Genomic DNA, 288358 nt, shown 5'->3' on the forward strand with positions numbered 1-288358 from the left:
ATTAAATATCTTGGGATTGTAATTACCAAAGATAACGTGGAAAGTGAAGCATTAAATATATCTAATAGAACTGCTGAATGTAAGACCAGATTGGATAGATGGATGCAGAGAGACATTTCTATATTTGGTTGAATTTTATTGACTAAAGTTGAGTCTTTGTCTAGATGCATTTACGCAGGATCCCTTCCCATTTCTGATAAGAAAATTAAGTTAATTAATCAGATGAACTTCAACTATATTTGGAGAAGAAAAGATCATTATAATAAAAAAAGTGACAATAGTGAAAGATTATAAAGAAGGGGGTTTACAGGGCATAGATTTTGATTGCATGAATGGAACTTTCAAGGTTAATTGCTTTCTAATAAATAACAATAGTTTTTGGTTCTGCACTCCAATATCTTCAAAAGTGTTGGTGGAATAGAATTATTGTTATGTTGTGATTTTTCAATACAAAAACTCCCACTTAAATTTCATAAGCAGGTTCTCAGTTTCCTGTAACTTTATTAACCCAAGATAAATTTCCAAATCAAGCTAGTTGAATTAACATGATTCCAATTTTTCCCAAAAGCACCATTCATATTTTAAGAACTTTGTATCTCTCCTTTCCCATATCTCCCAAAGCCAAGGAAGTACACTTTAAAATTGTTAATGATATCTACCCATCTTCAGAATTTCTTAGACATAGATTTAATATTGACCACAATAATTGTACTTTCTGTGATTCGGACATTGAAACAACTGTACATCTATTCTTTGACTGTATATTCAGTAAAGCTTTTTGGTCTGATATGTATGAGTGGCTTAAAGTTTCTATCAATGTGAATTCTCAATTTTCTAAAAATGATATATTTTTTTGTATTATAATGGAAGATATACATATTCAGTTTTTACTGAATAATGTTTTTATTTTGGGAAAATTTTTCACTCACAAATGTAATGTATGTGCCTTAAAACAAAACCATTGTTTTCTGTTTTTCAAAAAGAATTTTGGTTGTACTGTAAAACTTTAAAGATGTTAAAATGCATAACAGGAAAAAGACTGTTTAGCGTAATGAGGAAAGTTAAACTAGAAGTGTACCCTGCTGTGTAATTTCTCTTTTTTTCCCTCTCTCTCATTTTGCTTTTATTTTTTGTTGTGCTCTGTTCTATTGGATTTTCTTTAGATTCTGTAGGGCAGACTGGGGGCAATTGTAACACATTTTGGTCATGCCATCATTACTCAAAAACCTTTTGAAATATTTGGATACAATTTTTATGTCAGTAACTTGTATCTGTGTTCTACTTGTTAACAGTCACCAAATGTTTTTACAAGCAATATTAGAGTCACAATATTGATTGAAATATTAGAAGTCAAATGGTACATCTGCCCCAATTTCAAGTTATGCTTGAAAATTAATATGGCTTCCAATTGGATCTACAATAAAATATAGGCATATAACGCAGACAGTGTAAATAAAACATCCATAAAATCCATGATAAATAAAACTAATAACATGACAAACATTTATGTCTGAATATGTGTGTGCTCACAATCAGTTTTTTTTTTTTTTTTTTTTTTTTGTGGCTAGCAGCTGGATCCACAGAATAAATGGAGAAATGTACTGAGGGCAAACAAGCACATTATATCCATGACAGGTGGGTGAGAATCCTAGAACAGACAGTCAATGCAATATCACCATGACAACCCAGCACTTATTAATCAGGTCAAATATCAGTAAGAACATACTGATATGGTGACATCATAGTACTGTTGAATGTCAGTGATGGGTCAGTGAATTAAAGGACATTCCCTTGAGTCATTATTTACTAACCCTCATGTCATTCCAAATATTCTTTAAAAAATCCTCCACAGAAAATGTACAGTATGTATGAAATGTAATGTATGAAAGAGTATTTTAGTAGCTAGCATTTAGCGGTATGGAATAATTAAGATTTTTAAAAAAAAAATGTTTTTAAAAAAGCCTCTTATGCTTACCAATTAGGCTGCATTTATTTGATAAAAAAAAAAAACAGTAAAAGCAGTAATATTGAATAATAAATATATATTAAATAATAAATATATTAAAAAAAAGAACTGTTTTCTATTTTAATATACAGTACTGTGTTGGCATTCTTAAACCTGGCTCTCTTAAAACTAAAAGGAACTGAAAAGGACTAGAAGGCCAAGAAAAGGTTCAAAATCTGATGAAGTTTCTCAAGAGTTTCATTTTTGAGAAAATGGAAGAAGTCCATTAGGTCACACGAAATACTGATTTTTGCTTAAAGAAACAATTTAGTTCAGAAATGTTTTTTTTTTTTATGTAATTTATTGGTAAAGCTATTATTGGTGCTCAAATATTACTGATGGTTCTTATTATTATCAATGTTGAAATCAATTAATATTTTTGTGGAAACAGTGATGCAGAATTTGATGAATATAAAATTCAAAAGAACAGCATTTTTAAATAGAGCAGCATATTTGAAATAGAAATCTTGGTAACACTTAAGGTCTTATTTGTTAACAGTAGTTAATGTATTAATTAACATGAACCAACCACAAGTAATACATTTGTTACTGCTTTTATTCATCTTTGTTAATGTTATAAAATAACAATTGTTAATAGTTTGTTAATGTTAGTTCTCAGTGCATTGACTAATGTAAACAAATACAACTTGTTTTTAATATTAAAGATATATAATAATAAGTATTTGTAAACTAAGATTAAAGTGCCCCATTATGGATTTTTGAAAATTACCTTTCATTTAGTGTGTAATATAGCTCTAAGTGAATGAAAACATCCTGCAAAGTTTTAAATCTGAAAGTGCACCGTATATAAAGTTATTTCCTCTCAAAAGTAAGAGTCGACTCTGAGTCAATTAAACGAGTCGTTTGTAAAATGAATCCCAAGCCGTTTCGTTTTGACGTCACAACAAAACAGTAGCATATTGCCCGCCCACTTATTGCTCGCACAGACGTCAATGAAAATTATGCCCAGTTTATTTGGACCAGCTTGCTCCTCTGAATCTCAACCTGTAAGTATGATTAATAATTGATGTTTATATTTTCTAGTGATCGTTCAAAATTTCTTAGTTTTGTATATATGTTGTGTAATGTACACCCTAGTCTGTATGTCTCTTGCTAACCGGTTAACGTTTCTGTAGTTCTGTTATTCAGATGTGGGTCCAATATTGTCTAAAAATGTGTCGATTATTGCAGCTTGTCTGTCTTATTATTGGAGTAATGATCAAGGAGAGAGCACGACTTTTGTTTAAAAAGTGTAATGCATTATCAGCTATTCACATATGTGCTCGGCTAACGTGGGAGTTTACAACATAGTTGTGGGCTCTGTTCACTTACATAACTTTAAAACAAACTGTTATTTCCTCTGTGTTTTTATTATTACAGTAGAGTGGAGCTCTATCTGTATTGTAATAGGATGTTAAGATGCTAGTCCGTGATAACTAGTTGAAGTATTCTCTCTGTAAACATTAAACACCCATTGTAATGTCAAACAATGATATAGCCATTTTTTTTATTTGTTAATATTTATGACGAAAAAGTCTGTGTAATACATCTGGCCTAAATGTTTATCTTATGTTTAGAGGTTTTCAGCTTCGCATGGCATTCTAATACAGTTCCCACAGGTGCACCTACAGTGACGCTGCTATCACGTCTTATAAATAACTAAGGTGACACTTACAATATAGAAACGTCGTACTCAGTCGTGATTGCGAATCAGTTTCTAGTGAATCGACTACTTCAGAAATTTCATCGTTGGACTCGTGCTCGAATTGATACAATAATTTTTTTCTGTCCATACATTGTATACAATGTCTTGTGAATTGATTTGTCATTCAGTGCGCAGTTGACTATTAACAAAGGACTGGGCCATCTGACCAATCAGAGCAGAGTAGGCTCATGGAAAGCAGGAGTTTAGAGATACTGATTCTTTGAACTACTTCTAATGAAGTGTTTACAAAAGAACTGAGGTGAAATCAAATGTATATTATGAGAAAACAAAGTGTTTTTTGAACTTGCATGCATGTACACCTGTTGTAAGAGACTCCCAAAACAATATTAGGAACCTTAAAAAAGGCATGACAGGGGCACTGCTGTAGAAGTATTGTCCATTGTTAGTTAATATTAACTAAAGTAGTTAACTAATGTTAACTATTGAAACCTTATTGTAAGTGTATTGTAATATCTTTTGTATTATAAATGTCACTTTAGATCAATTGAATGCATCCTTTTTTTTGTCTTACTCATCCTAAACTTTTGACTGCTAGTGTATCACAGATGGTTTCAACAAAAATATTAAGCAACAAAAACAGTTTTCAATATAATCTTAATAAATGTTTCTTGAGCACCAAATCAGCATATTAGAATGATTTCTGAAAGATCAAGCACAGTGCTAATGCTGAATTCAAATATATTAAAATAGAAAACATTTCACAATATTACTGTTTTTACTGTATTGTTCATCACAGCAAAGAAGACAGTTCCTCAGTTCATTATTTTTTATTTAATATTTCACAATATTAGAGTTTTTACTGTATTTTGAAAAATACTGCCTAATTGGTGAGCGTAAGACTCTTATTTCAGTCTCTTTCTCAAGTGTGCCTGTGTCTGTGTGTGACACTCTAACCTGTCATGGCCAGCTCACCCCTGCTTATGTAGAGCACTTCACTGTACTGCATTACCCTGGCAACACACTAAAATAAGGACGTGACAAGGAGGGAGGGAGAGAGTAGAATGGAAAGAAAAAAGAAAAAAAGCAGTTGTTTTTCCACAGTGACATGCAGAGAACGATTTAACAACCACAAGGATGTAAAATTCTACTTACATTCCTGTTTTGTTTTTTTGGTAGATTTTGGATATATCGGAGCAGAGAAATGCTGTAGGGAGTGTGTATTTTGCCTGGTGTTTGGTTTGTGTGTGTGTATCAGGATGGTTGTATTCTCTCTCTTACCTTTTGGCCCATAGAAGAGAGAGAGAGAGCTTCGGTCCCGAATGACTCCCATCCAAAACCATGGGCATTGTGGTGTCCAGGTGAGTACTGCTGATAACATTATTCAAAATGATTCACATTTTTTTTAACTCTCTGATATTAATATTTGTTCAAAAAATGTCAACAAAGCAGACATTGATAAAGAATTGTGAAAATATCTCAAAATAAATTCAAACTTCACCTTATGTGGCTCTAAAGTGCATCACTTGTCCTCTGGTGGTTGATAGGATCTGTGTGAAACTGCTGATTACATTAGCAAGAATATAGAGAATACACATCAATTGCTACAATTCTTTCCCCTCCCCCTCTCCCTCTCCTCACAGAGCTGATAAATGTCGTTTGGTTCGCTCCACTGGTTTGCGGGACTCTCTGCAGGTACAGAACAGCGCCTCCTGTAGGGAGATGAATGGAACACTTAAACTCTCTCAAATTAACGTCTTTGATTCATCTCAGAACACTGAAGGTACATCAACATATCTAAGAATAAGCATAACTAAAGAAAGCACAGCTTGTGTGTATCAGCTTCATTGTTAAGCAAAAAATTAGTTAAAGTACCAATAATAATTTTCTAAAATACACGCACATACTCACACACACACAGACACACACACACGCGCGCGTTGGGGTTCCATGTTTTATGTGGACATTCCATAAACATGATGATGTTTATATGGTACAAACTGTTCATTCTCTAACCCTAAACCTACCCATCACAGAAAACAACTGTAGATTTTCAAAAAGCATCACTTAATGTGATTTATAAGCAGCTTTCCTCATGGGGACCAAAAAATGTCCCCACAAGGTCCCCATCTTTGTGGGGACATGGTACAGTATACTTGAACCACACACACACACACACAAACACACACACGCCCTCCTCAGTGGAAATCGAGATGGCAGTGTTTAATTCCTGATTGAATCCATATTTTGATCGAATCATTTGAGTGGACCAATGATTCAATGGCCCATTCATGAAGAGAACCATTTACTTGATTCCTATATGAATCAGTCTTTTGAATGAATGAATGAATTAATTAATTAATTACTCATTTAGGCATTTACTGCCACCCACTGGCAGTTTTAGTTTCTTATTTAAAAAGTTCACCAAAAAATGAAAATTCTGTCATTAATTACTCACCCTAATGTTGTTACAAACCCGTGAGATCTTCGATCATCTTCGGATCACAAATTAAGATATTTTTTTATGAAATCCAAGAGGTATCGTCCATGGACAGCAATTTAACCACCACTTTCAAGGTCCCGAAAGGTACTAAATACATTGTTAAAATAGTCAACGTGACTACAGTGGTTCAACCTTAATGTTATGAAGCGCTGAGAATACTTTTTGAGAGTAAAAACAAAATAAAAATAGGGACTTTATTTAACAATTTGAATTGTTGTCATGTGGTGTTGACATAGTGCAACACTTCCATGTTTACGTCCGAACGCCGGTTCAGTATTTTGCTGACACTGTTCACGTGAGCAGCATGACGCACACGTGTGATGCTGACACAGGAGCCGGCCAATAATAAGTCAGTGTTCTGACGTAGAACCTGGAAGCACTGAACGTAAACAGCGTAAGAGAATGACACAGAAGAGAGGATATTGTTGAATAAAGTTGTTATTTTTGTTTTTTTTTTGCGCACAAACAGTATTCTCATCACTTCCTAAAATTAAGTTGAACCACTGCAGTTACGTAGACTTTTTTAACGATGTCTTTAGTACCTTTCTGGATCTTGAAAGTGGTGGTTATATTGCTATCTATGGATAGTCAGTGTCAGATACCTCTCGGATTTCACCAAAAATATCTTAATTTGTGTTCTGAAGATGAACGAAGGTTTTACAGGCCATGACTTATTCACGATACAGCCCTAGCCTCGAGTACCTTATTGCTTTTATAAAATGGTTACCACACAATACAAATATTAAAGCCAAAAATATGTATCAGTGCAACTTTCATGACGTAAACTTTCACTAAAAGCCTTTCTTCCGCTGGAAAAATAGTTCCTGACCATGAACAGCAACAGAAGTTACATTATTACATCATTAGATGGCGGCAAAGACTGTCTTTATGAGTGTGTCAGTCAGTAGTGAAGACTTTTACACTGAAAAGACTGAATTGTTGTAAACATGGAACAAGACGCAACTGACAAATGCTTGTCTAGCACTGTCAGTCATGGGAAAATTTCTTAAAAAGACAAGATAATACATCGGACATTTAAACAGGTTTTTATTATGAACATAGGACTGACCTGAAGGAAAATGTTAAATCTGAATGCAGTTAATAAACTCGCTCAATCGAGCTCTCTCTCTCTCTCTCTCTCTCTCTCTATATATATATATATATATATAACATTGATTGTCTGTAATTATTTGTTTTGTTTTGTTTTTGTGCAAAAGAAATTCTGATTCCTGCACTTCCAGAAAAGGCAAATATAGAAAGAGGTTATGTGACCCCACAGCAGGTGTACAACCTCCTGAATGCTGAAGCAGGCCAACCTTCTCTGCATGATCCCTATTATATACTTATACTGGACTGCCGCTCTGCAGAGAGGTAACAGATACACACACTCACATATATACATTCAGTGAAAGAACTGTGAGTGCTTCTGTCTGAGGTCACAATAAGTTTAATGGTAACTAGCGTATTCATTTTATATATGTGCAGATATAAGCAGAGTCACCTGGTGACTGCCCGTGCCAGTGTGACAGTGATGCATCCAGAACTGGGCTGTTTGATAAGCTGTGTTCAGCTGCAGGAGTTCTCCATAATACTGCTATATGCTGAAGAAGGCCAAAGTCCAGGTAGAACATTTTCATAATGTGAATAAAATAAAACCTAATAAGACTGTCTCATTAAAATAATAATATAGCTAAATAATGCATTTGATAAATTATGTTATGTTATATATGTATACATTAAAATAAAATTATTGTTTATGAATATAATTTACAGATGAGTTATTATTAACATTATTAATATTAATAACAATATTTTTGTTATCATTTAAAAATGATAAATTAGAAAAAAATATACATTATAAATATTTATAAATAATAATTTTACATAAATTGATACATTTATAACAACCTAATAATTGATCAAATGTATTATTTAGCTATATTATTATAATGATAATTGAGAAGTTTAATTAAGATTTTAAAATTATATATAAATATATTTAAATATATTAAAAATAACTTATTACATATTAATAATATTATTATAATAAAAATAATAATGTATAAATATGGACGTATATGGCTTTTTGTGCTATAGTTGGGAGTCAGGAGGCACGTGCTGATTCTCCTACTCTCCAGCACTGTTTCTTCCAGCTGAGTGCTTTGGGAATGGACCCTGTAATCCTCCAGGGGGGCTATTCTGCTTTTCACTCTCTCTATCCCTTCCTGTGCACCCCTCGCATGGTCCTACTGGAATCAGAGCGTCGCTCCCTCACAATCTATCCTTCTGAAGTCCTAGAGGGGGCGCTGTACCAGGGCTCTGCCTCACAGGCACATGACTACCGTATCATCAAAAACCTCCACATCACACATGTGGTCAATGCCACAGCCGAAATCTCTGATGCCTTCCCGAGTGTTTTACGTTATCTTCGGCTACGGCTAAGTGATGACGCGCAGCAGGATCTCCGGCAGGCCCTTCCAGAAGCTTCTCGGTTCATCGCCAAAGCTTTGCGGGGGGCACCGGGGGCACCAGGCGGCCGGGTGTTGGTGCACTGCAGCCTCGGTCGGAGTCGTAGCTCGGTGCTGACGTTAGGATTCCTGATGGAGCATCGCCGTTGGTCTCTGCTACATGCTTTTCGTTGGCTGAAGGAAAGACGAGCTTGCGCTGCCCCAAACGCTGGCTTTCTTCAGCAACTCTCTGACTACGAGGAACTGCTGTTTGGCCAACGCCTCACCTCGCTGGATGACATCCGTCTCTGAGAGATACTTAAGGAAAATGTAGTGACACAAGAAGAAGGAATCCTCTTCACTGACTTATATAGTTGGTTGTGTTAATGATCTTGATTAACAAGAATATCACAGACTCAAGAGAAGCTTTGCTATATGATGAATCAAACACGAACCTCTATTAATCTGACACAATTGGAAGTCTGCAAATGGCCTTATTGCAGACTAAGAAGGAAAAAAGGAGGATAATGTATTAGGGAATATTAGTAAAGACGTTCTATCATAAGCCAAAGACGGAAAATATCATTATACAAATGCTATTTTTTTTTTCATATTTTCTCCAAACTTGCAAGATAGACAACCAGATAGGATGATTTAAAAAAAAAAAAAAAGAAAAGAAAAAGGAATTGTTTTTGATGTGATTTTAAATGGGTATAAGGCAAAAAAAATGCTAATTCCAAATTTTTTTATTCAATTTTTTTTAATTATTATTATTATTGGATTTTCTTTCTATTTTTTCTTTTAGGACATGGTGATCAGAGGGACTAAAGTTAACAAAATGTTTTTGTGTCTAGTTTAAGTTTTGTTTGTAAGGAAATAAATAAATTTTTGTTTTTTGGCTTCTTACAAAATAGGAGAGAGATCTAGTAACCAAAAAAGGCAATAAAGTCAAGTTTGAATCAGTTAAATACAAACTGCACAGAACATACACAGCTGTAGACTGCAGTTTTTGAGCTTTTTTTAATGATTTACACTGAGGGCTGGGATGAAGAAAAAAGTTTGGAGGAGCAAACCATAATCATTTTAGTAGTACGAGTCCGTTTTTGGCTAGCGTTGAAAAACAGGAAGATTACAATAAATCATTACAAATAATTTATTAAAAACAATAGTAGAAACACTCAAGGTGACTCTCAAATTATTGTGCAGCATAATAAAACATTTTTTGTAATTGAGCATTTCAAATAATACAGAGAATTTTCATTAAATTACTTTGAAATGCTCAATATTTTTCATCAACTATACAGAGTGCAATAAACTGTATTTATAACACAAATGCCTGCTGTTGTGTCTCTATTGTGTTACAGTTTCACAAACAAACAGAAATTCTTCAGGCTATGTGAAAAATGGTTGCCTCGTTTATAGCCAAGTGTTAATTTGGAAAGCAAAGGTTGCGTTCAGAATTTAAACCAGCAAAGTCTTAACCCAGAAAATCATGAGGTTATTATAAATCAAAATGAGAGGAAGCAACAGGGAAATACAGAACGGGAAGAGTGAGAAACTTCCACTTCTTTTTGCACAGAAAAACAACATATTATGCATATTTATTATGGATCTGAGCCATTAAAAATGAAAAGGGTAAATAAAAAGTAATCCATTAACTTGAAGTGAGAGCATTCAACCTTTACTGACACATAATGGCATGAAAAGCACACGTTTATTACAATGATCTTAATAAAAGGTGCATCATTAGTTCCACAAAAGTAAAAAAAAAAAAAAAAAAAAAAACTAAATCTATATTATGGATATATTATGTGTTTTATTAGACAAAGTGTCTGTATGAACTGCTAAATATGTATTAAATCATGTATCAAGTAAGATGGAATGAGTTGTAGAAATCTGCGCATGCGCAGTTCGAAATTCCACCTAGTTCCATGAGTTTGGGAGAGTGTGTGAGACTCTGCACGTAGCTCAGCGGATTCCCTACTGCCAGATGGCGAGGAGAAGAGCGGTGCAGCCTCTCAGATAAAGCTCAGCTGCACACCAGAAGCATCGTAAACACAGAAGAGTCTTCCATCCACACTGAGCTCCTCATCAGCATCACTAGAGCAACATCTGGATCGATCCACTGTTTCTCTGCGCGTGGTGACAGCCTGAAAGGTACGAGGTTATTTGCTTTCCAAGTTTAATTTGTTTTATTTTGGGTTATTATAGAATTATTTGTTGTTGCCTTTACTTTTTTAGAACAAGGGTACTATGATACATACACGGAAAACTCTTTGATATTATAATCTAATGCCTAAAAAAAATCTCGAGCAGCATTTTTTTTCTGGCTGAGAAAAAGTGCCGACCTCACGTGCACGAATTTATCTTTCACTCATTCTTCAATGTACACAACAATATAGTCGCAATAATAAACTATCTACATTGAATACTTAGGGAAAATAAGTTTCAAGCTCATTAGGCGACTAGAAGTCTTCGGATATAATATGAGATATGACAAAGTGTCCGTAGATTTGTTTTTATTTTCGCTATTATGAGGAATATGTAATAATATATGAGTTCTAAAGCGCACATCAATGTGGACAAGTCTAAAGGACGTTACATTATTTGCAGCACTGTAATAATATTGCAAAAATGTTAGTGTTTCTCAGCGTCAAGCACGCGCAACGTCGCAGCGTGCGTCTCATTGACTGACACACTGCTGCAGTGAGTATTCCGTGTTTTAAAAAGTCCCACCTCTCCTGATGCACAGATTTTTATAACTTTTCCTTTGGCATCTGTTACACGTGAACTTTTTGAAGAGTTTGCAGTCGGCTTAACTCATCTCGAGCTCTCGAGGGGGCGGGGCGAAGACGTGGCAGTTCCGCTTGCTCTGCACCGAATGAACTGCAATTGGCTTCCATGCTGGACCCTCACGAGCTCACGAACACCACTATGGTCTTTCCTATAATTATGCAGTACCTTTAGAACTTTGCATAATCGAAGTAATAATTTCTTTTAAAAGCTTCTTTTAAAGCATATACAAAAAAAAAAAAACAGTGACAGGGTATCTAAAAGGATGGTAACTAAAGTTAGCCATTGCTAATAAAAGGACTTCATAGTTACCTTAAAATGTCAAAATTTCAAATTTCAAAATTCTGATTATAACAACTACTCCAATTATTTGCTAATACTTATTCTATAGTACATGTGGCATTAACATTAGCCAAGAAGCCTTCTATCGCTCACACGCTGGTTAAGTTCCTTCTGTACAGAACATGAGCACGCACAGCGGAGCAGGTCCCATTAGTTTGGTGCCCTTGGGGCTTTTTGTTTTGATTTGTTTTGTTTTGTTGCATATCTCATTTGTCAGATGCATTTTGCATACCATGACATATTTGCAACATATTAAACTTTTAACCCGATTTACATTTAACCCCCCCATTTTTTTTTTTATTTTTTTTTTTTTTAGCATATCTGAATGCTTTGGTATACAGACTTAATGTTGGTATATTTTCAAAGAAGGCAGTCAGCAGATTATTGCAGCAAATTAAGTGAAAAAGGTTTTAAAGGTTTAAAGTACAGTTTTCATTGTAACGCAGTGTCCTATATTAAAACGTTTTTCACATGATGAATTTTGAGTGTTTAAGCTTCAGATACTTTTTTTTTATTTATAATGAAATATGTGATAGGGAAAAAAAAGGCAATAAAAAGACAAGAGCACCATGTGTCTCAACAGTTAACAGGCTATGATACAGTAGCTAATACAATAACTAATAATGCAAAAAGTGCTAATGATAATGTGTGAGTTTGTCAGTTCATTTATCCAATGAGGATTTCCCTTTACTCTAAGGCTTACCACTGTTTGCCATATTTGTCCTTTTCAACAAACAAATGTGACATCTTGTTTATACACGCTGACACTGGCTTAAACACACAAAAGGGATCTTCCCACAGACCCAGCGATGCTCTTTGTTTGCTCTCTGGATGCCACATTGTGCCAAAATTCTGAGCCAGCAGTGACCACATGCAGCCATGTGTATCCAAATGAGTGTGCACTGGCAACAAAAAACCTAATTTCCCATTGTATTTTGTTGCATTTTAAGCAGCCTGCATGTGTTAGGTTCAGTAATACATTTTCCTTGCCTTAAAAGTTGGTTGTAGTATCTGTTTTCTACCTCAAAAGGCAGAAACAATACATTCTTCTGATATTGTCAGGAAGATGTTGTGTAATGCATTGTTAACTATCACACTTGTGTGTTTCTCTTAGGATGGCATTGTCTTGGTTCCTGTTGAGTTTCCTCTTCCATTCCCTGTACGCCCACAATGATTTCTTCACTTCTATAGGTGAGATGATACTCCATTGTGTTTTTCTGTCTTGTTTCAATGCCTGATTAGGCTATATATCCTGCCAAACATATGAAACATGCAGGAAGTGTTTGTGACCAAGGGGTGAAGGTTTATCAGCCCATGCTGGTAGATGACTGTATCTACATCATTATGTAATCATCTTTCTTGACAACAACTAAAATAATGTTTTAAGATCAAATAAGCAGGAGCAGTACTTGAAGAATAGTTGCTAAATGTGGAGAAAGATGATCTCAGGTAAACTAATGACATTAGACATTTACTCTCCTTATCCAGTCTTATGAAAAGCATGCTGGGAACTAACTGGGAAATCAACTGCCCAGTTAAGTTGAAGTAATGACCAATATTATTATTTTAACAGAACTCATCAAAATAATGTTTGCAACTTTAAATGTTTAATTAAATCATTGAGTTGAATTTTTATCTTGCAACCATATGTATTTCATTAGAATTGGGGGGAACCCAAATGTTTTTAGTGTTACTACTTATTTTTACTACTTTTATCACTGGTCTTTGAAAGAAGAAAAAGATAGAACAATGGTATATAGGTCTATACGGAACATCTAATTGCTGTGAGATACTAAACATTTGGGACAAATATTCTGACTGAAACGCCCTGACTCTTCCATCCAGATAGGTGTATTCTCTGCTTTTATTGTTATTTTTTATTTCTTATGCATTCCATTTTTATTCTCATGTATTTGTTTCCTTTCCCATGTATTTACTCCATTTAGGAGTACCATCAAATCATATGGTAAAAATGGTGTAATGGTTCAATATTATATCTGTCTATCTTAATTCATCAACTTCTTCTGAAATCCCCTCAGATTTAAATTACACTGATTTTATATATAAAATAAAACAAGTGTAATTGGAATCTGAGGGGATTTCAGAAGAAGGTTTTATGCCAATCAATGAATAAAATGGATATATAAATCCAATAGCAATAAATAAATAAATAAACAAATAAAAAAGAAATAACAAATGAAAATGTAGTACTTTTACGCAAGTGAGCTGGACTTCCTTAATCCATGGTGGTCATTGGGAGAAACTACTTCAAAAATCACTTATGACCCAAGTAATTCCAACCCATGTACATTTTAGTTTGATGCTGTTATCTGTACATGACAATTTAAGTAAATATCTGAAAAATGTGTTAGCACCTGTAAGGGTGTTTAATTGAAGCTTTGTGTAATATTTAGTCTTCTGTATCAGATTTGATGTTTAACTTTTTGATTTGTAGGCCAGATGACAGACCTACTGTACACAGAGAAAGACCTGGTGACATCACTAAAAGAATACATTAGACAAGAGGAGAACAGACTAGAGCAGGTCAAAGAGTGAGTAAACACACTCCCGTCTGCATGGGGAGTTGTGATTGTCCTTTAACTCACAGATCATTTCATAAAAAAGTGTCACTTTCTAGTAGTCATTTGGCAGCTCATTGATAGCTGGTGAATATTTTGTTTCTTTACTTGCATCAGGTGGGCAGACAAATTGGACTCACTGACGAACACAGCCACGCAAGACCCAGAGGGATTCCTGGGGCACCCGGTCAATGCATTCAAACTGATGAAAAGACTCAACAGTGAATGGGCTGACCTGGAGAGCCTGGTGCTGAAAGACACCACCGACGGTTAGTGACAGTCCAAGTCTGACATAGTAATTAGGGATGGGCGGAATGACAAAAAAAAAAAAAAATATATATATATATATATATATATATATATATATATATATATATATATATATATATATATATTTGTTATATAGTTACTGTTTTTTTATTGTCTAACTGACTATGTGTTGACTGACTATGTGTTGCATAATGTGAAGGTGTTTTTGAACTGATATCTGACTCATTCATTTGCTAAGAATGACTGATTTATTTGGTATTTACCAATCAAGTCCACCTTTCTACATGGTTGGGAAATATATAAAACATTTTCAGGTTGAATTTTTTACAAAATTTTACAAAAATATAGTAAAACAAGTTTAATATTGTGAAATATTATAACAATTTAAAATAATGGTTTTCTATTCTAATATGCTTTTAGAAATAATTTATTCCTGTGATGCAAAGCTGAATTTTCAGCATCATTACTCCAGTCTTCAGTGTCACATGATCCTTTGGAAATCATTCTAATATGATTTGCTGCTCAAGAAACATTTGTTATTATTGTCAATGTTGAAAACAGTTGTGATGCTTCATATTTTTGTGGAAACTGTGATCATTTTTTGTCTGTATTCTTCGATGAATAGAAAGTTCAAAACAACAGTATTTATTTTAAATAGAAATCATGTCCAATGTTTTTACTGTCACTTTTGCTCAATTTATTATGTCCTTGCTGAATTAAAATATAAATAACTGTAAGAAAAATTTTACTGACCTCAAACCTTTGAAAAGTACTGCAATGTTATGGTGATGTATGATTTTAGTCATACTGTAGTAATAGCATTATTTGCATAATATATTATTTCCTTTATATGTGTTATAAACTGCTTAATCTGTTGTAATCTTGTAATCCTCAATGTCAAGCCTCTCTTGTCTGTTCTCTTTTGTAGGGTTTATCTCTAATCTGACCGTCCAGAGACAGTTTTTCCCAACAGATGAGGACCAGACAGGAGCAGCCAAAGCTTTGCTTAGATTACAGGACACATACCAGCTGTCTGCCAACACCATCTCTAATGGAGACTTGCCTGGTGAGCGACTGTTTATGCATTCCAGACTGCTTGCAAATCTTTATCAAGCATCAAGCACATTGCGTTACCTTGGACAATGTGAAGCACCATGCTGTGTCTGTGATAAGTTGCTATCTTTGAAATGTTTCCATGGGATCGAGCAATAATGTCTGTGCCATTTTAAAGAAATGGAAACACCACTGACTAGTTGTTTACACCTGGAGGTGGTGTGTGTTTCAAATACTCCTGTGACTACTTAGCTACAGATGATTATTTAGAAAGTTAACCCTTGTTATAGTCCAGTGATTGATTGAGAGGTGAGAAGGCTGTCCTTTGGGGCAGCAACAAAATAGATATCTTTAAAAACAACATCAAAATTGAAAAGTGTATATATGATATTTAATTAAGAGACCACTTGTTTTTGTGTGTCTTCTTACTGGTGTGACCTCAGGTGTTGTGCACAAGAGCCGGATGACGGTGGCAGACTGTTATGAGCTAGGGAAGATTGCATACTCCGAGGCAGATTACTATCACACGGAGCTTTGGATGGCTCAGGCCCTCACACAGCTGGATGAAGGCGAGGAATCCACCATAGACAAGGTCACAGTTATGGACTACCTCAGTTATGCCATCTACCAGCAGGGGGAACTAGAGCGTGCCCTCGAGCTCACCAAGAGGATGCTGAAGCTGGGTAAATAAATAAATAAATTAATTAATTAATAATATAATAACATGGTTAAATGCAGTGCTATTTTAGTGTTGAATTAGCTTTTTTTGAATTAGCTTTTATTTGTATATTTTCAGTTTTCATTTTCATTTTAGTTTAAAGGGTTAGTTCACCCTAATATTAAAATTAAAGGGTTAGTTCACCCAAAAAATGAAAATTATCTGCTCACTATTATTGATTATTTACTCACACTCAAGCCATCCTAGGTGTATATGACTATCTTCTTTTAAACAAACACAATCCGAGATATTACTTCCAAGCTTTATAATGGTAGTGAATGGAGGGTGTGATTTTGAAGCCCCTCAAAATGCATCCCCATCATAAAAGTAATCCAGTACTGCTCCAGGGGGTTAATAAAGGCCTTCTGAAGTGAAGCGATAGGTTTTATAAGAAAAATGTCTTTCTTTAAAGGGATACTCCACCGTTTTTTCATATTCATATATATATATGTTATTCCCTTAACTAAGACGAGTTGATACAAACCTCTCTCGTCTCAGTGCGTGCAATAAATCGCTCTGTCTTGCGGCGAAACTTTGTTAGCACTTAGCTTAGCCCAGTTCATTCAATAGGGGCCAAGCAGAGAAGCTACCAAACACCTCCACCTTTTCCCTATTTAAATACAGTTACTCGAGTAGTATAACTCGACCTAGGACGGTGACACAAAACAAAACGTTGCGCTTTTCTAAGCGTGTAAAATGGATAACTATATTGTATGGCGGAATACCACAGCAAGTGCTCGGTATTACTGAAGATACTGAAGATATTACTGTGCCAGGTCAAAGTGCTCCAGAGCACTTGCTGTGGTATTCACGAGCACGCACTGAGACGAGAGAGGTATGTATCAACTCGTCTTAGTTAAGGGAATAACATAGTTTAATATGAAAAAACGGTGGAGTATCCCTTTAAAACCTAATACACTAAAATAGCTAGCTTCTGGCAGATGACTGTACGCATACTACACAAGTCGCCTTTCACCACAAGAGTAACCCCTGGCGCTAATGTATGATGTAGGCGTATCGTAAGCTTAGACGGCTCTCGCGGTTTGAACAAATAGGGCAACAAACCCAAGCTCCTTTTCTCTTATATCGAAATCCTCCAACATTTCTCTTTTTCACTTTTAATTCATGACCGGTGTTTTGTTTTGCTCTATACTTCCGCATTCATCATTGCGTCATGCATCGGGTCAAGGGTTATTCTTCCACCACAAATCGATGCGTACGGCTGTCTGCCAGAAGCTAGTTATTATAGTTACAAATAAACCTCTTTTGGAAGCACAAACGTGCTGTGTAACACACGAAAATGAGCCTCATTGTTTACATAGCACATTTGAGCTTCTTGAAGAGGTTTGTTCTTGTGCGTTATTTAGGTTCGGTTGAGCTTCTGCTTATGTTTGCTGATCAATGTTTACATTTGAGTACATGCCTAAATTAAATCTGTTCATCATATGAAGTGAACAAGTCTCGTCAGAAAATTTGGATTTAACCGCTCGATACATATGGATTAGTTTTATGATCTCTTTATGAACTTTAAGAAGGTTCAAAGTTTCAGTTGCAAAGGCAGTCAATGGAGGGACAGAAAGCTCTCAGATTTCATCAAAAATATCTTCATTTGCATTCTGAAGATGAAAGTTACAGGTTTAGAATGACATGGGGGTGAGTAAATTAATGACAGAATTTTCATTTTGGGGTGAACTAACCCCTTCAATTTTACTCTATCGTATACCCCTAGAACACGTGTAATATACAGCACTTGTCACATGTGATCATTCTATGATACTTTTGCGTCTTTTTTAAAAAGGTTTGTGCTGGTCACTATTCACTGCTATTATATGGTCAAGTGCAAGTGGGACATTTTTTTTTTTTTTTTTTAATTCTCCTTTTGTGGCCCATAAAAGAAAGAAAGGCATACGGCATTAGAACAACACCAGCTTGAGTAAATGATGACTTAGTTCTCATTTTAGGTTGAACTAAACCTTTAAGTTTTAGTCATTTTGTTATGTGCATTTAATTACCTTTTTTTCTTTTTTTCTGTTTAGCTTTAATTTTTATTTCAGTTTTGATTTCAGCAATTTTAGTACTTCAGCTTAAGCCTATTTTTATCAGTTGACATTTTTTGTTTTATAAGATAAGGTTTTTTATCTAATATTTATATTTTATTTCAGCTTTATTTCATTTAATAAAGAATATAGAAGAATAAAAAATTATGTTTAATTAACACTGGGTAATATAGTGTTAATAATATGTAATGTAATGAATAAATAAATGGAATGTCTTTTATGACTTTGTAAGAACAGCAAAATGAACTTGCAAAACATAGAAATGATGACTGATGACACTAAAATATGATATTTTTCCAAACTTAAAATTGCCTTTGTATGTGAATCTCAGATCCAAATCACCACAGGGCCAATGGGAACCTAAAGTACTTTGAGTTCCAGCTGGAGAAGCAGAGAAAGGCAAAGGCCGAGAAGAAGGAAGTGGAAGATAAAAAAAGAGAGCAGAAAGTGCTGGACAAACGTGATGCTCAGAGGAAACGGTCCAAAGACCCTCTGCCTGAGAGGAAGAAATATGAAATGCTGTGCAGAGGAGAGGGAGTGAAACTGGTGAGCAGAAAGAATCTGTTTTTTCCCTACTTTTTACATGTTTTAATTTTTTTCTCGAATTCTTTCTTTTGCTTTCTTTACTTGTAGACCCCACGCAGACAAAGCCGCCTGTTTTGCCGTTACTATGACAACAATCGTAATCCACACTTGCTTTTGGCTCCAGTGAAGCAGGAAGATGAGTGGGACCGCCCACGGATTGTCCGTTATCATGACATCATCTCTGACAGTGAGATCGAGACAGTGAAGGAGATGGCAAAACCCAGAGTGAGTTGGGCTTTTTGAAGTTATGCTGTGGTTTAACTTGTGATTTGGTTATTCTTTTAACTTAAAACAAATTATTATACATTTTAAATGATAAATAATTTAAATACATTTTATTATATTTTTGGCTGTTTTATTATATTTTTTGGAGATAGCTTATGTAACTGTTGAATTGTAAGAAAGACTTTTTGAAGCTCAAAAATCAAGTTTAGAAGCATGAAAGAATGAAATGAATATAGAAGAGTAACTTTATTGTATAAATGTAGTAAATATGAGTGAGGGGATGAAAGTGCGATACAGGAGCCTGTGTGTAATCCATATCTGGCTCCTCAGCTTCGAAGGGCTACTATATCCAATCCCATCACAGGCATACTTGAGACCGCCCCCTACAGGATCAGTAAGAGGTAAGGCAATAAGTATGGGAGTTTAGAACGCAGCCAAAAAAATTGAACCGTCGTGCTTTAACCGACCCCTAGAGTCTGAGAACTCCTTAGCAGAAACGATGCAAAACATTGAGAATCATAAATCAAAATTGTTGAATTAATTGCTATTAAAAATTGTATTTTTTTTAAAAATAACTACAACATAGAATATAATCCCACCAGCCACTTTATTAGGTACCACCTGTTCAACTGCTTGATAACACAAATATCTAATCAGCCAATTTGTTGGTGCCAGATGGGCTGTTCACACACAACCCTCTGTAGGGTTTATAGAGATTGGTCTGAAAAAGTGAAAATATCCATTGAGCGGCGGTTCTGTGGGCGAATATGGCTTGTTGATGTCAGAGGACAATAGTCAGACAGGTTTGATCTGACAGAAAGGCAACATTAAGTCAAATAAACACTCGTTACAACCGAGGTCTGCAGAAGAGCATCTCTGAATGCACAGCACATTGAACCTTGAAGTAGATGGGCTACAGCAGCAGAAGACACACTGGTGCCACTCCTGTCAGCTAAGAACAGGAAACTTAGGCTACAATTCCCACAGGCTCAGCAAGATTGGACAACAGAAGGCCTGAAAAAACACGCCTGGTCTGATGAGTCTCAACTTCTGTTGTGACATTCAGATGGTAGGGTCAAAATTTGGCATAAAGATCATGAAAGCATGGATTAATCTTGCCTTGTATCAGTAGTTCAGGCTGGTGGTGTGGGGGATATTTTCACACACTTTGGGCCCCTTGGTACCCACTGAGCATTATTTAAACTGCTCAGCCTACCTGAGTATTGTAGCTCAAACTGGTGTCTTGAAAATGACAATGAGTTCACTCTACTCAAAATGGCCTCCACAGTCACCAGATCTCAATCCAATAGAGCACTTTTGGGCTGTGTGGAATGGGAGATTCGCATCATGGATCTGCAGTCAACAAATCTGTCAATATGGACCAAAATCTCTGAGGATTGTTTCCAGCACCTTGTTGAATCCATGCCACAATGAATTAATGTAGTTCTGAAGGCAAAAGTGGCAACTCTGTACTTGCAAGGTGTACCTAATAAAGAGGTTGGTGAGTGTATATATGAAGTATTATTTTAGAGCATACTGAAATCTAGAATTTATGTATATATTGCTTTCATGCTGAGGAGCTTTTCATGCTTGTCTTGCTGTCTTTTTGTCATGGTGATGGTTAAAGTAGAAAGAAAGAGTAAGAAATGCTCTACTTTGTTACTTTTTCTTTCAGTAGTTGTCATGTGCTCTTTGTGGAGGGCTTGAACGGGGACAGAGTGATTCAGAATTGCAAATTAAAAATTTTAGAATTTTGTAATTTGAGGATTTATGTTACTTGAGGAGTCGAAATTATGTAAAATTTTGCATCACTGCAGGTGTACAGTTCTGTCCCTGTTCTTTACATGGCTTCAGTTCAGAAAATGACACTAAAATGACTTCTCTTTCTCTCTCCCCTTTTTTCCTGTCTTTTATCTACACTTACTCTGCCTATGTCCTTATGCTTTTGTGTGCTCTTTCTCCTCTTTCAACCTCTGCTCTCTCTCTCTCTCTCTCTCTCTCTCTCTCTCTCTCTCTCTCTCTCTCTCTCTCTCCTCTTTGCTTTGTGTAATGGTGAATAGCTAAAGCGAGCCACTGTGCACGATCCCATTACGGGAAAACTCACCACTGCCCAGTACAGAGTCTCCAAGAGGTAAGGGATCCAAAGTCAAAGAACAAAACCATCACCATCATCGTCTCTAGAAAGCCCCCTGTGAAATGGAGATTCATACTGTGCTGATATTAAAATATCCAACCTTCACTTGGCCATAGGTTTGGTGACCCACTTTCACAGGCAGCAAATGTTGGAGTCTTTCTTCTACTACAGTCCTCTTAATATTAATACTATCTGAAATGTTAGAGAATCGATAAATAAATAATTGTGCACACATAGCGCACAGCACCGTAGTCTCAGTCTCTGCATGACCAGCCTAGTCTGTGCACTAAAATAACTTTTTTTAATATAGCTATACATAGTTCTGTCATCTCACTCACATTTCCACACACACCAGAGTGGTTTTACTTATTATAGTTATTATGTGGGTGTATGTTTTAGAACGCACGTCTCAGACTGGGTGGAGATGCTGAAACAGTTGAGGGCTCTTCCTTTCACACAAAAAAACTGTAAATGTGTCAGTTTGTGAGTTTAGGACCTCGAACATTTTGTAGAGAGGATAAATATATTAAAATAAATGGTATATACACTCCATCATTCAAAAGTTTGGGTCAGTAACAGTTTTAAAAGAAATTAATACTTTTATTCCACAGAGACACATTAAATTGATCAAAAGAGACAGGAAGTACATTTACTATGATTTCTATTTCAAATAATTGCTGTTCTTTTGAACATTAATTTATCTTTGTATTAATCAAAGAATCCTGAAAAAAAAAATCACGGTTTCCACAGAAATATTAAGCAGCACAACTGTCAGCATATTAGAATGATTTATGAGGGATCATGTAACTCTGAAGACAGAAGAAATGTCTGCTGAAAATTCAGTGTTGCCATCACAGGAATAAATTAAACTTTTAAAGATATTAAAATAGAAAATATTGCACTATTTTATTGATTTTTACTGTCATTTTGATCAAATAAATGCAGCCTTGGTGAGCATAAGACTTCATATAATCTTCATATAACCCCAAACATTTGAACTAAGGTGCCATGTGAGAAATCATGGTTAAGATTTACAGTATCTCACAAAAGTGAGTACACCCCTCACACAGGGCTCAGTCAAAATTGTGTCCGTGAGCAGTGGTTGTTGTGGCTGCGTGGTGTTATCATTGACCTTGTGGGATGTGTCAACCGCATATCCATTCAGCTGCTGAAATTAAGTCCTGTGGTTAGTTGTACTCTGTCCAGGTGTGTTTGTGCCATTCAGGTTGAGTGGATTTGCACACACTGCTGAAGGATGATGGAGGCAGAAGTAGATATTGTCCTTTACCACTCTTGAGCCCAGTTTGTTTGGGTGCAGGCCATCATGAGTGAACAGATTGTCTCTGACTCCAGAACAGATTGAAGTTGTCGATGAAATTCAGTCCTTTTAAGTTGCAGGTTTTTTGCAGCCATGTGTTAAGTCCAAGCAACCGTGTAAATCTATTTGTTCCTCTTGCTGGGAGTGGTCCACTGATGAACGACTGAACTTTTAGTCTTTTAAGCATTTCAAAAAGTTCATTGAAATCCCTCTTAAGGAGTTCTGACTGCTCCTTCCGAATATCATTCTTCCCCACGTAAATGATTAGTCGATTTGCAGTTTTATATTTCATCAGAATGCTCTTAAGTTCCCTGTTTACATCAGAAACTGTTGCTTGTGGAAGGCAGCATGTAGTTGTATCCCTGCTGCTAATGTTTCTGATAATAGAGTCACCCACTATCAGAGTTCTGGGCTCGGCTGCTCTCTGAGCTGAGTGCCGCTGACTGTTCAACCTTGAGCAGCAGTTAGCATCTGTGTTAGCTGCTGGCTGATTTGATCTGTGTCCGATCATGTTTGGGGATTCCTCACCCAGATTAGATTCCTCACCCACATTCATTAACACTTCAAATCTGTTTTCCAGATGTATTGGCGGTGGTAGGGAGCTTGTGTTTGGGGTAGAGGATGCTACTGCATTAATATGTGATACTCCTGACAATCTGATGTCTCGAGTGCCTTTGGGTCTCGCTCCCTGTGTGTGCCATCGATTGCTGATCAGTTCCGGCACTGAGTACGGTCTGTTTAGGGGCATTAGATTCATGGGACTCACCGACTGTGGGCTGAGGACGTCCATGATGAAGCTCTGTTGTGTGTTCCTTCTGGTTTGGTAGTCCCGCAAGTAACTTTGTTTCAAGAACTGCAATCCTTTGTAGAAGTCTGTGGCAGTTTGTGCAGCAGGTAGATTCTTCAACCAGAGGAGGCATATTATTTCTAATCCTTTTGGATGTAGGCAGCTGTGTTTTCCCTTCTCCGGAATGTAAGCTGATGGCTGCCGTCAGTGGGAGGCTGGTTGGAAAAAAATTCCCCTTTTTTGTAGCAATTCTTCCAGTTAAAAAGATTGTTGTTGCCAAGATTTGTCGTTTGAGCACTGTGTTGATTTGCTGAAGTTAAAATTAGGAGATAAAATATAAAAGCAATAGAGCAAAGCGCGGAGTTGTAAGCAAGAGCATCTGAACAGTAGCGAAGCAGGAAACATGCAGGCCATGCAAAGCCACATGTCCTATTCATCATGTTCATGTTTTTTGTCTGCTTGACAGGACCATACAAATGTGTGGAACTTGTATTAGAGCAGTTAAAATTTGGTGCTTTGTGTACAATTCTCTCATACTGATCACTGGATGTTCAACATGTCACATCATGGCAAAGAATTCTCTGAGCATTTGAGAATTAGAATTGTTGTTCTCCACAAAGATGGCCTAGGCTATAAGAAGATCGGTAACACCATGAAACTGAGTTACAGTGGCCAGGGTCATAGAAAGAGGTTTTCCAAGACAGGTTCCACTTGGAACAGGCCAAAGAAGTTGAATCAAAGAAGTTGAGAACTTGTGGTGTGCGTAAGGTGCAGAAGCTGGCTTCAAAAAACAGAAGCATGAGTGTGGCCATCATTGTCTTAGAGGTTGCAGAAGTAGAAGGTCAGCTTGTCAGTGCTCAGACCATTCGCCGCACACTGCAACAAGTCAGTTTGCATGGCCGTCCCAGGAGGAAGCCTCTTCTGAAGCAGGCTCACAAGAAAGCCTGCAAACGGCAAACAACCTATCCAAGAGCATGAATTACTGGAACTATGTCCTGTGGTTTGATGAGACTAAGATAAACTTGTTTGGCTCAGATGGTGTCCAGCATGTGTGGCGACGCCCTGGTGAGGAGTACCAAGTAAATTGTGTCTTGCCTACAGTCAAGCATGGTGGTGGTAGCATCATGGTCTGGGGCTGCATGATTGCTGCTGGTACTGGGGAGCTCTGCTTCATTGAGGGATACATGGATTCCAACATGTACTGTGAAATTCTGAAGCAGAACATAATGCCCTCCCTTCAGAAACTGGGCTGAACTGCATGATAATGACCCCAAACACAAGATAACAACTGCCTTGCTGAGGAAGCTGAAGGTGAAGGTGGCCAAGTATGTCTCCAGACCTGAACCCTATTGAGCACCTGTGGGGCATCCTCAAGTGGAAGGTGGAGAAGCGCCATGTGTCTAACATCCAGCAGCTCCGTGATATCATTATGGAGAAGTGGAAGAGGATCCCAGCAACAACCTGTGCAGCTCTGGTGAATTCCATGGCCAGGAGGATTAAGGCAGTGCTAAATAACAATGGTGCTCACACAAAATATTGACACTTTGGACACAGTTTTGACATGTTCACTTGGGGTGTACTCACTTTCTTTGCCAGTTATTTAGACAATAATGGCTGTATGTTGAGTTATTTTCAGAGGACAGTAAATCTGTACTGCTATACAAGCTGTACATTGTCTACTCTAAAGTATATCCAATTTTCATTTCTATAGTATTGTCCCTTGAAAACATAGAATGGTTGCTGAAATGTGAGGGGTGTTCTCACTTTTGTGAGATACTTTATGTTTTACCTCAGTTGATTTGTAGTGGCTGAGGGGCCTCTCTCTCTCTCTTTCTCTCTCTCTCGCAAACGCACACACACGCACACACACACACTCATAATCCTGAATGAGACCAGTGTTGCTGAATTCCTTTACTCTGATATTTTCTGAAGAATGTGAACTCATTTTGCTGACTGCTGTCCCCGCTTTCTTTTTAATTTCTCTTTCCACTCTTCATGGCTTCACCTGCCGGTTTGACTTTTATCACAATCAGACTTTTTCACATTTATGACTAAATCAATTAAATTCGACTTTAGAAACCTTTTCATCATAAACATGATGTGAAAATGTCTGAAAATCATTCATATGCATGATGTTGCATGTAGTCTGTTTATTGTGTATAATGGAATATTAATTGCTTTTGTATGTAGTTATTTCACTTTTCTTCAATTTTTACTCCCCTCATTCTAGTGCTTGGCTGTCTGGATATGAGCATTCTACGATTGAAAGGATTAACCAGCGCGTCGAGGATGTAACAGGCCTGGAAATGGACACAGCAGAAGAGCTGCAGGTAAGAGGAACTTTTACACAGCCAGCCAATCAGATGCTTAAAGTCTGATGACACATTCATGTAGCAAGAATCCACCTGTCGTAATATTGCCCTGTTAAATATAAGGAATGTTTTTCATCTCAGGTTGCAAATTATGGAGTTGGTGGTCAGTACGAACCTCATTTTGACTTTGGAAGGGTGAGTTCCTGTGTCTTTCTTTTACAGATAAAAAGACACACATATCAGCACTATAAATCAGCATAGCATTATTATCTTGTTTATATACACTACCCTTAAAAAGTGTGGCATAAGATTTAAAAAAAAAAAAAAAAAGAAAAGAAAAGAAATGAATACTTTTATTCAGCATGGATGCATTAAATTGTTCAATAGTGACAGTAAAGACATTTATAATCTTACAAAAGATTTTTATTTCAAATAAATGCTGTTCTTTTAAACTTTCTGTTCATCAAAGAATCCTGAAAACAATGCATCATGCTTTCTACAAAAATATTAAGCAGCACAACTGTTTTCAACATTGATGATAATAATAAAAAATGTTTCTTGAGCACCAAAGCAGCATATTAAGAATGATTTCTGGAGGATCATATGACACTAAAGATTGGAGTAATGATGCTAAAAATTCAGCTTAGTCATCACAGGAAGATGGCAAAAATACATTAGATTTTAATTGATAAGTTATTTTAAATTGCAATAATATTCACAATATTACTGTTTTTTTTGTTTGTTTGTTTTGTTTTTGTTTTTTACTGTATTTTTATAAAATAAATGCAGCCTTGGTGAGCATCTTTTTTCTAAAACCTGACCAGCGACTTTTGAACAGTAGTGTAATCTTGTGTCTTGAGTGTTTTTACACTGTGTTCTTATAAATACAGAAAGATGAACCAGATGCCTTTAAAGAACTGGGAACAGGAAACAGAATTGCCACTTGGCTCTTTTATGTGAGTAACTTAACATTGACGTGCAGACACACATAACACACTATATGCAATCATTACTGTCTGATTTTATAACTAAATATGCTCGTTAAAAAATAATAAAATAAATAATTTGCATCACCCCATGTTTATCAACTGGCTTAATTTGGGAGAAAAAATGTATTGACTATACGGACTGTAATCTCCCATGACTTTAGCACTGTGAGGTTCTGCAACAGAAGCGAATTCCCTTTTGAAAGGGAACTCACACTGTGTCCTAGAATGCATATGGGGGAACACCCTCGCTTGACAGGTGTCTGAAGCAATAGTTGAATCACGCCAATCCTATTAGCCAGCGACAGCCTATGATGTCATACTAGTGTGACCAGACAGTATATAAGGGGCGCCTAGAGAACATGTCGTCCTCTTTTCGTCTTCAGTAACTATGTCTGAGAAGTGTTTCAAGCGTTGTGCTGATCCGTGTCCAAGATATCTGACACCGGAGGACACACACGACTTGTGCGTTCACTGCCTGTGTGAGAAGCACACACGTTCAGTTCTCGAGGGATCTGTTTGCGTTCATTGTGAGCATCTGCCTAGGTGGAAGCTCCGCTCTCGCCTGTCAGTCTTCTCAAGGGAAGAGGGACAGGCATCTGCACCTGGAGGCTCAGGTCCTTCTTATCCTGAGGATGAGAGGAAACTCAAGTCGTGGGAGGAGAGGTGGAGCTCGCCGAAAAGTTTTAGAAAGACGTCTCTCTTTCTCGCAATTTGGCGGCTCACGAGAGTGGTCTGCTCGACGAGGATGCCATTTCTCTGGCATCTTCTGGTTCAGCAGAAGAGCAGACGATGGTTGTTGAGGGCGGTGAGAGTATTTCATCTGAGCCCACACTACCATCCTGCCCCGCGTATGTTGAGTTATTGGATGAAATGCGCCTCGGGCAGATTAAAGCTGCTGTGGGTGTGCGCTTGGGAAGAGGCGGTTTGTAGGAGGCTTGACAAACGCTTTCTTTCCGGGCATTCTCCTTTAGCTCCCGTGAGCCTTCCATTCCTTCCCGATTACCATTTTGAGATTGAGAAGGCATGGAAAAACCCAAACTCGGCCCGTATTCATCGACATGGGCATGCGAATTATGCCAATGTGAAGGGTATACGCGAGCACGGATATGTGGCGATACCCCCTATCGACGAGATGTTTGCGGACTATCTCGTTAGTGGTAGAGCGTCAACTTTGAAGGCTCCGGCTCTGCCTACTAGACAGCTTAAAACAACTTCACGGTTGAATGGCAGGGCATACACAGTTGCAGGTTAGGCTGGTGCTGCACTGCACACTATGGCAGTGCTTCAAGCATACCAGGCTGATCTGTTGAAAGATTTGGATCAGGGCCTCCTGATGCGGTGGCCGAGCTGCCACAGACCTGGTTCTCCGCGAACTTCTGAAGCATCCTTGTTATTTGGGCTTCAGTTAAGTTCACGTTTCTAGTGTGGGCCATCATTGGCCTCTGGTTGGGGTCCATTCCTTAGGTTGTAGTGATGCGGTTTGATCTGAACCTGATCTGATTCTGGTCGGGGGGCCCGCCTTAGAGTGTGAGTAGCAGACCCTGTGGCCTCCTCTCCTCGGTTCAGAGTATACCTTTATTCCATTGCTACTAAGGTTTTTTAGCAATGTTTGAGTATGTGGTTCCTTGGCAGTGTTTAGCATTAAGCTTAGCCATTCGTGTAGGCTTTGTTAGTTAGCCTCCCTGTGGTCGCATGAGCATTGTAGGTTTCCACTCACTTTGAGAGTGTGCTCTTTGCTGAAGCCTCCACTCTCTGAGCTTGGTAATCTCTTTGTGAGTGGCTCCTTGATTTGTTTCAAGTTTTGGATTGAATTCTGGGCCTCCTTGGATCTCTCTCATTTGAGGCCGCTATTCATCCGGAGCTAGCTTCTTCAAGTCTCTCTGAGATCCTCCGGTCTCTCTTAGTCTCTGTTTCCAAAGCTCTATGCCCCATGCATGCTTTACACCTGTACTGCTCGGGTCAAATGCGCTAATTCTCCGTCCTGTTGGTAAATGGAGTTCACTCCCCTTGAGCTCCAGCATTGGCAACCTGGGTCCGCGGCCATGGTTTTTGGGAGTAGTAGGCCGTTCGTGAGGACTCCTCATCATCCCGGTAGCGTTATGTTTGTGCTCCCCTTTATTTCAAGTCAAGTCAAGTCAAGTCAAATTTATTTATATAGCGCTTTTACAATTGGTAATTGTTTCAAAGCAGCTTTACATATTAGAAGCACAGAAAAAAGGGAAATGGTTCAAAATAAGCTGTACAAACAAGCGTGGTAATATGTAACATATACAAGATGGTGCTACATTAAGCCAATGTCGGCTGACTCCCAGGGGTGGAAAAAACCTCCTAGGAGAAAAACCCAGCGTGCTAGCACTGGGAAAAAAGTCCTAGGAGGGAAAAAAACCCTTGGAAGATATATATATATAATATATGTAAATGGATATGGAGATCAAAATCTGAATTATACATTTTTATTATAGAGATTAAAAATAGATATATATATATGTAAGCGGATACAGAGATTAAAAATCTGAATTATAGATGCAGCCAGAACTGGATCTGTAGGCCCATTGTCTCCTGGGCTACGTTGTAGTCAGGTCCAGACACAGGTTCTCCATCTGATCTGGATACGGCCTGGATCCAGCACCCGGCAAACCTCAGGATAAGCAGAGAGACAGATATTAGCGTAGATGCCATTCTTATTCTGATGTACAGGTATATCTAGTGTTATAGGAAATGTTCTCGGTTCCGGCCGGCCTAATTATTGCAGCATAACAATCCTTTAACGGATTTGAAAAATGTTAATGCATTGATAATGTGTTATGTGTATGCAAGAGCAAACAGATGTGTTTATAGTCTAGATTTAAACTGACAGAGTGTGTCTGCTTCCCGAACAATGCTAGGAAGATTGTTCCAGAGTTTAGGTGCTAAATAGGAAAAGGATCTGCCACCTTCAGTTGATTTTGATATTCTGGGTATTATCAACTGACCTGAATTCTGAGATCGCAATAAACGTGGAGGACTATAATGCATTAAGAGCTCACTTAGGTACTGGGGAGCTAAACCATTTAGAGCTTTATAAGTAAGTAGCAAGATTTTAAAATCTATACGATGTTTAATAGGGAGCCAATGTAATGTTGACAGAACTGGGCTAATATGGTCATACTTTCTGGTTCTAGTAAGAACTCTAGCTGCCGCATTTTGGACCAACTGTAGTCTGTTTAAAAGCCAAGCAGAACAACCACCCAGTAGAGCGTTACAATAATCTAGTCTTGAGGTCATGAATGCATGAACCAACTGTTCCGCATTTGTCATTGAGAGCATATGTCGTAATTTAGATATATTTTTTAGATGGAAGAAGGCGGTTTTACAGATACTGGAAACATGACTTTCAAATTAAAGATTGGTATCAAAGAGCAAACCCAGGTTCCTAACTGAGGACGAAGGTTTAATGGAGCACCCGTCAAGTGTTAGAGAGTATTCAAGGTTTTTTCGTGAGGACGTTTTTGGTCCAAAGATTAGGATATCATTTTTTTCTGAATTTAATAATAAGAAATTTCTTGTCATCCAGTTTTTAATGTCAGCTATGCATTCTGTTAGTTTTGTGAATTTGTAGGTTTCGTCAGGGCGCGAGGAAATCTAGAGCTGAGTATCGTCAACGTAGCAGTGAAAACTAACACCATGCTTCCTAATTATCTCTCCTAAGGGCAGCATGTACAGAGTGAAAAGCAACGGTCCTAGTACTGAGCCTTGTGGCACTCCATATTGAACCTGTGATCGATACGACATCTCTTCATTAACTTCTACAGACTGATAACGGTCAGATAAGTACGATTTGAACCATGCCAAAGCAATTCCACTAATGCCAATATAGTTTTCAAGTCTTTTTAAAAGAATGTTGTGATCGATAGTGTCAAAAGCAGCACTGAGATCTAATAACACTAATAGAGAAATACAGCCACGATTGGATGATAAGACTCTAACGAGAGCAGTCTCAGTACTATGGTATGGTCTAAATCCTGACTGGAAATCCTCACAGATTCCATTTCTTTCTAAAAAGGAGCACAGTTGTGTTGAAACTGCCTTTTCTAGTATCTTTGACAGAAAAGGTAGATTCGATATTGGCCTGTAATTTACTAAATCTCTCGGATCTAGTTGAGGTTTTTTAATAAGGGGTTTAATAATAGCCTGCTTAAAGGTTTTTGGCACGTATCCTAGTGTTAAGGATGAATTAATTATATCAAGAAGTGGACCTACGACCTCTGGAAGCATTTCTTTTAGTAGTTTAGTCGGCATTGGGTCTAGCATACATGTAGTTGATTTTGATGATTTGATAAGTTTAGATAATTCTTCCTCTCCTATAGCGGTGAATGATTCTAGTTTTACCTCAGGGACACTACAGTGCACTGTCTGAAGGGAAACTGTAGACGGTTGCATGTTTTTAATTTTCTCTCTAATATTATCAATCTTGCAAGTAAAGAAGTTCATAAAGTCATTACTGCTGTGCTCTATGGAAACGTCAGCAGTTGAATCTCTGTTTCTAGTTAATTTAGCCACTGTGTCAAATAAATACCTAGGATTATGTTTGTTTTCTATTAAGAGATTTGAAAAATAAGTAGATCTAGCATTTCTTATAGCCGTTCTGTACTCACTCATTTTTTCTTTCCACGAAAGGCGAAAAACTTCTAGTTTTGTTTTCTTCCAACTACGTTCAGCTTTTCTAACAGCTCGTTTTAGAGCCCGAGTGTGCTCATCATACCACGGCGTTGGATTAGTTTCCTTAATCTTCTTTAGACGTAAAGGTGCGACTACATCTAATGTGCTGGAAAAGAGAGAGCCAATAGTTTCTGTTGCAGCATCGAGTTCTTCTAAGTTGTCAGGTATACTAAGGCGATGAAACTGCTCGGGGAGATTATTTATAAAGCAATTTTTAGTGGTAGACGTGATGGTTCTACAATATTTATGGCTGGGTGGTGGTTTTGTAGCCTTGGCTAAATGTATTATACACGAGACTAAATAATGATCTGATATATCATCGCTCTGCTGTAGAATTTCAACAGCATCAATATCAATTCCATGCGGCAGTATTAGATCTAGGGTATGATTACGACAATGAGTGGGTCCTGACACGTGTGGTCTAACTCCAATAGAGTTTAAAATGTCTGCAAATGCCAATCCAAATGTGTCTTTATTATTATCTACATGGATTTTAAAATCACCAACAACAAGGACTTTATCCGCAGCCAGTACTAACTCTGATAGAAAATCAGCAAATTCTTTGATAAAGTCAGTATGGTGCCCTGGTGGCCTGTATACAGTAGCCAGCACAAATGTCAACTTACATAATGTTACATAAAGCACCATCACTTCAAAGGAATTATATTTGAAATTCTTTTGAATTGTTCTGAATATATTACTATAAATTACAGCAACACCTCCCCCTTTGCCTTTCTGTCGAGGATTGTGTCGATAATCATAACCTTGAGGACTAGACTCATTTAAAGTAATGTAATCGTCTGGTTTTAGCCAGGTTTCTGTCAAACACAGCAAGTCTAGTTTATTGTCTGTGATAATTTCATTTACAGTAAGTGCTTTTGAAGAAATAGATCTAATATTCAGTAACCCAAGCTTTATCATTTGTTTATCTGATTTATCTGTGATTTTCATTTTTTGAACATCAATTAAATTTTTACCCTTAAAAGGTTTCGGAAGTTTTTTGTATTTACTAGTTCGAGGTACAGACACAGTCTCTATGTGATAATATCTAGGTGAAAGAGTTTCTATGTGCTGTGAATTATTTGAGTTCTGTGACGTGAGGCGGCTAGCAGACGGTCGGTTTAGCCAGTTTGTCTGCGTCCTGATCTGGGCCCTGGTTTGTCATGTTTCAGCTCTAAGACTATTTGCCAAATTTCTAGATAGAAGAGCAGCACCATCCCGGGAGGGATGAATACCATCTCTTTTCAACAGATCAGGTCTGCCCCAAAAGCTTTTCCAATTGTCTATGAAACCTATATTATTCTGCGCACACCAATTAGACAGCCAGCCATTGAGTGATGATAACCTGCTAACTATCTCATCACTCCTACGAACAGGAAGAGGGCCAGAACAAATTACTTCTGCTGACATTGAATTTGCGAGTTCACACACCTCTTTAATGTTAATTTTAGTGATCTCCGACTGGCGAAGTCGAACATCATTTGTGCCGACGTGGATAATGATTTTAGAATATTTACGTTTAGCATTAGCCAGCACTTTTAAATTTGCTTTGATGTCAGGTGCTCTGGCCCCCGGCAAACATGTGACTATGGTGGCTGATGTCTCTATTTTCACGTTCCGTGTAATAGAAATCGCCAATAACAAGGGCACTTTCAACAGGATTCTCAGTGGGTGCGTCACTGAGTGGGGAGAACCTGTTTGATGTTCTAATCGTAACGGAAGAGTGGTGTTTGTTCTTGCCACTATGCCGCCTCACAGTCACCCAGTTAGCCTGCTGCGTGGCTTCTACAACCGGAACCGAATGTGCAGTGTTTACTAGGCTAGTCGCATCCAAAGCAGTATCTAAGGCCCTTTCATTCTCACTATCCTCAATTAAGGTTGGTTTAGAGGAAAAAAGAAAGTAGACGGTAGCTAGCAGGCTACGGCTAACACTTGGTGATTACGCTATTGGATTGCTAGTAATAAATCGTTCCATTTAGTAATACTATGCAATAGGTTAAGTAATCTAGTGAAAATAAGAAAGTTATATTATGTGAATAGGAATAAAGAGAAGGATTTAGGATAAACTCCACGAAGCTCCGAGCGTAGGTCAGACAGCAGGCAGGCAACAGCGTTGAGCAGCATTGAACAGCGTTGAACCAGAAGAGGATCAAGCCTGTTTATTTAAGGGTAAATAAGCGATATGCTGAGCACATGGCTCATGTTAGCTGTGCAAATGAGTATTCCTAGCTTGAGACATATACTCTCACTTCCAGGTGGGTGCACTTTTGGTTGGAAATGTTCACTTTCTGTCTACCTCCATCTTTGAGCTGTTTAGATTCTCCAGGCCTTTCTGGGAATCTTTACCATTTTTGGTGCTGTTTTACAGCTCTTTGTTTGTTCAAGCTTGGTTTAGCTCGTCCCGGTCGAGTTCAGTTCTCCCCTCATTTTTTAGGGTCATTGGACTTGCTCCTGAGTACCAGTCGGAAGGTAGAAGGCTGTCGATACTCCCTTACTGTTTTCGGTTTATAGGCTTCGGAGTTTCTCTATCTCCTACTATATTCCAGTCTCTGTTCCCCCCGGCTTAGGTTGAGTACCCAGCCTCCAGAGTGCCCAGTCTCACTCTGTAGATCCTGGGTTGAGTAGGTTACTCCTACTCAACTAGTTAGTGACTAGCCCTTGCTTAGTTTGGACTCCCCGGTGGCCTTTGGGGTCGACTTTGTCCCCCTGGTAAGTGACTGGCCAGTGTTCCTCTCGGTCCTCTGGCCATACTCCCTTAAAGGGACCCCTTCTTTTGACATTGTTGATTCCAAGCCTTTGAGCGGCCTTGGCAGGCCTTCACTCTGTGGAGGCCTCTTTGAGGCTTTCTAGCTTGGCCAGTGGCTGTAGGGAGTAATGTCACTGACAGCCTAGCGTGCGACCAGAGAGGGTTGAGTGTTGCTACTCTCTTCTCAGCCGTTGTTGGCATACACTCCCCTCAGCATGGCGGCGTGTGTATTTCGTTTCCCATATGTGCTCTAGGACGCAGTGCGAGTTCCCTTTTGAAGGTTACAACTGTAACCCTGGTTCCCTGAGAACAGGGAACGAGACACTGCGTCTCATTGCCATGCATCAGGCTGCCTGCTACAGTCACTTCAGATGAATAGCGGATGACATGTTCGCTCCTTTTTTTTTTTTTTTTTTTTTAATGATACTTAATTTTTATTTTTATTTTAATTATGCGTCAAACAATGATACAGATACACAGACGAAACCTCTACAGGAATGACATTTCACAAAATCTTAATGTAAAATGTTCGCTCCTTATGCACTGTCTGGTCGCACTAGTATGACGTCATAGGCTGTCGCCGGCCAATAGGATTGGCGTGATTCGACTATCGCTTCAGACACCTGTCACGCAAGGATGTCCCCCCCATATGCATTTTAGGATGCAGTGTCTTGTTCCCTGTTCTCAGGGAATCAAGGTTGCAGTTGTAACCCAAGACATTTTCTTTTCTCTGTATCAATTTTGCATCTATTGTGTGGGGTGAAAATGTATGTGTATTTAGCATCAGACTACAATACCAATTCAAATTACAAATTATTTTATCATTTTGTGCTATAACTAGTGGTAATGATCGGTTCACGTGCTACTTGAACTGAGGCACTAAAGCGATCTGTCCCCCACATTAAAGAGTGCCAAAAACCACTTATTTGAGTTTCATAAAAAAAATTACATAATTTGATGAGACTTTGTTTCAAAAGTAACCTGCTCTATATTGTTTATCAGTGCGTTTTCAGTGTCCTCTTTTCCACAAGAAATTATGTACGTGTGGTGTGAGAGCGTGAAAACAGTATCAATTGAATGAGTCACGCTGAATGCGTGAGAGTTGGCAGCCTTGTATAATATTAGGATAAAGTGCTAATACATGACAAAACAAATCACATTTCAAAAATTTAAATATTGTTAAACATTAAATAATTTGTATTATTAAAATATAATGTGTTTCCATTGATCTGACAGGGTGGGCAGGCTGTTAATCTGGGTCCAGAACCAACCCCTCCGCCCCTCCGCCCCTCCGCCCCTACATTATAGATATGTTGTACTATCATGATTTTTTGATGTGTTGCAGATGAGTGATGTGGCAGCAGGGGGTGCTACAGTCTTCCCTGATGTAGGGGCAGCAGTGTGGCCTAAAAAGGTGAAACACCACTAAAAATAAATATTTTTTAAATTTTTTTTTTGTTCATGTGTAAACTAGTAAATTCATTTTAATATTTACTCTCTCTTACCTTTCAGGGTACAGCAGTATTCTGGTATAACCTTTTTGCCAGTGGAGAAGGAGATTACAGCACAAGACATGCTGCCTGTCCAGTATTAGTGGGCAACAAATGGGGTGAGTGTATATATATATATATATATATATATATATATATATATATATATAATATATAAGTGTAAAACAAGTGAGAAAACATATTCTTATGTTCTCACTTGTTTTATTTATTTTTTTTGTTCTCTCTTTACCTCCAGTATCGAACAAATGGATACATGAACGAGGTCAAGAATTCAGACGACCCTGTGCAGTGTCCGAGATGGAATGATCACTTCTTATTTCCTGTTTAGTATCAGTTTTAGTCAATATGATGTGTGTTTGTGAATGATTATGCATCAGTCTACGCATTTCTTCTATTGTGCCCTTTTACTCAAATAATAGACCTAGAAATGCTGTGAGGTTTCTGGGCAGGATAGAAACTAACTCTGACTGTAGAAACTATAAATATGCATAGATCCAATCAAATATTTTATTTTAGTTATTTATTTAGGGTTGAAAGGTTGAACTCCATATGTTTCTTTTGCACTTTCAGTCACGTCTTAAACTCCAACAGACCTCAATTTTTTGAGAAGTTACTCAAGTCTTTCATTTAAACCACTGAACACTCTATAAACATTAATATAATTGTTATGGGAAACACAGCACAGTGCAAGACCAACTTTTAAGACTTATCTGTTACAAAACTGATCTGTTACAAAAACGTTCTATGAACCCAAGTACCAAAGAGTATTTTCTTAATTCCTGGGGCCAATGCAAACAATGTGTGTCTTTTGTCTTTTTTTTCTTTTTAAATGTTAAAATCTTTTTTTCTTTTTAATTTTTTTTTTACAGAAATAAAATCTATGACATCATTTTCAGTTGTCTTTTTTTGCCTCATTTCATAAAAAACTAATTGTGAGATTGTATTAAAAATGTATGAGTGCCAAAACTTAGACCCTTGCATACTTATATACTATAATAATTGCTTAATTCTGGATCATTTAAAATTCTATTGTCTGGTGACTTTTGAGGTCATTCTGAAGTTGATTTTTTTTTTAAGCAACATACCAAAAATGTCTGATTGGATATTTCATCTTCTGTTGATTAGATCAGTATAACAATGTGAATGAAAAGTTGAATTAAAAAATTAACAAATTGATGCACAGAATATCTTAGAAATTTGGTATGACACTTTTTTGATTTTACGACAGCAACACTTGAGCGGCAAGAACTCCAAGAGTTTGTGCAAAACCTGATGATCATGTTCTCTTGTCCAAAGAGCATCTTGCAGGGAATTTTGCCACCCAACACGTCTTTAACAGCCAATGTTCTTGCAATATTGCTCCAGTTTTCAGTGTCACTCAATCCTTCAAAAATAAGTCTAATATGCTGATTTGCTGCTCAAGAAACATTTATTATTAGCATTGTTGAAAACAGTTATGCGGCTTGATATTTTAGTTTTTTTTCAGGATTCTTTGATGAATGAAATGTAAAAAAAAAAACAGAATTTTTTACTCTCATTTTTGATCAATTTAATGCATTCTCTCACTGACTGACTTTTGAACAGTGTACACTATACCATTCAAAGGTTTGGGGTCTATTTAACAATGAATCCTTAAAAACGGTTTACACTGTGCAAACGGTTTACACAAAAATATTTATCAGCACAGCTGTTTTCATCTGTTATGAGGCAGTTCAGAAATTACAATTAAAACAACAAAAGTAAGTCCAGGCAACAAACAGGAGATTCCGACATGAGATAAACAGAACTAAACAGAGCGCACATAACATCCACGTAGGACAATGCAGAGCTTAATGCAAAGCTGATGGGAGTGAAGACCACCAAGGCGGGGCAGGCGGAACTGGAGACCACCACGGTGGATCATGCAAAACTCTCTGGAACCCAGACAGGAAATTCAACATGGCGCAGATCAGGAAATAACATAAAAGTCCAAACAAGACTATGGGAACACACAACAGGAATCATGACGCCAACATTGATAATCAGAGAAGTTTCTTGAGCATCAAATCAACATGTAGTGATTTCTGAAGAATTTGTCACTGAATGCTGGAGTAATGATATTGAAAATTTAGCTTTTCAGCATAACATTTTATAATATATTCACATAGAAAACTGTCATTTAAAATTGTAATAATATTTACACTTCTTTCAAAGAGCTAAAAAAAAATCTTGCCAACCCCAAACTATTGAACGGTACTGTAAATTACAGTTATGATGGTGAAAGAAAAAATGATGAGGACGTTTAAGATCTCGATGAAGACGTTTATTGCAGCATAGCAGTGACAAAGTACATGAAACACCTTGGGTTCACCGGCATCAGAATGAACCCAGAACTTCCAAATCTCAAACCTTTTATCCTGTTACAGTTTACCACTCTTCATGTAAATGTATTGCTCATGTATTAACAGCTGTGGTCTGTATGTTAATGAAGCTGTGACACCCCCCATTGTCTGAGATGGTTCCCACTGTCCCACACCTATTCCCATTCTACAATTGATGAACATTTGGTCAGGATGTGATGTTTACATTGTTGGGTATATCAGTAATGATTCTCTCTAATGTATAGAGTTGTTTCTATTATAATAAAGTTTTAAAAGAGTTTTTTTCACAATTATAATAAAGGTTTTTAGCATGTCACTCAAGCTATTGTCCACTGTTATTTCAAATGAAAGTTGGAAAAATTAAATGACATTATATCATAAAGCAGTCATAACTCATTTGGAAATAGAAAGTGTGATTCTCTATTATTTAAACTATTTTGACAGATTTTATCTTTCAAATTTTTATGTGGTCAAATCAGTGTGTGTAAAATCAGAAGACCTGAGTTGACACTAAGAGTGTACATAGTGATTGTGAAAGTAATTTAAGTTTAACGTTAAAGTAGTGTATTTAAAGATCTTTGATAATGTTTTACATATTGTATAAAAATCAAGTTCAAACCAAAGTAATATTGTAACTGGTTTTAAGTAAGAGGTAGGAAATTATCCATCCAATTTTTTATACCACTTGTCCCCCATTTTGTCTACCCTGTTATTATGTAGTCCACTCTGTTATTACTTTGTCCACCCTGTTAAGCTTTTTTTTTTCTTTTTCTTTTTTTTTTACAATAATTTCATAAAAATTTCATTTTCTTAAATAATATGTTGAACACCAAAGTTGTAACCTGGTGAAAATCATATTCTGATTCTTATCAGAGAAGGATTCTGTTTGACATTATTTTGTGCTCGCTACTGTGTACAGGCCACCAGGGCACCATACAGACTTTATCAAAGAATTTGCTGATTTTCTATTGGAGTTAGTACTGGCTGCAGTTAAAGTCCTAATTTTTGGTCATTTTAATATCCAAATAGATAATGAAAAAGACGCATTGGGATTGGCATTTACAGACATTCTAAACTCTATTGAAGTTAGACAACACGTGTCAGAACCCACTCATTGTCGTAACCATACTTTAGATCTAATATTGTCAAATGGAAACGATATTGATGCTGTTGAAATTCTGCAGCAGAGCAATGACATTTCAGATCATTATCTAGTCTTGTGTATACTACATTTAGCCAAGGTTGCAAAACCACCTCCCTGTTATAAATATGGTAGAACTATCACTTGTACTACTAAAAACTGCTTTATAAATAATCTTTCTGATTAGTTTCACCTCCTTAGCATACCAGATAACTTACAACAGAAACAATTGACTCCTTTTCCCAGCACATTAGACACAGTTGCTACTTTGCGCCTAAAGAAGATTAAGGAAAATAGTCCAATGCCATGGTACAATGAGCGCATCAGATGAAAAATTACATTCATTACATTCATTTGTTGCTATAGGAGAGGAAGAACTGTTTAAACTCGTTAAATCATCAAAATCAACAACATGTATGTTAGACCCTATACCAAGCTATTGAAAGAGATCCTTCCAGAGGACATAGATCCTCTTCTTAATATCAATTCGTCTTTGTCACTAGGATACATACCGAAAACCTATTTACAAAATTAACAGAATGCATAGCTGATTGGATGACTAGTCATTTGGATGACTAGTAATTTACTACTATTAAATTCAGAAAAACAGAGGTTCTAATTATTGGACCAAAAACCCGTAATGCACGTAATATCCTAGAATACTGTCTAACACTTGACGGCAGCTCTGTTAAGTCTTCATCGTCATTTAGGAACCTGGGTGTGCTTTTTAATACCAATCTCTCATTTGAAAGCCACATTTTTAGCATCTGTAAAACTGCATTTTTCCATCTTAAAATATATCTAAACCACGACATATGCTCTCAATGACAAATGCGGAACAGTTAGATCATGCATTCATGACCTCAAGGCTAGATTACTGCAATGCTTTTCTGGGTGGTTTTTCTGCTCGCCTGTTAAACAAACTACAGCTGGTCCAAAACGCAGCTGCTAGAGTTCTTACTAGACCCTGAAAGTATGACCATATTAGCCCGGTTCTGTCAACACTACATTTGCTCACTATTAAACATTGTATAGATTCTAAAATCTTGCTAATTACTTACAAAGCACTAAATAGTTTAGCTCTTTAGCTCTTAGCACTTGAGCGAGCTCTTAAAGCATTACAGTCCTTCACGTCTTGCGGTCTCAAAATTCTGGCCATTTGATAATACCTAGAATATCAAAATCAACCGCAGGTGGTAGATCTTTTTCCTATTTAGCACTTAAACTTTGGAATTGTCTTCCTAGCATTGTTCGGGAAGCAGACACACTCTGTCAGATTAAAGCTGCTGTAGGGAGTTTTTAGAAAACGTTGACTGAAAATTTGAACAAGCACAACTCACAGGTCACTCCCCCTTGCTCTATGCTGCTCTACAGCCATCCTTCCACAGCTCCTCCCCCATCACAACGGAGCCTGCCGTGAATGCGCAGGCTAGTAAGACGGATAAACAGTTATGGCACATTCACTGGTACAGACAAAACATCAACAATATGTCATATAGTTACATTACATGTATTGCACAATACGTAATGTTTTGAGGAAGTTTGTAGTCAAAGTATGGGCAGGCCATAGTCAACTACAAACTTCCTCAAAACATTACGTATTTTGCAATACATGTAATGTAACTATATGACGTTGCACTATTTCTATAAGTAATAAATAGCTAGAATGATAATATAACGGTAACTAATGTTACAGTATGCAAGTAATTATTCTATCGATATGTAATGCTAAATAAGCTTTGCTAGTAGGCTACATTATTTCAGCAACATGACAAGCCAGTAGGTTTCAATAGTTGCTTTGCACAGTGCGTGATATTTTATCTGTATGTTATGCGGCTAGAGTTTTGACACAGAGTCAGTTCTCAGCTCTGATGAGGAATTCACACCCACAACAACTTCGAGGAGTCAACAGGCGGGGAGAAGAGGAAGCCGTGGTGTGTGCAGAGCATCAGGCAGGGGACCGGCAGGCCTGTTTTGAAATTAACTTAGTTGTGTAGTTCTTAAAAAATTAAACAACTAAACAATTGAACTCCTGGGCGGGGTTTCGGGGTCGCTAGAGCCCACCAAGGCTCCAGACCCACAATGGCCGCCTAAGGACATTGACCCACAGTGGCAGCCCTCGTCTCCAGATCCGCCGTGGCAGCCCTCATCTCCAGACCCGCCGTGGCAGCCCACGTCTCAAGACCCGCCGTGGCAGCCCTCGTCTCCTGACCCACCATGGCCTGCTGCAGCTCCTGACCCACCATGGCCTGCTGCAGCTCCTGACCCTCCATGGCCGCCCACGGCCCCTGACCCGCCATGGCCTGCCGAAGCTCCTGACCCGCCATGGCTCATGGATCCACCCTGGAGATCTCCACTCCAGTCCGCTCCTCTCCCTGCACCTGCATGAGGTCTCCAGGGCACCCACCGGGAGGGGGAGGTACTGTCACAGTTCCCGTGTATCCCGGACTCCATTTCCCATAATCCTCCTGTTATCCACACCTGCACTCACTTCCCTAGTCTTCTCCCCATCTTCACGGATCACCTGCACCTGGACTTTCTCATTAGCACTCCCTTTATAATGGACTCACTCCCTTCACTCCTTGTCTGTTCTTAATGTTAACCTATGTGTTTTGGATGTTGTGTTTCTCCTTTGTGTTAATAAATACCCATTGATTGTGGAAGTCCGTGAACGCCTCTTCTCTACAGCACCAAAACGTAACACATCTGAGGTCTTCTTAAGAGGCTGGATCCAAACTGAAGCTGATGTCCTCTCTTGTCACCTCGGGACACTCAAAACAGAAAAGCAAATGGAGAATAATTAGCGTAGCTGCTGTTCATAACATTAAGCAAAGATAGTCATGTGCAATTGATCTGATATGAGATGCATTATGTGAATGCTTGGCCAAAGAGATGTGTCTTTAATCTAGATTTAAACTGGGTGAGCGAGTCTGAGCCCCTAACATTATCAGGAAGGCTATTCCAGAGTTTCTGAGCCAAATGTGAAAATGCTCTCCCTCCTTTAGTGGACTTACATATCCTAGGTACAACCAGAAGTCCAGAGTTTTGTGATCTTAAAGAGCGTGAAGGATTGTAGGGCGATAGAAAATCAGTTAAGTACACAGGAGCTAAACCATTTAGAGCCTTATAGGTCATTAGCAATACTTTATAATCGATACGGAACTTAATGGGTAACCAGTGTAGAGATGATAAAATTGGTGTTATATGATCATATTTTCTTGACCTGTAAGAACTGTAGCAGCTGCATTTTGTACTAATTGTAGCTTGTTTATTGAGGAAGCAGGGCAACCAGCTAATAATGCATTACAGTAATCTAGTCGAGACATTATGAAAGCATGAACTAACTTTTCTGCATCAGAAATAGATAACATATTCCGTATCTTAGCAATGTTTCTGAGGTGGAAGAAGGCTTTTTTTGTAACATATGAAATATGATTTTCAAAGGACAAGTTGCTATCTAATATAACACCCAGGTCAAGGATGAAGTAACAGTACATCCTTCTAAATGCAGATTGTAGTCTGAGAGATTCTGTGTACAGGTTTTTGGCCCAATAAGTAATACTTCAGTCTTATCTGAATTTAATAGAAGAAAATTACTAGTCACCAATGTTTAACTTCTTTAATACATTCTGTCAGATTGGATAATTTAGAGATTTCATCTGGTTGTATCATTGGCATAGCAGTGGAAACTAATTCCATGTTTTCTTATAATATTGCCGAGTGGCAGTATGTAGATTGAAAATAGCAGAGGGCCTAACACAGATCCTTGCGGCACTCCATAGTTTACTATCGTTATCTTCGATTTTTCCCCGTTTATATAAACAAAATTGTGACCGTCTGATAGGTACAACCTAAACTGCCGTAATGCCTGGCCCTGAATACCAGTGTAATTTTGTAGTCGATCTAGGAGTATTTTATGATCTATAGTGTCAATCGCAGCACTGAGATCAAGTAACACTAGTATTGAGATACAGCCCTGGTCAGAAGCTAGGAGTAAGTCGTTTGTAATTTTAACAAGCGCAGTTTCTGTGCTATGATGAGATCTGAATCTTGACTGAAAGATCATAGATAGCGTTTTTTTTGCAAGAAGGAGCACAATTGGACCGACACCACTTTTTCTAGTATTTTAGACATAAATGAAAGATTTGAAATGGGTCTGTAATTTGCTAATACATTTGGATCTAATTGTGGTTTCTTAATGAGAGGCTTAATAACTGCTAGCTTGAATGGTCTTGGGATGTGACCTAGAGATTAAGATGAGTTGATAATATTGAGAAGATGCTCTTCTGCTACAGGTAACAATTCTTTCAGTAGTTTAGTTAGGGCCCGAGCACCGATGGTGTGAGGACCCTATTGGAATTGCTCAGCCAATTATTCTTCTTCTCCAAAATGAATCGCATTTTTGAGGGCCTAAACGTTCTCAAAAACTCATGAAACTTTGCACACGCGTCAGAAGTGGTGAAAATTTACATCTGATATGGGTTTCAGAATTAGGTGTGACAAAATGGCTCGATAGCGCCACCTACAAAATTTCAATTAAGCGCCCTTCGTGCTACGTTTCATGTACAGTTATGAAATTCGGTAGACAGATGTAACAGCCCAATACCTACAAAAAAGCCTGGGGTGCAAAGTTTGTAAACCCAACAGGAAGTCAGATATTTTGAATTTTTACCATTTCAACATGTTGTACTTTAATGAACTCCTCCTAGAGCTTTAATCAGATCAACATCATATTTGGTCAGTCTAATCTAAAGGCCTTTGTGACGTTAAATTGTGAAGATCTAGAGTTTTCACTGAAGGGCGTGTCCGTGGCGGCCTGGCAAAGTTCGATGCTTCGCCATGAAACAGGAAGTTGTTGTAACTCGGGCATAGAATGTCTGATCTGCCCCAAACTTCACATGTTTTATTAGAGTCCTGGCCTGAAGACATCTTCATAACAATATTCAGTTACAGTCATAGCGCCACCTGGGGGCAACAGGAAATTACATGTTTTACACTGTGATTAACTCCACATAGAGATTAAACCAGATCAACATCATATATGGCCAGTCTAATCTTAAGGCCTTTGAGATGTTAAATTGCAAAGATCTTGAGTTTTTGTTGAAGGGCGTGTCCGTGGTGACCGACAAAGTCTGATGTTGCGCCATGTAAGGTGAATCACTTTTTTGAGGGCCGAAACATACTCGAAAACTCATGAAACTTTGCAGATGCGTCAGAAGTGGTGAAAATTTACGTCTGATATGGGTTTCAGAATTAAGTGTGGCAAAATGGCTCGATAGCGCCACCTAAAAAATTTCAACGAAGTGCCCCTGACACTACGTTTCACATACACTTATGAAATTTGGCACACACATCTAACAGCCCAATACCTACAAAAAAGTAGTGGAGTGAGTGAAATCTGAAAACAACAGGAAGTCAGATATTTTGAATTTTCTTTGCAAAATTTGTGCAGTTTTTGCCATTTCCAGACGTTGTACTTTAAGGAACTCCTCCTAGAGCTTTAATCAGATCAACATCATATTTGGTCAGTCTAATCTAAAGGCCTTTGTGACGTTAAATTGCGAAGATCTAGAGTTTTCTCTGAAAGGCGTGTCCGTTGTGGCATGACAAAGTCTGATGTTTTGCCATGAAAAAGGAAGTTGTTGTAACTCTGACAAACAATGTTGGATCTGCCCCAAACTTCACATGAGTGATAAGAGTCCTGGCCTAAAGACATCTATATGACAATATTCAGTGAGCCATGGCACCACCTGCTGGCAACAAGAAATGGAATGCTTTACACTGTAATTCACTACCAGATTCACATTTCTTTATGCCACGAAGTACCAAAAATGCTAGAAACACGTTAAATCATGCAACACTTGGCTGAGTGCTAATGTATGCAATTAACGGCACGAAAGAAACAGGAAGTTGTTGTAACTCAGGCATACAGTGTCCGATCTGCTCCAAACTTCACATGTTCGATAATAGTCCTGGCCTGAAGACATCAACATAGCAATATTCTGTTACGGTCAATGCGCCACCTGTTGATAGCAGGAAGTGTGGCATTTCGAAATGAATTTGGCATAATTCTCCTGTATTTACACGTTTACATCATGTCGCCCAATGTTCACTGTTTTCTTAAGGCCAACGGGTGGCGGTGAGCCTGGGTGCGAGGGCCCTTTCATCGCTGCTTGCAGCTTTAATGGGTATTGGATCTAATGAACATGTTGTTGGTTTAGACGCAGTGATAAGTTTATATAGCTCTTCCTATCCTATAGTAGTACTGCAACTGTTCTTGAGGGCTGATAATTGAGGCTGAATCATAAAACTCTGTTAAAGGTTGTACATTTACAATTGTATTTCTGATACTTTTGATTTTCTCAGTAAAGAAATTAATAAAGTCATCACTACTAAATTGTAATGAAATGTTTTGTTATGGTGATGTCTGTTTATTTGTTAATCTAGCCACTGTACTAAACAAGAACCGTGGATTGTTGGTTATTTTCTATGAGTTTGCTGAGATGCTCAGCCCTGGCTGCTTTTAGAATCTTTCTATAACGGGACAAGCTGTCTTTCCACGCAATTCTGAAGACCTCTAAACGAGTTTGTCTCCATTTGCATTCTAGATTATGAGTTTCTCTTTTGATAGTGCGAGTAATACTGTTGTACCAAGGTACAGTATTTTTCTCTCTAACCTTTTTAAACCTCATCGGTGCAACAGTATCTATTGTACTAGTGAAAATGGTGCACATGCTGCTAATCATTTTCTCAAGATCATTTGTGTGTTTAGGTACGATGAGCAGCTGAGACAGATCAGGCAGTTTATTTGTGAATTTATCTATAGTTGTTGGAGAATTGTTCTGCCTAGTCGATATCGCGGTGCAATTTGACAAATATCATCAGTATGCAGTACGCATGTTACAAGGTAGTGATCAGAGATATCATCACTTTGCGGTAGAATTTCTATATCGGTTGGATTGATTCCATGTGATATAATTAAATCTAGCGTATGATTAAAACGGTGAGTGGGTACAATGACGTTTTGTTTGACCCCAAAGGAGTTTAGTAAAACTGTAAAACGCAGCAATCAGCGCTTTATCGACGTTGACCAATAGGTCTGAGAGAAAGTCAGCAAATTATTTTAGGAAATCAGCATAAGGCCCTGGAGGTCTATAAACGATAGCTAAAGCAAGAGATAGTAGCGACTTTTTACTTATATCTGAGAGTGTAACATTTAGCATAAGAATTTCAAATGAATTAAACCTATAGTTTGTTTTCTGAGTAACATTAAGATTATCTCTATAGATTGTTGCTACACCAACGCCACGGACAATCGGACGGTATTTGTTTTTTTATTTGTTTTTAATCCTTTCAGGAGACGTAGCTCCCTCCACCTCGGAAAGGCCGCTCCGATATTTACCCTCGTTTTATTTCCGGCTCTATCTAATTCTTTCTTTTTAGCTTTTTTATCATCGTCATCTGTCTTTTTCCGTTTACTCGTCTTTATTTTATGAGCAGGTACCACTCGAGGAATTGGCAGTTTGGATTGTTTGTCCGGCATAAGCATAAGCTGCGGCACACCGGTAATCTTGAATTTGAACGCCTGTACACGCTCTGCATGAGAGGGGTGTGATCAGCGCGCACGCGAGCTTGATTGACACTGCTAAGACACCCTTCCTGGCTTTGATTGGTTGTTTCTTACCGGGAGCGGTGTATTTCTGCAAATGGCAATAGGACCACTGGGAGGAGCCAGAGGAGCTTGATTATTTCACAGATTATCTGTCTCATATTCTACTGTCAGGACATAATGACAGGTTTAACAAATATGTAAAAAAATAAATTTTTACAAAAGTTACCTACTGCAGCTTTAAATCAAGGCTAAAAACGCATCTCTTTAACCTGGCATACACATAACACATTATCAATTTACATTTTCACATCCGTTAAAGGATTGTTAGGCTGCATAAATTAGGTCAGCCAGAATGGGGAACACTTCCTATAACATCTGATGTACTAGTTACATCATAAGAATAATGGCATCTTTGCTAATATTAGTCTCTCTGTTTATCCAGTATCTGTTTATCGTAGTCAGCCAGACCAGGGCAGTATCCAGATCAGATGGAGGACCTGTGCCTAGACACGACCACAACGCATCCCTGAAGTGTCAGCAGAGATTGTATCAACTATCTCCTGTGAAGGCCTCATCAACACGACAGCCAGTGGCACAGATCACTGACTCTATACAGAGCTGCATCCAGGGATAACTCTAAAAAATTAAAATATTTTTCAGGCAGCTGTGCATTTAAACAATACCCTTACAGACAAATCTTCCTGGACCATCTCTATACAGAGCTGCATCCAGGGATAACCAAAAATAAATAAATAAATATTTGTCACAGAGCTGGAAAAAACTTACTTCCTAATTCTCCCAGCTCTTTCAACCAGACAGCAAGATATAAAATGCATTAAAAGTCAGAAAAAAAGAGATACATAAAATATATAAAATGCATTAAAAATGCAATAAATAAAAAATAAGAAAAAGAGTTGAAAGAATAAAAAGATAGTGTGTATAAAATAAAGTATAAACAGTTCGGACATAGCACAGTGCACAATCAGCAAATGCATAGGTAAAAAGATGTGTTTTGAGTCTTGATTTTAATGTGGCTACTGTTGGAGCACATCTGATCTCTTCTGGAAGCTGGTTCCAGCTGCGGCTGGTGAAACAGCTAAAAGCAGACTCTCCCTGCTTTGAGTGAACCCTTGGTATTTCTAAGTGACTTGATCCTGATGATCTGAGTGATCTGTTAGGTTTATATTATCATATCTGCAATGTATAGGCCACTGAGTGATTTATAAACAAGTAGCAGTACTTTAAAATTCTATTCTAAATGCAACTGGAAGCCAGTGCAAGGACCTGAGGACTGGTGTGATGTGTTCATGTTTTCTGGTTCTGCTCAGAATCCTGGCAGCAGCATTCTGTACAAGCTGCAGCTGTCTTATGGTCTTTTTGGGAAGACCAGTGAGGAGCCCATTACAATAATGCACCCTGCTGGTGATGAAAGCATAAACAAGTTTCTCTACGTCTTGACTGGAGACAAAGCATCTAATTCTTGCTCAAATTTCCCCATGGTTTGTGCCCCAAATTTTAACCTAATCACAAATGCTTTCTTCCTAATTCTCTCAGCTCCTTCAACCAGACAACAATATTAAAATGCATTAAAAGTCAGAAATAACAAGATGATACATAAAAGATATAAAATACATTAAAAATGAAATAAAAACAGGAAGAGGAATTAAAAGAATAAAAAGATAATATGTATAAAATAAAATGCAAACAGTTCGGACATAGCACAGTGCTCAATCAGCAAATGCATAGATAAAAAGATATGTTTTGAGTCTGAATTTGAATGTGGCTACTGTTGGAGCACATATGATCTCTTCTGGAGACAAAGCATCTAATTCTCGCAATATTTTTTAGATGATAATATGCTGATTTAGTTACTGTCTTTACATGGCTACTGAAACTCAGGTCTGACTCCAAAATCACACCAAGATTCCTGACTTGATTTTTAGCTGTTTGACACCTAGAGTGAAGGTACATGTTCACTTTGAGAACTTCATCTTTGTTTCCAAATGCAATGACTTCAGTTTTGTCTTTGTTTAACTGAAGGAAGTTTAGGCACATCCAATTTTTAATTTCATCAGTGCACTGGCACAGGGAGTCAATGGGGCTGTAGTCATTAGGTGATAGGGCTAGGTAAATTTGGGTGTCATCTGCATAGCTGTGATGTGCAATTTGGTTCTTTCTCATTATTTGGCTCAGTGGCAGCATATATAGGTTGAACAGGAGGGGTGCAAGTATTGAACCTTGAGGGACTCTGCATGTCATGGATGTCCACTCAGACTTATGGTCAGCAATACTCACATAATAACCTCTCCCTTCGAAGTATGACCTGAACCATTTAAGGACCATCCGAGAAAGCCCAACCCAGTTTTCCAGCCTGTCAAGAAGTATGTTGCAATCGACAGTGTCAAATGCAGCACTGAGGTCGAGTAGAACCAGCACTGATAATTTACCTGTATCTGTATTTAGGCGAATATCATTTATTATATTTATGAGTGATGTCTCTGTGCGGTCGGAAACCAGATTGAAAGTTGTCAAAATATCCATTCAAGCTTCAGAACTTGTTCAGCTGATTGAAAACAACTTTTCAACGATCTTGCCCATGAAAGGAAGATTTGAGATTGGTCTGTAGTTGTTCAATATGGTGTTATCCAGATTGCTCTTTTTCAGGAGGGGCTTAACAACTGCAGTTTTCAGGGATTTTGGAAAAGTCCCAGAGAGAAGTGAGGTGCTTACCACTTCTAGGAGATCTGCTTCTAAACAGTTAAACACGCTTTTGCAAAAAGATGTGGGAAGTGTGTCAAGGTTGCAGGTTGATGTTTTAAGGTGCTGTACTGTTTCTTCTAAAATTCATCAATTGCTTCGAAAACAGACATAATAGCTACTTTCTGAGGTTGTGATCTGATCTGTTTTACCCCAGTGCAGCTCAAGGATGTGCTGATCGCCTTTCTGATATTATTAAGTTTCTCAGAAAAGAAGGAAGCAAACTCACAGCATTTGCTTTCTGAGAGCATTTCACTGGGAATCTGACTTGAGGGGTTTGTTAGTCTCTCTACAGTAGCAAAAAGAGTGTGGGTGTTGTTTAAGTTTCTGTTTATAATATTTGTAGGGAAAACACACCCTAGGAAGCAAAATTAGCTCAAATGAAATAATTTATAGGGAATTATAAAGAGTTGTTAGTTTACGACCGAGCAACTGAGTCGTCCAGCACTCATTTGCTCGAGCCTTAATAAGCTCTTGTAGCGGATGAATATCCAACAATCGTGAAAACACTGATTACAGCACGGTAACTTAAGATCGTCAGTTTAAGACATTACATTTTAGAAGCACATAATATAAGACAATTTTAATTTAAAATCTACAAAAGACTTTATTTATTCTAACACAAACTAATCTAACATGAACACACACATACATACACACATTCATTCATACACATTGCAGTAAGAAAGGAAATGAGAGAGAAAGAGTTTTAAGAGAGATAGAGATATGATGGACAGAATTCCTAGCAATGCACTTCAAAGACCTGAACGAACCAATCTGGGGTACATTCTTTAATCGACTTTAAATGTGAATTTCCTCATCGACATGCAGAGAGGTCAATGATTTGTCTCTTCAGGTCCAGATAGAGGTTAGGTCAAAACCAATCACGTTTGAGCTTACTGGAAAAATGAAAGGAATTCTCTTTGTCACTGGAATTAAAGTTGAAGCGGCATAAGTCGTTGGCTGAACTTTGCGGAAAAAACTTAGAACACAAGACTTTCAGCGGAAAAGAAATTAAGTAAAAGAAAAGAAAAGTGAGTGAAAGTTGGATGGCTTGAATGAGCTGCTTGTCTGTTCTTCTTGTTACTTCATGGTTCTTTGGTACTTGTCTGTGGTTCTCTTGTCTTGTCTTGCAATATGACTATTTAAACTTAGTTGTTTGTCACACCTCAGAGAAGTTTTGGCCAATCAGATATCGTCCTGTTTCAAAAGGGCTTTTCTCTGCCCCTAATTAAACATAGGTGTTACTTCCACTCTCTGTTTTAGCAGAGAGTACCATTTAAACATAATTTCTATTAAATGGAATATGATACATTTTAAACAGATTTCATTCAAGCCAGATTTTAGAAAAGAGGAAAAGAATTAAATCAAGTCCAAATAAGGCATACTTTCAGTCAGTCATTCAAGAGTTAACACATTTACATGGATTGTGGGTGTTCTAAAGCAAAACTGGTTACTGGTAGTACTTGTGGACACAATTTAAAATGTATGCAGTTAAAGGGATAGTTCACCCAAAAATGAAAATTTTATGTTTATCTGCTTACCCCCAGTGCATCCAAGATGTAGGTGACTTTTTTTCTTCAGTCGAACGCAAATTATGATTTTTAACTGCAACCGCTGCCGTCTGTCAGTCAAATAATAGCAGTGATTGGGAACTTCAACTATAACAGTAAATAAAACTTGCTTAGACAAATCAAAATTAAACCCTGCGGCTCGTGACGACACATTAATATCCTAAGACACGAAACGATCAGTTTGTTCAAGAAACCGAACATTATTTATATAATTTTTACCTCTAATACACCACTATGTCCAACTTCGTTCAGCTTCCTGTTAGTGAGGTCAAAAAACGCGTTTGTGTTGACGGAAGTGATGTCTCGCCCAAATACTTCAATGAGCGCGAGACATCACTTTCGTTGTCAGAGCGCGATCAGACCTCACTAGCCGGAAGCTGAACGCAGTTGGACATAGTGGTGTATTAGAGGTAAAAAATTATATAAATAATGTGCCGTCACGAGCCGCAGGGTTTAATTTGGATTTGTCTATGGAAGTTTTTTCGACTCTTATTGTTCAAGTTCCCAATCACTGCTATTATTTGACTGACAGACGGCAGCGGTTGCAGTTAAAAATCATAATTTGCGTTCGACTGAAGAAAAAAAGTCCTCTACATCTTGGATGCCCTGGGGGTAAGCAGATAAACATCAAATTTTCATTTTTGGGTGAACTATCCCTTTAAAATATGTTTGATAAGTCCATTTAAAATTGTTTGGAACAATTTTGATGCAGTTTTAGTTGTAGAACAGTCTTCATTGGTTTTTCCTGTAAAGTTAGGTTAGGTCCCTTAGAAAAAAAAAGGGCCTGCATTGTTTCTCTTTTCTCTTTTGATCTGGTGATCAAAGACTCTATATCTTCTTGGATGACCATTTGGTGTCACAAATGGCTGAGTTCGTCACTTCTGTCCAGAAGGATGGGGTTATAAAAGTAATTAAGCAAGGATTTCCCTGTAGATGGCTGGAGCCGTAATTCTGATTCTGAATTAGAGTTATGTTTTGAAAGAATCATCTGAATGATTCATTTGTCTGATTCATCCATGGTTCCCACATATTTGAGAAGAAGGTCTGTCTAGCTTTGCCTAGTTCCACATTTGAAGCATGAAGGATATCTTTCATAGATGTTATAGTGGATTTCAAGTTTTGTCTTTTGCCACATGCGCTCAGCTTTTCTGCATTGTCTTTTCATATTTTGCACTGCTGTTGAGTTTTTCCAAGGTGCTTTTTGTCTGCCACTCTTCTTCCTGACCTTCACATGAGCAATGTTATCAATAACATTCTGTACTTTTGAGTTAAAAGAATCAAGGAGAAAATCAACAGAGTCTGCAGATATGCATGGTGTTAAAGATATAGCCTTCATAAACAGTGCACTAGTATTCTTATTTGAGCATCGCTTTTTGACCGAGATAGATCTAACTTCAACAGTCGGAGAGATCAATATATCAAAGAAAATACAGAAATGATCAGATAGCGCTACATCCTTAGTGACAATGGATGAAATGTTTAGACCCTTACTAATAATTAAATCTAGAGTGTGTCCCCGATTGTGTGTGGGTCCATGTACATGCTGAGTCAGATCAAAAGTATTCAAAACTGTTAGGATTTCTTTTGCCATATTGGATTCTGCATTTTTTATGTGGATGAAAACAGTCACACTCTGAGGAAATTGCTGATAACATTTCTGTAAAGTCCTCCACAAAGGCTACATAGTATTTTGGAGGCCTGTAAATAATTATAAGTAGAATGCAAGGAGCACCTTTTAACACAATACCCAAGTATTCAAAAGACAAGTGATCACCAAATGACACCTGCTTGCATTGATAGACATCTTTAAATAGAGCAGCTACACCTCCACCTCCACTCATAAAAGTAAAGTTAGGAGGGGCTGTTTCATTCAGGATTGTTGAACTGCAACTGTCTTCAGGCCATGTTTCATTTAGAAGCATAAAATCTAGGTTGTTTGTGGTTATTAAGTCATTGACTAGAAGTGATTTATTTTTAAGTGAACGTATGTTTAAAAGTGCTAATTTAACAGTCTTACTTACTGTCTCTACAGTAATCTTAGTTTGACGTGTAATAGGTAGCAGATTAAATGGGTTTGCCAAACGGTTTGAGAAAGTCTTAGGCTTTCTATCACGCAATAAAACAGAAATAGAGAAGGCAACAGGCACACTGGGTTCCCGCTTGTTCTGTAAACATTTGATAAAGTCACTGTTATCATAGCGTGGACCCGACACACATCACTGAGAGCTGTTATCGGTTGTTTTTGGTTCACCTAGAACAGAAGGAGGAGGGTGTGGGCCCTGGCGTTGTGTCTCGCAGGAGGAGGGGGAGGCTGAGCTGGGCCCACAGGCTTTGGTGGTTTCGGGGCTCGCTTTTTTATTGATATCTGGGGGCTCGCAGCAAAAGAGTGGGAGAGTTTGGTTTCAGCATACACCAGTTCCTCCATTTTCTCTGAGAAGCACAGAAGAAGGGATGCTGGAGAGAGGGATAATGTGTCCGGTGAAAGGGGCTGTTGCTCTGGTGTTCTTGGAGCAGTTCTAACACGTCACTGTCTATTGGTGATCTCGGTGGGCAGGCAGAGTCAGGATTGTGTCCGTGAGCAGTGGTTGTTGTGGCTGCGTGGTGTTTTCATTGACCTTGTGGGATGTGTCAACTGCATGTCCATTCAGGTGCTGAAATTAAGTCCTGTGCTCAGTTGTACTCTGTCCAGGTGTGTTTGTGCTATTCAGGTTGAGTGGATTTGCACACACTGCTAAAGGATGGAGGCAGAAGTAGATATTGTCCTTTAGCACTCTTGAGCCCAGTTTGTTTGGGTGTAGGCCATCATGAGTGAACATTTGTCTCTGACTCCAGAAAAGATTGAAGTTGTCAATGAAATTCAGTCCCTTTAAGTTGCAGGTTTTTTGCAGCCATGTGTTAAGCCCAAGCAACCGTGTAAATTGTAGCAAATTAGCTCAAAATAAATATGAATAATTAATCATAACTAGTTATAATTAATTATTAATATTTTAATCAGTCAATAAAATTAACTTAATGTAATAAAATTAATATTACAATCAATTAACCTGTTGTTCAATGAACACACAGTGTTACTTGTTTATTAACTAAGAAATGTTCATTTCCAGGTTATGGGAAATAACAATCTTATTCTACTAAAAGCCTGTAGTCAGGACCGACATGAATAGGGACTCCCGTACATGAGCGCAAAACACGGACAACCTTACGTGTGACATGAACAAGACTTTATTAACTAGACTAAATACTTAAACTACTCTAACATTCACCCACATACATGCATACAGTTTACCAAGAGAGAGAGAGAAAGCAGAGTACAGGAAGCAAGAAGTTACAGCATTGTTGGACATTCAGCAGATCAACAGCCTTGAGCAAACCATCAGTTTAGTTTTAACAGGCCCTTCTTTAAAAGGGGTAAGGATACTCAATGTATCCGATAATGAGACTAAGTTTGATACTTGCATGTCTCTCCAAGTTGAATTAAAACTGATGCAATTTGTGGAGGCTCCTGTTGAATCTTTGCTGATATTTTCTTGACGAAAGAGAACCGGCTGGATTCAGAGGATCTTTGGTGAATGGAAGGTCTAGGCCGAGGCCTGGCACAAGCTTGGGGTTCCTTAGAAGCTTCTAGCTTCTTAAAGCATCATCTTGACGTCAGCATTCATCAGTAAAAGAGAAGAAGAGGAGGAAGAGCAGGAAGAGAGGGGGTTCCTTGTGATCAGTGAATATAAGGGGTGAAGATGTCACACCCTCTTGAGGTGTCTGAGCCAATAAGGAGTTCCCCTTTCAGAGGGAAGTTTTACGAGTCTTTGTTCTGTAGCAAGATATTAGCATAAGACACTGGATTGGATGAATGAGAGAATAACCTTCTAGATTCTTATAATACTAATGTGTCACAGAGTTAGTAACATGTGACATAAATTACCAAATAGGAAATGAAAGTTGGAGTCCGTAGATACCAAGCATGCTGCCAATGTGATCTCAGTTAACTATACATTTGCAACTATGGAACATTAATACCAAAATAGTTCAAAAGAGAGAATTAATACATAGAATAAAGCCTATAAAAGGAAAGTCATGAGATGGGAAACTTGGATACATGTTTATACATTTCCCAAGTGGTTATATAGAGAATACATAGGATTAAGAGAGTTTATTTGTCCTTCTCAGGAAGAATGAGTCACTAGTCTCTCCAGAATTCTTCTGGATCATAAAAGTACCATATAACTGTAACAGGACACCTAGGTTGGCCTGTGTGCTAGCAACATTGGGATGCTGGTTACAGTTTTAGGGGGATGAGTTCAGAGAACTTTGATAGGGAGAGTGAGTTTATGGGTAATTCATTAAATACAATGAATAATTGTGTGGCTGATTGGTCCAGACGTTACAAAATCTATTTGTTCCTCTTGCTGGGAGTGGTCCACTGATGAACGACTGAACTTTTAGTCTTCTAAGCATTTCAAAAAGTTCATTGAAATCCCTTTTAAGGAGTTCTGACCGCTTCTTCCGAATATCATTCTTCCCCACATGGATGATTAGTCGATTTGCAGTTTTATATTTCATCAGAATGCTCTTAAGTTCCCTGTTTACATCAGAAACTGTTGCTTGTGGAAGGCAGCATGTAGTTGTATCTAATGCTAATGTTTCTGATAATAGAGTCACCCACTATCAGAGTCCTGGGCTCGGCTGCTCTATGAACTGAGTGCCGCTGTCTACTCGAACTTGAGCGGCAGTTAGCATTGGTGTTAGCTGCTGGCTGATTTGATCTGTGTCCAATCATGTTTGGGGATTCCTCACCCACATTCATCATGTCTGGAGATTCCTCACCCACATTCATTAACATTTCAAATCTGTTCTCCAGATGTTTTGGCGGTGGTAGGGAGCTAGTGTTTGGGGTAGAGGATGCTACTGCAATATGTGATACTCGTGACAATCTGATGTCTCGAGTGTCTTTGGGTCTCGCTCACTGTGTGTGCCATCGATTAGTATGTTGATCAGTTTCAGCACTCAGTATGGTCTGTTTAGGAGAATTACTGTAGATTCATGGGACTCACCGACTGTGTGCTGAGGACGTCCATGACAAAGCTCTGTTGTGTGTTCCTTCTGGTTTGGTAGTCCCGCAAGTAACTTTGGATAAAAAATCTATTAATTTTGTAGCAATTCTTCCAGTTTAAAAGTTTGTTGGTGCCAAGATTTGCGGAGCTGTAAGCAAGAGCGTCCGAACAGTAGCGAAGCAGGAAGTGATGCTGTGCAGCCAAAATTATTTTATCATTGTAAAACTGATTTGACAATCTGCATTGTAAAAAGTGATTTAATAAGGGTGATATTAATAAAGGTGACTTGACTTGACTTAAAAGTGTAAAGTTGCCATGATAAAGTGGGTGGGTCAACTTACCCGCTGGCTCATTTTACCCCACTCCCCCTGCTTATTTTGAATAAGTAATTACTTCACGGCCGCTAAAAAAGTACATTCTATATAGTGAGAATGTCTGTAGTGTGAATGTAATCTGGACATACTACATGCATGTTGCCCTTATCATGTGACCTACCAGTCAGTATGCACACTTCACAATCATGCTGGAAGAAGTAGGTAAAAAAAAAAAAAAAGCCACTTCATGCATTAAAATTAAATCAAAGTAAAAATAGAATATACATATAGCCTACTATAGAATTCTGTGTGAATTAAATATATAATGTTGTGAGTTTTGTAACTTTAAAGGTGTGACTAACATTTGTTGAAACGGTTGTTTGTGTGTTAAAATAACGTTTGTGAGGGATGAAGTTACCGCGGGTGGAACACTGATCAGTGGGGTGGAAGGACAACGGGTCATGTGACCCATCAGTACTAATTGACAGTCACTCCTCTCATTGCTGTCACTGCTCGCGCACTGCGGCCGCGAGACTGGAAACCAACACGAACGAAAGAGAGAGAGAGACACCAGAGATACTGAAGAGTCCAGTTCCACCAAAAACTCAAACTCAGAAGCCGAATATCACAAGTTACCCATCAAATAAGAGAGTATAACGGTTAAATGATGAATCAGATTGAGCTTTCAGTGCCATATGATAATGGATATGAACCGGACGAGTACATGATGCAGGAAGATGAATGGGACCGGGATTTACTGCTGGACCCAGCATGGGAAAAACAGCAACGAAAGGTAAGAGAAAGTTAATACCAAAAACACACTACAGAATAAAGCATTGTTTGCACTCTCCTTTTATTATTATTATTATGATAATTATTATATAATGCTTTACAGATAATTAGTCAAAATATTCAACTTTTAAACTAATTCTATATTGAAGCTTTCAAACATCAAAACTTTGATGCTTTGATGATTATTATCCTATTATTTAATAATAATTTAATTAATTTATTTCATTTATTTATTTATCATTTAAAACTGCGAGTTAACAGTTGTCTGCAAAGGAATCCCGTACCGCTATGTGCTCAGTGGTCTGTCAGTGTCAAGGAGGGGTCTGGCTTGGCTCTGGCCGGCCGTCGGGAGCGCGCGCAGAGGATGGATGCAGCGGGTACCGATTACGGAACTAACAATAGCGCAGCAGCGCGCGGCTCTCTGTGTGTGTTGCTGATACGATTGGAATGCGGACTGTCAACAGATGCTTCCAACACAGGATGACGTCCTTGGGATTAGAATGGATGCAGGGGCAAATTTTAACTCCACGACCAAAAGGCATTATAGTAGCTTAATCCGGTGTCCTTGGCGGGGAATTCTTTTGTATATATGACAGCTTATTTTTCTATAGTGTAGTCTATAATAGTGTTTTTCAGATATATTTTGAATTGACGTGGACAGATTTGGCCTATGATAAGTTTTGATGGTCAGTGTAAACAGGGATTCTTTATGTGGGATTTGGGATTTAGATTTTAGTGTCTCTTAACTATGTTTTAAGCAGGGTGATCTTAAATCTTCTGCTTTATCTGAACAATCCACAGATTTAATCCTATTATAGACTAGAACCACATTAGTGGACTTTCTCTCTTGCTTGTTTGCTCTCGCCTAGCTGTATCATTCATTCTCTTGCTGTAGCAAAGCAAAAAATGTACATAACTGTCATGGCTGAACACTTTCTGAACAAATTTAGTCAGTTTATTTTTAATGTGCAATACTTGAACTGAACCTCATTCACTCTTTTTATACTTAGCAGATTTTTTACTGTCAAATCAATTTAAGATATTTATTCTGAAGCTATGGCTCAAATGTTAGATGGAGACTTGTTTTGCTTGTTGATGTGTGATGTTAGGGTCTAATCACTGTTTCTTATTCTTCCAGAGACCATCACCCCACACAGGCATGTTATTGTGGACACACCCTACAGTTTTACAAAATGAATGAAATTCTTTCCTCTCCGATTAGACGGAGCGGCAATGTGATAAACAAATGTGTTATATGCAACACATTCTCTCTCTTATCTCTCATCTCAATGTGAGCCTACTTCATCAGGTCCCTTATCAGAAATGGACTCTGTAGAGTGAGCTAAATTTACACTCTTACCTCGCAGCTAGGAATGCACTGTGGAGTCCATAGTAAAGCTTTCATCTGCCGAACAATGACTGTGGCAGGACTGAGCATGCTTTCAGGGATTAAAAAGACTACTTTTGAGTCCAAAAAATGGTCAAAGGGTAGCTGTTAATTTGAGAGTGGGCAGCAATTCAGCCACATTTTGTTCTATGAAACTCTTTCCAGCAGCATTACTGGCTCATTTTGGCATAATAGCATTGAGGGTCACAATATTTGTCATTTGGATGTACATTTGCCCATAATTCGAATGCAGTATGTGGAATCCAAAATTAACTTTTTGTTGATTTAAAATGAGAAAATGTGTATAAATATTTTGCCCCTATGACAGTGGCATTATAGCTTCATCTTTATATATTTGTGGCAAGCATCACAGGTTGTGTTGTGAGATTAACCAGTCTCTTTAGGAAAGTGCACCTGTCACAAATATGTAAAGACCCATTTTAAAAGTGTTCCTCATATTTTTGTCTTTATTTTAATTTTAATTCCCAATTTTAACACTGATATGGTGCTTGATGAGTGTTCATTTTGCAGCAGACAGTATAGGGTTGAGTATAGAGTTATAATTTGCATCTTTACCTGTGGCGTTGCACAAAGTAGTAAGGGGCCTGAAGCAACGATTCTTAAAGGAATAGTTCACCTAAAAATGAAAATTATCCCATAATTTACTCACCCTCAAGCCATCCTAGGTGAATAAGACTATCTTCTTTCAGATGAACACAATCAGATTTAAAAATATCCTTAGTCCTGCAAGGTTTATAATTGTTGTGAATGGGGGGCTGCATTTTAAAGCCAAAAATAATGCATCCATCCATAAAAAAAAGTAATCCATACGACTTCAGGGGGTTAATAAAAGCCTTCTCAAGCGAAGAAATGCACTGTTGTAAGGAAAATATCCATATTTACAACTTGCGTCAGGTCAAAGGATACTCTTCCGCTACAAATCGACTTGTGCATTCTGTGTACAGTCGTCCTCCTAGTTATTTGAATTTATAAAGTTTAAATATGGATATTTTTCTTACAAAAATGCATCGCTTTGCTTGAGAAGGCCTTTATTAACCCACTGGAGCCGTATGGATTACTTTTTTTTATGGATGGATGCATTATTTTTGGCTTCAAAACGCTGCCCCCCCATTCACAACCATTATAAACCTTGGAGGAATAAGGATATTTTAAATATATCTGCGATTGTGTTAGTCTGAAAGAAGATAGTCATATACATCTTAGATGGCTTGAGGGTGAGTAAATCAGGGGATAATTTTCATTTTTGGGTGAACTATCCCTTTAAGTTACTGTGCTCAATAGTAAATTGTAGTTAACAGGGTCTGTAGGTCCAAAAATAATCTAAAAGCATTAACCTTAGTAGACAAAGACCTTGTTCACACCTGGAATGAAGATGCATTTTGGTCGATCAGATCACAAGTGGACGACGCTAAATACAGGTGTAAACAGGGTCTAAAACATTTTGAGCTTGTCCACTTTTGACCACTTCCAGAGGTAGTCGAAAACGCATTCGACTGGATTGTTTTCGAAGTATAGATGCTTGTGAAGTCAAACAGCCACAAAAACCGTCTACTCTCCACCTATTGACCTAATGCGTAAACATTATGAGAAGCACACTAGCCAGACATGATTTAAACTGTTGGCTGAAAACCCAAGATTGGTTTGAAGATGAAAAACGTACCAAGCACAATGTTCTCTCACCATTCCTGAATTCTAACACATTCACCACGTCCGTCTTGCGGATATTAGAGCAGAATCGAAAGCTCCTGCTCTCTATATGTTTTCTCCAGTCGTGTTCACATGTAAATTGCATGAGCTTTTTTCGTCCATTAAAATTGTCAGATCTGAAAAAGCCCATATTGACCCACCCATAGACCCTCCTCTCGAAGAAATCAGAACAGAATCTTATCGATCTTAATACCAGGTGTAAAGTTAACAGGGCCGAAATGTTATTCACTATGGAGTTTAGATGCTGATGTGATGTCCAGAATTTTAAGCACCCAAATCCTTTAAAAGTGGTTCTGGATAGCATGATGATGCAGAGGATACTGGTGCTGGTTATTTCTGGAGGATGAACTCATCAGTACAACTCAAGTGTAGATGCTCATGTGTGCAGTGCAAGTGTGTGTTGTGGGTTTTTATAATGCCAATGTTGTTCTGTTGTTTCGTTGATTGGTCTAAGTACACTTCCTGTTCATAATTATTGTCTTATTATGGGATAGTTCATTAATTACTCACCCTCATGTCATTCCAAACCCGTAAGACTTTCGTTCATCTTTGGAACACAGATGAAGACATTTTTGATTAAATCTGAGAGCTTTCTGTCCCTCTATTGACAGCTAGGCAACGGACACTTAAAAAGTTAATAACGAGATTGTACAACTATATGCGATCCATATGAATTGAGCAGTTTACTCCAAATTTTCTGAAGACACATGATCGCTTTATATGATGAACAGATTGAATTTAGGCTTTTATTCACATATAAACATTCATCAACTCACACATCAGTTGTGGTAAACGGAAGCTCAAGCGTGTTTGCTTGCTACCTCTTTTCTTGGGATAAACAAGTAGTTTCATTGGCACTGTCCTCTGTAGTCACCCATGCAGTGAGGTTTTGACCTGAAAATGGTGTCAAAAGCTTTCATTGTATCACAACAAACCAGTTAAGACTTAACAGTCTTATGATAAAAATCTGGTCTGCTGCCACAAATTTGGCTTAGTGAGACTTAAGTGAAGATAATGGGTAGACGCTCAGTCTAGGTGCTAATTCTGGGTTTATCACCAGGTTCACTCAGGTGTGTCGGCCAGAACACCACTTAAAGCCAAATATTCCAGAGTATGAAATGAAGAGCGGAGAGATAATTCTTATTATTCTGTTTATTCCTCCTCTTTCTTGTAGATGTGAGTTTTAAGGTGAGTGTAATTTCGAGTGTGGTTTCTATAAAGAGAGAACAAATACAAATGAATAAAGGAAACATATGCATACACTCATTCCTCCTTAAGCACTAATACACATTACAAACATAAAATAAACAGTAGTCAGAATATGACTATATCTCTTAAACCCTAAAATGTAAGCAGAGAGAAAGGATTCAAACACTTCTCAGATTTTCTACCATGCATTAAGTTATCAATAACGTAGATAGAACTTACTGTCATCTATGATATACTTTAAAGCATCAATAGCGGTCCAGATAATGATATTTAACACCACTTCATATTTTACTCAGCCACAGAGTACTTAACATTCATAACAACAAGTATTGAATAAAGTATAAACATGTCTGAACACGATGTGACCCATTTAACCCGACATGCTGAGTCAGGTGGACCGAAGCTAGAAAGTAACGTACGAACGTGGATATAATTAACACAACGGTCGTGTAACGACCCTTAAACTCCTAACTCTCATCCATATCGAATATCAGAAATAACAGCTGTCAAAGAAATACAATATCACGAGTAATGCAGCAGATTTACTTACTTTTCTCATTCACGCACACGCTGAGGAAAGTGTCACTCAAAATTATAATTTTACCGACCGATGATCTCTATCATACTGAAAACTAACTGTCCGGAGGTATGCCACTGAACCATACGCCTCTTCTGAGGCGTCACAAAATACATGCACCTCTCTCTGAAGACCGGAGATGTCCACAGACTTTGACAAGTACGGGCGGGGCAGGGTGACTTGAGGTAAGACTTGTAGTTCTTCTTCCCAGTCTTTCCATTGCTGCAGAAGCTCCTGCGGTAGTAGTGGATCATCCTGTGTTTGTCCCAAAGGTGTAGGACGATTATCTTAGTCCTGGTGGTGTAGGGTAGGATGAAGCCCAATGGATCGTACTGACTCGCCAGCACCTTGTAGATATTACGCATCGTGGGGACACCGTACTCCACATGACGATGCTTGTAACCAAGAACATCAGTGTGGAAGAGCCAGCTTAGCCCTAGAGTAGATTCTGGGGTATCGATCTTGTTCTGAGCCAGCCACAACTCAACACTAGCAGAGCAGCTCTCTTCTGGTAGGTGACTTAATACACCTGGTTCATTGCTGGCCCACTGACGTAGATCGAAGCCTGCAGACGCAAGAATGGCTCGTAGTTTGTCGACTAAATGCCTCACCTCAGCAATTGTGGGAACACTCTGGAGGCAGTTATCTACATAAAAACATTTCTGAACTGATATCCTCACATCTTCATCTGGCAGGCTGTTATCAGAGACATGGCGCTGTAAGGCGAATGTGGCACAGCAGGGGCTACATGTTGTACCAAACGGTAGCACCTGCCACTCGTACACTGCAGGAGGTCCTTCTTGACTGATGTCGCGCCAAAGAAATCTGAGCAGAGCACGATCCTCTGGGAGGAGGCGAACTTGGTGGAACATGCCTCTAATGTCTCCGCTAACTGCAACTGCATGCTCTCGGAATCTTAGCAGAACTCCCAGTAGTGATGCTCCTAAGGTCGGCCCAGGCAGTAGATGGTCGTTGAGGTTCTGCCCTCGATACTGATAGGAGCAGTTGAATACCAGTCTATTCTTGCCATTATGGCTCACCATATGGTGAGGGATATACCATTCCTTACAACCTTCCTTGCCTGAAACTTTCGGTCCACACTTGATGACAGAGCCTGCCTGTATTAATTTCTCCATCTCCACTCTGTAGGCTTCTGCTCGTGCAGGATCTCTGGCAAGTCGCCTCTCTACACTTCGTAAACAGGGCATGACGGCTTCTTTGGTAGCCTGAAAGAGCGGCATGACTTTCCGGCGGAGCAGTGGGGTTGCGTAATGGAGAATGCCATCAACCTCTACCCTGATGGTTTTGGTCTCCAGGATGCTGATGGCCTCTTGGTCCTGCCTTGAACGAGTAACTAGTTTCTCGCTTCTGAATGGAACAATGTCGACCTGCCATAATCTCTCAACATGTTTCATAAGCTCGCTCACCTGGGGTGTTACTGTTGTAAATAGACACTGCTGTGATTGGGCGTGGTGACGGACTACACTCGATGGGCCCTGCAGAGTCCAGCCCAGCCTTGTGCGGATGGCAGCAGGCCCACCTGGAGGTCCCAATCTGACAGGTTCAATGGGAGTGACGAGATGGGGATGGTCACTCCCAATGAGAAGCAGGGGTTTGACATTTATAAAAGTCTGTATGGGAAGGCCAGTGAGGTTCCGGAGTTGCTCCATGGGGTAAGTATGGGCAGCTAGTCCAATACGATCACTAGTGAATGCACCTGTAATCTTAAACTTGGTCTTTGGCTTTAATGGCGAAGAAATAAAGAACGACACTGATGCACCACGAAGTGTCTGCACTTCCTCTCTAATTGTACGTAGTGGTAGGTCCTCTTGAATCCCCTGCACAACTAGCTTCTCTGCAGCATCTGACAACAGCATAGTTCTCTCTGAACCGTCATCAAGTATGGCATAGGTGTTGATTGATTGGTCACCATGGTGAAGGCGGACTTTGACAACTTTCAGAAGGACCCGACTGCCTTCAGTGGGTCTGTCTAAATACAGAACCTCTGTTGTCCCCCTTGTGCCTTGGCTTTCCACTGCCGGTGTTGACGCTGCCTCCTTGGATGACCTCATATTCACCTCATGCAGAACCTGGAGATGTTTCCCTTGGCAGAGGCTGCATGTCTTTTTTAAGTTGCACTGGGCCGCCTGGTGTGGCCGTGCACATCGCCAACACCTCCTGTTACTTTTTATCCATTCGGTCAGCTGATCCTTTGTTAGCCTGGATACCTCTGTGCACTGGCTAAGGTAGTGTTCCTCATTATTGCAGAATGGACAATATGGCTTGCTCTTGTTCCTTTTGAAGGAGCTGCTTGGAACTGGAGCCTCAGATTTCTTAGCAGTGTCCTTCACACCATGGAGGACAGTAGTAGGTTGCTTACCCTTCCTACCCTCATATCTGGCCACCGGCTTCTCCCGAGCTCCTCTCACAGCCAACTGTTCTTCAGAGTCCTGGCACCAAGACTCGTATTTCAACCAATCTGAAAGATTAGTTAAGGTGTGGGTTTGTGTGCCCTGATGGTACATGCAGCGGCGAAACTCTGCTCTCTGCTCAGGCGGCAGCTTGCTCAACAGACGAGCAACATGTGAGCCACATTGTAGTTCCATTTCACCCTCGTGGCCTAGTGTCTTCAGCATCCCCACCAGTGATTGTATCTGGAGTGCAAACTTCTCAAATGCGGCAAAGTCTCCCCGCTTTATGTCTGGTGAGTCCATCACAGCAGCAATACGCCTCAGCGCTATCTGATGTGGCCGGCCGAACTTGTCATTGAGGGCAACCATTGTGTCTGAGAAGGGTGTTGGGGAGTTACTAAATAATACTAATAATACTGTACTAAATAATAGCAACACTAACATAACTTTGGGGCCTTTTTTACAGAGACTATTCACCTTGTGGTTTTGTGTAAGGATTCTGTAGCATTTAAACACACGAATGTTGAGTGTAGAATACATATGCTATGCCAGTAACTGAGAGGATGTGTGTGCGAGTCTGCATGGAGGATTGCATGTTAAACTACATTGTACTTGTTTCCTAGACGTTCACGGCCTGGTGTAACTCTCACCTGAGAAAAGCTGGGACACAGATTGAGAACATAGAGGAAGACTTCAGGAATGGCCTCAAACTAATGTTGCTGCTTGAAGTCATCTCAGGTAAATTCAATTCAATTCAAGTTCATTTTTATGGTGTTTTTACATATTTTTTTCAAAGCAGCTTCACAGAAAATGCTATTAATTAGAGATGGGTGTATCAAAGTAATGAAATCCATTAAGCAGACAGCCACAGTGAACATGTTAGACAATTAATACAGCATGTGAAGTAATGTAATGATTACAATATAATATTTGACAGTTTTGTATATATCAATATGCTGTAATTCTTCAACAAATAGTGATATCCACTATATATATATATATATATATATATATATATATATATATATATATATATATATATATATATATATATATATATATATATATATATATATATATATATATATATATATATACCAAGAATTGTTTTATGCCAAACTGTATTTTGGCAGGTGAGAGGTTGCCCAAACCTGACAGAGGAAAGATGCGTTTTCACAAGATAGCCAATGTCAACAAAGCCCTTGATTTCATCACCAGTAAAGGTGTGAAACTGGTCTCCATTGGAGCTGAAGGTATGCTTTATTTTTAACTGTAGTATAAATCTAGTTTGCTGATATTTTTTGTAATAAAGTTATTAGGAGATGCAGGTTATTAATTCTACATGTCAAATACATACATCCATTTTTTAAAAATACAAAATGTTATGTAATTTTAACTTACTCTGCCCTTTATATATTTGAGCAGTCATTTTTCTGTCACATTTTTTTGCAGAAATTGTGGATGGGAATGTGAAAATGACTCTTGGAATGATTTGGACAATCATCCTTCGCTTTGCCATTCAGGACATATCTGTTGAAGGTAAAGAAAGTCACAATCATGAAATGACACACAACATCTGCACAAACAACAGCAAGACATTATTATTATTAATTCTTATTATTTGTGGCACATTTCACAAACTCATGTTTAATCAGTTTCATCAGTTTATAACAAAGAGCAATCATTTGCTTTATTACAAAAAACTATATAGTTATATATATATATATATATATATAGTTTAAAAATATAAAAACTGAATTAGCAAAAACAGAAACCTAAATTTTCAGTCATATGTGTATGATATAATGATTCCCTAATAATCTTTCAGAAACTTCAGCCAAAGAAGGACTTCTTCTGTGGTGCCAGAGGAAGACGGCCCCCTACAGGAATGTCAATGTTCAAAACTTTCATGTCAGGTAAGGCACTTTTTTGGGTGCAAGTTGTAAGACCATATCAGTGTTTTGTATTTTCATATGAGCATCTGGTTTGTTCTATTAGAGGAAAAAAAAAAAAAACAGACACTCTGTTATTTTCAGTTATGTTTTATCAATTTGTATGTTAATTCTGTCATGACCCTGATTCTCTCTCTGGTGAAGCTGGAAGGATGGATTGGCGCTGTGCGCTCTCATCCACAGGCACAGGCCTGACCTCATTGACTACGCCAAGCTCAACAAGGTCTCAAGTGTGTCCCCAGATTAACATTTGGCCCTCTGGGACATTTAGTCTAACAGTCCAATCACAATAGTAAAATAACATATCTGCCACAATATCCTGATGTTCCCTGTCAATGATATCACTGCACAAATGTGTCTAACTTGTTTTTTGGAGGATGAGTGTGATTGATGAGTGTGTGTGATGGCTAATTTAATTTCTAAGTGGACATTTTGTCTGTTTTTAATTCACACCTAATTTATGGCATGAGTGATCAGAAATCCACTGTTTTTTGCTTTTGTGGCTTCAATAGCTGGAAGGATGGACTGGCCTTCTGTGCTCTTATTCACAGACACAGACCAGAACTGATTGACTTTCAGAACTTGAAGGTAGCATACATGGTTTATGGTATTGTTGGATGTGGTGTTTCCTGTAACAGCATACATTTAATAGATTAGACATGCTCAGTCCTGCTGGACATCTAAATTCCTGCAGAGTTTAGTTCCAACCAAGGCTGTAACGCACCTGGACAAAGCTATATTAGCATTCCTATTCATTTCAGTGGCAGTTTCTCTAACTGTGCCTAGAACGATGGTCTTTACAACGTTGAGAAAAATGTTGATAACATACACAAAGTATTGTTCTATCTTTTTAAATATTTTCCGTTTCACCTAGTAGTATCCTAACTGTCAGTTTGTGTAGGCCTATGCTACAGGCTACTTTTTGTGCTTGTTAGAGTATCAAGTTGTTAGCTTAGCAACACGCTAACTCTATTAGAACCATCTGTGCCATCTATGTGCTTTGTGTGATTCCTTAAAAGTTCCTGTCTTTCTAGAGTGTTTCTAATCATTCACTTAGGATGGCTATGATCATTGGGACAGTTTTTGATTAGCTGGTTCAGGTATGTTTCATGGTTGGTGTTAAACTGCCGGAATGTTGTAGGAGCAGAATTGAGATTCTGAGATTGAAAGATGGTTAATGTTTTGTTGATAGTAAGAGCATATGTCTGTAATTAGCAAGTAGCTTTTGTTAGCTTAGTTTACTGATATAGTTAGATATAACCTACTGTTCAAAAGTTTGGGGTCAGTAAGATTTTTTTAATGTTTTTTAATGTCTCTTATGCTCAGCAAAGCTGCATTTATTTGATCAAAAACAGTAATATTATGAAATACTATTACAATTTCAAATAACAAATAATAATATATTTTAAAATGTAATTTATTCCTGTGACTGAAAATCTGAATTTTCAGCATTTTTACTCCTGTCTTCAGTACCACATGATCCTTCAGAAATCATGAAAAGAGTTAATATTTGAAAAGAGCTGCTTAATATTTTGTGGAAACCATAATACATTTTTTTTCTAAGGTTCTTTTAATGCACCCTTAAATTGTGCATTAATTAAAAAAAGAAAAAAAGAGCTGAAAAGAGCTGCATAATATTTTGTGGAAACTGTAATACATTTTTTTCTAAGGTTCTTTTAATGCACCCTTAAATGGTGCATTAATTTAATGCACCCTTGCTGAATAAGAGTATTGATTTCTTTAAAAAAAATCTTGCTGACCTCAATCTTTTGAATGGTAGTGTGCATACAAATCCTCAGTTGTTATGGTACTCAGAGGGAATCAGATAAGACTAGTTGATAAAACATTTCTCAGAGGCCTGTTTGGATTTACAGTAATTCTGACCCAGAATAGAACTTGGGAAAGCGATCCACATACCACGAGCACCAGAGCTGTTCTAAAAAAATATATTAGAACTAACTCCGGCTTTGGACCCTCTGGATTTTAAGCTGTTTTAGTAGCATGTTAGTACTCCAGTGATAGGCTATAGGTTTGATTTCTTCACTCTCAGCTTAGAACAGGGTGTGAGCAGGATGTAACATGTTTTCAGACATGTTCTAAATCTGTGTTAATGAGTGGTTGTGTACTATAGTTTTAATTAGTTGGTTGGATTGGACCACTGAAGATTAAGGATTTATTTAGCTTGTCAGGGTCAGTGAGTTTAACAGTGAGTGACTAAAAGACCCACACAGACATGCCTATCCCTTTCAGCTGTCGCTGACGGCTCCAGGTGAGCTTGAATGGGGTAATCCAGTGTTTAGCATGGACCCCATGGTCCCAGTTTGGACACAAGCATCATGAGAGTCCAGGACCCTCTAGATCCCCTGCAGCTGCTGATGTCCTGCAATGCAGTTTTTTATTGACACAAAGAACAAAAGCTTGATCTCCAGACCCTGCTTACACACACATCTACAAGTAATGCCACCAAACATGCACATTTGCAAAAATTGGTTGCTTGCATGAACAGGAAACAATTACTCAGAAAATATGTCCCTTTCTCTTTTTAGTTTAGACCATATTTTAGTTTGGTCTAACTTGATTAGTAATTACTTTTCAGATACATTTGAAGTAATTTAGCATTTGAAATATTTTGAATGTTTTCCCTCTCCTCTGTTGGCACTTGAATACTGACACTCACTTTTGCATGGAAAAGGATTTTGATTTATTTATTTTTTGACTTGGTTTAGTTTTTCAGTGATATCATATTTCTTGCATTTTTTGGCCAAGAATTATGCCTTTTCTCACCTTTTTTCTCTCTTTCTGTAGGATGATCCACTCGGTAATCTGAACCTAGCATTTGATATTGCTGAAAAACATCTGGACATCCCGAAAATGCTGGATGCAGAGGGTATACAAATATTCATCAGTACTCCATATTAAAGCTGCATGAATAATCATTAGAAGATCGCAATTTCAATTCAAATACCCACACAATCTCATTCCTAAATGACAATGATTCGCCTGTTTCTGTTAAACAAAATCACAGCTGAACACTCAAATCTGGGTTAGTGCTGCCACTGACCCAGAGAAAGCAGCTATCATAGGTATTAAACAGTTTTACAAACAGTCTTTTTAACTACACAGTATAAGTTTTTCTGTGTTACAAATATAGTTCGGATATGAACACTGATGTCTATGGAAACGATCAAAATAGAGCAAATCTCTTTTTGAAAGTAGCGTGACACGTCAAAAAACGATTGTATCGATTAAATCTTTATACCAGGTGAGGACAAGTGACTGTTAAAAATGTTTTTGTCATTGAATTATTTATTCAAATTAAACATTTTAATTAGACTGCAACAATTAACATTTTGTCTGAACCTCTAATAAATTATGTTATTTTGTTTAGTTGTCTGTTCAGAATCATGTTCAGCGAAAAAACTGTGATTCTCAGTTTATCCACAATTGTGCAGCTCTACTCCATTATAACATACCAGCTCAATTTAGAGCTTTCAGCCAGTGAACATTAAAAATATGTCTTTCACAAAAAAGTTATGCTGTCAAAAAATTGTGACATAAGACCTTTGGCCCTACTTAAATACTATGAAACACTATTAAAATATATGGCGTCTACTCTGAATAAGGTCTATTCATCACAGTTGATTGTGGCAAGGAAAAACTACCTCAAATGTATTTTGGTAGGAAACCTTTGGTTCAAATTCTAAATATTTCAAGAAACAATTTGCTTATTTTTAACTTTAAAATATTACAAAATTTGGCTTTTGCTCCACAGTCCTAGTTAGCAGTGACAGGCCAGATGAGAGGACAGTCATGACGTATATCTCCAGTTACTATCACACCTTTGCAGAGGCTCAGAAGGTATATCTGATCTCTGCGCTTATTCTAGAAATGTTAGACCTGAGTGTATGGCCCCTTTAGTCCATTTAGGCCTATCCTCATTTTCTCTTTTACCAGATGAACACGACTTGTGTTTCCTTGTAGTATTTACTGTATATTTTCTTCCGTCGCACACTATTGGCACCTTCACTTCATGTAGTTGTTCCTTAGCTCCTGTCCTTTCCCTGCAGACATCCTGAGCACCCCTAAGCCTGATGAGAGAGCTATTATGACATATGTGTCCTGCTTTTACCATGCATTTGCTGGAGCTGAACAGGTATTGAGATTTGCATGTGCTAGAATGAAAGAATCAGCTATCTTTTTATCCATCTCGTCCTCCATTCTTACTGTGCTTCTCTCCATCAGGCTGAAACTGCTGCTAACAGGATCTGTAAGGTCCTGGGAGTGAATCAGGAAAATGAGAAGTTGATGGAGGACTATGAAAGACTGGCTAGTGAGGTCAGGAGACATATCAGACTCCACACACACTCTGCACACAGACACACATTTTTCTTTTCCCCTAAATATTCCTCTACTCTCCAGCTGTTGGAGTGGATCAGACGAACTATTCCCTGGCTGGAGAATCGTGCGGCGGAGAAGACCATGGTAGAGATGCAGCGGAAGCTGGAAGATTTCCGAGATTACCGCAGGATGCACAAACCTCCCAAAGTGCAGGAGAAGTGTCAGCTGGAGATCAGCTTCAACACCCTGCAGACTAAACTCCGCATCAGCAACCGGCCTGCGTTTATGCCCTCTGAGGGCAAGATGGTGTCGGTGAGAGTTTGACCCCCACACACACAGACATGCACGTTATATTTTTGTGTTTTATGAGGACTTTCCATAGACATAATGATTTTTATAATGTACAAACTTTACATTCTATCCCCTAACCCTAATTCTACCCTTAAAGGGTTAGTTCACCCAAAAATGAAAATTATGTCATCTGTTCATCTTTTTAATTGTAATACTTATTTTATGCATGTTATATTTTCATATTTTTATTTTAACATTTACTGATTTATTTTTTTAAATATTTTTTTATTTTAATATACATTTCAAATTTTTTTATATGTTTGTTATTTTTTATTGAATTTTATATTTATTTTATTTTATTTAGCTAGCTTTGGGGGGCATTTTTCAGCAAATAATACAAACACATATACTAAACTGTGTGTTTGTCTGTGTAGGACATAGCGAGTGCGTGGCAGGGACTGGAACAAGCAGAGAAGGGCTATGAGGAATGGTTGCTTACTGAGATTAGGAGACTGGAAAGATTGGATCATCTAGCAGAGAAATTTAGACAGAAAGCTACAAACCATGAGACCTGGGCTACAGGTGAGTCCTGGACATGAAGTGGTCTCATCAATAAAATATTAACATTCTGCACTTAAGTAAAAATGTACTGTAAACCACTTTTGATAATAAAGTGTCCACTAAATGATGCTTGATGTTTTATGTGTTTTTTTTTTTACAATAGGTAAGGAGGAGATGTTGAGCCGGAAGGACTACGAGTCAGCATCTTTAATGGAAGTTCGAGCTTTGCTGAGGAAACACGAGGCATTTGAGAGTGACCTTTCCGCCCACCAAGACAGAGTCGAGCAAATCGCTGCTATTGCTCAGGAGCTCAAGTATGAACTTTCAGACTTTTATCCTCTTCAAAAATACTTTCACCTTTTTTTTTTTTCTTTTTTTTTTTTTTTTTTTTTGCTAAACTAATTGTACACTACCGTTCATAGGTTTGGTGTCAGTATTTTATTTTATTTTATTTTTTTACTTTTATTCAGCAAGGATGCATTAAATTGATCAAAAGGAACAGACTTTTACATTGTTACAAAATGATTTAAATGTTATTCTTTTAAACTTTCTATTAATCAAAGAATCAAAAGAATAAAATTATGCTTTTCTAAAAAATATTAAACTGTTTACAGTATTGATAATAAGAAATATTTCTTGAGCAGCAAATCAGCATATTAGAATGATTTTTGAAGAATCATTTGACACTAAAGACTGGAGTAATGATGCTGAAAATTCAACTTTGTCATCACAGGAATAAAGTACATTTTAAAAAATATTTTAAATTGTAATAATATATCACACTATTACTGTTTTTACTGCATTTTTGCTTGAATAAATGCAGCCCCGTTGAGCGTAAGAGACAAATCTTACGGACCTCAAACTTTTGAACAGTTTGGTACAAGTACTTTGTTCTTGTAACTAACCTGTCACATTAAGTTTCTCATCGCTTTACAGAGTCTGGATTGCTTCATGTCTCTTACACTGCTTATCCATATCTAGACACACATTTACATGCACCACGCTTTCAGCATACTTTAAGGTCTGAATCACTGGCTTTCTATTTTAGCATTCATTATCTCCCTGCAGGCCTGGTTAATGAGTGTGTGTGCATAGTTGTATTTAGTAAGTGACTGACAGCTTCTGACATTTATGTTGTCTCAGTAAGTACAGGGTGATATTACTGATAAAATATGGAGCATACTTATGATGATTAGCATACTAACATTCATTTGGACACAAAAAGCAAGAAGCTGTTTGAAATATAATTAGCCAATCATAACAGCAGTCTTAGAGGTTCAGTACCAAAAACAGCTAGAAATAGAGAGGGTGGAATGGCAAGAAACCTTGATGCAAGAAACCTTACCTAGGGAAAGAAAATCTTACTAAAGTTTAAAATATATCACATCAATCCAAATTTAGTGAGCACTACATCTGTTAACCACTAGAGGAGGACATACCAAATGGAAAATGCAATATTGTGGCTTGAAGTTTCTCTCTAATTGTTTTATATTAAAGTGAGCTGGACTACCATGATGTTGCATCAGTGAATCAAAGGTGTCAAAGTATTTGTGACCTCTGGGACCAATTGGGCACACTCACCCAGAAACGCAGAGAGGCTTTGGAGGTATGCTGTGGGTGTCCCAACCTGTTTTGTATATTTTAGATTAATCAAATTTAATAAAAAAAAACCAAAAAGGTTTGAACTGGTGTTTTAAATTTTGCAGAGGACAGAGAAACTTTTGGAGACGGTGGAGCAGTTGTTTCTGGAATACGCAAAGAGATCTGCACCCTTTAATAACTGGATGGAAGGAGCCATGGAAGACTTACAGGACATGTTCATAGTGCACACCATTGAAGAGGTCCAGGTACACACACTTAAAGAAATGCTTGAGCTCTTCAACATACAGCCTAGGCATTGACTTTTAAAGTATTTTGTAGTAATATATACTCTACCATTCAAAAGGTTGGGTTTAAAAAAAAAAGAAGATCTTTAAAGAAGTCACTTATGCTCACCACTTCTGTTTTTTGGTTCAAAATACGGTTAAAAAAAGCAATATTGTGAAATAGTATTACATTTTAAAAAACAGTTTTCTATTTTAATCTATTTCAAAATTTAATTTATTTCTGTGATGGCAAAGCCGAATTGGTAACACTTTACAATAAGGTTTCATTTGTTAACATTAGTACTGCATTAACTAACATGAACTAACAATGAGTAGTGTATTTTTACAGCATTAATTAACCTTTGTTAATGTCTGTTAATAAAAATGTTCTTGTTCATGTTAGTTCATAGTGTATCAACTAATGTTAAGACACATCTTTTGATTGTAATAATGTATTAGTAAATGTTACCATTAACTAAGATTAATAAATGCTGTAGAAGTATTGCTCATTGTTAGTTCATGATGTTAACTAATGTTAACAAATGAAACCTTATTGTAAAGTGTTACAGCTAAATTTTCAGCATCATTTCTTCAGTGTCTTCAGTGTCACATTATCCTTCAGAAATCATTCTAATTTTTGTGGTAACTGTGATACATTATTTGTGCAGGATTCTTTGATGAATAGAAAAAGCATTTATTTGAAATAGACTTTTTTTTTTTTTTTTTTTTTTTTACAATTTAATGCATCCTTAATGAGAAGTATTAATTTCTCTCACAAAAATCTTTCTGACCCTAGACTTTTGAAAGGTAGTGAAAAAAGTAATCTATTGTGTGCAGACTCTGATAGCTGCTCACGAGCAGTTTAAGGCCACACTTCCTGAGGCGGATGCAGAAAGGCAGGCGATCCTTGGTATTCAGCAGGAAGTCCTGAAGATCTCACAGAATTATGGCATCCGAGGAGACCTTACCAATCCCTACAGCACCATAACTACAGAAGAGATTGCCATCAAGTGGGACAAGGTTAAACACACACCCCTTAGACCTTGGTTCTGCTCCATTACTGCACAAAAAACCCTCAAATTTATTATCTAATATCTAATTCTAAGCCATTCTAATCACTTTCTGTAATCTTCAAAGCACGATCATGATGTGTGTTTGTGTATTTAGGTGAAGAGGCTGGTTCCCCAGCGTGACAGTGCACTGCAGGAGGAGTTAGCACGGCAGCATGCTAATGAAAGGCTCAGACGCCAGTTTGCTGCCCAAGCCAACCTCATCGGACCATGGATACAGACCAGGATGGAGGTGGGTGGCTTAGCTATTACTTGTGCCACTGTGATGTCCACAAATAAGACGTTCTTTGATAAACATTTGTCTGCCTATCTATCTGTCTATCTGGCAGGAAATTGGTCGTTGTTCTATGGAGATGGGTGGGACTTTAGAGGATCAGATGACCCAGCTGAAACAGTATGAGCATGTGATCGTCAGCTACAAACCCAACATAGACAGATTGGAGGGAGACCACCAACTCATCCAGGAGTCACTTATCTTTGACAACAAACATACTAATTACACTATGGAGGTACACATACACACATATTACACATTCATGCTCATAATCATAAATCTACAGTACTGAACACTACTGTTAAATGCTTGTGGTCAGTAAGATTTTTTTATTCTAAAGAAATGCATACTTTTTATTCAGCAAGGACACATTAAATTGATAAAAAATTACAGTAAAGTAATTACTTTAGAAAGAATTTCTATTTTAAGTAAATGCTGTTTTTTTTTTAAAGTACAGCTTTTCCATCACAGGAATAAATAACATTTAAACGGATACTTCACCCAAAAATCCAAATTCTGTCATGATTTACTCATTTCATTGTTTAAAACCTGTATGCATTTCTTTCTTCTGCTGAACACAAAAGATGATAATTTGAAGAATGTTGGTAACCAGACAGTTGACTGTAGCCGTTGACTTCCAAAGTATTTTTTTCCTACTATGGAAGTCAATTGCTATTGTATTTTTTGGGTGAAATATCCCTTTTCAAACAGTAATAATATTTTACAATATTACTATATTACTGTATGTTTGATCAAATAAATGAAGCCTTGTTGAACATAAGAGACTTTCAAAAATATTAAAAAATCTTACTAACCACAAACTTTTGAATGTATCTGACACATCACATTTTATTTGTCACTTGATCCTGGTTTTTTACAGCAGTATTTCCCTTTCCTCTGCAGCATATTCGTGTTGGCTGGGAGCTCCTTTTGACTACGATCGCTCGCACTATTAATGAAATCGAGACTCAAATTCTGACACGTGATGCAAAAGGCATCAGCCAGGAGCAGATGCATGAATTCCGATCGTCTTTCAACCACTTTGATCGGGTGCTGTACTCTTTACATACACTAGCTAGTCTAAACACGTTTCTTGTTGAACAGATGCTATACTAATCATTATTAAATCATCCTAACTAAACTACACACTTTTCCTCTTAGACTCTTAGAGCATTATACAAATATCTGTAAATCTCTCATTTCAACTGACACACGTTAATTTCATATTTGCTTTATTTTATGCATTCACTTCTTCAGAGGCTTCACAAGGCAAGAGTGGTAATTATATTTCCATTCACTTTAGGTTGCCCAATAACTGGAACAAACTTAGTTTGAAACAGGAGATCATTTGTTGCATTTATTGTTTCTAAAATCAGATTTCAAGATGTAAAGTAGATATGACTACAGATGCAATTTAGGCTAAAATCCACTTAAAATGATAATAAAGCTAACAAAAGGACACATTTAAAAAAATGTTGAATATAGTATATACCTTATGAAGAAATGCTTTGGCATTTTATCTTTTTATCACTCACCTTTTACTTTCCTTTATTTCTACTCATGCCCTGTGTATTTTTTATGTGTTGTGGGTACCTGCTCTCAGGAAGAGAGGGGTAAACTCAGGCCTGATGAGTTTAAAGCATGTCTGATCAGTCTTGGGCATTTAGGAAATGACAAACAGGTACTAACCAACATGACCTCTAACTCTTGACCCCCATATATATATATATATATATATATATATATATATATATATATATATATATATATATATATATATGTGTGTGTGTGTGTGTGTATGTATGCATACCCTGGGCAGCAGAATATAGTTCCGATGTACCTCTCTTGTGTTTCTGTCTGTGGTTGTGTGCTGTCTCTTTGTGTGTACATCTGTGTGTTTCTGTGTTAGGTGCTGTCTCCTTTCCTACTCTACATTGCTTCATTATTCCTACCATGTCTCTGCGTCACCCATGCACCCTCGACCTTTGCCCTTTAACCTTTCCCATACAGAAGAAGAATGGGGCGATGGATTCTGATGACTTTAGGGCCTGTCTGATCTCGATGGGTTATGATCTGGTAGGGCCTTAAATAAGGTTCACTGCTTACGAATTAATAGACAATTTTCTCAACAAGTATTTTTTGTTTTGTTTTCCAGTAAAAAATGCTGTTACATGACGTAGTTACATTGTATTTATTCAAATAAGTACTGAGTAATATTAATTAACTACATGTACTTACTATAGAGTTATGTTAGGGTTAGGGTTTCGTTTGGTTTAGGTTAGTTACTTGTAATTATGCATATTTTACTGTTATTACTATAATAAGTAATGTGGTATATGTGTATGGTGTATGTGTGTATAATAAGTATGTCACCTTAGATAACCGAAATGTCTAATAAAAAATACATATATTACGGTTATTTATAATTATTATTTTTTATTTTGCTAATCAGTTAAAAATGTAATACAATTTTGTGAGGTTCATGCTTAAAACAAGAAACAACTATTTTGCCAATGGTGTAGATAAAATGAAAAGAGTATAAAATTATATCATATAAAATATTGTATTAATTTCAAATAAAATGTTTCCTCTTTATTTTAGTATTTTTAACTTTTACAAGTTTTTAACAGCTAGAACTATATGTATGTGTGTGTTTTTCAGGGTGAGGTGGAGTTTGCTCGGATCATGATGCTGGTTGATCCAAACGCTTCAGGCGTTGTGTCGTTCCAGTCCTTCATTGACTTCATGACCAGAGAGACAGCAGACACAGACACAGCTGAACAGGTCATCGCTTCCTTCAGGATTCTTGCTGCAGACAAGGTGTGTGTTATATTGTTTACTTAACCCTTTAACTCCAAAGTTTATCAGAACTTTTATTTTGTATCTAAAAAAGCTCACATATTCTTTCCATATGCCTTATCTGTTGTGTATTGTGTTGTCTTGTACAGCCGTATATTCTGGCAGATGAGTTGAGGAGAGAACTCCCTCCAGACCAGGCAGAGTACTGCATCAGTAGGATGCCCCCATACTCTGGCCCTGGTGCCCTGCCTGGAGCCCTGGACTACACTGCCTTCTCCACTGCCCTCTACGGAGAGAGTGACCTTTAATTCCATCAACACCTATGACCTTTACAATCCCATCTCACTTGTTAACCAAGTAAATTCTTTAAAGATACACAGTCCCATGAAATGAAAACATGGCAAATAAACAAAATGAGCCCAACTTCAGTTTTTAATCTCAGTTGATGTATTTTGCTAGACAGTTGATATAAAATGTCAATGCTCAATGCATATGAAATGCAGTCTGAAAATGAAAAGAAATCAATGAAGGAAGCTGAAAGAAAGCAATGAAGAGGATATTTTTGTGTGACAAGCCAAGCAAAAAAAAAAAAAAAAAAATGTTGTGAATTGTATATTTACAGTGTTCTGAATCCCATAATTCATTGAATCTAAGGCCTGGAAAACTATTTTACTCTCTTTCATGTAATCTATTATAATAAAGAAAACATCCACATGCATGTCACTTGAGCAAAAAATATTACAGCAAAAAAAACAGTAGGTTCACTGAAACTAAATAAGATTGATGTTGTTTAAATACATTTTAGGTTTTATGCATTTTACTCTGATTTCTTTTAATTCCATCTCTTCCCCCAGAATGAAATCTATTTTGTGAGGTAGTGTTACACCTATATTATGAAAGATTTTGCACATTTGAATTATCCCTGAATTGAGAAAGTTTCACTCAGCCACCATGCTTTCTCATTTTTTCCTCTGGTAGTATGTGAAAAAAAGCAACATGAATAGTGGCTCAACTTAATTTTTCCACAATGTAATTATCACTTGAAACTTTTCACTAACAGTGCCTACTTTCATATACGGTATGGTAATAGTTTATATGAAGTAATAGGACGTGACCTTTGTGAATCAGATAGATAACAGCATCAGCTACTGATTTGGTTTTACATGAAATTTAGAATATTGCGGATCCTTGAACGTTTTTATCAATTTGGTGATTGCATAAAGCGTAAAAGTATCAATTTACATAACAGGGCTTGTCAAATAAGGATAGCAAAACCAGAGATTATGATAAAATACTAAATTTACAGAAAAAAAGTATGTGAACTCTTAGGAACAATAGACAAACACAGTCTGCTTAATACATAAACGTTGTTGTTGTTGTTTTTCTGTATTGAACACAGCATTTAAACTTTCGTAGTTAAGATTGAAAAAGTAGGTCAATCCCTAGGCTTTTTCCTTCACCTATAATTAGGAAAAGTAATCTGGGATGGATTGTCATTTCAAAATGTTTTATTGTATTGCCATGATTCATGAATGCAGCAAATTCCTAAAGGTCACACTAGTTCAATGTATGGTGACTGTGTACTTGGTTGATTTGTGCTCAGTTTGTTAACCATTGTTTTAACAATGAAAGTGATTTGTGAATGCTTGGTGTTGAATTATATGATCAAGAAAGCCAAATTTGTGTGTTTTACAGTGACATAAATTAAATAAACCTTACTTATGAAAATACCAAGTTTCTCTGCTTTTGTTATATGTTTTGATCAAAGCATAATTAATATAGACCTAAAATACGCAAATATTTATATATGCATAATATCTTGCACAATTTAGTTTGTTTTTACTTATAGACAAATATTTAAAATATTTATATTTATATATTCAATATTAATTGATTAGTTGATAATTCACATTAATTACATGTTTTTTTTTTTTTTTAATTAATCAATATGCTTTTGCTTTCTTTCTTCTTTTATTTATGTCTTGCTTGCTGGCTTTCTCCATTGTAACTTACCAAATATGGAGAAGCACTTTCTTTCCCACTTTAACCTTATCAGATCTCAGCAGCATTATCTCATGATGGGTGGTATCATGGTCTCCCTGTCCTGGGATGAGTTCAGCACCTGCGGCTGGCTGGGTGAGTGGAGTTCTTCAGTCTTCTGGTTCTTACACACTGATCCCTGACTAGATCTAAAGTCTGGCTACATAGTCACTGAACATGGATATTGGAGAAGTGGAAGATGAAATCCAGTTTCTGCGAACTGTAAGTAAAATGGACTGTATTATAATGCAAATATATGAATGTGATTAATATTGTTTCGACTATTTCTTTATGCTGAGCTACATGTAACTTCTGACAGAAAAAGGGCTAATTACTAAATTGCAATTGGATTTGTTATTAGATTGAAGTAACGGGAACTCAATTAGCTTATTGGACATAAATAGATGAGATGTTAGCAGATGGGTTACAAAAGAATATATCTAAGACGTTCTCTGGCCATGCATATGGATACACAGACTTGCTCCACAGCCATTATCAATGTTATTTCATACAATATCATACTGATGATAAGTTTACACTTGAGCAATCACTCATAGCTTTGTGTATTTATCATTAATTGTTGTGTCTCTTGTTATATACAGTTATTAAATGCAATGATGTGATTTACAGTGTTTGAATTTACATTTGAGAGAGTTTGACGCATATCACTGGTTTCTATTTTTACTTTGTGTTATCAGTAACAGAGGAACTGGAGAGTCTGTTGGATGTGTGAGCTATCCACTCTCAGCTCCATATCTCTGAAACAGAGATAAATGTGCTCTCTCTTTCTTACACAGATACAGTATATGCTTCCACTGATTCACTGCATTTAGTGCAATTTTAATTTTTTCAATGTTTTAATATTGTGTTAATTAATTTAATTAATTTTAAAGTGATATGAATATGAAAGTTCAAATGTGTGTGTTTGTGTTTGTTTGTGGCCCATTTCTGTTCACCGGAAGGCAAATGACAAGCTAGAGGTGTTGGAATTCTCCATTCACTGAATGATATGCCGTTATTCTGTCCTTATAAGGCTACACTGCACCAGTGTTACATAAAACACTGCTGTTCTACTCACAGTAATATGAGCAATGACATTTGATAGCATATATTAGGATTTTTATTTGTTTAGAACTGATTTATAAACTTTATTTAACCAGGAAAATTAGGCTTTCTAATCATAGATATTTAAATACATTGCACACATACATGTTTTTATACAAATGCATAAAAACACAGTAGACCAACAATATTTGGTAACACTTTATTTTAAGGTGACATATGTATAGTTACGCTTGTGTACTTACTATGATAATAATAGTACATTATGCATAATTTACAAGTAACTAACCCTAACCAAGTCCTAACCTTAACTTCTCCAGGACCCCAGTGGTCAGCCTCAGACTCCAGTGGTTTAACCCAACTGAGTACATGTATTTAATTGATATTACTCAGTGCTTATTTGTGTAATTATACTGTAACAACATCACCATAATATAAAGTGTTACCCAGTATTTATCAAATAATTTCACATTGAACAACATAGCTGATTTTTATTTTTACTTCATGTTTGTTGTTCCATTATTGAGGTTTGTGTGTTTAGTGTTGGGGTGTATGTGCATTTATACAAAACTTTTGGATATTATTCCTTTACTTTGCAACATGTTCACCTTTTCAGAAGTTAAAATTGAATAATTACAGAGTTAAATTATATTTTCTAGAAATCTATAGTTGTCTTGACAAAGATTTATTTGTTATACCTAAATAGGATAACAAATTAAAAAAATAGCAAAGTTATTCTACTGAGGACAATTAATCAAATCTCAATGTATCTCAAATGTCTTCTAATTTCTATTTCTATTTATCCAAGTGTAATTTACATTACAAATGTAAAATAAAAGACAGTGGTAGAGCTGCAAACATAATTTGTTGTTGTGACTTAATTTGTTCCTGCAAACATTTGAAGGTGTCATTATATGCCATTTTAAGCATTATTTCATCAAAAACCTATGTTTTGAGTATAATTTATAATGTGTTTTTATGTTGTGAGATCAGATAAGTGTCTGTATTCTTAGCTGTGGTCAGTAGTGTAAATGTGTTTTTCAGAGAGATGAGCTGGTGTTGAGGTGTTGCTCATCAGGCCCTCATCAGAAGAAACTGTGTTTAGCTGCAGAAGCTTTTGGTGACAGGTTGTGTTACCTTGAGTCCACATCCAACTCAAAGGTGAGATGCTCATTTATTTAATATTTAATAAGTCACTTATATGTGTAAGAACAGTCAGTACATGATCATACTCCTCGAAAACAGCTCCCTGCAGTTTTGTGTCTCCTTTTCTCGTTAACAGAATGTTCCAGCAGACCTATCTGTGTGCGTGTTTGTTCTTGACCAGTGTCTGTCTGTTCGAGCACTCCAAGAGATGCTGGCAAACCATGAAGATCAGTGTGCAGGGGTGGGTAATGTAGTGAAAGTGGCTTCAGACCATTCAGAACTCAGCAAACTATGAACAGTTATCAATTTAATAGATGAATATTCAGTCAAATATGTCACCCGTACACTATTGTTCACAAGTTTGGGTCACTCACAAGTTTTTGGCTATGATTTTTGAAAGAAATTACAACTTTTATTTCAGCAAAGATGTTAAATGAATAAAAAGTATTTATAACGATTGTAAAGATTTCTATTTCAACTAAATGCTGTACTTTTGAACTTTTGAACTCTATTTATCAAAGAACCATGCTTTACAGAAAAAAAACAGCACAACTATTTTCAACAGATAATAATAATAATAATAATAAAAAAAAATGAAGTGATGATGCTGAAAAAAACAACACAGGAATAAATTACATTTTAAAATATATTAAAATAGTAAACAGTTAGTTTAAATTGTAGTAAAATTTCACAATATAACTATTTTACTGTATTTAAGACATAAGAGCATAAGAGCCTTCTTTCATAAACATTAAAAAACCAACCCAAACTTTTGAACGACAATATATCTAAGATACAGTTGACATTTCTTATTCATGGTGTAACTTGTAAACAAATGTTAAAGTTGTGCCAAACAATAGACTGTAAACTGTAAAATATCACAGAGTGTTTTGTTTTCAGTCATGTGAGGCAGCTGGGCGTCGTACTCTGCTCTATGGCCAGGCAGTGCTGTTTCGACATGCCTTTAGTGACATGGTAAGACCAGTCTTTATAATCCGTGGTTATTAATTACTGGTACTATGAAGTTTACATTTTGATGTCTGAATCAGATTTTGAATCTGATGTCCCTTCTGTCTTGTTTTAGTATCTCTGCTGTTTGTCCACATCAGGCCTCTCCTCTGATAAACTGGCTTTTGATGTTGGTTTGCAGGAGGAAACAAAGGGTAAGTTCATATTCTCTTTCTTTATACTGTGAAATGTGTGGGAATATATTGATAAAGACTGCCCATATAGCACAGGTACATACGTTTCTAAGATTTGCTAAAGAGCACTGAATCTGGATAACATCTGTTGTGTACAAACATCTGATAAACGTCTTAGAAATCAAACTCTGAATCAAACACCTTTCTTAGACTAAATGTCTATTTCACATCTGACAGGAAAAGTCTTATGTCGGGTTCACACTATATGATTTTGGCCACGATTTGGTCGTCTGAGAATCCTAAAAGATTCCTTGGACCCTAGGCCAAAATCTGAAGTTTTTGATCGCTAGTTTGACATGTTTGCTGACAGCTGATTATTGAGATCAGATTGTGAACATTGTGGTCAGATTTTTACCTCTGATGAAATTCTGGCAGTGTGTGATGAGTGTCTGAAGCCGGGATCGAACTCTGGTTTTCTAGTCAGCTGAACTGCTTCTTTACCACTGATGACAAACAGCAGATGGACCCAGGGACAGAAGAATAACATGCAGGCTTAGATGACTTAACAAAAAGTAAAGAAATAACAGAAATAAAATATGAGAAAAAGGCAAATCCAAAAACATAACTTAGGGTGTATTCACAGTAACACTTTAGAATACTGATCCTTCATTAATGAATAACTACACAGGAACGAATGAGTAATGCATTATTAACACTCTAGTAACTATAACAGGAAACTCTGATTAATGAATTAGTAAGTAATAGTGCTCAGTTGAAGGTGGTAATCAGTAACTACTGTTTTTTCATACCTCCCAGAGAGCTACTAAGAACTATACAGGTTCATAATTAACATGAATGATGCATAATGTATAATTAATTCTAAAGTAAAGGTCATGGTAACCCACTAGTAATGACTGAAGTATTACCAAATCCTTCAGAAGGAATTACTAATTATTTAGATCAGTATTCTAAAGTGAAAAACATGATAACTCTCTAGTAACTACTGAAGTCATTGTAAACTTTTGAGGTTTTTGTATTTTTCTACAGTTTTAAGTAATTACTAGTGGGTTACCATGATTTTCACTTTAGAATACTGATCCAAATAATTAGTAGTTCCTTTAGAAGGATGTAGCAACTCTTGAGTAACAAAAACCTCAAAAGTCTACAATGACTTCAGTAGTTACTAGAGAGTTATCATGTTTCTCACTTTAGAATACTGATCCAAATAATTAGTAATTCTTTCTGAAGGATTTGGTAATACTTCAGTCATTACTCGTGGGTTACCATGATCTTCACTTTAGAATTATGTGTAGTATTATACATTATGCATTATTCACATTAATTATGGACCTGTATATAGTAGTTCTTAGTAGTTCTCTGGAAGATATGAAAAAAATAGTAGTTACTGATTAGCTAATAGTGAACTACCACATTCAACTAAGTGCTATTACTTACTAATTCATTAATCAGAGTTTCTTGTTAGTTAATAGTAGTTATAGAGTGTTAATAATGCATTACTCATTTGTTCCTGTGTAGTTATTCATTAATGAAGGCTCAGTATTCTAAAGTGTTACCGTATTCACATCAGGAAAGTCCGCTAGTTCACTTGCATGAGTCCGGATTAAATACAATGTTGTTGTTTTTTTTGTTTGGTGTGGTTTGCTATCACACTGCCCTTTTTGCAAGTGAACCAAAATTTGTAAATAAAACAACACGTTTGCTAAGGTCATCCATTAATTGGACGGAAATTTAACCGTACCAGAGTTCATTTGGAACCGGACCAGCACTTCTTCAGCTGGGTCTCGGTACGGTTGTTTGGTCCGCACCCAAGTGCGATTACTGTCCAAAAAATATCCGCACCAAGGGAGGAAATGAACTTGAGTTCGATTTAATCGAACCAAACAAGACAGGTGTGAATACAGCCTTAGCTTTTTTGATGAGGATATCACATGCATAGTAGGCTTAAGACTAAACACAACTGAAAGAAAGAGGCATGCTTAAATAGGCCAACACAAACAAACTAATGAACCACAGGTGAGAGAAATCAAATCCTAATGAGTAGTAACACAATGAATTCCACAGAAGCTGGTGCCACCAAGTGGCTGTGAAAGTTATTACATGGCATACAGGTATGTGTCAATGTCAGCTAGTGGTTGGGAGAATCATTACAAATCAGCACCAACTAGAGGCTGGGAGAGTCATTAAAAGCTGGAGACTTACACAGTGTCAAGTTTTGATGCACGGTCCTGCAGTGTGAGTTTACTTTTCAAGATGATCAAAATTAACACTAGAGATTGTTTTTGTTTGCTAGCCACTATGGTATCCCACATGTAAATGCAGATCACGTCACTGAATGTGTCGTAGATTGATGATGTAAAACTCAGGACTTTTTGCATGCGTCCGTTTTTAATGTGTCTTGACAGTCTGACATTAATGACAAATGAGATCCCACACGTGGCTTACAGCGGGGATCATGTTTGTACAGTCTTACAAGCAACAGTCGTAAAATTGAATGATTATTATAAATCATACAGTGTCCGCCTGGCTTTAGAGATATATAGCAAAATACATCTTGCAGATGTAAATGCAGACATCAAATAGACGTATACGTGATGTATGTGTGCTATCAGCATTGGGCTGCCATAATATTGATGTTATACAATGTTGTTTTTGTATGGATTCAGGTGAGGTGTGTTGGTGGACAGTTCACCCTGCTTCCAAACAGAGGTCAGAGGGTGAGAAAGTCAGAGTGGGTGATGATCTCATCTTAGTTAGTGTTTCCTCTGAAAGATACCTAGTGAGTGAATCCATTTATTTGTCCATCTGTTCGTCCATGCATTTGTCTGTCTGTATATCAATATTTTTATGCAGTGTGACAATCTGTCTCTCTTTTTCAAGCATGTGTCATGGATTTATGGTGAAGGTAATGACAATGGCATTGGCCGCGTGGATGCTTCCTTTCAGCAAACATTATGGAGTGTGGCCCCTATTTCTTCTGGGACTGTGAAGACGCAGGGTAGATGACCAATTTTTAAATCAGTTTAAACATTTGTTTAATGTGTGAAGCTTGTAAAGGTGCAGTATGCGATTTCTGAAAAGTGCATCGGACGGAGCACCAAAACACACTTGTAGCCAATCAACATTAGGGGCATATACACTCATGATGGGGGCGGAGAGAGATCTCTGTGCACAAGTGTTACATTTTTGCTCTAGGTTTGTATACAATTTTTATTATTTCTTATTTTGAACTGTAGGTCATGTGAGAGGAGGGGACACTGTGCGTCTGCTACATGGACACACAGATGAATGTTTGACCATTCCTGCAGCTGAACACAAACAGCAGGAGCGCAGGTCAGTCAGATCACCTTACTGATTGGAGACAGATTATTGACATTTATTATATATTTTTCCTTCATGACCATTTTTCCTTTCTTCCTCCAGATCTGTACATTTTGAGGGAGGCTTGGTATCTCTTCAGGCTCGATCTTTATGGAGGCTTGAAATGTTACATGTTGTGTAGGTGTTCCTTCAGCTAGTTAGCTAATGGCAGTGAGTTAGAAGTAGATTCCCTCTGTGTTTGTCACACTGTATTAGTAAAGGATTGTTTGCAGGTGGAGCGGTAGTCATATTCACTGGGGTCAGCCGTTCCGTCTTCGGCATCTTACCACCGGGTCATACCTGGGACTGACTCATGATCAGGGACTACAGCTCATGGAAAGAGAAAGAGCCGATGTTAAAAGTACAGCATTCTCCTTCCGTGCATCGAAGGTTGGACAATATCAGCTCTAAACTTAACATAGCCAGATTAACCATATTATAACCAAATAAATTGTTGTGGTCACATAGTATAATCAGATTTTTTGCTGTATAATAACTTTTGTTGTTGTTGTTGTTGTTGTGGTGTGACATTAAATGTTGATGATTAATGAAATCTTTTTTTTTTTCACTGTATTTTTATAGGAAGAGAGCCAGGAGAGCTCACATTTTGTTATGAGGAGAGATGGCATGGGCACACCTGAGATCAAATATGGAGACTCTCTCTGCTTCATTCAGCACATTGACACAGGGCTTTGGCTCACATATCAGACCACTGACTCCAAGAGACAGAAGGAAAGTGTACAACAGAGACAGGTAAAAAAGTAAATAAATAAAAAATCAAATAAGGTCCAAAATCATACTAGATAAGAATACTTACAATACAGTTCAAAAGTTTGGGGACGGTAAGATTTTTTTTTTTTATGTTTATGAAAGAAGTCTTTTATGTTTACCAAAACTGCATTTACTTAGTCAAAAATACAGTAGAAACAGTAATATTTTGAACAATTATCACATTTTATCTATTATTTGTATAAATGTTACAAAATGTAATTTATTCCTGTCACGGCAAAGCTGAATTTTAGCATCATTATTCCAGTCTTCACATGATTCTTCAGAAATCATTATAATATGCTGATTTGCTGCTCAACAATCATTTATAATTATTATCAGTGTTGAAAACAGTTGTGCTGCTTAATATTTCTGTGGAAACCATGTTTTTTTCAGGATTCTCTGATGAATAGAAAGTAAAAAAATAGCATCTTTTGTAACATTATAAATGTCTTTACTGTCACACAGAATACAGTTCTATTCTACATTAAAAATAAATAAATAAATAAATAAATAAATAAATAAATAAATAAATAAATAAATAAATAAATAAATCATACTGACCCCAAACATTTGAATGGTAGTGCACATTAGTGTGCTCAGGAGCTGCAAGTAAACAAAGCCTTTCAAAACACCTTTAATTTTTAATTGTTCTGTCTAATATTTGAGTTATGGTTAAAATGCGTGAAGTGGTTCTCTCTCGCAGGCTGTTTTGCAAGCAGAAGGTCACATGGATGATGGAATCACCCTCTCTCGCTCTCAGTGGGAGGAATCACAGGCTGCTTGTATAATTCGTAGCTCTGCCCTTCTATTCTCACAATTCATTAGGTAAAATGGAAAATAATAGTGATAGCAGACAGAATAATGTTAGCAGACAGAATGTGTGCTTATCAACTCTGCTTGAACATTTCAAATTCTAACTCTTTTAAAATCCTTTTAAAAGGCCCAAAGTGTGTTCAGAGAAGCACAATTATGATTCATGATGTTTTTTTTTTTTCCATTTCTGAAGGGGACTAGATGATGTCAGTCAGAAGGAAAATATTACTGAATTGTTTCTTCCAATTGAGATGGTCCATCTGACACTGCAGAATTTGCTTGGTTATTTTCAATGTCCTGAAATGGGGCAAGACCACGAGGTTAGACAGGGAGATATTAGAGGACTAAAGAACAGACAAAATCACTTCCAAGATGAGGTAATACCTGCAGCAAATGAGACAGCTCATATATGTAGTCACACACTGCAATAATATCTGAATTGTTTACTTTTTTGTTCTGCTTCATTGCGCCTTTCTTAGGGTATAATCACTCTGGTGCTGGACTGCATTGACCACCTGCATGTGTACAACAGTGCGACTCATTTTGCAGAGGCTGCTGGGAAAGAGGCAGGAGAGTCATGGGAAAAGATTTTGAATTCTTTTTATGAGCTGCTAGGTATAGGATGACTTGTTTCAAGATTTATAAAAGAGGTTTAGCTTTGATTTACAAAATTTCCATTTTCCTTATAGCTGCCCTTATCAGGGGTAATCGGAATAACTGTGCCCAGTTTTCTGGATCCTTGGACTGGCTGGTCAGCAGACTGGAGAGGCTGGAGGCCTCCTCTGGTAGATGTCTTGCAGAATTATTTAGTTTGTGTTATAACTAGAATGTTGAAGTTGATTTTAGAGTCTAAACATGATGTCAAAAAGAGTCTCCCCTCATTTGTTACTTGTTTCCCCTGTATTTCTTTCTGTTTTTTTTTAGGAATATTGGAAGTGTTACATTGTGTTTTAGTAGAAAGTCCCGAAGCTTTGAATGTTATTAAGGAAAGCCACATAAAATCTATCATCTCACTTCTGGACAAACATGGAAGGAACCATAAGGTAATGTACAGTACCGTTCGAAAGTCTGGGGTCTGTAAGATTTGGTTACACTTTATTTTAAGGTGACGTAGTTACATTGTACTTACTCAAATAAGTACTGAGTAATATTAATTAACCACATGTACATGTTCAAGCCTGGTTTCTCCCAAGGTTTTTTTTCTCCATTTTAACACCTATTTGCCACTTGTTTGCCACCTGATGTCACCTGTTGGAGTTTGGGTTCCTTGCCGCTGACGCCTTTGGCTTGCTTAATTGGGGACACTTGACATTTGACTTGCCATTTGATATTCATCAGTATTCTTGACATTTATTCAACAGTGCTTTGATCTGCATTAACACTATTCTTGAAGAGCTGCTGTGCAGCAAAAATTATGTAACAGTTATAAATGTAAAACTGCTTTGACACAGTCTGCATTGGAAAAAGCGCTAAATAAATAAAGGTGACTTGACTTGACTTGACTAGAGTTATGGTTTCGGTTTCGGTTAAGTTTAAGGTTAGTTACTTGTAATTATGCGTAATTTATTGTTATTACTATGGTAAATATATATGTAGTAACGTGTAACTATGTCACCTTAAAATTAAGTGTTACCAATTTGAAAGTCTCTTATGCTCACCAAGACTGCATTTGTAAAATGTACAAAAGTACAGTAAAAATAACTATTTTCTATATATAATATAGATTTTATATGTTTAAAATATAAACATATTTTAAAATGTAATTTATTCCTTTGATGGCAAAGCTTTTTTTTTCATCAGCCGTTAAAACAGTTCTGCTGAATAATATTTTTTATGGACCCCATGATATTTTTTTTGATAAATTAGTAAGTTTGAAAGAATAGCATTTATTTGAAATAGACATCTTTACATTATAATGTCACTTTTGATCAATTTAATGTGTCCTTGCTGAATAAAAGTATTAATTAATTAATTAATTAATTAATTAATTAATTATTAATTTATATATTTTATAAATAAAACTTTAAATGTATATATTTTATATATATATATATATATATATATATATATATATATATATATATATATATATATATATATATATATATATATATATATATATATATATATATATATATATATTTATATTTTACTTGCTTTTTGTGTTCTATAATGATTGTGCTTAGTGCTATAATAATGGATTATAATAAATTTTTACCATATTTGTGCATGTGTTTATTGCATCTGCAGATCTTGGATGTGTTGTGTTCACTCTGTGTATGTCATGGCATGGCCGTCCGCTCTAATCAGCATTTGATTTGTGACACACTGCTGCCAGAAAGAGACCTGCTTCTACAGTCAAAACTGGTTAACCAAGTTTTCAGGTGATCAATAAATTCAACTGTTTATAACTCCTACACCACAAAATCATAGTAAAGGGCACATTTACAGGTTTTTAGCACATCTAAAAATATTACTTTAGTCTGTTTGACCAAACAATGAATATAAATGTTAAAAATAAAATCTCATAGAACATTTTTCTCTCTTTAGTGTACGTCCAAACATCTTCTTGTGTGCAAGAGATGACTGCGCCCAGTACAGGAAGTGGTATTATGAGGTTGTAGTTGAGAAGGTGGAGCCTTTTGTGACAGCGGAGCCTACTCACCTGCGAGTGGGTTGGGCCAGCACTGAAGGGTATCATCCCTCCCCCACAGGGGGTCACGGCTGGGGGTCAAACGGTGTTGGAGATGACCTCTGCTCTTATGGCTTTGATGGACTCCAGCTCTGGACAGGTACAATGGAAACTAATCATATACACTACCAATCAAATGTTTGGGGTCAGTAAGATATTCAGCAAGGATGCATAAAATTGCCAAAAAGTGACAGTAAAGTCAGTTAAATATTTGCTGTTCTTTTGAACTTTCAATTCATTAAAGAATCCTGAAAAAAATAAAATAAAAATCATCAAGGTGTCCACAAAAATATTTAGCAGCACAACTGTGTTCAACATTGATAGTAATAAGAAATGTTTCTTGAACATCAAATCAGCATATTAGAATGATTTCTGAAGGATCTTGACACAGAACATTCAGCTTTGTCATTACAGGAATAAATGACATTTTAAAATAGATTAAAATAGAAAACAGTTATTTTAAATTGTAATAAATGTCACTATATATATATATATATATATATATATATATATATATATATATATATATATATATAACATTTTCTTCTGTATTTTTATCAAATAAATGTAGCCTAGTGAAATCTAAACACTATTTGTGTATTCTTTCCTAGGAGGTGTAGGTCGGAAGGTCACCTCACCCAATCAGCACTTGCTAAGGGAGGATGATGTCATTAGTTGCTGTCTTGACCTTAGTGCAACCTGCATCTCCTTTCGGGTCAATGGACAGCCAGTTCAAGGCATGCTGGAGAACTTCACTGTGGATGGGCTGCTGTTCCCAGTAGTCAGCTTCTCAGCTGGAGTGCAGTGAGTTGCCTTTGAATGGTTTTTGATTTTTTCTTGTGTTACTTGTAGGTTTGCTTTTTGAGTTCTACCTCATTTATATTATACCAAACTCACCATTTAAATGTTGACACATAAGACAATGTGAAAGCTTAAATAATGTCTGAATTTATTTTCCCATCAGGGTGCGTGTGATGTTTGGAGGTCGACAGGGGGAGTTTAGGTTTCTTCCTCCTGCTGGTTTCTCTCCTTGTGCTGAAGCTCTCCTCCCCAAATCCTGCTGCAAGCTGGAACTGTGTCAGGAACTCACACGGAATCACACTGAGGGCCAACGTGACCTCTTAGGCCCTGTGGTACCTATTAGCCCAGTGACCTTTACCCCCATTCCAGTGGATTCCAGCCAGGTACTTTCAATTTTAAGTACATGCTGATTATTTAAAATTTAGCATCAGTACAGCACAGTTATTTTAAGCCACCATCTGTTTTGCATCAACTTGTATGAGTGTCTGACACCCCTGCGCTCAACTCTGTATCTTGTCAGGTTGAATATCCTCCACAGCTGGAGCAGATCAGAGAAAGATTAGCAGAAAATCTTCATGAACTCTGGCTTATTGACAAAATAGAGCAGGGCTGGAACTATGGACCTGTAAGTATGTAAGGGCATTTTCACACCTGGCTCACTTGGAGCTTTTGTTTCAAAAACTGATGTGTTTTCTCTCTTAGTTCAGTTAGTGTAGGCATATATAAACATGGCAATCATGCTTGTATCCACACCAAAACAATCAGTCCAAAATCAACTGAATGAGGTGGTCTTGACACAACCGAAAATGAAGCTGTATCATAATTCATAATTGGAAATGTGTTTGTGTTATATAAAAAGTCGCAGTGTCGGATTCTGTGGTTGAGCACAGTAGTTATTGCAGTTGAAAACCAAAGAAATCATCTTCATCCCTAAATGTCATCTAATTGCAATTCTTCAAAACAGGATATGCTTTCATGATGAAGCCTTGATTCCCACTCTAACAGGCAAATTATATATATTTTATTTTATATATATTTAAATATATACAAACACACATACTGTATGTGGAATTCTCAGCATGGTTGGTCCGGATTGGCACAGAATGGCATGGTTAAGCAATGACAATGGTTTGGAAACAAAAACAAAAATCTACTTTTGAAACAAAGTAAACAATCTACAGGTCTGAAAACGCCATAAGTAACGTCCATTCAGTTGCTCCATCTCATTCTGAAGCATATTGAAAACTGTTTCTCTTCTCCTAGGTTAAAGATGAGAGCAAAAAAGTACACACATGTCTAGTTGAGTTTTCCAAACTTCCAGATCAGGAGCGAATTCATAACCTTCAGTCATCTGAGGACTTCCTCAGGTATGCCATGGATTATTGTGCCTAATACAGTATACTGTTAATTAGCTCTCCATTATTAATCATGCTTCCTTTTGTGTTCTGGAAGGACTCTTCTGGCTTTTGGTGTCCATATTGGACTCTCTGATGAACATGCCGAGAAGAATGTGAAATATGTTCGCCTTTCAAATAAGTATATCAAAATAAAATTCCTCACAAGACACCTGAATTTTACAGTGAACAATGCAACAGTGAAAAGTGCTGTTTAAATGAATCCTAATTACATCACCTCCCCAGGTATGAGTTATGGAACGGATATAAACCAGCCCCTGTAGATCAGTCCCGTATTGTGCTAACAGCTTCTCAGGAAGAGCTGGTAGAAAAACTGGCTGAGAATGAACACAACATCTGGGCCAGAGGGCGCATCAGGCAGGGCTGGAGCTTTGGACCACAGCAGGTGGAAATTAATATTTTATTGAAATCAAACAATATAAATGTGATCTTTTTCATCAATGGAATGCAAATGCCAAATGTGTCCATCTATAGTACTTGCAAGTGGTATATCTCCAACTTCTTTCATTGAATTTGATGTGTGTGTAATGTGGAAAAATTATAGTTTTTCAGTGTATATTGTATCTCTTTGTTTCAGGATGTAAAATCTAAGAGAAGTACCCAACTAGTGCCATTTTCCCTATTGGATGAAAAGAACAAACAGGCTGGAAGAGATGCCATGAGGGATGCTCTGGGTACTCTTCTTGGGTTTGGATACACTGTGGAGCCGCTGGAGCAAGAACATGGTGGGAACATTATCCATTTTTGACAGTATAGTCTGAAGAATTGTCATTTGGACAGTTGGTTACATTTCAAACTTATTTACAAAGTTTACTTATTGCACAAATGCTTTGATTTTATTTGTTTGCAGTAGTTGTTTTACAGTTGTTTGTAGAAATACAATAAATGTTAATATACTGTAGGCTTAATATTTTGATCATTTTAAATGTTCTGTCCTCGTACATTTGTTTACAAAGTTTGTTGTCACTAAGATTTTTCTAAAAAGAAATTAATATTTTTATTCAGTAAGGATGCATTAAATTGATCAAAATTGATCGAAATTAAAGATTTTCATTTAAATTCATTTAAATTGATTTTCATTAAAGATTTGTAAGGAAAAATTTAATTTAATTTTAAGCAGCACAGCCATTTTGAACTGTGAAGGAATGAATTTGAATTTCTGAGGCATCATGTGACACTGAAGACTGAAGTAATGATGCAAAAAAATTAGCTTTGCCAACACAGAAATACATCACATTTTAAAATCTATTAAAATATAAAACAGTTATATTATTTCAACAGTTATATTAATTATATTTAACAATATTTCAGACAGGACCACTTTGGCAAGTTACTGAGTTTATTGAACACAATTATCTTTGGCGGTATGGTTCCTTACGGGGGTTCTTGCTCCAAAATTAATTGGACATACAAGAGCTTTAACATTAACCCCCCGGAACCATCAGCTTGGAAAACACAGACAATTAAGACACTAGTAATGTCTTTAAGAGTGAACGTAGTATCATGTAGATATGGCAGTAGGACGTCTATACTGTAGCTTGGTTATGAGGATGAGTGTCTCTCAGCAGTGAGGTCCATGCCGGCCGGGACTTGAAGCATTATTGACTTAAAGGTAGTGATCTGGAGCAAAGAAAACGACAACCAGAAGGTGCGCTGTAATATGTTCTTGCTTATAATGGGGAGGGAGGGAGGGTTGCGAGCAGTTTGAGCATACTTACCGAGCAGCGATGCCACGTATATATGTCCCGTGTCTAATAGGAGAATGGTAATGATTGGAGCGATTTGACAGCTGACCGCGTCAGCTGGTCGCGGCACTATGCCTACGTGGCCTGACTGAACTAACGCTGCGCTCGATTATTGTTTTTACTTTATTCACTCAAATAAATGTGGCCTTGGTGAGCAGAAGAGACAGCTTTCAAAAACATAAAAAAAAAAAAAAAAAATTCTTACCAAGCCAAAACTTTTGAATGGTAGTGTATGTAAATCATCATGAACATTGTTTTGTTTTTGTCTCCCATAGCCTCAAGTAGCGATATTAAGTCTGTGGCTGCAGAGAGATTTCGGATTTTCCGTCTGGAGCAGGCCTTTGCAGTGCAATATGGCAAATGGTACTTTGAGTTTGAGGCCGTAACTGATGGACAGATGAGAGTGGGCTGGGCACGACCTGGATGTAAACCTGATGTGGATCTTGGGTCAGATGATCGGGCCTTCGTGTTTGATGGTTCTAAGGTATTTCAGTGATCATTTATTATGTCAAAGCAAATTTTACTGAGATCATATACTGACTATATATTGGCAATATATTGAGAGGCCTTTAGGAACAATTAAAGATCATAAAATAAAAATAAAAAAATAGGCAATATCATTTTTGTTTATCTCACTGCATGTTTTAGGGGCAGTGGTGGCATGGTGGGAAAGAGCAATTGGGTGGCCGCTGGAAGAGGGGGGATGTAATTGGCTGTTTGTTGGACCTGACTACATGCACTATGATGGTTACTCTTAATGGAGAGCTACTGCTAAACAGTCGAGGTTCTGAACTGGCTGTAAAAGACTTTAATATATCTGATGGTAAGTTCTCTGTGGTCATATTCCAATTTGACATGCAATATATATATTTTTTTCTTTTGCTTTATATAACATACATTTCTCTCTTTGATAAATTCTTTCAGGTTTCCTGCCTGTTTGTAGTATAGGGATAAACCAGGTGGGTCGTCTAAATTTGGGTCGTAAGGTTGACTCACTAAGATACTTCGGTGTTTGTGGCCTACAAGAGGGATACCAGCCCTTTGGTCTGAACATGAGCAAAGATCTACCTCTTTGGATGAGCTGGAGAGAGCCTTTGTTCATTCCTATACCTGGTGATCATCCTAACATACAGGTTAGTTAATTTACATAATTATTATCATATCATATTTTATTATATTACATAATGTTTTTGCTGATAAACTGAGCACTTGTTTTTAATTTAATTTAATTTAATTTAACATTTATATATATATATATATATATATATATATATATATATATATATATATATATATATATATATATATATATAATATGTATATGTGGATAGTACTGTACAAACATATTTTATACAAAATATTTATTTTGTTTTATTATTTTCATTCATTATATTTCCTTTTTAAATTTCTTAGTTGTTGCAACCTGAATTATTTTAAGGTCTCATACAATGTTCTATAATGTTCAAATTTCTACCCAGGTGATTCATGTTGAAACGGTTGACAACACTCCATGTCTGAAAGTAACACAGAGGTTTTTTGGGCAGCAGGAAAGAGGCACAAGCTATGTTGGATTTTACCGTCTGAGCATGCCAGTCGAGTGTGCACAGGTTTTCTCTGGCCCCAGCGAGGGCACTGTGCCCCCCAGCAGCGGTGTGGTGTGCCACCTCAAAGATCCAGAGGAAGGAGAAGCAGAGTCTGACTTTGAGTTACTGATGAAAGCTCACAGATACGCAGGATCAAGAGATGAACTCAGTTATCACAAGGACCACAGTCAGGAGAAGCCATCCAGACTCAAACAGCGGTAAGTTTATTTCACTCCTCCTTGTTCACTTTTGGTTCTAGAACACCAAACACTATTGAACTAACATCATTAATCTAAGGAGAAGAAACTATTGACTGAAATTGTCTTTAAATACCTGTATCTAGGGATTGACATTAAAACCCGCCAACAGCCAAATGCAGGTGGATTTCAGCAGTGTCATGTAACGCAGTCAGTCCTACTAGCCACTTCTGCTGGGTTGAATTAAATATATACATTTTTCAATTGTAGTCTTTTAAAAAGGCATCTGAAATAATAAACTAAGTGCAAAAAATATAGATTTATATCAAAAATATTGATTTTTCGATACATATTGATACTGAAATATCTGAAACACTTCCAATATTCATTTTCCACAGCATAGACCCATGCGTTTTCTTGCTCTCTCATCTCTCCGACAGTGAGTTGACACACAAACCCGCCTCCCCTCACTTGTTTCATGTGCTCCGGATGATTATTATTGGTGTTGGGCCAACTCCAATAATAATCATCCGGAGTAAAATTATGCACAATACGTGCAATCCCACGCCAACACTCGCCGCTCGCGCCCTCCCGTCTTCTTCCTCCCGCGAGCCGGCTAGGAAGAGACAGCGGGGCAGAGCGGCCCAGTGCACGGAGTTGGATGACGTCACGCCGGCTTCCCCGCGTGCCTCACCCTCTCCCCCGAGAGAGCAGTCCCCCGTCCTGTTCTCCCGCCCTGAGCTGCGTCCCTCGGCAGATTCGAGCAACCTCATCTCTTTTGGCGGTTCTGAGGACGAGCCGCTTGATGACTCCATGTCTCTCGCGGCCTCTGAAACCGAAGGTTGGGCCGGTGATTCTGACCCCGCCCGCCTTCCCTCGCTGGAGCCCATTGACTGCAAGCCGGGTATGGATGCCGAGCTCTTTCGCATCCTCTCGAAAGCAGTAGGGGTTTTGGACCTCGAATGGGCTCCGCCAGAGGAGCCATCACGGATCAGGCTCGATGAGTGGTTCCTGCCGGGTTCCCGCCAGGCCCCTCGTCAACGCGCCGCACCGTTTTTCCCAGAGGTTCACAAAGAGCTGACGAAGTCGTGGCGTGCCCCGTATTCTGCCCGCCTATGTACTACGCATTATTCAGCTCTCACCTCTGTGGATGGCTCTGAAGAGAAGGGTTACGAGCATCTACCGCCCCTGGATGAAGCGGTGGCGGCTCACCTCTGTGGGTTGGAAAACTAAGAGGGCCCTTCCATCCAAGCCCTGCAGGACCACTTCTGCCCTGGCTGGCAGAGCATATATGTCCACGGGCCAGGCTACCTCAGCGCTGCATGCCATGGCTATTCTCCAGGTGTTTCAAGCGAAGCTCCTCCATTCTCTGGATGAGTCCGGCGTCGATGCACCTGCCTTCCATGACCTCCGCAGCACCACTGACTTAGCCCTGCGTGCCACAAAGGCCACAGCTCAGGCCATTGGACGATCCATGGCCAGCCTGGTCGTGCTTGAGGGCCATTTGTGGCTCAACCTGACCGAGATTAAGGAGATGGACAAGACGGCCTTTTTGGATGCCCCGGTCTCTCCTTCTGGTCTCTTCGGGCCAGCAGTAGAGGGCTTTACGGAGCGTTTTACTGCAGCACAAAAGTCGTCTCAGGCTATGCGACACTTCCTGCCTAAACGCTCTAGCTCCACGGCTGCTTCCAGCCGCCCCAAGTCTGCGCCGGCTCAGCAGAACAAACCTGCCCCCTCTACCTCTCAGGCAGCACCACCAAAGGAACAGCGCCATCATAAGCGCTCCTCCTTCCCGAGGCAACGTCAGGGACCCCGGCCTAAGATTAAGCTGGACCCGACACCTCGTAAGCCCTCCTGATGTTTCAGGAAGGAAGAGGATGGGGCAAAGTCTCGCCACGGCTGGACCACCCCAAAAGCTCTTTCGTTCCACCCCCCCCCTCTGCCTCGTTCAGCTCCGGGCGTGGGAGATATGTTCAGTGTTGTGCTAACTGGGCCCAGTGCTGTGTCCATGCAAAACGCTATTCTTATAGCAAACACTATGAATATGCTGGAGTGGCAAGCTGGGTTCTGGGAACCATAAGTCGAGGCTACTCGCTTCAGTTCGCCCGAAGGCCCCCGTGCTTCAGCGGGGTGCTTCAGACTTCAGTCAACACGGATGACGTTCATGTCCTCCGAGCCGAAGTCACGTCTCTTCTGAGGAAAGGAGCTATAGAAATAGTCTACCCCTCAGAGAGCAATTCGGGGTTCTACAGCCGTTATTTTCTAGTTCCCAAAAAAGATGGTGGTCTCAGACCCATCTTAGATCTCAGGCTCTTGAACCTCTCCCTCATAAGACGGAAGTTCAAGATGCTAACGCTGAAGCAGATCCTCGCGCAGGTTTGCCCTGACTGGTTCTGCTCGCTGGACCTGAAAGATGCATACTTTCACATCCAGATAGCCCCCCATCACAGGCGATTCTTGAGATTAGCGTTCGAGGGTGTGGCTTACCAATATACGGTCCTTCCATTCGGACTGTCCCTAGCTCCTCGCACTTTTACCAAGTGCATGAACGCGGCGCTTTCACCACTGAGACAGATGGCCCATGTCTGGCCCAGCACCCTCCTTTACGCTTTTCCCCCGATCGCTCTGATCCCACAGGTCATCAGACGAATCAGGGAAGACAAGCACAGAGTCCTCCTGGTGGCCCCGCTCTGGAGGAGCCAAGTTTGGTCCTCAGAGCTGTTCAGACTTTCCACAAAAGCTCTGTGGCCGATCGCCCTGAGACGGGACCTCCTCTCTCAGGCGAACAGGACGATTTGGCATCCCCAGCCAGAACTCTGGGCTCTGCACCTCTGGTCCCTCGACGGGAGCCTGCTAACCTCCCCGGGGACGTGCTGAATACCATTTCTCAGGCGAGAGCTCCGTCCACGAGACGCCTCTACGGCCAGAAATGGTCAGTCTTTGTTGACTGTTGTTCTACACGCAACATAGACCCAGTGGAGTGTGACATATCTCAGATACTGTCTGAGATACAGTATCTGCTTCATGCCACTCTGGGAGTTAACTACCTTTTTGTAGTGTAACGAGGGTTCGACGGCTCCGGCCTTCTCACTTGTCCTCTGGTTCCCTCACGGTGCTCAAGACAAGTCCAGTCGTTCCCTGCCGTGGCACGGCACGGTTGAATTCGTTCCCCATACGAGTGAAGTATCGAAAGGGAACGTACTCGGTTACTAACGTAACCTCGGTTCCCTGAGATACGGAACGAGTACTGCGTTACATGCCACGAGGCTGCGGCTTCAGTGTCGTCGCTTCAGTTGAATGACCTGAAATCCTATGGCGAAACGCCCGCTTATATAGCCCTAAACCCCGCCCATTTCGGCGGGAATATTCGCGCGCTCTGTCGCCATAGGTCGCGCAGCTATGCTGCGCCGTCATTGGTTCAACAACTTGTCTATGAGTGAACCAATTACGATGCAGTTACACTGCGTTATTGAAAAAGGCTTCAGTAACGGGGAAAAAGGAGACCTTTCCCATAAGCAGTACTCGTTCCATATCTCAGGGAACCGAGGTTACGTTAGTAACCGAGTACGTTTCCTCCTTCTTATGTAAATCTCATTTGTTTAAAAGACCTCCGAAGAACAGGCGAATCTCAACATAACACAGACTGTGACGCAACAGTCGGGATCATTAATATGTATGCCCCCAACTTTTGCATATATCAGCCCATGTTCAAGGCATTAGACAAGGCAGTATTAAAGTCTGGATCTGTGCACAGCTGAATCATCAGACTTTATGCAGGTAAGCAAGCAAGGACAACAGCAAAAAATGGCAGATGGAGCAATAATGACTGACATGATCCATGATAACATGATATTTTTAGTGATATTTGTAAATTGTCTTTCTAAATGTTTCATTAGCATGTTGCTAATGTACTGTTAAATGTGGTGAAAGTTACCATTGTTTCTTACTGTATTCACGGAGACAAGAGCCGTCGTTATTTTCATTATTAATCACTTGCTACTTGTTAGCTTTAGCCCGTTGGCCACGGAGCATAGCCTCAAACTCTTTCAGAATCAAATGTAAAAATCCAAATAAATACTATACTTGCATATCGGTTATGCTGCATGACGGACACTTTGTAAAGATCCATTTTGAGGCAGGGCTGGATTGGGACTCATTTTCAGCCCTGGAGTTTCATGCCTTAGACCAGCCCACTTTAATTCACGACTGACTATATTAAAATAATGTAATTAAAACCTATAAGCCTGCAATAGTGCACTGTTCTCTACAGCCTTGTAAATAATTGTATTTTTCAAAAATATCTTCAAATACCCATGATAGTACAAATGATAGTACAGAAAATGCTAAAATTTGATATAGAGTTATTTTTATAGTTATAATGATTTTATAATGTGCACCAATGATTAATTATCTAGCCATCTAGTGGCTGTAGTTAAAAATTCATGTTATTTTAATTTTAATTTAATTAAGTGTTTGCTTTCCAGTAGATGGCAGTAATCGTCCACTAAACCCAGGCACATTTTTCATGTCTATCACTATGAATGAAATTTAGAAATGTAGATCTTTATTAAAGTGGATTTAACATAAAATTTTGCTATTTTATATAAATGTATATACTTCATTTATTACAAATTGAGGCAAATAAATAACACAAAATACCATAAATCCTAAAAAAATTGCACAACTTTACAGTAAAATATTAAAGTAGGCTATTACGTTTGTTTAAAAAATCACATTTTACTGTCTGGTTAAACTAGTTGGACAGAAAAATGAATATTGTTGGCCAATGTGTAACAGCATAGCAAGCAACATAACATAAGTGATAGGCCATATTTTATTATTTGCCTACTATTATTACGATATGAGTAAGCTGCATACATGCCTTTATCTTTTGCATGTTTTCCCCTCTTCCTTTTTATTATATATTATTACTTAAATCGGACTCCGGTGGCTTAGACCTTTTGCCTTACCATAATTTAGCGTTGATTTAGAACTTGTACCGCTGTCCCTACAGACGTCACCTCATCCCTTCTTCTCGTATACTTTTTAGTGAGTTGTCTTCTCCGAGCGAACACTCATTCTATGGCACCTTTAAGTGAACATAAACAGTTGAGAAAGAAAACGCATGTGTAATATAATGAATCTGTGTGTCAGGTCTTGAAGTAGCCTAATATATCTGCTGCCAAATTATTATGAGATAATATTAAAAAAAATCTATATGGCAGTTTTCCCCTATGGCATTGATGTCAAAATTGTGGCCAGTGAAAATGCTGAGTGGCTAGTAACTTTGGACAACCACTAGACACAGTGGCTGGTGAGCAAAAATGTTTTACTTAATGTCAAGCCCTGCCTGCATCAATTGGTGACTGCAGGTTTCTGCTGAAGAAGAAAACAGAGTTAAACACAAGTCACTCATCAGCTCGTCTCTTGGAGGATGTGCTGGCCATTGAGAAAGATGAAGACAACTGCCTCGTTCACTGCACTACGGTAAACAATAACCCCTTTTTTTATTGATCCATTTGTTTATGGATCACTGAATGGGACCTTGTGACTTGGGTGGGTTTAACATAATCTCATCTTGTCTTTCCCACTGCAGTATTATTACTCTGTGAGGATCCCCTTCAGTCAGGAGCCCTCTTACGTTTGGGTCGGATGGGTAACTTCTAAGTTTCACCATCATGATGTGACCTTTGACCTGGACAGCATTTGCACAGTCACAGTCACTCTTGGGGATGAATGGGGCAAAGTACATGAGAGGTAGGACTCATGGGGCCTCTAAAAGATGCTGTATCTTTAAAACAATAATAATAATAATAATAAAAAATAAAAGCTCATTTAAAAAATGAATACATACTTTAATATTATATAAATAATACTGGTGTGTATGTACATATCTGTTAGTTTATAATTTGTATTTGTTAGTGTCAAGCGTAGCAGCTGTTACATGGTATGTGCAGCAGAGGGCAGTAGTCTGTCTCACAGTCGCAACAGCAGTAGCCTGGAGATTGGCTGTCTGGTTGACACAGCAACAGGGCTCCTGACATTCACCGCTAATGGCAAGGAGTTTGCGACATACTACCAGGTAAACATCAAAGTCAAAAGTGGTGACATTGCAGTTCAAATATTTAGCTTATCATATTTTACCTATCATTATTGTATCATTCAGGTTATATATTAGTGTAATAATCTTACCATAAAAGTGCAAAGCATATATCGACTTTGACTCGATTTCAGCCACAACAAAGCACTTTCAACAAAATGTATATTACAAAATTAGCCTCATTCATATGTTTTGCTTTAGATGTTAGCATTTATTTTACTTTGACTTCAGCGATGTCTCTCCATTTGTAGGTGGAACCTGGCACCAAGCTCTTCCCTGCTGTATTTGCTAAACCCACCAGTCCTGATGTCTTCCAGTTTGAGCTGGGACGTATCAAGGTACACCGATACATCAGTTCTGTTCACTATTGCCAGACCAAATAAATCCTTGAAAAAGTGCCCATTTCAGCCCAATGGGTGCCCTTGCAAGCTTTAAAAGAATTTCATTGCCAGCAATGCCTCCTTGAATGCAGTATCAGTTTTCTTAAAATTGGCTGCAAGCCTGCAACACATCCATTTCATTGCCAGCAATGAAATGAGCTTGAAGCTTGGCTTGAATCAGCACAAGAGTACAGATCAATATCAAATTGGACTTTCTTGTGCACTCTAATAGCTCTATACACAAATGTACAAATATGCATTTCACATCATAATTTAGATATAAGATATTTAGATTTTATGCCAATGTACACTGCCCTCCAAAAGGTTTTGGACTATATCAGCATAAATCCTATTTTTTTCTTTTTGGTGCAAATACATTAAAGTAACTTGACATTATCATTGAAGACCAGCAATAATAATTTACATTTTGATTACATAATAATGGCAATATATACATGTCAAAGTCAGACATGCCCCTTTGCCAGCTGTGATACCTGGTTACTGGTTTAAACTTGGCCCAGGTTTGTAAAAGATTTTTGGGTCAGCAGCACACCTTAATAGCTTCAACAATTGATTGCAAATTAAGTTTAGAATATAATGAACCAATTAGAATCCAGTTTAGGTCAGATAGCTGTTAATGGTGGATATTTTGATGAATAAAATTTAAGTTTTTTCTATGTATAAACTGTTTATGTAATAAAATATGTTTTCGTAGTTTGTGTTGTCCCTTATCAGTTCAAAATTATCATAAATTAAAAAGGATTCATGCCAATATTGTCCAAAACCCCACTTTTCTAGGGCGTTTCCAAACTTTTGGAGGGCAGTGTACACTTAATTGTATTCTCTCCCTTTATTATTATATTATATTATATTATATTATATAAAAAAAATAAAGATTAAACGTATTTTGCATCTATATAGTTTTCCCTATATTTGTTGCAGTTTATATTTATATGTTTTGTTGCCCACAGAATGTGATGCCACTATCAGCGGGAGTTTTTCGGAGTGAAAGAAGAAATGCAAAACCTCAGTGCCCTCCTAGACTGTGTGTTCAGCAATTAACGCCTATCCGGTGGACCCGAGTACCCGACCACGCTCAGCCTGTGGAAGTGACCCGTCTGGAGGAGAGATATGGCTGGAGAGCTCACTGCACTCAGATCCGACAGATCATGACCCTGCATATACCTGAGGAGAGCAGGTCAGAGATGCAGGTCACACTTTGGAGATGTCATATTTGGATATTACTTCGAAATTTTGTCAATTAGAATTTTAGACGTGACATTTCACAAAATGGACTTTTGTGGCATATTATAGTTTTAAATTTGAATTTTCTAAGTTTACATTTTCAACCATGACAATGCACAAAAGTGTTTTTGTGGTGTATTTTATAGTTTTGAATTTCAGTTTGGTACATTAAGTTTTTAACATGACAATTAACAAAATTGAATTGTTTTGTGGCATATTTTATAGATTTGTATTTTTTTGTTTTACTTTTCCCTGCTTTACCTTTGGCCTACTTTGTATGATCTGAAATTCTGGTTTTATTTTTGTAATCTGAATATTTACTGTTTATTTCCCACTCCAAAAATCTGCTGTTTAAAAATGCACTTCTAAATCACAAAACAATTTTGTTAAATTAACAAAACTTAAAAAAAATAAAATAAATCTAAACTATAAAATTCTCTTTCAGGTGTGTGGACATTCTGGAACTGTCCGAATTGCGTGATCTTCTGAAGTTCCATGACCACACCCTCCGCCTCTACTCAGCCCTTTCTGCTAATGGAAACACGCATGTGAGCCATGCCCTCTGCAGCCATGTGGACCAATCACAACTCTTGTTCGCCTTGCAGTGCTCTAGAATGCCAGGTCACCTGCGGATAAGTTACTACAACCTTCTCATCAACACCCACCTCGCTGCCCATGCCAGTGCCAGGCAGGCAATGAACCATGAATACATTGTACCCATAACGGATGCCACGCAGTCTATTACGCTTTTCAGAAAAAACAGGAAAGTGCAAAGATTCCCAGGAAGTGACTTCAGCACTTCCTTGCGGCCAAGAATGCGCTTCACATCACCTTGCTTCATTAGAGCTTATAAAATAGACGTGATGGATGGAGATAACAGTAAGAATTTGTGGAGAAATTTGCGCCAAGACAGCCCGGAATTCCCATTGGATGTATTAAAGGATGTTGTCATTGCAATGCTGAAGGAGGCAGTGACAGCAGTTGGTCAGGGTGTGAGGGATCCTGCAGGGGGCAGCATAGAGCTCCTGCTGGTTCCTCTGATCGGTTTACTTCACACACTCCTGATGATGGGTGTGTATCAGGGGACAGATCTGGAGGCTGTGTTTAGCCTCATCCTGCCAGTCAGTTACATGAGAGGAACATGTAAAACAGAGGAGATGGATAAAGTTGAAGAGAATGATGGAGAAAGAGAGGAAAAGGAGGGTAGAGATTGGGAGAATAATGTCCCTCAGAAAAATCTTCTTCAGATGAAGCTTCCAGAAGCTGTCAAATTACAGGTTGGCACAAATCATTTAAAATGGTTGTTCATCCAAAAGTGACAATTTAGTCATTATCTACTTTATCTGATCAAAAGTTTGGAAGAGAGTTTTTCTTATATTTTTTAAATGTCTCTTATGCTCACCAAGTAAAAATACAGTTAAAGCTGTAAAAAATATTGTGAAATATTTTTAGAAATTAAAAGAACTGTTTTCTGAAAACCGATTTTGCTGTTTGATATTTTTGTTGAAATTGTTGTTGCTTTTTTTCAGGATTCTTTGATCAACAATGTTCAAAATAACCAATTTAATGAGTCCTTGCTGAATAACAGTATTAAGAGTATGGATAAAAGTATTTTTGAATACTATGTCACGATTTCTACAGCAAAAACTGTTTTCAACATTGATAATAAGACGAAATCAGCATATTAGAATGATTTCTGAAGGATCATGTGACACTGAAGACTGGAGTAATGATGCTGAAAATTCAGTTTTGCATCACAAGAATAAATTACATTTTAAAATATAAAAAAAATAAAAATATTTAAAATTACATTTAAAAATATTAAAATAGAAAGCAGAATTTCACAATATTAAAATGTTTACTGTATTTTGTAATCAAATAAATTAAGTCTTGGCCAGTATCTTTATAAAATCTTAATTATTCCAAACTTTTGACTGTTTTTTTTCTCTTCATCAGGTGTGCCACCTTCTGAAGTACTTGTGTGACTGCCAGGTGCGTCACAGAGTAGAAGCTGTAATGTCATTTTCAGGTGAATTTGTTGGTCGTCTCCAAGACAACCAGCGCTTCCGGTACAATGAAGTTATGGATGCGCTCAACATGTCTGCTGCCCTCACTGCACGCAAAACTAAAGAGTTCCGTTCCCCCCCTCAGGAGCAGGTCAGAGGTCATAGGATAACTGGATTGGACTGTATACTTCTGTCATCATTTAATCACCTTCTTGTCATTCCATACCTGAATGACTTTCTTATGTGGAACACAAATGAAGATATTTTAATAAAAAAGCCAATAAAATTAAAGTTTTTTCAGAATATTTTATTTTGTGTTCCGTAGAGGAAAGTCATACAGCCACAGGCTTGGAAAATCATGAGGTTGAGTAACTTTTGATGACTTTTAGATGCATTTTTATTTTTGTATGAATTATCCTTTTAAAGTCATGTTGTAATGGAAGTAGCGACAGATCTTTTCTTTTGCATCTTGATTGAAATGGATTTTCGAAAAAAAGGAAAAGATTTAGGGTGGGAGCTTGGTTCTATCCATTAGTTGTTTATTGGATGGAGGGCAGGCAGATCTAAAGGCAAGCTTGCAGTCAATTATAAGAAAGACATGTTTAAACAGAATAGCGTATCATATCAAAAGAATCCGCACACTTCACCAAGGATGAAAAAACATCAGATGCGAGACAAAAAAACAAAACTTTACTGAAAAAAGGGCAAACGTTTCGGTCACACGTGACCTGCCAAATGTGACCGAAACGTTTGCCCTTTTTTTCAGTAAAGTTTTTTTTTTTTGTCTCGCATCTGATGTTTTTTCATCCTTGGTGGAGTGTGCGGACTCTTTTGATATAATACACTATTTGTATATTTCTGTCTATGCACCTCATTTGGACTTGTTTGAGGTCACGGTGAGTTCCTGACTACTCTTCATGTTTAAACAGAAAAAAGGATTGGAGAAATTCTGTATATGTCATTAGGGTGTAATTTCACCTGAAGATTAAGTCATCAGTTTGATTAAAAATTATGAATTTCAACTTGTAAAAAACAAAAACTGAAATGGATGAATCGTTCACAAAACAATCTATAAAATAGGGTGAATTTTCATTTCATGCAGATTCATCTGTTCCTAATGAGTTTCTTTTTTTCCTCTGTTCAGATAAATATGATGCTGAGCTTCCGGGAGAAATGTCAGCATTGTCCGTGCCCAGAGGACATCCAAGATTTGATGTGGGAATTCCATCAGGATCTAATGACCCACTGTGGTAGGCAGCCAATTAGGACAACCAATGCCATAATTGTAAACCCATCAACTGGCATTATGACCTCTCATACATGAAGCATTTATTCCCATGTCATTTTTTTCTTTGTTTAATTCAGGAATTAAGATAGAGAGTGATTCGGGTAATGAGAATGAGGATGACCTTTCAATCAGGAATCACCTCCAAGGCCTAGTGGATAAAATAATTCATTTAAAGAGGAGAATGTCTGGCCTACCTGAGGAGATTGTGAACAAACCTGGTCGGAAACACTACCAGTCTCTTTTGGCTTTCATTTTTTACATTGGAATTACATTATATTATGAACTGTGTTAATATAGCCTCTTATTACTTGTAATACTGAACAGTTTCTTTCAGTGATTCTAGGCTAAAACAAACCTCTCACTTTCTAGTCTCTCTGCAGCAGCTGATATCAGAAACCATGCTCCTTTGGGCCCAGGAGGGGACGATTGAAAACCCTGATCTGGTGCGTGCTGTTTTCAGCCTGCTGCTACAACAGTATGCTGGGCTGGATGGCCAGATGTCTGCTCCACTACAGAAGGCTTACTGTATCAGCCAGGCATCTGTGGAAGACACTCTTAACCTACAGTGGGCTCTAGCATGCATTCGTTCATTGCTCACGGCCAGGATGGGCAAAGAAGAAGAGGAACTTATGATTAGAGGACTGGGGTGAGATACGATAGCTGGGTTATTTTTTAAAAATAGTAAGCGAAACACTAGTCATTATGCAGCACTAAATGTTTCACTCTATTATTGTCGCTTGAATTTTTCAAATAGCATGAGAAAGTCAACCTTCTTTGAAATTAAAGGGATAGTTCACTCAAAAATGAAAATTTTGCTGTTAATTTACTCACCCTCAGGACATACAAGATATAGGTGTCCTTTTTTATTCAGTAGAACAGTAAAGAAGATTTTTAGCTGAAACTGTGGCCCTCTGTGATTCAAATAATGGAAGTCAATGGGTGCCATCACTTTGAGATTCAGAAAAACATAAGCAGACAAAACAAAAATGAATATGCGGCTCCTGATACATTTAGACCTTAAGAAGCGAAACGATCGGTCTATGCAAGAAACTGAATGTTATTTACAACATTTTTACCTCTAATCCACAGCCTTGGCAAACTGTCCTGAGCGCATTCACATTAGCCTGGAGTGAGAGATTCCTGTCGCATAATGACAGATGTCAGCTCTGTGTTTGTTTACAACATAGATGGAAGACGTTGCGTGTTGTATTGTTCATCAAAATTTTACTTACTTGTGTTTACCCTTGATGCCGCAACCTATATATGTGTGAGCTCAATCGGGAAGATTTACTTTTCATAGATTCTCAATGTTTGTGCTCCTGTGCATATGTCATTATGCGATAGGAAGCTTGTGCTGCAGACTGTCATGAATTCACTCAGGACTGTTTGCAGAGGCTGTGGATTACAGGTAATAATGCTGTAAATAATGTTCAGTTCTAAACAATTAACAGCAAATTTCATTTTTGGGTGAACTATCCCCAAAGAAAAGAAAAATGATTGCGTTGACCATTTTAGCTTTGGCAATATAAAATGTAAATTAAAAGACACTAAAGGATTAGTTCACTTTCAAATAAAGATTTCCTGATAATTTACATACCCCCATGTCATCCAAGATGTCCATGTCCTTCTTTCTTCAGTTGAAAAGAAATTAAGGTTTTTGATGAAAACATTCCAGGATTTTTCTCCATATAGTGGACTTCAATGGACCACAAACGGTTGAAGGTCAAAATGACAGTTTCAGTGCATCTTCAAAGCGTTCTATGCGATCCCAGAAGAGAAATAAGGGTCTTATCTAGAGAAGCCATCACTCAGTTTTAACCATAAATGCTCATCTTGAACTAGCTCTCCTCTTCTTCTCCATTTGAATTCCAACAGTGTAGACGCTGCCAAGTGTATTACTGCCCTCAACAGGTCAAAGTTTGAACTAAATTGTCATATTCAATTTGCTAGTGCAAGTATATAGCAATTAGTTCAAACTTTGACCTGTGGAGGGACTTAGCAGTGTCTACACTGCCGGAATTCTAAAAGAGAAGAAGAAGAGAGGTCGTTCAAGATTTTATGGTTAAAACGTATATCATTTTTAATTTTATTTAGAAAATGAGTGATGGTTTCTCTAGATAAGACCTTTATTCCTAGTCTGGGATTGTGTAGAACGCTTTGAAGCTGCACTGAAACTGTAATTTTTACCTTCAACCGTTTGTGGTCCATTGAAGTCCACTATATGGAGAAAAATCCTGGAATGTTTCCATCAAAAACCTTAATTTCTTTTCGACTGTAGAAAGAAGGACATGGACATCTTGGATGACATGGGGGTGAGTAAATTATCAGGAAATTTAGCATTTCTAATCAGGCACTAAACATCTCAGCCAAAATAACTACTTTTTGATCATTCATGTACTTTTTGATCCCATCATGCAGTTTTCATGGACTGCTATGTCCAAACCAGTTTATGCTTTATTTGAGACCTGTGATTTCTCTTGTGTAGTGACATCATGAACAATAAAGTTTTCTATCAGCATCCTAATCTGATGAGAGCTCTGGGGATGCATGAGACCGTCATGGAAGTTATGGTGAATGTCCTTGGTGCTAGAGAATCCAAGGTAATCATACTAACAAATACTTTTAGTGATTATCAGTAGTCAGATGTCAGTTGCATAACTGAACCACACAAATTAGAACCTAATCATTAGATTAAGTGGAACATTTTAGTTCATTCACTCCTGTGAGGTCCTCTGTTAACTGATTCCTTTGCCTCATTAAGGAAATCATGTTCCCTAAGATGGTTGCGCACTGCTGTCGTTTCCTGTGTTATTTCTGTCGAATCAGTCGCCATAACCAGAAGGCCATGTTTGATCATCTCAGCTACCTGCTTGACAACAGCAATGTTGGACTTGGTATGTGATACTGATCTGGTTTATCCCATAAATACTTAAAAACCTTACCTGAACATTTTTAAGAAGTAGACAAAAGTAAATGTGATTTTTTTTTTTTTTTTTTTTCTTCTTTTCTTATCAGCGTCTCCTTCAATGAGAGGATCGACTCCTCTGGATGTGGCTGCCGCTTCTGTCATGGACAACAACGAGCTGGCACTTGCTCTTACTGAGGCAGATCTGGAGAAAGTAAGTCTTACTGACTGATTGCTTTTTTCTCTCTTCTATATCCCTTCTGACTTTTGGTGATTTTGAACTCTTTTTTTCTGGTCTGGTCTTTCTGAATGTGTTTGTACAGGTTGTGCAGTATTTGGGAGGTTGTGGTTTGTGTAGTTGTGCTCTGCTGGTCTCCAAAGGATACCCAGATATTGGATGGAATCCTGTAGAGGGAGAACGTTATCTAGACTTCCTGCGCTTTGCAGTATTTTGCAATGGTAATGATCAGTTTCAATCTGGATTCTTGACCTAGTGAAACCTAATTGAACACCTCCGGTTGGTTTTGATTGCTTGTACTCCTCATACAGGTGAGAGTGTTGAGGAGAACGCCTATGTGGTGGTGAGGCTTCTGATTCGTCGACCTGAGTGCTTTGGCCCCGCTCTTCGAGGGGAAGGGGGAAATGGTCTTCTCGCAACCATGGAGGAAGCGATCAGAATTTCCCACCAGCAGGATGAAACCGGTGCAGCCAGTGCACACAGTTCAAACCAGACACTGTGAGTGTTGTGTTTCAGTTTTATGCTATGTTTTTCTCATTCTCGCATATAGCCATGTCTCTTTCTGACCTGCACTCTTAGTGACATGCTTGATGATGAAGATGATGATGTCATCTACATGGGATATGCCATAATGACCTTCTACTCTGCTCTGATCGATCTGTTAGGTCGCTGCGCCCCTGAGATGCATGTAAGTGTTTTGGGAAACCCGCAAGCTAGATAAGAGCCTCGTAATGTGTTTGAAAGAATGAATTGGAAAGGGCTAATTGGTTTTATCTGCTTTTTAAGGCCCAGTCAGTTTTCATTAAAGCTTTGAAAGGTTCCTCAAGGTTTGCTAATGGTTGTCTTTATTGTGTGTATATGTGGCCTGCAGCTCATAGAAGCGGGGAAAGGTGAGGCCATCCGATTCAGGGCAATCTTGAGGTCTCTCGTTCCCAGAGAGGATCTGGAGGGCATCATAAATATTCCTTTTACTTTACCAATTGTAAACACAGGTGCGTGTGTGAGTGTTTGAGTGTTCATCAGGGCTCGACATTAAAGCTTGTCTGCTTGTCTGGGACAAGTGAATTATTTTTGAAGGGGTATGTGAAAGAGAATTTTACTTGCCCGACCGGACAAGTAGCCTGATTAAAACTTAATTGAGAAAAAATAACTAGGGAAGCATTGAAACACGAGAATTATTCTGATTTTATTTCATTTAGTGTAATCAGTGTATTTCTGGTAACAAGGTTACGCTGTTGAGGCTTGCACTGCCTGTCTCAAAACAAATGAGCATAACAACACATATAAAGAAACTCACAGAAGAAACATACTGAGGTAAAAAAATTTTTGTTTGTTTTTTTATTTATTTATATCATATCATATCATATAGTTAAGTAACATAACACGATCAAGGGAGCCGATTTGCCTGAATATTATCATGATTGCAAATGTTACATTAATTTTATAGTTCAATAAACAAGTAGTTAATACTAATTTATTTACATTTTAGACACAATATTGACTGTTTTTGTTCTATTTCACCAAACACGGCATAACTATTGTGCATTCTTAAAGCAACACTCAGCAGTGTTTTGTTACTGAATGATTTAGCATTTTAAACGAATTGGTTGACTGAATGACTCATGACTCTCATTAAATGACTTGTAGCCACCTACTGGTGCTTAAGTTTCATGTTTAAAAGCATCATTTCAGTTTTTCCTATATTTCTTATTAGTATATTCAAAAATGTATTTAAAACATAAATCTAATAACATTAATTTTGCAGTGTAAATTATTTGATTTGATTGGTAACAACCCTGTAGTGTCTTATTATTATAATTGAATTTATTTATCAAATGTAAGAATTTGACATGAAAGACGACGCATACATTTAATATGGTTAAAAAATTGGCCTTTATAAAGGTAAATAAACCTAATAAAAGGGCTAATAATTTATCCCTTGGTTAAATATCAAAAATACGACCCCCCTCCCCCCACCACACACACACACACCACCACCACCAACATGATGTAAACTCATTCTTTCCCAGACTATTAACTTATCTTTCTAAATGTATTTGATTGTTGATTGTTAAAAACTGGGATCAGTGTAATGAGAGAGCCTGTGCTCAGTTTTTGAATAAACTAAGTACATTTATTTTGGAGTTGCTGGCAAAGTTGTTTATTCAGTTATTTGAAGTCAAAAAGTGATTAATTGGTGGTTGAAAATATTTTGTGCTTGTCATACTCAGATGATGTAGTGATCGAGCCAGACATGTCTCGGATATTTTGTCCGGATCACAAAGCAGCCATGGTACTGTTTTTGGATCGAGTTTACGGAGTTCAGGACCAGCAGTTCTTGCTACGTTTACTGGAGTATGGTTTCCTGCCAGACCTGCAAGCAGCTGTTAACATGGATACTGTAAGGATGCAGACATTTCATGTAGGAAAAGTTCACCCAAATTTGAATATTGTCCACTTGTTGTTTTAAACCCATATTACTTCTTGAATCGTTTTACCTGTATGTTGTTCCATTTTCCATATAATGCAAATGAGTGGTAATGGAGCTCTTGAGCTCCAAAAATGCCAAAAACATCATCAAAACAGTCCATTGAACTCATGCATGGTATTCAGGTCTTTTAAAGTCAAACAATAGTTTTGTGTGAGGAATTAACCTGAAATGTAATGCATTTATTTACTGAAAATCTTGAGTTTGGGAGCTCTAATTAAGACTTGAACCCTGCAATGGGCGCCAAAATAAAGGTTAAGGAGGTCTTAAAGACTTGCAGTCTTAATTCTACATATTCCAGCAGCTCTAGCTGTTCTACATGTTTCAACAGCTCTGTCTTAATGCAGCAGAAAAAGAAAATATAATTTCTACCACCCCTAACACAGGCCATATGACGTGCAGGTCCGGTAATTGCAAAACTGAAGACATTGACCATACACAGAACTCAACATACAAATGAACACATTTGTAACATAGTTAATGATGACAATCACCCCATACATATATACACCTCCATTCAAAAGATTTCAATGTTTTTTTTGAATGAAGTTACTTATGCTCACCAAGGCTGCATTCATTTGATCAAAATGCAGTAAAACACTAAACACTGTATTCTATTTTAATATATTTAAAAAAAAAAAAAAAAAAAAAAAAAAAAAAAATAAAAATATATATATATATATATATATATATATATATATATATATATATATATATATATATATATATATAAAATAGATATTTTTAAATGTAATTTATTATTTGCTGAATTTTTAGCAGTTTTCAGTTCCACATGATCCTTCAGAAATCATTCTAATATACTGATTTAATGCTCAAGAAACATTTTTATTATAGTAAATGTTGAAAACAGCGGTGCTGCTTAATATTTTTGTGGAAATCGTGATGCATTTTGTTGCAGGATTCTTGATGGACAGATTTGTTTGAAATAGAATTGTTTTGTAACAATGTAAAAGTCTTTACTGTCACTTTTGATCCATTTAATTCATTCTTGCTGAATAAAAGTTTTAATTTCTTTTCTTCAATATATAAATCTTTCTCTGCAGATGGGGTTAGGTGGAACAGACATGGCACTGGCCCTCAATCGTTACATATGTGTGGCCATGCTGCCACTGCTGAGTAAGTATTCCTCTCTGCTGTGTGACTCCTCATCTCATTGGACCAGGCTGGTGGACAGGCTCCTGGAGGGTGTCTACAGCCTCTCTAAAGCCAGTGGACTGACCAAGGCCCAGAGAGATGCCATACAGGACTGTCTGCTGGCAGTGTGCAAGTGAGGATGTTAGACATAGCTTCTTTTTTTTTGATCTTATTATTTATTAAAAGTCATTAATACGATTGATACAGTTACAAGAGTGACTGATTTAAGGATTTTTTGCAAATAGTAGGCCATTAAATGTGGATTAACTTACTCATTTACTGTAAAAACAATTCTACATTGTATGGGTCTGTTTATTTATAATCCATTCTTATTTTTTATCGACTGCAAGTGTGCAACTTTATTCCCACAGAAAACTGAATCCCTCCATGCTGCAATTTCTGCTGCGTAATCTTGTGTTTGATGTCCCTCAACTGTTGGAAAACTCAAAGATGCCACTTAAGGTCTAAAGAGAAAACATAAAAAATTAAAGCATTTAATCAAAAAATATTTAACGATACATCAGGTTTTCATAATTCTACTTATCACTGTGGTCACTTCCTCTCCCAGCTGTTGACCAATCATTATGAGCAGAGCAGGAAGTACTACTCTCTGCATGATGGATGGGGTGGCTTTGGCTCCGCCTCAGAGGAAGAACTTCGTCTAACCAGGAGACTGTTTTGGGGGATATTCAGTGCTCTTGCCAAAAAAGTGAGAAAAGACAGAAATGGCTCTTTCATTACACTCCATTTATGTTACAAATATGCCATTAAAACCATGTGAATGACAATTACACAATTACACCATACAATTCATTGCCTCTAACAAGTGTCTTTTAGATAGAATGTCAGTTCTAATATCAAACAGTTCAAATTTCATTTGAATTGTACTATTAAAATTTTACTATTACTATTAAAATATTTTTCAATCTTGTCCACAGTCTTATGATGCAGAGCTATTCAAACTGGCCCTCGGTTGTCTCAGTGCAGTTGCAGGGGCGATTCCTCCTGACCACCTTGATCTGAGCTGCACCGGCGGACGAGAGAGACTCTTAGTGAAGGATTCAGAGAGACGGTTTTGTCCTCAACCCCTGGACACCTCAAAGTAAGACTTTATTTACTTAAAGGTTCACTAGAACTTTTTTTAAAAAGATGTAATATAAGTCTAAGGTGTCCCCTGAATGTGTCTGTGAAGTTTCAGCCCAAAATACCCCATAGATTTTTTTAAATTCATTTTTTTAACTGCCTATTTTGGGGCATCATTATAAATGAGCTGATTCAGGGTGTGTGGCCCTTTAAATGCTGACGCTCCCTGCCCACGGAGCTCGCGCTTGCCTTAAACAACATAAAAAAAGTTCAAACAGCTAATATAACCCTCAAAATGGATCTTTACAAAGTGTTCGTCATGCAGCATGTTTAATCGCGTAAGTACAGTGTTTATTTGGATGTTTACATTTGGTTATGAATGAGTTTGATAGTATGCTCCGTGGCTAACAGCTAATGCTACACTGTTGGAGAGATTTATAAAGAATGAAGTTGTGTTTTTGCATTATATAGACTGCAAATGTTTAAAAATGAAAATGCGACAGCTCTTGTCTCCGTGAATACAGTAAGAAACGATGGTAACTTTAACCACATTTAACAGTACATTAGCAACATGCTAACGAAACATTTAGAAAGACAATTTACAAATATCACTAAAAATATATCATGAATCATGTCAGTTATTATTGTTCTGTCTGCCATTTTTTGCTATTGTCCTTGCTTGCTTACCTAGTCTGATGATTCGGCTATGCAGAGATCCAGACATGTAATCCCTTTCATAATGTTGGGAACATGGGCTGGCATATGCAAATATTGGGGGCGTACATCCCGACTGTTACGTAACAGTCGGTGTTATGTTGAGATTTGCCTGTTCGTCGGAGGTCTTTTAAACAAATGAGATTTATATAAGAAGGAGGAAACAATGGAGTTTGAGACTCACTGTATGTCTTTTCCATGTACTGAACTCTTGTTATTTAACTATGCCAAGGTAAATTCAGTTTTTGAATCTAGGGCACCTTTAAATGGCCATGACACATGCCAAACCAGGGCAAATAAACATGTTTGAGCTGGATCTAATTGACCATTGTAATGAATGGGGAGTCAGGCAGAGATCCATGTGCAAGCTTTTATTCAAAGTGAGCATAGTCGTACAGGCTGGGTCGATCAGGGGCAAACAGGAACAGCAAGGAACAGGCAGAGTCGTAGTCAGAGTACAGGCGGAAGATCAAGGACAGACAGATATCATTCACAGGACAGCAGACAAGGCAAGGGTCAGGACAGGCAGCAATGGGTCAATATGTCACGGGCACACAAGAACAAGATGTTGAGATCCAGTTGCAGCATAAGTATTTATTGGGGAATCCAGAAACGTAAATCCAAAGGCAGGCAAGAGGTCAAAATCCAGAAAATCAGTCCACAAAAACAAAAAGCCAGAGATACAAAACGGTGCACGTAACAATACAATAAACCACAACCAAGGACAGAAACAACTCAGTATAAATAGACAGACACTAATAACATAATACAAAACAGGTGTGTGTAATGAAGTGATCATGAGATAATGAGTCCGGCAGTGCGTTATGGGTAATGAAGTGAATGCAATGGGTAGAAATGAGAGTCCGGGATGGAGTGCCCTCTAATGGCTGATAGGGCACTCTCACTGGTGATCGTGACATTACCCCCCCTCAAAGGAGCGGCTACCAGACGCTCCACCAGTCCAAAAAAAAAAACAAAAACACCAAAAAACCCAGGAGGGAGGTGGACAGGTGGAGGATCAGGGGGAGGGATGGTGGGCCAGGACCAGAACCCCCAACCGAAGGCTAGGGGGGAGCCGGAGGAACAAACCACGGGGGGCTCAAGAGAGTCAGGGTCCTGGCTGAATGCCAGGGCGGCGCTGGAAGAACTGACCAGGCGGGTTCCCCGGGGTCTGGAGTCCTGGCTGGTTGCCAAGGCGGCGCTGGAGGAACTGACCAGGCTGGTTCCAGCGGGTCTGGAATCCTGGCTGATTGCCAGGGTGGTGCCGGAGGAACTGACCAGGCTGGTTCCAACGGTTCAGACGGCCTGGGCAGTGGCGGCAGGGCAGAAAGCCTGGGCGGCGGCGGCAGGGCAGAAGGCTTGGATGATGGCGGCAGGACAGAAGATCTGGGCGGTGGCGGCAGGGCAGAAGACTTGGACGGCGGCAGGGCAGTAGGCCAAGGGTGCTTCATGGCCATATCAGGGAGAGTGGACAGCTCGGTGACGGCCTCCGTGACCGCATCAGAGAGAGCGGACAGCTCGGTGATGGTACCAGGCTCGGGCTGCTCAGGCGGCAGGGCAAGGCGCTTCGGTGGCGCCGTCAGGGCAAGGCGCTTCGGTGGCGCGGCCTCCGTGGCCGTATCAAGGGGAGCGGACAGCTCGGTAACGGTCTCCGTGGCCGTATCAGGGAGAGCGGAGGACTCAGGGATGGCAGCGGGCTCAGACTGGGGCTGCTCTGGGACGGCAGCGTGCTCAGGCTGGGGCTGCTCTGGGACGGCAGCGTGCTCAGGCTGGGGCTGCTCTGGGACGGCAGCGTGCTCAGGCTGGGGCTGCTCTGGGACGGCAGCGTGCTCAGGCTGGGGCTGCTCTGGGACGGCAGCGTGCTCAGGCTGGGGCTGCTCTGGGACGGCAGCGTGCTCGGGCTGGGGCTGCTCTGGGACGGCAGCGTGCTCGGGCTGGGGCTGCTCTGGGACGGCAGCGTGCTCGGGCTGGGGCTGCTCTGGGACGGCAGCGTGCTCGGGCTGGGGCTGCTCTGGGACGGCAGCGTGCTCGGGCTGGGGCTGCTCTGGGACGGCAGCGTGCTCGGGCTGGGGCTGCTCTGGGACGGCAGCGTGCTCGGGCTGGGGCTGCTCTGGGACGGCAGCGTGCTCGGGCTGGGGCTGCTCTGGGACGGCAGCGTGCTCGGGCTGGGGCTGCTCTGGGACGGCAGCGTGCTCGGGCTGGGGCTGCTCTGGGACGGCAGCGTGCTCGGGCTGGGGCTGCTCTGGGACGGCAGCGTGCTCGGACTGGGGCTGCTCTGGGACGGCAGCGTGCTCGAGCTGGGGCTGTTCTGAGAGCATCCTCCAGGCACGCAAAACCGCCACAACATAGAACGTGAGGACAGCCCTCTTGGCCATCACTGGACTGATAGGGAGAGCATGCCGTACTGGAGCGGACTCACTGGCTGGAGCGGACTCACTGGCTGGAGCGGGCTCTGTAGTAGACCCACTGGCTGGAGCGGACTCACTGGCTGGAGCGGACTCACTGGCTGGAGCGGACTCACTGGCTGGAGCGGACTCACTGGCTGGAGCGGACTCACTGGCTGGAGCGGACTCACTGGCTGGAGCGGACTCACTGGCTGGAGCGGACTCACTGGCTGGAGCGGACTCACTGGCTGGAGCGGACTCTGGAGTGGACTCACTAACTGGAGCGGGCTCTGGAGTGGACTCACTGACTGGAACGGGCTCTGGAGTGGACTCACTGACTGGAACGGGCTCTGGAGTGGACTCACTGACTGGAACGGGCTCTGGAGTGGAGTCACTGACTGGAGCGGGCTCTGGAGTGGACTTACTGACTGGAGCGGACTCTGGAGTGGACTCACTGACTGGAGCGGGCTCTGGAGTGGACTCACTGACTGGAGCGGGCTCTGGAGTGGACTCACTGACTGGAGCGGGCTCTGGAGTGGACTCACTGACTGGAGCGGGCTCTGGAGTGGACTCACTGACTAGAGTGGACTCACTGACTGGAACGGGCTCTGGAGTGGACTCACTAACTGGAGCGGGCTCACTGACTGGAGCTGCCTCTGGAGTGGAGTCACTAACTGGAGCGGGCTCTGGAGTGGACTTACTGACTGGAGCGGGGTCTGGAGTGGACTCACTGACTGGAGCGGGCTCTGGAGTGGACTCACTGACTAGAGTGGACTCACTGACTGGAACGGGCTCTGGAGTGGACTCACTAACTGGAGCGGGCTCACTGACTGGAGCGGCCTCTGTAGTAGACTCACTGACTGGAGCGGACTCACTGACTGAAGCGTGCTCTGGAGCGGACTCACTGGCTGGAGCGGGCTCTGGAGCGGACTCACTGGCTGGAGCGGGCTCTGGAGCGGACTCACTGGCTGGAGCGGGCTCTGGAGCGGACTCACTGGCTGGAGCGGGCTCTGGAGCGGACTCACTGGCTGGAGCGGACTCACTGGCTGGAGCGGACTCACTGGCTGGAGCGGACTCACTGGCTGGAGCGGACTCACTGGCTGGAGCGGACTCACTGGCTGGAGCCTTTCTCCTCCTCTTCCTCCTTTTACGTGAGATAGACGATGTACCTGTGTCCATCTCCTCGGTGGACTCTGGAGCGAACTCACAGGCTGGATCGGACTCACTGGTTGGTAGATCAGGTGAGGTCCTCCGACCCCGATCTTCGAGGTAGAAAACGAAACCCCAAAAATCCAGGGTCCGGAGCCCCTCCAACTCACACTGAGGAAGAGGGTCATCCAGGCATCCATTGAATATCTCCTTTTGCGCTGCATCATTATAACGCAGTCCTCTTGCCATTGTCCAGAAAAACTGGGCAAAACCTCCTACCTCTGCTCCCTCCTGTCGCAGAGCCAATACTGCCCGAAACAGAGCCATTCGCTCTCCAATGGAGGCTGGAGGACAAATCCGAACACTCATGCTGCTGGATCCCTTGGTGGTGGTTTATTCTGTCACGGGCACACAAGAACAAGATGTTGAGATCCAGTTGCAGCATAAGTATTTATTGGGGAATCCAGAAACGTAAATCCAAAGGCAGGCAAGAGGTCAAAATCCAGAAAATCAGTCCACAAAAACAAAAAGCCAGAGATACAAAACGGTGCACGTAACAATACAATAAACCACAACCAAGGACAGAAACAACTCAGTATAAATAGACAGACACTAATAACATAATACAAAACAGGTGTGTGTAATGAAGTGATCATGAGATAATGAGTCCGGCAGTGCGTTATGGGTAATGAAGTGAATGCAATGGGTAGAAATGAGAGTCCGGGATGGAGTGCCCTCTAATGGCTGATAGGGCACTCTCACTGGTGATCGTGACACAATAAACAGATACAGGCAGGAACGGTAACAACAAACAGGCAGACAGAATATAACGCTCGGAAATGTCACACAGGGTAAACAAGACTTCGCGATTAGATGGTGTAAGTGAGAGTCCTTTTATAGTCCAGGTAACAAGCTGCAGCTGGGTGTGGTGATTAGTGAGGAGTGTGTGCATGGCTGTATGTGGCGACAGGTGATTGGTGTGGAGTGAACATGTGACTGAATTCTCAGGGAGAATTGTGGGAAGTGTAGTCCGGGGAGTGACAGGAGCAGACAGTGATCGTTACAACCATAAGCACTGATTTCAGAAGTTCACGTTATTGTTTTCTGAAAAGTGTAGTGTTTTTATTTGACGTGATAAACAATAATCCAGTTTTTTCATGCATTTATAGTGTGACAATCCCAGAGACGCTTGAGTTTGTGGTAAACAAATATGCAGAACATACACATGAGAAATGGTCACTGGACAAGGTAATATGTTTAATACTTTACTTATTACAGGAATTTACTTAATGATAACAGTTAATATAGTGAAAACCTTGGGAAATCTGTTGTATTAAAGCCATTTGTGTTTAATGGTTGTCTTCCAGTTTGGTAACGGTTGGGTTCATGGAGAACAGCTTTCTGAGAGTGCTAAAGTTCATCCACTCCTAAAACCTTACAGAGCTCTATCTGAGAAGGTAGTTAACACTCCCTCTTACACAATCCATGCACACTTTACAAACAACAACACCAGATATTCAGTATTTTTCAAAGAAATTAAAACAGGCAACATGCAGTTTATTTTCACACATTGAGGTTGCTCTGTATTTTAGGATAAAGAAGGTTATCGAGGGGTCATTAAAGAGACTGTGAAATGCATGCTGTTCTTGGGCTGGACCATTGAGAGGACCAATGAGGGGGAGTCACAAAGCTTTCACAACCCAGCTAGGAGGATCTCACAATCTGGCAAGGTAATGGAGAGTGTTTGGAAGAATTATTAAAATAATTATTATTTTAAGGTGATGTAGTTATACATTACTATATGTACTTACTGTAGTAATAACAGTAAATTATGCATAATTAATAGTAACTAACCCTAAACCAAACATGGTAGCACTTTATTTTACAGTCCTGTTCCACATGTACATATGTACTTATGTTACATGCTTAAAGTTGTTAAGTGGAATGACCGCAACATTTAAATGAGATGCAGCTGTTGCGGTGTGGGGAGGAACAAACCAAGCAACAAGGGATGCAATTAATATCTGACATTTATTAACACGGTAAAAATAAGACAACACAAGTAAGACATAAACTCAACGAAAGTAAGAAAAAAACGAGGATGTCGCCAAAGAAAAAAATAATCAAAACAAAACCCACTAACTAGCGTACACACCCCTAAACTAACTACCAAAAATAAAATGTAGTAACGAAACCGAAAACTTTGGTGCGGCACCTTAACTAAACTCCACTAACTAAATAAACAAAAATACAAGGGAGGCGAACACCCACATTATAACTAACATTAATTGCTAGCTTCCAAATCGAGCCGTCACGCACTATACGGAATTAACAATGGTCAGGGAGGTTGATGTTATCTCTGAGCTGTCCACAGCAAAAGGTTTCATTATCGGTCAACCCCTCGGTTGACAGATAATGACTTCACGCCAGAATTCGAATGGGTTCAAACATTTAACACGAGAAACTCGTCTGCAGCAGAAGGGTTCATTATTTGTCAACCCCTCAGTTGACAGATAATGACTTCACGCCAGAATTCAAATGGACTCAAACATTTAACACGAGAAACTAGTATCACTCTCTAACTCCGTCAGCTTAACTATTACACAGAAACAAACAACCTGGTGCTGTCTCAATAACCCACAGACTAAATAAACAGTTCGCAGACACAAAGGATGGCTGGCTCTGGCTCGACAAGCATGAGTGAGGCCCGAGCCCAAACGCTCACTGCAGGTGGAATGCCGCCAAAGCCTTTTAAATGATCAGCCACCCGCAGATTGGCAGAACGCTGGTTGGGACGTCAGCCTAAAACTCGACAGATAGATAACAAAAAAAAAAGAGAGGGAGGGAAAAACAAGAGCAAAATACAAAAACATACATGGAACGTAACAACTTATTATAGCAATTACAATAACTGGGTTATAACTAGGTACTAACCCATAACCTATCCATATTAACCCATGTAGTAACCTGTACTTTCTAAGGTAACTACACTGTAAGTACACATACTGTAAAATAACATGTAACCCCAAACACTAACCCTAACCATTAACTCTATAGTAAGTCAACTCAAGTCACCTTTATTTATATAGCACTTTTTACAATGCAGATTGTGTCAAAGCAGCTTTACATTGATAACTTGTATACATTTTGGCTGCACAGCAGCTCTTAAAGAAAATTGTGTCATTGTCCAGCCTAAGTAAGTTCAGTATTGATTCATTCTGTAGTAAAAAATCAATAGTTATTAATTTAGTTAATTTATCTATATCAGCACTGGAGCAAACTGTCATCATCCAGCTCAGTTCAGTTCGCATACAAGGGTGTCAATGCAGGCAGATCAAAACATTGTTGAATATCAAATGTCAAGTGTGATGAACCCAAACTCCAACAGGTGACATCAGGTGGCAAACGTACATGTAGTAAATTAATATTACTCTGTACTTATAAGTACAATCACCTTAAAATAAAGTGTAACCAAATAATAAAAAATAATAATGACAATAATAACAATTTTGCCAATAGTAATAATAATAATGTTAATACTTTTATTATAACATTTTGGAATTTCAGTAGTGCTATATTGTACACCAGCCAACACCCACTCACAACCCCACCAGATCCCCCCCCCCCCCCCACACACACACACACACACACCCACCCATCACTTATTAAAAGCTGTTTTGTATTACAAATTTGAATTTATTTTTTGTTTTGTCCTTTAAATAGCTGTCTTTTGAGGGAGCCTCCACGTTCAGTCCAAAGCCTGTGGACACCAGCAGTGTCAGTCTGACCTGGGATCAGTATGTAAGCAGCTTCAATGAATTCCACACAATATAAATCAGTTCAACAGAGGCCAAAGAGGGGATTACATTATTAACCATTGATTACTGCTTTTATTTGAGTAACTTGTATTGTTAAAATAGCTGTTAGATATTTTTTAAAATATTAGTTATTTATTAACATATTTTAGAGCATATTTTAGAAGTCATTTTAGAAATTGCCTCATATATATATATACTGCCAGCCGGCTCTGTACATTAACAGGATTAAAATAACTGCACTTTCAATCTGCTGTTGAAGGCCATGGCAGAGCGTTTGGCTGAGAATTATCATCACATCTGGGCAGCCAGGAAACTGCAGGAACTAGAGAGTAAAGGTTTGTGTTACAGATGGACTGCTGTGAGAGATGATACAGTAAATTAAATTAGGGTTTCTGCAGCCACCTGTGTCTTACTGTGAGACAAGACACTGTGAAATGGCAATACTGGGTTGAAGAGGAATGCATGTACACTGTACAGGTATATATACACTACTGTATTTTTTTTAAAAAAAGAAGAAATGAATACTTTTATTTAGCATAGAGGCATTACATTGATCAAAAGTGACAGAAAAGACTTTCAAATAAAAACTTCCTATTCATCAAAGTATCGTAAAAAACAATTTATGCAATTAGCATCAAATCAGCATATTAGAATGATTTCTGAAGGATCATGTGACACTGAAGATTAACAAAATTACTGTTTTTACTGTATTTTGATCTAATAAATACTTCCTTGGTGAGCAGAAGAGACTCAAAAATATTTTCTAAAAATCTTAAAGACCCTAAACTTTTGAATGGTAATGTAGGCAATGAAAGATATTTAAAGGTGCCCTAGAACTTTGTCCTCAACCCCTGGACACCTCAAAGTAAGACTTTATTTACTTAAAGGTGCACTAGAACTTTTTTTTAAAAGATGTAATATAAGTCTAAGGTGTCCCCTGAATGTGTCTGTGAAGTTTCAGCTCAAAATACCTCATAGATTTTTTTTAATTCATTTTTTTAACTGCCTATTTTGGGGCATAATTAGAAATGAGCCGATTCAGGGTGTGTGGCCCTTTAATTCTCGTGCTCCATGCCCCAAGAGCTCGCGCTTGCCTTAAACAACATAAAAAAAGTTCAAACAGCTAATATAACCCTCAAAATGGATCTTTACAAAGTATGCGTCATGCAGCATGTCTATTCGCGTAAGTACAGTGTTTAATTTGATGTTTACATTGATTCTGAATGAGTTTGAGGCTATGCTCCGTGGCTAACGGCTAATGCTACCCTGTTTGAGAGAGATTTATAAAGAATGAAGTTGTGTTTATGCATTATACAGACTGTAAGTGTTTAAAAATGAAAATAGCGACGACTCTTGTCTCTGTGAATACAGTAAGAAACGATGGTAACTTTAACCACATTTAACAGTACATTAGCAGCATGCTAACGAAACATTTAGAAAGACAATTTACAAATATCACTAAAAATATCATGTTATCATGAATCATGTCAGATATTATTGCTCCATCTGCCATTTTTTGCTATTGTCCTTGCTTGCTTACCTAGTCTGTTGATTCAGCTGTGCAGCTCCAGACGTTAATACTGGCTAATGGCTTGATCATGGGCTGGCATATGCAAATATTGGGGGCATACACCCTGACTGTTGCGTAACAGTCGGTGTTATGTTGAGATTCGCCTGTTCTTCGGAGGTCTTTTAAACAAATGAGATTTATATAAGAAGGAGGAAACAATGGAGTTTGAGACTCACTGTATGTCTTCCATGTACTGAACTCTTGTTATTTAACTATGCCGAGGTAAATTAAATTTTTGAATCTAGGGCACCTTTAATGTAAGCAAATACTTAACCTTTGATATTAATGTTTGTATTCATATTCTTCAATATTGTACTGCTTACTAAGTAAAGAGTAATTTAAAGTGAGCCAATTGCAAAATAATCACCAGGGGCACCCTGTAATGGTTTATTTTGCTACAATGACCAGTTGATTGACACTACCCTGCTTATTACACAATATTAAATATAATACAATTAAAGTTTTACACATTAAATAATCAACTGCACATTATTAATATTGCTTTATTATGAAAGAAGACCATGGAGTAACATGGAAACATGAAACTAGTAGAGTGTAAGTTTAAATAAACTGTTTAGCAGTCATTATACACAAATATTTGTCCCAGAATGACAAATCAGTCATATATTTCAGAAAGTTCTATAATAATATGCACTAATTACTAAGGCAGTGCCCTTATAAGCTAAGTGTAGGAATTAATTTAATAACTGTCAGCAGTTTAATTAATTAAAATGCATTGTATTTATATAACTCTTAACAATGACAATTGTCTCAAAGCCTAATTAGCAGGACTAAAATCCATTGTGGCTGTTAATTCTGAATTATGTTTTTGTCCAGGAGGGGGCAATCACCCTCTGCTTGTACCTTATGATGCTCTGAGTGTTAAAGACAAGAGCCGAGTCAGAGACAAAGCTCAAGATGTTCTCAAGTTCTTCCAAATCAATGGGTACTCAGTGAAGAGGTGAGGATGCTTTCCTGCTACTGAAAACAAGAATGAGCATGATGCCTTTGAAGTGTCCATTTCATTTTCACTGACTGGATTCTCACTGCACAGGAACAAAAAGGTGGCAGATGCTGATTCCCCAGCGATTGCGAGCCGCTTCGCTTACGGCTTGCTCCAGCAAGCCCTCTGTCTTACTGAGCTAGCCCAGGAGCAGCTACTAGAGCTGGGTCAGACACAGACACTCACATTCCCTTGTTCTTCCACTCCACTTCTCTCCATTTACTTATTTGCACATCTGTCTTCTTATATATCTGCCTATTAACTGCAAGGCCTCACTAATCTGAAGGGGTGTTAAAATGATAGTTTTCAGTAAATCTGAAAATTCATCATCCTCATGCCTTTCCAAACCCATATCACTTTCTTTTGTGAAATGCAAAAGCAGTTTTCACACAGCTCTTTATATATTTCACAAAAGAAAGTGATATGGGTTTGTAAAGGCAATGAGGATGATGACAGAATTTTCACTGTTCACTGTGTACAGTGCTGGGTAGTAACTAATTACATGTAATTTTGATTTCATAATCAGATTCCAAAACTTAAATACATGTAATTAGATTATACTACATTTTAAAATACTGGTAATCAGACTATAGTTACTTTTTTATTGATTACATGATTACATTATTTTCACAACTGCAGTAAATTATTCATAATTCATTGATTTTCAAAATACTATTGGGTAAATGGGCAGTGGGCAGGATCACACAGACAAAAACAGACATTCCAACATGGAACGCACATTTCAAAGTGAAATAACTGTAGCATTGCCTTTTTGTGTATGTGAATTTAGCATGTTTCCTAAATATCTGCAAACATATTGTGGTATTTTTATGCTTTAGTACATTAAAAAATACATACAGCACCTTTTAAGTTCATGGTTCTCTGATGTCAGTTAATTGTTAAAATTACAGTTAATATAAAATATTTCATATTTTTTAGTAAGTGTTAATTTTGATTGTTTTTATTTAAAAAATATTTTTTTGAATTTTTTTTTTGTTTAATTAATAACTTGATTAAACTCACAAACCCCCTGTAGTTCCATCATGAAACAGTTTGGGAAACTCTGACGTAATGTTATATTTAATGTACTACTGTACATGTTTGTTGATAACAAAGGATGGCATATATTTTATTTTCCTTTGTATTTTTAAATCATTATGGTACAGATTATCCTATTCAAATCAATGTTAAAATTAGTAAATTCAAAAGTAATCTAAAAGTAGTACAAAAAGTAGTCAAATTATATTACCTTAAATGTGTAATTTAATTAGGTTACTAAATAAAATTTTTGTCATGCAATTTGGAATCACTGACTGACTACATCTGTAACCTACCCAGCACTGGATGTGGACAGAGGCTGTCAAGCTAAAAAAAAAAAAATAATCACTATAACAGTAGTCCAGTCTCCTGAAGAAATAGAAATTAAATAAATAGAAATTAAAGCTAAATAGAAACATTAAAAACAAATTAATAAAAATGACAAGAGTACATAACAATATCACTAAAATTAAACAGAAAATATACAAATAAAAGCTAATTTAAAATAATAATAAGTACTATTATACTAAAAAAAACTATTGCAAAATAGATTTGAGAGCTACTACTGAGATTTTTGGTGGATGAAATATTATTGGGTGAAGTGTTCCTTATAATTATCAGAATTTCAGTTAATTTTAGCTATATGATCTCATTTGCTGTGGCTTGTCTGAAGCATGTGAAAACCTTGCATTGAAATCTGCTTATTTAATTTATGTGTTGTGTTGTGTTTTGCAGAGGTTGCTCAAGCTCGAGGGCAGATTGACAGGACTGAGAGAGTTCCCCATGAACAACAAATTAATTTCTTCATTAAGGTCAGACATCTTTAATGCAGCTCAGACATTTGGAACAGAACTTTACACGGAAATCCATGAGAATCCATCACAGCATAGCTGCTCAGTCAGGATGACAGACTTATTTAAATAACCAAATGTAACGTAGTTCGTAAATGTGGGAAGAAGGAGGCGGGAACCGGCGAACATTCAACATACACACAAACATAATAAAACATAACATAAAGTCCAGGCCTGGTCCTCTCTCGTCCTTCACTGTAGTCGCTCCTCCTTTTATGCCTCCTCCGTGAGAGACTCGAGCCTCGCGCCGTTCCCTCATGGCTCTCGCCCACCCTGCTCGTCACATACCCCCAACGCCCCTCGCAGGCCGGGGCGTACTCCCGCGACTGCGCTTACTCCCCCCCCGGGGCCTGTCTCGGCGGCCGCAGCACCTGGGGGTAAGGACAGACGAGACGAGAGAAAGGAGACGGAAGCAAGGGGAGCGACAGGACGAGAGAGGGGAGAGAGGAAAAAGAAAGAGAGAAAAAAAAAATTCTTGGTCCGGTTCCCCGACACACTGCCGCTCGGTCCTCAGCCTGCCGAGAGGCTCTTCCTCGCGGTGCCACATGCGATGGCACTGGATGCGTGGTGGACGGCCCGAACCTCGACCGCCTCCTGGCGGCCGGCGATGGCTCCTCCGGCTGAGGGCAGCCGGCAGCGAGTCCCCCGTCCCCTGCTCCTCCCTTTCATGGCGGACGGCAGCAGGCTCCGGCCCACGGCGGATGGCGGCGACTCCTCCGCTCCCTCCTGGACGGCAGCCACCCCACCTCGTCCCAGGAGCACAGCATCTGGGTCTCCGTCCCACCTTTCACTAGGCTCCAGTACCACCGCCTCAGGCAGCCTCTCGCGGTCTTCACTTCCGCGCTGCCCGAACTCCGCAGCACCGCGATCCCCCTCAGCAGCGAGGGCTCTCCTACAGCATGTCCCTCCTTCCTCCCGGGTTTCGGCACCAATGTAACGTAGTTCGTAAATGTGGGAAGAAGGAAGCGGGAACCGGCGAACATTCAACGTAAACTTTAATCTCAAAATAAACAAAGAACAAAACGAAAGTAATGCCGGCAGACCCTCGCGGACGTCTGCCGGCCACACAAACATAATAAAACATAACATAAAGTCCAGGCCTGGTCCTCTCTCGTCCTTCACTGTAGTCGCTCCTCCTTTTATGCCTCCGGAGCTCCTCCGTGAGAGACTCGAGGCTGGCACGCCTCGCAGGTGACGCTCATTATCACTCGCGTCACCGGCCTCGCGCCGTTCCCTCACGGCTCTCGCCCGCCCTGCTCATCACACCAAACAAGCATTAAAGGGATAGTTGAAGCAAATATCTCAGCTTGTTCAAAGCTATGGGATGAACATTTACATGTTTTTTTTTTCCTTTTTTTTTCAGTTGAACCACAGTGCTCATAGTGAATTTGTGTATTTACAGATAATAATGGCTTTTGTGTTGTTTGTCCATACAGACTTCTCTGTGGGTCATGTCACTGCTGATCTCGTAATTGGTTAGATGTCATGCTTTGCTTTGTGTGATAGTATGCGTCCCTGTTCTGAGACAATATGCAGCCTGCAAGTTAAGAAGGCTTTCTTTCCCACGTGAAGATCAATAACAACAATCAGCTGTTCCCTGACCTCCACAACCATCAATCTCATTAATGTGCACTAAAAATCTTCACTTCAAAGCCTAACTACAAAAATCTGAAATGAACATTTCTTCAGCTGATGACTGCCGTTTTATTCTCTATTCAAGCCTCTTTTTCTTTTTGTCCCAGGTTGTATTGCCACTGTTAGATCAATACTTCAAAAATCACTATCTCTACTTCCTCTCCACTACAATGTCTTCCCATAGAGATAGCTGCCAGTCTACCAATAAAGAAAAAGAGATGGCCACCAGGTAATTTGTGACAACAGACTGCCTTGACAAATGTTTATGTGATTATGTGGGTCAGGTTTTTCTTACATTACCCAATGGTAGATAATTTAACCATTACGCTGTCTCAGAAGGTTGTCCGAAATCAGTTTCTACTGCCTACAAAGTCATTGCTTGAAAAGGCAGCAAGGCAACAAGTTAGCTGCCTAAGTTTTCAGACACAGCCATGGAGTCGATCCCCTCATGGGGGTGTCCATGTTGAGATCACATGACCAGATGAATACTACTCAGTTTATTTTGGTAACCTCCCATTATTTTGAATCTTGAGCTCATGGAATAATTAATCATGAGTGATTGAGTATAGGATGTTAATGTACAATGACGACAGTAAATAAATATTGAATAATTCACTTTTGCATGATATTGCAATTTGGTATCAGTATAAGTCCAAGGCGACTGTCTTATTTGGTAGCGAAACATACACCAAATATTTTTGAGTGCACCTTTAAGAAATATCTGAAAATGCAAAATTGTTTAGGGGACAGAAAATTTAATTCGCTCAACAATAGAAGTCAATGGAAAGTCCTCCCCATGATAGAGAAATGTGTGTTTATGTGTGCGTGTACACACACATGGCTGAGTGCATGTCTGTGTCTCCATGTTCACCTTTGCTACTCTGTCATTATATATTTTCAGTTCCATCTATCTTGTTTTTTTCCCCATTCGATTCCCTCATTCCTTCTCTTACAGTTGTCCTCTCTCCTGTTATTTCCTAGTTTATTCTGTAAACTCGGAGCTCTAGCCAGACGCAGAATCTCTCTGTTTGGTAAGGGTTGGTGTGGTGTGAATGTCTTTTTCTCAAACTCCTTTCTTTCTGTATTTTTATTGTTTTTAATAAAATGCTACTTTGGATTATTTTGCTAGAAACACTTTTAATTTAGAAGCACTTTGTATTCATCTCATGCACTCTCAGCATTATCCACTGCCATTGTTCACTCACCCCAGTCTTGTATTGCTGAGGTTAATGCTTACATACCTCATTAATTTTATTAACCCACCCTCCATGGAAAACATAAATCAGGAGCTGGCGCTTTTTATTGGCTGGATTGCATTGAGCTCAATGCCATATTTCCTCTTAGGAAATGATGCCCTTGCTTTGGTAAGCTGCCTACAAATCCTGGCACAGTCCCTGGATGGAAGGTAGTTAATGCTTCACTGTGTGTTTGGTGTACTGATATACAAGTTACAAAAATATTATAACATTTACTGAAGGTCCTTCAATATAGGTGACCTTTTTGTCTACTAATCATCTGGGAAATCGATACATCAATTAAACTGTAAAATATGTAATGTCTAAATGCAATAATAGATTAAAAATTGTAATTACTCTAAATATTTATATTTTATATATCTTGTGTCAGGGTTCTGTCACTTCGGTCTAGTTTATTTCTTGGTTTTGTGACAGAGCTCTGACACTCCCGTTCTTGTCGTGTTTTTGTGTGAGCGTACAGTCTCGAGTGTTCTCGGGGCTGTGCGCTCTCTTGTCTGCATGCCTTGTTTCATGTTGGGAGCGTGAAGTTCGGATCCCGGCACTCGTGTCTAGTTTGGTTTCGGTTTCGTGTCGGGATTCGGACACTCGCGCTCCCAGTCCTGTCTTTATTGTGAGCGCACGGTTTGTGTGTACTTTCACTTGCCGTGCGCTCTTGTCTCATGTTTTGTGTAGCACGCGGTTATTTCCATCTGCCGCGTGCTTTCATGTTGTGGTGTTGTCTTGTGTAGCACGCAGTCTGTTTCACGGGCTGCGTGCTCTCATGTTGTCTTGTTTTGTGTGAAGACGTGGCTTATGAGTTTTCATAGTCACGTGTTCATGTCTCGTCTTGTGTAAGCACATGGCTTGTGATTTTGTCTTCATTGGCCATGTGCTTGTGTCTTTGTTTTGTTTTGGTGTGAGCACATGGCTTGTCATGTGTTTCTTTGTGCCATGTGCTCTCATGTCTATTGTCTTGACCCCGCCCACCTTGTTACCTCATTATTGGTTGATTTGCCCCACCTGTCCTCCCTCATTACCTGCCTTGTTTGCTCTCCTATTTATTCTCCTTGTGTTTGCAGTCCTGTGCTGGTTCGTTGTCGTTTATTCTGTCGTATTTCTCCTTGTGTGTCTTCAAGCCTAGCCTAGCCTAGCCTAGTCAAGTCAAGTCAAGTCTAGTCCCTGTCAAGTCAAGTCAAGTTTAAGTTAGTCTGTTTTCCCCCTCGGGGTTGTTTTTGTTGTGTTTTTGTTTTATTTTTTATTATAAATAAAAGCCCTCTTCCCTGCAATTGAGTCCTCGTTCCTTCCACCACCCACCCAACCTGACATCTTGTATGTATTTTAAAACGGAGTGTCTACACTAAGTGCAAATAGCGTCCCTTGTTGGTAAATGCTAATTACCTCTGCCCACCAATTTCTGTTTGGGCCACTCAACGTTTTAAAATAGATGCACAGAATTGAATGTCTTGCGTGGCGCAACAGTAGTGAGTAAAGCTTGCAAAGCTGGCTTTTAATGCAGGCTCGACTTTTGCCTTTTACTTTTAACTATTCCAGCTTAATATGCAGAGAGAACTATGAGTACAGTAAGCCATTCGTAGGCTGATTGCTTCATCTTAAAAATAGAGTATTCAGTTTTGCTTCAATAATATACATGGTGATAATTTTATATATATATATATATATATATATATATATATATATAATGTATATGCACCAATTAGGCATAGCATTATGACCACTGACACTGATTATCTCCATCACAGCACCTGTTAGTGAGTGGGATATACAGTATTAGGCAGCAAGTTAATATTTTGTTCTCAAAGTTGATGTGTTAGAAACAGGAAAAATGGGCAAGCATAACTTTGAGCGAATTTGACAAGGGCCAAATTGTGATGGCTAGACGACTGGGTCATCGACAGCTCTTGTGGGGTGTTCCCAGTCTGCAGTGGTCTGTATCTATCAAAAGTTGTCCAAGAAAGGAACAGTGGTGAACTGGCGACAGGGTCATGGACGGCCAAGGTTCATTGATGCACGTAAGGAGTGAAGGCTGGCCTGTGTGGTCCGATCCAATAGACGAGCTACTGTAGCTAAGATTGCTAAAGAAATTAATGCTAGTTCTGACAGAAAGTGTCAGAATACACATCACAGTTTGTTGCGTATGGGGCTGCATAGCCGCAGACCAATCAGGGTGCCAATGCTGACCCCCTGTCCACCGCCGAAAATGGCAACAGTGGGCACGTGAACATCAGAACTGGACCACGGAGCAATGGAAGACGGTGGCCTGGTCTGATGAATCACATTTTCTTTTACATCATGTGGATGGCCGGGTGTGTGTGCATCGTTTACCTGGGGAACACATGGCACCAGGATGCAATATGGGAAGAAGGCAAGCAGGCTGAGGCAGTGTGATGCTTTGGGCAATGTTCTGCTGGGAAACCTTGGGTCCTGCCATCCATGTGGATGTTACTTTGACATGTACCACCTACCTAAGCATTGTTGCAGACCATGTAACCCTTTCATGGAAACGGTATTCCTTGGTGGCTGTGGCATTTTTCAGCAGGATACTGTGGCCTGTCACAAAGCAAAAATGTTCCAGGAATGGTTTGAGGAGCACAACAAAGAGTTTGAGGTGTTGACTTGGCCTTCAAATTCCCCAGATCTCAATCCAATCGAGCACATGTGGGATGTGCTGAACAAACAAGTTCGATCCATGGAGGCCCCACCTTGCAACTTATATGACTTGAAGGATCTGCTGCTAACTTCTTGGTGCCAGATACCACAGCACACCTTCAGGGGTCTAGTGGAGTCCATGCCTCAGGGCTGTTTTGGCAGCAAAAGTGGGACCAACGCAATATTAGGAAGGTGGTCATAAAGTTATGCCTGATCGGTATATATATATATATATATATATATCTCAAAAGTGACAGTAAATATATTTATAATGGAATACATCCTTACTGTCACATGAATAATTTAACTATATTAAATGGTTAAATGGTTTTAAATTGTAATAATATTCCATGTTATTAATGTAATGACAGCATTGTTCATAAAAAGTAGCCTTGTTGAATATACTTCCTTGCTAAATGTTCAATATGTTGAAATATTTCTTTCAAAAACATTGAGTAGTGTATATGATGAAAAAAAAAAAAAAATTAATAATAATGACCAAAGTGATTGGTCATTCTAACGTGTCTATGATTGCTTGTCTCTAGGACAGTAATGAAAACCACTAGTGAATCTGTCAGGGTGTCGTTGTGGTCATTTTTTGAAGCTGCGGCAGAGGATCTTGAGCTAATGGTGGAAACTGTGACCTGGGATGAGTATGGACTGAACCGAGCCCAGACCAGGGGAGACAGCGAGGTCATAACGTACACTACCACCGCCCTGATCCCAGTGCTCACCGCTCTATTTCAGCATGACTCCCAGGGGCAGCACGGAGGGGGATTGATCGGTAGGAGAACAAGGAAGAGGGCTGAATGGATGGAAGAAATAGCAGCAACTAATTAGATGAATAATGAATAGATTAGTGTTTTCTATGATGAATGAACAGATGGAGTGAAATAAATGGAGGTTGTGGAAAGGCAGTGGAAAAATATTCACAAAGGTTTTGGTTTGTGCAGATCACTTCCCTTTCCACTTACCTGTTTTGCCAATTAGAGTGGCACTTGACTTCCTGTCCACACAGGATGCAGTGTAATATATATATGGCCCTGTGACTGACCCTTCTTATGGGCATGTGCTTCTGGGTGTATATTTTAATACGGAATGTGCAAGTTGCAGCATTAATAATTGAAAAATCACTAAGCTGGCCCCTTGTTTGAATTGACTATTCCTCTCAAAGATGATGACTCTCTTTGAGTTCAGCTTAAAGGTACATTCAGTAATGTTTTGCTCTATTTTGCACCATATAAAGATCCAAAGGAACTGGCTGTATGTTCGCAAGAAGTCCAACAGCATTTGGTATTCTTTCACTTTCTCTGTGACCTGAGAATTTTCTTCTTGAACATGACCTTATATTACTTCTATAAACAATTGTTTTCATAAGTGTACTGTGTGCTGTTTGCACTACACTGTAGGAAGGCAGCAGGCTTTGCTGCGATAAGAACTGCTGTGCAGCACGCTTTTAGAACAGCAGCATCATGTTGAATCATTCATACTTTACATTTCTGCTCTGTATGAACTGATTACCATTTCATTAGAAAGAATTTCACCCCATTTACTCCTCTTTTGCAATTCGTCTGAATTATGAATAAATCACATTTACAGTTGGGATAAATCATAGCCTGTCAGTTTTTTTTTTTTTTTTTACATTGAACTTCAAATATGCAAGAGTGAAAATATTTGTTTTTTAAATCTCTGATTTATTTTTTCTTTCAGTGGATGAAGTGCACTCCTGTTGTTACAGGATCCTCAGCAGTCTCTACATTCTTGGCACCTGCAGTGGTACCTTTATTGAGAGGTAACACTGTATTATCTATCGAGTATTGTTTCACTCAAAATGGAAAATTCTGTCAGTATTTGCTTTCCCTTATTCCAAACCCATATGCTGTTATTTTCTCATTTAAACACAAAGTGAAATGTTTAAGATAATGCATGTCTGTCATGTGTGTCAATTTAAAAAAAAAAAAAATCACCAAAAATTTTACCTTTTAGTCTATGCTACTCTTACACTATTGTAATAGTCCAAGTCTTCTGAAGTCATATGATATCTTCGGGCAAGGAAGAGCCCCTCTGTCTTCAAATTCAGCTTTGTTTTCACAGGAATAAATTACATTTTAAGATACAACAAAGATATATTAAAATAGAAAACAGTTCTTTTAAATTGCAATACTATTTCTTTACTGTGGTGTGATGAGCCTCTTTCAAAAACATTAAAACATCTTACATACCTAAAAACTTTGGAACAGAAAGTTAAAGTTTGGGGTGGGTAAGATGTTTTAAAGATTTTGAAAGAAGTCTCTCATGCTTATTAAGCCTGGAATTATTTCATTAAGAATATAGTAAAAATGGCAATATTTTGAAATATTATTACAATTTAAAATAACTGTTTTCTATGTTAATATATTTTAAAATATACTTTATTTATGTGTTGGCAAAGTTGAATTTTCAGCATAATTGCTCCAGTCTTCAGTGTCACATGATCCTTCAGAAATCATTCTAATATGTTGATTTGATGCTCAAGTAGCTTTGCTTATTATTATCAATGGTGAAAACAGTTAAGCTGCTTAATATTTTTGTGGAAACCATGGTACTTTTTTTACGGGATATTTTGATTTAATAGAACGATCAAAATAACAGCATGTATTTGAAATAAAAATCTTTTGTAAAATTGTAAATGTCTTTATTATCACTTTACACAGTTGTGTAATTGGTAAATACATGTTTTCATAAAAAAAAAAAAAGCCCTTACTAATGGCAAGCTTTTGAAAGGTAGTATTGCTATGCACAGAAATTCTTGTAGCTTTCAAATTACCTTTCATTTCAGTGTTCTACGGAAAATAACAGTATACAGGTTAGGGCAGACATGATAGCGAGGAAATTCATTTTTGGTTGTTCTAACCCTTTAACAAATCTATTGTCCTTAGCACATTGTGTTACTTTGGGTTTGGCTCTTATCATTTTGTTCTGATGATATATTATTGTTAATGCTGTATTATTGTTCGGTTTGTCCTTTTGAAACTTGTGCGCTCCATAGTTATTAGCTCATGTCTAGGTTTGTGTTTCATCTGTCAGTTAGCCTTTATTTTTGTTTTGATAGGCAGAGGTCAGTCTTTGGGGAGTGTCTGGCTGCATTATCTGCAGCCTTTCCTGTGTGTTTCTTGGAGCTAAGTGACCTTCATTCCCTCTCCGACACGATGAGTAATGAAGAGAGTGAAGGTAAAGGCAAGAAAAGTTCAATAGAACACAAGTACGTGCACATTCTCACACTGCCGCATTCAGTTTTTCTCATGGATGTTGGTGTGGTCTTTCTAGCCGAGAGAGCCTGTAGGCTCCTTCCCACTTTGCAGGAGGCTTTCTCAGAGGTCGAAGAGCTCGCAGGAGCGGGGTCTGCAGCCCGCCATGCCCTTTTAACAAGGGTTACTGAGGTGACTCTTCCTCTGCTGTGTAGCTATGTCTCTAGATGGGGGGAGGCTGGTAACCAGGCATCCCAGGAGGGCCACTGTTCCTCTGTCACACCTCAGCACACCAATGCCATGATGGGTCACATCCTCTCCATCATCCATGCCCACCTGGGGACTGTAGACAGTTCTTGGATGAAACGCCTTGCAGGTGAGCTGGTCCCGCTTGAAAAGTGAATTACTAGATTATGATCATCTGGCATTTTAATCTAACATTGAAAAATTTATTTTAGAAGAAAACAAGGGCAGTACAAGTCATCTAAACTTTAAGACCAAGTCAAATTGGAACTTACATTGGAAAGTACAAATAAAAAAAAAAAATGCAATAAATAACAGAGCGTTTCTTTTAGTATTTGGCCAGCCTATCATCAGCAAGGCAGAACCACATCTCTTGAAGAGCCACTTTCTGCCTCTGATGGAAAAGTTAAGGAAGAGGGTGGAGTCAGTGCTGCTGGAGGAGGAGCATTTGAAGGCAGAGGGGCGTGGCGATGTCTTAGAGCAGGAGTTAGACATCCAGGAAAGGTTTACTGTGTTGGTCCAAGATATCTATGCTTTTTACCCTTTACTCATTCCATTTATAGACCTTCACAGGTGAGAAAAAAAATATGCAATATGCAATCTATTATCAATTATTGAAATTCACTGTTGGTTATTGGTTAATCTGCTTAATGTTTGGTATTTATCAGAATGAGCTGGCTGAGAGAGGTGGACGCAGATGCTGAGAAGCTTTTCTCCCTTGTAGCTGAAGTCTTCATTTTTTGGGCTAAATCTCATGTAAGCAGCTATCAGTCGTGTTTATGATATCGAATATATAATATTTACCTCTTAAAGGTAGGGTACTCAATTTTGCAATCTAGCTTTGAAAGCATTAGATCCCACCCTTCCTTCAGAGTGCTCTGCAAAGCCACACCTCCTCCAAAACACATGAACGTGCATAGCAGAGTTTGCAAAACTTCACAAGATGCGAGACGGTGTTAAATTACCTCATGTCTCAAAGCACATAACATTACAGTACTAATGAACATAAACAACTTACAGAGCTAAAGTTGTACCACCTGCTGCAGATTAATTTTGGCGTTGATAATGTTGCAAATTGCCTACCCTACCTTTAAATGAATAGGTGCAGCATGATCATGATTTAACAAATTAATATAATGTGTCCATAAATTAATACATTTGTGGGAATTAATTTGTGGCAACTGAAGTATGTATTTTTCTTATGTCATGTGAAGGGCTCTGTAAAAAGAGTTCCCGTTCTGGAATCTGCCATCAGAAGACCAACACACAAAACATGTTCACAAACATTTACATGTCAATGATGCCTGTTTTGAACACTAAGTAATAAGAAAGAATGAAATTATCATTTCTTGTTTATCTTTGTTGTCCTCATAGAAAAAAATTACTCCAAAGTACACCCAAAAGTTGAGCACATCCCCTTAATATCATCATAATATTTTAATTTGTTTATACTTTTGAAACTTTCATTCATTTATTACATTCTTAGTTTTCAAATTTTTCCCCCCTTTAGAATTTCAAATGGGAAGAACAGAATTTTGTTGTTCAAAATGAAATCAACAACATGACATTCCTGGTGAACAGCAGCAAAAGCAGGATGGATAAGGTCTCTTTTCATTTCACTTATACTGTATTATTTGTTGTGAACACATTAAATGGTTAGTTCACCCAAAAATGAAAATTCTGTCATTAATTACTCACCCTCATGTTGTTCCAAACCTGTAAGACTTTCGTTCTTCTTCGGAACAAAAATGAAGATCTGTTTAATGAAATTTGAGAGCTTTCTGTTCCTTCATCTGCTTAATGTTTGGTATTTATCAGAATGAGCTGGCTGAGAGAGGTGGACACAGATGCCTATGCCTATGCAACTGACACTTTCAAGCCCCAGAAAGGTAGTAAAGACATTATAAAAGTAATCCATTCTCCGGACTCCAGTAGTTTGATCTCAGTTGTATGAAGTGATGTGAGTGCTTTGTTTGCACAATAAAACAAAACAAAATATAATTTACCGCTTTATTTTCAAAATAATAATCTCCAACTTGCGTGTTCATGATAGCACCATGACGTATGCGTGTTGTGTGTACGCGAGAGAAGACGTTTTTGCCTGAATGCTTGTTGGAGATGAATATTTTGCAAATAAAGTGGTAAATTGTTTTTTGTGCAAAGCACTCGCGTCAATTCATAAACCGTCTCAGGTTACAGATGTAACCCTGGTTCCCTGAGTAGGGAACGAGACGCTGCGTGGCAACGCATTGGGAACCTTCTGCGTGATGTCGTCACTGAAGCACTCATGTATCTAACCAATCGCGTAGCGAGACGTCAGAGACGGGTGACGTCACGGACCAGGAAACTATAAAGCATACCCGGATAGCTTCTGGGATAAGTCTGAAGCAAGCACTCGCAAGTATGCAGGGGGTACGGCAAGAGACGCAGCGTCTCGTTCCCTACTCAGGGAACCAGGGTTACATCTGTAACCTGAGACGTTCCCTTTCGTGGGAACTTTCGACACTGCATGGCAGCGCATTGGGAACGCTATCCCAACTGTGCCGTAGCTTCAAATACTTGCCAATGTTGGTGACAAAATAGAAGACTCCGGAGTGGAGCCAACATCAAGGGTATAAACCCTGATAAATGTGTGCTGGCATGACCATCCAGCTGCATCACAGATACCATTAATGGATATTCCAGACATCAGAGCCTTTGATGCCGCCATACCCCTAGTGAAATGGGCGCGAACAGCCAATAGAGAGGGCTGTTCGGCCGATTCATATGCAAGTGAGATGGCCTCAACCACCCACTTTTTAGGGGACCCATAACAGACAAACAATTGGTCTGATTTTCGCCACAGGGCAGCTCTGTGGGCATAAGCATCCAAAGCCCTCAACGGGCAGAGCAGATTCAGTTTTTCCTGATCCGAAGACTCAAAGGGAGGAGGATAGATGGCCTGGAGTACAATGGGACCTGGGACATTGGTAGGGACCCTGGCAGATAGTCAGGTCTAGCGTGAAGGAATGCTTTCACCATCCTGCCGTCGTGTTGTCCGTACGGACAGTGGCCCCACAGGTCTGGGAGTAAGTGTTTCAGTGCTAGAAACACCGCCATCATCTCCAGCCGATTTATGTGCCAGGAGAGCTGATGGTCCTCCCATAGACCCTGAGCCGAGTTACCACTCATGATCGATTTTTCTTGGAGAAATCTTAGCACAAAGCTGATAGGAGAGTGGACAGGGTCCATATTATTCTGTCTGCACCAAGCAAAAAATAAATTCCATTTATAGGAATAAAGCTTCCTCGTGGCAGGAGCTCTGGAGTTAAGGATGGTCTCCACAACCTCAGTTGGAAGACCAGCATCTGTGAGCCATCTAGTAAGGACACTAGGTCTAAGAACCATATTCTGGTTGGCCAGAAGGGGGCTACCAGTATTAGTCTGAGCCCTTCCCGGCGTACTTTCTCCAGAACTCCCGGGAGAAAGGCGATCGGGGGAAATGCATACAGACGTAGCCTCAGCCACGTCTGTACCATGGCATCCAGACTCAGAGATGCTGGATGTGTTAGAGAGTACCAGAGTGGTCACTAGGTTGACTCTCCCGAAGCAAATAGGTTGAATAGGAACCAGGGATCTTTCCACATGGCCAGAGCACGAGGGCATCGCCGCATGACTTTGATCATGCGAAAAGGATTTCCCCTCGGACAAAATCCCCTGGTCCTGAGCCACCACTGTAAGGGTCTCATGTGCAGAAAGCCAAAAGGTATGACGTTGGACGCAGCTGCCATCAGACCCAAGAGTTTCTGGAACTGATTTACAGTGAGTGACTGGCCTAACTTCACCCCTTTTGCGAAAATGTGCCTGCATCGTGGTGAAGTCCCAAACTACACCTAGATAAGTGGTAGTCTGAGCCAAAACTAGCACACTCTTTTTGGCATTGAGCCTCAGCCCAAGGCTTTTCATGTGGGACAGAACAGCATCTCGATGCTGAACTGTTAGTTGCTCTGATTGAGCTAGAATCACTTTCTATGTAATTAAGTACGCGGATGCGCTGGAGTCTCAGTGGAGCCAGCACTGCATCCACGCACATCGTGAATGTGCGGGGTGATAATAACAGGCCGAAAGGAAAAACCCTGTACTGGTAAGCTTTGCCCCTGAAAGCAAACCTGAGGAACTTCCTGTGAGAAGGATGGATGGACACCTGAAAGTACGCCTCTCTCAGGTCTATCGCCACAAACCAGTCCTCGGACCTGATCTGTGGGATAATCTGTTTAAGTGTATGCATCTTAAATTTGAGCTTTCATATTGAGCGATTTAACACATGTAAATCTATGATAGGACACATCCTTCTTTGGAACAATGAAGTAGCGGCTGTAGAAGCCGGACAGCTCGCAGGGAGGAGGAACCTTTTCTATAGCTCCTTTTCGCAAGAGTGTCATAACCTCTTGTTCCATAACCAGAGACTGCACGGGGGTCACCACTATGGGAAAGACCCCATTGAATCTCGGCGGGCGAGACCCTGTAACCCTTTTTTATGATGAGCAGCACCCATTTTGATATATTCGGTAGAAGTTTCCATTCTGCCATAAAATCTACTAAGGGAACCAGTCTCTCGAGACTGGCCTCTGGTGTTTTTGAGCACTTGATTCGATGTTCTGGAGCGGCGCACCGGCAGAAAACAGACGAATCAAGTCATGACCGGCTCTCCTCGGAGGGTTGGTGGAGACCGCTGCACCCTGACGCACACTGGGTGGCAGGATTAGCATAACGGCCCCCTGAGGGCGCCAAAGGGGAACGGGTGTCAGATATTCTAACACAGGACCCCCTCCGGAGGGGGCTGCCCGCATGGATCCTGGCCACAGATGTCAGGACCTCTTTGAAGCCTTCTTGGTGATAATAACAGTCCGCAGATCTGTCTTACTTCACAAAGACTTCACTTGTGTCACCTGTCCCGGTCCCCAAGCTTTCTGCGGGGGAGCAAGGGTGGTGACACCCTTTTCCTTTAAATTCCTCAGAATTTAATGTATTCAATATTTCATTTAATCCTTAAATTAAATGCAGCCCAAAACAGTCAAAAATGACAGGCTGAATATATTAGAATACAAAGAGAATTATAGCTCGTAATAGTTTGCAAGGTATTATAGGGAAAGAGAGAAAGGGAAACTCCCGTCTGCTCAGTTCCCTCCAGATATATATAAACACATTATATACAATAAATACTACATGCACGCAATCTATGCGCAGCCTCGGCAAACGCAAGATTCGAGAGAGCCGTATATTTTTTGTTTGCACACTTAATCTACGCGCTGCCTCGGCAAACGCGAGATTTGAGCTATATATTCCTTATTGCAGGCTTAATCCACGTGCTGCCTCGGCAAACGTGAGATCTAAGCCTCATGTTAGACTTTTATTCCCTCGAGAATAAAGCCAACAGGAGTGGAGATAAAAACTCCCACTAGTACTTTCTTTCTTTACACTCCGGGACATTTTTATGAATGAACAGTCAGCTGCTTTGTTTTTTAACTGATGTGCACGCTCCACTCCCTAACACGATGTGTGTGAGGTGGCGAGTCCTCAGATCGATATCACAATATCCACCTCCTCAGAGCTAGGCATGTGAAATACTGGTGCCTCAACCCGGGGAAAGAAACCACAGAGCGTGCTTCCACCTGGGAGATGGCACTGAACCTGGAAGGTAAGGGCAGAGAAAGGGCAGCGCCCGTCTCTAACCCCTCTGTCAGATCCATTTGTGAACCCCACGAATGGCTTCTTTTTCACGATCCGCGGGGAACACTGGAACACAGTATTCTGAGAGCGAGTTTCTTGCCATAATACGTGTCTTTTATATATATATATATATATATATATATATATATATATATATATATATATATATATATATATATATATATATATATATATATATATATATATATATATATAATATGGATTGGTGTGAGATACTCTTGTCCTCAGACAAAGATATCGTCACTTGTTTATATGAAATAAGACAAACAACACCAAATAAGACACACGATAACATAGAGTGCTTGCTGAAGACACAGAAGCTAGCGTTCTCTGCATCTGGGTATGCTTTATAGTTTCCTGGTCCGTGACGTCACCCGTCTCTGACGTCTCGCTATGCGATTGGTTAGATACATGAGTGCTTCAGTGACGACATCACGCAGAAGGTTCCCAATGCGTTGCCACGCAGCGTCGACAGTTCCCACGAAAGGGAACTGAGGTTAAACCACTGGAGTCACATGGTTTATTTTTATGATATCTTTACTGCCTTTCTGGGGCTTGAAAGTGGTAGTTGCATTGGCAGAAATCTCTCTTAATTTGTTTTTCTCAGATGAACAAAAGTCTTACGTGTTTGGAATGACATGAGAGTGAGTGATTAATGACAGAATTTTCATTTTTGGGTGAACTAACCCATTCAGTTTTTCCCTTAATTAACTCTGTAAATGACCATGCGACATATTTTGCTCCCTAGTTCTTCTCAATCCATTTTACTCTATTCTTTGAAAAGAAATGTCATTATTCAACCCAGATATGCTGTTCAATAATATTGAATGAATCTAAATTATATGATTGTCCATTAGGGAGGAGTGTGCAACCAGGAGAGAAGAAAGGTGAAGAGGAAGGGTGATCATTACTCCACACACACCTCTCTCATTGTGGCCGCCCCAAAAAAACTCCTCTCAGTTGCCATGAATGGATGTTGCCATGGCGATCAGGGCCTGATCACCCATGCCAAGAATCGTTTCTCTCAGGTATGCCCGTTCATACTGCTCAGTGCTTGCAAAATCAGTCCATTTGTTATCTTGAAAATATTATGTTTTTTTTTTCTTGACATCTGAAGCATTCATCTGTTTCTAGAGGGACACAGAGGATGAGGTCCGAGCATTCATTCGAAGCAACCTGCAACAGGTGAACCAGCAGACAACCTGTGAAAGTTCTGATAGTGTCCTGTGAAAAATGCTTTTTGAGTCTCCTCACCTCACTTGGTTTCATTTTTCTTTTTTTGCCAGGATCTGTGTGAAAACGTAGTAGATCCCCTCAGTATTGAGAGGATCTTAGGCATCGCTTGTGTTCTTTTCCACCTGGATCAGGTTAGACTGGAAATTAATTGCTGCAACTGATTGTAAATGATGATTGACAGCATAATGGCAAAGCCTGCATGTTGTGTATGGCCATATCAGAATGGGTCTAGACTATCAAATGTAACCATCTGTGTGGTTCTGTTCTAGTAATTGATTTACATAAAGCTTTGTTTTCTTTCAGGTGGAGCGCCCTCAGAAGAAGAAGAGGGCAGTGTGGCATAAGATGTTGTCTAAGCAGAGGAAACGAGCTGTAGTTGCTTGTTTGAGAATGGCTCCTTTGTACAATCTTCCCAGGTCTGCTGCAAAGAGAATTATGAAAAGTCTATTTACTTTTCATATTGCATTATGAATTACCCAAGTGATAAAAGCTGAAAAGCTGCAGAAATACTTGTGAACTGTAATGTTGTTGAGCTAACTTAGATAAAGAGGACATTTTGTCATCTTCCTTATAATTCAGTGGGCTGAAACCGATAATAATTACTTGCTTTTAACTTGAGATTTGTCTTTTTTGCAGGCACAGAGCAGTGAATCTTTTCCTTCGGGGTTATGAGAGAGTCTGGCTGAAGGCAGAGCTTGACTCACCTGAGGACAGACTAATTGAGGATTTGGCTGTGAGTGTGTTTCTGATTGGCTGTATTCCCCAGTTGACTCAGATGTTGAGTCATGACGTTCATGTGCACGCCAATCCAGAAGTCTAATTCACCACAGGTTCCCTTGGGAATTTTGTAATGGGTTTTTAGAATTGCAGTTTTCAATTTTGAGTACAATATTAATATTACTTGTAGAGACTTTCACATGTTATATTGAAACATAAATTACATGTAGGCACACTTCAAACTAATTGAGATTGTTGTGTGCTTTAAAAACATGTTGCTAACACACTGAAACTAGCATAATGTGAGTTTATGAGCTCAATGAATCTGACAACATTATAATCTTATATAGCAACAAAATACAATAAAAGCAGAGTTTTGAAGCAGTACTGTAAATACATTTATAATTTTACAATGTAACTTTGCAACTACATGTCAACATTAGAGTATTATGGCACTTTCCACTGTGTGGTACGACTCGGCTCGGTACGTCACGGCTCGGCTTGGCCTGCTTACTTTCGGTTTGCTTTTTCACTGCAGTTTAGTATAGCTTCAAAGTGGGTGGGATTATAGACTGATCGTGTAGTTGCGCCGTGCTACTGCCATGGATCCGCTCCTCGGCTACCAATGAGTCTGCACCTCATCTACTGACCACAATACAGCCATTTCTTTTTTGCGTGCGATGGTCATTTAAAGCAATTCGTTTAAAAAAGTCATGCGAACAAATGACACTGCAGTGGCTGTTACTGACTATTTAAATCTATGCTGGTAGTGACGATTCTCTATGACTAATCAGTGATCTGCAGTGTTTACACGTCACATTTAGTATTGGTATAGCATGCTTGGAACCTCCACTGAGGTGGTACTATTTTAGCAAGCCTTACCATGCCATACCGAGCTGTACCATGCAGTGGAAAAGTGCCAAAAAGTGAGCTGTACCGAGCCATACCATGCAGTGAAAAGCACCATTAGTCGACTGTAGTAGACTGTTAATACACTGTTAGTTTTGGGTTAGGTGTTAAGGTTCGGGTTAAGTTGATATGTACTTACATGTACATTAAAGGTGCCGTAGAACATCTTTTTAAAAGATGTAATATAAGTCTAAGGTGTCCCCTGAATGTGTCTGTGAAGTTTCAGCTCAAAATACCCCATAGATTTTTTTAATTCATTTTTTTAACTGCCTATTTTGGGGCATCATTAAATATGCGCTGATTCAGACTGCGGCCCCTTTAAATTCTCGTGCTCACCGCCCCCGGAGCTTGCGACTGCCTTAAACAGCATAAACAAAGTTCACACAGCTAATATAACCCTCAAAATGGATCTTTACAAAGTGTTCGTCATGCAGCATGTCTGATCGCGTAAGTATGGTATTTATTTGGATGTTTACATTTGATTCTGAATGAGTTTGATAGTATGCTCCGTGGCTAACATTACCCACTTTTGGTGAGATTTAGAGATAAAGAAGATAAAGAGATAAAGAATGAAGCTGTGTTTATAAATTATACAGACTGCAAGTGTTTAATAATGAAAATAATGACATGGCTCTGGCTCCGTGAATACAGTAAGAAACAATGGTAACTTTAACCACATTTAACAGTACATTAGCAACATGCTACAAAAGATTTAGAAAGACAATTTACAAATATCAATGATAAAAATATCATGATATCATGGATCATGTCAGTTATTATTGCTCCATCTGCCATTTTTCGCTATTGTCCTTGCTTGCTTACCTAGTCTGATGATTCAGCTGTGCACATCCAGATGTCCTGCCCTTGTGTAATGCCTTGAACATGAGCTGGCATATGCAAATATTGGGGGCGTACATATTAATGATCCTGACTGTTACGTAACAGTCTGTGTTATTTTGAGATTCGCCTGTTCTTCGGAGTCTTTTAAACAAATGAGATTTATATAAGAAGGAGGAAACAATGGTGTTTGTTTCACTGTATGTCATTTCCATGTACTGAACTCTTGTTATTTAACTATGTCAAGGTAAATTCAATTTTTAATTCTAGGGCACCTTTAAGTTACTTCAGTGGAATGTCTGTTGGGGGACCATGGAAATAGTGTTAGTAGATATAAAGCAGACAGTCTACTAATGTTCAGATGAGAGGTAGTTGACATGTAGTTAGGTTTTTCTTTATAACTATACCTATTTTTAAGAAATGTTTAGTGGTAGTTTAGAGGTAGGAGTGGGATAAGCGGCTCAAAATAGGTTTTTAATGCAACATTGTTGCTAAAATTGTAGTTTTTCTACATATTTGTGTCCATTACATTAATATATTCCTTTTAATATATAAATCTATAAAATGGTTATGTTTGGGTTTTGGGGTAGTGTTAACTGACTGTATTCGTAGTGTGACTGCATGAACCAAACCGTGACGTCCGTACTGTATGTTTTGGGATGAATACACCCCTAATATATTTGTGTGTGTGTGTGTGTGTGTGTGTGTGTGTGTATATATATGTATATATATATATATATATATATGTATATGTGTGGGACATAACATATAGAATTCGGTTTTGTGCTAGTCTGATGAGTTGAAATAGTCGTCCTGTCGTCGTTGTGATCACATCAATCCATCTCATTTTCAGTCTTCCTCTGCACCTTATACCCTCGGTCTTTTCAATCATAATATCCTTTTCCAGTGATCTTTCCCTTCAAACCATGTGACAACTGACTATAGACAGATATATATTACCCTGAGCTTTTTTTGATTTTATAGTAATAGGAATACTTTATACCCACCAGAAAGCAGCTTATGTAGAGATACTAAAGGAGGGAGCAGAGCAGAGAAACAACATGGATCCACTCCATCAGCTTATCAATCTCTTCAGTCAAAGTGCCTTGACTGAGAGGAGGTTTGTATATGTGTGTGTATATGTGTGTTTATGATAATTTCATGCATTTGTTTATTTACGTGTATCAAGGCTAACCAAAACCATTTTAAACATAACTTCACCAAGTATTTCACCTCTGTTAAAAAAGTTACTGAAACGTTTACAATTATAACCATGGTTCCCTTCCATAACTCTGGGCAGGATTGAGCCACCTACCTGAGACAGAAGGTGCCTCTTGATTGGAATCTCCTATAGAGAGCCGTCAAGAAGAGACACAAGGTCCGAGAACCAGACTCGGGCCGGCCAGTTACTAGGCCAGCTGATAGCAACAGACAGGCCCCGTTCTGGCAAACTCTGTCCAGAACTCGGTTTTGGTGCCCAGGGATGTGGACTGCTCTCAGGAATTGCTTCCCCTGAGCCCACAGGGGGATCTGGTGCACCAGTTTGTAAAGTGGCCGTGACCGCAGACCCCCCCTGATGGTTATGTAAGAGACTACCAATGTGTTGTCTGTCTGGAAAAGCACATGATGACCCCTCAGGTCTGGGAGAAAGTGTTTCAATGCTAGAAAGACAGCCATCATCTCCAGGCAGTTTATGTGCAATGAGAGATGATGCCCCCCTCCCTCCCGGAGATGCATCCGTCGTAAGCTTTACACAACAACAATGGCCGGTAACATGCATGCTGTATGCCTATCTGAGTGTTGGTATAACCATACTTATTAGCGAATAATTAGAGTAATGAAAATTACATGTAAACTGGAGTAAAGTTTTCTGCTTGTGTCATGTAAACATCTTACTGCGATTAAGACCTTACTCTGATTATGAGAAATAATCGCATTATTGGTGCACATGTAAACGAAGTCAATGTCAATGGCAAGTTGGCCTGGTACGCCTGCAGCAAGTCCATTGTATGCACCAGCCTGACCTGTCGCCCTATAAGCTTTACCGACCAAGGCCGAAGTTTTTCTACATGGCCTTGTGGGTAACGTCGGGGCCTTGAGGGACAGTGCCGTGTCTGGACAGATAGCTCGCAAGCGTCTGTTCCACCTTAGATATTGCCCCATATCCATACTCATTCAGTCCGCTTATATTTGAATAATTAGTGACTTGGCCTGTATTTAGAGACACGACCTGGGCACCCTCCTCCTAAACAAACAATGGATTTTTTAAACTGTGATTTAACTGCTGTTTGCTCGCCATACCCCTGTCTAATATGTGTATTATGCTTTTTTGGAAAAATTAACAACAAGTAAGACAGTGACAGTTTTTACACAGAGCACTTTATAAAGACACAGAAGCCTACATTGTTTATCCCTGATGTGCTTTTAAGCTTCCTAGACATGACATCACCCTGTCTGTGACAATGCAATCACACAAAGGCGTTCCCAAAGCGTCGCTCCTGGATGCAATGCAAGTTCCCTTGAAAGAGAACTCAGGAAGATGTTCTACACTGAAAGAAACCTGACTAAATTGTCTCAAATGGCACACAAGATATCTGGCTAACACTCATTCAGACGGCACACAGTTGACTACAATTAACATAACACAAATGTTATGCAGAACATACAAATATTGGTTGAAACTGCATTTTTTATTTAAACTGTTTTTTTTCTATGAATATATTTTGCTTTTGATTTATTACTAGCACTATTTATTATTAGTATTATTTATTGCTATATTTTTATTATTTATGCTTTCTGAGATTGTTTGATATGTGAAAGATATATCTAATGATGCCTTATACTTTGGTCTTTGCACTGGAATCATGCCTAAAAACAATAAAGGGAACAAATCTTAACTCATTTGGTTCACTCTTGTCGTCTATATCTACAGTAAACTTGAGGAGGATGACCTGTACATGTGCTATGCTGACATCATGGCCAAGGTAAGAAGCACTGCTGGGACTTTCTGAGCAAAGTTAATTTTTTCCACAAAATACATGCAGCATTCAAACTGCTAAACTAACTCTGCATTCCAGAGTTGCCAAATAGAGGAAGACCAGGATGAAGATAGCCTGAAATCATTTGAGGTAAGCAATGGAAATTAATAGGATCTGAGTTGGTATCGATTTAACTGTAGACGAAAGAGCTGAAGTTGGATGCAAAGGATGCTGACAGTTATGTACTGTACTGTACTCGGGTTCATTAATTATGCAGTCAATGATTGATTTAAATCAGAAATAACAGACTGAGACACAGTTGGTTTGTTTTATTTCTTAGTGAATTTATTGAGTAACTAATTATTTGTCTTAGGAAAAAGAGATGGAAAAGCAGAGGCTGCTGTATCAGCAGGCCCGACTTCATGAACGTGGAGCTGCTGTGATGGTCTTACAGAACCTCAGCGACAGCAGAGGTATCAGTCAAAATGCAGGCTGTCCCTTCATCATCTTCCTGTCTAAGGCAGGGGTTTTCATACTGGGGTCTGGGGATCTCCAGAGGGCCACAAGAGGGTCCATGGAAAAAAAGGAGAAAAAAGAAAATGGATTTTACAAACAAGAAAAAAAAATCGCTGCGCTGTCAAAGTTAACGTGTTATGATATTAATTGAAATTTTTAACAGTATTTCTTACATCTATCACATTTAATTTTATTCTGCTTACTAAAACTGGCCATATGATATTTTATTCTGTTAACCTAATTTTTACAGTAATATTTCAAATTTGTTTTTAAGCAAACAAATAATATATCATTGTAATAATATATTTAATTTCAATGTAATATTTTTTAATATGTAAAATATTTTATATTAAAATATTAAAAGACTATTATAATAACAAAATAAATTGTTTTAGAGTCATCACCATATAAATGGTGATAAATTATATACATGAAATTATACTGTATAACAATCTTAAAGCTGCCGTCCACGATTTTTGGCCCTCTAGCAGTTAATAAACAGAACTGCACGCATCTTGCAGAGGAATATTCGAACCGGAGCTACTTTTCTCCGTGTATGTCTATGGCGAGTCACGCAGTTACTGTGATACTCTGCGGCGAGTCCTACCAGTCCGGTCTGAAATAGTCAGAATATAAACACTTATTATAAGTGTACCATAATGATTCAGGATAAGACAAAAACACGGTTTGGAAAATGGATTCATGTTGTATATTGTCATTATATAATTTTTGTACATTTTTAACAAAAAAAAAGTTGCGGACTGCAGCTTTAAATTTTAGGAAAAAAAGGGTTCTTTGATATTTATATATTTAAGGATATTTAAGGGTTCCTTGGCATCAAAAAGATTGAAAACCCCTGGTCTAAGATACAGTTCACCATTCATATCTTGAGCCAGCTGGCTGTGACTTTTATTATTGTCAGTGCTGTTAAGTTGGATGTGATATTTGAACCAGGTGATATGGGGCCTATGGTAGCAGCCACATTAAAGCTGGGCATTGCAATCCTGAATGGAGGAAACACGTCTGTCCAGCAGGTAGGTTTGAAAAGGTCAGGCTGGATTACAGATGTTATGATGATAACTCACACCCCAAAGTTTTGACATTTAACACCAAAACCAACTTTTATATAACAACTTTGTCATGTTCATTCTCTCTGTTGTTAAATTCTTTCTAGAAAATGCTGGATTACTTGCGACAAAAGAGAGACGTGGGCTTCTTTCATAGTCTGGCCGGCCTAATGCAGTCTTGCAGGTTCGGCTGTTTGCTAATGCATTGTGAGACGTTTCCCTTACAGAAAGCTAGTGCTCAAACCACCTAAATGTGGAAAAAATGCTTTGTTCACTTATTTATCGCCTTTCACCTTCTTTTTCTGTCCAGTTTTAAAGTTACTTGCTAAAATCAAGAGAGAAGAACATCCTTTTACATTACTTTTTTCCCTTTCTGTCTGTTTCATTGCTGTAATTGGAAGTGTCTGTTGAGTGTCTGTGTTAGTTCGTATTATAAAAAAGAAGAGGATTGTGTGTTTGATGTTTCTGTTGTAATTCTGTATGTCGCAGCGTGCTGGATTTGAACGCATTTGAGAGGCAGATCAAAGCAGAGAGTTTAGGAGTGGGTGCTGAGGACAATTCAGGTACATCACTGACATCCACAACAAAGTGCTGCTTTGAAAAATGAATGTATCTGTCAGAAGAGGTAGAATTTTGTTTTTATTGACATTGATTTGTCTAGATTTCATTTTGCTTTCACCTTCTCTCTCTCTCTTTCTCAGGTGATAGAGTGATGGCAGATGAACAGCTAACCTGTGATCTTTTCAGATTCCTCCAGCTTCTTTGTGAAGGCCATAATACTGGTCAGAACATTTTTTTTTTCTTTTAATAGTGCAAGGTACTTTTGTACCTTGTGTTGCCAAAGTCAGAAGGTAAAGCAAAATTTTTGTTAAAATACTTTCTCCTATCCCACTTCAACAATACTATAAATAAGCCACAGTAGTGTGCCACTGTGACTCTCGAACCTTGGCACTCTCACCCCCTTCCTTCATCTGGGAAAAAGTAAACACAGACTAATATCAGGCTAGCTTACTGTGTTCTCTTCTATAATACTGCATTTTACCTTTGTCAAGAAATGCCACAAGCACAAATCAGAGTGTTTTTTAAACAAAAAGTAATGAAATGCAAATCATCATTACAAAAAATTGCATCACACATCGGTGTGTCATGCAAGCCATTAATGCATGTTTTTTCAACTAAAGCTTAAACTGTAACAGTGGTAGCAGCAGCCAGTATAAAATCAGATTTTAAATAACTTACCCAAACAACAAACAATTCCAGCCGTAAAGCTTTAGCTTCTTGATTGTAGTATTTAGCCTATCCAAGGAAGCTAAGTAAAAAAGGGATTGTTACTCACGTCACCACTGACGTTGTGATTTTTGGATCACTTTTTTGGACATCACTTAAGGTGTGGTTATGAGTACATCAAATGACCACTTCCCTCCTCTCTTAGTTCAGGGTACAATCAAGGTCTTTTACCTTGGCAGTATGAGAACACTCCCAATAAGAGGCTGTTAAATCATTTAGAATTAATTTAAAGTGGTCAGCTTATGTATCTGAAATATTGGTGAGATTGCTAACTTGTAGAGCCTCTTCTGTATTATCCTCACAAGGAAGACTTATTAAAATTTATTAACAACAGATAAACAAGAATAATTAACACAACTACTAAATGAATACCATGAATGGTAAAGGAATAAAGTGCATAAAATACAAATTATTAGGTTGGGTGTGGCTATGGAAGAGTTACAGTATCTTATGGAAAGATAAACTGTTTTAGATAAATTGAAATGTGGAGAACCTTATTATGCATGATCAAACAAATAAACAAAAGATTATTTGTTATTAAAGGTGCTATAGAGGATGTTTTGTTTTATACATTTTTGCAATATTACTTGAAACTGTCTTTACTAACTGATAAAAGACTATTTATTAGGTGCACTGAAAGGAATAATATCAATATACGTCATCTGTGCATGAGGTAGGGCCTTAAAAACATCAGCCAATCGTTTGTGTGATCATCGGATAAACGATTGGCCCTGTGGCTTGTCAATCACTGCCATTACATTCCTTGTGAGAGACGTGCGCGGATTGGCCCTCTGGCTTGTCAATCACTGCCATTACGTTCCTTGTGAGAGACGTGCGCGCTCCAGTAACTTTCCACACTCCACAGGCGCCGCATGCAATGTTTTTGTCAGGAGTAACAACTGCAGATTATGAGTTACCTGCGGTGAGTCCGACATAATGAATCCACTAACACGACACAGCGAATGCCGGTTGTAAACAAACACTCGTGTTCCAATACTTGTGCACGAGTTTTGGGAGGCGTTCCCTCGAAATAAGCTATGAAGCAGGGGGGTTGTTCTTACGCATGTGCTCATTTCAAATACTCGGTAACAGTCTTTCTCAGTCATCAAAAACATCCACTATAGCACCTTTAACTAACACCAGCTGTATTGCATCTAATGTGAATTAGAAAATCATATACTGATAATATACAACAATGCCATGGTCGCTGGAAAGAGGTTTGGTTGAGTGATATTTACGTTTCACTTGGTTGAGTCCGATGACAGTGACATCTCCCACTGTTTGTGCTGGGTGACAATGCAGTGGGGAGAGGAGCTGGAATCTGTTTCAACAGCCTTGAACACAAAGCTTTGTGGGATGCTGATCTCCTGGAGCACCAAAGAGTCATAAAATCTGTAACACGCAGATGAGGCCCTGCCATAGGTGCAGAAGGTCCTTAACAATCTGGAACACACAGACGAAGGTACCTTGAAGTGAAGGTTTCCTCTCCTGAGTTTAAGTGTTTTTGTGTGTCCTCTGCCTCTCTGGACCAGACACTCAGAAATTTGTCAATCCGCTTTTGTCTCTTTGGAGTCATTACTGTCTCTCTGGACGAACCAGAGGCTCAGAATGTTACGATGTATCTGTTATGTCTCAGCTTCATAGGCCGAGACTCAGAATGGCATATCTGTTATGTCTCACTCGATGGGAGACTCAGAACCAGGAATGTCTGTTGAAAGGGTACCTTTATCCCTTTCTGATGAGGAGGAGATTGCAATTTGGCATTTCTCTGTCCGAGTGCTGCAATTGGCTGTTGGCATCCGAGGACACACACACCCTTCTTTCCCCTGTGGAACTCGTTTGCATAAAGCTCAAAGTTGGACTTTAAAGAGTCTTTACAATTTACCAATGCATTTCTCACTTTCAAAAACACCACCAGAATACCTTGCAATATTCTAAACAAATAGAGATCAAACATGATGGAAAAAGATTGAAATGTCATGCATTCATTCATTTATACAGTGCTCAGCATAAATGAGTACACCCCCATTGAAAAGTAACATTTTAAACAATATCTCAATGAACAAAAAACAATTTCCAAAATGTTGACAAGACTAAGTTTTATATAACATGTTTAACTTATAACATGAAAGTAAGGTTAAAAATATAACCCTGTTCTTCTTCAGAAATCCAACAGTGGCCTTAGATGTGTGTTTAGGATCATTGTCATGTTGGAAAAGTGCACGACAAACAAGGGCAAGGAGTGATGGTAGCATCTTCTCTTTCAGTATAGAGCAGTAAATCTGTGAATTCATGATACCATCAATGAAATGCAGCTCCCCGACACCAGCAGCACTCATGCAGCCCCACATACAGTGGGTACGGAAAGTATTCAGACCCCCTTAAATTTTCCACTCTTTGTTATATTGCAGCCATTTGCTAAAATTATTTAAGTTATTTTTTTTCCCTCATTAATGTACACACAGCACCCCATATTGACATAAAAACACAGAATTGTTGACATTGTGACACTCATATATTTAACTCAGGTGCTGTCCATTTTTTCTGATCATTCTTAAGATAGTTCTACACCTTCATTTGAGTCCAACTGTGTTTGATTATATTGATTGGACTTGATTAGGCCACACACCTGTCTATATAAGACCTTACAGCTCACGGTCATGTCAGAGCAAATGAGAATCATGAGGTCAAAGGAACTGCCTGAAGAGCTCAGAGACAGAATTGTGACAAGACACAGATCTGGCCAAGGTTGCAAAAAATTTCTGCTGCACTTAAGGTTCCTAAGAGCACAGTGGCCTCCATAATCCTTAAATGGAAGATGTTTGGGACGACCAGAACACTTCCTAGAGCTGGCTGTCCGGCTGTCCCAAACTGAGCTATCGGGGGAGAAGAGCCTTGATGAGAGAGGTAAAGATAAACCCAAAGATCACTGTGGCTGAGCTCCAGAGATGCAGTCAGGAGATGGGAGAAAGTTGTAGAAAGTCAGTCATCACTACAGCCCTCCACCAGTCGGGGCTTTTGGCAGAGTGGCCTGACGGAAGCCTTTACTCAGTGCAAGACACATGAAAGCTTGCATGGAGTTTGCTAAAAAACACCTGAAGGACTGTAAGATGGTGAGAAATAAGATTCTCCTGTCTGATGAGACCAAGATAGAACTTTTTGGCCTTAATTCTAAGTGGTATGTGTGGAGAAAACCAGGCACTGCTCATCACCTGTCCAATACAGTCCCAACAGTGAAGCATGATGGTGGCAGCATCATGCTGTTGGGGTGTGTTTCAGCTGCAGGGACAGGACGACTGGTTGCAATCAAGGGAAAGATGAATGCGGCCAAGTAAAGGGATATCCTGGACGAAAACCTTCTCCAGAGTGCTCAGGACCTCAGACTGGGCCAAAGGTTTACCTTCTAACAAGACAATGACCCTAAGCACACAGCTAAAATAACGAAGGAGTGGCTTCACAACAACTCCGTGACTGTTCTTGAATGGCCCAGCCAGAGCCCTGACTTAAACCCAATTGAGCATCTCTGGAGAGACCTAAAAATGGCTGTCCACCAACGTTTACCATCCAACCTGACAGAACTCTGTGAAAAACTCTTTCCCAAAAAGACTCATGGCTGTATTAGATCAAAAGGGTGCTTCTACTAAATGTCAACAATTCTGTGTTTTTCTGTCAATATGGGGTGCTGTGTGTACATTAATGAGGAAAAAAAAATGAACTCAATGATTTTAGCAAATGGCTGCAATATAACAAAGAGTGAAAAATTTAAGGGGGTCTGAATACTTTCTGTACCCACTGTAAGGACACTGCCACCACCATGTTTCTCTGTAGGCACTAGGGGTGACCCTGAATAGTCGACGATTCGAATCTTCGATAGGAGGAGCCTGATTCGACTAGCAATCTCACAGTCAAATCATCGCAGTGGTGTTATAAGACGAGATATGGGTGCTCTCAATATCTGATTTTACATAGAAATACCGGTTCTTTCCCATTAGGTTAATATACAGCCTATTATGTTAATACTATAAATAAAAATGTGAAAAGAAAGAAGCTTTTAATAAATATTTTTAATGAGCGTGAATAAATCCAACCTGTGACCGATATAAGTTTCACTTCCATGATTCGTGACCGGCAGATGAGCATCTTTAATGGCAGGGATTAGATCTTCAACAATGTCTGGGATAAAGTGTATAGTTGGATGCACTTTGAAATGGTAAAAGATGATAAAAAAAAAAAAAAAACGTATGATGCAAGTTGTGCCAACAGCTCATGTCCTATACAACTCAACGACAAACACTGCGGCACGCTTCTGCTGGCCAACGAGCTGACTATAACGCGCTATTTGAAAAGACTCAAACGGACACAGGCAGATCGCATGAAAAACTGGATTTTTCTGTCTCTCAATCAGGTAGGGTAGCTACAAGTGATTTCAAACTATTTCAGCTGGATGTAATTTGATTTTTGGATTCTGTTAATGTTTATCTAAAAAGACTGCCACTCCAGTTTAGCGTTTATAGTGTCTGCAGTTAAAACGACAAGTTGACAATTCTAGCTATAATTTTGTTATTTTAATAATTTCTTTAATTATAATTTATTTATTGATCACTCTGGGTTATTTAATTTAACTATTTCTGGCTTGTGTTTTGAATATATGTTCCCCTGCACTTCAGGCATTTTGCAATTAAAATAGAAAAAAAAAACACATTTATGTTTGTGGCGGCAATCTATAACCTACATACATGTTATTTTTATGTTTATTAGAGGCTGAATTCATATCAAATTCTGCCAAACTTCCCATACTACTTCTATATAGGATGTCTACTTCATAAATTGTATGAAAATAATGGAAATATATGGTTCAGATCACTCAAACCATATATGGAAATGGAGGCGCCTTTATATGGTCACCAATGGAGCTTGGTTGTCATCTAGTGAAAACGTGTGGTACTGCGCCCAAACAAAATCTTACTGAAAGCTCATTTTTTGAGATATCAACCTGAAATTTGGAACACAACTTGTTCAGATTTTTGGCTTTGATTTCCTAGCAGCTTTAAGGCCCTTTCACACAGGACGCAGCATGCGCTGCGCTCGCCGCTGGGTTCAGCGCAGCCCTTCAGATACAAAGCGATTTGCGCTGCGCTGGCCAGAGCACAGTAGGCGGAGTTTTCCAAACATGTAGCGGGAGTTTTATACATAGTCATTTGATTGTTGTTCCACCTTTCGGTCAGCAGTAAAGTATATGTCCCGGGCCGTGCTAAGAAGTGAGCAATAGCAATAGCCCTGCTTGTAAGAAGAAGAAAGAGAGCAGCTCTTGAAAGTGTCTGTCATGTCTCCATGACACAGCTTTTCTCCCGATGTCACTATACGACCAGCAAACTTGTATTGTATAGCTCTGGAAATTACAACTCAGTAGCTGTTCATCCATTTTGCTTTCCGATTGTTTAGATGCTCCGTTTCTATTGGCCGCGCGGGTAATCGTCACAGAGCGCAGCGGCAAAAGTTGAACTATTTTGAACTTTGACCGCGGCGTGCGCGCAAGCTGTGCTGTGCCGTGCTGCGCTGCGCAGCACTTGCGCTTGCGCTTGCGCTTTGGCCGACGCCGTCCTCGCGCGGCGCAAGCCATTGAAATGAATGGGTTTCATAGCGCAGCGCATACCGCGTCCTGTGTGAAAGGCCCTTTAGAGTAAAACTTGTTTTGTAAAATATATTTTATATAAAATATAAAATATTATATTTTTACATTTTACATTTTCATAAACTTAAACTTCTATAACTTTTTTTCTGTTTCACTTACATAAGTTATTTCACATCTACAATAATCTGCCAAATTTCATCTTTAAAACAAGACCAGCCTTATGTCTATACTCCAAATTATTCTTGAATTACAACCATTTAAGTTTGGATCGTGCATTTTCTTGTCTAAAAAAAAAAGTGGGGGTGACAGTTAAGGGGTTAAACTGCTCATAATAAAATAAAAACAAGCAAAAAACAAATAATCATCTTAAAACACTTAAAGATTATAAGCCCATATCATGGCATTTCTGCAGAAAACCCTGTCTTTTCATCCCTGAAAACAAAATGAATAAGTTTTATTAATATTTATTTAATATTAACACGATACATATCTTTGACAAATGCAAAAAAAATCTTTAATGATAAAATGTAAATGATTCAATAGCCTAGCAGACACAAATACATAAAATATATAAATATAAATTCGTTCACCACATCATGACAGAAATATCATACACTCACCATATACACCTTCTGATGTCTCATTGGCTTAAATGCATGTTTCACTTGGAATGATTTGGAATTATTAAATACATGTAGGCTTATATTTTGACATTAAATGCCCTTAAATGCCTCTGTGTCTTTATACTATTTGTCAGAAGTTCAAAACATGAACATAAGGAAATAATATCACATACAGTCAAGGGAGACATTTTACTATATGGTTACACATTTATTAATATATTTTCAAAATTATATGGTTAAAAGTATTTGTTCACAGTTTATACAAATTAGTTCATGCCTTAACAAAACATAGTTTGCATTATCGATTAACTTGGTAATTAAAACTCCTCTTTGTACATCATGATATCTTATTAGGCATATATGAACAGAAAAATGACTTTATTTAAAAGTATTGTTGTTAAATACTGTAGACATCATGAAACTGCGGTTCTGAAACTGGTGCTGCGGGTCTGCAGCTGGATACTATTGGATGAGATTAGCTCGCGCCGCGCTGCCCATTGGGTGGCGCTAGAAAACACGTCCGCGCTGCGCTGACGAGTCGGTCGCGCGGCTCGGTCCATTGATCCGCGCAGATGACATGTCAGCGCGGCACGAGCTTTGTAACACCCCGTTGCCTCGTACCACTTTTGGTGTGTTTGGCTTCCCATAAACTAACGGTCGGAGGGGAGTGGTTTACGCGATATCAACCCAAGCTGTCAAACTGATGTCATTAGAGAAGGGGCACCGTTGCAGAGGGGAGGAGCATTTTCAGATTTTAATTAAATATTATGAAGCCAAACAACTTTTTTGTGTGGATTGACTTGCACGGATGAATTGTTCACCACAAAACTAGCAATTTGAGCTAAGAAAATAAATAAGGTCCATTTTGATTTCATGTGTACTTTAAAGGGTCATGAAACCCCCCTGTTTTAGCATGGTCGTTCAGACCTCTGAGCTGGAAAAAGTCTGTAAAATTGGGCGTGTGAAGCTCTGGAAAAGTGGGAGTGCAGAGGGGGGGAAGAGGGTAGAGAACAACCAATGAAACAGAGACATAGAACACACTCATTATACAGAATGATGAATATTAATATATGAGCTCAAAGAAAATGACAACAAACTCCCAAGCACAAGGGAGAAATGCGAAAGAATATTTAATAGGGCTAATAATACTTTCATTACATTTACAAGCACTACAGTCTCATGATAAACGACACATAGTTTAACAGAGAAAAAATAAAGACAGTTTAATTTGGTCCATTCTTTTGTTCATCAGAACAATCGTGTCATCATGTTCAGATACACCACTGTATCAGTGTCTAGTTTGCACATATATTTCATTTGAAGAAGACTTGATGAAATATGTGTGCATTCACTGTGCTGGTTCATGTTTGGTGCAGGAGAATATGTAAAATATGCCTATAAAAACTTTAAACACGGATACTTTATTCTGTATATGAGCTATAGGATTCACGTAGCTAGTGTTAATAAACACAACGCGAAGCTCCACGCTGAAACCGATCATGCACGCTCCACATGTATATTATAATAACAATTGTATTTTTGATGTGTTCGTATGCAAACTCCAGTTCTGACCGCATCGCGAGCAAAATACAAACAGCACTCATGTCCTTGCTGTGCTGAGGGAAGCATACGGCTCGCTTGTCCGAACGCAGAGGTGAATACCACACTTTTGTGACATTTGGATTCTCTGCTGTAATGCGATCTCATGCAAACATATTTTCCATTTGTGCTGGTAGCTCACAGCAAAACAATCCACATGCACCCAAACTTCTGCTCTGGTTGCAGGAAAACGCATTTTTGTGTTGTAGTAGGCCTACTGAGGTGCACGAGCACCAACGATATGACTCTGAATGACAAGAGACCGAGGCGAGAGAAGTAATATTTTCTCATGCATAATACCACAATTATAATCTTAAGCATACTACAGTGCAGTGATTGGATTGAATGAGCTTTAAGTCATGAATAAAAACAGAAACAGCTGACGTCAGCATGTTCCACCAGTACATACTTGGAGCCAATCAGTGCTATGAATCCTGCCGGTGGTACACGATGATGTCAGATTTTGTGACGTTGGTCCGACTTGCTTTTCAAATCGAAAGACAGAAATCACTCAGAAAAATGCAAAAATAACTAATTTCAAATTATAAATAAAATTAATGAGTAGCTTTAGAGTTTTCAATGATGTGCAGCCTATACATATCTGTTCAAAGCTGTGTTCTGGGGTTTCATGACCCTTTAACACCCTTTTATAGTCCTTTTATGCTGGACACCTGTGTAATGTATAATTAGACTCACCTGTGGTTGAATTCTTGTTAAATTAGACATGTGTAGTCTAAAATTTAGCTTTGCTCCAGAGACTTTCAGCGGGGTGTGCTCATTTTTGCATCACCCTAATTGAGTAAAACTGGAAATGTTATTCTCTAAGTTATATTATTAACCTAACTTTCTTGTTATAAGTTAAATAGATGTTATAAAAAACTTTGTCTTGTCAACATATTGGAAATTGTTTTGTGTTCATTGAGATATTGTTTAAAATTTTACTTTTCAAAGGGGGTGTACTCATTTACGCTGAGCACTGTACATTAACAGCTGAATTTGTGTAAGATGTTGCACTACAAATAGCTGTAACGTAGAATACTTATTTCTGTGAATAAGTATGAAATGAATGTTTGTAGAATACATCAGTTTCAAGGTTTTCAAACATAGTTATGAATGGATTTGGATGGATCATTATGGTCTCTCTTTGTTTCACCCACTCCTGCTGAGGTCCTGAGGAATTTTTATGGCAGTCCAACCTTAGGAGTTAGTCTCTATATGGGTGAAGGGCAGAAACTGCATTTGGACCAATGAGAAGTCCTGTCCTTCCTGGGTTTGGTACCAGAGGTCATCTTCTTGCCCTCTAAGTGGTGTCTGGCTGTTGTCCTAGCATCTTTATCTGATGTTGGACAGTTTGTTTGTGTTAGTCCACCAAGATCCAATCAAAATATAGCAAACCTTTGTACACTCTTATAATTGCTTTCAAAAGCTTTGGCTTTCTGCACAAAATTAAGCTCTGGTGTACGTCTTCCTTTGCAAAGTAACTCCAGCTTTTCTTTAAAAGTTTATCTCAAAAACAATGTGTATAATAAATTAACAACAATATCGTCATCATTAATGTTGTTTGCGGTTTCCATAGCGAATAGCGTTAGCTATTTTATCCGTTGTTTTTTTTTCTTCTTCTTTTTTTCTTATCGAGTTCCCCACAGTGGACGGAATGCATCATAAACCTACTGATAACGAGCCCCACCCATTAAAAGGGATGATATGATTGGTCAATTTTCCTGTCAATTAAAATTTGTCTCTCATTGACTTGCAATGACTTGGCCCTCTGTAATTTCACAGCAGGACCACCAGTCACAGAGCTGAAAGTGTTAGGCGGAGACATCCTAATATGGATACGGACGTCAGCACAGCACAACTGAATAGGCAGATTTAAAGGGTTTATTCCCTCAAAAAGATTTAGATATTTATTGTCAAGTTATAAATTCCTAAATTAACATTAGAACTAACGACTTTTTATTAAAAGTTAGAAGAAGTTTTTACTTTTAAACTTTTATTTAAAAGTTTGTAAATATAAATAAAAGTTGGGGGTCAGTTTCTTTTGAAACTAAATAATTCAGCAATTCAGTATTCAGCAAAAGTAACGGAAGACAATTTAAAGACAATTTAAATGTTACAAAAGGATTCTATTTCAAATAATCATAATGATATTATTAATAATAATGTTTCTTGCATACCAAATCAGCATATTAGAATGATTTCTGAAGGATAATACAGCTATCCATCACAGGAATACATAAAAAAAAAAGTCTTTAAAACTAATTTTAAGAGCCTTAAATTCAAAAGGTTTTTAAAGTCGGCATGAAACGGAAGTACAGTATGGTCTTTTCTTTCTGGTGGTGTCATGTATCTGAGTAAAACAGCTTCTTGAACAAGAAGCTTAGTCCACCAAGATCCAATCAAAATATAGCAAACCTTTGTCCACTGTTACGGACAGAGAGGGGCCCGGCCATAAACTGGACCCTGGAATGTACTGATCCCTACATGATTGATGCTGTCATCATCCAGGTTTTCTTCGACTACCTTGTAGATAAACTACTGCAAAAAAATTAAATGCACATATGCGACCTGTGCGTACAAAGTACACAGGGTTACAAAAAAACAGCAGTGCACGTACAGTACACGCATACTCTTCTGATGACGAAATTTGCGCCACGAACACTGTACGCTGACCCTTCGCGGATTCAATCACTAGCAAAGCCTAGCAACTATCTTAAGACATGCTAACAATGTGATAATTCATGCAAGCAATGTACTAATTCATGCTAACAATGTTAAAATGTTAATTAATTCTAGCAACTTGCTAAAACATGCTAGCAACAAGATAATTCATGTTGTTTTGTTTTCTATTATCAAAAAGGAGCTGAATCCAAAATATTATGAAAGGAATCTGCACATTCTGAATAGGCCTATGACATTAATGGTGTTAAATACACACAAATCATGAGATTACTTATTATTGATTAATGTACTAATGTAATGTAATAAAATGTACCGACAGCCCTATTTTGCACATATTAATCTTATACAGCATCAATTTTCTCTTCTGTTTTTGTTGTATAAGAACTGGAGGTATACAACTGAAATTTCCCCTACAGATTTCCAGAATTACCTGAGGACTCAAACTGGAAACAACACAACGGTCAACATCATCATCTCCACTGTGGATTATCTGCTTAGGGTCCAGGCAAGACCATGACTCAACCCCAAACACTAGTTTCTTACATTTTTCATTTCACCTGTCTGTAATATCCATGAATAAGGACTGAAAAATGCATTTTTGCTGCTGTAAGTGTTTTGAGAGTTTCAGCACAGAATAGAGAAGGGCCAAAAACAGTGAGGCAGAGCGTGTAGCCAAATAATGTTTCCATAAACCATTTGCCGCTGACAGGCCACCTCCATTTCATTTGTCTGATACTGAGAATGATAGATGGCCTCATATTTGCAGGAGTCCATCAGCGATTTCTACTGGTATTATTCAGGGAAGGATGTGATTGATGAACGTGGTCAGCACAACTTCTCCAAAGCCATCAATGTGGCCAAGCAGGTGTTCAACACGCTCACTGAATACATTCAGGTAAATGCACACAAGCAAATGGGTCAACAGAGATGGGGCTTGTATGAAAAACTGTAAATCTGCTTGGTCAAAATGCAGATATAATGAGTAATATTTTGATTACATTTGATTACATTACAAGATTCTACATTATTTCCTCCTTTTTAAAATTTTATTTCAAATAAAAGCCTCTCAAAGTCCTGACACTATGCCCATGTCTTTCTTTGTTCATCCCACCACACTATTATTTTGGTGTTTTTATGTTGTGAAGCAACACATTTTAATAATCTCTTTAACTAACATCAATTAAAACTTTTAATTATCTAATTTAGGGTCCCTGTACAGGTAATCAGCAGAGTTTGGCCCACAGTCGTCTGTGGGACGCTGTTGTTGGCTTCCTCCATGTGTTCGCCCATATGCAGATGAAGCTTTCTCAGGTTAGCCTGTAGACTAAAATATCTTGTGTGCTAATTTATTTATTGCAAAGTACAAATGTACAAAAAAGTCAAGGGGATAAAAGAAAGATAAAAATATTGTTTTATGTCTTCAGGATTCCAGCCAATTAGAGCTGCTAAAGGCTTTGATGGACTTACAAAAAGACATGGTGGTAATGCTGCTGTCCATGCTTGAAGGTAGGAGACATGTTGAAGGTCTTCTCAATGCTTTTCTATGCGCTTCCTCTTCTGCTTGTGAGAAATGTAGCATTGTTGTTTATCCAATCAATGTAAGTATAATAATATTAGTATGCTAAGCTTGTTTTCACATTTGGTTGGATAGTTTGGCCCTTTTTTGTTATGTTGGATTTACCATAAAATATTTCAACATAGGCTCATTGAAAAATCGTGTCTCTACCTACTTTTTTGCAAAACTTCAAAAAAGTACCTATACATACAGTACAATTCACTGCAGTTTCCAGCTGTAATGAGTACTGGTGGCAGTAAAATGGCAACAACTTTTATTCCTTTTCCCACTAAAATAATTATAGGGGCAGATTATCGATTAATGATGACTTATTTTTGCATGGTTCTTTGCACAATACTGTGTTATGACCTCACAACACTTTGACCATAGTCCATGATTTGTAAAAGAAAACATTTTGATGTTTGCATTGCATAATCAGCTCCATATGTATGTTTTGTTGTTGTTGTAGTAAACTTGTTCAGTAGCTCACCTGGTAGAGCATTGCATTTGCAATGTGGAGCGCTCGGGTACAAGTACCCAGGGTTTTTCCTGCACTTAAATTTATTTTGGCGTTGCCAAAACGAATTTTTGTCCTGCCAAAGCCTTATTTGATCAGTTAATGTGATTTATGAGTGATGCAGATGACTGCTGCGCTTGTGATAGGAACATGTTAAATCTGCAGTCTGTAAGTTTGCCTTTTTGTGACCATCTCTGTTTGAAACCTGCAATTGCAGTTAGTTGCGGAATTATCATTTTACGTGGGTTGTGCATCTGTACGGCAGGCTCCTCAGCGTGGATGAATCTAATGTATTGAGGAGTAGGCTGTCAGTCATCGCACCATTGTAGATACTGTACTTTGGAATTACAGATACTAAATCTTGGAAGTACGACCAAAATAATAAGTTTCACTGGAAGATATGACATGTCTGCCACTTTTGTTCTGACCAACTGAAAAAAAAAAGTTCTACAATAAATCTAATGGTGATAAAATCTGAAGATCACAAAGTTAGCTCATGTCACGTCAAACCGTGCAAATTAATATTATTGTTATACTTTGTTCTCAAATTGTTAATGTTAACAACATCAACATTGCTTGTCTATGTGTATTTAGTGTATATTAGCATTAGGCTATCTAATTAGCATTATCTACCCAATAAACCATTAAAGGTGCCCTTGAATGAAAAATTTACTTTATCTTGGCATAGTCAAATAACAAGAGTTCAGTACATGGAAATGACATACAGTGAGTCTCAAACTCCATTGTTTCCTCCTTCTTATATAAATCTCATTTGTTTAAAAGACCTTCGAAGAACAGGCGAATCTCAACATAACACCGACTGTTAAATAACAGTCAAATTCATTCAGAATCAAATGTAAACAATATAACAGTATACAATACTCACATATTCCGATGCATGCATACCGCATATTAGCTGTGTAAACTTTGTTTATGCACTGTTCAAGGCAAGCGCGAGCTCCGTGGGCGTGGAGCCATGAATTAAAGGGCCAGCAGTACCACGAATTGGCTCATTAATAATGATGCCCCAAATAGGCAGTTAAAAAAATGAATTAAAAAAAAATCTATGGGGTATTTTGAGCTGAAACTTCACAGACACATTCAGGGGTTACCTAAGACTTATATTACATCTTTTTTTAAAAACGTTCTAGGGCACCTTTAAAATGTCTTACCTGTCCAGCAGGGGAAAAAAGCAATCTCTGCGTCCATTTTTTACTCCACCTTTCAAAAGCCCTGCTGATATTTTTATTCTTGTTTTCACACAGGCCTGTTCGCATTCCTTTTTTAGCTGTTAGCCACTCCGCAGTCTGAAGTCTACTGGTGATTCACCAGTTGTCAATGATAATGGTCATCTTTACGATTCTTGATTACAATCTGCCATCAAATGACAAGCTTAATTATTACTGCTGCTGTAAAAGTCTTCAAATGATATGATACCTGCAGTGTCCGGGACTCCTTCTTTATGTATACAGACGTGATGTAATGACACAAAGGCAAACTCATATTTCCTGCAGAAATCTACCAGTACCACTCAGATTAAAAAGCATTATTACAAACTTTGTGAATCGGGTTAAGGTAAGGAGATGGCTATAAACACTGGCTGGTACTTGCTCAATAATTGATTTTGGATAATTTTTAATGAAAAAATGTTACGGACTGGAGCTTTAACTGACGGAGAGAATGAACAGAGAGCTCCTACCTCTTGCACGCACACTCTCTCTGTCTTCAAACTAAGCACTTGTCTTTGCTCTCTATTCCTCGCACATATTAATTTAAATCAACTGGCATGATGCTAAATTTTTGGACTGAATACTGAATTTTTAGACCGAATCCATGATTCAGGTGGCGCATTCGGAGAATTAAATTACTTGAATTACCGCTGGGTGTGAATAGTGCTCAAAAAACGTCACCTCATCTTCCCCGACAGGCGTTCCGCACATGCAGCTAACATAAAGCACTCTTTCAATAAATGGAAAAAAAAAAAATCCTATCCAGTGATGAAGTATTTTCTGTGTTGACAAATCTTTTGCGATGTCCTAACAATCAGGATTCACACACAACGTGTCCACGTCCGCTAATATCCCATTCAAAACCTAATTATTCTTGATTCATGAATGACTCATGACTCAAGATGCTTCTTTGCTAGACCTAAAAATTATTTTGGTATATATATACCAAAATAATTTTAAGGTCTAGCAAAGAAGCATCTTCTCTTACAAAGTTATGAAATAAGCACAGATTTTTTGGCAAAGAGGGTTAGGATTACAGTGAGAGTGGCAGGTAATTTATGGTCAGTATTGGGCTCGCAGATCACGTTGGTAGGGTACTTTTTACTGTTTTTGTCGATCAGCCACAACCGAAGACCACTTTTGACCCAGGAAAAACCCTGGTACCGTCACAATACTTAGTAAAATGCTGAAATACTTGTAGAAGCAAGCTAAAATGGCATGTTTTTTTTTTTTAGCAAATGCATTTCTTATATAACAGTTGCTTTTGTTAACATTTTGTTAAGTTTAGTTTATTTGGTATGTTATTTTTATTTTTTTATTTTAGTGCCACTGGACATTTCATTTCAGAGCTGATTTAATGCCAACAAAAACCACAATACATTGCCAGATTCATGTTCATCTGTTTCGGATAAAACAAAATGCACTTTTTGCACCACTCACAGGACATTTTACTTTGATTTAACTTTGAGTAATAATCAATAAGTGTTGCAACCTGCAAGAAGCAACGTAATATTTGCAGAAATGTTGGCACAAACACATTTTTCCAATGAGTCTGGGTTGAAATCTTTACAGAACACTTGCGCTTGTGTTCATACCAACTTGCCATCCATATGATCCACATGACCATATGAACTAGGGGTGCAACGGTTCAGATTACTCACGGTTCAGTTTGTATCACGGTTTTAGGCTCACGCGTACGGTTTCGGTACAGTTCGGTATTTGCTGTGTTCAGGTAAAAAAATACTACTGTCAAATAAAAATTAAGAAAATGTGAACAAATAATCAAATGACACAAATAAATACAGTAAAACAAAGATACAAATAAATAAAGCAGGTTTTTCATGTATCAAGTTTTCAGGTACAGAAATTGAATAAAGTAGCTAATGTAAAACAACATTGCATGTAATCTTCACTGTATAAATTAAATAAAGATCAATCATTATTAATTATTAAGTTACTATTCAGTCATGAGCAATGAGTGATTTCCTTGTCTTTTGTTGTTTGATAAAGATTAAAAACACAGTCAGACAGCAGGAATGCAAGGGCTGCTGTCTCTTTAAGACATAATACATGGATCAGTAGACTGATACTGAACACATGCGTTCTTTCTCGAGTGTATAAGTTCACTTAAGACATAACTGACTATGCTTGCTAAGATACTCGCCAAGACAGGCTTGTTGACATCATTTTGTGCGAATTTGTCCATTCAAACACAAGACTTGAAAGAGACCTCAATATCTGCGTGCTGTACACGCACTTTGGATGAGTGCACAAATATTCTCACAGCACGCATGTAAGTTCTCTTTTGCGGCTTGCACTCGAATGTTTAAATGGGCAAGGCTTAAAAGAGTTTAGTTTAAACGCAGTTAGCAACGTGTGCTGTACAGGTCTCACCTGCGCTTGTGCGCTATCAACACCCGGGTGATGACGCTGTAAATGACTGGTCATATAGAGTATACAGCACTCGCATTGAACAAAGTTTAGGGGAAGCCAGAATGCATATCCATTGACAGAAACAAACATTAGCCTAACTCTCTCTGTCTTTTTTATTTATTTTCTACAAACCATATTATAGATGCGTATGCGTTGTCAGATAGACATGAACCACGGTGCAAGTGCATGCCGAATCGAGTGTGCAGAACGGTACAGTTAGATTTTTTACCGAGAACCGTTTCACCCCTAATATGAACCGTCTCGGGTTACGTTTGTAACCCTGGTTCTCTGAATAAGGGAACGAGACACTGCGTAGTCGCTTTGGGACCGCCTCTGCGTGATTACGTCTTGAAGCACTTGTGTAATCAAACCATTAGTGTAACGGGACGTCAGGGCGGGTGACGTCACGGACCAGGAAACTATAAAGCACCCCTGAGAACAAAGAACGCTAGCTTCTGATACGGATGAAGCAAGCGTTCACAGGCATGCAGGGAGTATGGCTAAGCTACGCAGCGTCTTGTTCCCTTATTCAGGGAACCAGGGTTACAAACGTAACCCGAGACGTTCCCTTTCATGGGAACATCGACGCTGCGTAGTCGCTTTGGGAACGCTATCCCAACTAGACCATAAGACCAAATGCCTGTCTGAATCACCTTTCAGGATGACAGTACTGAGGACCCTGGAGTGGAGCCCAAGTCAAGGTTGTAGAACCTAACGAAGGTATGATGAGATGATCACCCAGCAGCATCACAGATATCATTGAGGGGAACCCCCGAAATCAGAGCCTTTGAGGCAGCCATACCCCTGGTAGAGTGTGCCCAGACGGCCAAAGGCGAGGGCTGTCCGGATGACAGAGATGGCCTCGACCACCCACTTGCTCATTCTCTGCTTCGACGCGGGACCTCCCTTGTTAGGGGACCCGTAACATATAAACAGCTGTTCTGTTTTTCGCCACAGGGCAGCTCTGTGGACATAGGTGTCTAAAGCCCTCACTGGGCAGAGCAGATTCAGTTTTTCCTGATCCTCATTTGTGAAAGGTGGAGGACAAAAGGCCTGCAGTACAATAGGCCCTGGGACATGAGTAGGGACCTTGGGTATATACCCAGGTCTAGGATGCAAGAAAGGTTTGACCATTCCAAGTGCAAATTCTAAGCATGAAGGAGCAACTGAAAGTGCTTCAAGATCTCCAATTCTTTTAAGAGATGTAATAGCCAGCAAAAATACGGTTTTTAGCGTGAGGAACTTCTCATGTACTTCCTCCAAAGGTTCAAAGGGAGCCGCAGACAGCCCTTCGAGTACGATAGCTAAGTCCCAGGATGGAGTTTTTGTACGTACAACCGGCCTCAGCCTCTGGGTACCACGGAGAAAACGTATGACTAGTGGGTTTCTTCCCACAGAAACACCCTCCAAAGGAGTGTGATAAGCGGAGATTGCTGCTATATAAACCTTCAATGTAGAAGGAGTTAGGCCATCCGAGAATTTTTCTTGGAGAAATTGCAGTACATGACTGATATAGGAGTGGAACGGGTCCACTTGAGACTGGCTACACCAAGTAGCGAACAGCTTCCACTTGTATGCATATAGTTTTCTCGTGGACGGAGCTCTGGAGTGGAGTATGGTCTCCACAACCTCAGTTGGGAGACCAGATTCTATGAGCTCGGCCCCCTCAGAGGCCAAGCCCACAGTTTCCATAACTCCGGGCGGGGATGAATTATTGTGCCGCCCGCTTGAGACAGAAGGTCCTGCCTGATTGGAATCTCCATGGGGGAGCCGTCTAGAAGGGACACTAAGTCCGTGAACCGTATTTGGGTTGGCCAGAACGGGGCTACCAATATGAGATATTTCCCTGTCCCGCCGAACCCTCTCCAGAACTCCGGGGAGCAGAGCAATCGGGGGGAAGGTGTACAGATGCAGCCTCGGCCACGTCTGTACCATGGCATCCAACCCCAGGGGGGATGGATGAGTTAGTGAGTACCACAGCGGGCAGTGAGACGTCTCTTTCGAGGCAAATAAGTCGACTTCTGCGCGACCGAATTCTTTCCATATCAACTCCACCGCCTCGGGGTGGAGTCTCCATTCCCCGGGCTTCGCCCCTGCCTCGACAGGATGTCTGCCCCCACGTTTTGATGCCCCGGGATATAAGCTGCTCTCAGGGAGAGGAGCTTCCCCTGGGACCACAGGAGGATCCGAAGGACTCATTTGTACAACTGACGAGACCTCAGACCCCCCTGATGGTTGATATATGAGACCACCGACATGTTGTCTGTACGGACCAACACGTGGTGGCCCCTCAGGTCTGGGAGGAAGTATTTGAGTGCTCGAAATACTGCCATCATTTCAAACGATTTATGTGCCAAGAACGATGATGGTCCTCCCAAAGACCCTGAGCCGAGCGACCACTCATGATCACCCCCCAGCCTGTGAGAGATGCGTTCGTCGTTAGCATTACGCGATGACAAGGAGCTCCCAACACAGGACCCTGGGACAGGAACCAGGGCTTCTTCCACATGGATAAAGCACGAAGGCATCGCCGCGTGACTTTGATCATGCGGAGAGGATTTCCCCTCGGAGAAAACCCCCTGGTCCTGAGCCACCACTGTAAGGGTCTCATGTGCAGCAGGCCAAAAGGTATCACGTTGGACGCCGCTGCCATCAGACCCAACAGTCTCTGAAACTGTCGATGTAGAACTGCTTGTTGCTCTGATTGAGCTAAAATCAACCAATCATCGATACAATTCAGTATGCGGATGCCCTGGAGTCTCAGAGGAGCCAGGGCTGCATCCATGCACTTCGTGAAGGTGCGGTGTGAAAGAGATAGGCCAAAGGGAAGGACCTTGTATTGGTAAGCTTCGCCCCTGAAAGCAAACCTGAGGTACTTCCAATGTGAAGGATGGATTGACACATGAAAGTAAGCATCTTTCAGATCTATTGTCACAAACCAGTCCTCGGACCTGATCTGAGTGGTGATCTGTTTGAGTGTTAACATCTTGAACTTGAGTTTTTGTACTGAACGATTTAGCATACGTAAATCTATTATGGGACGCAACCCTCCATCCTTCTTCGGAACGATGAAGTAACGGCTGAAAAACCCTGACTGTTTGCTGGGAGGAGGAACCCTTTCTATAGCTCCTTTTTGCAAAAGTGTCATAACTTCTTGTACCCATTGAGAAATGTTGGGAAGACGTTTCCATTCCTCCAGAAATTTTACTAAGGGAACCAGTCTCTCGAGACTGGCCTCTGGTGTTTTTTGAGCACTTGGCTCGGCGCCCTGAAGCAGCATACCGGCAGGGAGCAGCCGAATCAAGCGCTGGCCGACCCCCCTCAGAGGGTCGGTGGGGACCGCTGCGCCCTGAAGCACATGCGGTGGCAGGGTTGGCAGAACGGCCCCTTGAGGGTGCCGGAGGGGAGTTAATTTTATAGATTTTAATACAGGACCCCCTCAGGAGGGGGCTACCCTCGGAAGTGCTGGGCCACTGGCGTCAGGACTTCTTCGAAGCCTTCCTGGCGATAATAACAGTCTTCAGATCTGTTGTACTCCGGGAAGGCTTCGACTGTGTTGCCCGTCCCGGTCCCCAAGCTCTTTGCGGGGGAGCACGGGCAGCAACACTCTGTTTTTGTTGCGCTCTCTGCGCGGATGAGGAGCTGCTAGATGCCAGAGGCTGCTCCCGCTCAGCAGTCTCGGATGGGAGAGAGCGGCGAGGGAGGAACTTCTGGTTGGCCGCTGACTGCTTTTTTGCCTCCTGGAACCTCTCGACGACCGAAGTGACAGAGTCGCCGAAGAGGCACAGGGGAGACAGCAGCGCATCCAATAAGACGCTCTTATCTCTTTCTCTTATGTCCGATAAGTTTAGCCATAAATGCCTCTCCGTTGCCACCAGGGCTGCCATAGAGCGACCGAGTTTTTGCCGTCTCCTTGGTGGCACGGAGAGATAGATCAGTGGCTTTAGGAAGTTCCTGAATTACATCAAAGCTCGCCTCACCGCTCTCATCGATCTCCCCCAGCAGGTCAGCCTGATATGCTTGAAGGACAGACTTTGTGTGTAAACACGCTGCGGCCTGACCTGCTGAGGCATATGCTTTGCCCACCAGAGCTGATGTTGTTCTTAGTGGTCTGGTGGGCAACGTCGGGGATTTTAGGGACGACGCAGACTCGGGCGAGAGATAGCTCGCGAGCGTCTCTTCGAACCGAGGCATCGTCCCATAGCCATGTTGTTTAAGCCCCAATATATTGGAATATATAGATGTTTGAGGGTTATATACACGATATTGTGCTGGCTTTTTCCACGACCTCACCACCTCGGTGTGAAGGTCGGGAAAGAATGGTAATCCCCAACGCTGGGGCTGTGACCGGGCAGGGAGAAAGCGCTCATCCAGTTTGCTTTTGTGACGCGCTTCGCTTTTTTCTGCTGGCCATTCGATATTACGTTTTGCCACTGCCCTAATCACAACCTCCAGCAGCTCCTCATATGCTGGAGATGAGGATGGCGAGTCCTCCTCTCCGGCTTCAACGCTCACCACATCCAACTCCTCAGAGCCAGACAGGTGAAGCGCTGGTGCCTCTCCTCTGGGGGAAGAAACCGCAGCGCGTGCTTCCGCAACCAAAGGAGAGACACTAGGTCTGGCGGTTGAGGGCCGAGATAGGGCTGGGCCCGTCTCTAACCCCTCCACCAGATCCATCTGTGAACCCCAGGAATGAAGCCGCCGCTGTGCCTCAGCAGCAGCGGGACCCGATCCCTGGGGAACACTCGCCACGGCGCCCTCTTTATCTTTTTCAAAGAATGCCCGGAGTGTACGGAGCGTTAACTTTTCGCAATGCACACAGACAGCTCCCTCGAGAGCTGCCTGGGCATGCTCCACTCCCAAACACCGCCATATTTCTTTACAAATGTGTCTGAAGACGCAGAAGCTAGCGTTCTTTGTTCTCAGGGGTGCTTTATAGTTTCCTGGTCCGTGACGTCACCCGACCTGATGTCCCGTTACACTAGTGGTTCGATTACACAAGTGCTTCAAGATGTAATCACGCAGAGGCATTCCCAAAGCGACTACACAGCATCGATGTTCCCATGAAAGGGAACCACTTTCGCCCCAACCAAATGAACAAAATTCTGATGCCGTACCGTAGTTTAAAAGAGCCCTACTGTAAGTGTCCTACAGACATTTTATGCACATAAAAATTAATTTGTGTTTCTAGGAAATGTGGTGAATGGGACCATTGGCAAACAGATGGTAGACATGTTGGTAGAATCGTCCAGTAATGTGGAGATGATCCTCAAATTCTTTGATATGTTCCTCAAACTCAAAGACCTCACATCATCTGAAGCCTTTCGCGAATATGACCTAGAGGGCAGAGGACTCATTTCCAAGAAGGACTTCCACAGAGCCATGGAAGGGTTCAAGCACTACTCTAAATCTGAGACTGAATTTCTGTTATCTTGTGCAGAAATGGCGAAAAGCGATTTGCTGGATTACCCTGACTTTGTGATGCGTTTTCATGAACCGGCCACAGAGATAGGCTTCAACATGGCAGTTCTTCTGACCAATCTGTCCGAGCACATGCCCAGTGATGCCCGATTGCAGAATTTCCTGGAGTTGGCAGACAGCGTTCTTAAGTATTTCCATCCTCACCTGGGAAGGATCGAAATCCTGGGCAGTGGGAAACGGATAGAAAGAGTCTACTTTGAGATCAGTGAATCCACCCGCACTCAGTGGGAGAAACCACAGGTATTAAACGATCATTTGCTAATGTGCTTTTGTAGTCTATTAATGTGTTTCATATACAAATCTTTGTAAATGCATGTTCTCATTTTCTCTGGTTCAGGTTAAGGAGAGCAAACGACAGTTCATTTTCGATGTTGTGAATAAAGGAGGAGAGAAGGAAAAGATGGAGCTATTTGTCAACTTCTGTGAAGACACCATCTTTGAAATGCAGCTTGCTGCACAAATATCTGGTTCAGAGAGTGGAGAGGAACTGAAAGCGAAGGATGACAATGAGGAAAAAAACAAATTAGAGATGAATGAAAACCTTGCAGAAGACAACAGGATGACCAAAGACTCAAGATGTTTCTCCATAAGGAACATCAGAAAACACATAAAGAGGATAACCATTAGGAGTATTATCTCAGAGATCTTCTCTTTCTTCCACAACGTTGTGCTGTTTATCACTCATGCCTTTTTAGGCCTGGTTTGGTTCTGCCTTTATCTGCTCTACCACATCTTCTTAAGCGGATGGATTATTGATGTGGCTAAAGAAATGAAGCTTGTCGACCTTTTAGGTAACCTTCAGGATCCTACCATGGTTGAGACAATAGGGCTCAGAGAAGGAGCGGTCATAGAGAATAACGTGTGCCATACACGTGCACTTTCGTCTCGCGGTAATCTTCGAGGAATGAGTCTAGATCTGTCTGCAGTGTCCAGGGACCCCCAGCTCCTCACAGATATGTTCGGCTTGTGTCTGAAGAAGGAGGGAGGAAAGTACACATTGTCGAGTGGAGACCAGCATTCCAGTCTGGATGAATTTCTAAACACCTCCAAATATCAGGTCAATAGTCTAGAGTATACCATTGTCAACTTACTAAAATGTCAAACATGTTAAATTTGAATGTATTCTATTCATGGCATTAGTTACTATTCATTTTGGTAAATTTTTTGACAACTGTGCACATGAAGTGGACGTTTTTTAAGGTTGGCATAACAGGTTGGCATGTTTTTTTAAGTTTTGTGTCCACTACAGTTTTTTTTTTAAAATTCGCTTTAGTACTATTTTCACAAGTAAGGTGTACATTTTCAAAACTCTTAGTACAAAAATCCAAACTGATCACACTTGCAACACAGCTAGTCATTCTTTCAAAAACTGATCTCATGCATTCTAGTTGTACATATTTTCATTCTACATAATCACTGTTTCAAAAAACAAGATCATTGTGATATGTAATGAGAACATTTGGTTTAATCACCAAAACACAACAGTATGTTCTTCTTTCAGTTTAGTACTTTTAACAATCAGTTCATTTAGTAGCAAACAATGCAAGATACATGTTTCAAATCACCCTTGTTTCTGAAATAATTACAGTTACACAGGCTACAGATGCCACCTTAGAGAATACACTTACATTACCTAAATTACATAATTGACATAAAATCCATAATGTTTGTAATAGTATCTATTCAGTGTTGCCAATACAGTAAATGTTCTCACTGTACCATATGACTAAATCTATACTGTAGTTGATCTTTACAGATGAAGGGTGAGTTACAGTAATGTGGCAGTGAGTTACAGTAATGTGGCTGTAAACAATCTGTTTACAGTATCACATGGCATACTATAATGTAAAACGATGCCATCTGTCTCCCTTCTTCTGATGCATCTCTGATCAGTCTGATGTTACACAGTCATTGACTGTTTCTTTTCCCGTACTCTGTCCTGCTCTGTGTTCACAAATTTCAAATCCCTCTGTATCTGTATCTCTCTCTCTCTCTCTCTTGCACACGCACATACACACACACACACGCACTAGCGCTGTAACGATATGCGATATGAAACCGAGATGTGAGAAGGCAGAATCGCGACACACCCCTTCCAACTCCCAGAGTTATCCTTCCTGTCCAGATCCAATGCTACCACATTTTTAAATTACTATAAGCATTAGGGGTGTAACGATTTATCGTAGATGGTGTGTCTCAATCAGCTCTCTAGTTCAGTAAGTGTTTCGGGCACACATTGAATCTTGCAAGCAGGTTTAAACGCTTCTCATGTCAGTCTCTTGCATGGTCGCGTGAGAAAAGTCGTGGCTTTCTTTCACCGCAGTGCACAGCAACAGCTGTGCTCACAGAAAAGCAAAAGATGCTTGCGATGCTTTGCTTTAAGAAGTTCTGTGGGGCCGTTCACATATTGCGTCTTTTCCGCGTGCAAGTCAGTTATTATTTTCAAATGTATCAAAAACATCAAAAGCTCAGCCGAACAGCTGATCATAGCTGTACATGGTGGTTTTTATATCTTACCTCCATCAATATATCTCGTAGTAAAACTAATGCAATGGCTAGAAATCATTTATCCTTTGCAGAAACATCCTGATCCTCTTGGAGAGCTCAGTTCATGGTTGCATAGCAACGACCGACGCCACGGGAGCACAAGCCCTTTGGAAAGAAGGAGAAGCGATATGTGAACGGCCCCTATTCATAATTCTAAGTTCATGTTAAATTTAACTTTTTTTTTTCAGTGACATACAGCCCTATTCAACTGTTAATTTGAATACAGAAGGTTTTTATTAAAATTTATTTATTTTATTGAAATGTGATCTTGTATGTACAACAAGGAAAATTATTGAAATTTGTTCATGTTTTTTTAATAAATCTTGTTTGAATTTTAGTTTCATTTTGTTCAAAATATCGTGATACGTATCGTATCGTGAACTCCGTATCGTATCGTGAACTCCGTATCGTATCGTGAACTCCGTATCGTATCGTGAACTCCGTATCGAGATACGTACCGTATCGTGACCTGAGCGTATCGTTACACCCCTAACACGCGCACACACACACACGTTTGTTTTTGTGAATTGTGGGGACTTTCCATAGGCCGCAATGCATTTTATACTCTACAAACCGTACTTTCTATCCCCCTACCCTACCCCTAACCATAAACCTAACCAACACAGGAAACTGTGCACACCTTTATTTTCTCACAAAAACATAATTTAGTATTTTTATTAATTAATTTACATTGTGGGGACCGGTGGCTGGTCCCCACGATGTAGGTGAACTCAGGTTTATATTACATCATGGGGACATTTGGTCCCCACAATGTAATATAAACAAAAGCACACACACACACACACACACACACACACACACACACACACACACACACACATGTTGGTATAAGTGGTTTACGGGGACTCTCCATAGGTGTAATGGTTTATATACTGTACAAACTATATATTCTATCCCCCTACACTAACCCTACCCATCACAGAAATACAGAAATTTCTGATATTTTAGATTTTCAAAAAAGATAATTATGTATGATTTTGAGGTTTTCCTCATGGGGACCAAAAAATGTCCAAACAAGGTCTAAAATTACTGGTATTACCATCCTTATTGGGACATTTGGTTCACAACGCAGTGTTTACCAGGACCACACACACATTTTGAAAATTGTGGTCATCATCTAAGATAAATTGCTTATAATTCATTACATTTTGTTATCCATATCGGAAAATGCAAATCATTTCTTTTGAAACTATGCCTATAGAATCAATATATATATACAAACCTGATTCCAAAAAAGTTGGGACACTGTACAAATTGTGAATAAAAATAGATGCAATGATGTGGAAGTTTCAAATTTCAATATTTTATTCAGAATACAACATAGATGACATATCAAATGTTTAAACTGATAAAATGTATCATTTTAAGGGAAAAATAAGTTGATTTTAAATTTCATGGCATCAACACATCTTAAAAAAATTGGGACAAGGCCATGTTTACCACTGTGTGGCACCCCCTCTTCTTTTTATAACAGTCTGCAAATGTCTGGGGACTGAGGAGACAAGTTGCTCAAGTTTAGGAATAGGAATGTTGTCCCATTCTTGTCTAATACAGGCTTCTAGTTGCTCACCTGTCTTAGGTCTTCTTTGTCGCATCTTCCTCTTTATGATGCGCCAAATGTTTTCTATGGGTGAAAGATCTGGACTGCAAGCTGACCATTTCAGTACCCGGATCCTTCTTCTACGCAGCCATGATGTTGTAATTGATGCAGTATGTGGTCTGGCATTGTCATGTTGGAAAATGCAAGGTATTCTCTGAAAGAGACGACGTCTGTATGGGAGCATATGAAGGGTTCAGATGCAAAACCCTCTAAATCCATCAGACATCTTTTCTTTTAAATGAGCATTTTTTACCAGGCTTTTACAATCAAGTTCAGGAGTTTCATTTTAAAGGTAATGATAAGGTTATTAGCTAGTGAATAAAATAACTTTTTTTCAAAAATGTCACTCTAGACAATTTATTGTTTTTTAACGAGTTAGATTTTCTTTTGCGTCAAAACCAGCTAAATCCACTTGTGCTTATTTTGCAAAAACCTAGAAATCCACCTATTTGTGGTAAGACATAGTAAATAGTTGAAAAATCACTAAAGATGCAACTAGAAACCCTGAAAAAGATGATAGCACAATCATTTAAAAACAGTAGACAAACCTCTTTACACAAGGATCTAACACGTCTCTTCTATTCAGCCTCAACGTTTGCCTCCTCTGTTTACATGGCACAGCTTCCATATGAGACAGAAGAATAGCATCTTGTTTGACTTTGTCTTTGGCGAAATAGAGCTGTTGTTTGATGTATAATAAATCCGATTCCTTCAAAGTAACGACATTGCACGAAGAACTGTTATGAGTGCATGATACAATTGCGACCAAGCCCTTTCCACTGTAGGATATTTTGCCTTATGACAGGCGGAGTTCCCTTTCGTGGGAACTATCGACGCTACGTCGGATGACGTGATGGGAACCCTCTGTATTTTGTGTTCGTGAAGCACCTCTGTATCCAACCAATGAAAAGACGTGACGTCAGAGGCGGGTGACGTCACGGATCAGGAAGCTATAAAGCACACCTGAACACAAAGCACGCCAGCTTCTGTTGTCTTCAGCAAGCGCTCTCTGTATCTCGTTTGTCTTATTTATTGTTTGTCTGTCTGATATATTCACACAGTGATCTCTTCGTCCGAGGACAAGAGTTTCAAAGCACAATAAAAAAAGACATATAAAGAAATACTATTGCGGAAAAGCAGCAGTTCAAGAAGTGTGTTCCTCCCTGCCCACGCTTCATTGTGGAAGGCGATACACACGACATGTGTGTAAAATGCCTGGGGGTTGAGCACGCACAGGCGGCTCTCGAGGGAGCTGTCTGTGTGCACTGTGAGCGGCTCACCCTCAGAGTGCTGCGATCGCGTCGAGCGCTCTTCGAGGAGGGCGCCGAGACGAGTGTTCCCCGCGGGTCCGGTCCCGCTGCTGCCGAGGCACAGCGCAGGCTGCGCTCGTGGGGTTCACAGATGGATCTAGCGGAGGGGGAAGAGACGGGCCCTGCCTTATCGCTTCCCTTACCCGCTAGACCCAGTGTCTCTCCTTTGGTGGTGGAAGCACGCGTAGCGGTTTCTTCCCCCCGAAGAGAGGCACCGATGCTCAATATATCTTCCTCCAAGGAGGTTGATGTAGAGAGTGTCGATGATGTACCGCCATCAACATTACCGGCTTATGAGGAGCTATTAGAGGTAGTGACCAGGGCTGTTGAAAAGTTGAATATAGAATGGCCTGCGGAGAAAGCCGAGTCCAGAGTGAAAAGTAAACTGGACGAACGCTTTCTTCCCCCTCGGTCACTGCCTCAGCGCCGGGGTCTCCCATTCTTTCCCGACCTCCATGCCGAGGCGTCGAGGTCGTGGAAGAGACCCGTGCAGTATCGGCTGTACAGCCTGCAGACATCGCTGTACAGCAATATTGTTGGCCTAAAAAATCATGGCTATGGGGCGATGCCTCGGGTAGAGGAGACGCTTGCGAGCCATCTCTCGCCCGAGACCGCGTCGTCCCTTAAGACTCCGGCGCTGCCCACCAAGCCTCTGAAAACTACATCCAGCTTGGTGGGCAAGGCTTACTCGGCAGCAGGTCAGGCGGCGGCATGCCTTCATACAATGTCTATCCTCCAGGCATATCAAGCCGACCTGCTGGGGGAAATTGATCAGAGCGGGGAAGCGTCCTTTGAGGCAATCCATGAGTTGCGTAAAGCCACAGATTTAGCTCTCCGGGCCACCAAGGAAACGGCCAAATCCATCGGCCGTTCTATGGCAGCCCTGGTGGCCACGGAAAGAAACCTATGGTTGAATCTGTCGGATATCAAGGAACGTGATAAGAACACGCTCATGGACGCGCCGCTGTCTCCTGATGGCCTGTTCGGCGACGCAGTGTCAACAGTCATCGACAGGTTTCAGGAGTCACGTAAACAAACGGCGGCGTTTTCTAAAGTTATTCCCCGCCGCGCTCATCCCCCTGAGGCTGCTGGGCGGGAGCAGCCTCGGCCGACAGCCAGCTCCTCGGCAACATCCGCGCACAGAGCGCAGCAAAAAGCCAGTGTCGCCTCCCGTACTCCCCCACGCAGTGCCTGGGGACCGGGACGGGCGGCACAGGCGAAGCCTTCCGGAGGTAGGGCGGATCTGAGGACCGTCATTATCTCCCAGAAGGCTTCAAAGAAGAAGTCCTTACACTAGTGTCACAGGATTTCTTGAGGGCAGCCCCCTCCAGGAGGATTCGGATATCGGGTCCTCCTCGGTGCCCTCAGGGGACCGTTCTGCCAACCCTGCCACCAAGTGTGAGTCAGGGCGCAGTGGTCTCCACCGATCCTCCGAGGGGGGTCGGTCAGCACGTGATTCGCCTGTCTGCCGGTGCGCCGCGTCAGATGGACGAGCCAAGTGCTCAAAAAACACCAGAGACCAGTCTCGAGAGACTGGTTCCCTTAGTAGAATATTTGGAAGAGTGGAAAAATCTCCCGAATGTTTAGAAGTGGGTGCTGCTCATGATAGAACATGGCTACAGAATTCAGTTCGGTTCACGACCGCCCAGGTTCAACGGGGTGCTTCCCACGGTGGTAACCCTAGAGCAGTCTCTGGTGATGGAGCAAGAAGTAACAACACTTTTGCAAAAAGGTGCTATAGAAAGGGTTTGCCCTCCCAGCAAAATGTCGGGCTTTTACAGCCGCTACTTCATTGTTCCGAAGAAGGATGGAGGGTTGCGTCCGATCATAGATTTACGTGTGCTAAATCGATCTGTAAAGAAGCTGAAGTTCAAAAGTCTTACACTCAGACAGATCAACCCTCAGATCAGGTCCGAGGACTGGTTTGTAGCGATAGATCTGAAAGACGCATACTTTCATATATCCATCCATCCTTCACACAGGAAGTTCCTCAGGTTTGCTTTCGGGGGCGAAGCTTACCAATACAGGGTTCTTCCGTTCGGCCTATTCCTCTCACCCCGCATGTTCACGAAGTGCGTGGATGCAGCGCTGGCTCCGCTGAGACTCCAGGGCATCCGCGTGCTGAGCTATATCGACGATTGGTTGATATTAGCTCAAACAGAACAATTGGCAGTTCAACATCGAGATGTTGTTCTGTCGCACATGAAGAGGCTTGGGCTGAGGCTCAACGCCAAAAAGAGTGTGTTGGTCCTGAGTCAGGTTGCAAACTACTTAGGTGTAATCTGGGATTCCACCACGATGCAGGCGCAGTTGTCCCCTGCTCGTGTGAATTCCATTCTCGGGGCCGTGAAAGGGGTGAAGTTAGGCCAGTCACTCACTGTAAAATAGTTTCAGAGACTGGTGGGTCTGATGGCAGCTGCGTCCAACATTATTACTTTTGGCCTTCTGCACATGAGACCCCTGCAGTGGTGGCTCAGGACCAAGGGGTTTTCCCCGAGGGGAAATCCTTTTCGCATGATCAAAGTCACGCGGCGATGCCTTCGTGCTCTGGTCATGTGGAAGAAGCCTTGGTTCCTAACCCAGGGACCCGTGCTGGGGACTTCTGGTCGTCGTGTAATGCTTACGATAGATGCTTCTCTCACGGGCTGGGGAGCGGTCATGAGTGGCCGCTCAGCTCAGGGTCTGTGGGAGGACCATCAGCGCTCCTGGCACATAAATCGGCTGGAGATGATGGCGGTGTTCCTTGCACTAAAACACTTCCTCCCCGACCTGAGAGACCATCATGTGTTGGTCCGCACGGACAACACTACGGTGGTCTCGTATATCAACCATCAGGGGGGTTTGTGGTCTCGCCCATTATCAAAGTTGGCCAGCCGCATCCTCCTCTGGTCCCAGGGGAAGCTCCTCTCGCTGAGAGCAGCTTACATCCCCGGGCGGTTGAATGTGGGAGCGGACGCCCTGTCGAGGCAGGGCGCGAGACCAGGGGAATGGAAACTCCACACCGAGGTGGTGGAGTTGATATGGAAAACTTTCGGTCGAACTCAAGTCGATCTCTTTGCCACAGAGGAGTCAGCTCAGTGCCCTCTGTGGTACTCACTCACCTCTAGGGCTGGATGCCATGCTGCAGACGTGGCCGAGGCTACGTCTGTATGCATTCCCCCCAGTCTCAATGCTCCCGGGAGTTCTGGAAAAGAACCGAGGTTGTGGAGACCATCCTTCATTCCAGAGCTCCCTCCACGAGGAAGCTGTACTTATACAAATGGAAAATGTTCTCTCTGTGGTGTGAACAGCATAATTTGGACCCGGTCCATTCCTCAGTCTCAGACGTGCTTCGGTTCCTTCAGGAAAAGTTCTCGGAAGGTTTAACCCCTTCCACGCTGAAAGTATATGTCGCCGCTATTTCGGCTCATCATATCCCTGTAGGGGGCTCCTCGCTGGGTCGATACCCCTTAGTAGTATGCTTCCTCCGTGGTGCACTTAGGTTGAGACCTGTGGTGCGCACAAAGACCCCGACCTGGGACCTCACTATTGTGCTCCAAGGGCTGGCTGAGGCTCCCTTTGAGCCAATAGAAGAGGTGTCAGACAAGTTCCTGACACTCAAAACTATCTTTCTCTTGGCCGTCTCTTCTCTGAAGAGAATTGGTGATTTACAAGTGCTGTCAGTCGCTCCATCCTGTCTTGAGTTCGCGCCTGGTATGGTGAAAGCCTTTCTACATACCAGGCCGGGCTATGTTCCAAAGGTTACGACGAGGGTCCCAGGCCCCATTGTACTGGAGGCTTTCTGCCCGCCTCCTTTCACAAATGTGGATCAGGAAAGAAAGAATCTGCTTTGCCCTGTAAGAGCACTAGATGCGTATGTCCACAGAGCTGCCCTGTGGAGAAAAACAGAACAATTGTTTGTGTGTTATGGGTCCCCTAAGAAGGGGGGTCCAGCATCTAAACAGCGGATGAGCAAGTGGGTGGTCGAGGCCATCTCACTTGCGTATGAGACGGTGGGGCGCCCGTGTCCTTTGATGGTGCGGGCTCACTCCACGAGAGGTATGGCCGCGTCCAGAGCTCTTCTGTCTGGTGTCTCTATGGACGACATTTGTGGTGCGGCAGGATGGTCATTCCAGCACACCTTCATCAGATTTTATAATCTTCATCTTAACATCACTCCCGGGGCCAGGGTGCTACAAGATAGCAGCCAGGCACTTGGAGAGACGGCGTAGTTGGGATTGCGCTCCCATCACGTCATCCGACGTAGCGTCGATAGTTCCCATGAAAGGGAACGTCTAGGGTTACGAGTGTAACCCTTGTTCCCTGAGTAAGGGAACGAGACGCTACGTCACGTGGCCGTATCTCCCGCATACCTGGTGCGCTTGCTTCAGACAACCTACAGAAGCTGCCGTGCTTTGTGTTCAGGTGTGCTTTATAGCTTCCTGATCCAGAGGCGGGTGACGTCACGTCTTTTCATTGGTTGGATACAGAGGTGCTTCACGAACACAAAATACAGAGGGTTCCCATCACGTCATCCGACGTAGCGTCTCGTTCCCTTACTCAGGGAACAAGGGTTACACTCGTAACCCGAGACGTTTTTAGGTAAATAACATTTTCTTCTGCCATTCAATGTTAGTAGGACAGACTGATCCATTTCATCGTACTCCATCTTTTATTTTAAAAAACTCAATCTGACTCTGAATCTAAACAAATCTCCTCAGCGCGCCGCTATATTGAAACCGCTCGAAATCATATGATCGGAATATAGCGGCTTTTGCTGCCAAAGGGAAGTGACGTCTAGAGGCTTTTGCCAACAAACCGATATTTCTGAATGGGCTGACGCTGCGATTTAGAGGATTTGAAGCACGTGATTTGTTGAACGTGTACTACGTGCCGTAAGCATTCGTTCAATGTCATTATCTAATTTTTGACAGAGATGGCGTTTAGCGGCTTTTGCATCTGAACTCTTCATGTGTTGTTCTAGAACTTGGATATACCTTTCAGCATTGATGGTGCCTTTCCAGATGTGTAAGCTGCCCATGCCACACGCACTCATGCAACCCCATACCATCAGAGATGCAGGCTTCTGAACTGAGCGCTAATAACAACTTGGGTTGTCCTTGTCCTCTTTAGTCCGGATGACATGGCGTCCAAGTTTTCCAAAAAGAACTTCAAATTTTGATTCGTCTGACCAAAGAACAGACCACAGAACCACTTTGCCACAGTCCATTTTAAATGAGCCTTGGATCAGAGAAAACACCTGCGCTTCTGGATCATGTTTAGATATGGCTTCTTTTTTGACCTATAGAGTTTTAGCCGGCAACGGCGAATGGCGCGGTGGATTGTGTTCACCGACAATGATTTCTGGAAGTATTCCTGAGCCCATGTTGTTATTTCCATTACAGTAGCATTCCTGTATGTGATACAGTGCCGTCTAAGGGCCCGAAGATCACGGGCATCCAGTATGGTTTTCCGGCCTTGACACTTATGCACAGAGATTGTTCCAGATTCTCTGAATCTTTGGATGATATTATGCACTGTAGATGATGATAACTTCAAACTCTTTGCAATTTTTCTCTGAGAAACTCCTTTCTGATATTGCTCCTATATTTTTCACCGCAGCATTGGGGGAATTGGTGATCCTCTGCCCATCTTGACTTCTGAGAGACACTTCCACTCTGAGAGGCTCTTTTTATACCCAATAATGTTGCCAATTGACCTAATAAGTTGCAAATTGGTCCTCCAGCTGTTCCTTATATGTACATTTAACTTTTCCGGCCTCTTATTGCTACCTGTCCTAAGTTTTTTGGAATGTGTAGCTCTCATGAAATCCAAAATGAGCCAATATTTGGCATGACATTTCTAAATGTCTCACTTTGAACATTTGATCTGTTATCTATATTCTATTGTGAATAAAATATAAGTGTATGAGATTTGTAAATTATTGTATTCCTTTTTTATTCACAATTTGTACAGTGTCCCAACTTTTTTGGAATCGGGTTTGTAGAAATCATCTCAGGTTACATATGTAACCATGGTTCCCTGAGAACAGGGAATGAGACACTGCGTTTGACACACTTTGGGGGAACACCTCCTCGTGAACCAGTGTCTGAAACAATTATCAAATAACTCCAATCCTATTGGCCGGCGACAGCCTATGACATCATAACTGGTGCGACCCGGAAGTATATAAGGAGGTCAGTACCTTATCATCTGAAGGGACTGTTCAGCAAGCAGCCACGATGCATGGCAGGAAACACAGTGTCTCGTTCCCTCTTCTCAGGGAACTATGGTAACATACGTAACCTGAGACGTTCCCTTTCGAAAGGGAACTCAACACTGCGTTTGACACGCTTTGGGGAGTAGAACTAGTCTCCATAATCTGAAGGAGGCCATAACATAGGCCTACTACTACAGAAGATACTGGTGCAAACCTGTGGCAGTATTTATAAGAGTTACTGAGCTCACATAGTGTAGGGCAGGAATCTGAACTAACAGTACTAAAGCATAAAGAACCCTGAGAAACAGGGGTTAGTGCTATTCATCTTACCCTGTTAACAACAGAGGGTGGGTCCTTCTCACCAAAACAGAAACATCTGTACTGAAACCTAAGGAACAGGAGCTTTTAAGAAAAAGCTACAACCGTTTCACTCAAGCTTGAACATAGTTCAAAGGGCTCAGGGAAAAAGACTGAAGTCAGAGTACCAGCTAAATAGTTCTGGGGAAATTGCCACAGCAACAATATTAGTCTCTTATACACATAGTGATAAGGGGCCTATCCACCTGAGACAACAGCGCCAGGGAGACTTAGCAGATTACTGTCCTCTGAACTTGCACCTACACCAAAAGGGAAAGGGGGTAACGGGCCATGGCCTGACAACTCTGATAAGAGGAGGCCAGAACTAGGAAACTACACTCACCTGACAGGGGTAGTATAAAAAGGGTTAAATGCTTTAGTATAACAACTAAACCCTAGTTCTAGCCTAGGCCAGCTATATTTGTGGGCCTATAAGGCCACACATAAGCATAGATCTGCCTGGGGCTAAGAAACAGCAGCCTCTAACACAGACTCTCAAATAGAGAGGAGGCAACTCTGAAAATCTAACTCTGTAAGTCAAGAGCTCAGAGGAGCGATGCTCAACCCAAGCAAAACAATGCCAAGTGGCCCGAAAGCCAACTTTTAGCATTAGATCTATCTGAAGTAAAGAGTGCTAATCTCTATTATAACTCTCACTTAAACCAGAGGAGAAAGCTATTCTAACATATGGTGGCTATCAAGTTTTTATTTTAAAAATAATCTAGCCGACCTAATGGGAACTTCAGGGCCCTTTTTTTCTCTCTACCCAGAAAAAAACTATACAGGGACTAAAGTCACATATTTTATTATAAATATAGACCAAGCTACCGGTCCTTTCAAGCCTGAAAGTGCCCTTTTTACTATCGAGCCCGAAGGCGAGCCATCAGAATTAAATCATCATGGGTCCAGCCCTCAGCCTGATTGTAAGAAGTGCCTGGGTATACAAAGCATTAATCAGGAGGTGGAAAAGAAAGGAGAGGATAGTTGTATTTACAAAAAAGTTGATCACTGACACTGCTGGCATCTATATTCTATTACCTACCTTAGATCCTTCTTCTTCCTAGAGTCCCACCTTCTCTGGGACCTGCTCCTAGGAGGAGGAGGTGCCTGAGAGGCAACACTGGACTTCTGGCCCAGTCTCCGATCCTCAAATCAGGATGGGCCAGGACCTCCTGTCTGTCTGAGCCCAGATTCGGATCTGAGCGGTATGCATGTTTTAAACGAGCGCACCTTTGCCTCTCTGAACTTTCACAGAGACCCTGCCCCTGATCCAAATCTTTCAGCAAATCAGCCTGTGACACTGCCATTGTGTGTAAGGCAGCACCAGCCTGACCCGCTGCTGCGTATGCCCTGCCATTCAAGCGAGATATCATCTTAAGGGGCTTTGAAGACAGGACCGGAGCTTTTAGCGTCGTTGCTTGCCCTGTGATGAGATCATCAATAGGGGGCATCGGTGCATACCTGTGCTCGCTCCCTCAACATCAGCGAAAACTTGGCATTGTTTTGCTTGGGTTGAGCATCGCTCCTCTGAGCTCTTGACTTACAGAGTTAGATTTTCAGAGTTGCCTCCTCTCTATTTGAGAGTCTGTGTTAAAGGCTGCTGTTTCTTAGCCCCAGGCTGTGACGGCTGGTAAAAGAGGAGGAAGCAATTGCAGGCAATCAGAAGAAGTTTATTGAAATCAGAGTCCAGAATGTAGGCAATGGCAACGAAGGTCTACGGTGGCGTGAGAAGAGCTGGATGGTGAAGTCGCAGGTGAAGGTGAAGACGGTCAATGGATGAAACCAGGAACAGACCGGAACACTGACACGAAGACGACAACACGAATACAATCCAGCACACGAACACGGAAGACGGTAAACCAACTAGGCAGTGGAGACATGAATGAGGATCTGACAACAGACAGAGAGATGAGTGAGTATATGTAGCTGAGTGGAGATGAGGATCAGCTGGAGCGAGACAATCAACACACAGGTGACAACAATCAACCAAACGAGCACATGGAGACTACGTGAGTACAACAACAACACAAAACATGACACGGAGGAAACAATGGATTTCCTACCGTGACAGTACCCCCTCCCCTAGGACGTCACCTGACGTTCCCAGCCTGCTTTACCTGTAGATTGTAATCATCAATAAGGCGGTGATCCAGTATGTCCTGAGCAGGAACCCACCTTCTCTCCTCCGGACCGTAACCTTCCCAATCCACCAAGTACTGAAATCCGCGTCCCCTCCGTCTAGAGTCCAGAATACGATTAACCAAATATGTGGTTTCCCCATTAACGATACGAGGCGGGGGGGAACCGGGGCAGGCGGGTTAAGACGGGAAAAAATAACCGGTTTAATTTTGGACACATGGAACACGGGATGAACCCTCCTGTACGCCGGAGGAAGGCTAAGACGCACTGTTACCGGATTAATGATTTTGGTAACAGAAAACGGGCCAATAAATTTGGGAGCAAGCTTATTCGAAACGGAACGCATCTGAATATTCTGGGTAGAAAGCCACACTCTTTGACCGACGACGTAACGGGGAGGCTTCGACCGGTGGCGATCGGCCTTAGCCTTGGTGCGCGACCTAGCCTGGAGCAGAGCTCTGCGAGCTCTGGTCCAGGTGCGGTGACACCTCTGGACTAGTGCGTGTGCGGAGGGGACCGAAACCTCGGATTCCGTACTGACAAAATTAGGTGGTTGGTACCCTAAACTACACTTAAATGGAGACATGCCCGTAGATGACACTGGTAAAGAATTGTGTGCGTACTCCACAATTGAGAGTTGCTGACACCAGGACGAAGGATTATTGGAAGCCAAACATCGCAAAACCCTTTCGACATCCTGATTGGCTCGCTCGGTTTGACCATTGCTCTGGGGATGGAACCCGGAAGAAAGACTAACAGTCGCTCCTAACAATTTACAAAATTCTCGCCAAAATTTGGACACAAATTGGGGACCCCTGTCAGAAACCACGTCTGTCGGAAGGCCATGTATACGGAAGACGTGGTCAATGACAGCTACCGCTGTTTCCTTGGCTGATGGTAATTTGGGCAAGGGAATAAAATGAGTCGCCTTCGAGAACCGGTCCACTACGGTTAAAATCACCGTATTGCCCTTAGAGGGCGGGAGGGCGGTAATGAAATCTAGCGAAATGTGGGACCAGGGTCTCGAAGGGACAGACAGCGGTAAGAGTAACCCATCTGGAGGTCGATTGGAAGTCTTACCAATAGCGCAAACTGAACAAGCCAAGACGAAGTCGTGGACGTCACGAGCCATACCAGGCCACCAAAATCGTTGCTTGACTAGAAACCTAGTTCTACTAACCCCTGGGGGACAAGCAACACTGGAACAATGACCCCACTGGAGAACGTCTGACCGTAACCCCTCCGGCACAAACAATCGGTTCGGTGGGCAACGAGTCGGGGGCGTTACCCCTTCTAAGGCAGTCAACACCTTCGATTCGACCTCCCATCTGAGCGCGGAGATAATGATGGTCCCCGGTAAAATGGGCTCGGGAGTAGCAGTACGATCGGAACGCTCAAAAGACGGGATAAAGCATCGGGTTTGATGTTTTTGGAACCCGGCCGGTAAGAAAGTGTAAAATCGAAACGACCGAAAAACAATGCCCACCGAGCCTGCCTGGAGTTAAGTCTTTTGGCGGTTCTAATGTATTCGAGATTCTTATGGTCCGTCCATACAATGAAAGGTACACCCGACCCTTCAAGCCAGTGACGCCATTCTTCCAGTGCAAGTTTGACTGCCAACAACTCTCGATTGCCAATGTCATAATTAACCTCTGCAGGAGATAAACGGTGAGAATAATACGCGCAAGGATGCACCTTTCCGTCTGAGGATGCGCGTTGGGGCAACACTGCTCCTACCCCCACCTCTGATGCGTCGACCTCCACTATGAATTGACGTGAGCGATCAGGGGTGACGAGAATGGGAGCTGAAACAAAGCAGCTTTTCAGTTTGGCAAACGCAGCCTCGGCTGCGCTTGACCACCTGAACGTCAAACTAGGGGAGGTCAAGGCGGTCAGAGGAGCGGCTAGTTGGCTGAAATTGCGAATGAAACGCCGGTAAAAATTGGCGAACCCCAGAAATCTCTGCAGGGCCTTGCGAGACTCTGGGGATGGCCAATCTACCACAGCCTTAACCTTCTCAGGATCCATGCGAACACCCTCAGTCGAAATGATGTGTCCTAGAAAGGAAACAGACTGTGCATGAAAAACGCATTTCTCCGCCTTGACAAACAATCCATTCTCTAGCAACCGCAGAAGCACTCGTCGCACGTGTTGCACGTGTTCCTGGAGAGACGAAGAAAAAATCAATATGTCATCCAGGTAAACATATATGATCAGATCGACCATGTCTCGCAACACGTCATTGACGAGTGCTTGGAAGACTGCCGGCGAGTTCGTTAGCCCGAAAGGCATCACGCAGTACTCAAAATGGCCTCTAGGGGTGTTAAAGGCAGTCTTCCACTCATCCCCCTCCCTGATACGGACCAAATGATAAGCATTACGTAAGTCCAATTTAGTGAAAACGGACGCTCCCTGCAACCTCTCAAAAGCTGAAGACATAAGCGGCAAAGGATAGGTATTCCTTACCGTTATGTTGTTCAGCCCTCGGTAGTCAATGCAAGGTTGCAAGGATCCGTCCTTCTTTCCCACAAAAAAGAACCCCGCCCCCGCTGGAGAAGAAGAAGGGCGGATGAACCCCGTTGCTAGAGAACTAGATATATATTTCTCCATGGCCGCCGTCTCTGGAATAGACAAAGAATATAACTTGCCCTTAGGCGGAGAAGTTCCTGGCAATAACTCTATCGCACAGTCATAGGGACGATGAGGAGGAAGAGAATCAGCCCGAGACTTACTGAACACCTCCTTCAGGTCGTGGTACTCCGCGGGCACGTTAGTCAAATCCACTGCTTCCCCCTGAAACACAGACTCAGAAACATTAACACCAGCAGACAAAAGACAAGACAAATGACACTCCTCGCTCCAGCTAACCACCGATCCGAGGCGCCAATCGATCCTGGGGTTGTGTTTCTGGAGCCAGGTGTGACCTAGAACAATGGGGGATTGAGGTGAGTCCGTGATGTAAAATGAAATCTCCTCCGTATGGTTGCCAGATGTGATGAGAGAAACCGGTACAGTGGTCTGTGTGATGACTGGCAGTCTGTGTCCGTTGAGTGCAAAAGGTGCAATGGGGTGTTTGAGGGAGGTGAGGGGAATGTTGAGTTTAGTAGCCAACTTACAGTCCATAAAACTACCCTCTGCCCCAGAATCCAACAAAGCGTGATGATCAAGTGCGTGGGTGGACCACCGTAGACTCACCGGAAGGAGTGTCGATGTAGATGAGGTCTTCCTGGCAGAGATCCCACCCGATAGTAGCCTCCGTTTTACTATCGGGCTTGGTCTTTACCGGACAGCGCTGGATGTGATGTTCTTGGCTGCCGCAGTATAAACATAGTCCCAGGGATCTCCGCCTGATCCTCTCCTCCCGGGAGAGCCGAGCTCGCCCCACCTGCATGGGTTCAAGATCTCCCGGTGGGCTGACCGCAACCTCTGAGCGCTGACGCTGAGCCTCCGGTCTGGTCGCGAGAACTGCTCTCCCCCTCCGTCTGGCGGCTTGGTCGAGTCGGTTGTCTACTCTGATGGTGAGGTCGATCAGGCCATTGAGAGAAGTGGGGAGCTCGACGGCGCGAATCTCCTGTTGGATGCGGTCAGCCAACCCATGCAGGAAGTGATCCCACTGCGCCTCTTCGTTCCACTTACACTCCGCCGCCAGGGTGCGGAACTCAATAGAATAGTCGGCTACGGACCTGTCTTCCTGACGTAGGTCCGTGAGAAGTCTAGCCGCCTCCCTCCCGGCGACGGAGCGGTCGAAGACCCGTCTCATCTCCTCCGAAAGGGCGTGGAACGAGGCACAGCAGCTGTCTTGGTTCTCCCACACCGCCGTCCCCCAGAGGGCAGCCCTCCCCGTCAGTAGTGACAAGACGAATGCCACCTTCATTTCCTCGGTGTGAAACGTGCGGGGCTGCAGGGCGAAGTGCAGAGAACAATGAGACAGAAATGATCGACAAAACTTTGGCTCACCCGCATATTTCTCAGGGATGGGGAGGCGTGGTTCGGACTGGGAAATCCCTCCGGAGACGATCGGCGGTGTGGGTGGCGTGGGAGGCGCAGCGGGTGGCGGTTGTTGTTGTCGCTGAGCCTGGAGAGCGAGCTCGGACACCTTCGTCACCATTGCTTGGAAAGCTCGACCCATCTCATCTATCGCCTTGTCTTGGTGATCCATGCGATCAACGGCTCTCTGCAAAAACTCCTCTAGATGAGATGGGGAGCGATCGCCTGCTGCTTCCATGATGGTCAGATCCTACTGTGACGGCTGGTAAAAGAGGAGGAAGCAATTGCAGGCAATCAGAAGAAGTTTATTGAAATCAGAGTCCAGAATGTAGGCAATGGCAACGAAGGTCTACGGTGGCGTGAGAAGAGCTGGATGGTGAAGTCGCAGGTGAAGGTGAAGACGGTCAATGGATGAAACCAGGAACAGACCGGAACACTGACACGAAGACGACAACACGAATACAATCCAGCACACGAACACGGAAGACGGTAAACCAACTAGGCAGTGGAGACATGAATGAGGATCTGACAACAGACAGAGAGATGAGTGAGTATATGTAGCTGAGTGGAGATGAGGATCAGCTGGAGCGAGACAATCAACACACAGGTGACAACAATCAACCAAACGAGCACATGGAGACTACGTGAGTACAACAACAACACAAAACATGACACGGAGGAAACAATGGATTTCCTACCGTGACACAGGCAGATAGTACAATACACAAAATGACAAAGTGCACTTTTGATGATCTGTTGTGATATTAGTACTAAGAGTTTTGAAAATGTACCAATTGCTTGTGAAAATTGCACCAAAGCAATTAAAAAGAAACTGTAAATGGACAATGGTGCTTCACAAAGTTGACATTTGTGTCCACTTTGAACATTTTTGTCCAGTAATTTGACATTTGTTTGGCTATGTGTGTTCAGTAAGCAGATGTTGTGTCCACTTTAAGCATTTGTGTCCAAGCAGTGGACATTTGAGTCCCTTTAGTCTGTGTCCATCTATGTCCATTAACTGTATGTCTGATTTGTTAACAGGTTGAAATCTGTGAGGATTTTCAAGAGGTGCAAGAGGAGGAGGACTCAGAGACTGAGAAAGCTTTGTAAGTGCTTCAGACTGGGGAAAGATAAAACCTTTAACAGGGAATACCACTGATTTTCTGCTTTCAGGTGTATCATTACTTTCCCCCACAGGACGCTCAGGGAACATATAAAGAGATTTGAATATTCTCAATTGGACCCTTGAGTATGTATGGTATCCAGTCCCTGAACATTTCAAAGAAAATAGTTGAAAGTTGAGAATTGTTGTTACTCCCACTCCCTGTTACTCCCTGGCATGCTTTCAATCATATTCTCAAAAAAAAAAAAAAAAAAAAAAACTCTCATGAGCCTTTTTGAATCAGTTTTGAAATACTGCCCTATAGAACGCCCCTCAGCATATGGTCTCTGAAGCATGAATGAAACTATTCCAATACTGATTGGTGTTGCGTCATGACATAACAGACAGAAGCTACAAAGGGACGCCGGCACACAGCAGAGTTAGCTTGGTGTGTGCATCCCTGCTCTAGATTGTTGACTGGTGGGGACACATATCAGCTCTGTGTACACTGTTTGGGAGCGCAGCGAGTGTGAGAAACTCCTGCTGTGAGTGCTGCCTTCTTGCCTGGATGTGGTCAATGAGGCCGGCCAGGCACGCACTCCCCAGGGTTTGGGTCCCGCGTCCACTGAAGCAGCATGGCATCTCAGATCCTGGGTTTTGCAGAGAGAGCTGGCAGATGAGATCGAGACTACTGAGGCACATTCTTGGTCATCGACGGCCAGCTCTGATGCTCTATTCCTCTCGTGTGTCCAGCTGCCCTGTGTTCTATTACATTGATTCAGCTTTGCCATCACAGGAGTAAATTATATTTTAAAATATATTAAAATTTATATTATATTGTGGCGACCAGGGCGGGCAAGAGCCGTGAGGGAACGGCACGAGGCCGGTGCGCCTCCCAGGTGATGCTTGACAGTGCCCAGGTCACTTGCGTCACCGGCCTCGTGCCGTTCCCTCACGGCTCTCGCCCGCCCTGGTCGCCACATATATAAATTATATGAAATTATATATTAAATTTAATCTTCGGACTCATCGCATCTGAAATGATGCTATGATCATTCTGAAATTCCAAAGTCGAATCGGTCGAATTCAAGTGTAGACTGTGTTGAAAAGCCGTTTTTTTTTACATTTTTTAAATAGATCCGCAAAGTCAAAATGATGGAGGAGCGCATAGTAGGCCTACTGTAGTGCTGTTGTTTTAGAAATGTGGGGTTTTTTTGCATGTTAGTGATGATATCTTATTCATATTAAAGTTTGCAAAGCCAAGGGGGCCCCATACATTTTTTTTTTTGCATATGGGCCCGGGGCTGACTTGCTACGCCACTGAGCAGACTGATCAGTTTATGACATGAAAGTGATTTGAAAGCATACGGAGTGTCTGTTCTCTAAACTCTCACATGGTACTTTGATGTCATACACCGATCGGTCTGTGCAGTGGCGCTTCAAGTCAAACACACAATAATGAAAACTAAACAAAACAGAAACTAAACATGACCATGACAATTCTTAACCATACTCTGTACGTAGATCAGATTAATAAAATCCCACTATAGTGTGTATAAGAAAGTGCATACTGTACTCTAGATGCAAATAGGTGAATACAAGGTACTCTGTTTTCTTCTGGATTCATTGTGCTATGCTGGCAAAAATAGGTTCTGCACTAAAACATTTACAGTGGTTGTGTGGGCAGAGTGAATGCAGTAAGCTGCTAATATGGCCATCTAAATAATAATGTGCCGTTTGTGAGTGCAATGTGAAACAAGCCTAAGATATTGAATTTAAATTTTGCAGGGATGAGGATAAAAATAAAGGTGAAAAGAAGTCTAAATGGAGAGTTAAAAAGCTTAGCTCTTCAAAACTAGATGAAACTGAAATCGAGGAATCAGCTGTTTGGAATATTATCTGCTCTCAGAAGACCAAACTGCTGGTATGTTTTTTTCTCTGTCTCTGTTGTTTTCCAGCTGCACAATACAAGCACACTGTACTAACAGATGTTTAGCCATGTGGATCTGAAAACCCATATGTGATCTGATGACCTGTAGTATGTCTTTTCTCTGCAGAACTGTTTTGCAAGAAATTTCTACAACATGAGATTGCTGGCTCTTTTCCTTACCTTTGCCATCAATTTTATTCTTCTGTTCTACAAGGTGAGTATTGATTTTCTTGTTAAAACATCAGCTTTAATAATGTTGGTCAAGCTGGTCTGTTTTGATGTGTTTAGGCCACTTGGATTGGGAAACTAGCCAAAATAACTGAATACCAGCTTGCCCAGGTTGTGAGACCAGCTAGACCATTTCAAACCAGCCTTTTCCAGACATGTTTTTCATACCTAAATTTGACCAAAAACATCTAAATAAAATGTTTATTTAGGCTTCATCAACCATTGGTGATGGTGAAAATGTGGAGATTGCTCTTTGTGACGAGAGAACCAAGAGTGCACAGGAAGTTCATTTTGAACTAGAAGAGAACAGTGGCTACATGAAAATGATTCTTCGTATCCTGGCTGTCTTGCACACACTTTTCTCACTCTGCTGTATCATCGGCTACTACTGTCTGAAGGTTACACACACAGACACACACACACACACACACACATAGGTTTTTTGTTTGTTTTGCTATCAAAGTGAGGATATTTGTAACCCACTATATTTCTCTTAGTGAAACTAAGCATATGTCTTTGATGTACTAAATAATGCTCTCAGATGTACAGTGGGTCCAAAGTCTGACACCAGTATTGAAAATGCTTTTATTTTTCACATTATTTTGCACTTGAGCTGCATGAACCTGTTAATCATGTTCTCCAGTATGATTTGAGATTATCCAAAGAGCATCTTGTGTTTCAATGGAAGCAAGAACATCTGACTGTCTGTACAAAGATTAGTGACCTAGAAATGTGAATTATATTTAATTCTTATTCATTTCGGATTATAATTCTACCTTTGTTTTATTTTTTATTTTATTTTATTTTTTATTTTTTCAAATAAAAAAAATATTTGTTCATTTCCAGGTTTAAAAATTCAAATTTTAAAATTAAAACTCAGATTGTTTTATATGGTCACAGGCATATAAAATATCCAAATACCTTTTTCATCATTTGACCCCTGACAGGTTCCTTTAGTAATTTTTAAGCGTGAGAAGGAGCTGGCTCGTAAACTGGAGTTTGACGGACTCTACATTACAGAACAACCTTCTGAAGATGACATTAAAGGCCAGTGGGACAGAATGGTCATCAATACACCGTAAGAGCTGCGTAACTTCCTCATAAAGGCTCACATTATAAGCAATGAATCAATAGCCTTCTATGAATTTCAAATTTGATTGATTGATTGCAGAATTATCAGAATCAGAATCCACTTTTACTGCCAAGTACAACAACATGTGACTCCTACACAGTACAAGTGTTGCACCTGTTTTCATCTGTGCTGTTTTTCAGATCATACCCAAGTAATTATTGGGATAAATTTGTGAAAAGGAAGGTAAGATGAACAAATGAAATATTTTCTCTAAAAGTTGCTTTCGAAAACATTTAAGAACATCATAGTATGACGGTATCTCACAGCTCTAACATTGTGACTTTTATAGTCTTAATTATAAGGTTCAATTTTTAAATTAGTCTCAACCTAAATGGGTTTAATCTTAATCCTAATTTTAATATTAACAAATTTTTACATTTTCTTTTTTTCCTGTTTCATGGTATTTTAAAATGTAAAACTGATGTGAATTCTAAAATGTACTTTCAAAAAAAGTTTTTGACCATTTAAAAATAATATGAAAGTATCTCAACACTCTAACATCTGTGACTCTTAATCCTAATTTTATTATTAAAGGGATAGTTCATCCAAAAATGAAAAAACTGTCATAATTTACTCACCCTTGTGTCTTTACACACCTGTAAGACTTTCATTCATCTTTTGAACACAAATAAAAATATTTTTAATAAAATCTGAGCAAGTTCTGTACTTTACTTTGACAGCTACGCAACTACCACTTTGACACTTCAAAAAGTTAATTTAGAGATTAGAGATTGGGTTAATAAAGGCCCTCTGAAGTGAAGCGATGCGTTTGTGTAAACCATATTTATCAGTTATGAAGTAAAATATCTAGCTTCCGCCAGACCACCTTCCGTATTCAAAAACTTGTTTGGTAATGCTTACTGCGATTATAAAGTTCGGATGCATCAGGATATTTATTAATATTTCTCCCACTGTGTTCATCAGAAAGAAGAAAGTCATATAAAAGCTTGGGGTAATTTTCATTTAAAAAGTGAACTAATCCTTTAACTTAACCCATGTAGTTACCTTACATTACTCAGTACTTTTGTGGTTAAGTAAACTGTAAGTACACTAAAAGTGCACATACTGTAAAATAAAGTGCAATGAGGGTGAGTAATTAATGACTTTTAATTCTTGGGTGAATTAACCATTTAACTACATTGTTGCTCTTTCTTTTAGTAATTTTAATTTTTTTTTTTTCCTGCAGTATTTTAAGAGATTCCTACATTGTGTTGTAGGTGATTGCTGTCACTATGCAGTTGCTAGGGTGTTCTGAGTGGTTTATAGGTGATTATTTGCTGACCCACCTTTCTCTGTGACATTCGGGCTTAAGTCCTTCTTTCAGTGTCAGGGATGCTTACTTTTTTATCATCTGCCATGTGGAAATCGTAAGTCCAGTGGCTTAGAAAAGCAACAGCAGTCCTCTCAACAATAAGACTCATGGATTGAGATATCATTCATTTCTGCAGTATGAACAGTGTTGGATGAATTACGTGCCAAATATAATGCTTGGGTTCAGTACCTCTGATAATAATCCATTCCCTTGATGTGGTACTGTAAGCTGTATTATTTGAGCTGCTGGTTCAAACTGTTTTTCTGTTTTTGATTCATTCTGTTATTGCTTTCCGTGCTGCAGGTGATGGCGAAATATGGAGAGCTGTATGGATCGGCACGTGTCAGTGAGCTTCTAGGTTTAGATAAAGCTGCTCTGGACTTCAGCTCAGAGGCTCATGAGAGGAAGAGACCTGTACAAAAGGGTGCCATCACTGCTCTGTGAGTTACTCTTCTTTTATTTATTATAATAATTTAACCAACTAAACTAGCTTCTGTTTAGTGAAACAGCCCTCATCTTCAGACTGACAATGAAAATTTCACTGAGTGCCAGATGATGGCAGCAGTGTTCATTGTGAATGGCTTAAAGTAAATCAAATAAATCATTCTCATGTTTTCACAGCTTCAGATTAAACACCATTGATGTGAAGTACCAGATATGGAAGCTGGGAGTGGTTTTCACTGACAATGTAAGATCCCTGACTCTTTGAACACTCAAACATGTTATAACTTATAACAGAAGGAATTGGCAATCAGTGAGCCAGATCTAACATGGAATTGTGTTTTGCTTTTCTCTCAGTCGTTCCTTTACCTGGCCTGGTATATGTTTGTGTCAGTCCTGGGTCATTATAACAATTTTTTCTTCGCTGCGCACCTGCTAGACATCGCCATGGGCTTCAAAACACTGCGCACCATACTGTCATCTGTTACACATAATGGCAAACAGGTACTACATTTGTGTGTGTCTTTCTGTGTGTATATACAGTGGCCCCAAAATATGTTTAGACCTTCAAGTTACAACATTCAGGCATTTTTGAGTGTGACACTGTCCACATTTTTGGATCACTGTATATATGTGAAGATGAGATGAAAGGCTGTTGTCTGTGTTTCAGCTGGTTTTGACAGTGGGACTGTTGGCTGTGGTCGTGTATCTGTACACTGTGGTTGCCTTTAACTTCTTCCGCAAGTTTTACAACAAGAGTGAGGACGGTGAACCAGTGGACATGAAATGTGATGATATGCTCACAGTGAGTAGCCCTGTGCCTATCTAGTTTTAAATATTGTCATGGTATTGATGTCAGAAACATGAGAGCATTAACATAAACTATCATTCAAAAGTTTGGGGTTGGTAAGATTTTTAATGTTTTTGCAAGAAGTCTCTTATGCTCACCAAGGTGGCATTTATTTGACAAAAAAACAGTAATATCAGTAATACTGTGAAATATTATAACAATTTGAAACATTTTTCTAAATTAAAATATAATTTATTCCTGTGATGCAAAGCTGAATTTTCAGCATCATTACTCCAGTCTTCAGTGTCACATGTTTCTTCAGAAATCATTCTAATATGCTGATTTGATGCTGAAGAATAATTTCTCATCACTAGTGTTAAAAACAGTTGTGCTGCTTAATAGTTTTGTAGAAACCGTGATACATTTTGTTCAGGAATTTTTGGTAACTGAATTAAAAATATTTATTTAATGCATCCTTGATTAATAAAATTTAGTTCCCATTCAGTGTTCAGCAGCCTAGCACTCATTACACGTATGAAAATGTTAATGCCAATCATAGCAGAATCCATTTAGAGTCCTTAAAGGTTAAAACACCCTGTTTAAATCAGAGAGGTGGTGGAAAATGGTTATATAAAACAAATGTATTACTATTTTGGTGCATGAATAAAGCAAAAAAGTGAATGAACCTGTATGTGTGCTTAGTGTTACATGTTCCACATGTACGTTGGTGTGCGGGCCGGAGGAGGGATTGGAGATGAAATCGAAGACCCGGCTGGTGATGAGTTTGAGTTCTATCGAATCATCTTCGACATCACCTTCTTCTTCTTCGTCATTGTCATCCTCCTAGCCATCATTCAGGGTGAGTTATAGAGAAATTGTGAGAGTCATTTTAGTGAAATGGCAAAAAACTGATATGTGCTCCAAATTTCAATAAGGACAGTGAGCCCAGTGTTTTGATTATTTTGTCCTCTAACTCGAGTCATGCTGAGCAGTGCTGGAAAGCTTCATTAAAAGATCACGCTCTCACATGCTGAGAGGGGTTTATGGGAAGAGATTCGAGGACTGTGTGATGCTAGAGGAGTGTCTGATGCGTGGGGTGAAATAATACTCATGATTCAAATGTTTGGCATAAACCTAATTGTGTTTGTGATTGGTGAATTGCTCTGTTGTCATATCAACTGAAAGGTCTGATAATTGATGCATTTGGCGAGTTGAGAGACCAGCAGGAACAGGTTAAAGAGGACATGGAGGTGAGTTTTCATTCAACTTCAGATTTGACTATTTTAGCACCACGCTACATCGCCTGTTGACTTGGGTTCCAATTAACACTCTGAATTATTATATCAAAAACCAAACATTTCTTTAATTATAAACCAGAGCTACACTGCACTTGTCAGTTAATAATGTATTTCTCTGTTAGTAAATACGTCATTAATCTCTGCCAAACGGTCTTTAGACTAGACATTGAATTTATGTTAATTGATCATCAATAATTAAACAGTGCATGTGGTGTGCCATTAAGTCTGTTTTTCTGCTGCAGACTAAGTGTTTTATCTGTGGCATTGGGAGCGAGTACTTTGACACGGTGCCCCATGGCTTCGAGTCACACACACTGCAAGAACACAACCTGGCCAACTATCTGTGAGTACTAGAGAGCTGAGAAGAAGAACAGAGGTCACTTTTGCCTCATTTGCGTCATGTTTTTCAGTCACAAATTTAAAGGCTGTAAAAGTGGAAAGCTTGTTTCCGTCACTGAATAAAAAAGGTAATTGCGACTTTATATCTCACATTTCTGACTTTTTTGCTTGCAATTGCAAGTTTTTTTCCCAGTTACAAAGTCCAGACAGCAAGATATAAAGTCAGAATTGCTATATAAACTCACAATTGCATGTTATAAAGTCAGAATTGCAAGATATAAACTCACAATTCTCACAAACTTTTTTTCTCAGAATTGCATTATATAAATGTGCAATTGTGAGAAAAAAGTCAGAATTGTAGGGAAGAAAGACAGAGTTGCAAGATATAAATTTGCAATTGTGAGAAAAAAGTCAGAATTGTGAGAAAAAAAGTCAGAATTGCGAGATGTAAACTCGCAATTGTGAGAAAAAAGTCAGAATTGTGAGATAAAAAGTTGCTATTATCTTTTAAATTGTTTTATTCCATGGTGGAAACAAACTTCCATAGTTCTGAGATCAGTATTCTGGTTGAAAATAAGTCTATTGTGCAGCTGGCCAGGGAGACAGAGACAGAGAGCATGTCATATTACAAAAAAGTACTGTGGTGGTGCCACAATGGGTAATGAAATATGATAATGAATGATTAACATATTCTTAAACTTTTGTATTTACATGAATTGCCATGATGTTCTTTAAAATTCATGTTTTAAAGAATACCATTGGTTTTCCAAAGTACTGTATCCAAAAAATATAATATTGTTAATCATGATAATCATGACAATGCCAACAAAGATTAACCTGTTAAAACAGGAGTCTTGTTTCTATTTTTATTTGCTGAAAATGGATAATATTTGTTTTGTGTTTTGTTTGCCCTTTAGGTTCTTTCTGATGTACCTCATCAATAAGGATGTTACAGAACATACTGGACAGGTACAACTTGTATTCTCAAATGCCATGATTCTTTATTGAAAAAAGATATATGGACAGTTTCAGAGTGCTTACTAATAAAGTAATTTGTGAAACCACTGAAAAATCTTTGAGATACACTACCATTCAGAAGTGTGGGGTTTGTAAGATTTTTGAAAGAAGTCTCTTATGCCACCAAGGCTGCATTTTTTTTATTTATTTTTTTTATAAAATACAGTAAAAACAGTACTATTGTGAAATATTGTGATTTTAACAATAGAAAACATTTTAATGTTTTAAAATATTTTGACCGCTGCACTCTGTAACACAACAGGAATCATACGTGTGGAAGATGTTCCAGGAACGCTGCTGGGAGTTCTTTCCTGTTGGAGACTGTTTCCGGAAACAGTATGAGGTTCAACTCAGCTGAAGAATTCCAGTACACTTTCTATAGTTCAGTTGGTAAATACTTATGAAGTATTTCTGGGATGTTCTTCTGATAATAAGAAGCTGGTGTATAACTCAGTACAGTTTTGCATGCTTGTGTGGTTCTTAATATTTTTTCTTCACTACATATTTATTTTTTCAGTTCAATTCACATTTAAAATCCAAACTGATCACACTTGTAACACAGCTAGTTGTTCTTTCAAAGCCTGATCCCATGCTTTCATTTTAGTTGTACATATTTTCATTCTTCATAATCATTGTTTCAAAACACAAGATCATTGTGATATGTAATGAGAATATTTGGTTTAATCACCAAAATACAACAGTATGCTCTTTTATTAGTAACAGCATTATGAAAGGCAGTTACTGTGAATGAAACATTTATATAGATGAAACACTTATTTTGTGTAGTGAAAAGGATACTTTGTGATTTTGTGTATTGTACTAACACAATTGAAAATATGCTGAAATATTTGAAAAAAGTGCGCTTTTGATGATCTGTTGTGATATTAGTACTGAGTTTAGAAAGTTTATCAATTGCTTGTGAAAATTGCACCAAAGCAGTTTAAAAAACTGTAAAGCAGTGATTACATGTTATGATCGTAATGATTACAATATATAGAAAATAGTTTTGGCAGTTTTGTATGCTGATTCAGAGTTTGCATCTGAAGTCCCTGCAGGGGTTGGCATCATTTGAAATCTTCACCTGGATATACACCGGAGCTGGTGTAATCTCTAGATACCTCGCAATGGACTAATTGGTCTTATTTTACTTTTGTTGACTTTAGGTCGATGCTGTACTTTTTGGCCATATTGAGTTCAATTTTATGTAACCTGTCACTTTGTAATAAATGCAAGTAGTTTAAACTAGAATGGTGATTGGCATTTCTTGGAACACAACAGAAACCATATTAATGTTCACAGTTAACCATACTGGAAATATATTTTATATTATGATATTATTATATATAATATGATGATATGATTATTTTTATATTATGACAAGTGTGGTGCTTGCATGCAATGATATATCAAACCCGTAGCATAAAGTGCAGCACCATTAATGCAAGAAAGTTTAAAACTGGTCTTATTTTACCTCTTCCAGGGTTATGTCTGCGTCTGATAGTAATAATTTCTGGATAATCTCACTCCCTCATTTGCACCACAAAAAAAATTATTTTCTTGTAAAAAATATCTAAACATTCTTAAAGTGATATGTTCATTTAAATGAACATTGAACTGAAGACAGTTACTGAAAGTTTATTTTAGTACCTTGTTGAAATCGTAAATCCCCTCACTACTTCATGGTTCACTAATTTATGGTTAAAACATGAAAAACTAATTGCCAAAGACTAATTATGACAGTATGAAGATTATTTTTCGTACAGTGTGATGTCTATAGTTTGAAGTTCACAACCTTCATTTGCTTAAACCTTCTTATTGTTTGCCCATTGTTAACCAATCCTTTTCCATCCCTTTTTCTTTACTTCTTTCTTCATCTACTGTCAGCCTTCTCCCTTTCGTCTCCCTATTTTCAACAGCCACTCCATCATCTGTGGTTCTCATCTCTCTCACTTCATCTGTCTGTCTGTCTGTCTCTCTCCTCCATGTGAGAGGTAGCACTCAGATCCTGAGCGTGAAATGAGATTAAACGGCAGCCCACATCATATGCAGCTGGTCGAGTTGTTGCTGCTGCAGGGCATGATACACTGATCTCTAGCCATTCCAGAGGTGCTGTTAACCCCCACATGAATGTTGCACATGCACAGTCCTGCTGCTGTCAGCCTTATATAAAAAAAAAAGACAAAGGACAGAAGTGATTACCATTATCTGTAATAGAAGGATAGATAAAGATAGAAAAAGCACCGCAATACCTATATATATATATATATATATATATATATATATATATATATATATATATATATATATATATATATATATATATATATATATATATAATCAGTGGCGATTTCTTTAAGACTGCAAGGGAAGCTCGGCTTCCCTTATAATGTCACAAAATTAATGGTCAAATATGTACTATTGTATTAACATTTTATTGACTAAAAATGCGTTAGAAAACGTTCATCTCAAAGACGAGTTCGTTCAGAATCAGTTACATATAGCAGGTCGGCTGACTCGATTTCCTTCTCATACATTCCCGCAGCGTCACAGTGCATTTCCCTATTGAAGCCCAGCGTCCATTGACTTCAATGGGGCTGCTTTGAACGGTTTTTTTAAGCGCTTCGAAACTAGACGGTCATTGGATAAACGCTGCGATTATGTCCCGCCCACGGACGCTCAGCGTCTCTGGGGGTGAATGGGGAGTGGGCTGGCCCGGACTCCGAGCTTCTGCGTGATGATTGGAGGGTCTGTCGAAAGACTGCATCTCCTTTTGACTGACAGCGATTCTGTACTATAAGGAATCACTGAAGCTATTCGCGCTCAGTCCCATCGCGGATTTCTCAAGTTCAGTCGAAATAAAACTGCTGCAACCTATTTCTTTGATATTTGCTTGGCGAAATTGCTTGTTTTTCATCATACATTTCACACAATTATACACCACATTCCTTGTTTCAGTTTTACAGAGTTTAATTTTTTTTTTTTAGATCGTTCATTCATTCATTCCTTCATTCATTCATTCATTCATATAACGTTAGTAGGCTAGGCTAGCGTCGTGGGTGAAACTGCGCACGATGGCAGACGGTGCTAATATTGTCGACCTGATTTTGGCGAAGCCATTTGAAAGTGTTCCTTACGAGGAAAAACTTAGAATTAAACAGCAGGGCAGATCAACACCTAAGATTGATTTAGTGCAAAAGATAGGGAAAAATAACAGGTCTTTTCAGCTCTCCTGGTATGACAAAGTTAGCTGGCTGACTGGAAGTGCTGTGACAAATCAAATGTAGCCTACTGCTGGCCATGCCTCTTGATGAAACCATCTAGGACACTGGTCAAGTCACTTGAAAAGACTCCTAGTTGGTACGACAGGGTCACACAGACCATTTTCTTGAAAAGGAACGTAGGGCAGAATTTACTTTTAAATAAATAGACAATTTTTTGATGTAGGCCGAAAATGAGCTTCCCCTCTCTGACAGACCAGTAGCCGCCACTGATATATATATATATATATATATATATATATATATATATATATATATATATATATATATATATATATATATCTATATATTATATAATTGAAACTATATAAATACCTATTTAAATTACATATTAGTTATTTTATAGGAAACTGTTTAGGATTATGGATTAATTAAGTACTTGTGCTTAAAGTGTATGTTTATAATTTAATGAAACAGAAGATGTGATAGTCTTTTCTTCCCTATTGTGGCCCTGTCCCAAATGGCACTCTAAACACTCACTGTCTTCCTATGAATCCACACTTTCGTGACGTAACGGTGCTTTGGCTACTCGCTTCAGTGCAGGCTCGGCAAAGGTGCGCATCGAGGGCGCATATCGACCGCAAAGGGGGCGCTCATGAGCGCCCCTCTGAAACCTAAAATGACAAATGGGACACTCTACGGTTTCTCGGACTTAATGGACACGCGCACACGGCAGCCATTGTAAAGGCTGTTCTATACTTCTGCGTCGGACCAATGCCATAGCCTTTACGTCGTAGACTATGCGTCGGTTTTCATTTATACTTCTGTGTCGTTGTCTGCGTTGATGTGCAATTACACATGCAGAGAGTAGGCAGTATCCACAGGCATGTTGATGGTGTATCCCACGGTATCAAGGCAAAATCCAAAGAAGAAGCAGCTTGTTGTGGACATTGTCGGAGAAGCAGTGATGGTGGCAAATAGACATCGACTTTTGTTACAGCTTGAGTTGTTAAATATTGAAGTGTAGTTATGTCGTGAGCAGAAATGCGTGAGGAAGTGCGACATTATCACAGTTTTTTTTTTTTTTTTTTTTTTGATCTGAGGGAGGGGTTCTAGCAGACCAATCATAGCTCTTGCAGTCCACATAGAATTGACACATTGTTAAATTTTTGGAGAGATGCACGTCAGGCTACACCATAGGCTATGCGTGCTACACACAGACTATGACGTAGCCACGGCGTAGGTTTGACGCAGAAGTATAAATCAGCTATGAGACTGAAAGTGCATATGAAGTTTGCCATTTGGGACAGGGCCATGCTTATTCAAGTAAAATGGCTTCACGAACAAGAAAAAACGTTGGGTGGGACTTCATTTTGTCCCTCAGGAATTAATTGTTTGGGTGTGGTTTGCTATTGCATGTGAGTAACAGATTGTCCCACCCCTTGCGCCAGTAAACACATCATCAGAAAAGAGATGTCGCAGCAAGAGGGAGGGAAAGTTTTTTTCATTAAAGATTATGAGGGCACACAAATTAAAAAAAATATGATGTGCACATATAGAATTGTCAGTTTTGCCTGCATAATGACTTAAAAAAATAACATATATAGTGAATGATTCATTATTGAAAAGGATGGCCTGTTTGTGTTTGACTGTGATGGCCACCCAGGAATGTACAGGAGTGAAGAGAGTTATTGATGATGGATGGCAGAGTGTAACTTTCACAGCCTATGGTTTGCTCACTTTTGCAGCTCCGACCGCACTGTAGTCTAGAACATGCTGGTGGTTTTAATTGAGAGTAATAGTGGAGAGAAGGATGTGGGCATGTTGAGGAGAACAGACAGAGGAGTTGAACTCTGGATCCATTCTTAAATTTTAATTTTAATGTCCATCTCAGATTCTACCATCATGACCTTTCCCAGATCATCTGAGAATTGCTGAATCCTTTAGGTACTGAATGTCGGGCTGAAAGGTCAATAGATTTGGTCTGGGACTGCTATACTGCAGATAACTGTAATTTATCATGTTAAGGTTTTAACTGATCAGGCACATAATAGATGAGAACAAATCTTTTTTATTATACATGTTTTTACTTTATCATTTAAATGTAGGCCAATATATTTGTCATTGTCTCAGTGCCATCCACAGCACCAGACGTGGTCTCTTAGGCCAATGGAAAGACTTACCCGACTACTCACCTTGGAAACTTACCTGTCTTCAGTCCGTTTTCACATCCTGACAGTACTGCACCGCACGCCAGTCAGCAGCTGCAACAAACAAAGAACTGTGAATGATCAAGCGAAGTGCAAACCTGCTACTTTGAATTCCATGTTTACCATGCTGCTTCATTGTACTAACTTTAAATAAAGACAATGTTGTTTTATCTGAGTCTTTTCCTTATGTTATTGTGACAATATAATTTATATATATATTATTATTATTATTATTATTATTATTATTATTTTAAATATAATTATTTTAATTTTATTTTATTGCCATACATACATTTTTATTAGATGTACTGTGGCCCCAAGAAGCATTTGGACAACCAAAGAAATCAAGAATATATGGCATTGCAAAATATAGCAAAATGTCAAACCAAGTGGCATTTATTCTACAGAAGCACATACACTTTTCAAGCAAAACTTTAATATAAACATAAAATCATAACATAAAAAAATATATTTTAAGTTATAAAACAACAGATTGTTCAAAACCATGTTCTGAATGAATTAAAATGAAATATAATATAATATTAAATATTTTATTTTATTTGTATTAACGTGTTTTATTTCAAGCAACACACATGTTTTTTAATGCATTTAGTTTTAGTTTGAGATAGCTATAATAATCCTGACTGTATTTCAATGTGTCTTGAGCATGTGTTTTATTTTCTGTGCCACAAGCTCTTATGAGAGTTAAGAACTTTAAAAAACATTCAGTTCTCCTTCTTTCTCAAGCAGATGGTGCAGTTCTCCAGCAGAATGAAGAGTCTTCAGTGTTGGGTTCATTATATCAGTGTCAAACTCAAGCACGTCATTACTGCTCCTGACACTCAAGCTGGTTCGCAAACACTTCATAAGCCACTCTGTTCTATGACCTACCATTGAATTGTTTTCGCTTTTTGGTTTATCAAAGCATCAGCATGTGAGCTTGCTTAGGTGCCGAGGGACATGTTGTGTTTGGACTATCAGAACTCATTATGAATTCTTCACATTGGTAAATTTATTACTGAGGGAATTATGAGGTTGACTGAAGTGGTAGTTTATCAATAGATGCTACACATTAAATTAATTACTGTGTGTTTGTGTATTTGCATGTTTGAATATTTGTCAGAAGTAAATCCCAAAGGAGACTCACATCTCGCTTCTCATTTTTTCTCTTTTGTGTCTCTCTCCTGAGTTTTCATTATTCCTCTCAGGATCCATCATCGCAAAAGAATTTCTTAGTCAGTCTGCTGAGCTGACAAGAGAGGATATAAATGGACTGAATACAAACATATAGAACAGGACAGAAAGGAAACAGTAACACATCACAGACTGGCAAACGAGTTTGAGGACAAAATGTCAAGGACATGAACAGTCACATAGAACATAAAAGGGAGAGAAGTTACTCTATTCAGAGGAAACATAAACTTTGTGTTTGTGCATATGATAAACAGCTGAAGAACCATGTCTTTCAAAGCACTTACAGTTTTTTACAATCGCTAGGACACATTTCTCAATACTTAAGTCACTTTTGCAAAACTCTTCACACAGTTCTCCTAACCAACTTTCATCTTGGCACAGCAGTTAATTTCACATTCAAAATGCACTAAATCTACCAAAACACTTCATTCATGTCTCAAATCAACTCATTCTTCCAGAACACTAGCAAAGGTTTTCACCAAGCAAACACACTTTGTCAGTCATAAAACATCGACCTTAAAAACACTAACATCAGTTAGCATTATACAATGTTTTCTTTTTTAAAATTTCTTTATAAAACAAGAATGACACTCTCTACTGCTTATAATTCACCGCAGTACATGTTACATGGTCCATGTTTACATTACAGAACAAAATTATTCCTAAGTTTCCCCTTTTGAATGGATGGTAATGAAACTGAAAAACAAATGCTTGTGTAGGTGTTCAGTTTCATCTAATTCCTCTGATAGTATTTGATTTTTTATATTCAGAATATATTTCATTACAATATTATTATAGAAATGCAGCATATTTCTGCCTTATTCAGTTTTGTATGATGTTATTGTTTTGAACATAAGTTTAACAGTTTTGAAAACAGTATGTAAGCATGTGCAAATTGGCCTGTATGTACAAAGAGTTTTGGCAGTTGTTGTGTCTGAGTGAGAAAATAATTTATGACATTTGAGAGATATAGTCATTGAATGCATTTTGTGCCAAAGCAATGATAATTGATCCTCAGTTTAGCACACATAGACTTCTGTTGTGCTCACTGTGTGAAGAGTTTTGCAAAAGTGACCTAAGTATTGAGAAATGTGTCCTAGCGTCTGTAAAAAACTGTAAATCCACAACCATTATTTTTTGTGCTTTTGTGCATTTCATGTCTGTTGTGTGTTTACAGATAGTGTATAGGAAACTTGGCATTGTCCACTAGGAAGATTTTGTCTCTGACAAATTGCTCATGTTTCTCATTTCTAAATCATTTTGAATGAAAGTGTCTGTTGAGTAAATGTAATTGTATAAATGTTCATAGTAAGGCAGAGTTAGTGGAAGTGTGTGTGTGTGTGTGTGTGTGTGTGTGTGTGTGTGTGTGTGTGTGTGTGTGTGTGTGTGTGTGTGTGTGTGTGTGTGTGTGTGTGTGTGTGTGTGTGTGTGTGTGTGTGTGTGTGTGTGTGTGTGTGCGCGCGCGCGCGCGCGCGTGTGTGTGTATGTGCCCATTGTTGTATTTTTAATGAAAATGAAATACATTTCCCCCCTCAAAATCTCATTACTAAATTGCATTGCACACAAAAAGTTGAAGAAACATTTATTATTGTCATTATGTAGCATGATTCTATATGCTGAATATTAAAGAGATTATTAGTTTTTATTTCATATTTGTTTTTTACAACTTTTATCACTCAAAAGAATCACTCCTAAGGCTCCTTTGTGCTGTTTTGTTTGCTGAAAAAATTTGTATGACTCAAATTCAAGGTGACAACATTACAAAAAGGCTCCTGCGTACCTTAATGACAAATGTCACATCCTTAACCCCTATGGCTTTATGCATTTATTTCTTTATGACATATGTTACTGTATGTTGTACTGAGTTTGTATATAATTCTTGCAGAACAGAAGCTGTTCCTGAAGCTGCTTCTGTGGCTACATGTGCCCTCATGTTTAATATAGCGTCGAAATTGACTTTTCATGCTCTTTTGCTGCTTAATATGGCTCTCTGCACTCTGCTTGGCACTGAAGCGGGGGAATTTAACTGTCACTTTTAGCTTGACAGTTAAATGGCACCACAAGTAGAAGAATGTACAATTTCGATTTAGTCGTTTTGCAGATATCCTTGCTGAAAGAAACATTTAAAAAGTTGATACTGGTAATGGAATGCCAGATGAATTACGGATGAGCTGTGTGGCATCCAAGGTCACATCCGCCTGGCATATTATCACAAAATAAGCATTGAAAAATGAAGCGTTGAATATTACGGACATCTGATGACAAAACACATTATGCAATCCAAGGAGAAGGATGTTGCCTCAACCCTTTCGTTTTTCAAAATAGGCAGAGAGACTTTTGAAGTATGTCCAGACAACCTTCCTGATGAAACTTGTCACCAGATTTCAACAAAGACTGATTCAAACATAAGCCACTACAAAAACACAAAGTGGATTAGGATTCATTGGATTTGGTTAATTGGAAGAGCCACTAAGGTCAGTGATACATGAAGATGAGGTGATTTGATTGGACTTAGACTTAGACTTAGACACTTAGACATTTTTTCAGAATATTTTCTTCTGTGTTCCACAGATGAAAGAAAGACATGCATGTGAGAGTGAGTGTATGATTACAGAATTTTTATTTTTTTTTGATAAACTATGTTCACCAAGGCTAGATTTATTTGATCAAAAGTATAGTAATAAGACTACTGTTGTGAAAATATTATTACAGTTACAATTTTAATATATTTTAAGATGTAATTTATTCCTGTAATGGCATTATTCCTGAAATGAATTTTCAGCAGTCATTACTTCAGTCTTCAGTGTCACATGATCCTTCAGAAATCATTATAATATGCTGAATTAGTGCTTAAAGGGGTGGTTGGTTACTGTTACTGTTAGAGCATAAACAACATCTGCAAAGTTACAGCACTCAAAGTTCAATGCAAAGGGAGATATTTTCTTTTAAAGAATTCTCTGTTTAAGTACTACAACAAATGGCTGGTAGGGACTACAACGAGCTTCTTTCCGGGTTAGTGACATCAATAACCCTAAAATTTACATAAACCCTGCCCTCGAGAACACGCAACAAAGGGGGCGAGGCCATGTTGAGCTGCTTTAGAGAAGAGGAAGAGTTGTTGTAGAATGTTGCTACCATGTTACCACAACCTGTAAGTATGTTTTATTCTTTGTTGATGTGTCTTCTATTAATAGTTTCTATCGTTATTTTTATGTTGTAGCAAGGACGTAAACAAAGGGCGACGCTGTTTAGCTCCACTAGCCAGTTATCTAATTGCTAATTCAAACTTATCCGTCAAACACCTACAAACTTCTTTTTAATCCCACCAGAGATCTTCGAATGTTGCTGTTTGTTGGCAGTTATGTGATCATTGTAAAATATTATTTGATTAGAGCTTTTATGCAGTGTTTACCCACATTTGGCTACAGGCATGCTAAACATGGTTCTGTGTAAACATGTTTCTTTACTGTAGTAAAGCCATGATTAGTCTTCGTAAGTCGGGCTCATAGTTCTGGTGACAGATATTTGGCTATCCTTGTTCTAAAGACAAAACTAACAGTTATACAGTCATAGCGATCACTATAGATCCACAGTCTGTAATCAGATAATGGTAAGGGGCGTGACATTTCTGGACAATGTGCACTCGGTGGTAAGCAAATCAGAACACACTGTTCCAGCTAACCAATCTGAGTCCATTGCGTATTTCTGAGGGAGGGGCTTCATAGAACCAGAACTCAACAGAGTATTTTTAGGAGAACTGTAACAGTGGTGTAGATTAAAGGGAAAATATATGAAAAATAATGCATTTTTTTTTTTTTTAACAAAGCATGAACACATGTTACAGTGCACCCCACAAACACAATCAAGCCTTTGAAAATAGCTGATCAACCACCCCTTTAAGAAATATTTATTTTTATCAATGTTGAAATCAGTTGTGCTGCTTAATCTTTTTGTGGAACATTCTATTCTATTCTATTCTATTCTATTCTATTCTATTCTATTCTATTCTATTATATTCTATTCTATTGAAAAGGCCATGATATGCATCCATTAGTCTTTTCTTCACACACCTGAATGCAGCTCAATGGTTCTTATCAACTAAAGTTGTAAAGCATGCGGCTTGTCGCCCTTCGCACCTTCATGTCAAATAGAGAGTTCCTGATATTACCATTTAGATTACAAACCCTGATGCCAACAGCAGACCAGTTAACACACACCTTCTGTTCGGAACATGCTGTTACCTTATAAATCTGAATTCAGATCATTCACTCTCATAAACTGCTAATGAAATAAAGAAACACTGTAGATTAACACCATAAATTAACCCAAGATAGTCTCTAAAGCAGAGGATTCAGTTTAAAACGTCAAACTTGCAGTTCTCACCCCCAAGTGACTTTAAAAGTGCTGAAATAAGCATTGAAAGAAGAGATTTAGTAACCATTCCTCATGGAAGTTGGCTATTTGTAGCAGCTGGAGTCTCTCCATATTAAAAATCATTTCCAACATTTCTAAACTTTTTAATCTAGATCTTTTAAATCCTTCCCAGATTTTCTGAAACCCACTTTGAAAACTCATGTGAATAGGGCTAATCTTCCTGCCTTAAAAATCAGATGATAAGACATCACATGCTGGAGTGTCAACCGTCCACCTGACCAAACCGTCTCCATATACTCTTGTGGATGAGCCCAGTATGGCAGGAATGCAGAAGCAATGCCAACCTAATGTAGTGCATGAGGATTGTGCCAACACCCACATTCCCTTGTCTCTCTCTTTGTATTTTCTATCCCCATGTCATCCTCAGATACTAGACTGTGCTATTTCTTTCTCATATTTTTCCCCTTTCTACATCTCTGTATCCTAAAAAAAGCTTCCACATCAAATCATTATAACTACACCCTAAAGCAGTGGTCTGTTGAGGGTTACAGGTCTGTTTTGTTCACAGAGCATGGCAATGTGATTTCATTAGAAATCATAGGTATTTGTATATGAAAAAAGTGCACACATACATGTTTTTGATTGGAGTTTATCTTTTGCTCACCAATATTGTGAAATAACTTTTGCATTTTAATAAAATAGGAAAAACTGAATTTTCAGCATCATTACTCCAATCTTCAGTGTCACCTGATCCTTCAGAAATCATTGTGCTATGCTGATTTTGTTGCTTTTATCATCTTTGATGAACATAAAGTTCAAAAGAACACCATTTATTTGAAATGCAAACTTTTTGTAATGATGCAAAAGTAAATATATATATATAAGTAATTATATATAAACATAATTTAATCACTATTTAATCATTTAATGTTTAATTTTTTTGCTGAGATCTTTGCAACTAAAAAATGACAAACACACCATAAAACCTTTGCATTTTGTGGTGATATTAATCAAATTCATGCTTGATTTCAAGCATGTTTTCTTTTGTACAATTAACAATTTCGATACTGCACTGGGTCGCCAGAAGATGCCTGGAATCTGAAGCAAAACTAGCAGAGAACAATTGATTTAAATCATAACATTTTAAAATGTCCAACCATGATGTGCATTTGAAATAGAGATGGTGCAGTGGCCTTGTATGCTGGCTTCAGTTTCTATGGAAAGGGTCATGTGTGAATGTCACTCGAGCTCTAGCAATAAAGAACTAAAGCCTAATCAATAAAACAAGATGCAATCTTTTATGTCAGCAGGATTAAATCGTCGTGGCTGAGCAGGAAACAGTGAGCAAGAGGAGACGTTGTGAGTCTGTTACAAAACAGACAATGATGACGATCACAATCTTGACAATGCTAATGATGATGGGTATTTTCCTGTCTCCTGCTTCTCCTCCATTTCCAAGCTGTTACCACATCATATAATCTTCATATGAGTCATGTTTCTGTAAGTGTGTCAAGTGTTTGTTTTAAGGGACTTAAAGAACATCATTTCTCAGTCTCACGCAGGAGAGAAAGGGATGCCGAAGTACTTCGTAACTTATTTGAAGTGACTCCCAGGAGCTCTGAGGTAGAGCTATAAGAGATACTTAAATGACAGAAGCAAGTGCTTGTGTGTGTGTTCCAATGGCTAAGCTCTATAGTTAGCACTATGCCAAGCAGATAGAGGCCTGAGAGAGGGAGATAAGCAGTCTGAGTGTGAATGCACCGGTCAGAATGGGTCAACTGCACTCCACCTCTTGTTGATTTTCACACTGCTCCAGTGACCTCGGAGGAGAGTATGTTTACTGTGGCCCAGTCTCAATCTCTCTCAAACAGACTCACCGGTGCCCTTCAGCAACTCAGGTGCCAATTTCCAACTGCCAATTTTTTTATTTACCCCTGGCTTATCTACTATTTTTTTGTTACTTTTTCTCTCATAGTTTTTGAAGTTTCAAATTGCTCGCCTTCATATTTGTGTTCAAAAGGGGGTTTTCGCAGCAATGCCACAGAAGAACAGATTTGGGGTTCCCAAAAGAACCTTTCTGGTTCTTAAAGGAACCAGTTTAATAACCCATTTCCACTATAAAGAGCCTTCTGATTAATGAAAAGTTCCAATAGATGTTAAAGGTTCTTCCTGGAGTCATCAATGCCAGTAAATAACCTTTATTTTTAAGAGTGTATAGTAGGTGAAAAACAGTATGTAAAAAGAGTAAAATGTCCAAATTCACAGTATTCATAAAACAGTTGGTCAAAAGTGGATGACTTTATTACTCCGGTGAGATTCTAATGTCTGCATGAAGTGATGCAAATGACATTGGTATGGTAAGTCACATGACAGCATGATGACATGATGACACATGACAATGACAGCATGATGGATGTAGTATGTCCAGATTACATTTATACTAGTCTTGTGTAGCCAGACCTTCAGAAAATCTGGAATCCATAGGAGTTTTCATTGGCCAAGGACCAGCCAAGAGGCCATCTTACTGACATGTAAAGCAACCAATCACAACCAAGAGTCATGTTTTGGGGAGTGAAAATGTAGTCGATGTCTCTACAATAACAGTCAAGCATGTAAAACGGTATATAAAATATAAAGTATTTTACGGACGTATTTTAAAGAATCTATGCCGTGAACTTCACATACTTTTGCTGATAAGCAACAGATGATGACTTTGAAACTCCCAAAGTGTTTCCAATTTTGTGTGTCTTATACATCAGATGATCAGTGGGCTTGGCGTCTGAGGCTGTGACTACATTCTTACTACACACACATTCATACTACACAAAATACATTTTTTTTTAAATGTTCATAAAGTACTTATTCAAAAGAGGTACCTACTCAGTATGTGATTTCGAACGCAGCCCATGACAGTAGCTGACATGAAATAATAAAAACATACCAAAGAAAAAAGTTTATGCTAATAGCGCAACACCAAGAAAGCATGTTCAGACACATTTCAAAATGAAACAACACGTTAAATAAAGTGTACCTCAAAGCTTTTGTTGTACACATACTTGTTTAGTTTAATAATTTTATTCACATATAAACATTGATCAGCAAACATAAACAGCAGCTCAACTGAACCTGTGATGCACGTGTTCAGTTGCGTAGCTGTCTATGGAGGGATAGAAAGCTCTCAGATTTCATCAAAAAGATCTTCATTTGTGTTTCGAAAATGAGCAAAAGTCTTATGGGTTTGGAACGGCATGAGGGTATGTGATTAATGACAGATTTGTCATTTTTGGGGGAACTATCCCTTTAAAGTAGCCTATATTTTAGGCCTAAAATTGTGTCCACTAAAATAATTAACAAATGCATATGTAGTGATATGGACTCAAGTAGTCATGTATGTATTGTTTATCATTAATATTATTAGTTGTCATTTGTTAAATATGGTTCTTGCGTTAAATGTATATGAAATATATTTGTATATAGTAATGTGCAAGGATGCCAACTTGAACATCGCTTAGACCTGTAAACGCTGGCGGATGACGCTAGAGGGTGATCGTGAGCCGCAGGATATAGAGCTTCATTTATATATGAAGAAGCCACTCGGCAGTCACTAATATACAGTTGAAGATAATTAATTCTTATCTCTGTTTATGTGTGTTTACAGGTAAGATGAGTGATGTGGCATCACAGTTTGTGTTCATAAAATGTTTATACGTTAGTTTGATGAATTTGTATATTAAAGCGATAGATTTAGCGATTGATATGCGGCCGGCGGCGCCCGCGCGATGGATTGCGCAATCGCGGCTGAGAGGCGGCCGACCCCGCTGAGCTGGGACATCACGACATAATAATAGTGCTTAATGTCGTTAGACAATATAATTGCAATCACTCGTTATAAAATGATATTTGATTGTTGTTAAATTTGTGTTCTGTAAATATGTCATTGGTTAGGGACAACTAAATTGCTGATACAGATCGTTAACAACAGAGCACACAGAGAAAGGAAACAAAGTGCTTATCTACCATTTGTGTATGTTTATTGAGTATTGTCTGTTTGATGTAATGTCAAAGTGTTACAGACAGTATATAGACAATACGAACAGACGTCTCGCCTCGTTGCATGCCGGGGCGGCGCTGCCATTTTGACAGGATCGCCCTCTTAACGTTACTCGTACTTAAATTAATACGGATTCTTGCTTACCTTTTGTTTTGTTTCTGCCATTAAGTGGAACGTTAACATTTTTAATGGTATCGTTTGCAGGGAATAGAAGCTATTTTATCGCGTCGCATAATCTTTTTATTTATTTATTTATTTTCATTGAAGTTTTGTAGAATTTCGTTTACAATGTTGATCTATGTGTCAGACACTGGACGCTCACTGCTGCTTCAGCCATCGTATGAATATCCAAATAAATATATGTGATCAACACACTGAGAAAGTCGATCCATTTATTTAAATGATGCTTAAACGAGCATATTGCGGAGGCCAACAACTGCTGTCATTGTAATTCCCCTTTTCTACGATCACAGATGAGGAGAATCAGAGATTATGGGTCAGATTCAGCGGTCAGACGGACACGAACACATTGTATTTTTATATTTATTTTAACAAATGACAACCACACTAAGCAATTTCATACCTTTATAAAACCGTTATGAAAAAAATGTATAAAATGCTTGCATTTTAAAGTGATACTGAAAGTTTATATTTTGGTCTCATACGTTTTTCTGCATGTGCTTTATTTGTAAATAGAATTTGGTCTCTTTAATATCAGTCTAAGTGCATTAAAGGCAGGGTAGGTAAAAATGTATAAAAAACTTTTTTTCAAAATTTGTTTAAACTTTATTTATATATCAATACATAATTAAAATGTAAGTACTCTGAAAAAGAAAGTATAAAAATCGAGTGTCTGTAGATCTCTCACGGCTGTTTTAAAGACAGCTCATTATTTCCATTCACTCCACCCCCTCCCTTCTGGGCTCCTTCCAAAGCCACGCCCCAAAACGCATGAACGCGCGACTCCGACCACTGAGCTGGAAGACGCATTATTTACCTGAGACGAGCGGAGAGGAAGGAGCACAGTGCATGTAGTGACATCATGTCAGAATCACATGTAATAAAAATATCTTTATAATTATGAAGATAAACAAACAATATGTATTTTAGTACTCACTATCAAGCTAGCATATTGATATTGGTAAAGTTTAAAATATATATTTTTTGATTCGCTAACGAGCTAGTTATCTATAAGGCAAAGCTAAAAACAGGTTGCATGATACACGTTTTTCCATTACCATCATTTACACTGATGAAGATGAATTTCGTGTAAGATTCATAACATATACGTTGTTCTACAGATAAACAGTAACATACACTCAAATATCAACTCACAACTGCATTGCAGACACAAAATAACACACACATGAAACAAAGTGTGTACGACACACACAGATACAAGATAAAGACATCAGTAAACATAGGTAGAGAACATAAAAACAAAACAAAGGCGAAAAAAAAAACGTGCAGGTCAACTTACAGGTGAACATGGTAAAAGAGTTAGACAGAGGGTAAATATAGTTCTAAGAAAAGTTCCTAGATGCGGAGTAACGTTAGGCCTACTATCTGTTAAACATGTATTTAGTTATCTAAAGCAAAATTATGCACAATTCAACACTATAGCTTTCATCTTGAGCTAGGCCTATAGATTATTTATCGTCTTTACTACGGCTCGCTAAGTAATGTTATGTTAGCTATATTACGCAGCTACGTGTGCTAATGATACATGCTTCATGAAAAAATAAACAAAAAAATATGTATGATCAAAATACAGAAATAAAGCCATCAAGGAGTCACTTTTCAGCCCCTTGAGTTCCCTCAGTTGCGAGGGAGTAAAATCTTTGCGTGGCAGGGGGAGCTGCCACTGGACCTGCCATGGTTATGCGCGCCTGCCTCGGGACCTTCCGTGGTTATATGCGCGCCTGCCTCGGGACCTTCCGTGGTTATATGCGCCTGCCTCGGGACCTGCCACTGTTATATGATGCATATATGATAAATGCCGATTGATGCATGCGTGCAAACTGTGCACAATCCTGCTCTCAGTTCTCGCCATCGCTGGAAGCCACGCCGATATTAACTTGCATTTTATTTCTTTTTTATCCAAAGACTTTTTGTTCATTGCCTTTTCGTGTACTGTTACTATCTTCCTTTTTTTGCCTGGTTTGCCTTCACTAACTGCATAGGCCGGTACTGTGAATTTTGCTTGCTGTTTCTCTGCCATTGTTTTGGTATTCCTAGGATCCATGCCGCTTGAATTCCCCAAATCAAACGTGCACGCGCAAGTGGGCAGGTCATGTGTGTCAAAAGGGTGGTTGCCATGGTTGCGAGAGAGTGACAGTCGCCTAAGCCAATCCTATGTTTCGTCCCGGATGGAAATAATGAGCTGTGTTTAATACAGATTAAACTGTCTAGAGTCACTCGATTTTTATACTCTTTTTATCAGAGTTCTTACATTTTAATTATGCATGGATATATATAGAAAGTTTAAACAAATTTGGAACAACATTTTTTACCTTCCCTGCCTTTAAGCCTTTTCTTGAGAGGACACGAGAGGAAACCGTTTTTATAAATGTGTTGCGTTCATATTTTGGGCTCATTTGCGTATCTCCACGCAGTATGCTTTAATAAATATGTACAGAATTGTTTGTCACATGAAGTGTTTTTCTTGTTAAGCGTTTGAATGTCCCTGTCAAGTTCTGCTAATTCACGAGCGCAGTGAGAGTCAGAATTGCAAAGGTAATGTTAATTATTAAACCAAAACGAAATCAAAACGATCAAAAACACTTAGCAATACCATTATTTTATTGAGTGATAAGCAGTGGGTTTAATCAGTGCCATTAATGATAGATTTGCCATCCGGCGTCGTCTCGTCATCTCCTCGACCTTCCCTTGGTGTTACACGTAGAAAAGGCGAAAAAATGTTTTTCACTGTCTTGTTTTCTCTCAGAACGATGATCTGAGTTACTATCACAATTAGCGATGCAGCATTATTGACATACAATGATGACATTTTTCACAATCATGATAGAAAACAAATTACTGCACTAAACTCAATAACGGGATCCTGTTAAGATGGCGGTTAAACAAATAAGTTACCCAGAACTCAATGCGGCGTTACGTCAGATTCGTATTCATTTTCTTTTGATATATTGTCATAAGATTGTGCAAAAGTGTTTATTGAGAGAAAGCTTCATATATATATATATATATATATATATATATATAACTAATTCTTATCTCTTGTTTATGTGTGTTTACAGCGTGTTTAAGTGGTTGTTAAGTCTGACGTCACACGGCAGCGCTTCCGGGTCCTAACGCTCTCTCATACCACAAGAAAACAACAAATGGTACTAATATACACACACAATGTGGTGTAATACTACAAAAAAATATATAATCATAACCTTTATCTCCATACCAAAATTCCAGATGGCCAGACAATGATTCATCTTTTATAAATCGTTAAAATATTAATGTCTGTGACGCTGTGAGCACGGCGACTGTTGTGTAGACTAAGTATTTAAAATATTTAACTTTTTAAAATGATTGATGTTTAATATGAATAAATAGCGGTCATAAACGGCCGTCGATAGCATTCTCAAGTGAAACGAGTTGAGGCTTGGACCCAGAAACGGCGTTCCTTACGTCATGACTTAACAAGCAGATAAAACAATATATGTGCCACCAGAAGTCCCCGCCTATTCTGTGTGTGCAACACATATGTAGAAATGTATTTATTATATAAAAAAAACTATATAATGTAGGCTTATATCACATATAATAATTCACTCCAAATGTTTGCTCGAGTTCATGATCAAAAATATGTAGTAGTTCACTGGTCATAAATCCAAAGGTTTTTTTTAGTTTTATTTTGGTCTATCTTTATTCCGGGCTTGTAAACAAACTGCTTTGTAATATTTAACCAAAATTTCAGGAAATATTTACTAAGCCTGTCAACAGGACGTTAACACAGGCACATGCTGAAAATGGACACAAAGAGGAGAACAGACGTGCCAGCAGAGAAAATACTGCACCATGCACAAGCTCACTGTTCGCGAAATATAGGAAGAATAATATAAATATTAAATTGGGGTTGATATGAACCTATCTCTGAAGGGAACTGTCTTCAGACAAGTTTTGATGACTTTTCCTCTTATCTCCAGCTGCTGTGTGTATAGAGGTAACCATGGAAACGCTATATCACTGCTGTTCCATAAGCGCTACCTACTGTCAGAGAGTGAATTTGCATTTCATTCAGTCCGTCTGTTCATTGTGTTTTTTTTTCTTTTTTTTTTGTGCAGCAGTGGCGAGGCTACAGAAGGGCCAGGGCGGCGCTGGCCCACCCAGATTGATCACCATCCACGAGTCGCGCTTATAATCAGGGGTGCACATAAGAGGTACGCAGGTACGCATGCGCGGTAAAAATAAACTATGCGTACCAGAAAACATGGAGGGAAGCGCTTTTGAGTACCGGTTCACATGGATACGTTTACTTATTGGAGTAGGATTTTTCTCCATCTCTGGTAAGATAGCAATCATCATAATATGTGTGTTCTTTAATTATTAGGTGTGCAACGGATCGCAGTTAATCCGTGATCCATACGGATAAGGTCCAACGGTTCGGCACGCATGTGATTCGCGGATTAACTGCTATATTTAACCATCATAGAGTGAAAGTTTGTAATTTGGACGTGTTTTGTCTTGCCAATTAACACATTCAAACGACTTTAAAAGCGGAAGAAGAGGCAAAAATCGGGACTCGCGAACTGTAATCTGTGCGCACAGCCCCCCGAAACGCATGCATGATGAGAGTCAGACAGCGCTCGAACACCGCATTAATTCCGCTTTCACGTTTACTTGCGTTTGAAAGGAAACATACACACAAAATTATGTCAAAATACCTGTCTCGGCAAGTATTCTCTCGGTTATGTCAAAAGTGAAGTGTTGAGAAAGAAACTGGATGTGTGTCAGTTATTTGGTCCGTGCTTTCCTTCTTAAAGTGGCAGCAGCCTTTGCTGTCATTAATGTTAGTAAAAAAAAAAAAAAAAGTCATTATCATCATCTACCATGTACGAGAGAAAAGAAGATAGTGAGGAGAGCAGTCAGGAGGAAAGTGATTAGGACAGCTTTTAGGATGTGTCGTGTAAAGTGTGAGTACCAAGCAAAATCTCCAGGTACTCCCTTGAGAACCAGACCAAAAAAGTTATGTGCACCCCTGCTTATAATAGACTATGTGTGCCGGTTTGTTTCATTTTTACTGTTATTAGCCTATTTATTCTACAGTAACAATTTATTCTATGGTAACATAGTCACCTGTAAACAATTTGAAAATGAAGTGATGACAATGAAATTAAATCGAGTTTTGGTTCAGTATTGTGTCCTTCCCCCAGACCATTATGACGGTAACTCTCTAAACAAGCAAATGCAAGCAATTTGGAGCGGTTAAGGCCCAGGTATAGTTCATTTCCCACGTTCCCCTCCGTCTCGCACACAGTTGAGCGCGCAAGTCTTTCTACTCATTTACCCATGAGCGCGCGGTCCTTTCAAAAATACTCCTTTGCCCATGAGCGCGGAAAGACGCGTTCGGCGCATGCACACGCGCAAGGTCCAGAAAAATTCGGCTGCTCGGAGAGTCAAAGCTAGTCCACAGTCTAGGCTCGTTTCTTGCTTGCGCCGACTAAAAACACATTGAGAAACATCATAAGACAGGTGAGATTCGGTCTTTGCAGTACTGAACACTGCACGGTCCATGCATGTGGATTTGGATAAAACAGTTATTTTGGATAAATGGATTTGATGCTGCGAACGCCGTTATTCCTTCACAGTGGCATATAGCGGATGGGCATGCAGTGCTGTTAAATTATTTTTCTTATTATCATGCTACTTTTATTATTAAATTAATATTGCAATTCATTTGCCCCGCGATATCATAGCGCATCACTGCATAACCGACGCACTGCGAGGATAATAAAGTATTACTTAGCTCATTTAAAGAACAACTTGTTTAGCACAAAATACTTCTCGATTCACGAAAAATAGTTTTTTTCTCACTATATGGGCCACAAGAGAAATAATAAGAAAATAAATTAGATTAATCTCTCATTGTCTCTCAGAGAATATGCGCCGTTATTGCAGCGTCGGATGCCAAAAGCTCAGTCAGTTTTTACTTTCAGTTTCTGTAGTGAATAATTGACTGGAGTTTGAGCAGTAGGACACTTCTTCACCCGCAAAAAGCCCCGGGTATACTTCACTTTCCTCGCCCGAACGCGTCACGCGCGCAGTCATGTCCGCGCGTCTTTCAAAGTATACTACACCACGGATGTGCGCGGATGACTGCGTTCGTCACATGCGCAGTACAGTTTTGTCTATGCTCTACCAGACATTGGAGGGCAGCAGCACTGAGTCGTGTCATCAACGTGACATTCACTGGGCATGATCGGAGAAGGAAAGAAGTGCATCCATTCCCATATTTTACTTATCCCATCCATGAATTTGCCGCCCTAAATAAGTCTTTGTACTCTTTAAACATGAATTGTACAAATGTGGTTACTTTCTAATCTCTTCGCACAAACGCTGGTCAAGTTCTCTGTCCATTGTCGTGTTTTTCTCTTTTTTCAAGCGTGTTTTTAAACCATAGACTGTTAAAAATATGGACGTAGTGTCCGTGACGTCACCCATAGAGTTCTGAACAGCAGTTTTGATGCAAAAATGAGGCCGCGGCCATCTTAGTTGCATGTGACCGCACGTCACTCACGGATAACTGAAAATGGGCAAAGAGGCGGGACATAGTTGGAGCCCATGCGACTTGTTGCTGAAACCACGCCCGCCTAACATATCTATCTTAGATACTATCTAAAATATTAATAAAGATAACAATATCATTAGAAAGTACTAAAGGTTTACTGTCAATCTACGGTGATTTTAAGATAACGTTGTAGATGCTCTAACACCAGTAGCTTAATTAATTTGTGTGGGGTGTGCAAATAACACAAATCAAATGGGATTTCATACCTTTATAATGAAATAGAGATTGCGAGATGAATCCAATCCGCTGCACTTGGTAATGTCCATTTCAAAACATAAAACATCGTTTATAATGTAAAACTCTATACGTACATATATAGGTAACATACCAGATATCTGTATAACTTTCAAATGTTCTCTCAAACTAATGAGCACGTGTCCAAAGTATAATTTTTCAAAATAGTGCAGCAGTTTTAGTCTAGTATCCAAGCAGTGCTGTCGGAGTTGTATATCCTGGTATTGTCATTGTTGTAAATCTCAGGAACAGAACTTTTAGCCAATGCCACGACGATCCAACAACGTGTGTTCCGCATGCGAGCACATGTACACAGACTGACATCTGTCTCAAGTATGCAGCAAGCCATATATTGTATAAAATAATCCAGAAAAAAGCACAAATACGACTGAGATGCCAAATTCAGTGGCTGAAATGAGCTGCTGAGGTAACATGACGGCTCACAGACAGCAGCGGCATACCTGTCACTCAAGTGACCACGCCCTTAATTATGCAGAACTTTAAGGCTTAATATAATTTAAACGGATGAGTTATAAAAAAATTCACCCCCCTCAGAGTTGTCATGAAGGGCAAAATTAGCAGTATAGACCAAAACACAATGTGAACCAGAGTGTAAACATGTTTTTTTCTGCTCTAAACTTGGCTGTTTAAACATGATGGTCAATGATATTCTGCTCCCTTTTGCAGCCTGTCCCTAGCGGCAAGTCGATGAATCGCAGTTTAAGTTACTTCCACTGTTGCATGCGGACTGTCCGCGCGGTCTCGAAATTTGGCCTGCACGCGGCCAGGGTGTGCGGCCGGCCGCGAGCCCTCCGCATGACGAAAATTACGTAGTTAAGTTACGCAAAGTTTGTGTGATAGGCCTATCAACTGGCTCGCCTTCACGGTTTAAAATGGAAATAGTTTCAATATTGCGACATGGTATTTTTCTCGCAAGATAATGGACACTGATTCACATATCGTCCACGTCTCCCATGATCATAAAATTAAGTGAATTATTAAATAAATGAGTAAATAAACAATAAGCAAACTTAAATCTTTTTGCTTAAAATTTCTGCGAATAATTTGCTGCAAAAAAAAAACAAAACATCCATATATATTTATATATTAGATAAAACAATAGAGGTCCACCCTATTTCACCAAGGTCCACCCACTTGAAGATTTCTGGCCTCGCCACTGGTGTGCAGGTGTCTTATGTAGCATAATTTCACAAACTTAAAGTCAGACCATGTTGTTTTTGCTGTTAATCTTGAAATTATACAGTAATTTAAATTAAAAACAACTGACGTTGCTCATGTTAATAACATCTTTGTTGGGATTGTGATAAAAATACAGTGTTTGCCTCTAATATCAAAGAGCTACACACATTTTTTGAACAAACAAACAACTAATAAATTTGCTTTAAAAAATCTGCAGACAGTATCAGAATCGGCCAATTTGCTTCTGTTGGCCATGAAAAATCAAAATAGGTGCATCACTAATAATAATTAAAAAAAATTAAATAAAGGATTATTTTTTTAAAAAATCATAGTTTTTCTTTTTTTTTTTTTTTTTTGCTGTTTGTTGTTTATATGGTTAATATTAATGCAGCTATCAGTACACTAAGGTTAAATATTAGTATAAACATATTTATACTAGGGATAGTTCACACAAAATGATCATTTTTTTTCCAAACCTGTAAAATGTGATGTCTAAAAAGTGTGATGCAAAAAACTGTTGAGAAACCGAGTCAGCTTTGAATACAGGCCTTCTCTCGAGATTATTGGGAAGATCATTTCATTTCATTTTCTTTATAAACATTCTAAATGTTACAAACAAACTTTGTTAATAAAACAATTTAAACCACTGTGTCAATTCGACTCTACACCTATAAAACAACCTATATTATTAACAATATTTTATTGTTGTTATTTAATATTTTGTTATCCCTCTGATGCACATCTTTACAAATATAAAAATATGATTTAGGAATGATATATCACTAATAATTATATATGGATGTGATGTTAAAACAAACAAATATTTTCTTAATTTGTTTATCAAGATATTGAAATTCTTTACCAACACATAGGTTATGTCTAATAAACTGCAGATATACATTTTGTAACTGATGTTAAAAATACAATTTAGTGGAAAACCAAATCCTGATGGGTAGAGGTCATTTTTATTTACAGGTTGTAAACTTAAAACATTACATCAAGTTAATATTTTTCTTTGTGTTAAGTATTTCAAAGTATTCCAAAGTATTAAGATTAAGTTACTAAACTTGAGTAATGTAACAAAATAAATTACAGATTACTTTTTAAAGCATGTATTTTGTAATCTATAGTGAAATGCATTTTAAAAGTAACCTTTCCAACCCTGCTCATTTTCTTGCAGAATGCTCAGAATTCCTGATGCGCCTGGAATAGTGGACATCCTGAGCTTTTGAGGAACCATTTAGGATTGTAGGTGAGTAGTCTGCTAAGGAGATTTGTGAATGATAACAAAAATAACAGGTAGATCTTTATCTTTGTGAGTGACTAATACTACCTCAGCCAAGTGAATCTGCAGCTTAAAAACATGCACAGATGGGAACATTTGTGAAACTCAAAAGGAGCCAACAGATTCTCAGTAGCGTTGTGACTGAAATAATAATATTATATTAATTCTATCTTGGGTAGCTTTCAAAGAAAGCTTAAATATACTAATTAAACACATTGTCAGGCTACAAAATAGTGAATGATGATGGCTCTGATTCCACCCATTTACCAACGATTAAAAGATCGTAGCCTGCTTTGTTTTGCCAGCAAAACTATTCACCAATATAAAATAACACAGCTGAACTTAAACTAAAACACTAATAAAAATAATGTGACATACATATTAGGTGAGATGTAACATTTTACAAATTATATAATATATAATAGGAATATAAATGCACCACCACCGATCTTGAGGTGACAGTAGATGTAGCTTCCAACAAAAAGTATAACTAATTGCATTAAAGCTATACTCAAGTGAATGGTGTCTTTTTAAATATAGTTTTCTGGCATTAAAATGGAATTAGTGTAACAACATTAACAGACAACATTAAATACAGCATTATAACAACGTTAACCCATTCATTCACACTAAATGCAAATAGCCTAATAAACTACTCTCTATCTAAATAAATGATTTTTATATTTATTTGCAAAATAAAATAACAGTAGGCTTATGAATTGATTCACTAAAACAAATAGGACATTCCAGCAAGACAGGGCCATTTGGAATGTAAAAGTTCAGAACAAGAACTGTTCAAGATGAAACGACTCACTGTGACATTAATTTTCTCACAAAGTTTGCTGCTTCAATGTTGGTATACTGTAAAAAAAAAAAATATTTCTTAAAGGTGTCCTAGAACTTTTTTTAAAAAGAAGTAATATGTCTAAGGTGTCCCCTGAATGTTTCTGTGAAGTTTCAGCTCAAAATACCCCATAGATTTTTTTTTAATTCATTTTTTTTAACTGCCTATTTTGGGGCATCATTATAAATGAGCCGATTCAGGGCTACTGGCCCTTTAATTCTCCTGCTCCACGCCCACGGAGCGTGCCTTGAACAGCGCAAAAACAAAGTTTACACAGCTACTATAACCCTCAAATGGATCTTTACAAAGTGTTCGTCATGCATGCGGCATGCATGCGTCGGATTATGTGAGTATTGTATACTGTTATATTGTTTACATTTGATTCTGAATGGATTTGAGGCTGTGCTCCGTGTTGTGTTTATGAATTATACAGACTGCAAGTGTTTAAAAATGAAAATAGCGACGGCTCTTGTCTCCGTGAATACAGTAAGAAACAATGGTAACTTTAACCACATTTAACAGTACATTAGCAAAATGCTAAAGAAACATTTAGAAAGACAATTTACAAATATCACTAAAAATATCATGTTATCATGGATCATGTCGGTTATTATTGCTCCATTGGCCATTTTTCGCTATTGTTCTTGCTTGCTTACCTAGTCTGTTGATTCACCTGTGCACAGATCCAGACGTTAACTGGCTGCCCTTGTCTAATGCATTTCATAATGTTGGGAACATGGGCTGGCATATGCAAATATTGGGGGCGTACACCCCGACTGTTACGTAACAGTCGGTGTTATGTTGAGATTCGCCTGTTCTTCGGAGGTCTTTTAAACAAATGAGATTTATACAAGAAGGAGGAAATGGTGTTTGAGACTCACTGTATGTCATTTCCATGTACTGAACTCTTGTTATTTGACTATGCCAAGATAAATTCAATTTTTCATTTGAGGGCACCTTTAACATTTAAAGACTTGTATTAGCAATAACATTCAATATATGCAAAACATTTACAGTGTTTCCCCTTCTCTTTCATAATCACTAGGGACTTAGGAGCTGTTAACATGGCTGTTAACATGGCACCATCTTCAATTAAAAATGGAAAACTTTTTATGCATTTTGGCCATTCATTTACATGACAACTGGGTTTTGGTGGCCTGAAAAAATGGGTTTCAAAGTGCAAGTTTTTAAAAACGACACCATTGACATCTCAATTTAAACTGAAAATTGTGAATCTGTGAAAACAGTGATGGCATGCACATGCGTATTACATGTTTAGTCTATCTACTAGGGGTGTGACGAGACGGGACAAGACAAGATTTTTACACACTATTTTTAAGAAATCCTCAATGGCAAAATACATGACTAGTAAAAATATTCTGCAGGTGTATTTGAAAAGTTTTAACTAATCATCTTGTAATGTATGTCATTCAGTTCTACTTTCTGAGTATGAATTATCATATGCAGGAAAACACAACAATACCCAAGCACTGTAAAAGGTTGTAACGAGGTTAGTAGATGGGGGAAGAAGGAGGCGGGAACCGGCGAACGTTGAACCAAACTTTAATATAAAATAAACAAAGAACAAAACGAAAGTAATGCCGGCAGACCCTTGCGGACATCTGCCGGCCACACAAACATAATAAAACATAAAATAAAGTCCAGGCCTGGTCCTCTCTCGTCCTTCACGGTAGTCGCTCCTCCTTTTATGCTCCCGGAGCTCCTCCGTGAGGGACTCAAGACCGGTGCGCCTCCCAGGTGAAGCTCATTAACACTCGCGTCACCGGCCTTGCGGCGTTCCCTCACGGCTCTCGCCCGCCCTGGTCGCCACATACCCCCATCGCCCCCTACAGGCCGGGGGGTACTCCCGAGACTGCGCTCTACTCCCCCCCGGGGCCTGTCTCGGCGGCCGCAGCACCTGGGGGTAAGGACAGACGAGACGAGAGAAAGGAGACGATAGCAAGGGGAGCGACAGGACGAGAGAGGGGAGAGAGGAAAAAGAAAGAGGAAAAAAAAAATTCTGGGTCCGGTTCCCAGACACACTGCCGCTCGGTCCTCAGCCTGCCGAGAGGCTCTTCCTCGCGGTGCCACATGCGATGGCACTGGACGCTCGGTGGACGGCCCGATCCTCGACCGCCTCCTGGCGGCTGGCGATGGCTCCTCCGGCTGAGGGCAGCCAGCAGCGAGTCCCCCATCCCCTGCTCCTCCCCTTCATGGCGGACGGCAGCAGGCTCCGGCCCACGGCGGACAGCTGTGACTCCTCCACTCCCTCTTGGACGGCAGCCACCCCACCTCGTCCCAGGGGCACGGCCTCGAGCTCTCCGTCCCACCTGTCACTAGGCTCCAGCACCACCGCCTCGGGCAGCCTCTCGCGGTCTTCACACTCCCGCACTGCCCGAACTCCGCAGCACCGCGATCCCCCTCAGCAGCGAGGGCTCTCCGACAGCATGTCCCTCCTTCCTCCCGGGTTTCGGCACCAATGTAACGAAGTTAGTAGATGGGGGAAGAAGGAGGCGGGAACCGGCGAACGTTGAACCAAACTTTAATATAAAATAAACAAAGAACAAAACGAAAGTAATGCCGGCAGACCCTCGCGGACGTCTGCCGGCCATACAAACATAATAAAACATAAAATAAAGTCCAGGCCTGGTCCTCTCTCGTCCTTCACGGTAGTCGCTCCTCCTTTTATGCTCCCGGAGCTCCTCCGTGAGGGACTCAAGGCCGGTGCGCCTCCCAGGTGAAGCTCATTAACACTCGCGTCACCGGCCTCGCGCCGTTCCCTCACGGCTCTCGCCCGCCCTGGTTGCCACAAAGGTTTTGCCACTAACTCAACTGACTGACTTCTGTATGATTTCAGTCTCTTCAGACCTTACCGTACATGATTTATGAGCTTCTTCAACTTTTGTCCTCCTAACTGAACTCCTTTACACAAACTGATTATAGAAATAAAAATAGTATAAATAAAAATGGTAACACTTTACAATAAGGTCTCATTTATTAACATTAATGTATTAACCAAAATCAACTAAAAATGAGCAATATATTAGCTACAGTATTTATTAATCTTTGATAATGTTAGTTAATAAAAATGGTCATTCATTGTTCATGATAGTTCACAGTGCATTAACTAATGTTAACAAATGAAACCTTACTGTTTGTGCTTAATAAGATTAAGAGAAAACTGTTATTCATTTTTATGGTAACACTTTAAGTGCAACCATAATCGCACCCTCTCAATATTCAAAGTGCAAATAAGACCCACTTTTTCTTTGGTACAGAGCTAAGAGATGGTTACAACTTACGCTGCCCAGCCTAAAATAGCTTTCATATTGGAAGATAGGCCTACTTGCATTCATCAGGGAGCTGCTTTCAAAATGTGGGGTTTTGAAATCACGTTTGAATGTGCGCGCGCGTTTACTTTCACTTTCAGCGATCGTGCGTACTCTTTAAATATGGAGCGGCGGCGACCGTTATCCAACTTAATTAAATGTTTTTTATTTAAACACAAAGCAAAAGGACAGTGGAGGCGTAATGTAAATGTAGCGGTGGCATATTCTTTTCTAATCATCCTAACACTCTGTCATGGCAACATCACGAGACTACTTTTCGCCTTGACGAGAAATCTCGTCACACTTTAGTCTTGCGAGATCTCGTGACACAAGATCTCGTCACACCCCTACTATCTACCTTATTTTTCAAAGTGGAAGTTGTTTCTGTGAATGTGTGAGATTTCTGATTTATTAGCCGCTATTGGGAAATAAAGAGAAGAATATTAAAATGCAGTAAACTGTAAAAATAAGTTTGATAGGCATGCACGTTTGGCGTGAGTGCTCTGTAAAAGAATGTGTATGCGCCGGCGTGTAGTTTTCTTTACAAAGTGACATCAACAACTACTTGTCTGGCATGCGTTATACAGCGTTTTTAGTCATTTTCGCAGATCCGTGTGAATGGGTATAGTTTTGATGATGTTGTCATCTGTACAAAGAAAAAACTTTTCCGTTTTTAGTACATCATTGTTGTTTACCCTAAAATTCAGGTGCTGGTCATATAATTAGAATATCATCAAAAAGTTGATTTATTTCACTAATTCCATTCAAAAAGTGAAACTTGTATATTATATTCATTCATTACACACAGACTGATATATTTCAAATGTTTATTTCTTTTAATTTTGATGATTATAATGGACAACTAAGGAAAATCCCAAATTCAGTATCTCAAAAAATTAGAATATTGTGAAAAGGTTCAATATTGAAGACACCTGGTGCCACGCTCTAATCAGCTAATTAAGTCAAAACACCTGCAAAGGCCTTTAAATGGTCTCTCAGTCTAGTTCTGTAGGCTACACAATTATAGGGAAGACTGGTGACTTGACAGTTGTCCAAAAGATGACCATTGACACCTTGCACAAGGAGGGCAAGACACAAAAGGTCATTGCAAAAAGAGGCTGGCTATTCACAGAGCTCTGTGTCCAAGCACATTAATAGAAAGGCGAAGGGAAGGAAAAGATTGAAAAAATTGTACAAGCAATAGGGATAACTGCACCCTGGAGAGGATTGTGAAACAAAACCCATTCAAAAATGTGGGGGAGATTCACAAAGAGTGGACTGCAGCTGGAGTCAGTGCTTCAAGAATCACTACCCACAGACGTATGCAAGACAGGGGTTTCAGCTGTCCCATTCCTTGTGTCAAACCACTCTTGAACAACAGATAGCGTCTGAAGCGTCTTGCCTGGGCTAAAGACAAAAAGGACTTGACTGCTGTTGAGTGGTTAAAAGTTATGTTCTCTGATGAAAGTAAATTTTGCCTTTCCTTTGGAAATCAGGGTCCCAGAGTCTGGAGGAAGAGAGGAGAGGCACACAATCCACGTTGCTTGAAGTCCAGTGTTCTACAGTCAGTGATGGTTTGGGATGCCATATCATCTGCTGGTGTTGGTCCACTGTGTTTTCTGAGGTCCAAGGTCAACGCAGCCGTATACCAGGAAGTTTTAGAGCACTTCATGCTTCCTGTTGCTGACCAACTTTATGGAGATGCAGATTTCATTTTCCAATAGGACTTGGCACCTGCACACAGTGCCAAAGCTACCAGTACCTGGTTTAAGGACCATGGCAAACTCAGCAAACTCGCCTGACCTTAACCCCATTGAAAATCTGTGGGGTATTGTGAAGAGGAAGATGCGATATGCCAGACCCAACAATGCAGAAGAGCTGAAGGCCACTATCAGAGCAGCCTGGGCTCTCATAACACCTGAGCAGTGCCACAGATTGATCGACTCCATGCCACGCCGCATTGCTGCAGTAATTCAGGCAAAAGGAGCCCCAACTAAGTATTGAGTGCTGTACATGCTCATACTTTTCATGTTCATACTTTTCAGTTGGCCAAGATTTCTAAAAATCCTTTCTTTGTATTGGTCTTAAGTAATATTCTAATTTTCTGAGATACTGAATTTGGGATTTTCCTTAGTTGTCAGTAATAATCATCAAAATTAAAATAAACAAACATTTGAAATATATCAGTCTGTGTGTAATGAATGAATATAATATACAAGTTTCACTTTTTGAATGGAATTAGTGAAATAAATCAACTTTTTGATGATATTCTAATTATATGACCAGCACCTGTAGGTAATTATCTAGACACAGGTGTGACACATGAGGGCAAATCAAAAACCATGGTAACAGATGAACAAAGACAAAGGAAACTAAACTGGGAACAGTGCAAAACTAACAAGATATCAATTCAAAACAAACTTAAATCCAGAAGAGACCTTACAGATTATACAGCACCTTTTTTAAACTGAACAAAACAAAAAGCAAAAGCATTCACCTGATGCACATTCTTTATTTAACATTTTGACAACTTCCCAGGACTTGACACACCATGATACCCCAATACTTATTCAACTCACCTACAAAACTAGCACAAAATGTGTTACAACAGTCCACGCTCTCCTCTGCATTCTTATCAACGATAGTATACCAAATTACAAATTCTACTAAACTACTGCTCATTTCCCCAAACACCTCGTCTGTCTCATATATAGCTTCTCTTTAAAGAGCCTTAAGCTCTCCCACGCTGTCTTTACACAATCCTCTCATGTTCTCAGTGAGTCTCTGTAGGCTAAAAAGCCACTGGCCTGTTACTGATGTCTGTCTGCTGCATTAGTTGAACAGAGACAGGACACAGAGATTGCAAATCAGATAAGAGTCTGCCATACAACGGGGAATGATATAATGAATCTCGTGGAACCATAATGCTGTGTGTGTGCGTGAAAGTCTGTGTCTTTTCTGCCCTGTTGAAGCAGACTGCAGTCATGGCTGAGAGGGAATCACACTTTGATGTTCACCCTGATGAGTCGATCCTAACAGGAAACTAGATTTATCACTTGATTAAACTTAGCAGAAGGGTGTTGTAAGGCTGATGCAAGGTAGACAGAGATATGCAGAGCTGGTTTGAACGTGTATGTGTGTGAGAGAGATCGCTTCAAGGTCTGATTTTTCACACTAAGTACATTGAAAAGTGTGTCCCTGCAATTTCCTGTTTATGTATTCATGCCATGATGAAAGAAAATTCATTTTAGCACAGTAATTACAGTCTGATCTTCAAAAAGACAGAGCCGATCATTGTCACTCTCATTTTACCCATGCACTGTCCCCTTCGATTAGTTGCATACTACTTCTCTTCGAGCAATTACCCTCCATTCATAATTTTCCAGTAATTACTTCAGAATGAAAGTTTTAATTAAGTTTCATTTTGAACATCCCTGAACATGGTGGAAGATATGCCTCTTGAATTTTTTTGTTTATTTGATTAAGTCTCAGGGGAGAAATAAATGGTCGGGTGGTTTTGATTTATTTGGGCTTAAATTTCTGCAGTGCCCTTTGATTGCTTAGTGTAATTAGCTGAAAGTAACATGTAATTATATTTATGTCCTCAGCTCAAAACTTTTACCCAGGCAGCCTTCCACCGGTGGATGAGCGAAAAATGCTTGTTAATTGGAGAACATTGGCTTAATGAAGCAAGCTGGCATGTGTGATGTGAGTTTCCTATCTGATAGAAAATTAACTAAGCCGAAGTAAGTCACTGGCCCTTCTTTCAGACCATAAAAAGGGGGAAAATTTTATATTTGCAAAGTTTATTTTTTTTACCTTGAAGTCCATTTGTAATGTTAGTCAAGGTTTCTAAGACACACACACACACACACACACACACACACACACACACACACACACACACACACACACACACACACACAAAAATTGCATAATGCTGGATGTCAGAGATGATTGCAGAAAAGATGAAAAAGGGCAGGTTCTATTTCGTTCTTCCTGACCGCCAGAGGCAGTGCTACACACTGGATATTATCTCTCATTGCAATTGCATTGGTCGAGTTTAATACCAACAAAGTCCCTCGTGACCAGGATGACTCGGGGTGCTCCCCTATTTAACCCCGTGACTTCCTGCAGACTGTCCCTATAATCTTCTCGCGTGCACATATTGCAGGTCGTAGAATATTATAAAAAAACAACAACAACACTTTTGGAATCCGTTCTTCACAGCTTCGCAACAAAACCATTGTTGGTGTTTCGCGACTGCGCGTCCTCCAGAGGCTGCAGCGGATTCAATTGGAGTTTCATTGAAAGAAACAGATCACGATCGGAAACAACGACGACTGGTGAGTTTGTTTACATATACGCTTGGGGTTCGTTCACGTTTTCCCGGCATTGTTTTGGTCGCTAGAACGGAGTGTTTCCGCTCTGTGGTACGGCCATATAGTGCTATAATAAACTGTAGATGTAGTTAGACCACGCTAGGAGTGTGTGCGCTCTGTATAGCTGTCGGTGTCTGTGCTACAAGAAGTACAATACACTGCTGGGAGCTTGTTGAAGTAACACAGTAGTGGAGGCAATTAAAATTGTGGATATATACATATATATATATATATATATATATATATATATATATATATATATATATATATATATATATATATATATAATATACTCAGCAAAAAAAGAAACGTCCTCTGACTTTCAACTGTTTTTACTTTCAGTAAACTTAATGTGTAAATATTTGTATGAACACTAAAAGAGGATGATCAGCTGTCCTTCCTGTCTCCCTGTAGCGCTGTCTCAGGCGTCTCACAGTGCGGACATGGCAATTTATTGCCCTATAGCCACATCAGCAGTCCTCATGCCTCCCTGCAGCATGCCTAATGCACGTTCACGCAGATGAGCAGGGACCCTGGGCATCTTTCTTTGGGTGTTTTTCACAGTCGGTAGACAAGTCTCTTTAGTGTCCTGCGTTTTTAGAAATGTGACCTTAAATGCCTACTTTTTGTAAGCTGTTAAGGTCTTAACGACCATTCCAGAGGTGCATGTTAATTAATTGATTATGGTTAATTGAACATGCATGGAAAACATTGTTTAAACCCTTTACAATGAAGATCTGTAAAGTTATTTGGATTTTTACAACATTATTGTTGAAATGCACAGTCCTGAAAAAGGGACGTTTCTTTTTTTGCTGAGTATATAATAAATATTATATATATTATTCTCTAGATATTCTGGTAGCAAGGACGGCTGAGTCCAGCAACGGTCAGAGTGATTCCGCTCATCCTACAAAAATAAATTGTTGTCAGAATGGAAACAATATCTCATACTTGTTCATTGTGCATGACCATGCTGCAGATGGATGATGGGCATGACTGCTGCCCTTCCTGTTTAGGCTTGGGACACTTGAGACAAGGCCTCACAGAGGATGCCTGCATGAACTGTAGTGTCATGTCTTGGGAGTGGAGAACTTCGAGGATAGCTTTGGTGGAAGGACTTTTGGGTGAGTCGCTACCACCACCTCCGCCGAGTAAAGCAACGCTTAAGTGCAGAAATGTTGAATCAACCAGTGCTTCCGCTGGAAAGAGATGCAAGGAAGACCCCTTAGTCAAGAAAGTGGATGTGTTGACTGCTGAGTTTGCTCAGATTAAGTCTTTGCTTATGAAATTACAACCGGGTGAGAAACTAGTGTCTGTAGTCGAAACCCCCACCACAGAGTCGCCCATTATGGAGGAAGATATTCTGTCAATGGCGGCTTCTCACAACCAATTTTATGATGTGGAAGAAGTGGAGGTTGTCTCTGATCACCAATCTCATCTCTCCCATGATGGCTCCCAGGGCACTGGTCATGGATCTGTAGGAAGTCCACAGTCGGAGCTAGAACTGGTGAAGCAAGCTCTTCAGGCTGCGTTGGCTCGCCTAGGTCTTGACACAGCCCCGGTGGTGGCAACCACTTCCAGCGCTTTTTTCAGAGGTTCAGCGTAACCCTCTCCTCTTACTATTCCACCATCGAAAGATTATATTGAGGAGTTGCAAAGATGCTGGGCTAACCCTAGATCGCTTACGCACCCCACTAGTGCAAGCAGAGCATTGGCTGCGATGCAGGATGCAGACACTTATGGCTTGGGTCAAATGCCGAAAGTTGATCCAATTATTGCCTCTTTTGTTCTCTCCCCAGAGGAGGTCTTAAGGCCTAATGTTCGTTGCCCCCGGCCTCAATGCCGGATTACAGATGATCTTCTTATCCAGGCATATAACACAGCAGCACGAATGGGTCGCATTGGCAATTCTCTCTCACATCTCATGCTGGCCCTGTCTCAATCTCTTCAAACATCAGGAAATGATCCTTTAAACTCGAACTTAAGTGATGCCTTGCTTCAGGCAATGGCATTCATGACAAGAGAGCTGGGCAGGCTGATGTCGACGCTCACACAGACACGCCGCCAAGTCTGGTTGGCACAATCACCTCTGTCTGAGGCATGTAGAAAGACCCTAAGGGACCTTCCAGTAGTTCCAGGACAGCTCTTTGGACCAGCTGCACAGCAGACGCTGGAACGCAGTGTCCAGGTGAATCAGACCAGCCAGCAATTTGCTGACCTGAGGAGAGTTCCTCAGTCTCAATTACATTATAGGCAGCCTGGGCATGATCTACCACGCCCTCAGTTTTCAACACGCCCAGGTGATACTCACAGAGACCAGCCTCAGCCACAGCGATCTCAGCGAGTGGAGCATTCTACTCAGTGGCCCCGGGCTCGGGGACAGCAAGTATTTCAGGCCCCAAGGGGGAGAGCACCTGGCCAACGGCCCTCCAGGGATTTTAGAGGCCAGGGACGCAGGACCTGAAGGTCTGCGGCCAGCCGTCGGACGTTTTACTCCTCAGCAGCTCAGTTATTGGGAGTCAACAACCTCCGACACCCATGGGTTATAGCAACACTAACTCAGGGGTACAAGCTGCAGTTCCGACGGTGGCCGCCTGCTTTCAATGGGGTCAGAATGACCATAGTCTCAGAACCCAACAGTTCATTTTCACTAAAACAAGAAATAGCGCAACTTCTACAGAAGGGTGCCATCGAACCAGTAGAAGGGTCAGAACGGCTCGATGGGTTCTTTTCAATATACTTCTTAATTCTAAAGAAAGACAGGGGAGTAAGGCCCATACTGGACCTTCGCGGCCTAAACAAGTTCCTGAAGGTCTTACCATTTCACATGTTACGAATAACCGATGTTCTCCAGGCAGTCAGGCAGCAGCACTGGTTCACCACAGTAGACTTAAAGGATGCGTACTTCCATATTCCAATTGCTCCACAACACAGGCCATTCCTACGCTTTGCATTTCAGGAACAGGTCTATCAGTTCCGTGTCCTCCCATTCGGCCTCTCCCTATCCCCACGGGTCTTCACCAGGTGCATGGCTGCGGCACTGGCTCCAATCCAAGCTACAGGACTACAAGTGCTTCCGTACTTGGACGACTGGCTCCTTTGCTCCCACTCACAGGAGCAGGCAGGGCAGGAAATCACACAGCTACTGTCACATATTACCCGCCTATGAAAGCCTCGCCATCAGCACAGCAGGTGGACAATATACAGTTCCTCCTGCAACAGTTTCGAAGGCAGACCACAGGTGTGTTGGCGGCAGCAGCTGCTGTCATACCGCTAGGCCTCCTGTCACTCCGCCCATTTCAGATATGGGTGAACAGTCTACACTTGAATCCCGTTTAGCACAGGAACAGGTGGATCAAGATTACAGAACGATGCCTTCTGGCCTTGAAGCCATGGAGGAGGAGGTCGTATCTGACCAAAGGGGTTGCTCTGGGCATGATTCCCTATCGGAGGGAGGTAGTCCAGACCGACGCATCTCTTGCAGGCTGGGGGGCAGTCTGGCAACACAGAGCAGTCAGAGGACATTGGAACCCCCAGGAGAAGAGCGAAAGTATAAATACCCTGGAACTTCGTGCAGTACAGTTGGCTCTAAAGCACTTTGCACCATTTTTGAAGGGCAGGCACATTCTTGTCAGGTCCGACAACACTTCAGTGGTTTATCAACCATCAAGGGGGCACGAGGTCCAGCCAGTCCCTTCGGGTATCTCAGGAACTGTTGACTTGGGCCTTCCCACAGTTTGCAAGCATCAGAGCGATGCACATTCCGGGGGTGTCAAATGTGGTGGCAGATTATTTGTCGCGCCACAGACCTCCATCGGGGGAGTGGAGACTCAACCCAGAGGTGGTAGAGATGATATGGCAGCGGTTTGGCAGGGCAGAGGTGGACCTCTTCGCCTCTGCGACATCGACCCATTGCCGTCTCTGGTTCTCACTAGTGGAGGAATCCAGTCCTCTGGGGCAGGATGCTCTAGCAAACGCTTGGCCAGATCAGTTACTTTATGCCTTTCCCCCGATACCATTGATCTTGGCAACTGTTCACAGTGTCCTTCAGGGACACCACAGACTACTGTTGGTAGCGCCGAACTGGTTGGGGAGACCTTGGTTTCCAATGATGTACAATCTCCTAGAGCAGGATCCCTGGAGCCTTCCCAGGAGAAGGGATCTTCTCCATCAGTTGGAGGGTCAGATTTGGCACCCAAATCCAGACCGCCTGCAGCTCTGTGTTTGGCCTCTGAAGGCCGGAACCACTTTTCAGAGTCTGCGATCGTGAGGTGCAAAACACCATATTGAACTCCAGAGCAACTTCTACCAGGAGTGCTTATGCCTGTCGATGGAAGCTCTTCACTGATTGGTGCAGAAAGCATGCAATGGACCCAGAGCAATGCCCTGTTCCCATGGTTTTACGTTTTCTGCAGTCTCTGTTAGAAAATAATAGGACAGTGTCTACCTTGAGAGTATATGTGGCTGCAATTTCAGCATATCATGTGCGAATAGATGGTAAGCCATTGGGGACTCATGCCTTGGTTACTCGGTTTCTTAGAGGTGCTCAACGGCTGCACCTCCTCAGCCCACTCGGGTGCCCTCATGGGACCTGAGTCTAGTCTTAAAATCTCTTACATTGCACCCGTTTGAACCTCTGGAGCAGAGTGACCTGAAGTGGGTCTCACTGAAGACAGCGTTTCTCTTGGCCATTACTTCGGCTAAGCGTGTGAGTGAGCTACACGCGTTATCAGTCAGCACATCTTGTATGCGCTGGAATGCAGATGGTTCAGTAGTGACATTATGGCCGAACACAGCATTTCTCCCCAAAAGGGTCTCTGGCAAAAAGAGGTCAGCCCCTCTCAAAGCAGAGATTGTTGCACTGGGTAGTGGAGGTGATCACCCATGCGTACAAATCTAATAATTGTTCAGTGCCATTGGGGGTGAGATGTCATTCAACAAGGGGCATCTCAGCATCTTGGGCTGCACTAAAAGGTGTTCCTCTTAGTGATATTTGTGCAGCAGCTACATGGTCATCAACAAGTACCTTTTCCAGATACTACAGGGTTAATGTGGCGGCTTCTGATACCATTGGGGCAGCGCTCCTTTCTGGGCCCTCAACTTCCTCTTAAGGGTAAGCAGGACCTCCTCGTGACCTTGTTGTTATAAGTCATCCAGTGTGAAGCACTGCCTCTGGCGGTCAGGAAGAACGAAATAGAACGAGAGTTATGTATGTAACTGCGGTTCTATGAGTTCTAGATGACCGCCAGAGCTTTCTGTCACTCGGAGTAGGTGCGAGAAGATTCTGTAGGGACAGTCTGCAAGAAGTCACGGGGTTAAATAGGGGAGCACCCCGAGTCATCCTGGTCACGAGGGACTTTGTTGGTATTAAACTCGACCTATGCAATTGCAATGAGAGATAATATCCAGTGTGAAGCACTGCCTCTGGCGGTCATCCAGAACTCATAGAACCGCAGTTACATACGTAACTCTCGATCTAAGTGCATCAGTTATTTTATTAAACACAAACTCAAAATAACAAAATACTCTGAAAACTCTGGACTAGAAAAAACACGAACACCGCAACCAACAATATACGACGTGAACAGACAATGAACTGAACAAAACACAAGGCTTAAACAGAGCAAACTAACCAGTAAACAAAACAAGCCAGAGGTGTATAACTTAATTCAAAGAAAAACCATAGGAACAAACTGAAACACAGGAAACTGAACTGAAACGTGTCAAACCCACCCAAAACAGAAATAAACACAGATTCCCCATAACATATCCTCCCCATCGGTTCCCTCAACGGGTAATTCAGCTCAAGGTCTGTGGAGGGGTCATCATCTCTCTTTGCACTTTATTGCCTGATGATGATGGCTCAGGCTCTACATCCTTGGGCACCAAATTCTGGGAGCAAACATCCTGTTGAGGCAGGGGGTGAGGCGCGGGGAATGGAGGCTCCACCCCGAGGTGGTGGAGCAGATTTGGAGGGTATTCGGCCAGGAGAAGTGGATCTGTTTGCATCTCAAGTGATGTCTCACTGTCCACTGTATTCCCTCATGCATCCAGCTCTTCTGGGACTGGATGCTATGGTGCAGACGGGGCCAAGGCTAAGCCTGTATGCATTTCTCTTGATCGTTCTGCTCCTGACTGTTCTGGAGAGAGTTCGCCAGGACAAGTTACATCTTCTCTTAATAGTCCAACTGTGGCTGGGCAGAGTATGGTTCGCAGATCTCATGTCTCTCCTCGACGGATCTCCTTGGGAGATTCCAGTCAGGAGGGACCTTCTGTCCCAGGGAGGGGGCTCAATACTTCACCCCAGAGTTGTGGGAGCTGTGGACTTAGCATCTAAGGGGGCCCAGCTCATACATTCAGGTCTCTTAACTGAGGATGTTGAGACTATTCTTCACTCCAGAACTCTCTCCAGGATGAAACTGTATGCCCTGAAGTGGAGAGTTTTCAATTCTTGGTGCAGTGGTCATCAGCTGGAACCAGTTAACTGCCCTGTCGGTACAGTGCTGGAGTTCCTGCAAGAGCGATTTCTCTCTAAAGGTTTACTTGGCACCCATCAGCACCAGCTCAACTGTCTCACCTCTCTCACTGAGGAACTGGTGAAAGCACTACAAGGGCTCCAAACACCTGCACCACCGACGCCACCACCGCTTGCTGCCGCCGCCATAAACCACGCGGCTAAAACGCCGTCATCGTATCATCCGTGCTTGTCTCTGCCAGAAAAGTTTGACGGCGATCCCTCGAAATGCAAAGGCTTCATGTTACAATGTTCATTATACATCAATCAGCAACCTGCTCTGTTCACCAATGAAGCTGGTAAGATTGCTTTTGTATGCTCATTGTTTACTAGCAAAGCGCTTGAATGGATAACTGCTGTATGGCGTGATGATGGTACCGCATTTCCCTCCTTTGAGTATTTTGTGCAGATGTTCAAGGAGGTTTTTGATCACCCCAGTGATGGCAAAGGGGCTGGTGATTGGCTGATGGAGCTGAGACAGGGACGCAAGACCGCCGCAGAATATGCTTTGGCAGTCCGCACCCTGGCAGCACAGACTAACTGGGTGAGTGATACGTTGAAGACATGTTTTCGGAGAGGTTTACACATGAATTACAAGCTGAACTTGCATGCCGGGATGAAGGCAAAAGCTTGGATCAATTTATCGAACTCACCATCCAAATGAATAATCTCCGTTCTCGCAAGTCAACTGTTCTGTCCGGGGCTCGCACAGTTCATCCCATTGAATTTGATAATTCTGAAGCCATGCAAATTAATTCTTATCATCTGTCTGAAACGGAGAGAAGCCGTAGGATGGCCCATCACCTGTGTCTGTACTGTGGAAATCCAGGACACATACGGAATAATTGCCCGGTCCGATCACGACCCGAAAATCCATGTTCGGTGAGTGATGATAATCCAGTTCACCAATCTGACGTGTATTTCTGTTCCCATTATTCTGCAAATTGACCATCTAAAATGCAGCACTCACTCTTTGCTGGATTCTGGAGCAGCGGGGAACTTTATATCACAACATTTCATCCAACAAAATCATATACCCATAATTGCATGCTCTTCTTCCCTCACAGTGGAAGTGATAGACGGTCACCCACTGGGCACTGGAAACGTGACGGCCATAACCAAACCACTCACCGTGAAGGCCTGTTTCACACAGAGAGTATTCAATTCCACGTTTTGCCCACATCCACATTCTCTGTCATCCTGGGGCTTCCCTGGCTACGCACTCACAACTCGCACCTCTGCTAGAGAGATGGTCAGATAACTCATTGGAATTAACAATGTCAGTCTAAATGCCTGTGTCATACTCCTACGTTACCTGTCAGAATGGTTCAAACCAGTGCTTCCAATATGACTGCTGAGACACTGCCAGTTCCTGTCATCCCCACCGAGTATTAAGATCTGGCTGTAGCATTCAGTAAGGTGCGTGCTTCCCAATTACCTCCACACCGTTCATATGACTCTGCAATTGATCTGCTTCCAGGGACAACACCAGCCAAGGGCCGCATCTTCCCATTATCTCAACCAGAATCTGAAGCGATGAAGAAATACATCGAAGAGGAGTTAGAAAAGGGATTTATACGCCCATCTACTTCACCTGCCTCCACGGGCTTCTTCTTCGTGGGGAAAAAGGATGGCGATTTGCGGCCCTGCATTGATTACCGCGGGTTAAATGAAATTACTGTCAAGTTTTGTTACCCTCTTCCACTGGTTCCTGCTGCTTTGGAGCAATTACGTACAGCCAAATACTTCACTTAGCTGGACCTTTGCAGTGCTTACAACTTGATTCGCATCCGGGAAGGAGACAAATGGAAGACAGCATTCTCCTCTGCAAATGGCCACTACGAATATCTTGTTATGCCCTTCGGCCTGGTCAATAGTCCGTCCATATTCCAAGCCTTCATCAATGATATGTTCCGAGACATGCTCAACAAGTTCGTGATTGTTCGTACATCGATGACATCTTGATCTACTCTGACACCCTTGAAGAGCACATTCAACAGGTCAGGGGGGTATTGAAACGCCTGATCCAATACCAACTCTATGCTAAAGCAGAGAAATGTGAATTTCATCAGACTTCTGTATCCTTCCTGGGTTACGTGATTAGTCCCGATGGGGTAGCCATGGATGAAAAAAAAAAAGTGTCAACAATCCTGAATTGGCCGCAACCCAAAACGCTCAAAGAATTGCAACGTTTCCTGGGATTCTCAAACTTCTATCGCCGATTTATTCGTAACTTCAGCACCATCGTCTGCCCTGTTACAAGCATGGTTAAGAAAGGTAACACTATTCTCAAATGGTCTGTCTCTGCTACCCAGGCTTTTCAAGACCTCAAGAGGCGGTTCACTACAGCACCCATCCTCCATCATCCTGACCCATCTAAACCTTTCGTGGTGGAAGTCGACGCATCCAGCACAGGCATTGGGGCCGTACTCTCTCAGAGATAAGGTAATCTAAAGGTAACCTAAATTATATCCTTGTGCCTTCTATTCCAGAAAGCTCAATGCAGCAGAACGTAACTATGACGTCGGGGCAGAGTGCTTTTGGCCATGAAGGCTGCATTTGGAAAATGGCGGCATTGGTTGGAGGGAGCGACTCATCCATTCACAGTTTTCACTGACCATAAGAATCTCGAATATCTCAGAACCGCAAAGAGACTGAATCCTTGTCAAGCCTGCTGGTCTCTATTCTTCTCACGTTTCCACTTTACAGTCACATACAGACCAGGTTCAAAGAACGTCAAGGCTGACGCCCTTTCACGGCAATTTGAAGGTGAGCTCATACATCAAACCCCAGAAACTGTGTTACCTGAATCTGTCATTGTTGCTCCCATACAGTGGGACATTATGACCGAACTCGAGGAGGCCAACGCCCAAGCAGAGATTCCTCTGGATTGTCCACCGAATAGAGTCTTCGTTCCTGAGAATTACAGAACCCGCGTCCTGGAAATGGTACACAGCTTATCTGCATCTGGTCACCCAGGGATAACAGCTACAGTACATCTCCTTCAGAACTGCTTCTGGTGGCCAAAGACACCACCCAGTTCATCCATCGCTGCACCACCTGCAATGTTAACAAACCTTCGCATCCATTGCCTATAAAGGATTCACATACACTCAGACGCGAAGTCTTGTATTGCCGTGGTGTACAATTCTGAGCATTATTCTTCTGTCTGACTGATCACCTGTTGCTGAACCTGTTGCTTATCGTTTACGAACCTCTGCTGCATATCCCTGACTTGTGCTTTGTATCCTGACCTGTGAGAGTTATCTGCCAGCCCTGACCATTGCCTGTTCTGTTTACGATTCTGCCTGCCCTGTATCATATCTGTCTGCCCCTGATCTACTCTGCCTGTATGACTACGATCTTGTTTAATAAAGCATGCAAATGGATCCCAGCCTGAATGACGATTCATTACAATAGGTTTCCTAAAAGCCTTTATAGTGTAGTGCAAAAGGTAATGTTGATAATGTTTATAATGCTTTCATAATAAACCTAACACAAGCTGTGTGAATGCTTTTAATAAGGGTGCTAAAATACATGCCTGTAGCCTACTATATTGTATATTACTGTGAAACAGGCCTAAAGGTGATGATACATTGGGCAACTTTTTGAGCAATGTTGCTGGGCAATGTTGCCAAGCGACCCAGGTGAAAAAAACAAAGTACACTTCCATAATGTACTTAAAGTGCTCTATTTTCATGCACTAATTTTGTACTTGATATAAAAATTCTTCTTTAGTACTACTTAAGATAATCTTAAGAACATCTAAGGGCAAAAATAGAGCACTTTAAGTACATTATGGAAGTGTACTTTTTTTTTTTCACCTGGGGATGTTGCTTGGGCACTTTCCCATTGAGAATGGGCAACAAATTATCCAGTAGGCAGATAGAAATTTGTTACCCATTCTCAATGGGAAAGTGTTGAACAACATTGCAACATTGCTCGGCAACATTGCCCAGCAACATTGCTCAAAAAGTTGTCCCATGTATCATCACATTTAGTGTATGTCTGCACACATAAACAAAACACAAAAAAAACAGGGAAAATGCTTCCATGATATGTCCTCTTTACAGTTCTAGTTCAGGAAGAGTTTCACCAAGGACAAACCTTTAGGTGACTCTCACACAGCTGTCACAAAATACTGAAAATATGCCATAGTGTGGTGTAATCAGGACTTTATTCCAGCATGGACGCTAGAACAGGGGCTTTTTATCTGTTCAGAGTGAGAGAGAGCTGCTATATTAGGCCTGTCGCATGTTTTTCTTGAGAAGAAGAAAGATTGGAGGAGACTTTATGTGCTGGAGGCCTGAGATATGAGAAGGCTTTGCTGTTGAGCGTTAGAATAATCCTGCAAGTGCTAAGGGAATGGAAGCTGACCAGACTGAGCAGGAAAACTGAAGAGATTCTGTCCTTTTTGTCTCTCTATCTCAATAAAACCCTCCCATCAGATTCCTTTCTTCTGTTTTTTTTCTCAGTTTCTCTTTTCATGGCTCAATTAATTTAAGTGCATAAAAGGATACAAATGATTGTACATGCCTTTGTGATGTCCTCTTATACCTGCTAAATGTGCTAAGCTGGTTTGTTGTTTGTCTAAGATTGTTTACCAGCCCAGTTAGTCAGGTGTAATCATTTACATAAGGTAAACATTGACCAACTAGTTTTCTACTTCTCCACTAGTAAAAATATGTGTGCGTGCAAACTCTACTTTCTAGAAACCAGCCACCATGTTCCAAAAACCAGCTGTCACTCTAAGCTGGGTTTAGATGGATTTTCAGCAGGGTGAATTTAGATTCAAGCCATTAGATTCCATGAGAAGTGTCTGAATACATCGCAAGCCTATTAAGCCAACATCAATGTAGGCGGGCCGATCTGCCAATGATTAGCTTTATCCCTGCAGCCTACCGTGTGGATACGGAGGATATGGTGTGTACTGAAATGGCCTCAGGAACATCTTATGAGATCACTGAACCTGCTGATTTTTTTTTTTTCACATATTAGAAGCATTACACAATGTAACTCATTATGTATTATATTTGATAATATGTGATGATATATGGCATGTACATTTATTTTTACTTGCGTTTTGCCATGAGAGGATGGGCTCCCTCTGCTGAATTCTGGTTTATCTCAAGGTTTTCTCCTCCTTCACTTAAGGATAACTCACCCCTAAATGAAAATTATGTCATTAATTACTCACCCTAATGTATTTTCAAAGACTTTTGTTCATCTTCAGAACACAAATGAAGATCTTTTTGATGAAATCAGAGCTTTTTGTCCCTCCACTGACAGCTACGCAACTGACACTTTGATGTTTTAAAAAGTTCATAAAGAGATCGTAAAACTAATCCATATGAATTGAGCGGTTTAGTCCATGTTTTCTGAAGAGATTCTGTCACGTTATATGATGAACAGATTGAATTTAGGCTTTTTATCGACCTACAGTAGGGCTGCACAATTAATCGAATTTCTAATCGCGATTACGATTACGGATGCCGCGATTTCGTAATCGTTCAAAGGCGTGATTACAAGGAAAAATATCCACTTACATTATTCTGCATGTTGAGCGTGTTGACATTCTGAGCATGTCACGTTGTGAGAGGCGAATCACGACTACTTCAGAATGTAAAAGTTCTAACCCAGCATAAAAGAAGCTACCAGTGACGTAGGTGTACGCTGATGGGAAACACCAGGACCCGCCATTTTTAAAAAGCCGTGTACACAGCCTAGTGAAATATTGATATTTCGATATGTATCGATACTGAAATATCTGAAACGATACCAATACTCCTTTCTGCAGTATCGATACACCGATACCAGCTGCGCGTGCTTGCTCTCCTCTCTGACAGTGAGTTGAGACGCACGCACCTCCTCTCATTCACAGCGCAGACTATAACGCCGCCTTTGACATACAAGTGCCAAAATAACCTCATTTTCGCGGTTTATTAATGGTCAAATACACTCAGAAACAATATCACAATGCCCATCTTGGTGAGTATTGATGTAAAACAGTTCAGGAAGAATGTGTCCGTGTGTTCGTCAGGTTTTAAAGGGACAGTAGCCGAATAAACGTGCCGATCTCTATGTTGTTATTGTTAATCAAAAGACAAAGAGATAATCACTTACTGCTCTTGACTGATTAACTTCTGTAACTTTAATTGATTAATCTGTATTTAATTTTCATAATGAAGATTATCCAATGTTATTTTACATTTGATTAGCCTACTTACTTACCTTTCTTACCTGATTACTACAGTTAGACCTACCTGAAAATAGAAAGCAGTCTATCTAATTTCTGTCTTTATTCTATTGTATTTGTGCTATAGTTAGTAATTTGTTAATTTGTTCTTATTTTATTACTGTTTACTTGTCTTTTTTAAATTCAATTTACCATTTGAAATCAAGCCTCCTTGTGCTGTGTGTAATATATTGCAACAAAATTACCCCATTGTAAAAACAAATACATTGAGTTGGCAAATATTTGTGAGATAATTGTAATGGTAACTGATCAACGTTTATTTATGAGAAAAGCTTAAAAGCTTTATCATATAAAGTGATCTCTTCAGAAGAAATTTTTGACTAATAATAAATAAAAAATATTAAAAATATCTATATGACAGTATATACATTGTTTTTATCATATTGAAGTTAGAAATTCCAGTATCGTGACAACACCAGCCTATACATTTACTCCACAAACTAACTCTACAAACATGGAAAAGAGTGATAGATGGACCTCTCAACCTTACGCTGAGGAGAAAATCCAGCGTGACTTTGAACAGACCAAGCAAAACATGATTATTCGTTCAAACAATGATATAAAGCTATTCAAAACATCATTCAACGTAAATTGTGATAATCGTCATTAATAATCGCAATTACAATTTCAAGGGAATAATCGACAATTATGATTTTTGTCATAATCGTGCAGCCCTAACCTACAGGATAGAATCCTGAGACATTAGAAATATGTCTGGTTGCCATAAAGAAGAAAGAAAGATAGATAGATAGATAGATAGATAGATAGATAGATAGATAGATAGATAGATAGATAGATAGATAGATAGATAGATAGATAGATAGATAGATAGATAGATAGATAGATAGATAGATTGCAATGTCATACAGATGGGCATATTCATGTCACACTGCACTGTGAATTGGTGAGAGGAGAGAGGCAGGTTGACAGCTTTAATTGTGATTCTAAATTTGATATGATTAACCAGGCTCGTTAAAATTATCTTGATTGGCAGATGGAGAGGGGGTGGACGGGGCATGGAGAGGGGAAAGGAGATGGATGTACCATGCCTTCAAAGTGCATTACCCATTTTTGCGTTTACACACATATGAAGGTAGTTTTACAGAAAATTATTAAGCTTTGGTTTGTTTGTTTTTTAATCTTTATGAAAGAAGTGTAATTGTCGCCCAAAACCTAAATTATTATTATCTATTTTTCTTCTACGTTCCTGTACTGAATTTCCTATGAATATATATTCCATATTTTTAGATTTGTCCTCTGTTTAGGAAAAAGTGAACATCCCCTCATTAAACCACCAGTAAGCCCACGTACATGCCGTATTCCAGCTCATTATAATATGAAAACAACAACACTGTGAATGCATCGCCAAAACAATGACAATTAAAGCGGCACCAGCTATCCCCTGCACTTCACGCAACAAAGACAACAGTTCAAGAACGAGCCACTTGTGATGGTTGGACAGGAGTGGCAACATGAAAGCTGCGAGGAAGTTGTGAGGTTAATGAGCACAGATTTGTTTGCTTTCACCTTGCTATGGGGCATAAATAATAGATGCCAATTTTTTCCCCTGTCATTTTTACATTTGCCGTTTCCTCTTTTATTTGTTTGTCTCTTTGTCATTACATGTGTGAGACTGCTTGTGCAACCACTGAAAATGAGAGTCCTCAACCAATGCTGTGTAAATCCTCTCACGCTAATGAGCAGTCAGCCTCCGCTCTCACTCCGGTTGTCCGTCTACCCTTCCTCCTCCTCTTTCTTTTGTTCAGTTTCTCTTCAGCAGTACTCTGGAGAACAAGAAAAATCTCCCCTGACAATTGTTAAGTTTCAGTATAAACAAATGTTTTCGTACAAAATATTGAATTAGTATTTGCATGTACGATCACACAGGAGTTAGTAGGCCTCACAAAATATTTAATGCTTGTGATCACTAGTGAAAAAGCTTCCGTTTAGCTTTTTTTATATTAAAAAATGTTTTCATACTAAATTGTATTATTAGTATAACATTTTGAGTAATCAACATTTATTTTACTACTTACCTAGAAATACAATAGAATTTAAATATTTTGTTCTTTCTTTTTTTAAAACTTTGTTTATTTGTAGGTTTAAATGAAGTTAACATACTCCACCCCGTCCTGTGGCTTAGAGCCAAAACATCTGTTGATTAAGAGGATGGAGAAACAAAAGCGCAAGTGCAAGGGTGGTGCGGAGAAGTTGCGAGCAAAAACAATTTAAAAATTTAGAGGTCGATGCGTCAAACGTGCAAAAATTACTGACATGTTTAGTGCGGTTACTGTAGCTTCAGTTTCCAAACCTACAGTAGGCTACCTGACGACGTGCAAAAACAGGTGAACATAGAAGAACATGGAGACACCTATCAAGCAGAGGAGCAGCAGGTGTCTGACAGTGAAGACAGTGAGGGACAGAGTAAGCAGGAGAGTATAATAGAAGCGGTAAGCAGGGTAGTTACATGATTACAGGGAGGGAGCGAGCGAGGTACTAACGATGCGACGACAACGATGATGATGCTTTACCTAAATTAATGAATATTATAAGACAACATAATCGTCGTCATTATAATGAAGTCAGACTGTCACCTACTGCACTGTTCACTCAGTCAGCTAAAGTCAAATAGCACAGCAAAAGCTATTTTGCACTGTTTTTTTTTTTGTAGCAAGCAGTGTGCCTTTGTAGCTATCAGAGTTCACTTATGCAGTAACGGCCCTTCTCATTAACTAGAAAAACCTGAAATGATGCAATCTGATTAGATTCAGGTTATTATTACAATTTAATATTACTGATGATGTTTATTTCTCAACGAGACTATAGGTGTCTATTTATAGCCGTTAGTCGTGATGATGGTCTACTAGATCTCACTTTTCAGTTATAAAAAGTTATGTTTTGTAGCTCTTGTACTCTGGTATGAACACTTGGTTGTTTATGACAAGTGAATAACATGAATATCATTTTATTAGGACGTTTTTTGTGAGTAATTTGGTAGTATAGTTTTCTTTTTCATTGTTTTTAATGGGAAGTATCCAAAGAATGAGAGGTAAATGTTTGACACTTAAAGAGGGGTTTGTGCTCTTTAAAACAAAGTATATTTGTAATTGTAAATTATAGTTTTTCTGCTGTTTCATTGAAAAAAGTGAAAAAAAAAATATTTCTTTATAGAATTATCAGTGTTCTACATCCATGTTCTAAGGGTTAAGTGCTCTTATAACATGGAGCACATTATAAAATATGTGCATCTATCAACACATTGTTATAGATTAAAGATACTGGTATGGTGATCATTTAACTCATTCAGTTATCATTCTCTACCCTCTCCCTTTCTCTCTCTCAGGATGCCCTCATTATTGTGGTTCATTGTTCATAGTTTTTGAGGGTGTTCAGAGGGCCATGCAAGTAAGTATAAAATATGCACTGCAAAAAAGGGGTGTCTAAAAACAAGATAAAAACACTAAGGGAAAAGATACTCAAAATAAGTGAAATTATCTGTCAATGCAGCAAGATAATTTCACTTGACAAGATTTCTTAAGATTATAATGCAAAGTTAAACACTTAAAATAAGAATTTCTTTCTGATCTATGCTGTCCATTGGTGTGTGGGCCCTACTCCACTGCCACCTTTGATCAACAGAGAGTCAGTCAAGAGAGAGTGAGTACACTGGTCCACTTGCACTTACTACTCAGCCTTGTAGGGGCTTTGGGGAATGAAACAGTAGGTATGCATATTTACAGGGACTGCAAGGAAGGTGTACTCGTGCGTAGTGTCCGACAGATTGTGGTGGGCCGGTCTGAGCAAAAATGCCAGAGCCATTTTTTTGTCCCAGTCTAGCCCTGTCCATAGTACAATCCGGAGGGTAGCAGACATTTGCAGATCCTGCCTGAAGATGAAGGCAGGGGTGGAGCCTACCCCCGATGTATGGACAGGGACCGACTTGGTGGTGGTGGGGAGGATGGGGGTGAATGCCGGTGATGGTATCTGCGAACACGATAGTGGGTGGGAACAGAACTTATATACTCAGGTGACGTGCAATGATTGGTTAGAATATGAGCAATGACGTGCATTAGAGTCTTCCGGGTAGAACTTCCGCTAAACGCTCGCATTTCCAGCATCCGGTAGTGCTGTACTAAACAATGTCCGACACCACGGAAATTCCACCCTCTCCCTTCAGACGACGAACTTTCCCTGACACACCAACAGTCACATCTCGCGTAAGATCAGATCTCATAGATCCAAACACGGATGCTCTTTCTGAGTGCTCATACAGACCACTGTCTCCTCCACCCTCAAGAGCGCCCATTTAACTGCGCCGCAACGGTTTTCTTCACAGTCTTCATATCTTCATTCTACCGCCGCTAATACACTGATTCTACCCATTTGTACACATTGTCATGTTAATTACAATTCAAATGCATTTTGTTTTATTGACCACAAAATTATCATTGCTCTTTGCCCCCGAACATTAAGCATGAAATATTTTGAATGGGACTCGACTGGTTTTGGGAATGAGTCAGAGTTCTAATATCCACGAGTATGAGTCAGTTCTGAGTCAGTATGCACATGAGTCCATGACAAGACCGAGACCGTTATAATATGGTCTCGAGATCGAGTCCAAGACTGAGTCCGAGTCTCGAGTACTACAACACTGGACTAAACCACTCAATTCATATGGATTCGTTTTATGATTTCTTTATTAACCTTTTCAAGCATCAAAGTGGTAGTTGCATAACTGTCAATGGAGGGACAGAAAGCTCTCAAATTTCATCAAAAAGATCCTCATTTGTGTTTCGAAGGTAAACAAAAGTCTTACGGGTTTGGAAGAACATCAGAGTAAGTAATTAATGACAGACTTTTCATTTTTAGGTGAACTATCCCTTTAAGAGACATTTTATATATTTTATATACAGTAGGTACGAAAAGTATTCAGACCCCTTAAATTTTTCACTCTTTGTTATATTGCAGCCATTTGCTGAAATCATTTAAGTTCATTTTTTTTCCCTAATTAATGTACACACAGCACCCCATATTGACAGAAATTTGACATTTTTGCAGATTTATTAAAAAAGAAAAACTGAAATATCACACCTTCATTTGAGTCCAGCTGCATTTGATTATACTGATTCGGACTTGATTAGGAAATCCACACACCTGTCTATATAAGACCTTACAGCTCACAGTGCATGTCAGAGCAAATGAGAATCATGAGGTCAAAGGAACTGCCTGAAGAGCTCAGAGACAGAATTGTGGCAAGGCACAGATCTGGCCAAGGTTACAAAAAATTCTGCTGCACTTCTGGTTCCTAAGAGCACAGTGGCCTCCATAATCCTTAAATGGAAGACATTTGGGACGACCAGAACCCTTCCTAGAGCTGGCCGTCCGTCCAAACTGAGCTGTCGGGGGAGAAGAGCCTTGGTGAGAGAGATAAAGAAGAACCCAAAGATCACTGTGGCTGAGCTCCAGACACGCAGTCGGGAGATGGGAGAAAGTTGTAGAAAGTCTTTAGGCAGAGTGGCCCGACGGAAGCCTCTCCTCAGTGCAAGACACATGAAAGCCCGCATGGAGTTTGCCAACATGGTGAGAAATAAGATTCTTGTATTAGTCTGAGAATATGTATTAGTCTAAATAATTTTTACTTTGTTTATTTAGTTTTTCTCTTTCAGGGTTGCTGCACATTTTTTAAAGTCAAATGTAAGGCTTTTTAAGACCTGAAGAAATAAAAATTAATACTAGCATAGTAGCCTATACATTATGGCAGTTACCAATCAAATCATTATCAACAAAATCCATCTTTGCAATACAGAGGTGACACAGAATGAGAAGTGACATTAATATATTTACACAGCATTTACAATTTGTATTCATTCACAAACGAAGCTCAGATTCATTCGTTCTAAATGCGGATTCAGTCAGTATAACAAAAACATTTCTGTTGCATGGGGCTCTGTTCTGCTGTTCATCATTTTGAAATTTTCGTTGGTGAAATAAAGGGAAAAAAACAATATTAACAAAACTGTGTCTAAAATGTATCTCACATTGTTCATTTAACAATAAGTTGAAGGAACATTGCATTTGTGCTGATTTGGGGAAAACGGCACTTTTGCTCGTGATATTGTAAAACAAACAACTACATCTTATAATATGATATGATGACAAAAAATTGGCGGGGCTAAAAATGCCCATGTATCTTGAATTTTGAGGGCATATAACTGCATGCATAGCTATATCACTCTGAATAAGACGAGTAAAGAAAACGCAGTAGGCTTATTAAAAGAATCACCCTTTATTTAAATATATAAACAGAAAATTGCTGTTAACAGGTAAATATAACATTTCCCATTCCATGACTAGTAAAATAATCACAACTTACACTCTCTGTAAAATGGCGTAATCTGGACACGGAGGTGGGTAAAAAGGTTGGTGGTGTTGCCACCCTTCGCACTGACTGTAGCTAGGCAAATCCTGCGGACTAGGCTGTCTAAGGAACCGAAAAACTCCCATAATGTCGAGCTTATTTACTTTTTTCGGGTGTGGACAGAGGCTGCGTCCGAAAACCTAGGTAGCTGTCTTGCTGACTCGCTGTCTTATAAGAGAATGACTTGTACGGCAGCGTTTGTGCATGAAGGTACCTCACGAAACTGATTTCGGACAGACTTCTGAGGCAGCGTAACAGTTTAATGATCTACAGCAATATAGCGCAAACTTTTTGTGAGAACTAAACAAATATTTAATTACTACAGTAGTAATTTCTCGATAGAAATATCAAAATTGAAATATGTTGGTCAAAATCATACATTTATACACAAACTGAGCAGCAAATTTCGGACGCCATCTTTATTTTTCTAGCTCAACTGTCACAGAATGGAAAGCACAGGATTGTGGGATATCAAAGGCAGCTAAGGATACATCTATGCTTCCTTCAAAAATCAATCAGATGAAGGTATCTCAGGAAACAGGAAGTGAGGCTAACATTGGATTCGGACGTGCCTTGATGCCTTCCTACCTTGAAATGTGTCCTCAGAAGGCAGCATTTTACAGTTTTCGGACCTAGCCAGAGCCTCTCAGTCTTCTGCTCGGAATAGCTGTGCGCTGCATCTTCTTCTTCTTCTTCAGGTGTCAGCGTTAAGGTGCAAAACTTTTTGGCCTTAATTCTAAGTGGTACGTGTGGAGAAAACCAGGCACTGCTCATCAGAGGTCCAATACAGTCCCAACAGTGAAGCATGGTGGTGTCAGCGTTAAGGTGCAATACTGCCACCTGAGAGCTCAAACAGGTACTGGCGCTGGAGTATTTACATGTCATGATATCATAAGCGTCCTATTCATTTTAAATATTGTGGTTATCGTCAATACCGGTATATCGTCACACCCTAAATTAACACAATATCGATATTTCATGCCTTGAATATCACGGTTATCGTCAATACCGATATATTGCGACACCCCTAAGACCAAGATAGAACTTTTTGGCCTTAATTCTAAGTGGTATGTGTGGAGAAAACCAGGCACTGCTCATCAGAGGTCCAATACAGTCCCAACAGTGAAGCATGGTGGTGGCAGCATCATGCTGTGGGGGTGTTTTTCAGCTGCAGGGACAGGACAACTGGTTGCAATCGAGGGAAAGATGAATGCAACCAAGCACAGGGATATCCTGGACAAAAACCTTCTCCAGAGTGCTCAGGACCTCAGACTGGGCCGAAGGTTTACTTTCCAACAAGACAATGACCCTAAGCACACAGCTAAAATAACGAAGGAGTGGCTTCACAACAACTCCGTGACTGTTCTTGAATGGCCCAGCCAGAGCCCTGACTTAAACCAAATTGAGCATCTCTGGAGAGACCTAAAAATGGCTATCCACCAATGTTTACCATCCAACATGACAGAACTGGAAAGGATCTGCAAGGAGGAATAGCAGAGGATCCCCAAATCCAGGTGTGAAAAACTTGTTGCATCTTTCCCAAAAAGACTCATGGCTGTATTAGATCAAAAGGGTGCTTCTACTAAATACTGAGCAAAGGGTCTGAATACTTAGGACCATGTGATATTTCAGTTTTTCTTTTTTAATAAATCTGCAAAAATGTCAACAATTCTGTGTTTTTCTGTCAATATGGAGTGCTGTGTGTACATTAATGAGGAAAAAAAATGAACTTAAATGATTTTAGCAAATGGCTGCAATATAACAAATAGTGAAAAATTTAAGGGGGTCTGAATACTTTCCGTACCCACTGTGTATATATATATATATATATATATATATATATATATATATATATATATATATATATATATATATATATATATATATATATATATATATATATGAATGAAAGAGGCAGACTAAAAGAACAGAATATAAAGAGAGAGTGAAAATGACCTTTGAAGATAAAAATTGAGTGGATGGAGAAGAGAGGAGAAAAAGCCAGACAGAACAAATGACCACAGCTATAAAAGTATTAGTTAAGGTGAGAGTGTGAAAAAGGTTGGCCAATGAGCTTTTATTTATAGCAACAGGAATATAACTCTATCTTCTGCCTTAGTGCAATGTGTCTTTGTATCTTATCTTAGTTGTGTTTTCACAGACCACCTTCATGTTTCACTGGTCACTTTGTGTGTGTGTGTGTGTGTGTGTGTGTGTGTGTGTGTGTGTGTGTTTTCACTCATATCTCTGCCCAAGGATATTGATGACACCCTCATTTCTCAATATCTGCACACAACAGCCCGCCCAGCAGATGTGTAAAATAAAACCTGTCCTTTTGCCTCAGCCAATATACATCACATTCAGAAAACAAACACCAGACAGAGAGCAATTTCAACTCTATTAAGCATTTATATTTAGCACATCCTGATAATAGCCTATACAAACTCAGCAGCTTCCCGCTACAACCAGATATAAGAGGTGTCTTGATTTACTGCTAAACATTGTTTATCATGGTCAACCGCAGTCGAAATGAGATAAAGTGCAATTAAGGATATTCAGACCGTTTATCAGATCAGATTTTAAATGTGTAGACAAATTTGGGAAAATTATGTTTATTTGGTTTGGTAATTTCCTGACCCAAATCTGTTTTGGCAAATGTGATGCTTAATGACTGTAAATCAAGCAAATATAGTTGTAAATGTCTCTCATATTTATATATTGTTTTGCCCATTTGCTGCCATGCAAAACCTGTTGATTAGATAAACTAATTATGTGGGTAAATGTTTCCTTTGGGCTATAACAAAGTGATTCTTGACACCAGGACACACCATGCAAGCAGTGATATTTGAAAGTCTTTGATTGCTTATATGTATTTGAGTATCATTAACTTTGATAGAGCCCTTGACTAGTTGGAGCCACAATTGACCTTTTATACAATTGACCTTCCCATCCAGTGAGGTATTTATTGAAACTGTTATTTATACATAAACATTTACTGCATTTAATAACCAATTGGACAAAAGGTTAAAAAAAAAAAAAAACTTATGAAAATAGTGCTTTCATTCATCAAGGATGCATTCAGTTGATCAGTTGATCATTTTTTTGTATTTTTTTTGTTTTTAAACTTTTGTTCTTAATCATCTTTTGTATTTATTTATTAATGGTGAAAGCAAGAGTTAACTTTTAAAAAAAGGTATGCTCCAATTAGTATGCAGGAAAATGTGTATTTAAAGGGTCATGAAACCCCCCTGTTTTAGCCTGGTCATTCACACCTCTGAGCTGCAAAAACTCTGTAAAAATGGGCATGTAAAGCTCTGGAAAAGTGGGAGTGTAGAGGGGGAGAAAAGAGCAGAGAACAACCAATGAAGCACAGACATTAAACACACTCGAATATTAATATAGGAGCACAGAGAAAATGACCACAAACTTCCAAGCACAAGGGAGGAATGCGAAAGAATATTTAATAGGGCTAATAATAGGCTACTTTGATTACGATCTTTTGTCTATTAGAATAATCGTATCATCGCGTTCAGCCACTGTATCAGTTTGCAACCAGTGTCCAGTTTGCTGGTTAATGTTTGGTGCAGGAGAATGTGTGAAATAAAAACTTTAAACACGGATACTTTATTCTGTATGAGCTATGAGCCACGTGGCTAGTGTTATTAAACTCAACGCGGAGCTCCGTGCTGAAACCGATCATATGCACGCTCCGTGTGTATATCATAACAGTCATATTTTTCATGTGTTCGTATTCAAACTCCAGCTCTGACAGCATCGCGAGCAAAATACAAACAACACGTGCTGCTGTGCTGAAGGAAACAGCCTATGGCTCGCGTGTTTGAACGCAGCTAGAGCAGGCAGAGGTGAATTCTCCGCTGTAATGCGATCTCATGCGAACATATTTTCCATTTGTGCTGGTAGATCACAGCAAAACAATCCAAATGCACACAAAGCTCTGCTCTGGTCGCGTCTCAGGAAAACACATTGTGTTGTAGCACTGAGGAAACGAACACCAACGATATGTCTCTGAATGACAAGAGACCAACGCCAGAGAAGTGATACTTCCTCATGCATAATATCGCAATTATAATCTCATGCATAGTACAGCTCAGTGATTGGATTAAATGAGCTTTATGTCATGAATATACACTGCGTTCCAAATTATTATGTTATATTATTATAATAATATATTATATTATTATTAAGATTTCTGTACAATAAACATTCAGATTTTAGTTTTTCTAAGAAAATGTTTGTTCGTTTATTTATCCATGTCTTTTTAGATAACTGGTATCAACCTCAGACAAAATAATTTGCCAGATCTATGGAAACCCTACTTAGAGGTTGTTGCACATTATTAAGCAAGTCACAGTTCTCATGCAATATGGGGAGGAAGAAAGATCTTTTTGAAGATGAAAAGCATGAAATGGTGCAATGTTGTGCAAAAGGCATGAAAACAACTAATATTGTGTGAAACTGAATGGAGATTATCGAATTATCATAAGATTTGTGAGTGATTTAGAGCACAGCAGAACTCGGACAGATAAAGGCTTATTAATGAAAGTTCCTGTCAAAAAAATGTATTATATTAAAAGGGCAGCTATAAAAAAAAGCCAGTGTTGAGCAGCAAACAGGTATTTGAAGCTTCTGGTTAGGGCTGCACGATTAATCGCATGAGATTGTCATGCGTGTCTCATCAGTAAAGCCGGTTCTGTGATTAGCGGTAAATGTCCATCACCTGCTTTCAAATGGGGTGGCACTTAATATACAGAGCCGTAGTTTGCGCACAAGCTACGCAATATCGTGTTCATAATCGAAGGCGATTCATCTGCGATTATGAACGCGATATTGCGTAGCTTGTCCGCGAACTATGTCTCTGTATATTAAGTGCCGCTCCATTTGAAAGCAGGTGATGGACATTTACCGCTAATCACAGAACCGGCTTTACTGATGAGACACACATGACAATCGCATGCGATTAATCGTGCAGCCCTACTTCTGGTGTCTCTGGAGTCTCAAAAAGCTCTTCATGCAGGCTGGCAGTTATGCATAAAGATGCATTTCAGCCACTCCAAACCAAACCAAACCTCACAAAGAGAAACATTTACAGTGGGTTTAGAAATACATGAAGACTCATTTTTAAATAGTTTTATTCACTGAATAATGCTGTACTACTACTGGATGGTCTAAATGGATGGATTCCTGGATGGTTGGTTAATGGCCACCACGTTCCAATAAGACTGCGATGTCAGCAAGGAGCTGGCGGGTGATGATTTGGGCTGGAATATTGGGAAGTGAGATGGAGGGTATTAAAATGACTTTTGCAAGATATGTGGAGTTCATAACTGTCCATTTTCAGCTATGGTATAAAAAGGAGGATAGTGCATAGTGCAATGCACTATTGTACAATGCACTATCCCATGCTGCAAAAAACACCACAGCAATAAAACTGTTTGTATTTCTACACCCACTGTAAATGTTTCTCTTTGTTAGGTTTGGTTTGTGGTGTCTAAAATGCATTTTTACGCACAACTGCCAGCCTGCATGGTGAGGTTCTCAAGACTCCAGAGACACCAGCAGCTTCAAATACCTGTTTGCTGCTCAACACTGGCTTTTTTTTAATAGCTGCCCTTTTAATACAATACATTTTATTTTTGATAGGAACTTTCATTAATAAGCCTTTATCTGACCGAGTTCTGCTGTGCTCTAAATCACTCACAAATCTTATGATAATTCGATAATCGCCATTCAGTTTCACACAATATTAGTTGTTTTCATGCCTTTTGCACAACATTGCACCATTTCATGCTTTTCATCTTCAGAAAGATCTTTCTTCCTCCCCATATTGCATGAGAACCATAACTTGCTTAATAATGTGAAACAACCTCTAAGTAGGGTTTCCATAGATCTGGCAAATTATTTTGTCTGAGATTGATACCAGTTGTCTAAAAAGACATGGATAAACAAACAAACAAACATTTTCTTAGAAAAACTAAAATCTGAATGTTTATTGTACTGAAATCTTACTGATATGTCAATTGCATAATAATTTGGAATGCAGTGTATGTCGAGCATCACTCGAAATGGTCTACGTCAGCATGTTCGACCTTGCCCATACTTGGGGCAAAAGTACACCATTACGTCAGATTTTGTGACGTTGCTCCGACTCAGCTTTTCAAACCGGAAGACCGAAATCGCTCTGAAAAATGCAAAAATAACTATTTTTCACTTATGAATAACCTTAATGAGTATCTTTAGTGTTTTCAATGATGTGCAACCTATATCTGTTTACATCTAAAAAAAACAGTCAACAGTCATGAACGCGCATTTAAAATCATTCTTGTCGGTTATTGGCTGGAGCATGTTTATTATGTTAAGTGGTCCAGGCTGCACCAGGTAGTTTTTGTTGCCGTTTTCAGAGCTTGTGGTGACTACAGAGACCGCATTTTTTACAGTGTGTTCAGGGGACAGGCAGCTAGCGGATAGTGAGGAGATGTTTGCTGTATGTGACAAAATGTTTTGGCCTAAAAACACGTGACATCGCTTAGAGCACCTTTAAATTACAAATGGAAGACATAACTTTAGTGCCACCCGTAGGCCGCTCCTATGGAAATGAGTAAGTGTTTTAACATCAGGAAGTTTGAGTGCTGAGCTGCGAGTTTCTACACAGTGTATTACCAAGTTTGTGTGTGCAGCTAAAAGTAAGTTTCATTGTTCTTATGGTTATTCTTCATGTATATTAGTGTGTTGTTCATGTTTGAGAGGAAGAAAACTGAAAGCGAACTGAAAGTATTAATATTATAGATCCTTATCCATCGCGATCATGGATAGACAATTATTGTATGAATAGTGAGTATACCTCTGTGATATAATTGTTTCCAACACTTGTTTACATGTCTATCATAATTGCACCGAGTGTTGTATGCTTAGTTGTACAGATAAATGTGTTAGGATTCAAGTTGTGAATGCTGCATCATGTTGTTTACATAAGGCAGCTGGAATGGCGCTAATGACGATGTGGCCGCGAGTTCGAGCCCCGCTCAGAGCAGGATCCTTGCATGATGATAAATAAGCCTACATGACAATTTTATAGTTAATCCTAGATACTTATTGTATGAGTAATGGCTTGTTAGTAGGAATGTAACGTTATTTTTTTATTATCATGCTTATTATTGTTCTTGTGTACAGATATATACTATTTGTTTGTGTACTTTCAGAACCACACATACTCATATCTATCCATAGTGGATAATAAATGTTTGAAGACGAAACATCAGAGTCCTTATTACATTCTAACTGGATGTGCCATAGTGATTGCAACCAATTACCACCAGCCAATTTAACCCTCTGGAGTCTGAGGCTGATTTGGGGCCTGGAGAAGTTTTGACATGCCCTGACATTTGTGCTTTTTTCAGTTGTTCATAAACATATTAATGGAAAAAGCATAGACATATAATAAACACTAGACGCCCTATTGGCCGCTTTGGACTGTTGCTGCGATACGTCAACGAGTCCGCCATATTGTGCGGGGCAAGACTGCGCTGTTAACAAACACAAGTAAACGGACGAGCTGCGGTTTTTCTGGATAAAAACGAAAATAACGTTTACATTTATCAACCAATTTCAGTGGTTTATAATGTACGTGGTGTACAAAAAGTTCTAGTTACTTAAGATCTCTATAGTTAGACATATAAAATATTTATTTTAATTAAGAAATAGTCAAAGCTCAGGCTTGTCATGTATTTGACTGCTTTATTCTTGCATAAGAATTGTGAAAACGCCCATACTGAGATATAATTTAATTTTCACATTAAATTAAATAAAGTTTTCTTATTGTAAAAAAGGGATTTTCTGTCTTTAACGCAATTTTAGCTTTTTTTGAGCTTAGAATTGACCACCATTGATAAAATTAAACAAATCATCAAATACAAATCACACAGGCTGCTTTCTGTATTTTATAGCACTAAAATGATACAGATATTTACAGAAAGATACTCCAAAAACATACAACAACAAAGATAACTGATGGATCCTTTATGGTAATACATATGGTACAACTACAGTGCAATGCAAATAAAGAAATTGAGAATAGTAAATAGTTTGTTATACACAATAAGAAGTAGTTTATGTAGTATATAATATTGTCAATAAACAAACAGTATACAGCAAATAAAATAGTAATGAATAGAACATTTATAAAATAGTTTAAGTACAATAATATAATATAATAATATATTGATAATAGCATATAGTATAATAATACTATAATAATAGCAATAGAATATGTAGTATCATTTACAGAATATAGACAATAATAACATCATAACTATAATAGATTGATAATAATAGTGGTATAATAATAATAATCGCAAATACAATGTAATATCAATTGCAGAATAATATAGACAATAATAAAAATAGTAAATTAAATAGTGACTACAATAATAATTATATAGTATTGGTATAATAATAATAATAATAATAATAATAATAATAATAACAACAAAAGGCTATATATTTTCCATCAGTCTCTTGGAAATGGTGAGAACAGTCCACTGACAGGCTCTCCTCAGCTTTCCTTGAGGCTATAGCCCTGGTTGCAATGGGCTGAAAAAGAAATAAAAATATAAACAAATCACCATTTAATGGCAAACTTTTAAATAATGTAGATGAGTCGGTAAACTTCCCTTCTAGCTACTTCTCAACTCGTTGTCTTTGTGAAACCTTAAATGTGTGAAAAGCTAACTAACCTAAGGGTTAGATTAAGATTAACAAAATATCAGTCACCTAGCCGTAACGAGTACTTGTCATAAAAGTCGGTTTTAATAAAATAGAGATGCATATTTAAACTTTAGTTTATAAAATAACATAAGCTAAAACTATATTAGAAATCATGTACACTCACGTCTCAACTTTCACAGCTAACTAGTGACAACGCTAGCTATTTTAGTCTGACTGACTCCGGTGGCCAGCTACTATCAATTATATAATGAAAATACAACCAGAAACAAATGTTAAGTCTTACCTGTGAAAGGTTATTCCCTGAGACCGGTTTTCAGTTGTGCAGCGATTTGTACAGCCCCAAACAGCACACGAAGCAGGCATTTTTCTCAGTTCCAGTTATGAGCGTTATGGGAACGTTGCCCCGCACAACATGGCGGCGCCGTTGACGTACGGTCCAGCGGCCAATAGGGCGTCTAGTGTTTATTATATGTCTATGGGAAAAAGTGTCATTACACTGTATTCAGCACAAACTAGGCTACAATAATATGTGAGGAACGTGTGTACATGTTTGTGTTTTTGAAGGAATAACGTTTATGCGTGGTTATTGAAAAAACAAAAAACTTAAGTCACTGAAATAAGGCAAAAAAATATATATTAAATCTTTGTTCACAAGACTTCTGGGTATTTGAGGTTGTAGACTAGAGTTTTTGCTTCAAAATGAGGTAAAAATTATGCTGCCTGCTTGTTCATATAAAACAATAGAGAGATTTAAAATATTCTAAAACATCTTTGGTCAAGAAACACAGTATGCGTGGAGGTGGGAATCCTCACGTATAATGGGTGATTCTCACCTGAGAAGACAAAAGAACTGCATAAAGAGCTCTAATGAGCTGCATACATAATGAGCTCTTTCAGTCAGGTAGGCTGTGAAAAAACCTGTGAGACATTGATCATGTCTCAAGCTCATGGTGTATATCAAACATACAGAAAAAACAGCAACACTGAAAAATTATTACAATTTAAAATAATAGTATTATATTATATTCTTTAAAATATAATGTATTTCTGTGATGCAAAGTGTCTGAACAATTATTTTACCCCTATGGTATTTCATATAGGCTTTTAGCTTAAAAGCATGCACATTTGGAGAAATATTGATGGATTCTCATGTTTGTCAATTTTCTATACAGAGGAGTAATATTCAGGATTTATTGTCATTACTATGAGTGCTGGATACTGTGTTTACAATTCATACTTGAAGCCGGAGGGCGCTCTGCCCCTTTAGTCCACAAATGCCTGAGCACTGAAGAAGAATAGGCAATCACAGAGGCTAACAGAGGCCAGAGATCGCTAACTATGGCTATTCAAAACACTTTTCAAGAAAATAAATACACGATTGAGACGAGGAATGCATGTATTGACTGAATTTGCCTCTGAATAGCGCTTGCTCCGTGGGCGTGGCCGCATTAGCGGATAATGAGCTGAATCACGAGCTGAATCACGGATTTCTGACATGGCTCTCTTTTCATACAGATTACATAAACACAGAAGGTTTGTTTTCGATTTTACTTACACGATTTAAAACCTGACATTTCAACGTTTTTTTTAGACACAAGTCTAATTTTTTTGTGATTAGTATTCACTAAGTTACAGTTCATTTTCTGAGAACTATCAGATTGGACTTCGTTCAGAGGGAGACGAGAGATCACGCATCATGTTAGTTTTCCTTATTTTACAAAAAGCACAACGTTTTGTTGTTACTCTGAGTGTACACAAATAAAAGAAAATATTCCACAGATTAAAATGGTGTATAACTCTTAATTGTATGTGCAACATTGACAGAGTATTTTGAGTCTCTTTCACACTGGTTAGAAAAAAAAATGCGATGATCACTCCGGCGTGACCGCCGACCCGAGAGTGTTAAGATTGTAGATTGTAGTTTCTGATTCTCAGTCCTGAGCTGCTGAATGGCCTCCAATATCTCTAAGGATACATCTCCTGATATACTGTAGTGAGGTACAGGTGTGATCTCACATATCTCAGATTGAGTAAAGTGTCTCTGCCTAAGTCCAGTTGAAGGATCAAAGAATTTATGAGTGAGGGGGGTCATCTCGGCTACCCTCTCATGGCCGTAGTAAGGCTCCTGTATCTCTGTGGCGTGAGGCATGGTTTGAACAGCTGGTGAAGTTTGATCATAGTGCGGGAGAGAAACATCATAATCTTCCAACCAGGCTGGTGGCCGCACTTGCGTTTTGGACATACATCAGCGGGCCTTCCTTCTCTACTTCTCTGGTCAGAGGACATCTTTCATAATTCCACAGCAATTGCACTTCTGGCTCGAAGGACCATTTGTATTGGATGACTTAAACATGCAACAACAAATGGACCAAAGACCAACACCACTATCACATGATAGAGCCCCTTCTCAGCCATGGCAGCTACCTCAAGCCAGTCTGTCACACTCAGAGCATCAAGCTGTCAGGTATCAATTTCAGCCTACAAGAGATGTTAGTAGAGCCCCCATACTCTATGAAGAAGACTGGCCACCCCCACCTCCACCAGTGGTTGATGATGTCCCACTTCCTCAAACTGCAGTGAATAAAATGCTACCTTCACCTCCAACGGCAGCTGTCCCAGACTTAATGGAGGAATTAACTGCATGTTTTTGGAGACAAGGCAGGTCATTACACTTGCCTCCATGTCCAACAACTCCTGAGTACTTTGAACCAGATGAAGAGTCAGTATTGGCATGACCAGCAGAGGGCACATGATACTTATAAACAGCCCAGGTATCCCCACATACCTCCTTGTGTCAGTATGCAATATGGAAACGAGACTGGTGAGGATCCTCATAACCCTCAGAAAGTATATCAAGGCCCTAAGCCCACAATCCCTGATTTCACAAAGGGAGACCCACGAGAGTTTGCAAGATTAAAGATCTCCCTGGATAATATTCTGCCTGAGGATGCTACAGAGAGATTTAAATATTAGATCCTCCTAGATCATCTCAAGTTTGAGGATGCTCTTCTGATAGCAGACTCTTATACAAATTCAAAGAGACCATATTCAGTCACCATGGCTTCCCTTGCAGAGCAATATGGACAACCCCACCAGTTAGCTCTGTGTCATATTGCTGAACTCATGGATAGGATATAGTTACTCAAGGATATAGGAACTCAAGGATATAGTATCCGCAGTGATGATACAACTGGATTCAAGAAGTTTGCACTCAAGGTTAGAGCACTCGTGGGCATGCTAGATCAACTAGGTGAAAGTGGTAATGTTGAACTACAGTGTGGCTCACATGTTACTAGGTTACTGTCCAAGTTACCTCATGACCTGCAAGCTGATTTCCAGAGGTACATGTATCCCTTGGGAGTCCGTATCCCTACACTTTTGAACTTTGCTGAGTGGAAATTCAAGAAAGTGGATATGAGTTTATTGGAGAAAGAAGAGAACGCTCTGACCAAAGGAAGGACAGGCGTAAAGACGTCAAGTCTAGTAAGACATTGTCCATATTTCACAGCTCAGATCCTTCCCCCACCAATCTAAAGACAGAAGGATCTGGTCCAGGTGCTACTAGACCTCAGGACAAGGTAAAGACATACTGTCCCTATTGCTCCAACACTCAGCATTACTTTAATCAGTGCCATAACTTTAGTCAGCTTACTAAAGAACAGAAGAGCAACTGGGTGAAAGCAAACAAGAAATGTTGGCGTTGTGGTCGCACCCACCAAGAAGCACAGTGCCGTATAAAAACAAACTGCAGAATTTGTAAGGGCAGACATCTTGAGGCACTTCACAAGCTCAATGATAGACCAATTAGAGAAAACCCTTCCCTTGCCAGCCCCACCAATGAGTTTCTGTACTTGGATAGATAAGCAAGCTGCAGTCAGGTTCTGCTGAAAGTCACCAAAGTGATCCTACGTAATGGAGAGCATGCATTAGAGACCTTCGCCATTCTAGATGATGGCTCAGAGCGAACAATCCTTCTTCAGGCTGCTGCTCAGAAACTGAATCTTTGTGGGAAGAAAGAGGAACTGGTATTGAGAACAGTTCGACAGGACATGAAGGTCATAAGTGGTAATTTAGTTTGCTTCTCCAATTCTCCTGCTTGTCAACCACAAAAGGTCTTCAAGATCAACCGAGCATTCTCAGCAGATCAGTTACGACTGGTGGAACATACCTACCCCATTAAAGCCTTGCAATATAAGTATCGCCACCTCAGAGGACTGCCCATTCCTGCCCTTGACAAAGCTCAACCACTCTTGTTAATTGGCTCTGATTATCCTCATTTAATTACTCCAATTGCGCCAGTGCTCTTGGGTCATTCTGGTGGACCAGCTGCAGTGAAGACAAGGTTGGGTTGGACTAGGGCTGGGCAATAAAACGATAACGATATGTATCGCTATAGACACGTGATCGATATCAATAAAAAATGTTCAATAAAACGTTCAATATTTTTTATTCTTCGTCGGAAGAAAACAGATTGCGAAGCAAGTTTGGTTGCATTAACAAATGCACTCGCTCTCTGGTAACCTAGCAATGTAGGGAGTGACACGCTAACAGCCAATCATGTAACAATATCAATTCTATATTCACGGCTGCACGTTCAGGAGGACAAAAGTTTGAGTGCGCAGATGTGATATCTGAGCGAAAGCGCACGCGTCTAGTTTTGTGCAAGGGAATCCGCCTGTGGAGAGATTGCTCGCGCATTTAATGCGCTCTCGACATTTTTTCAATATAATAACACCATAGAACCCGCATTAAATGAAATATTAACGTGAGAAGAAAGTTGTGTCTGAATTTCGCAATTTTGTATTGGTTAAAACAAATGGAGAATATCTCGTTTTTCTGTTGGACCATTTCCGTGTGTGGTGCTTGATCGCCGCCATTCGTTGGAAATATTTAACATCAGGATGGATTAATACATGCTTTAAATCATTGATTTGGGCAGCTTTGAGCAGCTCTTGAGGTTCTTATCCAGTATGGAAGATCCTTGCTGGTGTAGTTGTGTTTACCAACTTTGATGAGGCCTGCTCTTGGCGCTGTCCATTCATTTGTTATCAGAGGGAAAACCTCCCTCTATGATTGCGTTGGTTGGTTATTTTCACAGCTAGAATATGACGGCTGCACTAATAGATTTTTAAATGCTCACAGTTTTTATTATATTTCTTACTGTGGTATTGTAATTTCAGGTATGAAAAAAAGTTACAGACATAAATTAAATGCGGGACACTACTTAAGTCTTGCGGGACAAAGCTCCTAATTTCGGCACTGTCCCGCAAAATGCGGGACGGGTGGTCACCCTACTTTAGACATGTTTACATTTTAATTATTTGAGTTTTCTATGGTTGTTGACATTTCTGTCTTAATAACTGAGGGGATTATGATCAGAGGAAGGTTAAGTTTAAAATAAAAATGTTTAAATGTGTAGTGCAGTGCAGGGACCTGCTAAGCTTGTCCATTATCAGTTTCAGACTCAACAGTGCCTGAATATTTCCATTGTTTCTCCCTCCAACGAGCTGTTCAAACATGTCCAGAAACTTTGGCAACTTGATGTGTTGCCTTACAGGAATGAAAAGCTTGTCACTAGATCAAAACAAGACCAGGAGGCAATTGACCTTTTAGAGTCAAAGACCACACAAATCGACGTCAATGGGATCAAGAGTTATGCCACTCCTCTTCTCGGGTTAAGGAACATGCTGAAACTGCAAGCTACACAGGAAGCTGTGATGGCTAACCTCTGCAGCACTGAGAATCGTTTAATGAGAGACCCCCAGAAGGCAGAGGCCTACATTGCTGAAATTGGGAAACTGGAACAAGCTGGCTATGCAGTCAAGGTACAAGAGCAGATATTGGGTGAGACCGATAAATCTTGGGTCGTCCCTCATCATATGGTTAGTCACAATGGGAAGAACAGAGTTGTCTTTAACTGCTCATTCTCCTACAAAGGTGAAAACCTAAATGATCTACTCCTGCCTGGAGCAAATTTAGGTTCTACATTACTTGTGTGTTGGTGTGTTGCTGAGATTCAGGGAACACTCTGTTGCCATCAGTAGCGACATAAAAGGCATGTTTCACCAAGTGAGATTGCTGTCAAAAGACAAGCCTCTCCTCCTTTTCTTATGGCGCAATTTGGAAAGAGACAAACAACCCAGTATCTATGAGTGACAAGTGCTCCCATTCGGGACAACATGTAGTCCGTGCTGTGCTACATACGCACTGCGTAGGCATGTATTCAACCACAGCCAACCAGGAGACAGTGTGAGGGACTCTATTGAAAGGTCTTTCTACGTAGACAATTGTTTAAAGAGCCTTTCTTCATTGGATGAAGCCATATCGCTTGTGGATTCATTGAGAAACCTGCTAGCTACAGGTGGATTCGAGTTACGTCAGTGGGCAAGCAATATTCCTGACGTCATATGTCATTTACCAAAGGAAGCTAGATCGGAGAGCAGTGAACACTGGATCAGTCAGACTGGGGAAGATCCACAAGAATTTGCACTGGGGCTACGTTGGCTGTGCCGTTCAGACACTCTAATATACAAGTGCTGCCTGCTAGATTGCCCAATGCCGACAATGAGGAACATATACGGAATGGTAGTGAGTCAATATGATCCTCTCAGCTTCATTGTTCTCTACACATCTAGAGCCAAAATTCACATCCAACATTTGTGGGCAAAACACAGAGAATGGGATGACCCATTGCTGCCAGAAGATCTTCTTCAGACCTGGCACTCTTGGCAAGGGAAATTGCGACACCTTTCCCAGATAAACTTGCCCCGTTGCTATGTCAGTCCGCAGATGGATGTTCCTAACTGCACTCGGCAAATTCACATCTTTTGTGATGCCTCAGAAAAGGCTTATGGTTCTATTGCGTATCTAAGAACGGAGAACCCTGAGGGACATATTGAAGTGGCATTCCTCACTGCTAGATCAAGAGTGGCCCCTAAACAACAGCTATCCATGCAAAGGTTAGAACTGTGTGCAGCCCTTACTGGTGCTCATTTAGCTTCTTTTCTTAATCGAGAATTTACATTAGACTTGTTCCTGCTTCCTCTGGATTGACTCCACCACAGTCCTGACATGGCTACGGTCTGACTCATGTTGCTTTAAGGTTTTTGTGGGCACCAGAGTTGCAGAGATTCAGGAACTAACCACTGATCAAACCTGGCGTTACGTTGACTCTACCAATAATCCAGCGGATGACATCATCTGTGGAAAAACTTTGCTACAGCTAGCAACAGACAATAGATGGAAACAAGGACCAGCATTCCTTTGGCAACCACAGGACCACTGGCCCATTACACCAGACCAAGGTACTGGTGACAGTTGTGAGCTAAGGAAATCTATCTGCTGCAATCATTTTGCTGTTGCTGAAGATCCCTCCTTTCCAGATCCAAACCAGTTCCAGATCCATCCAACAGTTTTAAAGATCTAATTGAGGCAATTGTACATCTTCACCACGGGCCGGCTGAAGAACAGGGCAACCCAACAGCTGAGGATTATAAAAAGATAGCTTCCCTGAAGACTTTCACTGCCTAGCAGTGGGTAGATCCATACCGTCATCGAGCCGTTTTATCACCCTTGCACCTGAATATGACCCTGTGTTTCAGCTCATCTGAGTTGGAGGGCGACTTCGCCACAGTGATCAGCTAAACTCAGATACTATCCATCCAGTGGTGCTAGATCCAGCTCACAAAGTAACTCAACTCCTCATTCAGGACATAGATAACCAACTCTGTCACTCAGGTTCTGAGCGAGTCTTTGCAGAACTCCGCCGCAGATACTGGATCCTGCGAGGTAGAGCAGCTGTTACAACAACAACACTCTTGCTTTGACTGCCAAAGATGGAGAGCCAAGCCAGCTGTGCCTCTAATGGCAGACCTACCTCAAGGTAGGCTACAACTGTTTAACTCCCTGAGGTCTGAAGACACGCCCGGTGCGTTTTCAGGTTTTTTTTCACATTGCAGCAAAACTCATTGCGGCACTGTCCCGCAAAATGCGGGACAGTGCCGAAATTAGGAGCTTTGTCCCGCAAGACTTAAGTAGTGTCCCGCATTTAATTTATGTCTGTAACTTTTTTTCATACCTGAAATTACAATACCACAGTAAGAAATATAATAAAAACTGTGAGCATTTAAAAATCTATTAGTGCAGCCGTCATATTCTAGCTGTGAAAATAACCAACCAATGCAATCATAGAGGGAGGTTTTCCCTCTGATAACAAATGAATGGACAGCGCCAAGAGCAGGCCTCATCAAAGTTGGTAAACACAACTACTTAAAATACTCCGTCATTTTTTGTCATAGAGACAAAAGTAATATATCAATTGAAACTATAGAATATCTTCTTTTATTTTAGAAACAACCCGCGGGCCCTCCGAGAGGTGGGACGAAAGATGGGCCCAACAGGACAGACCACACGGTGACGACGGCAATGAATATGGATAACGAGAATACCAGAACTCCAGCAAATGAGGAGAAAACCCTCCGAAAGTGTGCATGAGGATGGGAGAAAGTGACCACGTTTAGAGGCTTACGGACCCACCAGGGGAAAGTAAAGTGTGGACAGAAAGGCCAACAGCAACCTTGCACTGCTTCGGCAGGTGAGACAAGAAGGACCAAAAGCCAGGGAAAAAAACACAGAGCCGAAGGACCTAACATTGCTGAAGGCACGAGAATCACAGTGGAAGGTCCCCTGGTGGAGGCCGAGCATCTACGTGAGCATGAAGGCCCAGCCCCCAACACGTCAGACAGAACAGAGCCTAATAAAGAGACCAAAGAACCAATCAGAAGGAGTAAGCTGAAGTGGCCGAAGTCAAATGAAGCAGAGGCATGGCGCAACTTGGACTTGGACCTGGTTAAGACCCTAGAGGAATCACTGCGCGGAGGGGCCGAGACTAAGCTTAACCTGATTGGAGACATAATATACCAGACCTGTAGAGGCAGGTTTGGCGAAATTGTCCCCAAACAGAGGACAGCCAGGAGAGAGAATGGAAGGAGGGAAAGGGAAATCCTCCAACTTGTGCAAAGGCGTCGGCAACTCCGGAAGAACTGGAGGAAGGCAACCCACGCAGAGAGAGAGAGGGTCTGAAAGTCCTGTGGGAGGAGGTCCGGAAAAGGCTAGCCGGGCTTCGCAGAGCAGAACGCATCCGCAAGCGCAGCCAGCGGAAGCAGAAAGAGCGTGCCAATTTCTTCAAGGATCCCTTCAAGCATGCCAGACAGTTAATGGAGGAAAAGAAGAGCGGCAAGCTAGAAATTACCAGGGAGGAATTGGAACAGCATGTCAAAGAGCAGTACAGTGATCCACAAAGGAGCGTCCCTTTAGGAACTCCAGGATATGTACCCCAGCCGGCAAAGCCGACAGTTGAGTTTAACATCATGCCCCCCAAGCTCAGCGAAGTCAGGCAAGTCGTGGAAAAGGCAAGGTCCTCTTCCGCACCTGGGCCCAATGGGGTCCCCTACAAGCTCTATAAGAACTGCCCCAAGGTACTAGAGCTGCTATGGTATCTGATGAGAACTGCCTGGAAAAAGCAAATCATTCCATCGGAGTGGCAAAGAGCGGTAGCAGTCTTTATCCCTAAGGAAGCGAACTCCAAAGACATTAGCCAATTCCGAAACATCGCACTACTGAATGTAGTAGGAAAGATCTTCTTCTCAGTGCTAGCAAGGAGAATGACCAACTATCTGATCGAGAACGGCTACGTTGACACCAACTGCCAGAAGGCAGGAGTTCCAGGTTTCCCAGGATGTGTAGAGCACTCCACTATGATCTGGGACCAAATCCAGAAGGCCAAGCGGGAAAGAACCGACCTACATGTCATCTGGCTCGATCTTGCCAATGCGTACGGATCAGTCCAGCATCAGCTGGTCAACTATGCCATGGAATTTTTCAACATGCCCATCTGCGTAAAGAACTTGGTAGCTCAGTACTTTAGCAACTTGCAGATGTGTTTCTCCCTCCAGGACTTCACCACTGGGTGGCAGCGGCTCGAAGTAGGAATCGCGATGGGGTGTACCATATCTCCAGTACTGTTTGTAGCAGCATTTGAGATAATCCTCATCGGGGCAAGGCAAATGGTTGGGGGGACCAAATGTCCAACTGGTAAGAGGCTTCCTCCACTGAGGAGTTACATGGACGATGTCACCAGCCTCCTTCAGACTGCAGCATGTACATCAAGACTGCTGAAGAGGATGGACGAATTGATATCATGGGCAAGAATGAAGATCAAGCCCTCCAAGTCTCGGAGCTTGTCCCTCAGAAGAGGAGTCAGAAATGACAATACCACCTTCGTCGTTGGAGGGGAAAAAATTCCACTCCTATCAGAGCAACCCATCAAAAGCCTGGGGAGGCAGTACACTGCAGACCTATCTGACAAACAGATGGGGAAAACCGTCATGAAACAGCTCTCTGACGGACTGGCAAGGATCGATCAAAGCCAACTCCCTGGGAAGTATAAGGTCTGGTGCTACCAGTTTACACTCTACAGGAGGGTGATGTGGCCCCTGAAAATGAGTGAGATTCCCTCATCAACCGTAAGTAAGATGGATGGAAAAGCAAACTCATTCATCCGAAAGTGGTTGGGGTTGCCACGGTGCTTATCTGAAACCGGACTCTTTGGAAAAAACATGCTGCAACTGCCATTACAGTCTATACAGTTGGGCTACAGGCAGGAAAAGACCAGGTTGGTTCTCGAGCTGAGGGAGTCCACAGACGAGTCAGTGAGGAACGCAAATGTTAAGGTCCCTACCGGCCGCAAGTGGAATGCCCAAACTGAGGTCGATCAAGCTATCGGTCGGCTACAACACCGGGAGATCATGGGCAGAGTTCAGGCAGGAAGAGCAGGGTTAGGATGGGGAGAGACGCCATGCTTTTGGTCCAAGGCCAATCGCAAGCAAAGGAAGGAGATGGTGGTAGCAGAGGTGACGAGGATGGAGGAAGATCGCTACAAAATCAAGGCCGTGTCGCAGGGTCGACAAGGAAGCTGGACAACCTGGGAGGGAGTAATGAACAGGAACATCAGTTGGTCAGACGTGTGGAAGATCCCACAGGCAAGACTTAGCTTCCTTATTCGTTCAACCTACGACACGCTTCCCTGCCCTCGGAACCTCCAACAGTGGTTTGGGAACGAAGAATCTTGTGTACTCTGCAATGCCCCCAACGCAAGTCTCCAGCACATTTTGTCTGGCTGTAAGATCGCTCTCTCACAGGGACGCTACAGATGGCGCCACGATCAGGTCCTGAGAAAGCTAGCCGAAGTACTGGAGGAGTGCCGACAGGGCAGCAAACAACCACCACCAGCAGAGGACCCCACCATCTTTGTGTCGGAAGGAGGGGTAAGGAGAAGCACCAGATCAAGAGAAATAGCAAGGCCCTTCTCCCCCAACCAGGAATGGAATATGAGGGTCGACCTGGATAGGCAGCTCCGGTTCCCAACGGAGATAACCACCACATCTCTCCGGCCAGACATAATGGTGTGGTCAACCAAGACAAGGTCGATACACCTCATTGAGCTTACTGTACCAATGGAGGAGGGAATCGAGGCCGCCTTCGAACGGAAGAAGGCCAGGTACTCAGAACTTGCTGCTGAGTGCCGGGAGGCTGGCTGGAAGACGAACATCTACCCAGTGGAGGTCGGATGCCGAGGTTTCCTTGGGTTGTCAACCATACGCCTCTTGAGGGAAGCAGGAGTGACTGGAAGGAGGCTAAGGAGGGCAACAAAGGATCTGGCAGAGGAGGCAGAGAAAGGTAGCTTTTGGCTCTGGCTGAGGAGGAATGATAGGTGTTGGGGGAAGAACACCTAACCCCAGACAACAGCCACAGGGAGAACAGCGATCAGCTGCAGGGGGTGACAGGGAGACGTCCCTGTCACTGCTCCGCCACCAGGAGACGTTCCAGAATTAAAGGAGCGAAACGTTGGTGAATGGTGGTTTCTGGCTGATGACCCTGCAGCTGACCCATGGGCACTGGAGGAGGTAATCTGTATGAAAAAAGACACATGTCAGAAATCCGTGATTGAGCTCATTCTCTGCTAATGCCCACGGAGCCAGCGCTATTCAGAGGCAAATTCAGAGGCAATACATGCATACATCGTCTCAATCGTGTATTTATTGTCTTGAAAAGTGTTTATCTGGATGTTAAAGCCATGGTTAGCGAGCTCTGGAAGACATGCAGTTAGTTCCTGGTTCTTCTTCTTTAGAATAATTTGTGGACTAAATGTGCACAGAGAGCGCCCTCCGGCTGCAAGTATGAATTGAAAACACCATTCCTGAAATGTCCTCTTCTTTTTTAGAATAATTTGTGGACTAAAGGTGTACAGAGCGCCCTCCGGCTGCAAGTATGAATTGAAAACACCAGCGCTCATAGTGATAACAATGCATATAGAATAATTATAACTCCTTTGTATAGAAAATTGCATAACACATATGAGAATCCATCAATATTTCTCCAAATGTGAATGCTTTTAAACTAAAAACCTATATTCAGACTGTTTGCATCACAGAAATACATTATATTTTAAAGAATATAATAGAATACCATTATTTTAAATTGAGCTGAGACATACAGAGGTTTTTTTCACAGCCTACCTGACTGAAAGGCCTCATTAATATGCAGCACCATTAGAGGTTCTTTATGCGATTCTTTTGTCTTCTCAGGTGTAAATCACCCATTATTCATGATGATTTACGCCTCCACGCATACTGTGTTTCTTGACAAAAAGTGTCTTACAAAAACTAAATCAATATATTGTTTTATATGAACAAGTAGGCATTATAATTTTTACATAATTTTGAAGCAAAAACTCTAGCCTACAACCCCCAATACCCAGAAGTCTTGTAAACACAGATTTAATATATATTTTTGGCCTTATTTCAGTGACTTAATTTTTTAGTTTTTTCAATGACCACGCATAAACGTTATTCCTTCAAAAACACAAACATGTGCATACATGTTCCTCACATATTATGGTAGCCTAGTTTGTGCTGAATACAGTGTAATGACACCTTTGTGATTAATATGTTTATGAACAACGGAAAAAAACACAAATGTCAGGGCATGTCAAAACTTCTCCAGGCCCCAAATCAGCCTCAGACTCCAGAGGGTTAAACTTCTTTTCTACTGGTATGGACTGTTTTGGCCCCTTTACAATGCCAGTAGATGCAGTGAAAAGCGTTGGGGCATTCTTTTCAAATGTCTGACCACTCATGCGGTCCATATAGACCCCCTACATAGCCTTGATAAAGATTCCTTTCTGATGGCACTGTGTTGTTTTATCTCTTGTAGAGGTAGACCATCTGAACTACTTTCAGATCAGGGCTCCAGAACTCCAGGAAGCCTTCAAAGCCTTGAGTCCCACCTTGCAAACACAACTAGCCAGAGAACAAATACAATTCAAATATACACACTACGTCTGAGTCTGTAAACGGCCGTTAACAAGCGGCCAGAGACGCTGAAGACGGACACGAAGAGGAGAAAATTCTGTAGCAGGCAGAGCAGCTCACTGTTCACGATGCTCGAAATATAGGAAGAAAATATAAATATTGAATTGGGGGTGAGGGACTATGAATTCATCTATAAAAGGAGATCAGTCTTCAGGAAGATTTCGATGGCAATGGCATTTTATTTTCCTATTACTTCCGAATAAAGTAGCTAATTATTAGCGCATTTCAGCTTTGTTTACAGCGGTAACCAAGGAAACACTGTATCACTGCTGCTCCATAAGCGCCACCTGCTGTCAGAGAGTGAATCTGCGTCTCATTCAGCCTGCTGTTTTTTTTTCATGCCTTTTTTGTGTGTGTAGCAATTATAATTTCACAAAGATAAAGTCAGACCGTACTGTTTTTGCTTTAAATGTTGAAATTAAATCTAATTCAAATAAAAACAGCCTAAGCTGGTTGACTGGTCTTAGCTGGTTTAAGCTGGAAGTAGCTGGTTTTAGCTTGTCTCCCAGCCTGGGTTAGCAGGTGTTCAGCTGGTTTAAGCTGGTCAAAAGTCAAAACCCCTCTAAAACCAGCTATGACCAGGCTAGGAGACCAGTTAAAACCAGCTAAGCCAGGCTGGGAGACCAGCCAAAACCAGCCTGACCATCTTAGGCTGGTTTTAGCTGGATTTTTCAGGAGGGAAAACAACTGCTCATGCAACGTGCGTAGCATCTTTGGATTGTGATTAAAAAGCAGTTGTTCCCTCTAAATTGAAATGGCTATATATTTTTGTTTATTATAATAATATTAATAATAAATATCTGCAATCAGAATCGGCCAATTTGCTTGTAAAAAAAATAAATAAATAAATAGACTAAATAAATCAGAATCTACATTGACCACGAAAAAAATACTAAATACAATCTGGGCTGTCTTTTTCTATGAAGTAGATCTTGTCTTTCAAAAAGGTCGAGGTCAGGGATCTTGGGCTTAAAAAGGTTGGTGACCACTGCTCTAGGTTATGTGTCAGCTGATGTTGCAGACCCCAATCCTGTCACACCCAATCTTCTCCTCATGGGGCGGCTCGATCCCTCACTCCCTCAGACTGTCTACCACGAGTCAGAACTCTTAAGCTGTCATAGATGGAGGCTCACACAAGTCCTTGCAGATCAGTTTTGGAGACAGTTTATCAAGTACTACCTTCCTAACTTACAGACTCGTTCCAAGTGGCAAAGAGACTCTGATCACTTACAGTCCGGCATGATTGTCATGATCATAGACCCTCAATTGCCCAGAGCCCTCTGGCCAGTAGGCGAGATCACCAGTGTCTTTCCTGGAGCTGATGGATGGATTAGAACAGCAGAGGTCAAAATAAAATATAGAGTATATACCAGACCAGCTGCACGGCTTATTAAACTACCATCCATACCTGACACAGATAAAACAACATCAAGCCCTCCAGATGAAGGTCGAATTTGACCCTGCAAATTCGGGGGCGGCTGTTTTGAAGGACTGTAATTTATGGACATAATAATATAGTGATTACAGTGTTTCTATCTGATATCTTAAATTACAAATGGAAAACATAACTTTAGCGCCACCCGTAGGCAACTCCTCCCAAAGGAAATGAGTAAAGCCGAGTTCAGGCAAATCGGTGCTCATTCACGCGAGTGACAATCACGCAGTGTGAATGAGCAAAGACGCGATCTGAGAGAATCGCCGACGAGTCGACATCTGTGAGATATTTGGCATGCTAAATATCTGGACCTGTCGGCGATTAAAAATCCTGCAGTGTGAAAATTGTTCTGACTGAAAACTACATCGGCGATGACCAACAGCCAATGAGAGAGCAATATACAGAGCAGCAGGGAGTTCGGGGAGGAGTTATAGACCACAACATCAGCAAGCATGGCTTCATTCACATAAACATTACAATTCTATCAAACGGAAACAAAGCACAAACATTTGCTTGACCATCCGCAACAGCAGCACATTGAAAAGTTATTTATTTACCTCCAACTCTCGTTGCAGAAGACACAATCCACAGTCTCCACCATTTCCTCCTCCATTCTTCTTTTCTTTTTCTTGTTTTCGCTGCAAATCAGCGCACAGGCAATTCATATTGCAAGCTTCTTGCGGGCTACTATTTTTTTAATAATAATAATAACAACTCCGGTCTTGCACGCGTGATATCGCGTTGTTTCCTTGTCACATCTCGCGTGTGTTTGTCTGGCACGCAAACTACGTTTCACAACCAGAGTTGTCGCCGATTCTTCCTATTGTAAAGTCATGCTGTGTGAAACCTTCTATCGCCGATCCATCGTGCAGTATGAACACAGCAGCGACTGAATGCTGGCCAAGATAGTCATGCAGTGTGAAAAGAACAGTGACCCGACTACTTTGAAAATCTGAACTCGGCTTAAGTGTTTTAACATCAGGAAGTTTGAGTGCTGAGTTGCGAGTTTCTACACAGTTTATTACCAAGTTTGTGCGTGCAGCTAAAAAGTAAGTTTCGTTGTTCTTATGGTTATTCTTCATGTATATTAGCGTGTTATGATGTTTCATTAACAAAATTCGGGAGGAGCACTTTCAAATGATCCTTTCAATCATCACGTCATTCTGACCAGCTGTCAGCAATCAGTAATCAACAAGTCTACCCAATCAGCATAAGTGGAGACCATTATAAATACACAGTCGACTCACCCATGTTCCTCGACAGTTCTTCAGCATTTGGTTACACCCAAATTGTTACAATGTCCGAGATCGATATCTTCCCGTCTGACGACGAATCCCTCGTTGCCCAGGATCCTTTGCCGCATCGCACCGATGCAAGGAGCACATGTGCCCAACCACAGGACACCTGTGTTCCACCACAGGACACCTGCGTTCCACCACAGGACACTGCAACCGAGCCTCCAGTACCATCGCGCGGTCGTCGGTCCAGCCGCGCCGCTTCTCGTACCCCAAGACGCCGTGGCTTGCCATCACCTCCACCTTCGAGACATCATCTTCAGCTTCATCCTACACTTCAGCACACCCCACAATCCCTGCAATAGAAAAGTGGACAGTGTTGGGATTGAGACAAGCTCTAATAAGCGCCGATGTCCACTTTTCCAGAAGAATGAACAAAGCAGAGCTGTATAACCTGTACGTTTCTCTTCAGTCGGCATTCCCATCTTCAAAATCCACTCCACTTTCCAAAATGGCTAACAAGCCGAATAAAAATCGCAGGGGCCCGAACCAACGATCTCAAAAAACACCATCTCCTACCCTCACGAGAAAGGGCCTCCAAGTTTCAGGACGCGGCAGCCGCTGCTGTCAGTCCACACTCTCATCTTCGCTCCGCAGAGCTACAGACAGCAGCGCCTCACGTAACAATATCAGCCTCCATAGACACAAACCACCCTGGTAATGTGAGTATGCCTCCACCAGCAGCACAGGCGCAACCTCAGCCTTTTCCAATATCTTTTTTCAACCCTACCCCGTGTCAATGGCCTACAGCCCCACCATCGGTTTCTAGCGCGAGGCTGCCTCCGCTAGCAGTGCAGGCCCAGACGCCCTATATTCCTCCCCAGTTTCCTTCATTTTCCACTCTCCTCGCTCCAGGGGCCGACCCTAGCGTGAGGTTGCCTCCGCAAGCGGCCTCGGCCCCGGCTTGTCTTCCTTCTAACACTTTCTCCCATGCTCGATCTCCTTACACACTGTTTTCAGCAACGGCGATGCCCATTCCACCAAACGCTACAGCATTGGAACCACCCCCCATTGCCAGTAACATCAGAGCACAGATCCTCACAGGTGCGGACATAGATTTATCATCATTGCTATCATTACTTCCTCCCTCCGTCTCAAATCGCCAAATCGACTGTGGCGATTTTTCTGTTACCCTTAAAAATCCAGTGCACAATTCTCCTCGCATTCTTTCTTTTTCTGAATTCTGTATTGCTTTCAACCGTTATAGCGAAATCATTTGCGCAGCACTTCCCCACAGGAGACGAGAACTAAATGACTACCTCGCGATAATCGCAGAGCTAGCATTATCATACGGAGGAACACACTTTTGCACTTACCATAAACTTTTTCAGCCAAATGTGCCGTCCGCGTGGCTCAGTGGAACCAGTGCCCTTACTGGGGTGCCTTGGACACTGAGTTACACAACAGAGTTTTCTTAGGATGCCGTAACATCTCCTGCGCGGTCTGCAGATCTGTCGCTCACTCCACCACAGCTTGTCCCCTAATCAACCCGTCAATTCCCCCTTGCTCAGATTCATCTCAAGTTAAGTCAACCAGTTATGTCCCGCGGCCAGTAAACACCAACTTCGACTCAACCACAGATTCCAAAAGTCGTACCACTTCTACAAACAGCCAAGTCTGCAATAATTTCAATTCAGGAAGATGCGCAAGGCAGCGCTGTCGTTACATGCACATCTGTAACTTCTGTGGCGGCGCTCACGCCCGCATGATATGCCCTGTAAAAAGGTCTTTAAATAAAGATTCTAAAAATTATTTGTCGACTCCTGTGAATATTTCTCGTCTGTCTACTGAATTGTCTCACCACCCCGACACTAACTTTACAGACTATTTGCTGTCTGGTCTCGAACACGGTTTCAAACCCGGCGTTGAAAGCCTCCCATCCCAAAGCATCATATGTCACAATCTCCAGTCTGCTCTCGCCGAGCCCGATACAGTCGACCTTCTAATCAAAAAAAGAAATCGAGTCAGGTTTTATGATCGGCCCGTTTAACTTTCCTCCTTTTGAATGTTATCGAATAAGCCCAATTGGAGTGGCTACCAGGAAATTTTCAGGCAAAAAACGATTAATAATCGATCTCTTAGCACCACACAACTCCCCGTTTCCAATCATAAACAGCCTTATCCCACTTGAAGAATTTTCTCTTCATTACCACAACGACCAAGCTATAACACTGATCAAAGACGCGGGTCGCGGCGCTTGGCTGGCCAAAGTCGACATCACTTCTGCCTCAAAGTGATGCCCATCCACCCAGATTACTGGCATTTATTCGGCATACGCTGGCACGGAAAATTTAATTTTTCCGTCCGTCTAACTTTTGGATGCAAAAGCAGCACTAAGATTTTCGACATGCTTTCAGAAGCTATTTGCTGGATTCTCTCTAACAACTATGCAATTCCTTATGTCATTCAACTTTTAGATGACTTCTTAATCATCTCGCCTCCCGACTCCATCCCAGCCGCGCATCTTCTCACAGTCCAAAAGTTTTTTTCCGAGCTCGGGATTCCAATCGCCCAGGATAAAACCAGGGGTCCAGCCACATCCATCGAATTTCTGGGCATTCATTTGGACACAGTTCATTTCCAGGCCTCACTACCCAAAGAAAAAATCGACAGGATTATTCTGGTCGCATCCACCCTCCGAGACAATCCGAATCTTTCTAAACGCGAGCTACTATCTTTGCTCGGCCACTTAAACTTCGCGATGCGCATCATCCCGCAAGGCCGCCCTTTCATCTCACATCTCCTCACCCTCGCATCTTCAGTTCACGCGCTAGAGGACCAAATCTCCCTAACTAATTCATGTTGCAACGAGCTCAGTTTATGGATAAATTTCCTCAAGTAATGGAACGGTCTTTCCTTTTTCTATAACACTCTCATTTCTCTCCCCATGGATATTCAACTGTTTACTGACGCAGCTCCCTCTGTCGGTTTCGGGGGATTCTACCAAGGCCGTTGGTTTGCATCTACGTTACCCCCCCAACTATTAGACTCACCGCAGTCATTAACATCCTCAGCGCTGTTCGAAGTGTATCCACTAGTTGTAGCAGCCTTCCTGTGGGGGAAAGAATGGTCCACTAACAGCATCTTAGTACACTGTGACAACGAAGCAACCGTGCATTGCATTAACAAAGGCCGTTCTCACTCCCCCGCACTAATGCCTCTCCTAAGACGCCTCATTTGGATTTCAGCTTGTGATCAATTCATCATAACTGCAAAACATGTTCTTGGATCAAAAAATCAAATAGCTGATGCTCTCTCCCGTTTTGCTTTCCAGAAATTCAGATTGTTGGCACCAGAGGCGGACCCATTTCCAACCCCAGTACCTCACTATTCAGAACTGATGTTCCCATAAACCACCCATTGAAACCCCTGCTGGACGCCTCTCTTAATTCCATTATCCAAGCCGTTTCCCCAGAACCCTCCAATCCTACCTAACCGCTTGGAAATGTTTTAAGCCTTTCCACTCCACATACAGCCTGCCATTTCCTGATTTTTCACTGCTCACCATCACTTCATTCATATCCTATCTCAACAGGATTAAGAACCTCCAAGCCAGCTTCATCAAGGGTTATCTAAGCGGAATTCAGTTTTTTCACAAACTCATTTTTGGTTCACCCTCATCAGAAATAGCCAATTCACAGACCTCTATGTTGATTAAAGGCATCCAAAAAACCCAACCCACCTGCCCAGACGCCAGACAACCAATAACACTAGAAATACTCACCAAATGTATCACCACTCTCCGCCGAGGCTACCACTCTATCAATACTGCCCACACACTGGATGCAATGTTCATATTGGCTTTCTTCGGGTTTCTCAGATGCTCAGAGCTCACTATCACATCCAACTTTAATCCAAAGGTCCACCCGACAATTTCAGATTTATCAGTGCTAGATGATGACACCATCTCTTATTTCATCAAACAAAGCAAGACAGATCAAACAAGGAAAGGCCATTTCATCTACATTTTCAACCTCTCATCACCAATCCAGCCATACCAATCCCTTTTAGCTTACCTCCATTTCAGGAGCTCGCAGGCCAAATTCCCATCTGACCCACTCTTCACAGATGACTCCAACCACCCCATCACACGTTTCTGGTTCCAGAAACACCTCAAGGCCATATTGATTCAATCTGGCATCCCAGCAGCCAACTATTCTAGCCATTCATTTCGCATAGGTGCAGCAACTACAGCTGCTCAGAAAGGCCTTTCCCAACACCAGATTCAAGCACTAGGTCGCTGGTCGTCAGAAGCCTACAAGAACTATATCCGTTCCAATCATTTCCACATCAAAGAAGCTCAACAAACCCTCATCAGCTAAAGCCCAAACCTACTGGCTCACCGCATCCTCTCCAATTAACATCACCAGTCCACTAAACAATGGAAGCAATTTTACCTCCTCTGCGCATCAGCATCTACCCAGTAGCAGCATCTACCCAGTAGCCCACCTCATTCTTTCACCGCAGCAGTGCACTGACCTCCTCTGTTCCCACAGGAGGTCAGTTCTCTGTCCAAACTCACCCTAAGGACAGTTGAAAGCAAGTCGAAAAGCAAGTTTGCTCAACTGCCGCAGCAGTGTAATATACTCTGCTCACAGGAGCTCGGCTCACCGTCCTACTTGCTCATTGGATAGTTGAAAGCAAGCTGAAAGTCTGGTCCACTGTCGCAGTGGCCATCTACTCCACACTGCAGGAGTTCCTTTTATCAGTTCAAACCCGCTCCAGTGCCGCAGCAGTGTCATCTTCTTCGCTCCCGCAGGAGCTCCATCACGTCATGAAAAACTTGCTCCACTGCCGCAGCAGTGTCATCCACTTCGCTCCCGCAGGAGCTCCGTCACGTCATGCAAACTTGCTCCACTGCCGCAGCAGCGTCATCCACTTCGCTCCCGCAGGAGCTCCGTCACGTCATGCAAACTTGCTCCACTGCCGCAGCAGCATCATCCACTTCGCTCCCGCAGGAGCTCCATCACGCCATGCAACTTGCTCCACTGCCGCAGCAGTGTCATCTACTTCGCTCCCACAGGAGCTCCGCTACACCGTACATTGTCTCAGCAGGATCATCTCTTCCGCTCCCACAGGAATCCAATTCCCTGTACAACCAATTCACTGGATGATTGGAAGCAATTCTGAAGCAAGTTCAGTTCCTCCGTCACAGACGTTTCATCGCCACCTCCCCAGCAAGAGCTCATTCTCTATCCAACCAGCTTATTGGATGGCAGCATCGCCTGCCCTGCTCCTGCAGGAGCTCTGTTCCATCCAAGTCTCGATCCACAGCCACCGCTCTGGCAGGAGCTTGCCATAGGTGACCATGTTCACGTTCTGCAAATTTTGGGGGTTATCAACATCATTTTCCGGCTGCTGTCCAGAGTCCGTGGCAAATTTTGGGGGAGTACTCTGGGTTCGGGCCAAATACCGAGCTCGGAGCCCTCTCCTCGGACAGCACGCCAAATACGCATACTATTTATTTATCTGACTTATTTGCAAGTGTGAACTCGTGAAATGATGTTTCATTAACAAAATTCGGGAGGAGCACTTTCAAATGATCCTTTCAATCATCACGTCATTCTGACCAGCTGTCAGCAATCAGTAATCAACAAGTCTACCCAATCAGCATAAGTGGAGACCATTATAAATACACAGTCGACTCACCCATGTTCCTCGACAGTTCTTCAGCATCCCTCCACCACCCCATCTCCTCACTGTCGCATAGTTATCTTCCTAACCAAATCTCACACGCGCCTGGTTATTTCCTTAACCAGAATACGGGGGGAGTACTCTGGGTTCGGGCCAAATACCGAGCTTGGAGCCCTCTCCTCGGACAGCACGCCAAATACGCATACTATTTATTTATCTGACTTATTTGCAAGTGTGAACTCGTGAAGTTCATGTTTGAGAGGAAGAAAATTTACCGCAAACTGAAAGTATTAATATTATAGATCCTTATCCATCGCGATCATGGATAGACCATTATTGTATGAATAGTGACTATACCTCTGTGATATAATTGTTTCCAACACTTGTTTACATGTCTATCATAATTGCACCGAGTGTTGTATGCTTAGTTGTACGTCATGCTGTTTACATAAGGCAGCCAGAATGGCGCTAATGACGATGCGGCCGCGAGTTTGAGCCCTGCTCAGAGCAAGATCCTTACATGATGATAAACAAGCCTACGTGACAATTATATAGTTAATCCTAGATACTTATTGTATGTGTAATGGCTTGTTAGTAGGAATGTAACGTTATTTTTTTATTTTTTATTATCATGCTTACTATTGTTTTGTGTACTGATATATACTATTTGTTTGTATACTTTCAGAACCACACATACTCATATCTATCCATAGTGGATAATAAATGTTTGAAGACGAAACATCAGAGTCCTTATTACATTCTAACTGGATGTGCCATAGTGATTGCAACCAATTACAACGAGCCAATTTAAGTCATCCAATACACACATTTTTTACATCTTGGTGTGATTCTCCTTGTGACTGCTAGGGTCTCAATCACAGTCCTGATTATGATTTTTTCCTGAGAGATGTGAAACAAATAAAAGTCTTGCTTCATCACAGTCTCCATTTGAGATCACTCTGTGTTCCAGTTTGTGTGCACTGGGGCACTGGCACCTCGAGTGATGCTCTGGATGCTCCTTTTATCAAAAACCTGTCTTCTTGGCACTTAAAGGGTTAGTTTACCCAAAAATGAAATTGGATGAGTGCTTAATGACAGAAATTTCATTTTTAGGTACACAGATATCACAAAAGTGTTAAATAATTTAAGTTATTTTAAATTTTGCAGGTGGGTCCACAAGACATTTATGGACATTTTACATCCAAAGACTTCATCACTTCACTTCCAATATGGATTCTCCCATTTTAGATTTAATTAACTTTCTTAATTAAATTTCTGTCTTGATTTTGTTTTAAGCTTGGCCTGTTCTAATCTCTATTGCCTTCACAGTTTAAACAGCACCATGCGATTCCATCCAATCCAATTATTTTCTTGTTTTGGTTTGCAGCTGATGTGTCAGTGATGAAGGTAATTTCATCCTGACTATTTCCATATAAATAGAGATCTTCAGCACCAGAGTCACAGTCCTTTTGTAGGTTTGTGCTCCCGGAATGATTTCTTTGTTATGAAAAATAAAGCTTGTGAAAATTTGTCTGCCTCTGTTCTCATTCAGTGTGAATCAGATGGTGACGAGATAAAAGCAAGATATTTTTGTGCATTTGCAGTTTTTGGAGCATCATTATTGTTTAATAAAAAAAAAAAAAAACCTCCATAATGCTTTAACAGTTATAGAAATCTCTATGGAAAATTTAAAAAATACCACTGAGCTTCACTGACCTGCTTTGATTGCTTGCATTCCTTCATTATTATCTCACATAATGAATCTTTAATTTTGCACTGCAGTATGTTTATTTATAATCGGTAGTGTGATATACAAAAATATACAGTGACACACAATCTTTCTCTCTCATGCAGACACACTTCACAGTGGCAGCGCGAAACAGAGTGAAACAAAGCGTTTACTTTCTGACTCTCTCCTGCAAAACAAACCCTGATTGCAATTAAATCCCGCCTGGGTGGAAACCACACAGAAAGACAACAGCAACGTGTTCAGTGTAATCAAATAGGATTGTGCTAACCACAAAAATGGGGCCCAGGTCTCAAAAAAAAAATGAAGTGCCAAAACAATATAAAACTAAGCCCTGTTTACACCCTTACAGAACAAAAATATATGGGAATATGCTGCAAAATATAATCTGATATATTGCATAATACATTTCAATATATGGGAAACTAGTGCTTATATATTTCAATATACTGCAATATATGCATTGACCATGTATGTGTCAGAGATCAGCCAGGCTCCATTACCACCCAATCACAGAGATCGCTGTCACCAGAATACTAATCACCCGCACCTGATCACCATCACCTCATCATGCAAGCAGCATATAAGCACATGCTTCACTCTGACACTCTGTCTGGTCTTGTTTGAGTAAAGGACTCACTTACTGGTTTACACTTACCTGTGGACAGTGTATGCTATATCGCCTGTTCCTTCGGGTCTCCATCATCTCCCTGTGTTCCTGTGTCTCCAGCGTATTCTCCTCCAGATTCCGAACATTCTCCATTCACCTTGCCAAAGTGTGTACTTCAGCTGCTCTCACCCATGACCTCCTCAACCATCTACAAAGAAACAAACTGTCAGTATTCCTATCATTATTGCATTTACTGCTTGTGTCCGTTACCTGCTTCAAAGAATAAACATTGTGGTGAGTCTGTGTTTCGTAACAGAAGACCAGACCAATAAAGTTTGTTGATGATCTCCCCCAATCCATTCCAGGAGGTTGTGGATGCACTCGAGCAAGCACTTTCTGGCACCACTTCCACATACCTGTCACCGTCATTCCTTCACCACATGTGGTTTCCAGTCCCATGGTCAATCCAGCACCCTACTCTGCCTCGGGATTGTGACAGATTTCTTCTGCAGTGTTCGCTGGCCCTGGAGATGCAGTTGCAGTTTCACCACCAAAAGAGCCAAGATCGCCTTCATAATCTCCCTGCTGATGGGGCGAGCGCTCCACTGGGCCCAAACCATTTGGAATCAGAATGGTATTGTCACGCAAACACTGGATAACTTCACTACTCATTGGCGCAAAGATTTCAGGGTTCTTGATGGTGTTTCTTCAATCAGTGAGCAGTTATATCATCTCTCTCAAGGAAAAATGTCAATTTCTGATTATGCTCTCAAGTTTAGAACCCTGGCAGTGGCCAGTGGATGGAACAAGTGCTCGCTCCTCACCACCTACCGGCAGGGATTGAATCCCAGGTTGCAAATGCATCTCGCTGCATATGATGACACCATCAGTCTAGAACAGTTCATTCATCTCTCAATCTGCACCGATTGTCATATGCAGCCATGTCTGAAAGATCTACAGGGCCAGCCTTCACCATCATGTCCTTGCCAGCCAGAGTATACCAGCTCTCCAGAACCAGAGGCCATGCAATTGAACAACACTCGTCTGACATTTGCTGAGTGGCAGAGGAGGCTGACCCAGGATCTTTGTCTATACTGTGGTGCTGGGGGACATGTTATCACATTTGTCCACTAAGACCTATGGTGAGTATCATCTATTCAGTGTCTGTGAGTACTAAGCCCCTCGCTACTGAAATTATTCTTACTGCCTCACATGTTTCTCTTCCAGTACACGCTCTCCTTGACTCTGGGTCAGCTGGAAATTTCATCTCCGATTCCCTCTCCCACCAACTCAACCTCAAGGAGAGGTCCATTGAGACTCATTACCAAGTCCAGTCAATCATTGGCAAACTAATAAACAAGAAACATGTACT

The 288358-nt window shown here is 40.0% G+C and overlaps 4 protein-coding genes and 1 pseudogene across 18 annotated transcripts; all 5 read left to right on the forward strand.

The window, feature by feature from the left end:
* The first annotated feature begins 4679 nt into the window (after positions 1 to 4679).
* On the forward strand, positions 4680 to 9940 carry LOC137006845 (dual specificity protein phosphatase 26-like). 2 transcript variants are annotated; one of them, XM_067367961.1, is made up of 5 exons: positions 4680 to 5029; positions 5312 to 5451; positions 7389 to 7542; positions 7657 to 7793; positions 8269 to 9940. In XM_067367961.1, the coding sequence occupies exons 1-5, from the start codon at positions 5010 to 5012 to the stop codon at positions 8928 to 8930; spliced, it is 1113 nt and encodes a 370-aa protein (XP_067224062.1). In that variant the 5' UTR covers positions 4680 to 5009; the 3' UTR covers positions 8931 to 9940. The 2 variants fall into 2 exon arrangements, with proteins under 2 accessions (XP_067224062.1, XP_067224063.1); XM_067367962.1 differs by having other exon boundaries at positions 5312 to 5363.
* A 621-nt stretch (positions 9941 to 10561) lies between these two features.
* p4ha1b (prolyl 4-hydroxylase, alpha polypeptide I b) lies at positions 10562 to 36618 on the forward strand. Of its 2 annotated transcripts, none has more exons than XM_067367895.1 (15): positions 10562 to 10775; positions 12868 to 12944; positions 14209 to 14305; positions 14450 to 14601; positions 15531 to 15668; positions 16099 to 16338; positions 18762 to 18976; positions 19064 to 19240; positions 19571 to 19641; positions 25710 to 25809; positions 25933 to 25986; positions 26682 to 26747; positions 35570 to 35638; positions 35737 to 35833; positions 35971 to 36618. In XM_067367895.1, the coding sequence occupies exons 2-15, from the start codon at positions 12869 to 12871 to the stop codon at positions 36039 to 36041; spliced, it is 1623 nt and encodes a 540-aa protein (XP_067223996.1). In that variant the 5' UTR covers positions 10562 to 10775; position 12868; the 3' UTR covers positions 36042 to 36618. The 2 variants fall into 2 exon arrangements, with proteins under 2 accessions (XP_067223996.1, XP_067223995.1); XM_067367894.1 differs by having other exon boundaries at positions 15531 to 15665; positions 16084 to 16338.
* Positions 36619 to 57033: 20415 nt separating this feature from the next.
* Positions 57034 to 78421, forward strand: actn2b (actinin, alpha 2b). Of its 2 annotated transcripts, XM_067368547.1 has the most exons (22): positions 57034 to 57334; positions 65269 to 65383; positions 65779 to 65898; positions 66098 to 66184; positions 66474 to 66561; positions 66742 to 66820; positions 69403 to 69484; positions 70665 to 70750; positions 70840 to 70932; positions 71017 to 71247; positions 71661 to 71808; positions 71951 to 72101; positions 73285 to 73393; positions 73494 to 73634; positions 74490 to 74672; positions 74820 to 74954; positions 75052 to 75231; positions 75900 to 76046; positions 76600 to 76677; positions 77007 to 77072; positions 77658 to 77816; positions 77945 to 78421. In XM_067368547.1, the coding sequence occupies exons 1-22, from the start codon at positions 57206 to 57208 to the stop codon at positions 78101 to 78103; spliced, it is 2766 nt and encodes a 921-aa protein (XP_067224648.1). In that variant the 5' UTR covers positions 57034 to 57205; the 3' UTR covers positions 78104 to 78421. The 2 variants fall into 2 exon arrangements, with proteins under 2 accessions (XP_067224648.1, XP_067224647.1); XM_067368546.1 differs by lacking the exon at positions 76600 to 76677.
* A 1496-nt stretch (positions 78422 to 79917) lies between these two features.
* ryr2b (ryanodine receptor 2b (cardiac)) lies at positions 79918 to 203020 on the forward strand. Of its 12 annotated transcripts, none has more exons than XM_067368492.1 (104): positions 79918 to 80057; positions 81942 to 82058; positions 82180 to 82284; positions 82944 to 83018; positions 83128 to 83206; positions 85870 to 85982; positions 86084 to 86201; positions 86440 to 86536; positions 86627 to 86701; positions 86797 to 86953; positions 87146 to 87316; positions 88038 to 88159; positions 88341 to 88524; positions 88627 to 88762; positions 88837 to 88932; positions 89072 to 89190; positions 90398 to 90531; positions 90698 to 90939; positions 91451 to 91643; positions 91804 to 92023; positions 92161 to 92265; positions 92904 to 93007; positions 93093 to 93176; positions 93281 to 93440; positions 93633 to 93780; positions 95076 to 95284; positions 95449 to 95623; positions 95725 to 95933; positions 96279 to 96601; positions 101953 to 102067; positions 102177 to 102337; positions 102503 to 102662; positions 102932 to 103018; positions 104032 to 104258; positions 104751 to 105582; positions 106262 to 106462; positions 107456 to 107561; positions 107677 to 107817; positions 107969 to 108245; positions 110085 to 110199; positions 110361 to 110493; positions 110615 to 110718; positions 110828 to 110963; positions 111054 to 111240; positions 111322 to 111430; positions 111614 to 111734; positions 112974 to 113143; positions 114295 to 114518; positions 114757 to 114847; positions 114954 to 115094; positions 115324 to 115487; positions 120885 to 120963; positions 121083 to 121172; positions 121308 to 121445; positions 123439 to 123516; positions 123793 to 123868; positions 125941 to 126064; positions 126158 to 126273; positions 127880 to 127956; positions 129738 to 129859; positions 130612 to 130661; positions 130975 to 131035; positions 134078 to 134316; positions 135243 to 135324; positions 136624 to 136742; positions 136839 to 137135; positions 137335 to 137575; positions 137671 to 137758; positions 138377 to 138404; positions 138511 to 138605; positions 143590 to 143760; positions 143867 to 143917; positions 144019 to 144099; positions 144272 to 144384; positions 144605 to 144701; positions 147442 to 147551; positions 149364 to 149415; positions 149509 to 149559; positions 149783 to 149882; positions 150880 to 150959; positions 151100 to 151176; positions 151482 to 151555; positions 151694 to 151774; positions 163232 to 163320; positions 163582 to 163710; positions 164022 to 164126; positions 164240 to 164321; positions 173741 to 174270; positions 174368 to 175087; positions 193232 to 193296; positions 195081 to 195216; positions 195350 to 195436; positions 195660 to 195848; positions 196398 to 196528; positions 196723 to 196765; positions 198198 to 198334; positions 198516 to 198582; positions 198693 to 198839; positions 199006 to 199140; positions 199828 to 199984; positions 200311 to 200375; positions 200666 to 200766; positions 201680 to 201731; positions 202042 to 203020. In XM_067368492.1, the coding sequence occupies exons 1-104, from the start codon at positions 80013 to 80015 to the stop codon at positions 202135 to 202137; spliced, it is 14718 nt and encodes a 4905-aa protein (XP_067224593.1). In that variant the 5' UTR covers positions 79918 to 80012; the 3' UTR covers positions 202138 to 203020. The 12 variants fall into 12 exon arrangements, 6 of the variants coding, with proteins under 6 accessions (XP_067224593.1, XP_067224594.1, XP_067224595.1 ...); XM_067368493.1 differs by having other exon boundaries at positions 91454 to 91643; XM_067368494.1 differs by lacking the exon at positions 138377 to 138404 and having other exon boundaries at positions 138513 to 138605.
* Positions 203021 to 279083: 76063 nt separating this feature from the next.
* Positions 279084 to 283317, forward strand: LOC137006252 (uncharacterized; annotated as a pseudogene).
* The last annotated feature ends 5041 nt before the right edge of the window (positions 283318 to 288358 follow it).

This window comes from Chanodichthys erythropterus, chromosome 18 (genome assembly GCF_024489055.1).
Source record: "Chanodichthys erythropterus isolate Z2021 chromosome 18, ASM2448905v1, whole genome shotgun sequence".
Taxonomy (NCBI): domain Eukaryota; kingdom Metazoa; phylum Chordata; class Actinopteri; order Cypriniformes; family Xenocyprididae; genus Chanodichthys; species Chanodichthys erythropterus.

What these genes read in the sequence shown, in the direction of transcription:
- LOC137006845 (XM_067367961.1), top strand. Translation starts at nt 5,010, where the DNA reads ATGGGCATTGTGGTGTCCAG. An exon ending in ATGGGCATTGTGGTGTCCAG is followed by an intron (nt 5,030 to 5,311) that starts GTGAGTACTGCT and finishes CTCTCCTCACAG; the next exon opens with AGCTGATAAATGTCGTTTGG. An exon ending in GACTGCCGCTCTGCAGAGAG is followed by an intron (nt 7,543 to 7,656) that starts GTAACAGATACA and finishes ATATATGTGCAG; the next exon opens with ATATAAGCAGAGTCACCTGG.
- p4ha1b (XM_067367894.1), top strand. Translation starts at nt 12,869, where the DNA reads ATGGCATTGTCTTGGTTCCTGTTGAGTTTCCTCTTCCATTCCCTGTAC. An exon ending in TTGCCACTTGGCTCTTTTAT is followed by an intron (nt 26,748 to 35,569) that starts GTGAGTAACTTA and finishes GATGTGTTGCAG; the next exon opens with ATGAGTGATGTGGCAGCAGG. An exon ending in ATTAGTGGGCAACAAATGGG is followed by an intron (nt 35,834 to 35,970) that starts GTGAGTGTATAT and finishes CTTTACCTCCAG; the next exon opens with TATCGAACAAATGGATACAT.
- actn2b (XM_067368547.1), top strand. Translation starts at nt 57,206, where the DNA reads ATGATGAATCAGATTGAGCTTTCAGTGCCATATGATAATGGATATGAA. An exon ending in GCTGCTTGAAGTCATCTCAG is followed by an intron (nt 65,384 to 65,778) that starts GTAAATTCAATT and finishes GTATTTTGGCAG; the next exon opens with GTGAGAGGTTGCCCAAACCT. An exon ending in ACACCATTGAAGAGGTCCAG is followed by an intron (nt 73,635 to 74,489) that starts GTACACACACTT and finishes TATTGTGTGCAG; the next exon opens with ACTCTGATAGCTGCTCACGA.
- ryr2b (XM_067368492.1), top strand. Translation starts at nt 80,013, where the DNA reads ATGGATATTGGAGAAGTGGAAGATGAAATCCAGTTTCTGCGAACT. An exon ending in CCATCCAGACTCAAACAGCG is followed by an intron (nt 96,602 to 101,952) that starts GTAAGTTTATTT and finishes TGGTGACTGCAG; the next exon opens with GTTTCTGCTGAAGAAGAAAA. An exon ending in CCTCCTAGCCATCATTCAGG is followed by an intron (nt 199,985 to 200,310) that starts GTGAGTTATAGA and finishes ATCAACTGAAAG; the next exon opens with GTCTGATAATTGATGCATTT.